Below are 247,006 nucleotides of genomic sequence, written 5' to 3'. Positions count from 1 at the left end.
ACCTACTTTAAATTTTTATAGCAGTGTCTGAATGATTATTCTTCATTTGCAAACTTATCTTTCAGTGGATCAGGGACAAATGATTCATGATAAATAGTTCACAGACCGTGACTACAGACCCTCTGAGTACTGCTGCCCTACATCCCTATGTAGGTGCACATTTATTAGGTCATCTGTGTACCTCCAGTAGGTTGTGCAGGCACCAATGATATTTAGAGATGACTGGCTTAGGAATGCTGAGATAATGAGAACAAGGCAAAATTGCAAAGCAATAGTATTTGTAAAAATAATCCATGAGTTTTTAACTTGAAGGGGGCAAAGCAATACCAGGCTTGGAGGTATCAGAGTCATCAAAATCAGGGAGTATAATATTTAATAAAGAATGAAACCTATTCGACAGTATACAGTGTCATTTTTGGAAGACCTCAACAGTCTCCCAGCACATTTTTCTTCACCTCAGCTTTAAATCCTGGAGATTTGGAGAAAAGCCAACCTTTTTATCTACTTCCCTTCTCATATCTAGTTCTCACTAAATTTTCATCAACGCCTTCCAGAAGTCCCAAGTCCATCCACATCTCTCCACCTCTACCAGCCACAAACTGTCACCTCCCAATAGGATTGCTGCAATGATAGCTCCTAAGTGAGTCCCCCTGCTTCTTCTTGAGACCCTATCTCAATCTCATCAAGCAAGTTGGTCTCTTAAAATATAAACACGTCAAATGTTTAACGAACAACTCAGTGGCTTCCCACAGCTCTGAGATTAGGTTTCAGCTCCTTACCATTGTTATACAGTCTCTGGACCCTCCCACCTCACAGGTTTTTCCCAGCATCCTTTGCCTTCCTATACTCCACTCCAGCCACTCAGGTCTTCCTCATGTCCCTGTGGCCACAAAACTTGTTCCCACATTGGAGTCTTTAACTATTGTCTCAACCAAGAACATTCTTTCACCAGGATATTGTAGGTCAGTCTTCATCCTAACAATTCCACTCCGTTTTCTTGTAACCTCCTCAATGAGGCTTTCATTTACTACCCAAAAGATTGCTTTCATTTCACTCAGATTGCTGTTAATCACAATTAACAGCAATCTGATAGGTACAGGGTCTCCACTACCGCAACTCTTACTGGTCAGTGATTGGCGTGTCTTCAGCAGTCCATATATTTATTGTCTGTAAGAAAATTTTTCAGTCCAGGAATTTGTGCTTAGTTGCTCTTAGCTGTATGAAAAGTAACTAATTCATTTTTAAACAAAAAATAAAAGTACAATAATAAACACTGAGGATTTGTTTGCTGACTTTGGATTTAATTACATGGTGAATTTTGATGAAAAGAAAGGAAAATATTGTAAAGCATTATGGTGCTAATGTGTGGGAGTTTTTATTGTTTACCCCTGTCTCCTTCCTAGGGTTTTATTAATGAGCCAACTATCTTGTATGTGATAATGTATTACAATGAGTTCCATTTGGTTGCAGGTCAAGATAAAGCAGCACAGTGTAATTTAAACAAAATGATGTTTGCTTGGTGAATGGCAGACTCATTTAATGCTTACTTTTCTTCCTAGGCACTTTAACTGCCCATGTTCAAGAGACCCAGCCACCATTTAGTCCACGGGAGGAGGTAGATGAGCCAGAGGCTCAGCAATCTAATTTGCCCTGAGGTGCAGATGGGAACTCAAGGTGGCCCCTAAACTGCCCATACACAGACTTTTAAACAGTAGTAGGATTTTGACAGCTACTTCTGATTTTCTGAAAAGCCAAACAGGTATTCGCCACCTGGTTCTTTCTCAGAAGCAGCTCCGTGAATCAGCGCAGGGAACTAATCCCAGAGAGATGGCAGGCAGCCTTCAAAAGGTGGGCAGCCCCTTACGCCCACCTGTGTTAACTGTCAGCTGCCCACAAGAGAGAGAAGCGGTGGGAATGCCCTTGCTATCTACAGCTTTCATCGCTGCGGCAGAGAAGCAGCTCTCGCGGGCTGACAGGAGTGGGTTTCAAGGGTTTCTTTGTCTTTGATGCCAACACTTTGCCACCACCAGACGAACATGTGCAGTGTGCAGTGTAGCTAACTAAGTGTCTAACAGGAGAGTCGGTGAAATACATACATACACAGGCATTCGCCACTGAGGCTATAAATCGAAATGAGCCTTCTCTCTCCAAAAGCTCAGGTTCTAAAATGTAGAAAAGAAGTCCACCCTATTCTTAACTATAAAAAGCAAATATGTGAGACAACAGATCAAGCTGACATGTTCCTGGTTTACCACTAAGCACAGATGGCACTGACCTCCCGCTCTATGTCAAAATTTACCTCTCTGTGGTCCTAGGATGTAATATTTATTTTTCCTTTTTTCACGTTTCACCCAAGAAGATTCTGAATATGTTGAAGACACTCAGTTAATACTCACCGCTTTATCAGTTCTTCTTAGCCCTACTATTGCTTTTAAATGTCAGGACTGTATTACCTATTCAGAGAAAATAAACATATGGGCACAATTTTTGCAAAATGATTCTCATCTGTCCTTGTAAACTCTTGTGATGGCACTGAATAGGTCATTTATTGGAAATCTGGCATATTAGAGTTTAATTACAGAACAATGAAAAGTGATTCCTTTGAGTACCATCTGTGTAAAGTTATTTGTGATTCTTGTAAATTGAGGACAACAAAATAAGATAGAGTAGGCTCATGCAGAGTTATAAACACAGAAGTTGTTATATCAGAGAAATTACTTCTTTGAAAATAAATGCTATGAACAGCACTTTCTACTGTCTCAGACATCTAAAGGACTCACATGTCCTCCTTTGTGTTTGAGTGCAGAAGCATCTTAAACCCAACACCCAAGCCCTCATCTGGTTCTTGCATGTAGTCTTACTTTTGTTTGTCTTTGATTAAGCCCCCTTTCCAGAGTTCTGTGCACCTGCACATGAACAACCAGGTGTTCAGCTGTTTAAACACAAAACAACACCCAACATGCACTGCTCTGTGTTACACTCGGTGAACTGGGGGAAGCAGAAGCAGATGCTGCAGACAAAGCTCAGGGGCCAGAAAAATAAAAAGGAATAAAGAGATGAGTAAAGACAAACACTGCATTTTTTTTCTTGAGAAAGGTCAGCAAATCCAATTTCTGAAAAAGCAAAAAGGCTAATCTGTACAACTTACTCATATTTGAAAATAAGTTGGCATCACTTCTCGGTCTTTTGGCTAAGATCAAGTGAAAAGAAGTTGGACTCACAGCAAAGAATAAAACTATAATAAATATACTACATTTCAGTATACCGTGAATATGTATGTACAAAAACAATGAACCATCAGAACCATCAGCCAACACATCAGTAACAGATGACACTACCATAAAAATATTTAAAGAAAGGCTTAACATGTTCTTTAAGAACTAAAGCCTCTTCAGAAACCAGGTAACCTTGATTAACCACAGCTAAGTCCTCTACAAGTCTTAAATTCAAGGGACTTAGGAAAACATTTTTGCACAGACATCAATACTATAATTTTTTTCCAAAAGTTCTAATCCATATATGATTCAAATTCTTCCCAAGGCTTCTGGGTCTTGGCATGGGAGTAGGACAAGAATCATCAGTAGTTTTTTTCTGCTTGAATGTTAAACACCCTAATTACTTTAAACGCATTGCCACCACCTGCACTTAAGCCAATCTTTGAAAAACGGATGCTAGTTTTTGTCAAAGAATATGCTAGTTTCTGTCAAAGAATACAGCCAATATGAACACAATTTGGAGGGTTATTGGATTTACCTTATAAATCTTAACAGGGATGTCAATATTCTAAGTGCACACAACGGAGATAATAGCCTACTACCATCTGAAGTGGAACCAACCCAAAAACCTCTTTAGAAAGACTGTACAGTTTGTAGATATAAAAAAATTGTAATTATATATCATGTACCATAACTTTTGATACCAACTTGCAATCATTTTCATGATAAAATGTCTTCTTATACTCCTTCATGCAAAATTTACTTACATTAGATTTACATTGATAGGTCTTTCCACCCCTTCTCCTTTTTTTCCTAGAGAGAACAACTTTTTCTGATTTTTATCTCAATAAATCAACACATTGGTGGAGCTTGTGAGCACATTTTTCATTAGTTTCTTTGTCATAAATCCAATAGATTAATAAATCATGACATTATTTTTATAACAAAATATAACAAACTAGACACTCCATAAATATTAGTTGAATGAATAAACCTTCATGTGATCCACTTTTGTGGCCCATCACCTGGGTTTTATAAATCAATGAAGTCAAAGAAAGTAACCATCATGTGTAAGAAGCAATGCTCACTAAAAAAGGAAGAGTAAAGATTTGGTCCTGGTCTAAAGGGTAGGAAAAAATGTGGACACAAATAACAACAATAAAAGACAGAACGGGATGAGTACAGAGTGTTACAAAATCTTTTCAAGTTTCTGAGGAAGATGAAACCTGTCTGAGGGAATCAGAAAGACTTCATGAAGGAGTTGACCTTCTGGATGCATCCTGAAGGAGGGATACAAATTCACTAAGCAGCAATGAGGAGGCATCATCCAGATAGGAAAAATAATAAGATCAAGAGCAAAGAGAGGGAAGGAAATACTTGGGGCCCAACTGCAATTGGTTTTGTCTGTGTAGTGAGATACAGAACAGTAAGTCCTTGAACCCTCCCGAGACAGTTTTAGGAATTCAGAGACACTGAGCAACTGGTGGTAATTTTGAAATAAGATAGCAACATAAAAGTTAACATAAAAAAACAAAGTATATAAGGTTATCATTAAGATCTGAGACTAAGAAGCTTCCAAGAAACAAGTGCAGAGAAAGTTCTGAATAACGACAGGCAATATGCAGATAGGCTAGAATCAGATATTAATACAGATGCAAAACAAACAGACTCTGGCAACCAATGTGGTGCGTAAACAGAAGAATGTCAGAAAGATAAAAGGGAGCAGCCTCTGAGGGTGGCTCCTAACTCCATGGCAGCGTCCCATGAGGAAGCTCACCGCCCTGCTGTGCCTTCCCTCTCGGGGTCAGGCATCCTACGATGTACCTGGCTACAGCTGTTTCAAATCTGAGGCTTTCTCCACCATCATAGGGATACCCAGCACTGTTTCTCATCCCTCTGCCTTCCCTAATGTTCTTCATTTAGCATAGTAAACAGTGCCTTACTATCAGGAGGCATGGGGCTCAAAATTATAAATAGGACCAGAACCTTATAACCTCAATGCCCATAAATATGATCTAAGATTAATAAGAATGAAATGGAGAAATAGGAATTAGAAAAGATGGGAGAGGAAGATGGAGAGGAATTTTTGAAAAGGGGGCAGCAATTTGTGTTCTGCGCATGTACGCACTCTCCAAGATGACTGTAAAATGCATGCCCTGAAACCATGTACCAAAAAGAAAAAAGGACGAGATATTGTGTTCACCTTCTAATGGTCTGGTCCCAGTGCAACTTAGGCAGAGGAGCATGTGTTTTCCTAGTATCGGCCTTTTTCTTGAAAGATTACTGTGAATTTTAAAATACTATGAATCTAAAAACTAAAATAATACACACATTACACTGAAAATGTGGAAGATAAATTTGAGATAATCTCTCAGAAAACAGAATAAAAACAGGGAAGAGCGCACACAAACTCAGCAGCTTAGGAAGTTCAGTATCACAAAAAAGGAAGTTATGCAAAGAAAGGAGGGGATAACACCAAAGAAAAAAAAGAAGGGGAAAGGGAGAGAAAGAGGAGGAGGAAGAAGAGGTGGAGGAGAAAGAGGAGGAGGGGGAAGCAGGGAAGGAAAAGTAAAGGAAGAAAACCATCACACACAAAAAATTTTAAGAGAATTCCCACACCTGAATTGTTTACTGACTAAAAGGCTACAGATAGCACAAGGGATGAAAACAGAAACAAATTCTTATAAATTTTCAGAGTCCTGGAGATTATGAGACTATATAAACTTCCCAAGAAAAAAACAACAAAAAAAGGTCCTTCAAAATCCAACTCTGAGGGTCTGGGGATTTAGTTCAGCAGCATAAACGCCTGCCTTGCAAGCAGGCAGTCGTGAGTTCGATCCCCGGTACCGATAAAAAGGAAAAAGACAAAATCCAACTCTGTAGCTGGGCATGGTGGCTCACGCCTATAATCCCAGCACTCGGGAGGCTGAAGCAGGAAGATCCTTTGGAGTTTGAGACCAGCCTGGGCTACAAAGTGAGCTCAAGGCCAGCCTGAACTGCATAGTGAGACCCTGTGTCAAAAAGACAAAAAAAAAAAAAAAATCCAAATCTGTAAACCCCTCTATTTCACTGCTACCCAAAGCAGATCCTTCTCCATCCATCTCAACTGTAAACCAGATTTTTAAAAATCTTTCTTCTGTTTAAAAACCTCTGACTTAAAAAAAAAAAAACAAAAAAAAACAAAAAAACAACCTCTGACTTACATTGCACGACAAATAAAGTATAAAGAAAGTAATGGAATTCGCTTTTCGTTCAAGTCTGATAACTTTTACCATTTGGATGATCACACAAAGGATCCTACTTTACAGGGAACCACCAAAATGAATTGTCTTGTTCTATCTACTTCATTTTTTAGGCCTTCTTTTCTCTTTCTAGGTTTTTTTTTTTTTTTTTTGCATCAATTCAAACTTTTTAATGCAGAATGCTGGCAGTACCAGTATTGTATCACATCAATTGCCAGAATGTAACTTTCAATGCAAGAAATTATAACAAGGTTTCAAAAGAGAAACTGAGAGGTAAGTAAAGTTCCCACAAGAACACTCCTTCCATTCTCCATGAAGTCATGGCAAGGGAAGGAAGTAAGGTGCTAAATACACAGGGCAGATCTATCCATTCAGTAGAGGCGTCCCAAATTTGCACAGATCATCAGAATACCATCAGTTAGAAAGTAAGCACTGATATGGATATCTAGCCAAATTGAATTGGTGAACTAACTCCAAGTTATTCAAGAAAGTAAGCTTATACTTTCAGATTATATTCAGTCAGTAAATATTTATTGAGTGTCTGTTTTACTCTGGGTCCTTTTTGAGATTTGGAAAGCAGCAATAAAAAAAGATAGACTGAGTCCAGGCCCTCCCTAGTTAGTTTCTAAAGTGAATCAAGTAATGAAGGAGACAACTCAGGGTAAGAGGATGTAAAGGGACAGGGAGAGAGGTTTATGGGGATGGGATTATTTTAAATGGGATTGTCAGAGATTGGGAAGACACATTTATCAGAGCCTTAGACAATGAAAAGGCTCTGGCCACGGGATATCCAGGGAAGACCAAGCACAGGAAGGCACAGGAACAAAGATCCCAAGGTAGAAACAGGTGGGCAACTTGGAATTGATGGGTGACCAGACACACGGACAACCAGACAATGGACAGGAAGGGGAAATTAAAGCAGGAGAGAGAACAAAACAAAAGTGACAAAGATGATACAGTCAAACAGCATGAGACAGAGGAGATACATAGACACCGTAATAGTAAACCCATGCCACGTGAGAAACACAGACTTCTTACCTACACATGCAGAAATATTTTTCTACAAAAGTAAGATTATCTCCCTGAAATCCTTTCCTGTTCTATATTCACTTGGCCTCAAATTCCAAGACATAGGCAAATGAATGTTTTCCTTAACTGCCTTTTTAGTATTTTAATTCAATCAAATGCCAGCTAATACACAGGAGAAAGTTCTCTTTGTAAATGAGGACACAGTTGTGTCTCTTCTGTGGGAAAAAGAAAGACATATCCTAGCAATAAAATTCAAGATTTCACTGTCATGCTGAATAATAACTTTCCTCTTTCTGTGTTCTGCCACACCTGAAGTACTAAGGCCATCCAGGCGCCACCACACGGGACAAGCTAGGATGGTGCTGGAGAATTAAAGGGAAATGTTCTCCATTTTCAGTTAGTTTGTGATGCAAGGGCCATATTATTTCAAGATATTTTAATTCTTTTAGTATTCTCCTTCCCACTTTGGCGTGTTCCATTCTTATTAATCTCAATTCTATGCCTCCACTTCACTCAGGTTAAGCATGATCCATTCGTAGACAGACAGGCTTACTTGGTTAGGGTCTGCCAGCCCACGTACATCAAACCATTTCTATCAATTCAAGGGACCTCTAAAGCTGAAAGGCAATCACAGACAAGTATTTTCTAGTTAAGGCAAGAGTAATGGTACGATGGAGACAGAACAATGCTATTCAAAGGCTTTAAGGGACTCGTTTCCCAGTGTCGCTTTTGCTGTAATGCACGATTGCCCCAAATAATACAGAGATCCAAAGTGCCAAGAGGGAGGAATGAAACTGAAGCGTAATATACAAACCGTACAGACAGTAACATGCACCTGCCACTTTCCCTGTGCAGTGAAATACTCCACTGAAATAGTTGTTTTAAACACTTACAAAGACAGTTTTATTTTTCCTGTTATAAAGACTAAGTCTATAAAATGAGGATGCCTTAAATGGTGCAATTTTCTGGGATTTCTTTTAAATAGCAAAACACTACCCAGGCAGAGTTAAAGAGTCTGATCCCATAGACAGTTAAAGCACAGCTCAATTGAGCACATATCTAGATTGCACACAAACATCTGCCTTAACCATACACGCGTTCTCACCTTCCCATACTGCACCGGTTAACAATCCCTCCTAGTTCTGCTCCCGCACTTCTGATCAAGTCCATGTCCTCTGCTCCCATCCACACTGTTTTAATGAAGACTTTCATCTTCTCCCGCACAAACTATATCAAAGCTTCTCCCTGGTTTAGCGTGCTCTCCGCTCATCTTACCATTCACAATGTAACTATCTTCCTCAAACACAGTTGGATCTTACTATTTCTTTGCTTAAAAACCTTAAGTAACTCCCTATTGGCTAGAAATCAAGAGTCTACAATACATGAAACCTTCAGAATATGGCCCTAACATGCGTTTCCAGCTTCTTCTCCTGTAGTTATCCCGTTTACCCTGCACGCTGGCCATAGAAAATGTTTTCTTCAACCGAGCCACTGTTTGTTATATATTATTATGCCTTCTGCGTGCTCCTCCCTTGGACTTTAGGGTCCAAGTCCTTCACTGCCTCAAAATCTCCTGTTAATTCTTCATGACCATACTCAAAATCATCTCCTTTGTGAAGATTCCCTGCTCCCCAATACACAATTAAGTAAGAGCAACTTGCTTACCTCTGATAGTTCCTGCAACACTGCACTCTTATGACAAATAGTAATATGTTGCCAAATAGAAACATGTACATCGTGTCTGTAATTTTAAATTTTCAAGTAGTCTCATTAAAAGGTAAAAAAAAAATTAGTGGATTTTAATAATAGATTTCATTTAACCAGTAAATCCAACATAGTATCATTTCCACATACCATCAATATGAAAATTAATGATACAATTTTTCACATGGATTTCTTGAATGTATATTTGATGCTCCCAGAATATTATAAATTTAGATACTAAGCTGTCATAAAAAAATAATGTATTTTTAGATTTCATGAAATGTACACTTGAAAAAAATGGCTTCGCGTACCTAGGTTGTTCTAAATGTAATTGAGAGTTTTCCAATAACAGAATCAAGCATCAATTTTTTATTTCAGGTTGAAATAAAAACTAAATAGCATGAGTAGCTCAATTCCTCAGGCGTGCTGGCTGTATTTCAAGTGATCTGTTGGATTAGAATATAGCTGATAGTTATTGAATTGGACAGGGCAGCTCGACTGTAATTATCCGTGTATTCACCTCTCTTCCCCACTAAATTAGACTAATTTACTTGTATCTTTTCCATTGCCTCATATGAATGAGGCCTAAGACATAAATGGTGTTTTATGAAAGTCCAATGCAAATCACTTGTCTCCACCTTAACATGAAATTGAGCGTGTTCTTTTGTAAAGAATATATAAATGGTATTTTTAGGAATACATGGACATACTTATACACAATTCACACACACACACAAGCAAGCTATAATGCCTGCAACACTGGTCACAAAACAATGACCAAGATACGGGAACAGCCTTCATACTCAATGACTAATAAGAAAGATGGACTATACATAAAATAGAATATTATTCAGCCTTAAAAAGGAAATTCTGCCATCTTCAATAACAGGAGTAAACTGGAAGGTGTTATACAAAATGAAATAAACTAATAACAGAAAAAATTACATGTACACATATATGGGGGTCCATGATAGCCACACTCATAAAAGCCAAGAGCAATATGGTTGTTTCTGGGGGCTGGGAAAGAGGAGAAAATGCAGAGTTACTATTCAGTGGATGTAAAGTTTAAGTTATACCTCAATAAATTCTAGCGATCTGCTGTACACCATCAAGCATACAGTTCCTAATACTATTACATACTTAAAAATTTAAGAGGTGGATCTCACGTGAAGTGGTCTCACCATGGAGAGGAAAAGGGAAGAGAAAAATGAACACAGTTCCTGGGTGCTTGGCTGACGGGTGACAGGAACAAATTTCACTTGCGTCTTCAGTTCTGCAGTGCACCTAAAAGTGATCTAACATTTAAAGTCTGTTGGAAAGAGCAAAGAAAATTAACCAAGAAGGATCAAATGATTTGAATTGCTACTGACTCATTCAATAATAAAAACTGCATCAAAGCCACTGTTCTGGGCCTTCACCCATCTTTCCTGTCCCCCTTTATACGTCTGTGGATAGTCTACATAAACAGTACATCCTAATGTGCTTTACTTTCTAGCTGTCTTGTTTTTACCATCTGTATTTTAAACTCCCAGAGACACAGCATTCCTTGTACTTTATCCCTATCATCACAATAGTTTAAGGGTAATAACAAACTTCAAGAATTATATGTATGACATATAAACTCTCGGATGTCTTTTTTTTCATCAAAGCTGTTTCCAACCAATCCCAGCACCTCATCTCTCAACACTCTCATTGATTCTGCTACCCCTACAGCGCCAGGGACAGTGACCGACTCGCACAAGCTTTTTTTACTCTATGTGTACATTGTATATTTTATATGCATAATCACCCTTCATGCCCAAGAAGATGGGATCGTGTTTCAACTCTTATTAACCAATCACAGGATAACAGAAGAAAACTCAGGAAGGAAAGAAAAGGGAGGCCATTGCTTCAGCCATGTTAATTGCTCCATTTTCTTAATGATAAGTAACTGATCAATGAATGTACTTGTATTAATTTCCATGAAAAAATACGGTTGGTTCATCTTTTATTTGAATGTCGTTTAAATACAAACAAAATAAAAATAAACACACAGATGCTTGAGCAAGTCAGTTGTGGGGTTCATCTGCATCGGTGTTGGTGTTGTTTCTCTCCTGTTTCAGCAGCAGCTTCATGGTCTCTATCTCTGCAGAAGTGAACTTGGGGGTTAGGGTCACATTGTCATAATCAAAGTCTTCATCAAGCGAAAAGGGCTGAACCTCATCTCCTAGTACCTACGAAAGGTAACAGTGGAGGAAAAAAATTACAAAATCATTGTAAATGAAGCTAAGGTTGAAAATATAAACTCCTTATTAATACTTAATCAAACCATTTTTTAGATTTCAACACTTAGTTGGTGAAGCTGTTTTTTAATTAAAGAAAAAATTCAATTATGCAATTAGACCTAATTTAAACCTCTTAATATGCCCACCCCATTTGTACCATGCTGTATCTGTGTGAATATCATTAACTAATTCTGCCTAAGGCAAGAATCAGAAAATCTCTTGTGTACACATTCACTACATTTTTCAATTGTAGTGTCAGGACTAAAGGCACATGGAAAAATTACGAGTGACACTGAAATGTGAGAAAATATATCTTAAGATTTTTATCAACCTTAAATACATTATCCCATTTACTAATAAAGACCTGTGCTAATAAAGCATAATTTTCAAAAATAAAAATAACCCCCACTTACTATACTTCTTCAGCTAATACCCATCACTCCATGGCCAATAATGGTAAGAATTAAAATGTCCAGGAATGCTTTCTATCAAGAATCTTTTAATATACTGCAACTTAAATACAAGTCAGAATAGCTGTAAAGAGATATGACAGTTTTTCTCTATTTATTCAAAATTTGTGAGTTTTCAAGACTTCCTAAAGGATAGACAAAAAGCAAATTTTCCAATAAACAAAAGAGAATGCATTAAATCTCACTGTAACACTTCCTAAAAAGCCCCTCCAAAAGCAAATGGGATATGACCTAATGAAACCATCCACGGTACCTCTACCCAGATCTATAATACATAGAGCGATACTGAAATGATTGAAAACTACGGCTTATGCAAGAATGAAAAATAGTGCCCTAAAACAATAATCAGTTTTAAATATTCTTGCATAGAGGATGAGCTCCCTGACAGGCTTTTGAAATATTTGTAAAAATGAAGCATATCACTTGGAAACTATATGCTGTTACGAAAGGTGAAAAATAAATTATAAAAAAGTAGAACTCTCCTAGTTGTTGAACAAGTCGAGTCTTGCAGTTAGGTGTGCCGTGCTAATAGCAAACACCCAAGCTTTTATCAACCTTCTTAGTAAAACCAGCAAGAGACAAATTGCAGAGAGAAAGCAGCTTCCTCTTTGTTAGGAAAAGCCTGTGCACATGAGGGTGGGGAGTAAGGAGAAGAGCTGCAGGTGACAGGGTCCCCACTCTTTGCCATTCCCACTACCAGGAACCTGGAGGGCATTAGCAGTAATCTTCAAACAGTGACTAAACCCTCTTAACACCTTTCTCCTCCTATAAGACTCTGAGAAGCTAAGAACTTAGCCATGACTGCACAATTAGTAAGGAAAAGAAGAAGCAGCATGTGAATCCAGGGCAATCTAACTTCAGATAAAGCTACCCCTATTCAAAAAACACCAGCAAAATTCAATCTAGTCACAGTTCTGTGGGAGAAAAGACCATTTACTTATTAAAATGAGCAGTTCTACAGCCTCGCATAGAAAATGTCCTCAAGGCCACATGTAATGCCATGACCATTGACCTTCAGAGTTGAGTGACCAATCTGTCCATTTTCATCACTTTTTGAGATTCAATTTTGCAAAATGACAAAGGGGAACTATTGCTAAGATAAACTTCAGTGACAAAACATACACACAAGGACACTAGATATTCATTTCTTGAACATGAGCACCTGGACCACCTCCAGCTCTGCTCAGCAGTAAGTACCAAGAGAATTTTGTTTACGTGGCCATCTCCCACCCTGAGCCAATTCTAACTGATCCTGACAAGATATGCAGAAGATCTCATCTCAACCAGAGTGTTCAGTCTGATGAGATTTTGCTGCACATCTATTCATGATCTAAATTAAGACTGGTCAGCACACACCTCTTGGGCTTTAGGGTATTCCACCAGTCAGGTCTGACCCAGGTAAGACCCTGTCAGCAAAAGAATCCTTATCAACAAACAATAGGGAATCCACAAATGGGCCATGGTGTCCTAGGTACACAGAGCAGAAGTTCATAAAGATGTGACCAGGTCAGGCTGTGCAATCTCTCCCACCACCAAAGAGTCCGACAGTACCTATGCACCTGCACCTGCTGTTGTGAATGTTCTGTAAACCTCGACCACAGGCATCACATCCCCCAGTTTCCTTCAGAAAACAGCTGCCTCCCTAAGCCCTATAAAATTCTGCCTCCCCTCTGGCCAGGGGCTGACATCTTCCATGATCTCAGCCCATAGGGAAGAAATAAAACTAGACTCGTTGCTTTAGACTAAAGCATGTCCGGTGATCTCTCATGCGCTGTTTATCACACATCCCATGTGTATTCATGACATTAGGACTCAGACCCCACCCTGCAGCCTCTAAAATCAGCCATTCTCACTACATGTGGCCACTCTGCCTTCAACAATCCTCCCAGTGAGGCAAGAAAGTGAGCCAAATCCTCTTGCTAAGCTCCCAGCAATGCCATATTGTGCCCTCCCCCCAATCAACACAAACAATGCTATTGTTTTCTTTCTTGTCTACTCTTAAAACATGTATGAATGACTAGACACTGGCAAAATGAATACAGCAAAGCCTGTGTCCATGGCTTTCGTAACTTCAATATGAAGATACAAGCAATGAACTATTTCAATATCATTTCCTATACTCTCCAGTAAAGGAACTGGAAAAAGAGAAATGGAAACATAGAAAAGTACAGAGGCTTATTTTACCCTCCACTGGGTATTGCCCCTCTTTAAAAAAAAGTCCTACCAGTCCCTATACATCACCCCACTTACTATCTAGCTTGTCTCAGCAGCCCAGAGCAGGTAAGGATGGCATTTTGGGCTCCTACATATTCTGATAAGGACACATGGCCAGGTTATTCTCCCAGATGCTGCCCACCCAACCCATGGGTGGGAACTGTGAGGTTCCCATATGCTGCGTGGTCCTAATGTCCTACACTGTGGTATTACAGATACAGAAATTTGTTCTTAAATGGAAAAATCGTATGTTTCAGTTTTTTCAATACACTTAAATTCTCTATTATGGTACACAATTGTCTTCAATCACCATGTAGTGATCAAAACCACAGCAAAGAAAAAGGTTTTCAGAATGTTAATAAATATACTTAAACAAGGATTATTCATTTATAATAAACTTAAAGGTATAAAAATAAGTATGTAAATTTCTTCACTTAGAAACTAAGAGTTATTAAATACAGCAGCTGCAGCTAGGTTATTTTCCAAGGCAATCAGTTAAATGCTAACGTAGAAAAGCAAGAAACTGAAAATCTTAATGATCTCATTTGTCAAAGGAATAGTTCCCTGCAATCATTCAAATATTTTCTTTCTTTTTTTCACAAGAAAGATCTGTGCCTTCTATTAAATTCTAGGAATAGAATAAAGAACTAGAAAGCCAAGGATGAATAGCTGCAAGCAATCACAGACAAATGACATAAACAAGCAAATCATTATGGTACAATGTGGTAAGTACAAATGGTTTAGTGAAGGGGTTATCGGAACAAGGAAGGGCTTTGCAACCCAGGCCAGACACAGGGTTCCAGCAAAGAACCCGAGAAGGCTGAAGGGGAGACAGCTAAACAGGATCTTAAGAGGTGTACTAGTTAACAAAAGTGAGAGAACAGCTTAGCAGATAGTGAGAGTTTCACATGAGTCGGTCATGGAAATAAGATGCAGAATTTCAAATGGGTGAGTCTGAAAGGAGCTCAGGATTGACACAGTATAAACAGGAGCCACAGATGAAGATGATGTCAAACCATCCTAGAGAGGATAAAAGCATCTGAGAGTTTTTTGCAAGCAAAGCAAACACTTGGTCATCTGTATGCATTTCGGGTACATTCCTTCATTTATTCAAATTTGTACTGAGCACCTACCATAAACCATGTTGGAGTACAGAAGAGAAAGATACACTTGACCTGTTGGAGATTACTTATAAACTGTATAGCTCAGGTTAAAGATTAATCTGGTGGTAGATTTGAGGGGGATAAGGCAACAATCAGAAAACTAGTCAGGATGCTGCTGAAGCTGTCCAGGCAAGAGACAATGAGAACAGGGCAAAAATTTGAAAAATATTTAGAAAGTAAAATCAGCAGCACGGACTGGGTCTAAAAACAGCAGAGGAGCAGTCAGGTGGGAAAAAAGGCAGGCAAAGATGAGCTTAGTTTTTAATGGGTTGAGTTTGAAAGTACTTGAAAGAATCCAAAAGACAACTGAATATACAAACCTGAAACTCAGAAAACAATCCGAAATTAGATACAGAGGCACACGCACAGAAAGCAGTAATTTTAAAGACAAAAATGCACCCAAGTATTGGGGCAGGAAGAAGCACGGGGCGGATGGTCATGGAACACTGGGGAAAACCAACTCATCAGGGATGAATAGGGTCGGAAACCCCAAGGATGCAGAGAAGAGCTGTCAGAAAAGGACAAAAAGAATCGGAGAAGACTAACACAAGTGTGAAGCGAGAGTGTACCCGGACATCGGTGGTTTCAGGGCAGAGATCCACTAACATGCAAACTGAAAAGTATCCATACTGGGACACTCTAAAGTAACTAGGGCCTTTGTTCTAAACATACCCGGGCAGGACACTGTGCCAAAAGACATTTTGCAATATACTGAAAGACGAATAGAGGGAAAGATAGAATCAACTAATAGAATCAAATGGCTTCCAAAGTTGGGGTGAATAAAAGAAAAAAAAAAGAAGGTGGGGGCAAAAGAAAAATAACAGGAGATAACAAAGCACAAGTCCAAGGTGAAGGGAAGGTGGTTTTCCTTGTTTTGTTCCCTTGTGTTAAGGATGAGAGGCCTGAACACGTTTACATGTTAAGGGGAATGAACCAAGAGAGAAGAAAGAATGACAAACCATGTTATTATATCAGAAAATCATTCCCAGTAAGTGGTGAGAGCTTCTGTGTATTTTTTCATCCAATAAATATTTATTGCATATCTACTGGATATAGGTGCCAAAGCCAGCACTTGTTCTGATGTTTTACATTTGAATTAAGTAAGCTTATGAAGACTTGCATGAGCGACTTTAGACTCTTCCAAGACAAGAGACGCATACGAAATTCAAAGTGAGACTGGGTGCGCACTGCAGTTCAGAAAGCATCACCGTGACCTTCCAAATGACAGCTTTAAAACACAGCAAGGCGCATTTCAGCTGCCGGCTGTGGTGGCAAACTTCGTGAATCTTCTCTTTCAAGTTAGGTTCATTTCTGGGTTCAAAGCTGTTAACACTCCAAGGTTTCAGACTACAAACCGAAATTCTGATTTATGTCAGAGAAGAATTTGTGCAACAGAACAGCAAATCCCCTGCTACTAACCAGCAAAACAACTGTGAATTAAGTTATTAACTTGTTTTTTGCCTAAGGAGCTGAGAGAAATATGTGGATTTCAGGTATCTAATTTCAAGTCTAATTGAAATCTTTTTGTGGGCTCTCAGGGAACAGAATTTGTACGCTATTAGAAAACATCAAGTTTCCTTAAAATGGTTCATGTGACTTATTCTAACAAAGACACTGTTAAAGGAAGAATCATTTTCATTCATAGTACCACATAGGCAAATTAAAGAAAACAGAACTAATGCTCAAGTCAATAATGGCAGTATTTAGCTGCCAGCTAGCATACAAAGTGGCATAGTAAATAAACTGTCTTTACAGGTGGAAATTTTTAGAGGTCCATTATGAACTGGAAAAACAGAAGATCTATTAAAATACATCTCAAAATTCAAATAAGACCTCTTCTATGTTTTGGTAGGAGCAGGGGACAATTTTTCAACTTCCTGACATGAACTCTTTTATAGAACATACTAATGTGTGCTCTGTAAAAGTGTTTAAAATTTCTCCCCAAAAATAGAGCAAACAAGGCAAGATTTTATTTGCAAGTAGTAAATAGAGGGTTCTTAGAAAATGTTTAACAGTAAGGGGAAAATGTACACACATAAAACCAGTAATAAAATTAGGGGAAAACCAAATAGGTCCAATCCATATTAGAAAAGTGATGGGTTCTTAATAGGCAATTAAGAGGAAGTCAAGGAAACTTTGTCCATTAACTGACATCACTTTATAACAATGTCTACAATTATCAGAGAATACATATATATTTTTTTTCTATAATTGTATTGGTGCTATATACCTTGTATGGTCAAAAATGATGTTAAGAACATAACTCTTAAAATGAAAATAATTTCTAGAAATGATCTTTCAAGTTTATCATTCTAGAAATGATCTTGCAAGTTTAGCTTCTAATTGTCTTGACCCATTGTCTTCTCCAATTCATGAGTTTAATAAAAGCCTGCAGGCACCCCAAATATACTTTTTGTGATGCCAGTGAACAAAAGACCCATAAGGAAATTAGCGATTTAATATTGAAATGTGTAGATTATTTCTGATATTCTATAACAGAATATCTTCAAGATAGCATCTGAATGATTAATCAAGAAAGACTCTAGAGATTTTATTAGAAAGCAATATTAGAGTCCTTTACAACATCTACTGTCTGATTGCATTGACGTTTTAGAATTAAGAGAGTGGAAAGGTCACTTCCCAGCACCACGAGCAGCCAATATGTTTGTTAAATACACAAAGAGGGGCTGCAAAATGACAGCAAAAGATGACTTTTGTGTATCTGGTAAAGTTGTGCTGAAGATTCCATTCTCTCTTGCTTTTGAAGCCCATAGTTAGGTGACATTTTCAAGCCCACCTTGTGCCTAAATGGTTACCAGTAAATCGTGAACAGCAATAAAATATCCTCAACCTTGTGGTCACATGCTTCCCCATGCTTCCATGCCATGACCTTTAAGGTACAAGGGTGACCTGACTTGGAACACACATATGAAGACAGCGTCCCAAGGGTTAGTGGACATTCAGAGACAGGGCACCTCTGGTCCCTAATACTTCCAGGGAACAAGATCTTCGCCCATTTTAAAAGCCCTCTATAGACTATTCAATGAAACTTCTCCTCCCTTTCAGCACTTGAATCTTTACTGGGGTTCTCTGCTATAAAAGTCTGACCAGATGTTAACCAATATAAAAGGTATATAGGACCTAAGAAATGGTAAGAAAGGTGACTGGTCCAGACTAAAATCAGAAAACTGCCTCTTCTCTCTATGGTATAGTCTCAAAGTGGCTATAGCACAGCATACACCATAAAAACATTTTCTACATATAAACATAATTGCTCCACATGTTTAAAAGAAATATGCTCTTCTGGGATACATGGAAGTGCGAGGGATCAGTTCTTTTTAATTTTCCCAAAACCAAGAAAAACACAAAAGCAAAGAGGTACAGTCGCACTTCTTTGCAGGGACAAATTACACAATTTGGGCGGTGTGCTGAGACTGAATTCCCTGTGAGTACCTCTTCATTGGGCTCTTTTCCTTTTATGGTGGGCTTCGGCTTCACTTCAGCAGTAAGAGGCTGGTGCACAGAAGGAAGGTAAGAAGGAACGGTGCTGCTTATATCCTCATCCGCTTCTCCTGGCAGCAGCAGCAAATCTGTTGGATGCAAAATATTTCAAATGATCCTTTTGCCAAGTTTACAATGTACCTAAGTCACCTAAAAGCCTACCACAATCAAAAGTAAGAGGCAAATATGTTCCTTGAAAGTAGGAGCCTGTCCTCATTTGGGAAACTGACTCTAAGGATTCTCCTTTCTATAAAATACAGCCACTAATGCTCTCATTTTATCTTACTGTTGCAGTTAAGGTCCTTTTAGAAAGTCTAGGGGAAATCATGGTTTGGAAGTAAATTGATTGTGTCTTAGGCTCCTAACACAACTTCTACTTCTAAAGGAAAACAACACAGGAAGATACTACTTTTGCTTCATTTCCCCAATTTTCCTGCAGGGAGGAAGAGAAAGAAAATGGAGTGCTGATTTCATCTTGCAATGATAAGGCAATACTTCAAAAACACACATATAACAAAACAACCATGCCAGAAGAAAAGTACTTTAACTCTTCGCAGTAAAATGAAATACTCTCTCATATTCAGAATGCATGGTCTCATTTTTCAACACTTGGGAACAACATGTTGGCTGCTTATTTGTCACAATCACAATTCAATAAGCCCCTTTGGTTTTCTGATCCCTTCATTAGAAGTGGAGGTGCTCCCTTATTGTCACATGGTGTGACAGTTCATGAGTGCATCCATAGACTAGTCGGTGGGTGATCTTTCACACCATTTTTAAGGAGGTCGAGCAACAACAGGCCTCCCCTTAGCCAGTTCCACAGGACCAGAAGAGCTAGCTAGAGCTGGCCAGTAGCTTACAGCTGGCTAGGTTGCTGCTGCCTGCTACTCAAGGATGATCCTAATTAAGCCACTAATTAAGTTCTCAGTGGAAGTGATTAATTAGCAGCAGGCATTCCTTTGCAGTTGCCAATGGCAGCGTCCATAGGAAGATAATTGAGCAGGTATTGATATTCAAAGACTGAAACTCATGTGAAATGCATCTCTCACCAGAATTAAAAAACATAATTACAGAATTGTTAATACTGGCAATATAGACAACCTAGAAATGGAAAGTTATGTTGGGGAGATAGTGAAGAAGGCAGTTCTATTAGGATCATTTATGGAAATCTTAGAATGAGATCTCACTAATTAGCAGAAATAAAAACAGTAATAATAGCCAACATTCACATACCCAACATTTTATATATCTGTCCTAGCACAATGAAATCTCCCAACAGCTCTATCATTTCCAGTGTCTCAGGCACTGAGCTCTAACTCTCTCCATCCCACAGCTAGGAAGGGCACAGCCAGGCAGTCTGTACCTCAACACATCATGAACTTCTTTTAAATAAACACTTTCATTACACGTTTTACATTAATGTGATCAGATTATGCATTCAAACTCCAGAAGAAATGCCACTATTGCAGCAAATTAGTAGTTAGGCAGCATCAAGTGCAATTTCCTAGGGTTTTTTATCCAGGGAAGTACAGTGTTTGAACCCAAGAAGGTGAGTAGAGAGACTGGCTTTCTAATGCGCCTATTTATGCATTCAAAGTCCAACTCCAGCACTGAGCTCCTTTGCGTAACAGCCTAAGGCTAATTCAAGCCTGGCTAGAGCCTGCTAAAATCAGGCAAGAAAGAAGAGGTAGGGCTTCTCAATGTGAAAAGCATTATCTTCCAGACCCACTGGCTTCCAGTGTAAACACTGATTCGGATGTGAAATTAAAATCAATTCTGCTTTTGCGGCTATTTAAGATCACCATTCTGACTGTGTTCAGCAAGAAAAAAAAGTCTGCATTTCCATTGCTGAAACTGTTCCCTTCCTAACTTGTTTACAAAAACCAGTAAGATTTTCAACAAAAGATAGTGGCGGTTTCCCCCTAACAATTTCACAGTCATAGGAACAATTCTTTGACTCCATATCTTCCATCTTATATTATATCTTATATATTATATATTATATATTATATATTATATATTATATCTTATATCTTATATCTTCATTAATTCTTCAGTATAAAAGCAGAATGCACTGATACATACTTACTGGTGCCTAACACAACACCTTATATACAGTGAATTCTCAAGCAATACATGGAAACAAGAAATGAATTTTCTGCATCTCAGTCCTTAACCTTGCACAGCAAGTTATCAAGAGTCTACCTGCCAATTGGATATTATGGATGATATAAAATACAATGCTTACCCTTAAAAACCAGTGGTTGTTATACAGGTAAGTCTTTCACTGATAAAATCCATCAGAGAAAGATCAATAAGAAAATTAAACAGCCCTAACTATAAAGAAGACAAAGGCATAAAAGGTAAAACAAAATATGAATGAAAAAAGGATGGGAGGGCATATGTCATAAAGAAAATTACTGCCACCTTTCAGCTATCTTACAATCATGGGTGCATTATTTATGCACATACCTATACACTCTCAGGAGAAGAAATTATTGTATTCACTAATGGTGGGAAAAGGAATTCCTGAAACGCCCTGCAAAACTTTCTAAAATGAAAATCTTGTAAGAGACTTAATCTGATCTTAATTATTTTGTCTAAAACAACTGAAAGCCTTGTTTTCAACTTAACCAAATGTCACTATATTGGGCAGCATGCAATGTAGTTGAGGCAACTTCCAAAACTGAATTCTGAGGTTGCATCAGAACACTGGCTGAAACACTTTAATCTCTTCTTTCTCTATTACATGTTAAGGATTTCTGATATTAAACACTATTTATGCCCTTTGCCTTTCTGTGCGTAGTCAATGGTTAGCAAGTCAAAAGCTATACTGATTTAATCTAATAAAGAGTGAGTAATGTATTTGACTATGATAGTTTGAACTCTAAAATGATACTTAGCTTGTTGGATATATTTGTATAATTAACCAACCTGTTTGCTTCTTACCAAATAAAGCAGTCATGATTTTCTGAAAATTTGAACTTCTACAGCCAAAAAGACCACAGGATAACAAATGCTTTAGCCAGTAAGGCCTCTTATATACATAATTGCAAGCTATGATGGCCTTAATCAGTAGTTTTTTTTTTTAATTACTGAGATCCCAAAACTCTTATTTACATGGATTATTGCTATCAACAATTACAAGATTGGCAAAGATTCCAATATTACTTATTGAATCATATTTTTAAAAAATCTGTTACATATCAATATAAGTATTTTTATGAAAATAGTATTTTCTAAAGAACAAAGAAAACAGTAAGAAAAGAAGCACTGTTTTGCATTCCTGTATCATTCTGGGTTTTGTTGTTGCTGTTGTTTTCATTTTGCTTTTGTTGTATTCTGGAGTGTTTGTTTGCTTCTTGATTTTCCTGTTTGTTTGTTTTTTTTTTTTTTTCTCTCTTTAAAATGAATAAAATCATAACTTAGCATCTATTAAAAAATACATTTTTTCAAATTGGTTTTACTGTCTGCCTTTACAGAAGAAAGCTGGATCCTATATTTATTTCTGCATTCAATATTTGAAATATGCTGTCTCAGCCAAAGTAAATGAAGAAAATCTAGCCTCACACAGATAAATAGTTGGAAAGAGGAAAATGAAGATCTTTTTATGTGATTGTGGATATTCTTCTTAATAATATGCCAGAGCTTTAAAAATGATAAGAGTTTTTAGTGGTTGGTTCTAATGAATAATCTGAAAACATATCACTGCATTTTTCAGCTACATTAAAATCTATTGGTCTATCTTGCAATTTGAGTGAATATTCCCTCTATGCATAATTTTGTAACATCATGAATTGTTTATTTGGAAAATATTGATTCACTGTGTTATGCAAATCTTCCAAATGTTGACATATTTCATTATGCAGACTAAAAAAAAATCCCATCAGTTAATATCACCAAATTTACCAGAAAAGCCTTTAAATATTAAGAAGCCATCAAGCTCACAGTGCTGAATACAAGTTTTCTAAAAATCAAATTTTCACTTGATCTATTGCCAATTTTATCGTGGGCAATGAATACTATCAGTCATTTGCCTTGAACAGAGAGGCTAGCATCATTCATTTTGAGAACCAGTTTTTCAGTCATTCTTTCAAGTGAAAACAGTCATCTATGAAAGAGAAAAACTAGTTTAGCACATCACTCAGGCACTCAAGAGTTCTTCCACAAGACACCCACTGTATTTCCATACACAGTCAAAATGCTTTGCGAGTACTTGCTACTTTTTTACACAAATCATTAAAAAGAAGTACGTTAATGGACAAGAATTAGTAAAAGTAATCATTTTGCTACTTCCTTAAAGACATTTTCAATGTAAAATGGCATCTGTTGCGACCATAAATTTGACAGTGAAGATAATGACTGCTCGTTAGTTTGGTACCATTATGATTCACACTAAGGTACCAGTATCTTCCCCTTCACTGCTTCTGCAACATCACTGTAAACATCAGTACACATGACATGCAGACCTCAGAGTTTCCCAAGAGTTCCCAGACCACGTCCTCCTGGGGCCACTAGTCTAGTTACTATCAGTCCAAGCCTTCCACCAAGAACGATCAGAAAAGCTGAATAAATTACAAAACGATATCCAGCTATTGAAAAGCCTTGGAGAGCTGCTAAGGGAGCTAGAAAGAGCCCATGAGAAAAAAAAAAAAAAAAAAGGCTCTTTGCAAGCTAAATGGAAGTGTAGAAAAAGGAAGAGTATTGCCCAGCCATGGGGAAGGTAAGGAAAATCAATGAGGAATTACCTCACTGATAATACACTTGATATCAAATCCCTCACTCTTGGAGAGGAATAGACACAAGGATTGTGCAAAGACAGAATTATGCTCCCAATTCTATTTTATTCTCAAGAATGGGATTAAAGTTTCTCCATGCAACCAAAAGGACTGGGTAACAGATTTTTTGCTATGGTCAATATGGCTTTCTAGTTGGACCTTCATAGCTAGCTAAATTGAAATATAAAAGAAGTAGGAGTATACCCAAGATCAGAACAGCTGGGTCAGATAGCATTTCTATGTTTAGCCTTTTCAGAAATCTCCACACTGATTTCCACAGTGGCTGTACTAGTTTAGCCACCAACATTGTAGGAGGGTGCCTTTTACATCTACATCCTCACCAGTAATGCTTTTAGTATTCTCAATGGCAGCCATTCTAAACGGGGTAAGACGAATCTCAGTACAGTGCATACTACAGTAATACATGCTCATTCACGTTTATAATAGCACAATGCACAATAGCTAAGCTCCAGAAATCCCACTGACAGATTAATGGATAAAGAAAATGTGATATATATTACAGACAATAGAATACTACTCAGCCATAAGGAACAATGAAATCATAACATTTGCAGAAAAATGGATGAAATCACAAAGTACCATGTTAACTGATAATAGCCAGAGTCCAAGAGTTACAAATCTCATGGTTTTTCTTATAGGAATAACCTAAAACACATAAGTGAACAACACATAAAGAATTAAAGGAAAAAAGACAGGAAACCAGGAAGTTGACTTGTTGCAATTAGATTGAAACTGACTAAAGTATGTTAATGATATGTGCCAACTTCCCAAAATAAACTCTATCATGCACTAGCACGCACTAGCACGTCATTTAAAAAATGACGAAAAAATTAAAGAACAGCCTATTCTTATGAAACAGACTTTTCCCCCCCTGCAACATTTTAATGATCATTGAAATTTTTAGTGCAAAATTTAGCACAAAATTTTTAGCAGTCTTTTTTTCAGTTTTTTCCATTTTTTATTTGTACATATTTTCCATACATAATGAACACATTCATTATAGGAAATCTGTACGTATTCATAATACGTCTTTTTTTCCCATCCTCCCTAAAACCCTTCTTCCCCTCCTTATTTATAAAAGCTTTGTTTCCATTTTTCCTTCTGTTCTCTTTTTTCCCTTTTCCCTCTCCCTCTCTTGTTCCCATTCCCATCTGAACACATTTCTCTTACTCCTCATCAACATTCCATTTTGCTCCTTATTTACTTTTTGGGTTTCTCACACTAGAGAAATAATGTGATATTTAAATTTGTGTGTCTGATTTATTTCATTTAAAGTTATGGTCTCATTTTTTTCTTCTTTATGGCAGAGTCCTACTCCATTGTATCTAAAAACCACACTTTCATCATCCATTCACCCATTGATGGACATACAGGCTGTTTCCAAGATTTAGTTATTAAAATTACACTTCTATAAACATGAATGTGCATATATTACTGAGGTATGATAAGTATGATTCTTTGGGGAAGATATCCAGAAGGGAAACACTTGAGGCAAATGGAACCTCTGGTTTTAGTTTCCTGAAGAATCTCCACACTGACTTAACCAGTGGTTATACGACCTTACATTCTCACCAACAGTGGAGAAGGGCTCCATTGTCTCCACGACTTCCGGTTGTTCTTGCTTGACTTCTTGTTATCAGCCATTATTCCTGGAGTGAGATGGGATCTCAATGTTGTTTTAATTTTAATCTCTCAAATGACCAGTGATGTTGAACATTTTTATATGATTACTTGCTATTGGTGCCTCTTTATCTGAGCAATGTCTATTCATCTCACACGTGCACTTTTTAAATGCATCTTTAACTTTGGGTGTCTGATTTTTTTTTTTTTGAGTTCTTTATATATTCTAGAGACCTAGTCATCTATTTTATTACCCATGCTACTACCATTTCAGTAAGTTCATCTGGGTAGCTTTTGCTTTCTTAGTGCCTTGGTCGAGATGGAGGTGTTGGGTTGCACCTTGCTTGCATTTTTCTCATTTTTTTTTTTTTTTGTTCTCTCTGTTGAGGCTTGTAAGTTGCCTATGGTAGATAGCTTTCTTACTAGTATCAAGGCTTCTTAAGGAAATGATTATTTTTCAGAGATGTAGGTGTAGTCACTTTTTGGCCTTTAAAACAGTCCCAGGACACTGCTTCTTCTGTTTATTAAAGACAAAAGGTAACTATCTATCTGGACTAGCACCCAGTTTTTTGGTACTGTCCTGCAGTATTGTTTGTGATTCCCAGACAACATAGGACATACAAAGGAGATCAACAGATCTCAACAACTGTGTCACCTTGGATAAAATAGTGCAATCAATAATAACAATAGCATCAAACAAACACTATAAAATAACAAACTGTGACAATAATTTGCCACCTTTAACCTAGGTACGAGAATTATAGTTACATAACAAAATCTAAGACAAATAGAAAATTATATACAGCAAACTTCCACACAGAGTGACTTTACATTCAGGGGAGAAAGTTTAAAAGGGCAAAAAGGGGAAAATAGAGCATTGAAAGAAGAAAAAGAGAGAATAAGCAAGGCTGAAGGACAAAGATTATCTAAGCCTCAGGACTTAGGATTACTGCTGAAGAAGACAGAAAAAAGAGACAGAAGAAAGAGAAAACTAAAGCAAGAACAAAACCAAACAAAAAAGCTGAAAGCAATATTCACATCCTCAAAAATAACAAAATAAAAGCAAGTAAAAAGACTTTTTTGAAAAGATCAAAAGCAAAACAAAAAGAAAGAAATTTCTCCGTGATTTCAAGCCTATGGTTATCTTTTGGGGCCCACTCTTTTGTGGCAGTGTCCAGTTCAAGGGGCAGCTCTGCTCTCTCTGGTAGATAGTCAGAGCCCAGATTCAGGCTGGATAACCCCAGCAAGGCAGCAGTCATATTGGGGTGGTATGCAGGTCCTGAGATTTTTAAATCCAAAGAAATGCAAGTTGAACTTGGTTTCTGGTCAAGGAAATGGGACCTGAGTCGCCTGAGTACGGCTCCCTGACCAGACACTGGGGAGTTTAACAGTGGAAGCCCTACAATGAAGCCACCCCACAGCTGCTCTAAATCCCAGGTTCAGCTGTCCCCTCCCTAAAATGGCACATGGCCAAGCACTCTCTCCTGGGGACGTGGCAGACGCTTGGACTGGATCATTCACCAGCTGTTGCAATGCCCGGCATCTACTGATCTGTTCCTGTGCTGCGTTTTCCCTGAAGGTCTCTGACATCCCCCAGTTTCTGTCTCTGTAGATTCAATCTTCCTTTCCCTCTCCATGAGCCAGGAGTCAGCGAGGAAGCACAGGTTGCCCCTTCCTTTTTCTGCACTGAGCTCTGTCTCTTCAGTTTCTCTGAAGGCTGTAATTTTCCCAACAGACCCTTTCCGGGTTCCAGGTACCCACCTCCCTCTTCCTTTTCTTCCCCAGGGTGTTAATTTCCAGTGTTTAAATTGCAAGTCTTGGAGAGGCTGATTTATTGCTGCTTACTGCTCTATCATCTTCCTGGAAGTCCTGTATACACTATATTCTAAGTACTACTCCTTTGCCTGAGGAATAGCTGCTAAAAATTTTTTTCCTATTCTGTGGATTGTTTCTTTAGTCTTTTGATGGTTTCCTTCACTGTGCAAAAGCTTTTTAATTTTATGTGATCCCAGTTGTCTGTAAAATTGCAGGTGGGATCAGGGTTTTATGCAAAAAATCTTTGTAAACACCTATGTCTTCACGAGTTTTACCTACCCTGCCTTCCAGAAAATTAAGCACTTCTGTTTTTATATTTAGATCTTTAATCTATTTCAATTTTAGTTTAGTGCATAGTAAGAAATAAAAAGTCTATGTTTAATTTTTCGCATGTGGAAAGCCAATTTTTCATTTGTTAAAAAGGTGACATTTCTTCCAAAGAAGGTATTTGGCCCCTTTGTCAATAAGGTAGCTGAGTGTTCGGAGTTGTGTCTGCATTTTCAATTCTGTTCACTGATCCTGGGGTCTCGTTTCGTTTGTCCCAGTACCATTCTGTTTTTATCATGGTAGCTTTGCATTATAGCTTCAAATCAGAGATTGCAATGTTCCATGCCTTGAATGATCTAAGTATAAAGTAAACAAAATGTCTAAAAGTCGATTGAAATGTGAAATTTTCTCCTACCTCGGATCCTCAAAACATGCTGTTCCTCATGCTGTACCTGCACTCTCCTATCTGCCCCTCATCTTTGCTACACCCCTTATCTAGTTAGGCTCTCAGGCAGCTTTCTATGATCCCACAAATGTAAATTCCCACACCCTGTGCTCTCATGTGATTTAGAACAATATGTAATCATATATATGCGATTACATGGTTCATTCTTGACTCTTCTAATTAATTAGGAATTGTATGAGGATAAGAAATTGGATTTTTATTCTTTGTTATATTCTAGGCACAAGCCACAGCTGTTAACTGTTTTTTGAATAAGAATCTGTGGTTAAGGCTGGGGATGTAGCTCAGTAGTACAGTGCTCACTAGCATGGGTAAGGCCCTGGGTTCAAGTCTTTGTGCCAAAAATAGAAGACAATGCAGGAGGAGAAGAAGGAGGAAGAAGAGGAGGAGGAGGAGGACAGGATCATCACCATCGTCATCCCTGGTCACATGGCCCTGAAAGCTTCTAAACACTGAAGATAACCACAGAACTAAAGGGATGTGGCTCATTTGTATGTACTCATGTGTATGCACTCACCTACTAACTGACTAGCAAGTCCTGGAGAACTTGAAAATAAGAACTCAAACAGGACTGCCCATGGCTGAGCACAAGTCAGTGGTCATTCTTGTCCAACATGACTGACACAGAGGAGACAACAGAATGCTGAGAACTTGACCTCAAAAATATCTCCTCAGACAGAGAAAAGGTTGCCCAACTGGAGGCAAGTGTGTGTGTGTGTGTGTGTGTGTGTGTGTGTATGTGTGTGAACTGAATGGCGAATCCTTCCTATTTTTATGGTCTCAGCATAACATCTTCACTGGATAACACGAAGCCATCTTGTGCATGGAATGACAGTCACTAATGACTACTTTATCTCAAATTTAAAGGAGGAAAACAGAGTTGGCTCCTCAAAACTGTCTCCCCTCTGTCCACCTGGGTTGCTAAAATGATAAAGCAAATATTGAGGAAAAAAAAAATCATGTTCCTGAATCCTGAAGAATATTTATGAGAGTGAATAAGGTGAATAAATAAAATCAGTAGTAGAAAAACAATATGCAACTCACTTCCTTGTTGCCCCCGGCAAATCTGTTGCTTAAACAATAACAACAGAATCTAATCAGTAAAGCTCCCAGCTGCCAAAATTATACAAGCAACTTGCCTATTTAAAATGTCACATTTCCCATCTGATATAAATATTTGCCTTCTGCTCACATTCCTGAAGTGTAACACAAATTAGGCTCAAACCAAAATCCAACTTAGCAAGAGCTATTTAATTTGTTTTTTTCCTTTCAAGTGACCCAGCTTGTGCATTATGAAATTGTGAGACCCTACTGGTCCTTTCGGTAATTAGAAGACACCACTGAAGCCTGGATCAATTTTCAGCCCAGGCTTTGCACATTATTATATACGTGAGAAGATCTTGACTATTTCATTCAAGTCCATTGAGTATAGGTTCAAACTCAGTAACCTTTTATACATAAAAGGTTATGTAGAAAGCCTGTTATCTGACCACCTGTTATCTGACCTCTGGAAGAAATCATACTAGCAAGACGTTTTCAGTCAATTTTTTAAGTAAAGGAGTAAGTCTGATAATTACAAGGTGCAGCTTGGAAAAATGTTTAAAGAAAACAACATTAGAATAATGAGAAAGGTTAATGGGCTAATTGAAAAGATTGATATAATAAACACCAGATTTTTCAGCTATGTTGGTTTATGTTAGTATGTATACCTTCTTGTTGCTGACAGTAAGTGAGAAGTTTAAACCATTATAAAAATGCCTAATGCAGGCACTTTTCTGCCCACCTATAAAATTGATTTTATACCTTAAAATTATTATACGCATACTAGAAACATTTGATTTGAAGAGTCATTCTCCAACTAACTTCACTAAATGGCCTGAGATATTGGTCAAAAATGTACATCACTAGACGCCACCAAAATCCTTGTAAATTAGACTCTTTGAAGAGGGAATATAGGAATCTAAATATTTTACAAAAATTCCTTCCCAAATCACCCAAACCCAAAACAGTGTGCTTAATCTCCAACTGTAATGTCCTGACAGGCCTTAGTTCTCCCTTGTATTTCAAAGTTCCTACATTACTCCTACAGAAATTCAGAGCCACCTAGAGTATAAGGCTATAGAACCCATCCCTCAAGATATAATTCCTTTAGATCTCTAATGTCGCTCATATAAGCAACTACAGAGTTAACTGGCTGGTAGAGTGACGGAGAAACAACCCCTTCAGTGAAATAGTGAAATGTCTGGGACCAGAATAAATGTGTTATATGCCTCCAATTTCCAAAACCTCACCAATTCACGAAGACAAAGAAGCCTGAACAAAGGCTTAGAGACCAATTTACAAAGTCTTCCCCAAATGTTTACTCCCAACCACTCTTACCCTTCTGATTATGAGTAAACTGTCCTCTTCCAACAAAAATGGCCATAATCCATGTTTATGACCAACTAAAAAAACCATAAACAACAGTTACATGTCAACTGATTGCCACTGATGTTGCAATATTCTTGCATACTGAATGAAGAATGAAGGTTTTTTTGAAACAACATTAATTTTGAACATATTTCACAGGTCCTTTGATCAATAGAGGGTACCTAGGCTTACACAGAAATGTTAATCAGGAAAGAAAAAATTTCTCATGAATATAAATATCAGCAGACTATGCATTAAGCCTCTTTCCAGTGCAGACCATATTGAAATATGCCCAGAATAAGTAACACCATATATCTTTAGTCTTAAGTATTTGATTTACACATTTAATAAATATTTTCTAAAAGGAAAAATTTGAATTTTGTTTATTTTTATAATCAATTCTGATTTGTTCTGATCAATTAATATTTTATGTGTCCCTCGTGTAAAATAACCTCAATTTACCACACTGCATGTCTAGGAAGTAAGAGGTTGACTTTGTAATAGCTATCCTTGAGACAATTATTCAAGAATCACTTATGTGGTAAATTGTAGGCATGTGGTAGGGGCAGCTTTATCTCACTTAATTCCAAAGATTTTACAATCTTCAAAAGGGTTTGACCAATTTAATAAGACCTCAGTTTTGAAACAGAAATTTCACAACTTTCCTATTTCAGGGGCAAAAGATTGCCCCACCGTAATAAACGAAGAACATGAAAGCTGTCTAAAGCCTTAACTGTAGTTTCTAAAGAGATCAAATAGTAGAAAAAAGAAATAGAAGGCATACCCCTGCTCATTTGGGGCGTATCCTCATCCGCATCCAAATCTTCTAAATCTAGGAAGTTGTCCACCTAGAAAAAGAGTAACATTTGTATGCAGCTTAGGCTTAAAGAAAAATTGCAGTGAAGAGTCATGAATCCACTTCCACAGTACTCAACTGAGCAGTGGAATCTACTTTCTCATTAATTCTAAAGTCCCAGCTCAAAGCCTTTGTGTTCACATATTTGCCCAATTGAAAGAAGCAGTAAATTTGGAAGCTGCCTGGATTTTACAGGCAACACTCTCTACAGTGAACAGAAAAAGAAGAAGCAAAAAAAAAAAAAAAAAAAAAAAAAAAACAGGCTGGACGTTTTTGAAAAGGAACTTTGCTCCAGATTCTATCCCAGAATATACCACCACCATGATGGTCCTAAACAGGATTTCTATTTTTGTTTCTCATCTATGCATCTCAAGTAAATGGTGATAGTGGATCTGGCTATCATTGTAATACAGGCTGTAAGAATATAGCACTCTGAAAAGTGCTAAAGCTAAAGAAAGTGCAAGAAGCTAAAGCAAGCAGGAGAGAAAGGTTCATTCAAAACAAAATCATCCTGCCCCAGGTAAATCACAAGAGAGGTGAGCAGGGCAAAACATCAAGTGTTCTCTTTCGAACAAATAAAACTGAAAATTACTTCAAAGGTAAAAAACAGAGCAAATGACCTTTACAGAGACAATAGCAGCATTTCAATGAAAAACTATTCCACACGGAATACTGCTTTCCTCTGCAAGCTGACAATCAGACACTTTAGATTAACAAAATGGCAACATGTCAGACATGAACTATTTCATCGCAGAGGAATACCAAAGAACATAAATAAGGAAATGATTTCACCACCAGCATAAATGACAAGTGTTAAAGGCATAAGGTTATGATGCTTTTTATGCTCATGATCTAAACATGTGCATAACAAAATACCTTAAAATTACAAATTTATATTTCATAATTGCAATTCAAAAGACAGACTGTCTTTTTTCTCCTAGCTCAACTTGTAACTGCCAGACCACAGCTATTCAATACGAATTTAAAATAGTAGTTTGGGGGTTGGGGATATATAGCTTATTGGCATAAGGGCCTGCCTGGCGAGCATAGGAACATGAGTTCAAATCCTGGTACCAAATAAAATAAAATGATAGTTTCCATTGCTTAGAAATACAAAACTGCAATTATTACCTGGCATCCCAGTGATAGCAAAGATATATCTTCTACATGATGGTTTCCATAGTAGAATTTGAGATTCTATTGTACTGTCATTGGCTGAATATATGCTAAGGAGGCCTACAGACATAGTTTTCTATTAAAACACCCCTCCTACATGTTAAACTTTAAGGAAAAAAGATCCAAAAACCAAGTAAAGATAGCTTTAGGATATTCAAACACCAGTTTTTAATATAAAATGCAAAGACCAAACCTGCTGAATTCTCCATCTTCATACAAAGGAAAGGGAATGAGTTTGTGATTTTGTTTGCATTTTTTGGCCATAGAAGAAAGTGAATCAAGCCTTACCTTCACCCTTCCAGCCCGGTTCAGATCACCTTGAAAGAAATTGCCAACCTTTTGGCCCTCGTCCAACACTATCTGAAAATATAGTGAGGGTATGTTATTGGGAAAACTGAAGCAATTTGAAAACAAAATAGCCAATCATGTAGCCTTTCCAGGTGTTGTTAATTAGCTCTGTATGAAAGGCTAGATTTTCTGAGGCATAGAAGAAGTCAAAGAGTAAGTTTCACTAAGTCTCATTTCTATTTCTGCCCTGAAAATGCATCTACACTGCAATCCACAGTAGATTGGCTAATCTCAGTGTTCTTGTGTGTAAACAACAACATTCTTCACCTTCTCTCAATCCCAACAAACTTCTTCTGATAGATAGACCAGAGAATGTTAATATAACATTTTCTTATTAGAAAACAATGTCACTCAATTCTTTGCTTCTTATAAGCTGATAGAAGACATTACATTACAATATGTTCTATAATCCAAATGACCAGTAATTGCTAGTACAGTGTAAATCCTCTAAGGATAAAAGTTCATCTCTCACAATCATCAATTAAAGCAACATCTAGAAGTAAAGGTCTATACATTTATAGGTCTCTACTGCATATAAACACATTTCCAGCACAGAGATTTTTGTTTCCTTGCATAAAACCACAGTCTTTTCCACAGTTCTGTTCCAATATCAAAGAGAGACAAGATAAGACAGAAGTAGAAATTCAAATGGTTTTAAAGATAAAATAGCATCCACTATCATTGTCTGGTAATTAAAAACCACAGCCCAGGAAAATGTGAATGGTCCATAAAGTCTTGAAGGTTAGGAAGAAAGCATCGGACATTTATAGACCAAATCTTGGAAAACCAAGATAAATTTCTACCTTGAAGTTTAAATCAGGTTATCTTAGTTACTTTTCTTGTTCAAAAAAAAATACCCAACACCAAAATTAAAGGAGGAAAGGTTTATTGGGCTCATAGTTTGTAGAGGTGTCAATCCATAATGGGCTGGCCCCATGGCAGGATGGTCTGGCAGACAGTCATCGCAAAAGAGAAGCAGTTTATGGTAGACAGAAGGAAACAAAGTCAAGGGACAACCACAGTTATCTCTATCCCTTATATCTTGTCCGGACTACTTAGGGTAGTAGCACTCACTACCTTAATCCTAGTTCCTTGATCGTAGCATTGCATCATCAATCAATTCCAGCATCACACACTCTAGATCCCGCTACCTCTGAAAAAGCCTCACCTATGACAGCATGAGGCATTGGGGACATCTAAACCCCAACCATATCAGAGATGAATCTAGGACAAGTAAAATGTAGTCCATTTTACAAAAAGACATATAAAAAGGAATCCTTTCATCTCAAAGAAAACATACAAATAGCTGTAAGAAGAATTTACAGATGACAGAACTTTAAGAAGTTTATAATGAAAATTAAAGATAACCAAGTTACTATCACAAATGACAGCTGTTGAAATACTGAAATATAATGATGATTTTCAACCAAGCACCCCATCACACTCCTAGAATTAAAGAGTTAGAAATCCAGTCACAGTCCAATGTTTCTAAGGGTCTCTCTTTTTTTAAATTCATGAAAAATGTTTCTTGCCTTGGACTATCTGTATAAATATGCTACGAAATTACCTGTTCTTCTTCTAAACACTGTGATGAAGTACGGAGAGAAGTGGATGTATGTCCAAGACAGTGGTCATGTGGTTCATTTTTATGAGTAAATTCTACTGACATAAATGTGTTTGAAGCAGCCAGCCCAAGTGCTCCCCTTTTGGTCATGATATCCTCTGAAATGAAAGTTATATAATGTTAGAAAATATCAATCATACCCAGTTTGGTTTATTCTGTATTTATTGAGAAAGTTCCAAGAAATACAACACTTTCGTGAGCCCTACGAGTTAAATCCTTGAAGCATTAAGCACTCTTAAGTATAAAATTATTTCCAAAATGCACAACACCTTTTTATTCAACAAATACTGAGAACTTACTATCAATTCAGCATTGTACTTGGTCGTAATTAAACGATCAATAAAGCACAGTACTTGCTAGATTTTTAGACATTACTTATCCTATTGTTTTCTAAATTTGTCTTTTTCTTTATATAAAAGTAAAGTATGACAGAAAATAAAAATATAGAAACCACTAAAGTCCTATAAGCCAGAATAAGCACAACAAAATGTTTTCAGTGGCTATCTTTCTAATCTTTTACATATCCATGTGCTTCTAAAAATCAAAATGGAATCATACCACACTTAGCATAATTCAATTTGCCAGTAATCTTTCTTTTCATGTTATTGAACACATTTCTGTGTAAATTTAACAGTTCTAAAGAACTGCTTTACATAAATGTAAAATCATTTAAGCACTGTCTTATTCTAAATTCAGCAATTATAAGAAATAATACCTGTGAATTAAATCTATGCATGTTCATGACTATGTCTTGAGGTAAGAAAAGAGCCTGAAATTAATTTGAAATTAAGACACTGATAAAATTATAATATTATAGTGCCATTAACACAAATATGGAGAGAAAAATGGCATAAGTTAGCTGAAAGATAGTGAATCTAATTTTGCCCATGCTGTAAATTGAGTTACTGGTGGAAACTGGGAGAAATGACCCAAACACAGCTGCAAATGTAGGGAGGAATATAGCCACAGGAAATCTTGGGCCCATCAATTACACTAAAGGAATGGTAAGTCTTAATAGTAATGATATTAAAACTAATGTAAATAGCTAACATTATACAAGACACTCTCTTTTAAGCCTCTCACAAGCATCTCATTTAAGCCATGCAATGCCCCTACAGGGAAGGACCATTTTACAGGTAAGAAAACCAAGAGAGATTAAGTAACTCGTTCAGATCTATGAAGCTGATAAGTAGTAGAATGGCAATCTGAACCCAGTCTTTGAACAGAATCTATCCTCCCAACCACTCTGTTTTGCTACTTAGAATAGTATAGCAAGTGACCAAAAAGAGGTCCTTACAGAACACAAGAAGGAAGAAATAAAAAAGGGAGGAAACAAAGGAAAGTATGCAATAATCAAAAAACAACCGAGGCTGTAGGATACATCCCAAAAGTGAAGCTTGGCTGTTATGAAAATGGCAAATATAAAAATTTATGTCTATGATTAGGGAGTGATAAAGGAATAGAGTTGACATCAAGCCATTGCTGGGTGAGGCAATTCTACTCTATTCCCTTGCTAGACTCTACCATGCAAACATCCCAGAAATGAAAGGCTATTTCATGTGTGAGGCCCATAGACAAGCTTGTAACTAAAGGAGTTAGGAGAGACCTAAGCCAGAAAAGTGGCTGTGGTGGTTTTTCCTGAGTCACTAGACACATGGCATGAAAACCAGTAAGGCTGTTGTGACAACCACAGCCTGATGCAAGTCCAGCTGTTTCTGAATCGTTTGTTTCTGAACACCTTATCACTGACAGAATTATGACTCATGGGGTATCTTCAGAATATTAAAATATAAATACTGTTAGGGAACAGGGATAAGGTAACCCAGTCTAGAGTACACCATCCATAGGCCAGAGGGGGGAAAAAAACACAACTATTGAATGCATCACTTTCTCTTTCAAAGTCATATCCATAAAAGACACATGTTCAGACCAGCTCTATACTACTGCCTCGGGTACCAGTATCCATAACTTCTAACAATTACTGACAGAGGCAAGCCCTGCCTTGTACCTCAAAGAATCCCTAGAAACTCAGGTGTGAAACTCCAGGCTTGGATGCTGGAAAGAGCGCCTGAAGGCTGAGTCAGCTGTTAGAAGGCTGTTAGAACAGTACTCATGTAACCAGTGCAATGAAGGATCACAGACGTGAGAAGGAAATGGTCTTAGAATTTACCCTCCCAGACATCCTCCTTTTTTTATAGACACAAAGATGTCCTGAATTAATTACGGGGTAACAATAACCAGCGGTACAGGATAAAGCAAGATACACATGCACATGCTTGGAAACAGGAGGAATTAAGAGAAGAATAAAAGACACTCTCAAACTTCAGCAAAGCTAGAAAGGAAGATGACTTCTTGTGGCTATCACACTTCTACCAGCTTATCCTTTAAGGCAGGCACAACCTAAATCTAGGATTAACAAAGAAAGATTGTGGACCCACAGAACACTGCTATGACAGTGACTTAAACAAGGCCAGATACGTCTGGAAATAACAGATACTCTGGAAGGACAGCTTCTATTTGTCCTCACTCAATGTGCTCCTCTACCATTTCTAAGAAAACATTCAGATTATCTACCCAGTAACCATATAAAAGGGCTTTGAAACAAAGAGCAAGATGTGGTAAAGCCCCATCTATACTGAACTACTGACAAAGTCTCAGCTCTCATACAAATTATTCCCACTCTTTGAAAACCCTTTTTTTAATGTAAAATTTTTATTTTTAAAATACTTCAAGATATATAAAAGAACTTTATTCACTCTCTGATTAAAATTGTAGTTTAAGGGTCTTTCCTAAACCTTGAAATCACTTCCACAAGAATACACATGGCTCCAAAGACCTAAAAGCACCCTTTTATCATTTTAAACCTACTGAATAAAAACTCTCTTGGCAGAATGAGATGGGAAAAAGGTTCTTTTTCAATATGATAATGTCAAAATGGCAGATGCTGGCACAGCCCAGACTCCGAAGTGGCTGACAGTCTGATTAGAGACCAGATGTTGCTTCCCAGAGAGATCCTGGTAGCGATCCACACGTGCCACCCAACTGTTCATCTCATCTTCTTCTTCTGTTTCTGTTTTTTATCACAGTCCTTGTCTACCCTTTTATCTCATCCCTAATGTTTCCTGCTTTGAAATCTGTGTCAGGCATAATACAGTTTAGAAATCTAACAGCAATATTTCAGAGAACAAGTAGGTTACTGAGACCTGAAAGAGTATTTCTTTGGGCATTTCTGAGTCAAAACTTCAATGCGGATGAGACAAAAGTGGTTTTTTTTTTTTGTTTTTTTTTAAAGGTTTTCAGAGGTTTCATTATTCTGAAGCAATGGAATTTCAATTTCCTTTTGATACCAAACAGACAAGCTTCCAACAGACCTGCCTTACAAGGCTACCACTACACCTCTGGTGTTTAATTTCAGACCAAAGAGAAAGGTTACACTCTTTGAAAAGGTAAAAACTTTTGATGCCTTCATAAATTAAAAACTAACTGCATATTGATTATATATTTTCCAGATGAAAATGATTACATTTGGAGAACTCAGTTTTGAAAGAAATTGTTTTTAAAACTTCAAGTTCATCCATATAGAGCCGGACTGGCTTCCATGTCCTGAGAAGCGTTACCACGTTTGCAGTAGGTTTCACAGATCAGCACAACCAACATCAGAATACATGATCAACCCTGCCAGCAGCCTCAAAAGTTTCTGTTCGTCTGCACCATACTCACTCAATAGCAATATAAATCAAGAGCACGTTCTCAGTCACAATGAGATACTGAATATATTACTAAAAGGAAAGAAAAAAAAATCATAGGGGGAATATTCTGTATAACACTGGGCAGCTGCTAAGAAAGCCTTCTGCAAAGAATAGAGGATAAGCAATCATGCTTATAACAAGGTTGGGCACTTTGGAAGTCTAGGTGATTTTCACATTATGCTTCTAGCCTACAGCAATGCTTCTCCAGACAATAACACTTGTTCTTGATACATCTGGCCAAACTACTTCACTCCGCTGCTTCTGGATCACATGCTCCTTGGTATCTGGCCTCCCCTGGAGCAATAGTTATTAGGATTAAATAAGCAATTTTAAAACCAATCAATCATAAATCAGAATAAGCCCAAAGAAGCTAAATTCAGCACACAAGTGTTTCATCTAAATTCCCTTTGCAGTGTTCTGAATTCCAACTGTTTTATGTTCTCTATTTGAAAGGGTGCAGGGAGGAGAGGATTACCTCAGCCTGGCCAGTCAGGAATAATTGTACTTTCCCTGAGGCTGGATGACAATTGACTCATTATTCACAGTCATAGCCATCAATCTGCCAAGGCACGAATGCTCAACCCTGGCCTGGAAAAAATGTATGTTGAAAGCCCTAGATGAGGGATACAATGGCAGTAAGATGAATTTTTTGAACTGTCCAGCACTGGGTAATTACAGAGAAAAAGGTAAAGAGCATAAAGCTACTGAAAGTTTATTTTCAGAAAGAAGATCTGCATAACAGTTGAGGTTGTACAGCTCATTAAATTCAAAAGTTATATTCTGACGTCAACTATTTGCAAAGTAAGAGCCATAAGATCCAGTTCCCACCCTTTCAGAGTTTGCAAACTAGGAAGCATGTATGTACACCACTAAAAGAAAAGACACCTATGGCAGACAATATATGGGGTAAAGCCAGAAAACAGTAAAGTCATAACCAGTTTGAGAAATTCACAAAGTCTTCACATAGGAATGGGGAATCTGAGTTAAGCTTTGAAAGACAGCTACAATTTCAACATGTAAGCACAGTAAAGTTTATTTCATGAGGGGAAATTTTTGTTAACAAAGCCCCTACCATGGAAAGCATAGGGCCTGCAACAAAAATATCAAGTGTTCCAGGAAGATGGGGCACACATTTAGTGCTAGGTAGATGGGGGATACCCTCACAAAACGGTATGCTTGACCTTGAGAGTCACAATAGAGCTGGGCTCTAGATGACAATGAACCCCAATGGCTCAGCACTAGAAACAGAAAAAAATGGAGCCAGTGTAGTAACCAAGGTGAAAAGTAAAGGAAACCACAGTGACCGTCCGTGGTGGTGGTAAAAAAGGAAGAAATTTAAGAAAGAAAAATAGCATTCACAAAGTGACTTCTTTCTGTGTTTCTAAAGCAGAAATGAAGACACTATCTCCAGTTGGTTATGTTCCTTCTCCTAGATATCACAGAACGTTCACCTTATCTCACACTGAAATCTCTGCCCTTCTTTTCCATTTAAATTGGTATGCTCTAAGTAACTTTTTCAAAGCAGTCTCTGTGATAGCACAAGAAGATAAAACAGCATGCTTGTTGCCTGTCAGGTGAATTGCACTTGGTGCACGGAGGCCACACATGACCCTCTAGCAAGATAAACTTCCCTCCCTCGCTGGTTTACTAAAAGGCCACGGACAGCAGTGGCCAAAGGCAGGAGTGCACACAGCATACTTGAACAGTGATTCCAGTAGCTCCAGAATCTCAACCAGGGTGACAGCTGCCAGTGCCAACGTCTACACAAGGCAGAATCTACTGCATCTAAGAAATCCATCGACTTTTGTGCATTGTCCTTTTCGACTTCAAACTTACAAGTAAGCACTATCAATTATTGTTTTCTTGATACGAAACTTTTACACATGAGCAGGACCAACCTGATTCATGAATGAAAAAGCCACATATGCATTTAGTGATGACCCCCAGGTAAGAAGCCTTGAAAATGACTCCATTCTCTATAGTTTTATTGAATATAACTTATATACCGTAAAATTCACTCATTTTAAGTCTAGTATTCACTAAGTTCAGTAAATATATAGAATGATCTGACAATCATCACAATTTAACTTTCAGATGACTTACATCTCGCTAAAAAGATGGACTGTAGCCCATCCCCATTCTTATCTACTAATCTACTTGTTGCCACTGTAGATTCATCTTTGCTAGACAGTCCATATAAATGGAATAATATCTATGTGCTGGTTTGCACCTGTCTTCTTTCACTTAGATCACACTGTTGAGATTTATCCATGTTGTCATACGTATTAGTACTCCCGAGTTTCATTTTCAAACCATATTCTATTTAATGAACAGGACCACATTTCATTTTTCCACGGACACGGGGACTGTTACCACACTTTGTATCCCCTGATTGTGATGCTGCATGTGATTCAAGGGCCATCATCATCATTAACCTACTTCCAAGCAATGTGATGAAATCAAACCAACAGAAAAACTACGGACTTTCAGCTCTGCTCCACAGGCAGCCCTAGAGGGATGCACTGTGTCCCTGGAGGCTACTACTCTCGGTCACTTCTCCTCCTCAGTCCAGCACAGCTGTAGAATCCGTCACTATTATCTGGCCCCATTTTCTTCAAATTCATATGTAATCATCTGGAATTACTTTTCAAAATTGGTCAATATCTATCTCTTCCCACTACGATGTAAACCTAAGGAGAGTAGGGAGTTCACCCTTGGGAACTTCTCCAGAGTTTCTGGAAGAGGAAAGAGTCATTACCCAGTTCTGAGGTTGTGGAACACTTGAGAGTGGGACACAGACAGACCAGCGCTCAACTCTACAGCCAGAACCCCTGCGCTGAGCATTCATAGTATGCTTAAAACCCAGCTAGGCTGGACGTCTATAGAGAAAGCTATGCAAGTTATGTGAATGCCCTTTGCCTGTAAGAACATATACCTTATTCCATTAAAACTTTATTTATTTATTTATTTATTTATTTATTTATTTGCTTGTTTATTTATTTATTGATGTTTTGGAGACAGGTTCTCATAATGCAGTTTAGACTGGCCTTGAATTCACTTTGTAGCCCTGGCTGGTCTCAAACAATCCTCCTGCCTCAGCGTCTCAAGTGAGGTTACAGATGTGTACCACCACACCAGGTTTAATACTATCCCTGCACCTGTCATTCTTTTTCATTGTCAAAAATGTCTTTTAAATAAAAGAACAGTATTAAATAAAAAGTCATATGTTAGAGTAAAACAATTATCTTTTATAGGGGTCACAACTTCATAAAATCTACAGAATTTATTCTTCAAAAAATGTCTCCTAAAGTGAGCACAGAATTTAAAGAAAGCACGTATCTCTTTTACCCATCTCAATCTCATTTAGGACACATTTTTCAAAATGGTTCTGAGTGTCAGTGTTCCTGGGCTATGCATTAGAACTTCTCCCTTCAATTTTGGAACCAGATCTCTAGGATTATTCATCTTAATAAACATCTCCAACATGATTTTATATAGACACAATATAAGACTCCTGGGTAAACATTTCATGAAATAGAATCTAGAAGTTGTTAGTTTAAAAGAAGGATTTGCCACCTTATCTTTGTCAAAGCATATAAGTAACTGTGCCTGGTAGTTATGTGTAGACACAGTATTTAGTCTATCCACCAGAGGCCAGTGTAGGATTATTCCCCGAGTTTTATATTCTAATACTACACCATATACATATACACATGCAGTATGAACGATCCATAGCTGGTCCTAAGTACTTCAAGAATAGAGTATGAACAACCAACATCGTGGCCAACATTTACTTTTAATACTGCACATTCAAGATTTCCTAAACCTCTAACCTTGATGTTTCTCTTTTATATCATAAATAGTTCCCTTCATCACAAAACTTTACACTTGAGTAAGTCCTTTCAACTTACCAAGTACTTTCATTATGTTTCATCAGATTCTCACCACAATCATGAGACATACTGAACAGGCAGAATTATTCCTGTTTTACAGAACCAGAATGTAAATGGCAGGCCTAACATCCAAGGAATTATAAGCCAGGACTATGCCCAGATTTCCTGATTCAAAGATAAAATAGTACCCTTTCTAGATACTGGCCCTGCCTACCATAAAATAAGAAATATAAGGCAATCTTCATAAAGTTAAACATCTTTCTTTTACCCTTATACCCATCCCTTCTGCCTACCTACATAAAGACACATCTACTTAAAACAAACTCTTTAACTCCCCTAAATTAAAGGAGTTAAAGTTGGAGGGATTAATTTTTCCCTCTTCTTTACAAATAAATCCTTCCTTCAAGTTATCACACTATCAGAGAGTGACAGCTTCTGCATGAAATTGTAATGATCTAGGATTCAAACTTGGGTATACGGCATTTGGGAAGTTCAAGAACAGAGTTACATCACACAACCATCACACATTCTGTCATTTTTATGGATTGCCCTAAAACATATCTTATTAATAATAAAAATAAATGGGGCTGGAGATTTAGCTCAGCGGCATAAGCGCCTGCCTTACAAGCAGGCAGTCATGAGTTTGATCCCTGGTACCGATAAAAAGGAGAAAATAATAATAATAATAATAATAATAAGTAATAAATAGCTTGAAATAAAAAGGATCTGAATATCCATTATAACAGTCTTATTGCTTTTTTCATAATTCATAAATAGAGTATTTATTCAATCTAAAATCAAGACCCCAGAACCAAAGGCTAAATACTATCTTATCACACTCTGGCAAGAGTAATCAGCACTGCCTTATAATAAGCTCTAACTACACAATCTATGAATGTATACATTGCTATTCCACATTCATGTATCTAGAGCATTTGGGAATTGGGCCATCTTTTATAACAGATAGCAATAAATAAGGACAATATGCCAGCTGGTGAACTCTTCTAGATTAAGGACAGTTTTACTCATTGCTACCTTCTCAGATTCTAGATCTATGCCTAAAACATTAATACTAATGAAATAACTTCAATATTAGTGAGAACAGGATTTATACCATAAGTAGAGATTAAATCCAGAATTAGGTGCGTGGTTACAAACTTTCTTCTAATCAGTGTCTCATATACTACAAAACCTAATCCAAAAGGAAGAGTAAACCCTAAAGCAAGCCAGGATTGCAGTGCCTGGCAAGTGCAAGGCCCTGAGATCAATTTTGAGTACCCAAAAATAAATAAATAAATAAGTAAATACCTAAAGGGAAACGGTATGATTCTTCCCTATGCTAAGGAAGCAGGGACTGCAGGGAAAGCCAGCTGGCTGGCATCACTAAATCTGGATCATCTGGAACAAATCCAAATAGAAAAAAAGACAAAAAACACAAACTAGACAGATTGCGGTTTGATTTTCATAAAAGGGAGAGATGAATTTGGTTAAAATAAAGTTTCCTGTTTGCATCCCTTCGGGTTTAGCCAACCGTTTCAAAGAAAATATTATTGTTCCATGGCTGAAAGAACATTTTGCTAAACTCATTCAGATTTGAATACCTGCCTGTTCAACTGAATCAAGCAACACAGACCCGTGACCACCTCGGTTTCACATGGAGCAATTGACCCTTTCCCTTCAAGTAAATATACATTTAACAACGACTAAGAATAATGTGGCCAGTTAATAAATACAAACCTAACCTGCATGCAGCTACTCAGTATCATTTAAATCATGACTCTCTTAAAAGTTCTCTTAAAAGTTCGTTTAACTACTGGTAGCTCTCTGCTTGGGTTTTGCAAAAGTTTAAAATTCCATTTGCCTACAAAAGTCCATTTCTCTAATTTATATGTGCACATGAAACATACCATAAATATAACATCTCTAAATTGAAAAGACAGAATTAAAGAAAATTATTTTATTTGAAAATAAATCAATTTTTAATTCCCCAATCTGACAAAGCACACTAGAAAAAATATTTATTGTAACAAAATAGTGTGCACTAACATCACTGCCAAAAATAAATTTAACGATTATAATTCAGTATGTTGTATATATATTCAAATATATTCTCTTTCCTTATCCAATTACACCTAAACTACTGCAGATGTGAAAAACAAACGATTATCTATGGACTAGATATTCATGTTTGGAATGAGCATAAATTGTAACAACTGCAGCTGAAGATTTATGCTAATAGATCTAAAACAAAATGGCTCGATCAGCTCAAAATCTGTCATAATTTGAGGAGGGAAATTTCCTTCTGCAACTGAACCAGCAGTTTTCTGTGTCTCATAATTTGTCAATTTGTTCCCTCAGTGTAGTGATTTACTGACAACAAAAGAAATAGAGAAACAAATGAAAATTGCTTAATTACAGTTTGCAGATGTTCCCCCCAAAGAGAAACAACAGGTTAATGCTACTAATGCTGTATGACTCTTCCACAAGAGTCTGCCATAAGTTAGTTCAGGCTGCTCAATACATTTTTTCGCCTTCAGTGTTCTATATGATGTTTGATTTTATGACAAAGAGGTCACATGCAGATGGCTACTGATCTTTATAAAACTACAAGCTTTTTTCCTTGTCCTTTTCTACTTCTTTTCAACAATATATATATATATATATATATATACACATACACTATATAATATATATATAGAAGACTTTAAGCTCAGATAACTTCTTTTCTCTCTTTCTTAAGATGCCAGATTAATATTTTAATGGCTTAGTACTTTGATGGAGTAAGTTCTCATATGATGCCTTTCCAATTTCCCCCTAAGGTTAAACTTATCCCAGTGGCCTACATGTTAAGTCAGTTTATTGCTAGCTGCTGTGTTATTTTTGATTGTGCTCTTTGTTGTTAAATTCACATTTGCAAAGTGCTTCCCGAGTGGCCTTTCTCTCTCTCTCTCTCTCTCTCTCTCTCTCTCTCTCTCTCTCTCTCTCTCAATGTGGCCAACGGAAAAAAGGAAACAGAAAGACACTGCAAATGGGCTGTGAACTAAAAACATCCCTCGATATTCAGTAGGGAATTAAATGACTGATAACAACAGCACAGACTACTCGACAGAAGTGCCACCTGGAAGCATAAAGCTGGTCAGTTGTTTCCAACTTCTGCTGGCAGGCAACCTGCCAGTTGTGAGGGTATCAAAACAATGTTAAGCCCTCTGGTCTCTATCTAATACTCGACAGAAAGTAACTGCAAAAGGCTACACAGCTAGGATTATTTCTCTTCCTGTGCTTTCCTTTATGAGAGAAAGCTGTTTGTATGCTCTGCTGAAATTCCTTTCCTCCTCTCAAATTGGTAAGAAAGCCAGCTGCTTTCTGTATTTTTCCTCTGTGGTATTTTTCTACAGCAGAGTTTAAATTCGTTCTTCATGCTGGGGAAAGCCTCTCCTTGTAACCCCGTTGGAAGTTTAAAGATGCATTTCTAACATTCAAATTCAAACAGCTTTGGGGACCAAAATATGTCAACTTCGGGAACACGTTGTTTTATGTGCTGACACCGATTTCATTTTTAATTACATTTCTTTAGAAGGTGTCAAGTATGAGTTGTGATATTCCTTCCACTGAACTGACAAGTCAAAATTGATCAGTCCAGAAGTATAAACCAAATCCCAACCCAAGATTCTAAGTTCTCTACAGAACATAAACGCAGTAAGAAAAAAAGAAAAGACTTCTCAGATGAAAACCGCGTAGCTTTGAAAAAGTCATCTGGCCTCTGTGGGCCTCAGTAGCTCCTGGGCCAACTCTCTGTGCTTCCTCTGATTCTTTCCTCTCCGGGATCCTCTGCCAGTCAGAGTTTCTAAATGCTGTCTGCGGCTCCTTCACTAACAGGGTCCCATGAGCACTTCACTCTCGCTTGCTCCTGTGTACCCTAGTCTACACTCGCCTGTGCATTTCTGCTCAGCCTCCCACTCCTCTCCCTGACTCTAGACATTTCTCTCCTCCTTTGCCTCAGCCTTTCAGCCTTGCCTGCAATGTGTGGTGTTGCTTTTTGCTTGTTTGTACTTTCCACGATGGCTCCCGGTTACCTAGAGTATCAAATCCAAACAGAGCATAGCACGAGCCCTTTTGTGCACTCTCCTGCTGATGCCTGTCCACTAAGTGCAGATATTCTTCAGGGTTGAGTCTGAGCCTCGTACTGGTCTTCCATTCCCCTCTGGTTTTCTTTTCATTTCATTTATTCAGCAAATGCTCATTAACTGTCTACTCATTGTACATTATGCTAGCATAGCAGTGAACGAAACGCAGAAGCTAGCCTTTTGGAGCTGAAGCTCTAAAAGAGGACAGAACAGATGTTTGAAGTGCGGTACTTATTCTGATGGCTTCTATTACCCACATGTCAGGATCCTCCCAGTCTTGGGAGCGCTGCTCAGTACTGAAACTGAGGCGGGAATGAGGTAGTTCATGGTGTAGACTGTGAGTCGCACTGACTAGGTCTACAGCCACCAACTAGTTAGACAGCCTTGCGCACGGCTGCCTGCTTTGCCATAATGAATCACCACTGGCTGGCTGGTTTAAACAAAAACGTATTTTCTTGAAGGGCTGGAGGCTTGAAGTCCAAGAACAAGGTGTCACCAGGTGTAATTTCCCCAGTAACCTCCCTCCCTAACTCACAGAAAGCTTCCTTCTCAGAGCATCTTTCCATGGCTTTTATTTTTTCAATTGACTTTATCTCTGTTGACTTGGCCTGGCTTGGTGTCTCTCTCTTTTTTTATTTTTTTTTATTTTAAAATAAAAAAATAAAAACAATGATACAGAATTTCAAAACAAAATAATAGGAGATTAACACTGTTAATATATTGTGTATTGGGGCTAGGGATTTTAGCTCAGTAGCATAAACACTTGCCTAGTAGGCGCAAGGTCAGGGGTTTGTTTCCCAGTACCAAAGGAAAAAAAGAAAAAAATACATTGCATATTGTTATCTTCAAAGTAACTGTTCAGATTACAAGATACAGGCATGAAAAGATGATCAACAATCAAACAATCAAAGCACAAACTGTTCTCTCTGATGAACAGAGGTTCGTAGTAGAGTGTATAGTCTTTACCCGTTTTTCTTTTCTCCTTTCCTTTATCCCAGTTGTTCTTTCCTTTTGAGCAGTTTCTTTCCTTTTCACTTTCACAATATCTATTGTACATTTTGGATCTTATTTACTCTTTCAGGTTTTCACACTAGGCAGACAATACAATATTTACATGAGACTCTGATTTATTTCACTTATGAATATGCTCTCAAGTGGCATCTATTTTTACCTATAAAAGCCTCCCGTTTATCCTTTGTAGCTGAGTAATACTCCACTGTGTAAAAATGCCACATCTTTTTTATCCATTCCACGGTTGATGGGCATTTGGCTCATTTCCAAGATTTAGCTATTGTAGAGACCTTCCCTCCAAATTCATTTAAAGCTAACTACCTCTTTAAGGGCCTTATCTCTAAATACAGTCCATACTAGAATTAGGGCTTTAACATATATACTTGAGGATTACACAGTTCAGTCTACACAAGTTATTGGGAAAATACAAGTAATAAAAAGTAAAATGTAACACACACTGCACTAGGCTATTGTAAGGATTAACTGAGATGATCCACATGAAGTGCTAAGCATACCGAGTACTTAGTAAATGTCAGCTGCTATCAGTAACAATATGACCCACAGTCTCCCACTGCCAGATATCTGTGAGAGAGACAATGGTACAATGGTACAGATGGTCAGCTGGCTGGTGTTTGAATCCCCCACCTGGTATCAGGGAGTTTCTAATATATAATGGCATTCAGCAGGGTAAGCTTTAAAAAATCATGGACACAATTGTAATCCCAGTGCTCTGGGAGGGTGAGACAGGAGGACTGCAAATTTGAGCCCACTGTGTGCAACTGAGACACTTAGCAAGACCCTATCTCAAAGTAAAAAATTAAATACAAAATTAAAAGCAAAAACGGAACTGGGGTTGTAGCTCAATGTGAAGGCCCTGGGATCAATTCTCAATACAAAAAAAAAAAAAAAAAGGCAAGTAAATACATCCATAAATGGTTCTAAAATATACAGCATGGGACTGTCCCACCAACTCTACAATTTAAACAGAAACTGATTATCTGGTGTCTTCAAGGAGTATTTTGCCCTTCATTTTGAGGGGATGCATTATAAGAATTTGTAGTCTGAACCAGTGGTGTTCAAAACTAATGGTACATCTGAAACATCTAGTCTTATGAATACAAAAATACCTAGCTGCTTTACTATTGAGACTTATTTCATGAGCCTGAAAAAGACCTGAAATTCTGTATTTTTATAAAAGCTTACCATTATAAAAGCTTCCTAATAGGCAGCCAAATTTAAAACTATGGCAGAAATGCCTAATAGAAATACAATGAAAACAATACGTGGTTTCAAATTTTCAAATAGCCATCTTAAATGAAATTTGTAAAAGAAATAAGAGAATTTTAATAACATTTTATTTAAATCAGTTTGCCAAAATATTCTCATTTCAATAGTCAATATAAAAGTCATTGAGACATTTTACATTCTATTTTGATATTAAGTGTTCAAAATCTAGTATACACTTTACAATTACAACCTATCAAAATTCAATGCCAAATTTTCATCTAAAATAACTGACTTATACTTAGATTTCATAATATTTACAATTTAAAAATTGACATGCAAACTTAAATTGTCCCAAACACTTTAAAATTTTTCCACTAAGTGAACTGAATATTTTTGTTACGTTTACCTTTAAATTAACTAAAAGTAAATAAAATTTAAAGCATAGTTGGTAAGACAAGCAACTTTCATGGAAATTAATCATTTAGCCTGAAGTATAAGAATAATAATGATGTGAGTATGAGTATGGGTAGGGTGCGGCTGTGTGGACATGGATATGAGAGAGAAACAGACACAGAGACAGAGACAGAGAAAACAAGAGATGGGAATTACTATAACATTCTGTATTAGTCTGTTTTCCTGTTGCTATAACAAAATGCCTGAGTCTAGATATTTTATAAAAATTTTGAAAATTCAAGAGTATGGTACCAGTATCTGCTGAGGGTAATGCTGGTGAACTGATTGGTAGATAGTATCATAGAGGTAACAAGTACAAGGAAAAATTACATTAAAAGACAGTAGACCAAAAATCAAGGAGGTCCTAGTGTTGACCTTTTGTCAACAACTCACACGATTGGAACAAAATCACTGTATTGACCAACATTAATGCCTTCTGAATGCAGCACCCCCATGTTACAACTGCTTCACCTCTCAAAGATCCTACCACCTCGGTACTACCACACTGGGGACCAATCTTTCAGCACACTCACCCTTGGAGAACAAGTCACAGTCAACACTCAACACCACAGCTCTATAGCACTGCCCCAGCATTGCCGTATGTAACAAAATGGAGTTGAAAAGATGCAATGTCAATTTATAAGTTATTGGCTTCTTAACAACATGAGAGCAGTGGCCATCACTCTAAAAGATCAGACCAAGCACTTCTAATATCAGACTATGCAGTCCTCCTGATGTGGCAGGAAATTAAAAAGAAATTTACTTTTACGTTCAGCAGTTCTGAAGTAATTCTAAACCTTACTGAAGCAAGGCTACATCTTCATCTGGATGACCTTTAAATCTTAACTGTATAAAAGAAAAATATGTACTAAAACCAATGAATACCATGACAGGAGGCATCCTAATTGATGTTCTTCTGCTCTTAATCTGTCAAAACTTTCCACATGCTCCTCAGTGTCTTAGGACACCAGGCAAGCTATGCTCCCATGGTTATCCCAGACTCTTTTTAAGCCTGTTTTCTGTTGCTGTATCAAAACACCTGAGCCTAGCTACTTTATAAAAAGAAGTTTCTTTACCTCATACTTTTGAAAATTCAAAAGCCTGGTGCCGGTACAGTGTCTGCTGAGGGTGATGCTGCTGAGGGTGATCAGGAGAGGGGAGCCGGCTGATGGGGACCCTTTATTGCCTCTCCCTAGCTACTGGGTGGGGAGCACCCTATAAACTCTCCTAGAATGGAGTGTATCTCCACAGCTGGGTACCTACACATTGGTGTGATTTCCTCCTTGCTTGTTAATCTCACTGGACTATAAAGATCTTAGAATAAAAACTATACCTAACTTAATTTTGAATCTTCAGCCCCTAGAGTAATACCTAGACCATAACAAGAGACTCAAAGAACTAATAAAGAAATACATGAATGCTTACATTAACAAAAAAATCAAATATAAGTATTCACACCTGTTTTTTGAATCTAAGAAAAAGGCAGAAATGTGACGTAAGTGAAAGAAGCCTTTTCCCCCACATATTTTAGAAAGCTCTACAAGTACATATGCCCAAAAAGAAACTAAGAAGATTGAAATCTAGTGTTTATCCACACTGTAAACAATATGTCTTTACCAATAATGAAAAAAATCAGTATTCTGATTTTCTAACACATATTTTATAATTCAATTTATCCTCTTGAACTGAAGATACTACTGACAATTCAATCATAACTGTCTAAAACTAATCATTGATATGTGTCTTTAAACATTTTGATAGAACACTGTATTTATTAGCAAATATGTTCCCTGGTTTAAAAACCTAGACTTTTTTAAGAGAGGAAAAAAAATTCCAAAACATGATCACACATATGCACTATAGTAAGAATTACAATGAAATATTAAGTTTCTAACCGTTTCCTAAGAGTCTGCAGGAATAATGTGAATTTCTTTCAATAAGACTGTAATTTAATTTTTCCATGGAAATATCTTTAATAGGATTACTGACCCTTTTAACACTCTTGGGAAGAAAATGAATCCCATAAGCATTCTGGCATATAACTATTATAGAAATAAATAGAACAGTCAGTCAGTAAAAATGGTAATGGCCTGGAGAAACTGAACTTACTAAGGAAACGTTTCTAAGTATGTATAGTGATAAACACTTCAACAGAGAAAAGATTCGCAGCAAAATCAGGAAAACAACTAGACACATTGAGACAAATGAAAGGCCTAGAAAGCCAGGGGTGGGGAATGTGATGGGAATTTGAAGGAGGAACCTTAATGTTTTCTCTCAAGCAGACCTGACTATATTAACTTAGACCACATCTTTAGGCTATGGGTCTGCCCCAAGTCCTGTTTGGTTTTTCAGATGGTACTGAAATGCTTCACAGGAAAAGAGGGCACTCCTGATTTAAGGCATATTTTGGCACTCACAACTCTTTATGCTTTAAGAGAAATTTTTTCAGGTCATTAGTTTAATATGTGAACTGGTGCCTAGGGATGTTTTTGAAAGGAAAAAACAATTTATGTGCTTTTGGAGATACACTTTATGTGACTCGTGTCATCATTATTTCAGCTCAATTCTGGGCCCTAAGCTGAACTCAAAATGAAATCACCACGTCTGCAACAGTTATCACTCTGCATGCAATGATCACACCAGAATCTGAAACCAGAGTCCCCAAAGCAAACACAGCACGACCCCTTAAAATATCAAACTCCTGGCAAAAAGCTATAAACTATTACAAGGTACAAAAATAAAATCAGCCATACAAGTAATTTCCAAAATAATTTGGATTATCATAATACCACTGACACCAAATTCATTAATTCTGTCAGTGTCCTTGTTTGGGTCCAGAAAATAGGAACTTGATCATTAGCTTCAGAAAAAGCAAGCATCTTCCATAAATTGAAAGATGATTTATCTATTCTGAAGTCTAATTTGATCTACATATCATATCATGGACAGCTCCAAACTTAGTTTGATAATCCTCAATTTTCAATGCCAACAAGTGTAATTAAAACCTGCAGTCCACGTTTTTAAGTACAAACAAAGGATCAATATCCTTATTTAAAATTCTTGCAACTCAAACTGTTTTGAATTTCAGATGTTTTCGTATTGTGGAATACTTGCATAGACACAATGAGGTATCTTGGTAATGGTCCCAAATCTAAACATTTATAAAATTCATTTGTGTTTCATATATACCTTAGCCAGAAAGTAATTTTATACAGTATGTTTTTAGTGCACTAGTGTTTTGACTATGACTTGTCATATTGTCATACGAAATTGGGTGGAATTCTCTACCCACAGCATCATGTTGATGTTCAAAACAACTTAGATTTTAAACCAGTTCAGACTTCAGATTTTCAGAGTAAGATAGTCAACCTGTACTATGCATGTTCATTTTAACTACTTTGCTATTTGTTTAGAATATGTGAATCACCACTTACAAGCATGAGACCAGACTTCCTTAGTGTCATGACCTTGGAGATTACAAACCTCCCTGCACCCTTGGGTACACATTAGAATTGCCAGAAGAACCTTCAAAAACACCGATTGTTTAGCCCTAGACAAGCTTCAGAGTGGGCTGTGCTATCACTAAGGTCCCAAAGCTCTCCAGGTGAGTCTAATGCACAGCTGCAGAACCAGTGACCTCAAGGAGATCCTCGGGTGGATCAGTGGTGAAGCATGGCTGACTGCAAGGCAACCACAATCTGAGGCAGGACCTAGAACAAAGATGACAACTCTAGTGCCCTGGTGAGCCACGGAAGTGAACGAAACACACGATGTATGCTATCTCTTTCAGACTGAGTGACAGTGTGACAAGCACGGAAGCTCCAAATGACACTGCCAGAAGGGAAGTCATGTGTAACAGACTTCATTTCATCTGATTCAGTGACACAAATCAGGACTTCCATGTAAAATTAACTCAAATTTTAAGTGTTGATTTCATTAAAAATATAACATTATATAAAGCATATAAAGAAAGACAGCATGGGTTTGACCTTTAGGCTTCAGATCGTCGCCAGGGGTCTAAGGGGTTATTTCCTATCTACAAAAACCACCACACCATCACTTCATCACCACCATCATCATCATCCTCACAACAATAATACTTAGCCCCTCTAAGTGCTTGCTCTGTGTTCATCACTAAGCTACATTTTACATGGATTCCTTCAAAAAGCCTTTATCAACACTGGGGGGAAGCAGCATTATTTTCTCCCTTTAATCAACAGCTCTCTGTGCCCAGATCATAGAGCTAATAAATGGCTGGGGTTCACATGTGTGCCGAGTTGACATTTTAAATATTGTTTCAACAACCAGGACTCTCTCCATTTGCATTTCCTAAAAAATAAAATGAAGCGATTATATTAAATAATCTCTCAGGACATTTTTAGTTAACAAGTTCAACGGTCTTAACCTCACAACATAGCTACACGCGTCAGTCACGAACGCCCTAATAAGAACTACCTGATCAAAGAATTGTATGAATGCTAATGAAATAATCTTACTTAAAGGGCAGCACCAACATACATAAATGTATAATCTTTATCTCCACTGCTATAGGAAGTTTATTTTTCCACGTTACCTTTGGAAAGATGAGTGAAAGTGCTCAGAAATTCTTCATATGTTTGCTCATGAGAATTAATAAACTTATCCAAGACTTCTTCCATTAGTGGATCTTTATCCATTATCTCCAATCCCAGTATTTTGGAAGGCATTCCTATTCATGAGGCCACTTTATCTACAAGATAAAGAAGAAGACAAGCTAGAGAGAATCACGTAGCATCAGCCCCTCAAAAAATATTCTGGGTGGGCACTGGAGAACTCAGAAGATCCAGAGGGATAGGGTAAGACAATTACTAAAGCAGTGTACTCTTGTTCAACTACAGAGTGAGTTTCACTCAAATTTTTGCTGCTGAGTGGTTGGTACCAGTTTTGGTTTTTGCTTTTGTTTCCTCATTACCAACTTTCTTAATTCACAAGAACACTGTCATACAATTACACAATTAGAATTTCAATGTCCAAATAAGAGGAATTTTAAAGAACACATCAACTAACCATCACCGGTGACAACAATAATATCCAGTATTTATTAGTGACTTACTTATTCAAACCAGATGCTGTTCTGAGCCCATTAATGTTAATTATCATAACCCTCTTTAATGCTACAGAACCAGAAGACAGAAAAGTTAGTTCTAGGAATCTGACCCAAGAACTCATGCCCCTAAACCCTTCATTATGCTGTCCTGTGTGACCCACTCTCCTGCATTATGACTGATAAAAAGGTGACTTGCCCGTGTTTTAACACATCTGGGACCTGGAAAGCCTTTGGACAGCTCTATCAAAAATTTTTAAAACAGGCTAAATCTATCTCCCTTACCCTACCCCAATGGATCTAAAGCCTATGAGATTGTACTGAGTAATTTCATTTCTTCTTATACCTGATAGTCTTTCAAAGAGACAGTATGACCAAAAAATATGGTGAATGTTACTCAAACCATGTGTACAATACTTTAAATTATTACAGTAAAAGACATTAGCCCCCCTCAAAATACTTTCCCTGACTTCGAACACACTTTTCCCATAGTTTGTGCCACTTTCTGAAGCAATTCTGGAAGTCCTCTTTTGTGAGCGTCTTTATTTGTGCTGTTCTTCCTTGCCTTATGTCCTGAACTGATTCAAAATGTTTACCTTTCATAGTCGTTTTGACTTTGGAAAAACAGTCAAAAGTCACACGGTGTCATATCTGGATAATAAGGTGAATTACAGCACAACATAATTTTTATGAACCTGCCTTTCTGTAGGATGATACTCAGCAGTAGCATTCACTGTTTTTTATCACACTTCACAAAGACACCCACTGAAAATTTCATTTTCAAAACCCAGCCCAGCAATCAGGTTCCCTCTGAAGGCCTTACCCCTGCCCCGTCTCTCATCACCCCAGGAAGAGTCAGCTGTGATTTCTCTGTGCTGCCTCTGGATTAACTGTGTACTGTTATCCTTCAAGCTGTTTGCAAAGTGTTGTGCCCATGGCTTTGTCCTTTACATGTTCAGAGCACAGGAAGGACAAAGTCCACATCTTTTCATCTTTGTACCCTAAACTTTTACTCAACACTCAGGAAGCATGACTAGAAGTCCATCAACACTGGGCTAAAATTACTCAATTGAGAAGGTAAGAGAGTGAGAGTCACTCATTGCTAGAAGCTTACACAACACCTAGCTAAGCTTGTCCTATGATGTCACATGTGCCGCTGTGTTTCAGTCACTTTTCTCATTGCTGAGGCAAAATATCAAACACTCAAAGTTAAAGGAGGACAGAATTTATTTAGCTCACAGTTTGTAGAGGTTTTAGTCCATAAGGGGCTGGCTCCAAGGCAGAGTGAATGGCAGACAGGCATCACAGAGGAGAAACAGCTCATGGCCAGCAGAAGGGACAGCTCTTTCTGTCCCTTATATCTCGTCCAGGCTACTTATGGCAGATAGGCCTCACAACCTTAATCCGAGTGCCCTTGATCCTAGGATTACATTATGAACCAGTCTCACACCCTACATCCTGCCATCTCTGACGAAGCCCCACCTACGAGACTTTGGAACGACACCCAAACACAAGGCATAATGCACGCCCACATGATTTTGAACCCCTCAACCTCCCAGCCAGTGTGCCTGGAAAAGACGTCACACTGCTTGGCTTGCATCCCTTTAAAATACGGCATCCAGAACTGGAGACGTGACTCTAGCCATGGTCTGGATGCAGTGAAATCTGACTGCTTGTCACATTCTAAACACTGTACCCTGTGATAGAGCTGAAGATCACATCCGCACTGCTGGTGGTCACTTCACACTGTCAGTACACTCAGCACACTGCTAACTAACTGCTTGTCAGCAAAGACATGAAACCTCAACCCTCACACAGCCTGAACTTTATATTCCATGGGTGATATTTCATCTTGCTAAGCTGCATTCATTCTGTGTGAAATGCTATTCTTACGTACCTTTGAGAAAATTGGCTATCTACAGAAAACAGAAGAATAATTACAGTGCCCAAGTGGCCAGTGTAATACATGAATGACAATGAAAAGAAAAGCTTCTGTGTACTGGATGGCAGGAACAGGGGGCAGCTTTTTATTTTTCTGAAGCAATATTAAAAATGTGTGCCTGTCATTAGCTTTTTCCTCCCACTTTTCCTTTGCACATGTATCCATCATTTAAAAATACAAATAACACAGATGCATATATGGTAAAGAAGATATTCCTTAATTATGATGACCATATATATCCTACCCATCAGAAGTAGAGTCTGCCAAGATTGTAGTGAATATATTTCTAAATCATTCTGTGTAATTTTTATATACAACAAAGAAATTTTTCCCCAAAATGATACATCATTGTATGTGTTATTCTTTATAAGTGAATTATTTCTGGTGTTAGAGACTGAGTAGCTTTTTAATTTCATGAGTTCTCATAAACATACCACCACTTTAACATGTATAGATCTAGCTATTCTTTCCAAAAGCTATATAGTCACAGCCCCGTTCTGTCCCTGACTGTGTAACAATGGACAAATTTTTAATTTTTATTTTTATTTCTCTGGATCTCAGTTCCCTCACCTCTATAAACAAGGATTATAATAGCACAGTCTTCTATTTCCTTAAGCTCAATTTAAAAAAAAAACAAAAAGCTGAGAAAAGAACAAAACTATTTTCTTAAGATGAGACTCAAACTCAATTGGTGGCCAGCCCCGATCTAAATTAACATAAGAGTATTTATGGTTTTTATTTATTCTGCTCAGTGTAACTATTCACGTCTCTCTGCAGAAAGATAAATGGCCTCACAGATGAGGTGCTTCCCAGCATCCAGCTGGAGAGCAGTACATTATATGGCATATGCACTAATTACCTTTCTAGATTCCTAAAACATTGTGTATTTTGGAGCACAGCTGAACTCGGGGATTTGAAGAAGTAATTGTGGAGCTACATATACCTCACAAGAATGATATAAGGGTTAAGTGTGTGCCTTAAGAAATATCAGCGATGATGATGATGATGATGATGATGATGATGAAGAATCATTCCTAGTATTCCGTCCTTTGCCCAAAGATCTCTGATGATTGCCATTCTCACTTTAAATGCATACTTATTCAAGATTAATCAGTGTAATCCCGCAGGCATTACAGCACAAGTTAAAACATGGTGTCATAATAGATTGAGTGAAAATGAAAAGTATATCAAGTACTGTCTTCAAGAGAGAGAAACTGTTTCAAGCGATTTGTACCTAAAAAATCAGATATATGAAAAATCATCAGTTACAGTGTATGCAAATTTATTTGTAACAATGCCAGCCTTCAGAAATGCAAAGCTTACTAAATTATGCTTGCAGTTTCTAGATTATAAATACCGATAAATAACCTCAAAGGTGGCTATTATTTTAATATCAGTGAGATGTAATTATTTGTAAAAATTTCAACATCAATCTACTCTTCCAGCATTAGAGCCAAGCAAAATTCCAACAGTATACTATATCATTCTCTTCTTCAAACAATCTCTGGCATCTAATTCAGGGAATAAACACCCAACAGAAGCAGTCAGGCTATGGTTTGCACTGCTATAACTGTCTTATTCTGAACTTTTAAGAGTGATAATAGAAATTCCTTTAAATTTTCTTCTCAGTCCTCAAAATGGCATTTTTTTTTAATATTTACTCTGTAAATATCTCAGTGGTACCAAAGGCAAACAATGAACAGGCTGTTTGCTATTGCATTTAAAGGTTTTTAATTTTATGTGTAGTGTTATAATATATAGTTTTATTAATTACTTTAAAGACTTCTAGAGTATCCCATCCCACACCTGTTATTACTTGAAGAATTTAACAAACACCTATGTTCAAATTTTGAACCTTCCTATCTATAATAACATAAATAACTTAATGTTAAAGGTCCCCAGAGGCTGACAAAGCAGAGAATCACTTACCAGACAGTCAAGTGGTTTATGCAAATCCTAGTGGTTTTGCAGAAGGAAGCAATGCTTTTTCAGTTACCACTCTCGCACTTCTGTGTTTTTGTCATGAAATATTTTTCTCAAAGGAAAGAGAGAAAGAGATACTTGCCTAGACAACAGGACACATTATTTAGGTTTGGTTTTCATGTTTTAAGGCTTTGAGCACCACATGAAAGACCCAGAGCATATTGTGATGACAAATAAATGTATTTAAATATCCACCAGGACATCACAAGCAACTTTGAATTACAGCTCCCCCCTACCCCGCCCCCAAAGGAAACACAGGCAGCATGCAGGCCTCTGTGTGGATAACTGAACTCCCCCAGGAGACCAAGGAGCCTAGTTAGGAACAGATTCTCTTATCAAGTCACTGAAAGATTAAGGAGAAAAGTCACAGAACCATGCAGAACTCCAGTTTTCTATAATGAAAGAATGAAAGCAACAATCATCTAAGCTAATTAGTGTTGTGCATTCCAAACACATGCCATTCTGAAATACAGTATGCAAAATTCTCATGACTGACTTAGCACATTTTTGATGTTGACCTTCAAGACTCTGCTTCACCAACATACACAAGCAAAATACAACTTGCAGAGACAACAATGTTAAGCAAATGAAAAAGACAAAAAAAAAAAAAAAAGAAAAGAAAAGAAAAGAAAAGAAAAGCAAGTCGCTAAATGAGTCTTCTCTCAAAGTGTGATCAAAATCTGCTGCTATGCTGGAAAAAAGATAAGATGTTACCAAAATTCTTCACCTTGCCTAAGGAAAGGACACAGTCCACTTCAGTACTTCACTGGCTGGCTGGCCTTTCATATTTGTATACACAGTCACATCTCCCAAAGACCAAATTACAGTGTAACTGCAGATTCATGTATATGATAGAAAAGACAAGGTATGACTTGATTTCTTCTTACTTAACTACAAAACTCTACATCCTCTGACTTCTATGTCCCTTACATCATATTAAGAGAAAAAATCCACTGACTGAAATTCAGATTCTCTGAGTTGAGAGAAACATTACACTTACTGGCCTAGTCCTACTAAATAAATGAATGGATCCAGGAAAGAAATTTCAGGTGGGGTTTTTAGCGATGAATAGCAAGCAGTAACGTAGTTTTCTCATCATAAACAGTAATGATATTCCATAATTATGAACTTTATGATACACATGAAAATAAACACAAAGCAGTGAAGTCACAGTGGATGGGTTGTACCTAGACCTCCAACTGCTTTCCAAACCCTAGTAACAGAAAAAACATCTGAGACTGAGCAGACAGATATGTTCAGCTTTATATGCTCACATATATATATATATGCTTTTATTCTAGAGATCTACAAATCATCCAGGAAACAAAGGAAGAGATAAAAGGAACAACGAAAAGGCCAGAATGTGAAACAAAACACATCTTATAAAATTAAAAAAACAAAACTTTTTCATCATTTTTTTATCAAGATGAAATAAAAATGTACAATTCTACCTTCAAGGAACACACAGAACTTCAAGTTATAAACTCCTACTGACAAGCATTTTCTAACATGCAAAGGTATGGAATGCTTTAATATCTCCAATAAGTTGCTATAAACATCTATATTTCTATGTAAATTCCCCTAGGTACAGCTCAACCCTCGGCAGTGACTATTTAAAAAGCATATTTAAGGAGAGGTAAGATAGGTTTTGAGATTAGTGCTGATTACTAAGTTTTAAAAGAGAGACATATTGTTTTCTAGGCAGAGGTCTTAGAAGTGGGATTTTTTAAGAGCCACACTTTTTCCTTGACAGAATCTTATCTTAAGGAAAAGAAACAGAACATATTTGTACTAAAAACTGCAAGTAGTTTTAAAATGTGGCTCAGTATATGCTTACCACGAATACACATACCACAATTGTTGCCTAAACAGATCTAGTTCCTTTCCTAAAAGAGTTATCATTTACATATTGACTACACAACATTTTTAACCAGAAATGACTCCAATAAACTATTCCATGATTAGCTGAAAATTAGAGCAATGTGGAATTGAGCGAAAGTATTTTAAAATGAAGAAAGTAATAGGAATAAGAAAAATAAAAATATAGCAAGGTAGCTGTCACAACTCCACACTGTAATCCCAGATTCTCTGGAGGTGGACACAGAAGCATCATAAGAGCTCAAACCCAGCTTGGACAACACAGTGAAACATCATCTCAATAAGGAAGAAAGAAGGGAAGGAAGACAGGGAGGGAAGGAGGCAAGGAGAGGGAGGGAGGAGATAAAAAAAAAGAGGAGAAGAAAGGAAAAAAGAACAGAAAAGGCATATTTGTAAATGGGAAGGGAACTAAGAGACAGTAAGGGAAGAGGGAAGGAGGAGAAGAGAACAAAAAATAATTAAAGTGTGCACATGTACCAACTTCCGTGATAAAGACAGTCATTGTGCACTGTAAACACATACTCATAAAAATGAAAAACCTGAGGAAAAATAAAGTTATTTAAAAAACAGAAAAGGTAGCAGGGCAAAATAGGTTTTAAGATAAAGGAAGCCGGAAGAAAACCATAGACATCCTTGACTTAGGATGAGGCAAACAGTTTTTGTCTTAACCCTAAAATCAGGACCCGTTACAGAAAAATTGATGAACTGAAGTTCCTCAAAGTGAAAAGTAATGTTAAGCAAATACCCTCTTAAAAACTGAAAAGAGAAAAGTACAGGCTTGGGGAAAATGTTAATGAAATCACATATCTAACGAAAGACCAGACCAAGGAAGAAAAAGAAAAATTGCAAAATTCCAAATAATCTCAAAACTAAGTCCAATTAAAAGGGACAAAAGGCATGTGTAGATAGTTCGCTGAAAAACTGAAGAGGATATATACTTGTAAAGGGCAAATAACATGGAAGGAGATGACTGTACTCCTGGCCATTCGAGATATTCAAATCATCCATTAGATACCATTCCATGCCTCCCAGAATGCTAATGGAAAACAGTGATATCACCAAATGCTGCAAGGATGCAGAAAAATTAGATAATTTATACATTGTGGCAGCAATGTGAAATGATTCAGCCACTCCAGAAAATAGTTTGGCAGGTTTCTGAAAACTAAAAATGGACTCACCACACGACTAGCAACTGTACTCTTGGGCACTTATCCCAGAAAAATAAGAAGTGATTGTCATGCAAGGACTTGTACATAAATGCTCACAGAAGCTTTATTCATAAAAACCACAACCTGAAAATTATCTAAATGTCCTTTAATTGATGAGTGGTTAGACATACTATGGTGTATCCACACCAAAAAAATACTATTAAAAAATATAAAAGAAAAAACTATCCATTCACATAACAACTTGGATGAATCCAAAAAAAGGAATTATGCTGAGTGAAAAATACACACTTTAAAAGGCTACACAGCTTATGTGCCTGCCTGGCAAGCACAAGGGCCTGACTTCAATTCCCCATACCAAAAAAAAAAAAAAAAAGGCTACGCATATGGCATATGTTCCATTTATGCCATATTTGGAAAATAATTAATTACAGAGCTGAAGAACAGATCTCATGGTTGCTGGGGTTGGAGAGAGGAGGGATGGATATCAAGAAGTCTTATATACAGCGGGGCATCTTTATTGTTGTGATTGTTATGCAAGACTACACATGACATAACTGACCTATACATACACAAATGAGCATACGAATAACTAGAGGAATCTAAAAGAATATCACATCAATTTCCTAACTTTCATGTTGTGCTACAGTTTTGCAAAATCTTAACCATCGAAAGGCCAGACCAAGGGTTCCTAGGAGTTCACTGTGCATTCCTTTGCAACCTCTTGTGAATCTACCATATGATTCTATACTTATTTCAAAATTAAAAGGTTAAAAGGAGGACAGTAGAGCAAAGAAGGGAGATAAACCAATTAAAAGAAAAGAATATTATCCCTAGAAGTTCACTGAGAAGCAAAGTGTGGAGGCACACTTCTGCAATCCCATCACTTGGGAGGCTGAGGCAGGCGGTTCACCATGACTTCAAGGTCAGCCTGGCCTACAGAGTGAGTTCAAAGCCACCCTGAACTATTATGGCAAAACCTTGATTCAAAAAACAAAAAAGTGGAGGGAGGGTTATGGACATAGTTCAGCATGACCTGGGTTCAATCCCCAGTATCAAAAACATAAAAGTTTACTGAGAACACTGGATCTCAGGTGTGTTGTTATAACCCTGTCAGAAAGCTCTGGGGAAGGGGAATAACACTCATCTACAAAATTACATGCTCAGGCAGAAACTTTCCTCTTGAAAGATTTGCTTCCTGTTCCCTGCTCATCCATCCAAATTACTATAATGAGGTTTCTTGAGGCTCTCACTCATTAGGCAGTTCTGTCCACCAGCAGCTTGTATCAAATTAATTTTATCTCCCCAACATATACACTTTCTCCCAGCCATTTAAGTCAGCCCAGAAATGTCTGCATTGACTCACTGAAGCAAGTCAACTATTCGACTGTTTTCAATAACATAGTTATTATTCCATTAAACAAAGAAAAATGCATATAGTTCAGCATTTGAACTCTCCCTGGTCATTTCCTGTCATTAAAAAAAACCCACAAATTAACTTTGCACAGGGAAACTGCAGGGAATACTCACAAGACAAACCCAGAAAATCGACTTTTTTAAATCAGGAAGCTTTCACTGCCATTTCTATTTCGTCACTTTTTTGAAAATTTTACACTTCGGAGTATCACAGATGAACACTTTACCTTTGCCCCCTACACGTGCATTAACTCATCTCTTACCTAGTACATTTATCAAGAAAATTTTCCCGGGCTAGGGATTTAGCTCAGTGGCATAAGCACCTGCCTTGCAAGCGCTCAGTCCTGAGTTCAATCCCCAGTACCAAAAAAAAAAAAACCAGAAAAGAAAATTTTCCCTACAGCTACTTCAACCACGTTGAAAACTCCATCTCCTAATCTCGGAAATATTATCGGCTCCAATAGGAACCTACAGACAAAAATGAATGCTTCCGGGAACATTTCTCAAAAAGCCCTGGATAAGGCTGTTGATCCATAAAGCAGGGATTCTGAGTCAAATTCATAACTATAGAATCACGCAATAGCGTTTCAATCATACAAGATTTATTACCCACCTTCATTTTGATATGCAACATCCTATTAACCGATTTGTGCCAAAGACTGTAATTTTTTTTTGCGTGAAATTCATACATGAATTCAAGGACCAAGAATTTAAAGAAGAAAACTTTTACTATGTCCCACTGCTTGTGGCATTCCGAAAAGGGAACACGCAGCATAAATGTGTTGAGATTTATTTTATCTGTATTGCATAACAACCATGACTCAAAGGCATCCTCACTTCATTAAAGTGACTTTTTCTCTCCAACTTCCTGAGCCTCATGGCCACCTGCACCATGCAAGGCACGTTTACAACATCGAAAAGCTCAATTTCAAGCAAAATCCACACAACTGGCGAGGAGCATGTGCAGAGCAACTGAACTAAATCAACTCTGCCTATAGGACTACATTTCTAAGTGTTTCCAAATGCCAGATCTTGCAAATAAAACTGACCTTTCCATTTGGCATTCTCTTAACAGAAATAAGATTTTTGAGAGGTGCTTCTCAGCTATTTTAAATTCTATACTTCCTGTGGCTGTGGAATAATAAATGGGCATTCAGAAATAATGCAATGCTTCCCCAGCTTCCAGTTTTTCTCAATGCTGCCTCTGCAGCTCTGCCTCAACACATACAACATAACCTCCACGTATAGCCACGAACACATTTCTTCTTTGCCAATATGTGTTTTATTTGCAAAGAACCACTAACTAACTCCTTCCCGCAAAAATAAATTTAAGTGATTTTTTTCTTTCCCAACACAGTAATACAAACTCATCTGAAACGTCTCCATTTTATTTTAAAGCAAACAACCCACCTTTTTAAGGTGGGCTTGGAACTTTTATAGCAATGTATCAGTCATCCTGGTCAGATGGCCATATTTAATTGCTTTAAATAAAAAATGACAAGTCATTTGTCATGTTCTTCTCTTGACAATCCATCACCCTAACTGTAGATTGTTTCCTTCTTAGTGTTTCCTTTTCCTTCCTCTTTTTTCTTCCTTGCCAGTTTCGGTTGTGGCTCCTACTGTGGAATTCACTCAACAAACCAAACATCTTCCTTTCCAATAGTCTGTGTGCTAGCACCTTAAAAAATGAGCCACTTAGTTAAAAAGTAATAATTGTCTATGCTACGAAAAGCTCTAATGCTACTCTAATGCTACTCTAATTAGCTACTCTAATGCTACGAAAAGCTACCACTAGTCTTATTTCAACGCAGGTAAATTCACAAATTGATACTGTGACTTAAGCGGCTCCTGCATGTGCACGGTGTGGGTAGAAACGTTTGAGGGGAGATCACGTTTCTTAAAATAGTCATGAATCCACAAAGCAGTGTTGCTCCTCTGCCTTCCCAAGCCACCATAAATGCAGACCCCTGCAGCCATTCTGACCGTGGCAAGTTATTTAACTTTCTATCTGTAAGCTGTTTAAATGTAAAAGTAAAGCTACCGGGCTTGAACTCACTTCTATGTTGGTTTCTCTTGCTCTCTCCAATGATCCTTCCTTTTCTGTCAATTACTACTAGATCGTTTTTCTCTCCCATGAAATAAACTTATTTAATTCTGTAATAGATTGACATATCCATTTTCCACGGTGTTCTGATCAAGGAAGGACAAATATATGTTCTAGTAGAAAGCTCAATTTGATTCTGTCTCAAGATAAGGCTGAGTAGTCTGTGACTGTAACGCCCTGACAAATTTCTCAAAAACTTTTAGAAAGGGTGAATGTGGGAAGAATGTAATCTGTGCTCATCAGTAATCAAAAGTTGCTGCATTCCTACTGTCATGTATGTTCTTTAAGGGAAAGGTCTGTGGCTAAGATCTTTTCTAGTTTATCACATGATTTTGCATATGGTTCAATAAATGTGACCTAAGAGTGTCCCCCTTCGCCAAAGCTAAGTAATCTCTCTTTATCCCTCTCATTCCAAAACCTCCACTGGATGCCTGGAACCGCAGATAACATAATAACCTGTATGTATGCAAGTTTTCTATAATACATACCTATAATAAAACTTGATTCATAAATTAGGCACAGGAAGAATGCTAACAATAAGTAACAACGTAAGACAACCACTGTAATAAAAGTTACAGGAACATAATCTCTCTCTGGTTCTGTCTCTCCATCTCAAAATAGACTGTACTCAGCTGATGATGTTAGGTGATATTTACAGAGAGTATGTTAAGGCTTCTCTTTGCCAATATCAGGACTCTCGCACTTCGGCATTTTTATTAAAAAAACTACTGCTATGTGAACTCAAGAACTGTGATACTATGACAGTCTATCTAATAGCAGAGACAGCTACTAAGTAACTATTTGGAGAGTAGTATATACAGTGTGGATACACTAGTCAAAAAAGATGGTTCATGTTCCCAGTAGGATGGTGCAGGATGGTGCAAGATTTCATCATGCTACTCAGCACAGCATACAATTTAAAATTTAGGAATTGTTTATTTCTGGACCTTTCCATTTAACATTTTCAGAACATATCTGAAAAGGTAACTGAAACCAAGGAAAGTGAACCCAGGGGTAAAGGTGAAAGGGTACTACAGGAATCTCCAATCCCTTGGGAGATAATTTATCAATTCAGGAACTAACTACTCTGCTACAAATTGTCTCATTTTTGATGTCCATAAAACCTAAAGGATAAGATGCTTTCCTAAATTAACATAGTTTGTTTCTATTTTGTATTTACTATAGATATACCCAATGATCCAACCTTATGAGAACTGTCATTATTGCTGTAATTTCAAGTATCATCATTATATAATACTACAAATAGGTTGGGGAAATTACAAATATCCTTTTGCAGACAGACAAAATCATCATGGGAGTAACGAGAAGAGTTGATAGTTCTTTTTTAAAAGATAGACCAGTATTCCAAATGAGACTCAACAAGCTACAGATCTATTTTTTTAAAAGTCAGTCCAGAATATGTTTCTTTAAAAAGTGAAGTAACCATTTAAACACATCTACAACATTATCATCCTTAGGCAAGATTGTGTATGTTCTTCTTACCAGACATTTTATATCCACAAATCCTTACAATAATATGGGTATATTCCCTCCTTTAAAGATAAGAAAAAGAAGGCTCAAAAAGGCCACTTATCCAGTGAGGTATAGAATTAAAACTCAAACCTAGATTCTCCTGCCTATATTGTGACATTCTATCACCTAAGCCACATGAGTCCTGATTTAAATAACCAACAATAGAGGATGGTTAGGAAAATTATTACATTCAGTAAATAAAATTCTATGCAACTATTAAAAATTATAAAGGTAATTTCACTGACAAGGTAACTGTGGAGTCTTAGTGTCTTTCTTGGCTGAGGTCTTTACATTTATTATCTCATCTCACATTCTCCTAACAGTCATTCAAGATAAATATTTCTATATCTCCATTTAGGATGGGGAGAAACAAGGTTGAGGGCTAGGGACTCCAACAGAAACAGGATAGAGCTGTAAAGGAAACCAGGTCGGCCAGACCCAAACCCCCTTTTCTTAATCATTACACTGTACAATATCACACACAGTAACTGCCTGGCATGTAGTTGATAGAGATCCCAAAAACTATAATTCCCACCTTCTGAATCTACATTAAAGAAATAAGACCACGGAAGAGCATTTCAACTTACAGGGGAAGTAAAAAGATTAAGATGCACTGGGTATATACTAATTCCCCAAGTGGAATTTAATTAGTGTATGTCACAAACATTAATTTAAAAAAAAAAACTAGCTTAAAAAGAAAACAAATGACTAACACTGGTACAAATGTTCTTTGCTTTAGGGCAAGCAATTTTTCATTTGATTCACAATAGCATTTATTTAAACCTGAATGATGACATTCATTGGCTTTAAATATTTTTAATTTTAGTAAATCAGGTTTCAACCAGACATTTTTGGAGGGGTTTTGTTTTGTTTTGTGTTTGTTTGTTTATTTTTGCTTTACAAATAAATCCTGAATTATGTTTCCACTACTGTCAGTAATGAAACAGTTAAATTCTGAGTTATACCCTGGTGGATATCTCCCTCAACCATCAAAGAGGAAAAATAAAAAAGGTCACAGTCAGTTGCTCGTTAGATCAGCGTTCACTGGAACATCTGGAGGGTCTATAAACATACTAAAGTCATCAGCCTTCAGCTTGCTGCAGACATAGTAGGCAGTGCGGGAATCTTTCCCAAGTGCTGATTTTAAAACCTGGCACAGCAGCAGAGATTCAGAGAGGGGTGAGCAGGCCCTCTGCCTTCAGGTAGGTCCAATGCCTTCATTTCAACCAAAACTTGTTGTAACCTTGAAGGGGAATGATGACACGCACGTCAGCAACATGTGAGTGGGAGACGGTCAGCGGGTCAAATGGGGAAAGGCTGAAGCAGAATTCGGAACATTTGGGGCTTCTCGTTCTCTGGCTGTTTGCAAGGATTTAATTCCTACACCTTCACAGCACTCTTATTAATCTTAGGACGTCAATGTTGCTCTCGTGTTAGTGTAGAAAGAAAACTTAATTCTGGTTTTACTGCCAGCAGAAAAATCAAATAATGTATGCTTCAAACCTGATTAAGCATGCAAAATAGCATTAAGTCACACACTAAATGCCTGCTGTTAAGAGGCACTACATGTCATGTATAAGAGGTTACTTGCTATTTTGGAGCAATCAGGAAACATGGGCAGCACTGGTCAGTAAGATTTAAAGCTTCAGAGTACACTATCTTCCTTTGGAAAGAAAAATAAGTGAGTTCAGAGCCGGGAAACTACAAACATAGAACTATAGAACTTATACCATTAGTTCTCTTTTGATACTCAACTATGCCCTGGCTTCAGAGTGAATAAGTGAAAATATCCTGCTGAGGACTGTTAGCATGGGTTTGGGAAAATGGTATAAGTGTATCAGTCCTATATTTCTGCCTTTTTTAAAAAAGAATCTTTAATGCATTGACTTTGAAACTTCCTTCAGTTGAAGACCAGTGTCTTACTTTTAAAAATCTGCCTGTTTCTTTTTTCTGCCTGTTTTTGTAGAGTCTATTTAAAGAAAAAGTCTTCAGTAGTTTATTATAGATCTAGTATAATCTTTTTAAAAACTTTTTTAGAAACCTAGATAAGACTGATATAGTTACATGAAAACCCTGGAAGAGATATAATGGTACTCCAGAGAAAACATAATCACGTAGGTAAAGCAAAATATCCCAATATCAGAGTTTATAGGTGTTTAAAATAAGCAAGTTTTGGCAACAAGCCTCCCTCCACCCAAAATGGAGAAACTCAGAAAATAGTCAATCAACACACTGAGTGTAATCACCTATAGTTTTCATTTTCTGAACTATGGATCAATGATATTTTCTTTTTGTTCCTATGGATAAAATTTTCTTACTTGATGGATGCCTTCTCTTATGTGTATACAAGGAAAGTCCGTGAATAAATAAAACATTTGCCCGGGTCTTTTCACAAGCTAGGTAAACTGCTGAATTCACAAACCACTATGCTCTGAAAAAGAGAAAGGCTTGTTTGCATAGATTTGGCAATAATAAATCTTAGGCACCACTTCTTCATTTGGTTTAACAGCCCACAAGGTAATTATTAAAAGATCATACCTTGAGGTATGATAGAGTATAAACCAAATAATAACTACAAGAAAATGTCTAGCAACCAATGAAATCTGATCTACAAAAGTGCTTCCAAAACTGAAAATAAAAGAATCAACATCTCATTAAAGCAACGACAGATTCACAATGGTCCAACTAATAAAAATAAATTATAGTATCAACTAATATTAATCATTCGCTATGTGATTTACAGGTGTTGTTGCAGTTACATCTCAAAGCAATGCAATAAATAGGTACTAATATTGCCTTCATTTTGCAGATGGAAAAAGAGAAAATAACTTGCCCAAGGCAACAAAACAACCATCAGAGCTCCAGACTTGGCTCAGAAAATCTAACTTTAGATCCTGCATATTTAATGAACAATTAGCAATATAATGACAAGGATAATAAAATATTCCTTGTTATTTACATTAACTCACCATCAGCACCCTCAGCATATATATTTATCCAATTTATTAGCTCAAAAGTTTATACCCACGGGGCTGGGGATTTAGCTCGGCGGCATAAGCACCTGCCTTGCAAGCAGGCGGTTGTGAGTTCGATCCCTGATACCGATAAAAAAAAAAAAAAAAAGTTTATACCCACTGACCAGATTCCAAAGTGCAAAAGCTCCTTCTAACCATTGCATTGCCAACCTTGTATCAGTTGCCATCAGTGGCAGACAATTGTACTCTAACAATCTTACTTTTGATAAAATCAACAATAATCATAATAATATTTAGCATACAGGGTGGAAAGTTGTTCCAGGTGCTTATATGTATTAAATTACTGGTCATAATTAACATCAACCTATGAAGTAGGCATAATTATCTCATTTTACAGATGAAGAAACTGAGGCTTAGAGTAACTTGCCAAAATTTTAATTAGTGACAGCACTAGCATTGTATCTAGCTATCTGCTTTTAAGTATGTTAACTTTTTACTCTAAACGTTAGGAAATCTGTGTTATTTTTTACCTTGACTTTTGGTGCCTAAAACTTCCCTGGCAAACAGGAAATGTATTTTACATCTTTACAAGTGAGGTAGCAATAATAAAATTAAAAATTATCAAATTTACTTCTAGATGTATCATTTTAAATAGCATAATACAAACATGAAATCCTGAATAATTCTGGCACCTTTTTGCTTAGTGCCTGCTTACTAAACAATTACTAAAAAATTATCTCAAAGTTAGTGGACTTGGGAAGAGATCTGAAATAAAAACTACTAAGACTATCTCCCTAGAAAGCGGCAAGGGGAAGATGTGTTTAGGAACCTTCTCTGCCTCCCGAAAAGAACCCTAAAAACGGCAGAAAAGTCAGATAAAGAAACAAAAGGCCTTTACAGTGGTACTTGCAGAACTCTAATTAGAACATTTCCATTACTAAAAGCAGAACAGTAAAATCATTATCAGGCAATTTCTCCCCTGCAGGCCAGGTATCTGAGATCACGGCAGTTTGTGTAAATTCACAGCCCCTTTGGCCCCCTATGCCAGCAACCCAAGGACCCTCGAGGGTGCAATTCTGAGCCAAACTCCAAACCGTCCAGGCAAGAGTCCATAACGACTGCTCTGCCATGGCTCCCTTTACTGTGTGGTTTCCAGGCAACCATAATCGGGCCAGAAGCAGCTGTGCCTCCTACTGGGTCACCTGTTTCTAAGAGTCCCCAGGAGGGGATCAGACAATTACAGCACCTGGGTTTACCAAACACCCATCCGGGTGGTGTAGCCTTCTCGAAACCCAAGGTTGAGTGCGTGCCAACCTCTCTCACGTCCCGCGACCCAGTGTTCTGCGCTTCGGCTCACATCTAGTCACTTCGCACTTTCGGCGTCCTTATTCAGAGAGTCATCCTACAAGTATTCCCCCTTGGAGCAACCAAAACAATTATTATATCTACCGCACTATAAGAGAGGATTTCTGGGAATTGTAGTTCTTTTATTGAACATGTAAAGGACTCTTAGAAGAAAAAACTACACTTCCCAGAAATCTAAGCGTGAACATTCACTCTCCAAAATATGTCCCAAGTGCTTGGACTGTATTGGGTAAAAGGTTCCGTCTCCTTTTGTATACCTAACTGCCAGAATTTTTTTCATCTGGTCCTTCTAGGAGCTTACGGGAGAACTTTTCTTTTTTTATTTAAAGAGAAAAAAAACCAAACTGGAAAAAAGGGTGGAAATAGTTCAGAATTTGAAAAAAATAAACAGTAAGAAATCACTAGTTGATAAATTACATATTATCCTCTTAGAAATAGTTGTTCAAGTTACAAAATTAAAGCATTCAAAGTGAATATTCAAACAGTGAGACTACAAACAGTTCTGTTCAACGACCCAACAAAAACTTAGTAATATGGTATATCCCTTTAGAGCATTTTCTTTTCCTCTCTTTTTTACAATAACAAATACACATTTGGGATTTTATTACTCCTAGGACTTTTTTTTAAACATGCTTTTTTGCATGTGAAGGAATCTAAACATGGTTATTTACATGAAGATAGTCTAAATCATTTTGTTTTATAATACTTTCAGGTAAAAGATCTACTGACAATTGGAAAATATGTCACTGCAGATGGTAACAGTTGGTAACAACATAGCCTTAATTCAACCAGGTTTCTCACTGATGAATTTTGATGGGCAAATTTTCTTCTTTGGCCAAAAGGGCTGGCCAAAGAGATCCTGCCCTACTGGGGTTTTCCATTTTGACGTGAAGCATAACCATCTCAAAATGAAGCCTGCAGTTTTCTCTAAGGATTCCTGCTATCTTCCTCCTCTTCGCTACCCAGCCATTTGCACATTCAAAGGAAACTTGGAGTCTGAAAAGAATCAATATATCATACATGGAGGGAAAACACCAAACAATGAGCTTTCTGATAAAATTTACGTCATGTCTATTGTTTGCAAAAACAACAAAAAAGTTACCTTTCGCTGCACAGAGAAGGACTTGGTAGGAGATGTTCCTGAAGCCAGATATGGTCATTCCATTGACGTGGTGTACAGTCGAGGGAAAAGTATGGGAGTGATCTTTGGAGGACGATCATACATGCCCTCTACCCAAAGAACCACAGAGAAGTGGAATAGCGTAGCTGATTGCTTACCCCATGTTTTCTTGGTGGATTTTGAATTTGGGTGTGCTACATCATATGTTCTTCCAGAACTTCAGGATGGACTATCTTTTCATGTCTCGATTGCCAAAAATGATACCGTTTATATTTTAGGAGGACATTCGCTTGCCAATAACATCCGCCCTGCCAATCTGTACAGAATAAAGGTTGACCTCCCTTTGGGCAGTCCAGCTGTGAATTTTACAGTCTTGCCAGGAGGAATCTCTGTCTCCAGTGCAATCCTGACTCAAACTAACAGTGATGAATTTGTTATTGTTGGTGGCTATCAACTTGAAAATCAAAAGAGAATGGTCTGCAACATTGTCACTTTAGAAGACAACAAGATAAAAATCTCTGAGATGGAAACCCCAGATTGGACCCCAGATATTAAACACAGCAAGATATGGTTTGGAAATAACATGGGGAATGGGAGCATTTTCCTTGGTATTCCAGGAGACCATAAACAGGCTGTTTCTGAAGCATTCTATTTTTATATGTTGAAATGCTGTGACAATGATGTGAATGAAGATCAGAAAACCTTGACAAACAGTCAGACATCAACAGAAGATCCAGGAGACTCTACTCCCTTTGAAGATTCTGAAGAATTTTGTTTCAGTGCAGAAGCCTATAGTTTCGATGGTGATGATGAATTTGACACCTATAATGAAGATGATGAAGAAGATGAGTCTGTGACAGGCTACTGGATAACATGCTGCCCTACTTGTGATGTGGATATCAACACTTGGGTACCATTCTATTCAACTGAGCTCAACAAACCTGCCATGATTTATTGTTCTCATGGAGATGGGCACTGGGTCCATGCCCAGTGCATGGACCTGGCAGAACCAACGCTCATCCATCTGTCAGAAGGGAGCAACAAGTATTACTGCAATGAGCATGTGCAGATAGCAAGGGCACTACAAACTCCAAAAAGAGCCATACCCTTAAAAAAGCCTCCAATGAAATCAGTACGCAAAAAAGGTTCTGGAAAAGTCTTAACGCCTTCCAAAAAATCATTTTTTAGAAGACTGTTTGATTAGTTTTTGCAAAAAAAAAAAAAATTCAGATTCTAATGCATTGATTTTTTTTTTTTTTTTGAACTAGGGATCAAACTCATGATCTCGCAGTTCACAGGCAAGCACTTATGCCACTGAGCTAAATCCTCTGCTCAATGCATTGATTTTTTAAACATTTTTTAAGTCACAAAAATGATAAGCATAGGTCTTCAATTTTGTTTATCGACACGCATATGTTTTCTTTTTGTTATGTGACTTAAGTGCTAAATGTTGTAATGTATTTGCTAAATACAGTTATTCTAGGACCTATACATTTTTAAAATCTTTTCCTTAAAGATATCTTACAGGATAATTTTTCACTTTATGTTTTATTAGTACATATTTGCCATAAGTATTGATCACATTCATCATAGAGAATTTGTACCTGCACATGATATATATTAATTTTTTCTTTTTTCCAGTTTCCCTCCCCAACCTTCAACCCTGCACCTCCTCTCCATTTATAAAATCTTTGTTTCAATTTTTCTACTATTCTACTATTTCTATTAAATGAGAATTTTATTGATTTTTTATTCAGGAAATCATTAAAAAAGCAATAATAATAATAAAGCATGTTTTGTATCACTTGTATCATTTTTAGTAGCAATGTACAAAGTAGTTAAGACAAACTTAACCCAAAGGAAGCTAACATAAAGAAATTAATTTCTGTGTGTAATATAACAATTTGATAATTAGCCAGAAATTCAAACCAAGATCTCATGCTAGTGTTCTTTATAGATCTTTAAGTGACATCTTGGGTATACCCATGAACAAAACAACTTATGTTTATATATAATCTCCACTTACATGAAAGAAAAAAAATTTACAACAATACAATTTGAGCACATGTTTTTGAATTATGGCAATTCACTGTATTGTCTTCAGAGATTGCCCTTCCTATAATATGATACATTGATGATGTGCCAAAGCCAGTACTTGGAAATTTTATTTGCGTGGACTTTCGTGAAGAAAAAGGACTCCAATGATATTGAGCATTCTGAGAGGAAAAAATAAATGACAGTATACTGATAAATGATTTCCAAGTATGTCTCATAGGCAAGAACAATATCTATTATTTCCTCAAAACAATAAAAATTCTAAAATTTTCATGAACAAAATAGGCAGAAGATTTCAAATGGGGATTTAAAAATGTGTGTAATGTGTATGTGTCGAGCTAACATGTGAAGTTTGCTATCAGTAAATTTTACAAGATCACTGGTTTTGCCAAGGTTCAATTAGAGACTCGGTGAGCAGTTAAACATGCTGTTCAATTTGAGGCTTTAAGGCTTTAGTTGATAATTAGATGAACTTAAAAATAAATATCTCTGTCTGTTTTTTCTGGACAAATATTTCACATTATCCTAAGCTATTCAATCATAGTTTCTTATTCAGCATTATTCACCAAAATTCCAAAATGTTTAACGTAGTATTAACAAAGTTAGGAGGAACAGGAAATGAAACCCCAAGGCCCAAGTTCTTTTTTTTAATACCTGCGTATCCCACATACTGGAGTTCAACTGAACAAACCAAGTCATGTTCTGTTTCTTTCGGTAATATTTCCTGATGACTATTCCGTTCAAATAATGTGTTGTGATGTTGATTTGAATTTTTGTTCCAAACACCTATGCAAGGATAATAAAATGTGGAAGTCTTCTGCTTTTACTGATTTGCTCAAGTTAATAACATTTGCAATTACTCAAATAAAGCTAAAATTAAACTAACTTTCTAAGGATCACTCTACTTTGATTTCTTTCCTATTTGCTAGTAAAAAGCACATAAGCTGTAGTTAAAATATCTATTACAGATCACAAAGGCAGTATTTCCTCAAGAGGTAGATATAGCCTCTTATCCTAACTGTCTACAATGGCTAAATAATCATTATCCTGTATTTGTTTTGTACTAGATGAAATCAAGATGTGATCATCTAAATGTTTTGAACTCACTGAGTTATGTAGTCAAACTCATAGCTCACCGTCATAGTCTATTTTAGGGTGTGTGTGTGTGTGTGTGTGTGTGTGTGTGTGTGTATAAAGTTTTGGTTTTACTGAAATACCTTTGTGTAAAAATAGATATTTTAAGTCATCAACAATAAGCCCATCCGATGTGACCTGAGGATAATGCAGCTTCTTCCTGAGAAATATATGCAAACATTCAAATGAGCTACTTTACAAGAGTACACATTCCGCCAGCAATATTGCCTTAGTCTAAAATCATTCTGAAGGTTCGCTTTCCATCACCTTCACAGTTTATTCTTTACTCCTCTGAAGATGCTCAATAATTTTGCACCCTTTCTTAGAGGATGGTTTTAATTTCTAGAAATAATTAAATGTCATTCAAAGCTTAATAGTATAAAAGTCAGTGGTATATTGCCACTTGAAGTAAAAAATGAAGCAAGAGCATAAGCTAACACAGTATGGTTTATAAATAAATTCTACAGGGAAGCCCAAAAATTGTTTGCAAAAGAATGATGGTGTGCATGCCTGTAATCCCAGCACTCTGAAGGCTGAGGCAGGAGGATCACCTCAAGTTCAAAGCCAGCCTGGGCTATATAGCAAGTTCAAGAATATCCTGAACTATATAGCGAGACCTTGTCTCAAACAAAACAAAACAAGTACAACAATAATATCAAGAAATAAGTATATTCCATAGGTGATCATTCTAAAAGATTGTAAATATTCAGAAACACAGGTGATTTCATTGTGTTAGGAGAAAGGAAAGAATAATAAAACTAGAATAATTAGTACAAAGACCCTGGGATAAGAGCAAGTTTGTAACATTTGAGGAATAGAAAGATGGTCAATTTGATTACATGTGACAAACAAAGTGTGGACTGGCATAATCCTGGAGAGGTAGGAAGGGCCCAAGATCTCCATTATGTATGTATCAGTAAAGTCACATTCTGTTCTTCCAGTATCAGAGAGTAGTTATAAGGGTCAAAATGAGAATTGTTGTCTGAATATTTACTGTTTTTATGTTAGTGTCCAGAAAATAGTTTCACTACTCTCTACCACTGTAAAATAACTCCAGGTGCTCTGCATACAATTCATCTAAGACAATGTTTAGTGTTATCTGCAAGAGATGTTGCAATAATTAAAATAAGTAACCACAGCAATTTTCAAGCAACTAATACAGAATCTAGGCTGGATGTAATCAAGGACTATATAAAAATATTCTAGGTGGCTTGAAAGAAGAAAGTCTAATGGCCATGAATTATTATTAGGAAGATGCTCAATAAACCATACCATTTAAAAGATCTTATTAATGATATATGATCTCATCCTGTGTTGATAGTCAAATTGTGAGATCAGATTTGCTGGAAAGGATAAGTAATTGGAAATTGTTCTGTTCTTGGTAGAAACTTATACTGACAAAACAAAGTATATGAAGTTTATTGATGAGGTAAACTCATTTAACATAATACATATGGATCTATTTTGACCCGGATTCCCTCTAAAATGTCTTGCCTGCCATTCTCACTACTCTGTTCACACTTTGTGCTCAGTCTCCAAAAATGTGGAATGTTAACACCTCTAATGAGTACCTTTGGCTGCTTCAGACCCCAGGGCCTTTGATCAACCTGCTCCTTTAGCAAAGAATACCTTGCCAATTGGCCTTTGAAATTCCTGATAATACTCCTAGTCCATCTGATCCATTCTGATTCATTTTTAATACCCCAGGTTAGCAATCTCCTCTAGAAAGTCTTCTCTTAATCTCACTACCTCCTAAGAATCTGTAATGTTTCCAAACTTCAGGTAACATACTCAGGAATGCAAGAAGTAAAGCTGACTGTATTTTTTATATAATTTGGCTAATTTTACATCATTCATTCCTTTTAATGCATGTTGTAAAGTATAATTTCAATAAATTTGGTATTCTTGATCTTGTCTCCAAACCTTTAATGCAAGTTTCAAGGAGAAACATGATGCTGAGCTGTCAGAATTGACAGTGAGGTAGAGCAAAGTATCTGGTCCCCTGGTTCATCACACATCCTCGTGACCTGCTACAGATTCTGCATTCCTAGCTGGGCTGCTCTTACCAGGCCTGGAAGACGACTCTGGAGTCTTATTTCACTCTTAACCACCAAGCTTCTCTCTCTCTCTCTCTCTCTCTCTCTCTCTCTCTCTCTCTCTCTCTCTCGCTCTCTCTCTCTGGGTCTCTCTCATGCACACACTCTCTCGTTCTCTTGCTCTCAACTGTTTAGGGCCCCTGGTGATTTTTCATTCTGCTCTTTCCTGTCTCATCTTGCTCACACTTCTTTCTATGGAACCATTTAGAACTTGTCTGTTTCCATAGTTTTCCTGAGCACGTCATGCTGCTCCTGCAGCTTGGTGGACATCAGAATCTCCTCCTGAATGTCACTAGCTCCACACACCTCACCATTCCCCCTCTGGTACTACTGACTATGGGAGCCTTCTCAGGAAGATAAGGAGCATGTCTTCTCTGTTCCTGACTCCAGTAAACTTATTGCTACTGTTCTGCCCAGTTTCATAGCTCAGTCCAAGTTTCAGTGTACAAAGACCCCCTTTTCTCTTGGACTCACAATGTTTGTTCATTCCATCTTCTTCTCTGACTTCTGCTATAGAAATCTAACATGAGAATAGTTTGTGGTATGCTCAGGCACAAGTAGATATTAAATGAATGAATGAGGGCAAAGTCAACTAGCTTCTACTTATCAAATAGCCTTCGAAATGTGAATATTAGTGGTAACAAAGGCCTATATTCCCAGCACTCGAGGAGGCTGAGGCTGGACGATTGCAAGTTCCAGCCTAGCCTGGACAATTGACCACCTTAAAAAGACTCTGTTTTAACATTTAAAAAAAGTCTTTAAAAAAGGGATAGGAGTGTAAGTCAGTGCAAAGCCCTGAGTTCTTTTCCCACTATCATAAAAAGACAAAATAAATAAACAAAAGTAATGCTAACAGTTTTAGGGTGTTTTTTTATGTTTCTCCATGAAACATAAACTTTTGATAACTAGAGTCAAGATAAAAGGAAAAAGTAGAAAAAAAACAAGTCAAGTAATATTCTCAAAACATTACACTATACTAAGTCCGTCACACCCTCCCTATTCTGCTGTAGCATACTGTAGTGATTTCTACTAATACATCTAAACCAACAAAAATACTAGTCACTACAGGGTGCTGAATTTCCGACTCTTCCAAACACAGCCTTTGTAATTCCTCTATACTGTGTGCACAACTTAATGTGTGGCATACTGTAGACATTCAAAGTGTTGTTGAACTGAACTGAATTAAATTCTCCAGTTCTATCTGTCTCCCATTGTGGGCAAGCCATTTCAGCAAAAACACAATTACTCTTTGCTACAATTATTATACTAGTGCTTATCTTTTCCTCCTCTAGATTCCTAATTCCATCATGGCAGAGATCTCATTATTTACCACTGAACCCTAAGTGTCTAACATATTTCAGTGAGAGAGAACTAAAAAATAAAGGTACTAAAGAAGCAAAGGATATACGTGACAATGAAGCCAACAAAACTCTGACATTCGGTTTTATTCTTTACTGTTTTGTTCAATTGTATTTTAACTAATGATACAGGCAATTCTATTAGAGATAGCGGGAGGCATTATGGTAACCATTGTTGATCACCTTGTATTATGTTTTTACATTATCTATTATGTCCACCCTTTTGACTTGACCAATTCTGTTCTGTTATGTCACATTTGGTTTTACTCTCTTCCAAAAAAGTAATAAGAACCGTGGGAGCAATGAAACCCAAAATGTGTAATAGTCATGGTACAAAAGAGAGGAAAAGAAAGTGCTCCAAACTATATAACTGCAGGTATATTTAAGTGTATAAGATAGAAAATGATATCACAGAGTTTTATTGGATCAATGAACAGAACTGTTTGCAGTATCATTGATGGAATGTCCACTTTACAAGCTTTAATTTTGTGACTTGAACAATTATTTCTAAGATGACAATATGTAATCCATTAACTAGTGATTTCCTACTGTTCATTTTTTTCTGTAAATCTGTATAACTTCTACCCTTTCCCTGCTTTTTTTTTCTTTTCTCCTTAAATAAAATTAAAAAAAAAAAAACTCTGACATTATTATATAAAACAGGAGGAAAGTAAGTATTAGAATAATTAACTCTGGATACTACCAAAAAAATCCAAAGCGATTCAGTGATTAAACAAAGTTTATTTCTTGCTCATGTGAAGTCTAATAGAAGCATTCTTTTCAACCTACTCACTTGAGTGCTTGTCCTCCAAGCTGTGCCTCAAGGACCCAGGGTACTTGTATTTGACAAATCTGTCACTTTTATCTCTATCATGCATTCTTACCACTTTAGAAACAGATAAAAGAAAGGAGTGCATGGAGAAGGTAAATACTTTGTCCTGTATGTGAGAACAATCATCTCCTGACATACCTCTGGGAACAACTAGTCTCATGACCCCACCTAGACAATACAGGACTAGGAAATGAAGTGTAGCTGTGTGTCCAAAAAACATGAAATAGCTGTAGTGCTCACCAGCCAGTCTCTGACTATATACATATATATTCTCATGTATCTTAAAGGAGTAATGAAGGGTACTAATATATCTGTACTAAACTAGAATCAAAACTACATGTATATACATTGCTATTACCCTCAGTACCTTCCACCTTGAATATTTAAACAATGTCCTAATTAGTTTTCCTGTCTTCAGTCCTCTTACTATTGTCCTCCTCCTGTGGCATCAGGTGGAGGTTTGGGAAAGTAGGGTTCTCCTGTGAAGAGACCCTCTGCCTCCCTAGTTCATTTTTCCACTTAGGCTTGAAAGCAAGGGGTGATACAAGGCTGACCCAGAACCGAAAGTCTCCCCTGAGTACAATGAGACACTCAGCTAACAAAAGGAAAGGAAAGCAGAAGTTTTACTAATAATATTGCAAAGGCGAGGGAAGGAGCTGCCTCACAGCAAGCGAGCTGCATGGCAGGAAGAGGCTCAAAGTGATATCTCTGCCTTGTTGGTATTTGCAGGGGCAAGCTGATTTTCTACAAAGTATTATTTCTCTGATTGGTACAACCAGGGTCTCAGCCTTCATTTCCGGGGTGAGCCAAGGTTCATAGGCGCTATGGGCACATAGCAAACATCATGCAGAGGTCCCACAAAGGGAAGCCTCCTCTAGTACATCCCATTAAGAGTAAGCATTCGGTTATCTCAATTATGCTAGCCTCTCTAACCTTCCCTATACTCTGATCCTGGCTCATTGAAAACAATCATTCCAAAAATCAAAACCTAGTATTTTATTGATGAAAACTCATGAATGACTCCTCATTTCTCTTGGGGAAAATCCAAATGTCGTGTGCCATGATACGCTTCTGTACAGACTTCCTCCCCTCTCACATATTGATAGAGACTTGAGTCTCTATCAACGCCAAACCTCTTCCAGTTGGAAGATGAAATAGCCTCATTTATCTTGAAGTAGTAATGAAGGGTATTAATATAGCTGTTAAACTAGAATCAGAACTACACATACATGCATTGCCAGTACCCTTAGTGCCTTCTGCTTTGAATATTTAAACAATGTCTTAATTAGTCTCCCGTCTCCCCCAGTGCCTAGTTACCATACTTCGAAGTTTTAATTCACTCTTGATGTTCTCTATGAAGTTTACAGCGTAAGCAGGGTAGAATGCTCACCTTTCTCCCTAAGCCACCTCTCCATGGCACCTATCCACATAGAACAATTATTTTTATACTGCCTTTTCTCTTCGACATCAGGGTATATAAAAGAAAGAACAGTTTCTTCTTTGACTTTGTGCCCTTAACAGAAAGCACAGTTTCTGGCAGAGTTTAGCTGCTCTATAAATATTCACTGAATCCAATGGAATTAAGTTCTTGATATGTAGACTTAAATGAGTTCACTTCTTCAGCTGCTGTCTCAATGTTTTTCTGATCTTTTAATAAGTGAATGATGAATTGTGAAACAAACTCTTTGTGTGCTAAACAGCATCTTGTTCAAATAGAGTTTGGAAACCAAAAGTACAGCACGATTCACAGAAGGAAATCTTACGTTAAAGATTTCCTTTTTCTAGTGAAAAGAGTTCTTACAGGATTAAAATAGATTTCACGGTAAATTTAGATGTAACAGACAGCCATTGTAATCCACAGTGACAAGAATTCCAAATTACTTACACGCCACCAAATCTCCACACTAGTATGGAACACTGCTGTTTGACTTGAAATTTACAGTAAATGACATCACACTGTCCCAAACCTTATTCTGTCAGGGAACATCTAATACTTCACACTTATTTCCATGAGAACTAATGCTTCATCCCATCTCTGGATATCAATTCAAAAAATAGAAATTCAATTCAACTATATTCATGAGAATAAAAAATTATCAACTTTCTTTTAAAAAGGCTAATTATTACATGTAGTTTAAAAGTCACCAGAAATCTATGGCTCAATTTCTCTATAACAAGTCATCTTTCGGGTTTCAACAAGAAAGCATCTATTAAAATTCCAAAAGCCACATTAAATATTTTGAAACCTGAAAAACAGACAAAAACCAGGAAGTTCATCTTTAAGAAAATTTAAGTCTCATTGTAGAACAGTGTCAGGAGTGAAGAGATAGGACAGGAAAGTAATAAAAAATAAAATAATATGCTTGAAGAAATGGAATTGCCTGATTGGATTAGGTTACCCACACAAGAACAACTCCTTAGGGAAAAAACCTAGGACTTACTGATAACAGTAAGTCAGAGCTGGACACTATGGCACATGCCCACCCCAGTAATCTTAGTATTGTGGGAATCGGAGGCAAGATGATTGGTAGTTCAAGACCCTCCTTCGATAATTTAAAGACCCTGTCTCAAAAAGAGCCAAAATATCAGTTTGTTTTACTATATTGACCTCTACTGAAGAGATGTTATAAGAAAGATAATGGAAAATATAAAATAGACGATTTGACATAACAGATGAAATGCATAGTAATAATTCAAAAAAAGGAAAAGGACCAAATCAGTTTTGAACCCTTCTTTCAACTGTGAACTCCTTAAACACTAACACGAAAAGATGGCTGTGTGAGACTGGTATAGACTGTGATCAGACTTTCATGTAGAAATACACAGGCCTTGACCTCCAAGCGAGTCATGATGCATATAGTTTGAAGGAAGAAATATGCTGTCATCACCAGAAATTTTAAAAAATTATTACATAAAGGTCAGGAGGCGATAAAAGGAAATTTCCATAAGAAAGCAAGCGAAAGCCAGGGGAAGTAGTGCTAACTTCATGAAAAGATGAGGATGTCTTTTCTGCGGAACCTCCCTTCATCTCTTCCTCTCTAGGCCTAGACACATCTGAGAGAGTGAGTTATATGAGTTCATAGGCAGTGTACCACTGAAGTAAAGAAAAAATGTTTAAAATTGCTATCATGCCATTTAAATATTATGCATGAGCCTTCTTAGACCAGGGCAAATCCCCCATGCATAATATCTTCCAAAATCACCCACAATGCTTCACTCTGGTATCACTGCACCATTTGTATACCTCAAACTCTTGGATGGTTTCCTTTTGCACTTAGGATAAGTATCGGGTTCTGTCCTAGATCCTCGATCTCCCAAATGAGAGGCGGAGGTTAAATAAAGAGAAAAATTGTATGATTTTTAGGAGGGTCAAAACCCTTTAATTTAGCTCGAGGTTTCAAGGGTAATGACAAAGGATTCTCTGGATCAGTCCACTTCTATTAGGACCAAAGACAAAGGGCAGAGAGACTGAGGAAAGTGCAGGCAATGAGCAGGACCTTGGGAGTCACTTCAAGGAAGACTCCCTTGAATGAATCAAGTCAATTCATTATCACTGTCTTATCATAAAGACATGGTAGAAGTGAGACTAGAGGAGAGTAATCTTTTTTTTTTTTTTTTTTTTTTTGTCTTTTTTTCGTTTTTTTATCGGTACCAGGGATTGAACTCACGACTGCCTGCTTGCAAGGCAGGCGCTTATGCCGCTGAGCTAAATCCCCAGCCCCGAGGAGAGTAATCTTTGCAGCTGCAGTCTCTACCTAATTAATTGGGGTTGGAGCCAGAGTGTCCGCACCTGTGGCTTTATCTTGCCCTTTGAGCTATCTCTGGCCTCACAGGCCACTACAGGCCTCAGCCAGGATCAGATGCATAGAGGTTCACTTACTATGAACCAGCTCCCGTTGCCAGGCAAGGGACCTAGGCCTAGGACAGACTCACAGACAAACATAGAAAGCCAATTAGTAAAATTTAAATCCTGCTCAGAGCTGTTTGAAGTGGTCTCCAACAGGTAAGTCCACCAAGTCCTGCCTGCAAAGCTTCTCCCTGATTCCTCAAGTCATGCAGGCCCCACCCGCTTTGTTTGCTCCTACTCACTGTGTTCCTGAAAGTCCTAAGTACTTCTAATTGCTGTCCGACCTCAGGGTCTCCTTACCAGCTAAGTCCGCTCCTGGTCCATCACCCCATGTAACTGATTCCCTGATGTCATTTATTCCTTCTTCCTTCTCCACAAATGATTTGTCTGACATCCCAGTTTAAATTCTACTACCCTATTGTACATCACACACAATTTTACTGACTGCTCCTGGTGCTTTCCCTTCATGACATCTACTAATAATCAAGTGATTATTAGTCTTATTGCTGATTTAAAGTCTACCTTGCTTACCTCTTTGCAAACAGAAATTGTCTCTTCTGTTCACCACTGTCTCCAATGCCAGGCACACACTGTCTGTTCAGGGAAGACATCCTACCACTATTTGGCTGACTTATTTGGAAAGTATATCAGGAAAAATGCAAACCTTAGCTGAGCCTTCAAAGATTAAAAAAAAAATGGTACATTCTTAAAGGTAAGAGTAACAGTCCAACTAAAAAAAAAAGTCAGATGCAGAAGGCCTCAGCTCTTCTAGGAATTAACCTGCCACTTGCAGGATTGTGGAGTGATCCAGGGCTCTTGGAGGGAGGCCATGAGGCTAAGAAGAGATGCTTGAGCCTTGCAGTACCTATCTATAAGTGAAGATCTATTTCAATATTTTGAAAACTGGTATAGCACGAGAAAGGTAGTGGGTCTGAATTTCAGTCCTGAGTGAAAGGCAGTAAGGACGCCTCCAGTAAAGCAGAGAAAGGACCACATTGTACAAGGTGAGTGGACCAGAGCTGGAGGGAAGAGTGTGCCAGTGGCAGCACGGTTCTGCCGTTTTCTGGCTGACTTAGATGACCTCATATGTAGTGTGGCGCTCACAGCAGTACTCCAGTCAAAGGGATCAAAGAAAATGTATGCAAAGTGTCTGCCACCAAAAAAAGTTCAGTACATAGAAGCTATGTATTATTATTATCAAAAGCAATGAACAAAAGAATCTGAGCTCTAGATAATTTTGCTATAAATGAAGTGGTCCTGGATAAACAACAAAAATTCTGACCAAAATTTAAAGCATACAAGCAAAGGGATATTCCGGAGGAAGTCTGTATTTATCAGATTCTCAAACAATTTTTAAAAAATCAAAAGATTTACGATTCAAAGCCTACTTCCCATCCAAGGTCTGACCCTGCTTAGCTTCCCAGATCAGATGAGATTGGGCACTTTCAGAGTGGTAAGTCAGCACCTTTTATGGACTACAAGGGAGGAGAACAAGAAGTCAACAAGAAGGTAAGACTGGGGCTGAGGATTTAGCTCAGCAGCATAAGCGCCTGCCTTGCAAGCAGGCAGTTGTGAGTTTGATCCCTGGTACCGATAAAAAGGAAAAAGACAAAAAAAAAAAAAAAAGAAGGTAAGACCTCCTGTGAGTCTGACTGGGGGAGATCCAGATGCCAACCCCTTCTGTTACATGGGCAGGGAGACAAGAGCCAGTCCCCCTGCCTCCGCATAAGCAACCAGCTGATTCGAGAAATACATGATGACAGCTAATGAAGTAAAATGCAACTTAATTTTTTCAGTATTTAGCATTTCACTGACTTTGCAGGCTTAAGTCAACAGTCTGATCACCTATTCAGAGGATAATGCTATGCAGTGTAGCATCTATGAGGGATCTCCTTCTGAAGGTGGTAGCCATTGTTAATTCCCTATTATCTTGTTTTGAAATTCCGTATCATTCTCATTGTCTTGTTTGGTTGGGTTTTATTATGTTTTATCTTGTTTGATTTTATTATATCTGATGGCATGGGCAGCTATTTCAAACATAACAAGACATATTATGGTAGCCATTTTGGATTTACTGTTATCTTGTTTCTCAGTCCTGTAATCCATTCATTGTTTTGTTTTTAGTGACTCAAATAAGAGGTATTATGGTAACCATTGTTGATTTCCTATTATCTTGTTTTGAAATCCTGTGTCATTTATGCTATCTTGTTTTGATTGGCTTTATTATATTCTGTTTTATTTTGCTTGGTTTTATTCTCTTTAAAATAAAATTTTTTAAAAAGTCTACTTCCCTATAGTCTTCATGGACATGCGAAGAGGGTTTGGGGAAGGGGAGAGAGAGGGGTTGGTAGGGAGAGGGGAAGAAAAGATGATTAAAATGTGATGATATTGAAACATACATTTCAATTCCCCAAGATTAATGTAATTAATATGTGTTGCAAACATGTAGAAATAAATAATAAAAAATAGTCTTAATTATCTGGAGCCAAATGGTCTCACCCTGCATTAAGATAAATTATACTCTTTATCAGTAAACAATCCCCCTCTCTTTCAAAGTTCACCAAATTTATTCTGCATTTCCTTTGAGGATCAATGTGCTCATTTTTAAGTGCTGTACTCAATGTTATTAATATGTAATAATATAATAATGTAAATCACAACACCCACTCTTTTCAGAACTTAAGCTTTTATTTCAAATACTTAAACACAAAATTGTTAACAATAACCATAATGTGATTGCAAATATCAAAATATAAAAATAAGTAATGAAATTCATATTTCCTTTCATTCAAAAGCAGTTAACATGGAAACAGAGGTGCTCACCTCCACAAATAAATCCATTGCATCCTGGTACCTGAACTTCCTCTGAAAGAAAAATAAGAAAGTTCTGGAAGCTATTAAATAAATTGCATTATTATTTGTGAGAAAATAAAGTGAAAGTGCAAGACCACCAAGAGAAATAGCTCATCAATAATCAATTCTGAGGTATATTTATATAGATTTCTATAGTCAAAGAGGGAAAAGTGAAGTGGGTATAAAGTAACTACTCTTCCTTAACATCTCTTAATATGGAAAGAACAGATCACCTGTCATACAGTAACAATAGCTGAAGCCCAGGGATGTACTCTGGTACCTAGGCGCATGTTTTCCTAACCCTTTAATAAGTGGATGATGCATTGTGAAACAACTTGTTCCTCCCAACCACCTATAAATCCTACCTTCTAGCTGTGTATAATCTGAATTCTGTTGGATGCAACTCAAGACCTACAGTGGAACCAAAAAGAAAAATCTTTATCTTCATCTATATTTTGTGAAAATAAATTGAGGCAATACTAAATTCCAGCTCTCCTGGAAGAAAAAGACATCTTTCGCTTCTGCTGTGGTATCTAGGCATGTGCTTATTAATCCCAAGGTATTTCTTAACCTCCTGTCAGCCATTCATCAATTGTCATCAGCCATTATCACTGGTCCCTGCAGTGTACCCCAGGGGGTTGGCAGGACAACTTGTAGGAGTGGGTTTCATGGGAGGAAAATGTATTGCACTGCTGAAGTCCTAGTCTACGCTTGTTAAAAAAAAATGTTCCATTCAGTGTGGTGAATTTCCCTAGGGTATATGACTGCATTTGCAATGGGCATTGTTAAAAATAAAACTCAAATATAACACCAGGATCTACAATATTGCACTCTTAACAATGAGAGCAAAAAAATAACCATAGGCATAAATTCTGCATATTGAAATCCTGCAACTAGATGCTTCTAGGGTCTATCAACATATAATCTTATTAGGAGATTATCGGGAAGGTTGTGCTATAAATCATGCTCTTAGTCACATAAAATAGTTCCTACGATGCAAAAGGGGGGAAATTAATATTGGGAAGTATTTACAGTGCTACCAATCGAGTAACAGAGTGAAAATGGAGGGAAAAATCTAAAAATCAGCACCAGCATGCTTCAGGGAGCATGCTATGTACCTGAATTTAGCTGTGTATTAGGGCAGAGACATGTCTAAGCAGGATGAAACAAAGGGACGACTTAGAAGCCCTTTCATTTTCAACATGCAAAACAGTTTTCAAGAACTGCAGCATTAAAATATGTATATGTTTTGACAACTAAATTACAAATGTCTTTGATATTCTGCATATAAAAGACAATGAGAATTGCTATATGGAAAAAACTGAGTTCAGTCCCTGCAAATCATCAAATGCATACCATTTAGGCTAATGTCACTGATGCACATTTGACAACTAAATTACAAAGCTCTTTGATATACTGTGTATGAAGATTGGCAATTATGGCCAATAAAATCAAAGGAAGAAAAAAACTAATTAACACTAACATATCATTATGACTCACTGGCATATAAAATCTCATGCCTGCTCTAAATTGCCAGCAACTGGCAAATCCCAAATTCCTAAGGATGCAGACAATAGTTTTCAAATAACTGGAGCCACCAACCAGAGATTTATGGACTCTGGAGGGTTAGCACTTTCTTCTATCAAACAGCCCAAAATATGCAAATGATTAAAAAACTCATCCAACTCTGCCCCCAAACCTGGACTCAAAAAAAATCAGATATTTATTGTCCCTATAATTCAGGGTATATCATTTAACCCTGGGGATAATAAGCCTACCCCAGAAAGTGATAAGGCAAAATGAATGAAAAAAAAAAAAAAAAAAACTTCCAAACATGCCAACTGAGGTGGTAGACACCAGTAGCCTCAGTTATTCAGGAGGCTGAGGTCAGAGGCAAGCAAGTTCAGTGCCAGCCTGGACAACTTAATGAGACTCTCCCAAAATTAAAAAATAGAAAAGGATAAGGGATGTATCTTGATGGTACAGAATTTGCCTAGCAAACATTTGCAAGTCCATGAATTCAAATCCCAGTACCATGGGAAAAAAAAAAAGAAAGAAAAAGCAAATTCTTAAAGTCACAAAAAATAAACAATGTACAAATGTTAACTCTTCCGTTGTATTATGAAATAATAATTTCATAATAAATTTAACAGGCAGGAAAATTGCAAAGTTACCAACGACTAAAATTTGAATATACTGAAAATAAACTAATCATAATTGAAATAATAACACAGAAAGGAAGAATCTGAGAAACCTGGATTTAATAAAATTGAGCCAGATTTTATGTAGTGAAAATCAGACATTTTCAGCAAAACAGTAAATCTATTCTTAGACAGTGAGCCCATGGGAATTTGTAAAAGTCTTTGGCCTTGAGATTGTATGGGAAAACATTTAGATATTCTAAACTATTTGAAATTTAAAGACATAAACTTGGCTACTGATAGCTAAGTTAAGAGAACATATATTATTGGATGATTTAAAAGCTAGCTCTATCTAGGAGTGTATTCTCCAACCCCATTACTGAAAAATTCATGACAGCAAATGACCTGCTAAACTCTGAATGTAACAGTAGAGATATCATTTAAACAAATGATAGAAAAGGGTTGATTTTCTAAAACTTTTCTTGATATGGGGTATTTCTGAACAAACGTACCAAATCAGAAAAGGCATTGAGAGTCCCTGTAAAGAGCATCGTGCCTTATCAATGTAAGGCATTGTTAGAGAAACCTAAAAGGCTTTTTTGAATCTTACAGACTAAGATATGCAAAATTCATAAAATAAAGAATCCTATAAAAATGAAATAGAAAAGACTTACTGTATCTTAATACAAAATCTAATAAATTGAGGAGAATAAAAGAAAACTGCAAAACAAACTCCTTTCCTGGCCTCATTGGTTGTTCTTTGACAACCTTGGCTTTGATTTTCACGGCCCTCAGTGGTACACACACACATATCTTTTTTCATCTCTGATCCCCCCGCTGGAACTCCTGTTCTAAGTTATTGTGCTTTCAAATAACTGATTTCTCCTGTTGCTTTTTGGAACTCACTAAGCAGCTCAAGCCATCAGCTCATCAGTTATCCGTTCCTGATGTGGTTACAGCACCTGTGGTCTCTCCCCCAGCTTGCCACCTCTTAGGTGGTGAGGCCCCACACCCCGCAGTGAAAGGTGCCTAAGAGAAGACCGCAATGCAACCCAAAGGAGAACTCATCTGCAAAAACCAACTCATAAGTGGTTTCCCTACTTAAAACTCCATTGAATCCTGGCTTTCCAGAGAGTCTTCTATGCCTAATGGGTCTGCTAAGGTTGCACTGGAGCTCATGCTAAACTCACAATTCTTTAATGCATTGTGAGCATTCATAAACTTCTGGAGGTATTTGGAAGTGTATAACCAGTGATGTTTCAGGACATCTTCCATCTCATAGCACTTGGACTGCCTGGCATTCATTTTCCGGAAGCGCCTGAACAATTTGTTGCCAGACTCATTTCCCTCACTAGCCCATGCCCCTATGGAGCCATCCCTCTCGATAATTTCGGGAACATGTGCCAAAGTTTTGTGAAAATAATTGGTGATTTTGCCTTCATATCTGTATTTGAACTTGGTAGAGAGAAGCTCAGCGAAACGCTGGGAATTGAAACTGTACTGACAGAGGGAATCTGGGCACTCTTTAGCAGGGCATGTGGAGCGCCACACTGGTTTCATCTTCAGGTAAAGGTCCATCAGCTCCCTGAGAGCTTCGTGTCTCTCTGTGGAAGGAATTAATTCACAAACTGCCTCCACAGTCTCTTTAGTCATGAGCTTCCTGGCAAAGTTGCCATTCATTCTCATGATTGGCTTCAGGTTCATTTTCTTTCGGAGATGCTTGTCCAAGGTGGCCTGCCATCTCTTCCTCTCCTCTCTGGAAGCGTTGGGATTTTTATACACCTCCCCTATCTCTAGCTGGAAAATCTTGTAGAATTCGGCTGCATTGCCAATGTCACAGTGGAGCGCGTCTATGGAAGGGACTGTCTCAATGAAAGGTTTGGCTGAGACTCCTTTCACTCGATCTCGTAGCTCTTCTACTGACTCATGGTATGGGTTGGAACGCCAGACCTCGTAGCGCTCCAGGTTCTCAGTGTGGCTTCTGGTTATGGAGTGGAAGACAAGATTCTGAGAGGCTTCCAGACGAGTGGCATCACAAAGAGTGCAAATGTAGACAGAGCCAGAAGCCTCGAGGCCTTCCACTTCCCGGACAAGTTTTTCATCATAGCCAGTACCCCTGAAGAGGAACTTGAAGGTCCTGAGGATGCCTCCCATCTCCAGCCGTAATTCACTGCTCTTCATGGCCTCCCTCTCTGCAATGAGAGGGCTCAGGATGGCAGTCAGGGTCTCGTGATCAGACTCATCGGCCAGCATAAGGCACAATGGCTTGCAACACAGTTCAGAGTTAGGTTTGGCTTCCTCAAACACCTTCACGTTCTGGGAGCCATGGGCTATAGTAATTCTCATGACTGTGAATGAGAAACGGACTGCCTTTTCAGGAACTGCTGGTCCACTCCCGTGCTTCTCACTCACATCCCCCATCCCATCACAAGACTCTTTGACCACCACTGTGAAGGGACCATTTAGGTAATCATCAAGGTCTTGGGCCCGCATACCTTCCAAGATGTCTTCTTCCATGTCCATCAGAGCTGATACCAAAGCCGCATCGTAGCGGAACCTCTTAGCAATGGTGTCCACTGGGTAATCGTCCACAGAGGATGAAAGCCCAGACAGTCCATCAATAATGCCAACATCAGTGTTGGAGGAAACATTCTGCAGAGGTGGCTGCCACTCAAAGGGGTGGTAGCCTGGCAGAAGGACCTTCTCAGCATTCCGAAGGGCATGCAAAGGCTGAAAAATCTGCCTGCCTGTGATGGCTTTCACAGTCCTGTACATCTTGTGGTATTGACTGCAGCTGAGAAAAGTGTTGACACGAATGGCCAAGCAAACAGCAGGCTGCAGGCCAGAGCCCCGACCCTGCATGATGGCCTCCAGCTCATCAGCTTGTCTGTGTTCATTCCTTGCCCTCAGCACCAGCAAAAACAAGGTCAGGCACACAGACTTCACATCTCCACCTTCTTCTTTGTCAGCAAAAGCTTTCACTTGCATCTTAAGCTCCCTCAGCCGGTGCTTCTGAGCTCTCCGAGTCAGTGACAGAAGATGTTGACGGGGTCGGCCTCCTTTGTTAATATGTACAAGAGTCTCTTTTGATTCCTTGTGGCTTAAGACATGCTGATTGTATTTTTCCAAGCTGACTTCCTCATTGCACTCTTTGGCTGGACATTTCACCATCAGAGAATTTAAGATGCTCAGAAAGGACTTCACAGGACTCTCCAGGTCAGTAGGGAAACATGGATAGCAACAAGAGGGACAGTAGCTGCCCATGACTTTGAGGCATCTGAGGATGCAGATTCTGCAGAATACATGTTTACAGGTGGTCTCCACAGGATCGGCAAGGATGTGCTCACAAATCTGGCAGGAAATGGACTTCACGAAGTGTGCGGGGAAGTCCACTGCCAGGAGCTTGGTGCTGAGATGTATCTTACCACAGCTGGTGAGCTTCTTCATGACTTCCCTTCTGTTTCTGATCCTTGCCTGAGCTCTCCTCTTGCGCTGACGGGCTTGTTTGGCTCGGTCAAGCATAGCTTTGAATTTTTTGCTGACCTGCACATTTAGATGATGTCTCTTCCTCTTGAGTCCCTGACGGGCCATCTGGCAGATGTCACAGGATGGGTTGTGTGGGTACCACTCCATAATTGCGTTCCTTGGGAAGTAAACCTCACGTGGGGCCCCACTGAACTTCCTGTGTATGATGCTCCAGCAGTTATGGCAGAACTCGGTGGGGTGGATCGAGTCAACATCTGCTTTCACATCAATCCGGAAAACCCTGGCAATGAGGTCTGGCCAGGAAGTGGCCCTTTTCTCCTTCTTTCTTAAAAGGACTTGGGTTTTAGCATCCACAGGCCCGTGGACTGGGTATCTCCTGTTGTACTCATCAGTTTTGAAAGAATTCCCACAGATGCGGCAGAAGTGTCGAAGGTTGGCTAGGTGAATTGCTTTTTCTCTTGCTTTCCCATCATCAAGCGATTTCTTAGAAAACTTGGGATGGGGCTTCAGTGCAGGCTGAGTCAGCACTGGCTTCTGGCCACCAAGTTTGTCCAGGACCACAGGAGACTGCTCTAGGGAGGTTTTCCCTTCACAAGAATCCTTTTCCTTTTGAGCTTCTCCAGGTGCCTTTTCCAAGGATCTCACCCTGAATAGTTTAAATTTCCACTCTGAAAATTTAATATGTGGATGTTGAATTTCATCAGGGGCAGAACTGAGTCCCAAACTGGGTGGCAAAGAGACATCCATGCTGGCTGAGGTACCTAGGGACAGTGAAAACAAGTCCAGTTACAGAAAGTGTCAATATCCTATTAATACACCTTGCAAGTAATAAAAACTGTGATGTATCTATTCAATTATTATTTTCAAAAGTTATTATTTCATTTATTTTTTACTGGAGATCAAACTCATGACCTGGTGCTTGCTGGGCAGGCACTTACACCACTGAGCTAAATCCCCAGCCCTTCAAAAGTTATTTAATAAATCTCCTATTCTATCATATAATATTATATGCTGACCACACAGCAAAGAATAGTCATTCTATGGTCTCACAGTGTTTGAACTGTGTATATATAATTTTATATTTGCGTATATATAATTTTAAATACCACATACATGTGTGTAAAATTTACTTCTTTTTCCACAAAAACAAAGTCTTTGGAGACAGAGTGATTCATCTTTTTCTTTGCAATGTTCCTAAGCACAGTAAGTGCTTAGTAGGTATTTGTGAGTAAATGCAAAGATTAAACTGGCTACTAAAACCAAAGAAAAGCAATATTTTCCACACTGTATTAGCCTCATTGCACTAGCTGGACAATATATTTCTAGCTTTTTAAAGCAGTCTTCTGGGAGGTTGGTTGTTTATTTCTTCCAAACCAATCATAAAGGAATGATAAAGCTACAAACCCAAAGAAACTAATTACTCACTAGGTGAAAGGATGAAGTTAATTTTGAGCTTTATGGATGCAAACTAATAATAAGTATCATGGATAGTAATTATGCTTACAATTTTAATTAGCGAATGCTGCTGTAAATTATAAGGCCATGTTTGCATTAGAAACAAAAACCAGAGAGCTCTTTAAACCTGCAACAAACCATAGCATGCATATACTAACATGCTAAATTAGGACTTTTAATATGAAAATTTAAGTGGTTTCAGATAAAACTCAACATGGGTCAATCTGACAGTCTTTACCAGTCAATGGTCATTAGCACTACACTTTATAATAAGAAGGGGTGGAAGAAATGTTTTGCTTCTGTGTAAAAAAATCACATATTGGAAGACATCCTACCCAGCTTTGCTGTAGAGCTGGCCTCAGTAGGAATGCAAACAAAAACTAGATAACGCCACCTCAGTATTATTTGGACCTAATTAGCTCAATTGTCCCAAAATATTTAACATTCAATTGAAAAGACCAACAGTATTTTTAATATACCATCCCACCTATCTCTCTCAAATCTGCTTGAGTTTATTGTTTTTACCACCAGTTGTATTGCGCAACATATTTTTGCATGGTTTTAATTAAATAAATTGATGATATTTTTGTTGTCACATAACCATGGAAACAAGTCTCAGATAAACACACTTGGACCAGGAGCAGGACTTGGAGCGCTGAGAAGGAGTAAATAGGGTAAGGACTAATCTTGACTGAGACTCCCAATGAGCTTTTAAGTTTTCTCTTTAAACTCCCAAGGTTTTTTCCATTTTGTATGCATTATGCCTCAGAGATCGGTGCTTTTCATAAAAATTAAAAACAATTTCTAAAAGTCTAGTTAAAAAGGGAAATTCTGTCACATTCATGACACAGGACTAAGAGATAAAACCATTCCAAACCATATCAAAGGTCACGGTAACCTCAAAAGTATCTCAGATGTAACTCCGCAAACACCTCAAAGTTGCTTTTCATTAAGTTGTGTTTCTCAGTTCTCTCCTGTGACAGGTTAGGCCATCCCAGCGCCCCTGCCTTTGTGACTTGAACTCAACCCCAAATTCCTTTTCATATCTTTAGCGTTTCACTACCCAGTTTTTTCTAAAGTACTTATTCCTGGGGTTCCAAGATAATGTTTTAAAAATAAACAGTAATTCTTTTGAAAATCAACAGGTTAAATACTGGTTCTTTATATGGAGTAAATCAGCAGGCACCGTAGAATAATCTCGCTCCTACTGGTTCCTCCCTTGACTCCCACTGCCCTGAAATATTATGCCAAAATCAACCAAAACGCATCAATGTAAATATTCCTGTAGAAAAAATGCCATCACCAAGTAATTATTAGTCACCAATATGCAAATTAAAAGTACATATCAGATTGTTTTCTAATTCAACTGGTAAATGTTTCTCCAAACTAAAAGTAAAAAGGAGACAGGAAGAATGTGCCTAAGGTTTTAGGAGCACATACTAACATGCAGATTATGTTACATACACATGTTTTATATTTTTTTCATTCTTACTTGTAATTTTCACCCATTAAAATAAAACACTACTTTTGAAAAAAGATGGGAATTTTAAAACTCAAATTGAGTGAGATATGCTTAGTTATCCAATGAAATGAACTAACATTCAAACTATCGATATTCCTAAGCATCAGTGAAAGCATGAAAAAATTAAAATATCTTCCTATATTGTTGGGAGGAGTGTAATTTCATATAAAATGTCTGGTAGTCATTTTAACATCATCTTCTAAAAGTTACATTATATTATCTGTGTTATAACAAATCTGTTGGGACGTTAGTCTATAGAAATATTTCTACAAGTACAGTCATATTTATATGAAGACAGAGATTTGTTTGAAAGTTTTTTTGTTACTTTGAAAAACAAGAAATAAGTCAGGTAACTACCAGAAGTCATTATTAAATAAATTGTGGTTAAAATGTACAACGGAAAAGACAGAAAATTGAATTTTCTATATTTATTAGTGTATATATGCTATTTCTGTATGAATCAATGATACAGAAAGATGTCCACATCAAAAAGCAGAAGACACATGAAAGAGTAAAAAGTAAAGTTGAGTCTCATTTCTGCATATTTATATATATATAAACTTACAGAAACCCCAGAAGGAAGTATACTAAAGTCCAAATTGTGTTTAAGCTCTGAAAAATAAAAATATCACTGGTAAAAAGATACTTTTAGTTTATTTTTGTTTCATGAACTTTTTACAAAACAAATATTTTAAATTTCCTGACCATTTTGCACAACGTCTTAAAGACCAAATGTGTATGTCACATTTCCCTCATTTCTTTTTAGATTTCTCCCAAAAGAGTTTGACCTAGCTAAATCTTAAATATGACCACTCTCTTTACACTGTCTTTCTTTTCTATTAAGCAAATAGAAAGAGGACTAAAATAACCTGTGAAGAGCATCAAGTTAGGATTATGAAAGAATTATCTTGCATTCATCTTTTGACACTCAGAAAGATTGCAAAGGTTTAATCTCCTCCCTTGTTAAAAAAAAGGTCTCCACAATAGACCAACCTCAGAATCTAAAAGGCTGAGGTCTGGTATTGATTCGCTCCAGTCCCAACAAGCTGCAAGGGGCCCTCCCTCCACAGGGCATGGATTCATGTCAACGAAGAGGCCCGGGGCAACTTGGACAAGGTAGCAGCTGTAGTTGGAAGTAGGTGTTATTATTAGTTACTTCAGCAAGCTGGTCCACAGCAGGAGTACAACACCCATTCCATCTCAGCTCCCTATCCTATAACATACATATTCTACTCCTCCACCCACTGTCTCTCTGCTTAGCACCTACAACTTCATCTACATAACTTCAGAATGACCAGTTGTGCCCAAGTGTGATCTTTCATGGTCACAGTGGTCCCACCGATTCATTTATTTCTGCCTCAAATTATTGCTTGCTACTTGCCACACACCACCAATCATCAAAACACAGATAGCATCAAAATCTTTTTTATGAGTCGCAGCCATCTACACAAATAACCCAATGATTCTTACCCTTCCTCTAGGTAACTTTTTCCTGGAGCCACTTCAGAAAGTCACAATACCTGATCAGAAATCCAAACTCAAGAACATAACCTCAAAGCAGGGTCTCTACCGTGACTGTTCTCAAAAATGATATGAATCAATATCACTAGGAAAATTACTTCCTCCCACACACACACATCAAAACATGGAAATCCTCAGCTCCCACAGAGTCTGCTTTTCTGGGATGCAGTTCTAGAAACTGCATGTCTTAAATAATCATTCCAGTGATCCTGATGTCTGAGTGGCACATAAATCACATTTTAAGAAACAGTCACTTTACCCTTAATCCAACCAAGTTCAGAAATGCCAGAAAACACTGGCAACACCTGAAAGAAAAAAATAAACCACTTTTCCTTCCAACGCAAAGTTCCTTTGCTCCTGGTTATTTTCTCATATGAAGTTACAGTATTTCTTCCCACAAGCCTCACATCTTTCCCTCTGCTGATTCATTTACACACTCAGTAAACAAGCTTTCCTTAACCTTTCTTCTACCAACAGTACTCATTTACAGTAATTTAGCTATACTGCATTTTTGCATGAGCCTTATTGTCATTGAACTCAACTCGGCCTCTTGTACCTTTTCTATTTTCATACATTAGAAAGAAAAACAAAAAATTGATGTCAGCTTCCCTCATTCCCTCCCCTCATCACCTGCAAAGAAAGAAGCTCAATTACTTCTGATTAGAAGCATAAAAATGTGACAAATAGTTTGGCTGAGAGCATGAAAAATACAAGTGTTACCTCACTCAGCAAGTTGCCTGGCCAAAGTCTGCGAAGTGGTTGCTATTACTCAATACCCAAGAGACAGCAAAGTGTGCTTTCTGTTGCCTCCTGTTTTCTTGCCCTTCTGGGCATACTACTGTGTTATTTATCAACCTCCACTGTCCTTCCAGCCTCTCCACCACAGACAGCTAACCACAAGTGATGGCAGCCAATCAGAGGGCAGAAGCCCCCAGCCCAGTTTGCTTGCACCTGGCTCTTCAGGAAGTTTAGCTGGGGCACCTGAGTGTGTAGCCATGCCTGAGTAAGCCCTGGAGCACCAGCTGCCTGCTCACTCCCCAAGAATGTTTGGGTTGGAAATGATCTTGTTAATATAAGCTCTGGCTCCTCTTTGGGTTCTATAGTCCTGTGTCTCTGTTTCTACATCTATAAAATGGAAATATTTTGGAGTACATACCTCAAAAAGTCCATGAGGTTATAGAGGTATTATAGGGAAATACTAGAAAGGGTACCTATTTGTAGATGCTTATCAAACATTAATAATGCTTGTGGATTTTTATTTATTATTTTCAACTGGCATACAAACAATCTCAGAACCTCTCCATCTGGTCAATTGTTTGTCAGGGAACATTAATGCTCCTTGAAATTAAAATAAGTTTAAATATTACTAAAGGTCTTAAGGCAACAGACAGGCATTTAAATCTTGACTCAAGTCTTTAATGTATTACTTATACTTTATAAACATCTATCTTTTCATCTACAACTCAGGATTGACAATAAAGGTTCTTGTTACTGAGAGCAATAGGCCAGGCTTCTAGGCGCTTTACACAGCATGTAATTCTCATAACAAAAATCATCCGCATCATCAGATGTGTATCAGATCTGTATCTCTAAAAACAAGAAACAGAAATTTCAAACAATGCACTTGATTTCCCATGGCCACTAACTAGTGAAGGTGGGGTGGCATTACAAAGCCCATGTTCTTGATCACTCCACTACACTCTTTAAAAGGAGATTCATAAAAGCTCCTTCACATAATAGTCTAAAGATGACTCAAAAGTAGGTATGTGCATAGCACTGCCTACATCTCAAATCCTCTTCATAATTTCTATTTCCAAAGTAGCTTGGTGCATGTCCAATGTGTGAGAGACTGTCTTGCTCATTTAACTCTCAGCAAAACCCGTCAAGCCAGGCAGAGGTAAGGATTCCCTTGTTCTGTGCTGCCCTCATTAGACACTGCTCTTACATCCCCATTCCTTTGCACTTAGATCTAGCCAGCCACATATCAATTGTAGGGACACCACTTCTGTTCCCTAGACTGAGATGTGGCAGAAACAACTGCAGTACAGACATATTGGGAACGAAGAGAAACTGGCCCACAGCCTCTAGAAACTTTAATGTGTTTATGCCCAGGGGATGGAGCCTATGGCTCAAGTTTATATCTGAGAATTCATTCATCTAAGAATTTCCAAAGAACATTATCAAGTTCAACAGGACCCCCGGAAGCAGCTTTCAAGGATTTATGTCCTCCTCATACAATAGGTTCAAACACAGAGGGATCACGGTGTGACTTTCATGGAAGCAGGGCCCCTTTTCATCTACTCCCCTCCCCTTCAAGACCCTGCATCTCACAAAAAGGAAAACAAAGGGCCAGATGCTCATGCTTCGCCTTGAAATAAATAAGAAAGCAATAGTAACTCCTAGAATCAGAACAAAACAAGTCCAAACTTCCAACAGTTGGGCTTCTTCAGTTTTATATCTTATTTTAGAAATTAAACCCAACTCTGGTGACTAAACAGTCTTTGTTTGCCCTGGACTCTCCTGGGTTTAGTAGTGAAGGTCTCAGGCGAAAAAGAGTTCATTGGTCACTCAGCTCCAACCAGATTGGAAAATTTACCTGAGCTTCCCAGGATCAGAAATGAAATCCTTTGCAGGTTTTGGGGGCAGGGCAGCTGGCTAAATAGACCAACCAAAGAACATACAACAGGCCACTGGGAGTCAAGGATGCAAGGGTCCAACCAGAAAATTGGAAGAGCATTTTCTTTTTTCACATGTACCACAGGGCATTGTTTTGTTTGATTTTTTTGTTATCAATAATATGTTCTTTTTATTAGTAAGGAAAGCCTACCAGATTTACCAATAAAATTATCCTTAATGAACTTCAAATGAGACAAAATAAAATATTGGGTGCATAAAGCTACAGTCTTCAATTTTCTCTTAAGAAGGTTTAGATTGGTACATATCAGCTTCCCTCAAAACATGATGACCTGTATTTCCATGTTCTTTCCCATTTCATCGGCATGCCTCTTTTTCTCTGGTCCACTTAAAAGTGTATCTTTTTATTTGCCCTCTAATGAGCGCTGAAATGATCTTTGGGGATCCCTAGAAAAAGCAAACTGAGCAATGGACTTCTGTCCCTTTGCCTAGATACTAAAATTCTACCACTATCCTTTCTCCATGCAACAAGCCCACCTACAACAACCCTTGACTTTCACTATAAGATAGCAAAACCAGACCTGCGTAAGATTCTGCATTGTTGATCCAAGCAAATGAAAAATAAAACAGTACTGATAAGTATTGGTCAAATTTTGCAGGACGCAAAGAATGTAAAGAGCAAATTACATCCTTCTTTGAAAAGTTGCTTTCCCTTATTACTTGTACCTCCCCCAAAGCCCTTTCTAAAAATTTTTCAAATTCAATTTCTTCCCAGACAACAGTAAGCCCCAGCTGCTGATATCAGTCAAAATCTACTCCTCCAGCTCCGTGGTCTGTGTGTGTGAATACTGCATTTTGTGCTCTTATCATAATCCAGCAGATGCTGTTTGCTGACATTGTGATTACACACATAAACACGCATCTAGACATCCCCAACGAGCAAACGTCTTGTCTCCTAGAATCATCATATCGAGAGCTAGAGCTAGAAGGGATTTAGAGGTTATCTGGCCCACTGGATGCATTCTGAAGGTGAAAAACAGTCCCTGAAGGGTAAAGTGTCCCATTCAATGTCACCAGAGAGAATTAGGAGCAGAAAGAGCATTTCAAGCAAAGTTTCTGGAGCCTTAGGATATGATTCTTTCCAATAAATAATAACAGAATGTCCCTCCCTTCTCACACCCAATGCCATCTTGCCTCTCATAATCTGGAAGGGAGTTTAAATGGGTAACAGAGCAGAACCTTAGCAGGTCATGGCTAAATTAGAGTCTTGCCTAATGGGGTAAATACACCCATCGCACTGCAGGGAAGAGACAGTACCTCCTCTCACTCGTTTCCTCCCCCACTTATCCAGCCTGTAAAATTGCTTTGTAATTAACTCAATGTGGATTGTCCTCATTAGTAAATTTTTTAATGCGTTATTAATTACTCTCCACGTCAGCTGCTGGTCCCCAGCACATTCAGGAGTGCCACTGTGTACTTTGAGGTTTGCGAAGCTGTTTTCTGGACAACCAGTGCCACCGTGTGGGCAAAACAGTCCACATTCTCGAGGGTCCTGAGAAAGCCACCACAAAAAGTCTCAAAATGTTCATTTAGTTCATTAACTGAGTGAGAACCTACATTGCTTCTCTTCTGCCTTTAACTCAAGCTTCGTAACGTTTACCTATCTCCTGCACTACTATTTACCTCTTTATGATGACCTCGTGATTTATATGATGATGAAACAGCACCAAAAGCTTAAGAAGTCAAAGTACTTTGCTCAGGAGGGGACACCTAGTTAACACCACTCTTCCAGTAAAGTCTAGGGTCATCTTTGTTGTCTCGTTACTGCTGACTGTTCCTTCCTTTAAAAAAAAAAAAAGCCTTCCTTTCATTCCTCTAGCAAGTGAAGATGTGAGGACCACGTCTTAATGAGGGAATGTGGGAACCGAGGCAGTGGTGGTGAGAGTATGAGGTTACTACACACACCTCCTAATTTGTACAGCTGCTCCGTTTCCAAACTGAACACTAGAAAAACTTCCTTTGTCTTCTTTAGCTGCAGAAGTTCGAAGTAGGTATTCAAACACTGATGGAGATTAGTTTAAAAGTTTCAGGGCTACAGTTTGGGGGATAAGCAAGCATTTGCAAGTCTAGAGGATACATAATGCCATAAATGCCCAATTGCATTTATTAAGACAGCAATGGATATTTTTACAAAAAAGCAAACTAGGTAACTGCTCCAAGCTCCAAATTAGAAGACCCCGAAATTTCACCATAAATTTTAGAGAGTGAGAAAGCAAAGGAACTTTAACTCTAGTTCAACAGTGTTTCTATCTATGGATATTATAGGATTTTATTTTCTATAGGATAAGAGTAATTGTTAATGCGTCATTAAATTTTAGCTAAAAGTTATATGCTTTTTGAAATTATGAATAGTGGTTCTGGAGGAAGATGGGAAAAGTAGGGTCAACTTGATTACTTTTGTGAAAAACTGTGCCATTGAATATTCTGTGAAATGCTTTATAAAAATATTATATAATCTATCATGTGATTTAAATGTTTGTAATGTTATAAAAGTATCCCAGGATATTCTTCCTACCCAAAAAGTACAATTTCAAAATACAGAGAAATCTCGCTCTTCTGTTATCAATATAGAAAAGACAGGTCTCTATTTCTCCACCAGGGATAGTTATACATAGTAGAGGTTACACATCCTTAATGAAAAAATCAAAATCAAAAATATCTAAGTGTGAGATGACATCACAAGTGGAAAAATTGATTTCACAAACAAAATTATTCCAAATATTATAGAAGGTTATCTTCAGAAGACATACAGTATAAAGATATAGACAGATGTACATGTATATGCATAACAATACATATACATGAAATATACATTTATCTATTAAATACACATTCATCCATATAGTTATAGTAGTATATAATGTATATATGTTATACGTGAAATATCTCCCAAAATTTCCCATTATATTTTCCAAATATTTCCAAAATCTGAAAAAAATCCCAAGCATCTCAGTAAGGGGTACTCAGCTTACAATGTTTTATTTCATTTTATCGTTGTTTTAAACATCTGGTTTTATTGATCTTATTTTTCAGTTTCAAAATGTAACTGCTTTGTCATGAATAATGAGGTTGAGTTAATCTATAGCTGGCATTTACAGTTCTTTATCCTGCAATCCCAAAGTGTTTATAATTATTCTCCTCCATCCCCAGGCTTCCTCAATCTTGGCAATCTCTCCAGCGTTCTCCCCTTCTCCAAAATCAATGGCCTATCATAGCAAAACTCATGACTGACTTGTGGGAACATGTTGCTGGGATTTTGATAATTTGAGTGCTCTCAAATGGTTCGTGTGTTGACATTCAACCCTCATCCTAAGGCATAAAGAGAGTGAAAACTTAATACAACTATGATTATCTAGATATAAGGCCTTTGGAAGTGAGTAAGGTTAAATGAGATCTTTAGGGTAAAAGCTCAATGATTGAATCTTGGTAGTTTATAAGAATAGGGAGAGACCAGAGAGACACACAAAGTCCCTGTCTCCTGTAGTATGATGTTCTGCACCATTTGGGGGCTCTGGGAGCAACAAGTTCACACCACATGAATCCAAATGAAATTATTTTCTTTACAAAGTAGTCTGCCTCAAGTATTTCACTATATCAATAAGACTGACTACTATAGGCATAGTACCAGACTACAAATATTCAGAGCAATATAACAAGACAACATGGAATCTGCAGGCCTCCTATACCTCTCTGTTTTTCATTGGCCATAACTATTACATAGAGACTGTGTAAGATAAAAGAAATAAACTCCCGGCTCAATGCCTTTTGACCACTTGGATTTACAACCTTCTTTGTTCAACAAAGATATTTCTCCTTGGAGATGATAAATAACAATATAACACAGTGTGGCATAGTTTACGGTTTATGCCTATTAAACGCTGAATTATATTCCCTCAAAATGCATATATTGAAGCAACAACACCCAATGCCACAGATTGTGGCAGTGTCTGTGACAGAGTAACAGAAACAGAGCTCTGAGAGAGGGACAGAGGGGGAAAAGAAGTGGGGGGGGGGGAGTGGGAGAGAGAGAGATTGGTTGCCATAATTACAGAGGCTTGGAAGTCCCCTGTATGTCATTGGTAAACTGGAGGAGAATAACCAGTAGTATAATTGAGTCCAAAGTCCCAAGAACCAAGAATTCCAGTATTCAAGGGTAGGAGAAAATGATGTCGCAACTCAGAGGGCAAATTAGCTCATCCTCTTCCTTTTTGTTCAATTTGGGCCTTAAATACCTAGCACCAACCACACTGGTGAGGATGCTTCTCTTTACCATCTCCTGATTCAAGTGCTAATTTTCCAAAGAACTGTTCTCACAGACACACCCAGAAATAATACCTTATCACTTAGTTATCTGGATATCCCTTAGCCCAGTCACTCTGACACAAGCCTTTACAAGGGTGATTAATGTGGAACTAGACAAAGACATCAAGTTTCAACATATTCATTGGGCCTCAGTCTTAATGAGTAAGTAGGGTTACCATGGTGATTATATGTCTAATGCTACACTGTAGTACAGGGTATAGTACAGGTTAAGAACCTGTTTTACAGGGACGAACACCCTGGTTTATATGCTAGTTCCACCCCTTGCAGCCTGTGGGGCTCAGTTATATTTTTTAACCTAATTGCATTTCTGCCTTTGAAGCCGGGAATAATAACAGGTACCTGGCAACACTCTTGGATAAATAAAATGAGTTTAAACAAGCAAGATGCCTAGAACTCTGTTAAGCACATACTGCCCCAAGAGCTCCCACCAACCTTTCCCCAAAGTGCATGCCTTTCACATCTTTTTTAGTTTGCTTAGTGGCAACTCCACAAGCCAAGGCAAACTCTTCAAGTCATCTTTCATTTTTTGTTCTCTAAGTCCTTCTCTCATCCATCAACAAATTCTAATCTTGTTCGGATTAGTAGATAATTTTCTTCTCTGATCAGAACTTCCTATGGTTCTCCATCTTGGTTAGCATAAAAGCCAAATGTTTCATGAGATCCACCATGAAGTATTGCCTCTCCTTCCTCTCCCAACCTTTCTGTCCCTTAATTGCAGCCACATTGGCCTCAATGACGGCCCTCCAAAGTCCAGCCATGATTTCACTTGCTGTTCTCTCACCTGAAATACTACCTTAGACACAGCTGTATCAGAAGGCTCCAGAATATTTTGTTGTATAGTTCCACTTCCAATCCAAAGAACTGATAACTAAATTCCATAGAACGAAATCAAATGGAATGAAATAGAATAGAACAGAACAGAATAAAACAGAACAGAACTATCAACAGTATAAGAAATTGGCTTACATAATCTGTGGCTGGCTATGTCCCATGATCCCTCATTTGTCAGCTAAAGACCACACACAATTGATAGTGAGTTTCACTTCCAATCCAAAGACCTGAGAACTAAACGCACCAGTAGTATTATTAAGTATTAGTCCAAGAGCCAGAGAAACTCTACTAGTCAAGTTAAAAAGAGAAAGCAAATCCTTTCTTCTACCTTATCAGATTGTATGATGCCCCCCTCACTGCAGAGGGCAATGTTCTTTACTCTGTCTTCCAAGTCAAATTTTTTTTTTGTTTTTTGTTTTATTTTGTTTTTCCAAGTCAAATGTTAATCTCAACCCAAAACACCTTTCACACACAGCACCAATAATCTTAGCCAAATATCTGAGCACTCTCTGATACAATCTTGCAAAATAAAATTAATAAACCTGGAGTAATTTTAAAGAAGATAATATGATTGTGAATCTAAAATCAAAAAATGAGGGAAGTGATTTCTGCTTTGTCTCTGTGCAGCCCTGTCACCTCAAGCCAGGCAAGTGTAACCACTTGGGGCAGGGATTTGCTCAGGTTAGACTTCTGTAAAAAATGAGAAACACCTACTTTCCAGGGCTGTGTGAGGACTGCATAATTAAATGAGGATGCCTAGCCCACAATGTCACAATTGATAGGCATTTAATAAATACATAATGATATAATAATAGAGATAAACCTTCCCCCTTAGAAAAATTAGAACTAAGTTTGTCTCCTAAAAGTTATGCTAATAAAATCAATCCACAACAGATCAGAACAGAGACATGAAAAGTCACACTGAAAAATAAAATATAACAATCTCCAAACTAAGCAAACTTGAGGAAATTAAAATGTCAAATGAGCATATTAACCAAAGTAAGATGATTGATCATCATTATCAGTTGAATTGTGTCTCTCTCTCCAAATTTTATACATTGTATTTCTAACTCCAGGTACATTAGAATGTGACTATATTTGGAGAGGGAGTCTTTTAAAAGGTGATAAAGTTAAAATGAGTTCATTGGGCCTACTCTAGCAAGACCAACAGGAGCTTAGGATACAAACACACCATATGAAAACAAGAAAAACAGCCATCTAACAAGCCAGGAAACAATTCAGTAGAAACCAGCCTCACTGATGCTGGCAGTCAGACTTCAGCTTTCATAATTGTGAGAAAATATATTTCTGTTGTTAAAGCCACCTCGTCTATGCCAGTACTAGCAAATTAACACAATTATCGATGCAAACTTAGAAAACTAAAATCAGAAAGGCCCTATAGATAGCCACATACACTCACCAAATAATAAGAATCATCAACTCCAGAACAGCTATTTTCCCATACTGCGGCACATACAGCTTAAAGAGTACATCAAGCTGCTCTTGTCTGAATTCATTACTCTTTTGAATCATCCAACAAAATCATTTTGCTTTGGTTGCGTTCTCACCAACCAGCAGTCTGACTATAATTGGATTTTCTAAAGAGAGTTGATATTGGTTACTTTTCCATCTGTTCAATACTTCTGCCAACTGAGAAGAGGCGCTCCTGCTTTCATAGTGAATCTGACATCACAAGTTGTCAGTCCCTGCATTCCTCACTGAGCCGAGGTCAACTAAGCAGCTTTCCAAGCTCTTAGACACAGTGGTTGGGTCCAGGTTGAGCCACAGTCAGAAGTGTACTTTAAAGAGTTGTATGAATGTTGTCATGGCTTGTGTCTAGATGTCCCCCTAAAACTTCATTTGGTCTTAGGTGGGACTTTTCAGAGGTGATGATTCTAAAGTGCATAATGCTAGAATCAAAGGTATGTGATCACTAAATAGGTCCACTAATTGGTTTGGCATAGTTCTGGGTAGGATTAAGGGTGTCACACCCTGGGTGTTCCTCACCCTAGATAAAACATAAAGGACAAAAGAGAAATAGTTTAGTCACTTGTAGACTATAGCTGCCACTGCCTCCTGCAAACACTGCCATGCCCCTCTGCCATGCTACCATGTCTTAGAGCCAGCTGACTTCGGACTGAAACCTCTACAAACAGTAAGTCAAAACAAACCTTTTGTCCTTTGACTTTAGTTTTCAGATATTTTATCTCAGCAATAAGAGAAGTAATTAAGACAAATGTATTGTTCAGCTTTCCTGTTACTGCAGTGAAACATAACTTTAAGCAGCTTAATAGAAGAGAGGTTGATTTGGCTCATAGCTTTAAAGGTCTCAGCCCATAGTTAGCTGGCTCCAAGGTACAAACATAATGGTGGACAGGCAAGGTACAAAAAGCTGCTCTCTTCATGGAAGCTGGAAACAGGAAGACAAGGAAGACTGATGACAGCATGTTGACCGGCGCAGCTCCAACGAAACAGAAGACAGGAAACGCTTTTGTGGACGACAGTTAACTGCTAGTTTATTTATGCGGGCTCTGGTTTATATATTTGGCTGTGACCAATCACAGGCTGCCACAAGGAAGCAGGGCGGGAATGGGATGTAGGCTCCGGCTACTATATCCAGCTGTGGCCAATCAGGAGTTGCCACAGAGTATGGAGTGAGCGCGGGGTGCGCATGGGTTGGCTAATTTAAAGAGGGACGTAGCGCATTGCGGAAGCTGGCGTGGTCCTTAGTCCCAGGTGGGGTATGGTATGTTGAGCGCCTGCGCCCAACATCTCCCCCTTTCTTTATAACTGACGCAGGGTCTCCAGAGGTCGGTGCCCCTCGTGAGGTGTCACGCTGCAGTCATGACAGTGCCTCACTACTCGTTGGTGCTCTTTTGGAGGGGGTGGGAGTATTGTTTTATGAGCCCAACCCACATGCTCACCGACATGGGGACCGGGGGGTGTCCTGGCCAAGGACGACACCCCCTGCGATGCTTTGCTCCACACCTGCGTCACAGCATGGCGAGCCATGCTGCCGGGCTTTGACCAGATTCCATGATCAGCAATGCTTGTTTGATATTTTGTCCCTATTCCTTTGTCTGCGAATCTGACAGAGCAGAAGTAGACTGCCGAATGCGGCAAGTGTGGTCATGGTAGCCAGAGCCCCTGTTCCTGCACATTCCTTTATGAAAGCCAATTGGAGAGTTGGCCTGAGCTGGATCACAGGAAACTCGTCTGAGTCCGCCATAACTGGAATCGGTACGAACTGGAGTACCTGCATAACAACAGCTGAAAGTGCACTGTTATCCCAACATTATAACATATAACAGGTTGCGGTGGAGCAATTTAGAAAAGTCATTGGCTGCAAGGACCGTACGAGATGCAAGAAGGAAGGGAAAAGGAGGCTACTAACCAGGGGAGTTGGCCAAGGTGCCATAGTTAATGGGAGTTGTGGGTGTACTTGCTTGGTCTGGCTTGTGAAGCTCCTGTTGGTTCCCCTGTTCTGTGGTTGACGTTTCCTCTGGGTCGGGGTCTGGTGGTTTGCAGGGACGCATCAGGCGTTCCGGGACCCAGACAGGTTCGCTGCCTTCTTCCTGCGGGAAGATACAGACCGCCCCTCTCGCCCAACTAAGTACTGGGCTGGGGCCTCTCCACACTCCATGCAGGAGGTCTTTCCAGCGTACCCAACCATGTTTGGGTGCGACAGGGTTGGCATGTAGCTGTGCTGGCGTGGATCCTTGTGGGTTGATGTTTACAAAATTGTAAGTAAAGAGGGCAAGATTTAGTCTGGCCCTAGGTGTCATGCCCGGGGCAATACCCTCCTTTTGTTTAAACAGAATAGACTTGAGGGTTGGATATGGCCTAACTTTAATTGCTCTTGAATAAGTTTGGATGCGGCTTCTGCTTTGTCTCATGGTAGGGGCCGTCAACAATGGCAAGCCCCGACTCCTGCCAAGTTAACGAACTACATCTGGTGCTGACCCAGAGCAGCTGTGAGCTGCTTAATGAGCGGCATGGCTGTCTCTGCGTCTCCAAAAACTCTCCCTGCCGCCTCTATCATGCGGGCCACAAAATCTGAAAAAGGCTCGCTCGGGCCCTGCAAAATTTTTGTCAAGTGGCCTGAGACTTCTCCCCTAGCTGAGACCCGTTTCCATGCTTGTATGGCTATTTTATTTATCTGTGTATACACCTCTTGTGGAAATATCAGCTGGTTATTGAGATACTGCCCTTGTCCTAATAACATATCCGCGTTCCAGGCGGCCTGATTGTTCTGGGCATTAGCTTGGGCCTGTTCTGTGGCAAGTTCAACATTCCAAGCTTTCCAATCAAGATATTGGCCTGGGCTGAGCACTGCCTTGCACAAACTGGCCCAATCAGCAGGTGTCATGGCATTTCCTGCCAGGGCTTCTACTAGGGACAGGGTATACGCCCCATTAACACCGTACATGGTGCTGGCTTCCTTAAGATGCTTTATCGCCTTCATATCTATAGGCAGGTGGGCTCTGTTTCCCTGAGCATCTACAGCAACCGGAAAAGCCTGGAGAAAACGGCCCAGGCCTCCTGGGTCCTCTCTTTTGACCTGATGCCAAAGGTCTTCCTGGAATGTCCCAGGGGACGTCTGGACCCGTTGCGGACAGCTACATAGCTGATGGCAGGGTCTCTGGTGGGCATGATAATCTGGCGGGTCGGGAGGTACAGCCGTAGGTCTTATACGGGGCGGCCCTGGGATCCCGTACTCACTTTCATTGACCCATTTACTCTGAGAAATCCTGCGTTGCAGCTCATTTATGGCCTCAGAGTAAGGCCCTCTCGACTGCGTGTGTGTGACTTCCCCTCTTTTGGTGGTGTCTGCATCCGCCATTTTGTATACTTCTCCTTCCTCCCCCTCATTATCTGACGAGTCTGGGTTGGGTGGGGTCACCTCGCCTGCGGCACTGGACTCGCGAGATTGCTCGCGGGAGGATTCTGCCTGATGGTAATCAAGCGCCATGGCGCCAGCCCTTATATGGTCACGACAAGAGGTGTCTGCAAGGCAGCTTCTCACCACTGCCCAAAGGGGTCTGACTCCTGGCTCCAAGAGGCCATTTTCTGCTGCAAAGTCAAGATCTCTCCCTAATTTATCCCAGCTGGGGATGGTAACGGACCCCGTGGGACCAAACCAAGGTGCTACCTTATCAACCTGATCGAGAAAGTTTTGAATTTGTTCTCGTTTCATTTGTAATCCCTTTTCTCTCAGTAAGTCGCTTAAGGCGACTGACAGTGGCTGAGTAGCTGTGTTACCCATGTTAACCGGAATTTCAAGAGTTTCTTTTTCTTTTTATTTATTTTTTCTTTTTCCTTTTTTTTTTTTTTTTGTAACAGGGACAGCTTAGTCCCCGCGCCCCTTTACGGCGCCCCCAAAACCGGCCTCTTTACGGCCCCCGGAACTCTCTTTACGAGTTCCTGACCCTTGCGACGCGTCCGCCCAAGGTTGCCCAATAGCCCCCGCTATCCGGCCCTGTTGCGTAGCCCCCGCTACCAACGTTGAGCAGTTTAACCTGTCAGCCCTCGCCCGCCAAGTAGCCCCCGCTATTGGCGCTTGACGATTTTACCTGTTGACGTCTCTGTTCCGTCAGAGAGAGAGGTTCGTTCCCGTACTGTTGGAGAGAGGGTCTCAGCGTTCTGGGCTCCCCGTACGGGCCACCAGTTGACCGGCGCAGCTCCAACGAAACAGAAGACAGGAAACGCTTTTGTGGACGACAGTTAACTGCTAGTATATTTACGCGGGCTCTGGTTTATATATTTGGCTGTGACCAATCACAGGCTGCCACAAGGAAGCAGGGCGGGAATGGGATGTAGGCTCCGGCTACTATATCCAGCTGTGGCCAATCAGGAGTTGCCACAGAGTATGGAGTGAGCGCGGGGTGCGCATGGGTTGGCTAATTTAAAGAGGGACGTAGCGCATTGCGGAAGCTGGCGTGGTCCTTAGTCCCGGGTGGGGTATGGTATGTTGAGCACCTGCGCCCAACACATTTAAACAGCTGGACCCAACTGTGCTAAAATAAATACCAACCTCACAGTTGCCTCGGTTGGTAACGCCAAGAAATTCCATTTACTGAGAAAGCTATGTTGAATTCCAATTTCTACCCTTCAAAATCATAGTAAGTTCTGAGTAACATATGAAAAGATGTTTTCTCCTGCCTTTGTGAGTCTTCCTTAGAAACCATAGCTTTCTGTGAATGTGGAATACTATGGTAAGGAAAATTAACTTCAAACCACACTATGTATAGAAGCTTAGAGTGTCCCTTTGTGCTCCATGTAAAACCCAGTTCTTTTTGTTCTTAAAGTAGGTCAAATTTGGGACTCTGATTAACGCAAGTATCTGGCCACCTTTTGATCAGATCTATAACTATTAATGGAAAAGCAAAAAAGAACCTATTTTTAAAATTCATTGTAGCACTATTTTTAATATTCATTGTTTGTTGTCAACAGATGAAAATAACCTAAATGTCATCAACAGAAGAATAGAGGCTGGAAAAAAAGACAAGGTGATCTCATGTATATGTGTAGCAATTTGTCAATAACTGTCTAATTCTGTATGTACTGTATTAGTCTTCTGGAACTGCTGTAACAAAATACACAGACTAGTTGGCTTCAATAACAGGAAGGTATTTTCTCACAGTTTTAGAGACTGCAAGTTCAAGATTAAGGGGTCAGGCCATCTGGCTTTTAGTGAGGCATTTCTCTCGCTTGCACAAAGCTGTCTTCTTGCTATGTCTTCACATTTTTTTTTAAATTCACACTCTCTCTAAGGGCCTGTTCCTCTTCTAATAAAGATTCCGTTACAGTGGCTACCTGACCCCAACCTCTGCCACAGGGGTCACATTGTTTTCCTCTGTCTGTATTAATAATCCCTCTCAACACTTGTGGTTCTACTTAGCATTTGTCTGATTGGTCCAGGATAATCCCCCCATCATAAAATCCTTAAATTTATCATCTCTGCCAGGTATATAATATTTACAGACCCCAGGTATTAGGACTCCAAAATTCTAGGGTCATTATTTAGCTTACTATACTTATCCTAAGAAAAGTTAGAGGGAATTTTCTGGTTTTTTAATTGTGATAATTGTCACATGCAAATGTAAGATGTTAATAAAGGGAAATAAGTACAGAATATACTGTATGAGAACTCTCTTACAATCACAATTTCCCTGTAAATTTGTAACTGTTCCTTCAAAAAGTCTATTAAATTAGAGAACATTAAACATGCAATTACCATATGACCCAGGAATTGCACTCCTGGGCATTTATTTCAAAGAATGAAAACTATGTCCCCACAAAAACCTGTGCACAAATGTTTATAACAGCTTATAATTAGGCTTTTGAAAACTCATTACCCAGGAAATAAAGCCAAAAGAAAATGTTTTGATTTGCTTTCTCGCGGGCCATCTGAATTTTCTGTATCCCATAAATAATAAATTTGAATGAAATTAAGGCCATCTCTTTCCCAGTTGTAAGATATACTCCTGGGGGATGGGGAAAAGATCTTGGAAGGAAAGACAGAAGATAAAAAGAGAGAGACCAAGTAAAAGAAGGATGCTGGTGAGAGCCTCCGGTCTTCAAGGGCCTCTATATCTCAGCCCACACTGCTGGGTTTGAATAGGTCTCTTAAAGTTCACTTGTTGGAAATTAAATGTCCAGTGTAAGTTTTGAGAGTTGGTGCCATTAAGAAGCAATTAGGTCATGAGGGTTCTGCCCTTCTGCAAAGCTTGCTGTCCTTATCCTGGGAGAACATTCATTACTGTGTCTGGTTTGTTACAAAAGCAAGTTCAGCACTATCTAGATGTCATTCCATGTGATACCTCCCACCACATTATGTCACAGCCAGATGTCAGCACACTGATCTTGAACTCTGCAGCCTCCAGAAATGTGAGAAATAAATTTTAGGGATATATATATATATATATATATATATATATATATATATATATCACAAAAGGAACTAAGAAATTCACCTTAGACTAAATCAGAACAGGGTGGGAGGCTATAATAATAATTTGGGGGACCCAAGACAGAGAGAGTCTAATTTCCTGCACAGAACTTGGAAAGTGAACAAAACCGCAAGTTGCATGGGAGCTGTGCATCCTGAGGTCTGGTGGCAGCAGAATCACTAACACTTTGTGGAGTACTGAGATAAACCCATTGCCAGGGCTTTCATGCTGGAATGGTTAAAAAAAAATAAAGTCTAACATATAGATGAGGCAGATGATCAGAAGAGTCAAGATGAGAAAGAGACACAGATGGAGGCATGATCAAGACCTCATGCATGACCTGCAGAAGATATCAGCCAGACAGGTCCCCAACTGTAACTCCTAAGCCAGAAGCCTAGGAGCCAGCAGGGCAGGGATAGGAGGAGGACCCAGTTTAATCTGAAATGAAAGACACAACTAGATATGACTGAATTTATTTTTCTTATCTTTGAGCTCAATGCAGGAAGTCAATGCCTAAGACACAGAAACATGCTTACTTGCCCAACTGAGATTTGTAACTTATGAATTTTATTCAGTATGTTTCCAATTCTGTGAGTTCTGCATCTGAGGATTCAACCATCCTCAGAACAAAAATATTCAGGGATAGCATTATGTCCGTACTGAACATTTCTTGTTATTATTCTCTTGTTTCTTGTCATTATTCCCTAAACAGTTCACAGTAGCAGCTATTTTCATAACGTTTGCATTGTATTAGGTATTATAAAGAAGCTAGAGGTGATTCAGGAGGTGATTCAATATTCAGGAGGATGCATATAAGTTATATTCAAATAATATACCATTTTATATAAGAGCTTTGAGTCTCTGTGGATTTAAATATCAGTCTCTGTAGACACTATGGAACCACAGTACAGAGTGGATTTTTTCCTCTCATTTTTCTACATTGGAGGTGTATATAACAAGAACTATTTAATTGATTACTAGAAAGTGAGTCAAAATGTGATGTAAGGCCCCAAGTCTGACACTGATGGAGTGATGATTGATCACCTTCACACCACCTTACAAGTCCATGTCCCCCACCATGTGGTTTTAAATCCCTAGTGCCCTATACCTCTCAAAGCCAGGGAGGCCACAATTTCAATTCTCACTCCACTCTTCTCATTGTCTTCTGGGGACCAGCAGCAGAGTTCCTTAGCAAAGACCTTCTCTGTACATCAGGCATCACCAAGTCCCGCCAAAATGCTAAAGCAGTCTCTCCTTCCTTTTGGCCATTTTGGTCATTATAGATACTACAGGCCAACTATCATAACTCTGTTATCCGAGTCTCTCTGAGAACATTCCACAAAGGGTCTTAGTTTCAATGCAGAAGCAACATGGAGGAGTTGAAGGCACATTCTGAACTGTCAGTATATTCATAATATCACTTTCTGTACTACCTTCCCAATTTTTTACCTTATCCAAATAGTACCTGACGTTTCATATTTGTCCTTAAGAGGACTCATCTTGTTTAGTTAGTTACATTCAAAGAAGGACTTTTCTATGATATCAAATGGTAATATCATAAATACAGTGTATGGGGGGAAATGCTCTCTGTTAGAAAGGAAAGATGAACTGAAGTGTCAACACCAGAAATATTGCTCTATCCCCAAATTAGAAGAACTGAAAGAACACTGGAAATGCAATCCAGCATTAACATTTGCCCAATGTGAATATGTGCTCACCTAAAATCATCTTGTGTGCAACCTTCAGTCATTGCATTGCTGCAAAGACTTTGTGGAATACCAAAGAATATTGTCTAAGAATCCTCCCCATGCGACTTGTGTACACCCTGTATCATCTTGCATCGCTAACCGGCTGACAATTCACCAAAATGACCAGCGGGGAGCAGGATGCAAACAAATGGTGCAGATGTAAGGGTTTTCTTAATATAGCTTCCCTGTTTACAGCGTTCCAGTCTGCTCAGCAAGGCCCTTCCTCCTCACCTGCTGTTTGTCTACATCTGCCCTATGTCCCTAAGGAAAACAACAGACCAGCAAATCACGTCAAGTGGGCACTGGAACTAGCGGCTCCTAAACACTCAATTGTTGGACGAAAGCCCCTCTTCCCTCTTCCCTTATTCTGTATGGAATCTGAATTTACATCTACGCTTAGAAAACAGAAAAGATCAAGGGTCTCTGTGCCTCTGGATTCAATCTGAAGATATAAACTAATCAACTCATCATCTAGCATTTTTAAGCATCAGTACTGTTCTGGAAAGAGATTATAGATGCCGGGCATGGTGGCTCACGCCTGTAATCCCAGTTCTCAAGAGGATGAGGTGGGAGGATCGTTGCAAGTTCGAGACCAGCCTGGGCTACAAAGTGAGCTCAAGGCCAGCTTGAACTGCATAGTGAGACCCTATCTCAGAAAGACAAAGAAAGAAAGAAAGAAAGAAAGAAAGAAAGAAAGAAAGAAAGAAAGAAAGAAAGAAAGAAAGAAAGAAAGAAAGATTATAGAACAGAAAAACTGTTGTTTGCAAGCTACAAGTTAATTGGGCAGGTGACACTGAACCTGTTTCTATCAAAGAATAAAACATGAAATTACTACAAGATATGATGATAACTGGATCCTGGAACAACAGAGCTTCCCTCCAGTACTGATCTCCATGTTCTTCTTCCAAACCCAAATTGAACTTATTGCTTTTCACGCGCACCAACATCTCCTCAATCAGCTGTCAATACATTATTCTGCCCACCCCCTTTAAACCCCACCCCTGTCAAACCTAATAAAAGCATGAAGGCTTGTCTGTCTCAAAGGGATCTTGCACTCCTCCATTCCTGCAATACAGACCTTTTTTCTTTTCTACCTTTGTTTCTCTATCACACACACACACACACACACACACACACACACAAAAAAAAAAACCTAATGAAAACCATAAGATATGTAAAGCTTCAGAGCAGATTAATGGAAGGCCAAGTGGATCTTTTTTTCTCAATGTCCTGTTACAATGTCTATGAAAATACTCAGCAGAAAAGAAAATTTCAACAGCATTCAATGTTGGTGATAAAAATCAGACATGTGCCGTGATCCGCAGATTATCAGTATAGATACAATCTGTATCAGCCATCTAAGTCTGCCATGAAAAATACCACAGGTTAGGTGACTTAAACAACAGATATTTATTTTTGACACTGTGGGAAGCTCGATGTCCAAGATCAAGGCCTCCGCAGGCTTGGTTTCTTCTGAGACTCTTCTCCTTGGCTTGTAGGTAGCTTTCCTGTTGCTGTGTCCCCACCCGGTCTATCTGAGCACTAACAGTCCCGGTGTCTCTCTCTCATCTTACAAAGACGTTATACTCAATTAGCATTTCACCTTTATAACCTTTTTCAGCTTTGTTTCCTAAAGGGATCTCCAAATACAGTCACCTCAGGGGGCCATGCGATTTAGTCCACAACAAGATTTCAACTCACCTTTCAATTTCTTCAGAGAAAATAGACTAGAAAAAAGGCAATAGGGATCTTAGTTTGCTGTGGATAATGAATAGGAGACATACCAAAATCTGGATAAATCATAAACTGATACAATCTTTCTGGGAATTACCACCACTACTGCCTCAAATAATTGTTCTCTCAATCTTCTAATGTGAACACGTTGAATATTCAGAGAACTTATTAATTTAACATAACTTGTATCCCCTACAGAATCTTCCTTAAGAAAGCACACTAATATTACCTGCGTCTCAGAGCATTGCACTGTTATAAGGAAGGGGTCACTCTCCTGTTCTTCATTAAAGCTGTGTTGTACTGCAAAGACTCAGAAAGAAATCTGTTCTCGAAGGAACTGGGATGAAAGTGATACTTTGGTAGGAAAAATGTTGAACATTCAATTTGGGGCTGCAGATTGCTCTCGGAAGTCACAAGTATGTAACAATGGCCTTACATGAAAAAGGCAAATGTGAGCAAAGACTATGGGCATCTGGAATGTGTGTCCTGCCACATGTGATAGGAAATTAACAAGTGATAAAGCATTAACAAAACACACACAGAGACATTTACACAAACCTTCCATTTCCTTTTAGAGTAAAACAGTATATAATCCACCTAATTTTGTCATTATAATAAACTTCACCGTAGGCTCTTCCTGATCTATAGAAACACTATACATTCCCTCCTCATCAAAGCATTTTTATTTAGTTACTTAGAACAAAATACATACTTTCTATAAAAACAGTGTTATGAATTGGAACTATTTTCCAAGACTGTTCCACAAAAAAAAAAAAAAAAAAAAAAAAAAACTATTTGCATCATATTGTATCTGAAATGTTTGCAGTGAGAAAATACAATTACTGAAAACAACACTGTTGAATAAAAGGCATATTATTTCAATGACACTGTGGGTAATTCATGGAAAGTAATCATTATTTAATTGCCTGTGGGGAAAAATTATATTATAAATTCTAACCAGGAACATTGGGAGCACATCTCTTATTTTTCCTACCAAATTTGAACGATGGTTCAAGGCACTTTCCACTGCCCTGCTTCGGACACTCTATGCTTTAACTACCACTTGGACTGTTTTTACATCGAGCAGCTACCAGGAACAGACACAAGTCAGACTGTAATTCAAGTACTTCCAAGGGACAAACAACTGTTTCAAAACAAAGATAAACCAAAGTTTACACATTCATTCCTGATTTGATGTCATAGTGCACGATTAAGATTTATTATGAAAATCCCACTGCTCTGAAAGAATCAATCTTATTAAATTCAGTAGGCTGTAGACATCAGACATGGAAAGGTTTATCAAGCATTGTTTATTAGATATGCAAATATCAGGAAGAAGTGGAGTCAAACAGGAGTACTCTCATGTTAAATCCTCAGAGCGTGCAGCTAACCCATGTTTATTCCTTAGAATATTTCTATTGGTGAATACTAATTATTTCTTTATGAGTTACATTACATTAAAAATGGATACTTAACAGAAATCACAAAAATAAAGTATAATTTTTTAATATTTATTGAGGGCTTTTTAAAGCATCAAAATTTCCAACATCAACCAGTTTGGGGGGATACAAAGTCTAAAAAAGAACATCAAAAGTAAATTCCCATATGAACTACAATGAAAATACTAATAACAGTGTACAAAAAAAGTCTACTTCAATTATTACATCTAAGGCAGTCTGTATGCATGACAATGGCACATTCTTTGCAAACGCACTGCTTACATTGACAGCTCATGTCTTTTGCTTTCTTGGTCTTTACACTCCAACATCTCAGTGGTCTTGCGGTTTTGTCAGGAGGTCCTTCTTATATTACACAAAGTATAGTTAACAGGAACATAATATATCAATAGAACAAATTATCAACCTCTTAATTTGTATTTTGCATTTAGAACAGGCATCAACATTTTCACATCCAGCTGTGTACTTCCTTACAAAACCTAAAAAATAACATCAGAAATAAGTTTTTGCATGAACTACAATGAAAATACCAATAGAACTCTACCACAGAAATAATCTTCACTCATGACAACCGCATGTTGTCACAGGTCTCACAATGACAGCAAGTGTGTGCTTACTTGCCTTTCCTATGTGACAGTCTTGTCACCTGTCTTCACTTCCTGTTTTGCCAGGAGCTCCTTGATATATTGCAATACATGCATTTAAAAGGGAAATAAGATGTCAGGAAAATACAGTGTCAAATATGTAGCCCAGGCTGTCCTTGAACTTGCAGTAATTCTCCTGCCTCAGCCTCCTGGGACTGTTGGGATTACAAGTGTGTGCCTAGACTTTCTTGTAGGGTGCAGCTGACATCTTTTTAGTTTTTCAGTTGTCTTAGTAGGTCTTTGGGAATCCTGCCTGTTCACCTGTCAGCTCACCAGTGTGCTCCACAATTTTTTTTTTTTTTTGCATAGCTCCCTGGGCAGAAACACTTTGTTTTTCCTGTACTTTAAACTGTCTTATGAGCTCTGGTTCCAATCCACTATGAAAATTTCTCCATGATATTTTGTTATTTTCTTTGTAAAGTATCAGACTATTTATGCTACATGTGTTTAGGAGTAAGTAAAACAGAACCATTGGCCAAGGTTTTTTGTTTCAAGTAACATTGTATTTGCTGCATAATTCATCATCAATATCTACTCCACCTTCAGTTTTGTTATTGAAAGTTTCCATGTCAAGCTGTTGTGGTTTCCCTATCAATATTTCCATCATGGTGAAATGTTGACATCAGCAGTAACAGTTTGCTTTTCTTTGCCATATACAAAGCCAATGTTTTGTCTTTCTGAACAAAGAGTGTTCTATATAATTCTGTTTTGAAAATACATTTCATTTGGGACTTCTGCTTTGTTCCTGTGTACAGTTCTTACACTGGTCAACTTGTGCTCTATTAGCAAATGTAACATCAGTTGGAAACCATGGGAGGAACTTTCCATTCACAACATCATTCAGTTTATTGCCATATGTGTAAGGACTTGATGGCTGAATTCTAGGATAAATGTCTCAACTGAAAGCATAATAAGCCTTCACATCTACAAAGACATAAGTTTTTGTGCCATATTTTAAGTTACCACTTTTCCATAAGTCTTTTACATTCCTTTGATCACCATGAGAAATCAGTGCTTAAGCACAGCAGACCTTTGAATGCTTTCCGTTCAGTTAGTGAGGTGTCCTAATAAATACATTTTTGAGTATGGCTATATCAGTGCATATAGAATATTTTACTTGCATTTCAGTCTTTATGTATTTCACAGCATCTTGTAGCATTTTATCTATTGCAACTCCCAACATTTAATGGCAGCGCTAGCATTCTGTCCAATACATTCCACCCCTGCCAAAACCCTCACTATATTTTCAGACCTAGTTTTAATATTGGGTCATTCCACTTGATTGCATGGCCATTTTGCAATATTTCAACTAGTCAAATATGTATTTACATTGCTGTTTTCTTCATCATCTGAATCAAGGAAGTCTGCAGTCCCTGCATCTTTATCTGTTAATTCTTATTCCATTTTGCCATCACGGGAACTTTGGCTCACATAACCAGTGTCTGAGTTATCATCATCACCATACACTCACATCACTTTTCTGCTATGAAAGCATGAATTTTACCAAAAGGAATCATCTTCATCATCCATGCATGAATAATCTAATGGTTCACTTTGGACCTCCTCTAAAACCTGCAAATCTGTTTTTTCATGTTCCATTGCACTGAATTCAGCTACTTCTACCAGAAAAAATAAAAACTTTTATACAAATCCTGGAGTGGTATGGGTCAGCTAGACCCTCTGCGATGCTCTGGTACATGATGTGAAACCAATTGCCAGAACATAGGGGTAGGTCAAATCCTGTTTTGCCACTTTTGCACAATTCTTGTTGTTCATCGAACTAAGTGGGTAAACATATAGATTGCTTCCTATATCCCTCAGAGAAACGTATTGAGATGTATAGTGACCCACTGTAATGCTATAGTATAAATTTATGTAGAAAAGTAAGAAATGGATCTGCTGGACCTAGCCTTATGCCCTGAGGGAGTACAGTATAATTTTCAGAAAGTTAACCACCAGAATGATATAAATACAGAATAAACATATGTCTAAGGTTTTATTTGGCTCATCAATGTGTGAAAGAATCAATAACTGCCCCAAAGGAGAATTTAAGAGGTGGAGATTTTATACAAGTGATCAAATGAATGATGAAATAAATTTACTTATTTAATAGCGACAAAACTGGTTAATACTTTTCTTTTTTTTCCCAGTGTATAATTGGTTTTTTAAATTTTATTTAAAGAAAGACAATACAAAACAGAAAACAGGTAGAATTAGTGCATACTTTCAAAGAAGAAAAACAGTAATAAATCAATAGTTGATGTTTACACATTGTCCTCTTACAAATAATTGTTCAAGATACAAAAGTGGAACATATAGATAGGAATTCAAACAGGGAGACTGCAAATAGTTCTGTTCAACTATCTAATAAAATCTTAGTAATATGGTTACCAGTCCTATACACTTAAACATGCACACATTTATCCACATATTCATTAATGTGGAGATTAAACAAACCAAAGCAGACTAAAATCACTCTGAACAAATAATAGTATTGCTAGATTTCACATCATGACACTCCGGAATCAGCTTTGGGTCCTGTAGTGCCTTTTTTTCCTTCAAAGTATTTGTTCATTTCATCATGTGTCATAAGACGAGTTCTCATAAACTGTTTATAGATTTTATGCAAGTATGAGTCTTAACATGTATTTCTATCCTTTCTATATTAGATGGATGAACAGAACAAAGCAGGACAGAACAAAACATATTTCTATAGACACACAAAACTAAAAAGACATATAAGACTGCTGTACAAGGAATTCTACCATGGTTACTGAGTTGTCTCTTGTCATCATCAATAGAATTGGCTATATCATCAGATAAAGTATAATTGCATATATCAGTACATAACAGTATTAATAGAAATACAACTTTGTAGGTAATGTAGAACTACAAAAACAGGTAGTAATCAAACCAGAATGGGTATCGTAGTGAATCACTGTCATTTTCAGTATAGTTGTCTATATTCTCTGCTTAATACTATCAACCTTAACAATTTTGAATAAAATCTGTCAATAACAAACAGCAATCAATCAAATCAGATTTAACTAAGATCAGTCAGGATATAACAGTATAAGTTATACAGGGATTCAGATTAATAGGAAATTAAAGACCATTGCTGTGCTATATCCTGATATTTTTGGGATAGCTGTCTGTGCCCTCAGAGTTAGCACTTGTATACAAACTGGGACGGGATAAGTTCTATCTAAGCAGAGTGGTACAAGTAATATGGTTTTAATTCCTGATACACTATTAGCAATATCTTCTGCTGCCTTTTTCAAAGACTATTCTTCCCCCTCTCACTCCCCCAGGTTGTACTGTGCATTTTTGGGTCTCTGCAACACCCTCGTTTTTGTACTGGGAGGGCAACCTGCTATTTACTTAAGTGTTTCTGAAATTTCTCACTCCTGGACTTGATCCCTAGTTGTACCTCTTGATTCTCTCTTTTCCTTAATTTAGTGCATCTAGGCCATCTATATTAGAAATTAAATCAAACCTTCTCTGCCTCATTTCTGTTGTGCTCTTTTTCTATCATTAGTTGTGTTTGTCTTCTTCATTTCACTTTTTGCACCATTCATTGGGGCCTCTCAGCCTGGTGCTTTTCTCTCTCTTTAGAATGTCCTGCAGTATTCTCTGTAGAGCTGGATTGGTGGCTGCGAATTCCCCCAGTTCCTTTTTATCTCGGAAGCATCTTGTTTCTCCATTAATTTCTAGGGACAATTTTCAGGGTACATCAATCTGGGCTGGAGGTTATTTTCTTTCAGGGCTTGGAATACTTCACTCCATGCTCTTCTTGATTTGATGGTTTGTGTGAAGTCTGCCGTAATTCTGATGGGCTTTCTCTTGTAAGTAATCTGTTTCTTGTCTCTGACAGCTTTTAGTATTCTGTTCTTATATTGGATTTCTGGGATCTTGATTATTATATGCCTAGATGTAGTTCTGTTTTGGTTGTAGGTGGCTAGAGTTCTGTATGCCTCATACATCTGAATATCTTTTTCTTTTCCTATGTTTGGGAAGTTTTCCTTGATTATTTCTTGATTATCTCCTTGATTATTTCTGTGAATATTTCTTTGTAGTTCCTTTGTTTGTACCCCTGCTTCTTCATTCACTTTCTTTATTCTTAAGTTATAGATTCTCTTGTTGTCTTCTAGTCTTTGTATTATTACTACTTGTTTCTTTGTTATTTTTAAGAAATTTTTCCTTTAATGCTCCCACACTGCAAGCCTGTCCTCTAGTTTGGATAATATAGCCTTAGTTTCTTTCAAGCAGTTTTACCAGCTTTCAATGGAGTTTTTAATTCCCTGGTAATCTCTTTGAACCTGCTTCATGTATTCTATGTTTTCTGTATTTTCTTCATCAAACAATTCTCCCTTTTTTTGCATTTCTCCATTCTTTCATCTGTTTTTTTTTCTTGAGACATGCTTAGTATTTCTTTTATTATTCTATTTATAATTTGCTTTACTTGGTTAAATACTTCACTTTTGAACTTGTCTATGAGGTCTTGAGAGGTGCTTAGCACTTCTTTTATTATTCTATTTATATCTTGCTTTACTTGGTTAAATACTTCAACTTGTCTATGAGATCCCGAAGATATCAGTTTATGTCCACTCGTGCCATGTCTGACATCACATGTTTGCCATCTTCAATCTCCTTTGCATTTACCTTTCCTGGATCAGTGTTCTCCGGGTTGGGGGCTAGGGACCCTTTCTTGTTGCTTCCTCTTCTCATATTTTTTTGTTCCTTCCATACGGGTGTATATTGGAGGCCCCAGTTTCTTTCTTTGTTGGTTACAGTTCGTCTGAAGCATGCTGACTAGGTGCTCCTGCCCACTGCAGTGTACTATGGAGGTACTCGATGGGGCAGCCTACACTGGGCCCTCCCCTCCAGGTCAGTCAACCTGCTGAGGGCTTCACTGCATTAGGGTGAGCTGCCAGGCATAGGGACTTGGTTTGGACTAGCCTACTGGGTCTCAGTCCAGTGTGTGACCCAGGTCAAGTGCTCCCCACCAGTCCTGTTTGAGAAGGGAGCAGCTGACTGAAGTCACAGCACCTCCTTGTTCTCACCAGTCTGCCCGGTCCCAGAATGTTGTCTATTGGAGCCCCTTTTTTCCTATGGGAAGGTTTTATTCCCATCACTCACCACAAGTCAATGCAGGTTCCCTGCCAGCTCAGTTCTCCATTTGGTTCACCAGCTCCCATCCTCAGTGCAAGTGTGTTTCCAGTGAGTTGAAGCGGTGGGATTTCAGACAGCTCAGTAAGTCACTGCTGCGCAAGTTCGGGTGCTGCAGCAGGAGCCCCGAGCCTTTAGCTGTTCCAATCTTAGCACCAGGACTGTATGTTTGATTGGTTCTTCTCACCTTGGGTCGAGAGGATTTATCTCCCTCTGTTCGGGACACCCCATGCTGTATTATGTTGAATTCTAAGTTGACTATCTCAGAGACCCTCTGTAGCCTGCTGATATCTATCTGCCATCTTTACCGGGACCCTGGTTAATACTTTTAATACATGAACCTTGGAGTTATATTTTCTTCCAGGATGGAAATCTATAAGTTACTGTGTAGCTTCAAAAATCTGGTCTGCAAAAAAAATGTAAGTAGCAAAGTCACACAAAGGTGGCATAAGCACCTGCATGGCAAGCACACGGTCATGAGTTCGATCCCCAGTACCAAAAATAAAAACAAAACAAAAACAAACAAACAAAGTTAAACAAAGGTAAATACTCCAACACAGACAAGTAAATAGTATGTTGAACAGGACATTGAAAGGAACAGTTAGACATTCTTGTAATTTATTTTAAGTTTTGTATGATTTTTTCTTAATAGTAGTTTTTAAAAATGTATCCAGAATAAAAAGCATAAGTACAAATTGTAATGTATTATTTGCCTTGCTCAATTACCTGACCCTTAGCTCCGTCATATCAAAAACTGATTTTATTCTCAGTTCTCAGGATGTCTAAGACAAGAAGATTGCTGGTTCAAGCCCAGCCTGAGCAGTTTAACAACTTAGCAAAACACTGTCTCAAAATAAAAATCAAAAAAGAGCTGGGCATGGGGATGTCATTCAGTGTGGACGTTCTGGATTCAGTCACCAGTACTGCAAAAAAATTATTATTTTATACACACTGTGTGCTAATACATCTCACAAGAAATATAAATACAAATCAGACAAAAAACAGTTCCTTTACATTAAAACTGCAACAAATACATTGAATATTCACATTTTCTTACTGATGCATTCTTTCCTTCAAGGTAAGAAGTTAACTGGGTCAATTTATCATCTCAACATTGTTTGACGAGCAGTAATGAAACTAGGAAAAAAGTGGTTCCAATGTTCCTAGCTTTCCCTCTCCCCTAAATGGGAAAGTGGGGCGGGGAGATAATAAGACAAAGAGAGAAAAAGAGAGAAGGACAAGCATTTATTTTCTTCTTTGTCTAAAAACAGGTTAAATGAATACAGCCTATGTTCTTGATTTGGATTTGAGGAAGAGAATGAAGAGAGAAGAAAATTACAGTTACTCCTTACTAGTAGATAAACTTTACCAAAGACCTCTCTTTGCTATGAACAAGATGGAAAACTTCTCTAGGTTCTAAAGGGTCATGCCTATTTGGATATGTTTGAGTTTTATGCTGGTTTTGAGCTTTATTGTGAAGTATCAAAGGAACTGAAACCTAATTCTACCGTGGCATTTAGAGAGGAGCCTTAGGGAAGCAGAATTCAACAGGTGCATTTGGGCGGCACTCCTGTGATTGAACGCTGAGAGCTTTAAGAGAAGAACTAGAGAGACCAGAACACCCAGACAAACGCATACTCCCTGTCTTTTGCTACATGATACTATAATATGTGCCAACAGGAACTCTGTCAGCAAGAAGACTATGATCAGATGTGAGCCCTGGAACCTCCAGAATTGTGAGTTAAACAAGCCTCCTTCCTTCACAGTCACCCAGCCTCAGGTATTCTGTTACAGTAACAAAAAAAGGTCATACTCAAAGGTGATTCCAAAGCTAAATGTTTGCCTTCTAGTATGAGTCTGCTCTTAGGCTGGACAGCTGACTTAGCCAAAGGCACTGCTCCAAACCTGCTGTTACTATCTGGAGCCTACCTCTACCTTTCATCCCCTGCTCCTTCACTGCCTCCTCTTTCCTCTGCTTTGAGCATTTGGCCTCATTTTGCTAGAGGAGGTGAAAAACACGGAGAAGAGAGAGGAAGGGCAGGGCCAGTTCTCTAAGTTTTTAAACTTGAAGTATATTCCAAAGCCAAACTCCTTTATTGGGTAATACACTTTCATGTACTCTTGTGCCTTCATTTAACAACCGTTAGAAACCATGAAATCATGCAATAGGTAATTGCTTTTACAACTCAAAAACTAATGACATCAGGCCATCCTCAAAATGTCTGCTTTTAAAAACACACAGCTAGGAGGCAATTTTGACCCAGAGGAGATCCCCTAGACAGAATTACTTGGGAAATACCACAATGCATTACACTAACCTTTTTGCTAGGTTCTATCATATCAGAGTCCTCTCCCAATTAACTTGCTTTTTTTGTCATTAATTTAAAAAAACTGTCCCATCTACTTTTGGTTCTTCTGGATTGGGAAAGATTCTAAATATAAAGTGTTTTTATCGGATTGCATGTACCAGATTGTTTTTTTTTTTTTCTGTGAATACACAGCTTCTCTGCACGAGATCACTTTCTGAAAACTAGCTGGATGCAGCTGCTTTGTGGGGAGCCTAAAAGTCCACTCAGCTCCTACCCACAAGCCACAATGAATATACAGATGCTGAGTTATAAATCATCTCACTCATTTCAGCTTTCAAGCCTTCACAATAGCTGTTGCCTCTGCCTAGACTGCTCTGTTTAAAGATCTTTATGTGAAGAAACTATCTTTCATGTTTATAGTTCAAATCTCTCCTTCCCAGACAGCTGTCTCTAACTTTCTCATAGGGTCTCTCATTTGACAATTGCTATCTATATGGCAACTCAATAGTCCACCATTCCTTTTTATCGTCACTCCATGGTCTTTGTGGTTGAATATAGGGAAGCATCTTATGATGAAAATAAAATGCTTTGCCGTAAAAAATGATGAACCTCTTCCCTCCACAGATGATGAGTCAGAATTTGTCACATGCCCTGTCTGAGTGTAATGGAGAACTGTAAGTTTCCTGTGTGCCTGGGGCATGGGTGAGCCCAGAGAGTCTACAAGGTAGTTAAAAAAGAAATAGGATTTAGAGGTAGAAAAGGGTCCTCCCTCAAGGATGCTAACAGGGTAAAGAAATACACCCAAGACATTTGATTCTGTTTTTGAAAATCTAGTGCTGAGTTCTCCCACATAGACTTCTTTTTTAACAGCTGATCCTGACAAAAGTCCTGCTAGACAGACATCATTATCTTTTTTTATACTTTTGGAAACTGAAGCTGGGAGAAGACTTAATTTACACCAAAGCTTATCCTAATAAATAGTAAGAAACCTTTCTCCCGCGGTCTTCCTTTTCTGTATCTCTCAGTTTCATATGATGATTGCTTTCCCATTCCTTAAGAGATTTATTTGTAAAAGGGTGATATTGGGGAGGGTTACACAAGGACTGGACATTCTACTGGCAATGCTTTATTTTTTAAAGTGGGACAAACACAAATGTTTGGATATAATTTTTTATATTTTTATATCTCAAATAGTTTGAGACACATTTTTAAAGGGAATCAACTGAGTCTGACAACTAACAACAAACTCTTGCCTTAAATAGATAAGCATTTTTAGTAAACATTTGCCAATAAAACCAGGATCTATACTATGGTAAATATTTATTGAGAACATATTTATCTTTTCCTAGACAATTTTAAATCACATATTTATACATGTATTAAATTATCCCATTCAACAACTTTATTACTATTACCACATTAATATGAGATAAGAACATTGAGATGTAGATTAGGTAACTTAATCTAAATTCATGCAGCTCATGAAAGGAAAAAAAAAAACACTGGATCAGCATACCTATGTACATATGACCACTCCCCTGTATCACGTACTCTGTGAGGTGGAAGACAACCAAATTTGCTGAAGTGGGTGCAAATCTTTTCGTGCATGGCTTGCAATGAGTCCCTACATTTCGTAGACATTTCTGTCCAGTTAAACTAGGAATTCAAAATAGTTTTCTCATGACAATGACAAGGGACGGGCTAGTATTCATGCATGGGCTGACTCCCTTGGCCTGGGTGAAGGGGAAGGACCGTGTGATTAATAGATGGCTCTACCTAAGTGGAAACTTCCCTGGCAAAGAGGGTGGAGTTAGAGATTAAAGAATTCTCCAAAACGAAGAGATCTTAGGAGATGGGTTTTTCTCCTGCTTGAATAGGAAGGCTATGAAAATGCAATTTGGGATTACTGGTGTCTCTGATGCGCACCAAATCAGTTATTCCAGGACTGATTCATCACACGCAGATTACCCCCAAACCCTGACGTGCAACACACACAGAGAGGAGAGAAAAATACAGAAAGACACACAGAGACAGAGACACAGAGAGAGGGCAGAGACAGAGAGAAGAGAGGAGAGAGCTGAGAGAGGAGAGGTGGGGGGACAGTGGGAGAAGAAAAGAGAGAGACACCGGAGAGAGGGAAGGGAGAGAAGGGAGAAAGAGGAGAGGGATAGAGCGGAGAAAGGGAGAGAGAGAGATGAAGGCAGGGGAGAATGAGACTATGAATCAGGATTGTGGAGCAAGACCTTCCACAGGAGGACACCTGAGTAGGAGGGAAGCCCACCAAACGACCTGGCTCACAGAAGCGAGCCCCGCGCCTGCGCAGTAGCTCTCGCCGTGGAGGACCCGCGCCAGGGGGCGCTCGTGGGCCCGGGCCGCTCTGGCTCCTCCCCCGCGCTCCCCGCCTCTGGCTGCCCAGGGAGAGCGGAGAAGGCGGAAGCAGTGGAGTCCGTACCCGGGGCCAGGTTCCCGGTGCTCCGCGTAGCCAACAGCTGCGGCGGCCTGCGGGCCGGAGCTTGGTATCCGGCCGCCTCCCCTCGGAACCCCGCGTGCATCTTCCCTCGGCGCCTCGGCCGACGCAGCCCCGCCTGCCGTGTTCGCACCCCGCGCGCTCCAGCGGTGAGTCCGCCGGGGGCCAGAGCGTCCTCGCCTCCCGCGGCTCGGGGGCCCAAGGGAGCCCGCTGTCCGCGGACGGGCTCGGGGTGCTGCCCGCCACCCCCCCTCCCTCCGCGCGGGCGGGGAGCACTGCTCCGCACCCCGCTTCCCGGCTGTCGGCGGACTCCGCGTCCCCGAGCCCCGCACTCCCTGCGCGCGCCCCGGCCACTTCCGCGCCCTGCGCCCCTCACCTGCCTTCCTGTCCCCTTCCCAGAAAAGGGGCCGCCTCCAGCAGGTCTCCGCCCCGCGGATCTCGCAGGAGTTGAAATTTTCAAAAACAAAACAAAAACTTTACCTTCCCAGCGACTCCCTCTGTCACTGTCATGGAAAAGCTATTTTTAGGTTCCTTGTTGGACTCCATAGAAGTTCGGGGACTGAATGTAAAAAAAAAATTGACACTAATGTTTCTTCCCCGCCTCTGCCCTCGGTATATCTAGTGATTGTTCCAAGCGCTTGGGTTGATAAAGCTGTTCCTTGTATTTGGCTTCAGGGGAACTCCAACTGAGAGTTAGGACTGCCCTGAATTTGAACAGAAAGTACCTAAAGAATGCTAGGAGCTTGAACTTAGCTACTGACATTTGATCCCTTCTTTGATACTAGGGAAGGTAGAGGGGCTTTGCGGTTTTTGGAGGTTGGGGATCCATTAAGGACAGTGGCCTATTTTGTGACCGAAAGAACCAATGTTTCTGGCCTTAGTTTCTCATGTGAATTACAGAAGAGTCACCCAGATTTCAACCTTAAGACACGAGGTACATTATAATTTTCAGAACTATCAGGCGAGGACTGCTGTGTGATCATTTTTGATACCTGGTGCTAGCAAATGTTTGGCCATTTGGGTTGTGAAAGAAATTGTTCAAATCTTTGCCTCCTCAAGGGAAGAAAACAGTGCCTAAGAAGGGAAATGCACCTTGAATTTGGATTCAACGTTAAGTTACAGTAACTGCATATTTTGTACCATCTCTTGTCCATTGTAACACATTTGTAGGTCTTTGCATTTTAGCTACAGATTTTAAGGATTTGGTTAGTTGTTTCTATTTCTAAAGCTGGTGACAAATTAAAGGAATCTGTATTTTCTTTTACATGGTTTTACTTTACGAGTTAAATATTTACTCATGTTTGAATTTCAGTTGACTTGAAATTGACTCATTTAAGGCATAACATACTATATTCTTTAACTTCATACATTTCTCTTATTAGCACTGTTGCTGTTAGTGAATCAAGTTTTAGTGAATTACTGGACTTCTTCCCATGTCCTACAACATGTAGCAGTAGTGTCTTGAGATTATAATGTATGTGCAGGTACTAATTTTGAGATTTAAGCCATGGTTTATGACAAGGCTAATTTAAAATACTCATTTTGCAGCCAAAATAACTTGACCAGTGGTTACACCTCAATATTTAAATAAAATAGTACTTCCCACACTAGATTCCCAAATGCAATAAAGAAAATTGGAAACATCAAGCTCTTAACATACCTAAGGGACCATTTAAACTTTGTTCCATCCTCTCCATTAACTCACGTAGAAAGTCATGTAAATAAGTAAACAAATGTATTTTACAAAAGCATACTAATTCTTATTTTAGCTCTTCTTTGCCCTTCCTTTGATGTGGTTCTGTAGGGTATAGAACAAGGTTAAAAAGAATCCTGATCCGGAGCTTAGTGTTGTATGGTATGCATCCACATTGTCTTCTGTTCCTACTTTAAGCCAGCTCAAAGCACTTTTGTGCTCAGTGTTAATTAAAATAGCTATTCATTGTAGTTAGAAAAGTGTATCTTCACTTTAGCTATTGCAGTAGGTAAAAGTAAAGAAAAAAGTATTTTAACTTACCCAAAGGGGAATAAACATAAAAATAGAAAACAGCACTCAAAAATACCACTTTCAGCTTCATTTTCCCTTTGCAGGCTAGTTACATGGGACTGTATACTATAGACTTAGAGAATGAGTGTCCAAAGGTTTGTCTGAAAGATACGCAGTAGGATCAGAAAATAAGGTGAATGTTTAATACAGTAAAAAGCATGTTGTCATTAATCCCCCTCAAAATACTCCCTATTGTTTCTTGTACACTTATCTCATCATTTTGTTGTTTTCTGAAGCAGTTCTGAAGTCTCTTGTGAATGACTTTAGATGCGGTGTCACAGTTGCCTTGATATCCTAAAATGACTCAAAGCTATCAACTTTCAGGGTCATTTTGACTTTGGGGACCAGTCAGAAGTCTCATGATATCAGAGCAGATGAAACTGCTTGTTGTGGACTCAAAATAATGTTTTTACAAGCCTGCCTTTCCACTGGATAAATTTGATGTCAGCATTCACTGTATTTGTGATCACATGTGTAAAGACAAAATTAGGACTTCCAGAACTATTTCCATTAACTTTACATTGTTTCATTTTGTGCTGAAGTACTATGCTGGGTACAGTCTTCTTTTTTTGTGTTTTGTTTTTTTTATTTTTTTTATTTTGAGACAAAGTCTCACTGAGTCACTGAGTTATCCAGATAGGACTTGGACTTGGGACCCTCCTGCCTTAGCCTCCCAGGGTCTGAGGATTGTGGGCATGTGATAACCTGTTAGAGGGTCCACTTTAATGTCTTACACTGTGTTCCCACAGGGGAGTTTCTTTGAAGGAATCTTGACTAATGGAACAGATTTTCGTAGGAATGCATTAGCATTCAAGTTTATCGACCTTAAAGTCTTTTGAACAAGGCAAGAAGAAGATAGTATATACACAGTTTGTAACTGAATTTTAAACTGGATAGGGGGCCAGAAAAGGTTGGCTAAGTTCACTCCTGTTTGCCTTTGTCTTCTGGGGCTATACTGTGGTAGGTGGTATACAACAAATAAATATTTTTTCATGAGTGATTTTACTGAGATAAATATATCTAATGTCAGGGGTACAGAATAATGGGCCATCTCATACACAGTTGGTGGGGATGAGAATCAGAAAACCTTTGTTTTAAGTTGGATAACCAGCATTACCTGTCATAAAGCTTAAAAATTTATATACAGTTTGACTCAACAATTCTATTCCTAGGAAATTTACTTCAGGAAGTAACTGATACAGTACTGTATATCAGAAGGAAAATAGCAAAGGTGTAAACCATGATGTGGCATGGCAGTGTCATTTATCCTCAAGTACGAAGGGGACAAAGAGGGCCTTGGGCCTCATCTTAGGGCCGCTGTGTACATGACTGCTGTTGGGCACTATCTTACATTTCTTCCTTTCTCCCAATCTGCATGACCTTCTCTAGGAGTCCATATTAGAAATAGCAAGGTATTTCCAGCTTTTCAGAAGTATGCTATGAAAACTAAACGTGGAAAACAAAATACCAACTATCTTTGCTGATTCTTTGGAATTTGATCAATTCAGTTTAATTATGCTGGACAACTCTTGTAAATGAGAAGGGGACTAAGAGATAGAGGGACTTAAGAGAGAGAGGAGGGGAACTTAAAAGAATTAAAATTAATTAATGGATACCAACTACCCACAATGAATTTCATCATTATGGGCTACAAACTTGTACCAATAAAATAAAAATTTAAATTAAAAAGTACGTAATAGTAGTTATAGTCATCGCATTAGTATACTATAATAAAAACAAGGAGAAGTAAGTCTTCAATGCTGCTTCATAGGTATATTTGTTAAAACACTGATAAACATGGCGTACTACCAAGTACATACTTTATTAATTAGGTAATCTTGGGGAAGTTACTTAACCTTTTTAAGCTATGAATTCCCACTTTGGCAAGTGAGGTCAATAAAACTATTAGAGTACTATATAAAGCTGTGGGATATAATAATTCAGTCTTACCACCAGGCTGTCCTGAGTGTTTTGCATATACATGAATGTATTGAATCCTTTCAGTAGCTCTCAGGTGAATCCAGTTGTTAAACTCCCATTTTATGGATGAGGAAATTGAGTCACAGGAAAGTGTTATAACTTACCCATGTCATACACCAGGTCATGGAAGTAAAGAGTAAAGTCCAGATCATCCAGTCTGGCAGCTGATCTCCTCACCATTTCACTCAGGCCTTGCCAGGCAGGACAGTTCACTGGCCTTTGTAGGTGAATAAATGGTACTCTTAGTCTGTAAGATAAATAAGGAGATATTCATAGGGGTAAAAGGATTGAGGGCTGCTGTCTTAATCCTAGATTTGGTAAGGTGGGAGCCAAAATTTTTATATATTATGAGATAGGCAGGGGATAATTGCCTGCTGTATTAACTAGACATTTATAGTCTGCTTCTAGAACTGTATCTGGTACATATTAAGAGCTTTCCTCAAGAGTAGTTATCTAAAGTAGAGATACAGTTAGAGGGCTGTGAATTGGTTTAAGATATAAGTGTCTGTTCATTTCAGTTGCCTATTTTTTTCATTGGATATTTTACTTTGGAGACTTTGATCTTTTTTGAGTTCTTTATATATTCTAGATATTAGTCCTGTCTCTGAGGAATAGCTGGTAAAAATTCTTTTTCGCATTCTATAGTTTGTCTTTTCATCCTGTTAGTTTGCTACACATCCTTTGCTGTGCAGTTTTGTTTTGTTTTGTTTGTACTAGGCATCAAACTGGCGACCTCCTGCTTGCCAGGCAGGCGCTTATGCCACTGAGCTAAACCCTTAGCCCAGGGCAGTTTTTGTTTTAAATTTGATTTGGACCCATTTATTGGTTCTTGTGCATTTGTATTCTGTTAAGAAGGTCCTTGCTTACACCTGTGTCAAGAGTTTTAGCTGTTTTATCTTCCAATAGATTGTTTCTGTTTTAGCATTTCAATCTTTGATCCATTTTGATTTTGGTTTAGTGCATGGTAAAAGATATGGGTCTAGATTTTATCCTCTTCAAGTAGATAGCCAGAAGTACAAATAGCCAATAAATGCATGAAAAAATGTTCAATATCTGTGGCTATTTTAGAGAAGTACGAATTCAAACACTGAGATTCTACCGCACCCCAGAAAGAATGGCCATCATTGGGAAATCAGTAATAACAAATGCTGGTGAAGTGGCAGGGAAAAAAGAAGAAACCTTTGTAAATAAGTACAAACTACAAAAATCAGTATGATGAATCCTCAAAACAGTAAAATTAGAAATTCCATTCAATGCAGCTGTTTCTCATTGTTATCTTTTCGAGAACGAAGGGGACAGCATATTATAGTGATACATGCATACCTGTGTTTACAGCTATACAACTCATAATTCCTAAATCTTAGAAGTGGCTTATACGCCCATCAGTGGATGAATAGATAAAGAAAATATGGCATTTACACACAATGGAGTACTTCTCTACTATAGAGAAGGATGTTTAAAGTCATTTGTAAGAAAATAATCGCACCTTGAGAACATAATGTTAAGTAAAGTAAGTCAGACACACAAGTTTAAATACTACATGATTTCTCTTATATGAAAAATCCAAAGTATATAGATAAAGAGCAAAATAAAAAGTAGATAATAGAAAGTAGGAAAATGTTTTACAAAAGGGAAAGAAATGAAGAGATGGAGGAAGGAGAGGAGGGAAAAGATTGAAAAGAGTTGATACGTTATGCACGTGTACCAACTCCCCACAATAATTGTTACCGTTGTGTACTACAAACGTGTATTGATACAAAAATACAAAAATAAAACACATTTTTATAAAAGATACATACATTTACCGCTTACCGTGAGGCATAAAATCATTATGTACTGTAAACATGTACCAATAAAAATTTGTAAAGACAGCTCGTCACGTAAGTACCATAAAGGTTTAGAATTTTAAAATATCCCATATGCTCATGAAATCACTAGTTTTTCATAAGCTAAGAAGCCACACTTGTGTTTTCAGTCATGAATAATAAAACAGTCACTTGACCTGACTGAAGGCAGAAGGACAAAAGATTCGTGTTTTTATTTCCATCCTTGCTGTGCAGTCAGAATCCCCTCACTGACCTTTGGGAAGTCCTGCTAGAATTTTGGATCTGGAAGGAGAAACAAGATTCAAATAGCCAAGTCACTTGCTCAGAAGCGCACTTTACTTGTTGCCTTTGCACTGCTCTGCTAGCACCGCCCTGCCAGCTCTGTCGTGCTGCTCGGCTCAGCGTGCTTGAAGGAACTTAAGCAGCACGACTCGGTTCTTCAGCAGATACTTAATGAACACCTATTATCTGACACTCTTGCAGTTAATACTGAGGGTATGGAAATGAAAAGTTCCTGACCCACGTCACAGGAAACAGACGTGTAAATAGAGATAACATGATATGGATGAGTGTTACAGCTGAAGTGCGTTTTCTTTTTTAACCTTACATTGTCATCCTCCCAGATCATGAGCTCCTTTAAGGGCCCAGCCTTTGTGTGCACTAAGTGCTTTGCATAGATCATCGTGTATAATTCTCTGAAGGAGGGAATCAGATAATTTGTAAAATAGTAGTCATAAAGCAAAGCTCCAGACGGTTTAAAAATTGTTTTGTAAATGTTACAGTTTGTATGTAGATGTGGTAATAGGTGGGGCTCTTCTGAGGTGGCAGAGTCTAGGGTGTGTGATGCTGGGATCAAGGATGCGCTGCTGGATGGGATGCGTGGTGCAATGCTAGGATTAAAGTGCCTGGCTCTGGGTGTGAGAGCTGCTCAGCTAAGGGCGGGTAAGCTAATAAGATAAACGGGAGGGAAAGAGGCTTGCTGCTGGTCACTTTTAGATTCTGCCTTCTGCCTGCCATGAGCTGTTTTTCCTCTGCCATGCCCCTCTGCCATGCCACCCTGCCTTGGAGTCAACCAAGTGTGAACTGGTCCACAAACTGAGCTAGATAAGCTTTTCCTCTAACTTTGGGCAGCAAGTATTTCATCTCAGCAACAAAAACAGTAACTAGGACAGTAAATAAGATTGGCACACCTTATACTATAATTGAGTTCATAGGTGACTTGCATTAATAAGGTATAAGGATATGTGTGTGTGTTTGCATGCTAAAGCATTTTTTCCTTGCTGTTCCGCAGAGCACTTGATAATCCGTTACTATGAGTCTGTTAAACTGTGAAAACAGCTGTGGATCCAGCCAGTCTGAGAGTGACTGCTGCACTGCCATGGCCAGCTCCTGCAGCACTGCAGCAAAGGATGACAGTGTGAGCGGGATGACCAGCACCAGCACAGGGACCCTGTCCGGCTCCTTCATGGAAGAGATCCAGGGGTACGATGTGGAGTTCGACCCGCCCCTGGAGAGCAAGTACGAGTGCCCTATCTGCTTGATGGCTCTGCGGGAAGCCGTGCAGACGCCCTGTGGCCATAGGTTCTGCAAAGCCTGCATCATCAAATCAATAAGGTATGTGGGCTTGATGCCGAGGGGTTCCTGCGACAGAAACAGATGCAAAGAACTTTACACAGGACACACCTCCCCTACTTAGAAAATAAAATCGTAGTCAGAAAATTCAGTTTGATTCAGAAAGGTGAATTGTCTTTCCCCGCTTCCCCTGACATTCAGAGCAATAAGAAAGCAAATAACTACTTCTGCCTCAAGCAGTTTGAATGCACACCAGGAGAGCGCTGTGCTTTAAGAAAATATTTTTAAATATACCTTAACTGACACTAGTAGAATATGATAATCTCAACCACACAGAACACTTGATTTTCCTGGTGATTGGTTACTCTGATTGTACCCATGGTAAAGTCTGGTATTTAATGTCTGTGAACACCTGTAAAATAACTAGTACTTCTAAGGCAGGCATTAAGGGAAGGCTGCACCTTCACACTCAGTATGTCCATAATCAGCCTCTCTTCCCTGCCTGCAGTATCTGTTCTGAATCACCGCTGACTCTAACAACCTTCTACTTCTACTGTCGCCTTCTTCCTGTCTCATCACAGCATCCAGAGTGAACCTGGTAAAATAAGTAAGACGATGTCGTCCCCACTGAGGAGGTGGCAGCAGGTATCTGGGAGTGCAATCCAGAGCCCTAGAGAGATTTGTGTGACAGGTGCATGCTTAATTTTCTGACCTCGCCTCTCCTGGGTTCCCTGCCTTTCCGTTCATTCCTTCTTTGCTATTCATAATGTCAAGCATACCCCTGCCTCAGTGAGTTGCTTTAGCTGTTCTCGCTGCTCCAAGCATTCTTGCCATGTGTACCCCCTGAATTCTCTCCAGAGTGGCTGAAATACCACCCTGACAGGTTCTGTGGCTACTCTGTTTATACCAAAGCAGGCCTCTGTCCTACTTTCCCCAACATGCCTGGTCTTCACCAGGTTCTACTTTTTCTTTGCAGAACTTCTGCCTGGTAAAACAGGAGGTAATTTTGTTTGCCTGCTTGCCCCACTGGAAGGCAAGCTTCTTGAGAGCAGAAATTCAAATCTGTTTTGTTGTTTGATATTATCCAAGTGCCAGGAGCAATGGGTTATCAATAGTAACTAGTCAGTAAATGAGTTGTTTTACCTGAAATACGTGGGATTTCCACAGATCATTCAACTTCATCTCTTGGGAAATAGACACCTTTTATTATAATTCAGAAGTAAATGGGAATATTTTTATATATGACAAAGGAGCTCAGTATAGGACAAAAACTTAAAAGGGAGAATTATGTCATTCAGTAAACAGCCATCTATCCATTATATCAGTGAAATCATTCCTAGTAGGTTAAACTGTGTGACTAGTCATTGGCCTTGCAAGTTTTTATCTCAACTTTTACACTAACTTTTCTGTAGAACTTGAAGTGAAGGCAGCTGTATCCCTGCTGTGGACGTGGCTTTACTGCAGTTGTAAGGGAGTGTGTCCACTGCAGTTTTGAGAGATTATGTTTCCTCGTGTAGACTAACAGGAGCTCTATAGAATGGTTCTCTCCGCTTCACCACTGCTGAGATTTGGGGTGGATTGGACTTTCCTTGTTGTGGAGAGTATCCTGTGTGTTGTGGGATTGTTAGCCTGCCTGTGCCTCCTGGATGCTATTAATATCCACCCTGCCCCCAGCAGTGAGACCTATAGTGACTCCTGGGAGCACAATAGCCCCTGGTTGAGGTACTGGTTCAGGGTATTTGTATTGAACCTATCGCATTTGTGTGCCATTAGCCAGCTGTTGTTACTGAAAGCTTTTAAGAGGTTCACCATCAATGGCTTCAGGTATACAAGAGAGCAATGTTAAAGGGCCAATCTTTTTTTCTGTCTTACAAGTTTTGTTTATATTGTATTTAGGTTTCCAAAAAAATTAAAAAGTAACCTGCTATGAATTGATGATTTTCCTGTAGATAAAAATGTATTTTATCAAGTGCCACCTCTGCCCAGGAAGGTACTTATTGTTTAGCAGCTTTTTAATAGCAAAACATGTTTGAAAGCAGCAGGACAGTGATGTGAAAAGGAAGTAAAACTCACAACGGAAATCCGAGGTTTTTTCCTACTACCTCCCGCTAAGCTATAAATGGTCACCTACTTTGTGTCTAATGTTCATGAAGGAACTGCTCTAAAATTTTTCATGGAGTGTAGTCATTCAAAGAATCAAACTACATCTCAGTTTAATTCCATTTTCTTTTGGAAAGGTTGGTAATACTCTGATCAGTGATTTTCCATTTACTTTATAAGTTTCTTATTTTCTTTTAGATATATGTCACTTTTGGCTTGGGGTATATATTTCATTAAATATTACTTCATGTGTTATCAGATTATATTTCACAGTGTGGTAATTACGCTGTCTGAGAAAGGTACCATAAAGATTACATATGTCTCTGGCCTTTATGAGTTGTAAAGCATTTGACAGCACTATTTTTCAGTCACTTTTCTATGTGCCTCAGCAGCCATCACTCGAGTACAGAAGAGGGGCTCAGGAAGTGTTTGAGTGGTTGATTAAGGTTCCCATAGCCCATCTGACCTGTCTAAAACCAAAAGGGGAAAGATAGGGCCCCCACATACCCCATTATAAGGTAAGAAGGAGGGAGAGAGAAGAAAGAAAACCAGCCAGCCACTGGGAAGTCTGACATAAAGGTGCTTTAATTTCCTATTACCTTGGGCTTTAGCTCAGTGGCTCAAGCACTTGCCTAGTGAACGTGAGGTCATGAGTTTGATCCTTGGTACCAAAAAAATTAAAAAAAACCCAAAACTTTCTATTATCTAAATACACAAATTAAGAGAACTTCCGTTGCACATAGCTTGGAGTGTCTTAGGGAGTGTTGCATAGTACACGTTCGTGTGAGCCTCACAGGCACTGCTAGTGGCTCACTTGTGACTGAGCAGTGTCCTGCAGATGAGTTTTCAGTGTCAGGAGCAGTGTAGTCCATCTCACTAGGGGACTGCACAGGTGCTATCAGGATGGAGGCCAGCCAGACTGTCAGTATTCCCATTCTTCACTTTCACTTCATTTTTTGCCAATCAAAACACCATTTTATTCAGTAAGTGTCATTTTTGAGCTGGAATCTGTTCCACAATCTAAAATCTAAATTCATAAGTTACCCATAAAAGAGTTTATTTTGGTGGTATTATGCAATAAAATGTACTAACCTTACTTTGTATGATAAAAGTCAGTTTTTATAATGTGAATGTTTCAATCAACTAATTGAATACATCTTGTTGCTTTTAGGGATGCAGGTCACAAATGTCCCGTTGACAATGAAATTCTACTGGAAAATCAACTATTTCCTGACAATTTTGCAAAACGAGAGATTCTTTCTCTCATGGTGAAATGTCCAAATGAAGGCTGCTTGCACAAGATGGAACTGAGGCATCTTGAGGTATTAAAGTCATTTCCTAGCTGTGTGTTTATGTGCCAGAAAGCTTCTAGAGAATAGAAATTGTGCTGTGTTAATTTGTGCATTTCTGTTACCAAGAGTATAATAGTTCTTAAATTCTTTCTGAGTGAATATTAACTCTTTGATTTTTAAATATAAATGTAAGAAGAAACTAGGAATTTTTTATCTAGTTTATTCTAGCTCTTCCCCAGCAATTATTAAAAAAATCAGTATTCTACAACTGTGGGGAGCAAAACTGATGGACAGCATTGTAAATTCAGGTGTCACACTTCAGTGCATTAGCGTCATTTCTTTCATTTGAAATACGCAGTAAGTCCCATGTAACTATTGTGTTAGTACCCTCATAGGACTTTTTTCTGTTTTTCTAAATTGTACATTTTATTGTGAACTAAATGAAGCACTTTTCAGTTAATTTGACATGAACTGAAAGCATTACAGAATGCAAGAATGTGTTCTTAAAATAATTCTTAGTTTGGTGACTTTTACCAGAAATAGTTTTAATTGTATTTGAAATTAAACATTTAAGGTAGACTTGCAGTCTGCCCCTTTTACTTAGTCCTTTTTGAGGAAGTGGCTCTTAAAAATTGTACTGAATTGCTATTCTGGGAGTCTAACCTTCTTCTAATTCACTTCCCTAACTGAATGTATGAACTTGAGAATTCACATTCTTCATATAAATTTATAGTCTGCACCACTATTTGAAAAGAATCCATTGTCTTTTATATTGTAAGTCATGCTGTGTATAGTAGATAATGTAGTTTTGGTAGCCAATTCTAAAAAAGAGAGCCAGAAACTCTTAGAAGAGATTTTTCTTCAGAAGACTCAGGACGAGCAAAGACTAATTGATTATTTTTTCTTTATAGGATCATCAAGCACATTGTGAGTTTGCTCTTATTAATTGTCTCCAATGCCAACGCCCAATTCAAAAATGCCAGCTTAATATTCATATCCTCAAGGACTGTCCAAGAAGACAAGTTTCTTGTATAAACTGTGCTGTATCCATGGCATTTGAAGAAAAAGAGGTATGTACCGACTTGGATTTGTTAATTCTACTGCTTTTTTAAAACCAGGCCTTAATGTATATTTGAGACGGTTAGCAGTAGATAAGGATATGACTAGAATTGTGATTCTGCATTATTTTTTGGAAAATTGACTTGTCGGAAATGAAAGTATAATCAGTATTTTATAAGTGTGTAGTTTATATTTACATTTTCTTTTTTTTTTTTTTTAAATAATCTTTTTTTTTTTTTTTTTTTTTCAATTTTATTTTTCTTTTTCTCTTTTTATCGGTACCGGGGATCAAACTCAAGACCACCTGCTTGCAAGGCTGGTGCTTATCCCCAGCCCCTATATTTACATATTTTTCTTATAAATATTGTTTATCCTAGTAACTACTATTATAGATTTACAGGCAACAAAGCTGCTAGGAAATGCATTTGGTAGTCAGGTCTCCTATATGTGTGGATTTCTGATTGCAGACATAAAAATGATTGCTATCTAAGATTTATACAGGATTATCTTAAAAAAGAGAATGAGTTGATACAAAGGATAATTAAATCCCCTGAAGTTTATACCATTGGTGATGATTTATTGTCCTATATATTATATTTACATTTTAGTATATATTTTATACTTTCATTAAAAAGTGTGCCTTTTAAAAAGAAACTTCATGGTACCTGACAGCACCAAAAAGACAGAACAATTTTTATTCAGAGATCAAAATATGGAGAAGTTGGATAGTTTTATATTAATGTTAGTGTCAAAACTTATCACCAAATTCTAGCCCTTTATCTGTATCTTTTGTGCTATCTACCAAAATAAACTCTATAATTTTTATTTTTAGCTAATACTTAGATACTTCCTTAAACTTTAGTTGTTATTAATTCATGTTACGATTTTTACTGTGATCAAGCATTCTTGTTATTTGATAAAATACTTTTTAAAAGCTCACTTGCTAAAAGGATAGAGAAATTTTAGTCATAATTAAGAAAAATTAACGTCTCTTTGTGAGACTTGAATATATTAGATGGACTTAACCTGTAAGGTTAATTATTTCTCAGTGTATCAACTGAACTAAAGTCATTGTATTGTAGTAGACAGCATATGAGAACTTAGGGACCAAAGCCTCACACCTTAATAGTACATTTGTTCAGTAACTCTGACAAGAGTTTTAATTAAATTGTCATGCTGCTGCTGAAAACTTTTGGAAGGCGATTGCCTTTGAAGAATTATAGTATGAGCAAATTATATCCAAACTAGTCACAAATAGACTGCTTCGGGTTAAAAGGAAGTGATTTAGAAATTCTTTTGTAGACTGCCATATTCTTTAAGGGAGCTGGAAGGCTAGAAAATAGCTGTATAAAGGCTGTTCTCACATTTTTGCCTAACATAAATCAGTATATTTCATTTGTTCATGATGAAAACAATACTTTTTATAAAAATTGGTTGTTTATATTTTTTAAAATTTTTTCATGCTTTTCTTATATTTCTCTCATAAAATTTAGATCCATGACCAGAACTGCCCTTTGGCAAATGTCATCTGTGAATACTGCCACACCGTGCTCATCAGAGAACAGGTAAAATGATTCTTTTCCATGAATTAAAAGCTTCAACATAGCTTAAAGAAGTGTTAGCTTTTTAACTGAAAATTTAAATCAGTATGACAAATCAACACAAGTTGAAGAAGTATTAGAATTTATAAAACTTCACAAATATTTTTTCATAGAAATTAATATAATTAATACTTTCGAGGTGCTTTAGGTGCTTTTCATTATTTAAAATTTAAAATTTCTAAATCACTAACATAATACTTATGTTTATGTATAGCACATACATTAATGTAATTAATAAAAACTTGTGAAAGAACAAAAATCCAGTAATTCTTTAAGCACTTAAAATCTCTAAGTCACATCACACCTAAGTTTATGAATCTGTATAAGATCATATTTAAAGATAAGCACAATTAAAGGTCCCATTTAGGGAAAGAAATAACTTCTCATGTGTGTATTTGGTTTTGAGATGGAATCCAGGGCTTTGCACATGCTGGGCAAGTGCTTACCACTGAAGTACAGCCCCTGCCCAAGAAAAGAACGGCCTTAAGAATTCCGTGTTTACACACTGTGAAATGAGGTGCCCAGAGAATAGCCAGAAGAGAAGCAAAGCTGTTGAGCAGCAAAACATGATTTGTAGCTGCGTTCCTGAGGCTCTGGAAGGTCTGAGATTTCCAGGACGTACGTGCCCTATTCTAGTTGTCATTTAGGCCACAGATGGGCCATCATCAGAGACCATAAGTATAAAAACAGTTTTGATGATTAGTAGAGAAAGGAAAATTCCATCTGATTGTTATCTTCTGACATTTGGGGAGTTTACCCACAAAATACAAATATTAGTCACCAAATAGATATACACCCATAAAATCTGCAAACCTGGAGGTCATTATTGATTACCTTACTACGTAGAAACAAGTGAAATCTGTCACTTGACTAAACTTTTCCATTTGTCTGTTAACAGAGTCCCTTAGTTTCTTTCCAGCAAAATCTTAATTTGAAGGTGTTAAACTTCTTTTTGCTTACACCCCACCTCCTTGGTTTTCCTTTTTGCTGTCTTTTAATATGTAAAGGAAATCATGCAGCATACTTAAAACCCAGCAGAAAGAAACTAGGAAAAAACCCATCAGAAAACCTCAGCTTTGATCCTAGCTATGCTGTTAACCTGCCCTCCGATCTGTACAGCCAACATTCAATACCACTTTCAAAGAATATGATCTTGTAAATGGAACTTGCTCTAAAGAATGTGTTTTTGAAGCAGGTTATGGTGGCCTAATAATCCATCAAGTATATGGCAGCAAGAGGCTGAGGCAGGAAGAACACAAGTTTGATCCCAGTCTGGGCAACTTAGCAACTTGGCAAGACCCTGTCTCAAACATGGAGACTAAAAAAGGGCTAGCTATCCAGGTCAGTGTGAAGGCCTTGAGTTCAGTGCCCAGCACCACAAAGAATGAGACAGTGTATCTTTGATTCCCTTATCAAGGGCCTGAGGCTTTCTAGAATGTGCTTAAAATATCTTCTAACATTTTAGCCCCCAAATATCTGAATCCCATCAGTTTAACCAAAATATTCCCAGGTTAACAAAAGGTAAGGTGATTTGTGGACAGTTTTCATAAGGGAAGTAGAGTCTTTTCAGAGGCTTTAATGCATGCAGTTGAATGGTACAGTTTTCAGTTGTACTAGTCAGAAGTTGTTCTTTCTTGAAAATACCACTAGAGGGTGCCAGTTGCTGTAAGAGAAACAAATTCCTCTTAGGAAGTGAACATTGTTGAATTTGGAGGGGGCAAATACTAAGGGATTTTTAGAAATGAATATTATTTCAGTCTTTATGGGTGACAGGTTTCTGCCACTTAGCTTTGCCATAGTTGCCCCAGAACAGCCATCAATAATACACAGTTTTGTTTAGACAAAACATAAACTGCCTTTTACATGTCATCTCATCAGGCTGGACCCTCAGATGCAGGGAAAAACATTTTTTGACCTTTGTTTTAATTTTCAGATGCCTACTCACTATGACCTAGACTGTCCTACGGCCCCAGTCCCATGCACCTTCAGTACTTTTGGTTGCCATGAGAAGGTAACTTCCTTTCGTTGGTGGTGTTTTTTTGTTTGGTTTAGTTTGATTTTTTTTCCACATTTGAATTCTTAAATATAAATCGAAAATACTCAATTATGTAGTCTAGTGGAGAATACAAACAAGAATATGTTTGTAAATAGCGTGATTGGTTCTGTGATAAAGTCATTGATGATGTGAACAGACACAGAAGCACACAGCAGTGCGTTAAGAGCAACAGTGGCAAACCTTTTAGAGCTTGGGATGATACAAACAGCCTGCAGATCCAGGAGCCAGTATGCACCTAAGCAGAGGTTAAACAGAGGATAGAGGGAAGGTGTATCGCCTGTGGAGCTGCGGAGATAGGAGGAACAAAGAAGAGGAGGCTCCTAGAGTGATTTCTGGCCTGGGCCCCTGGATAGGTGGGGAAGGGCCATTCAGAAGCAGAATGAATACAGGGAGAGGTTTAAAAAAAACAGTTGACTTTTAAATGTATTCAGTTATAAATTTGAGTTCACCCAGCTGTGAAACATTCAGGTGGAGATGACAAATGACATGAGGTGCATTTGTGGTCTTCAGTGCCAAAGAGAAATTGGACTCAAAATTTGGATTTTGGAGAGTGATTTTTTGTGATAAAGGAAGGTGTGATAGTGATCATAGAGAATAAATATGTACAGGAAAGAGAAGTCAAGGGCCAGGGGTACAACTGAGCAGCATAAGCGCCCTGCCTGGCAAACACAAGGTCTGGAGTTCAATGCCTGGTACCAAAAAACCCCAAGAAAGAGAAATCAGCAGGGGAAAAGAACCATGAAAGAACAATGTTATGGAAACAGATGAATCAGGCAAAATGAAAATATCATATGGCTCCAGGTGGTCTTCAAGACTAGAGCTCAGTGGTGTCAAGTGTTGTTCTTTCTAGAGAGTACAATTACTCTTTTGTTTTCCTATTATGCTTTTTTAACTTATAATAAGTATTTAATAATTTAAAAGGTAGAACAGTATGTGCTGTGATTACATTTTGTGAAAAAATTGGGTATTGTTTGTGTGTGCAGAGAAAAAGACCTGAAAAATAATATCAAAGTACTAGTGAAGCTGGGTGAAATAATAAGTAACTTTTTAAAAATCATCTTTTAATTTTCCTGTAACATGCAGGAATTTTCTTCATGATAAACATTGTTACATTATGACTATTTTAGTTAGCAAATAAGATGTTCTTGATTACCTTCAGATAGTATGGAGAAGGCAAATATTCCAGTTTGGAGTAGACTTACATTCCAAATGAAGAAATGGGTACATTACTTCGACCTTAAAGGCAAAGGCAGAAAATGGTATTAATCAGAGGGAAATATAAAATCAGTAGAGGTTTGCCCTTTTCTAATGGGGGATATCTTAATAGCTGTATTTTGTGGGAAAATGTAAAGGAAGAGAGTTTGAAGGTAGAGGAAGGGATCACCAAGTGCAAGTACAGATAGAGCGTTACTCTTAACATCTTGAATGTGAGTGTAGACACTAGTATCTTTGTAGATCAAAAGAGATTCATTTGAGGAAAGCTGAGAATAGTTTTCAGAGAGCCTCAGATTTTAGTGAAGAGGTAATATCATCTCATTGGATCAACAATTTAGTGAAGGCACAGGAAAGTTATACAAGATTGAGAGAATCTGTAGAACTTAAAGACATGTTACTTGGCCTGGCCAGGTCCTTCTTAGTCCTCAGTTATCTGGTCCCCACCTAAGGCTTGTACTTGGTTTTTAGATGCAGAGGAATCACTTGGCACGACACCTACAAGAGAATACCCAATCGCACATGAGAATGCTGGCCCAGGCTGTTCATAGTTTAAACCTTGCTTTAACTCCCGCGCCTCCGCGTGATATGCTGCCATATGATTCTGCCTCTCTGTCCCGGGTTTCCTCTGGGTGCCACTCAGAGGTCCAGAATTTCCAGGAAACCATTCAACAATTAGAGGGTCGCCTTGTAAGACAAGACCATCAAATCCGGGAGCTAACAGCTAAGATGGAAACTCAGTGTACGTATGTAAGTGAGCTTAAACGAACTATTCGAACCCTCGAGGACAAAGTTGCGGAAATCGAAGCACAACAGTGCAATGGGATTTACATTTGGAAGATTGGCAACTTCGGGATGCACTTAAAGTCTCAGGAAGAGGAGAAGCCTGTTGTCATCCATAGCCCTGGATTCTACACAGGCAAACCTGGGTACAAACTGTGCATGCGCCTGCACCTTCAGTTACCAACTGCTCAGCGCTGTGCAAACTATATATCCCTGTTCGTCCACACAATGCAAGGAGAGTATGACAGCCACCTCCCTTGGCCCTTCCAGGGGACAATACGGCTTACAATTCTCGATCAGTCTGAAGCACCAGTAAGGCAAAACCATGAAGAGATAATGGATGCCAAACCAGAGCTGCTAGCCTTCCAGCGGCCCACAATCCCACGGAACCCAAAAGGTTTTGGCTATGTAACTTTCATGCACCTGGAAGCCCTGAGACAAAGAACCTTCATTAAGGACGATACGTTACTAGTGCGCTGTGAAGTTTCTACCCGCTTTGACATGGGTGGCCTTCGAAAGGAGGGTTTTCAGGCACGAAGTACTGATGTAGGGGTGTAGCATCCCTTCATTCGTCTAAAAAGAAGAACTGTATTGAAAAATAATGGCTTTCCTTGCCTTGTATTTGAGAAAAATATGCAAACAAAGAGAAAGAAACAGTGGGGAAAAGGTAATACCAGTGAATGTTCTTGAAGAGACACTTGCTGCATCTTCCTGTTACATACGTAAGGCACTTTTCCCTAGGAATCTACATACTTCATGCCTTTTCAGAAATGTTACATTTGAAGTGCTCTGGGCAGCAGCGACCACTTTGTGAGTTAGTGTACCTCTTTGTTGTACTTTTACGGTCGCCCCAGTGTATTTGCTGTCAAACAATGACAACAAAAACCCAGCATGTACTGCTAACGCTCAAACCTCTCATAATAATGGGTTTTGCTTAAAAACCTGGCTTATTTTTGTGGTATCCTATGAAATATATTAAATGTGAGATCACTACTGCCTATGCTATTGCCAGTGAAAGAGTGACTGCTCCGGAAAGATAAGTTCTCATTTTATTTGATGTCCTGCATTTCAGAGGATTTTAAGCATAATCCTTAGAAACTTTAAGTTCTCATTCACCCCGTTCCTTTCCTCCTTATGTTTACCAATACTCAGGGACTAGTTTAAATCCTGAGTGTGGACTTACTTGTTGTGAACATGTCTGTTAAGTAACTTGTGTAAGTGTCTGATTCCGCCTTGGTTATGTCCTTCCCTGAGGTCATCTGTGGTATCTCCAGGGTTTCCAATGCCGAGTCCCGCGTATCCCCCAGCGGCTGGCTCAGTGTTGCTCTGCAGAACCCTTTTGGTCTGTTCAGTAGAAAGTAAATTCCGCAGCCCTGCCCATGTCTTCTGTTTGTTTTGTGCTCACAAAATCACAAACATAAGAATCAAAAGAAACCATTATGGCATCTCACTGGTGATGGAAGCTATATGAGCCAGAAACGTTTCAGCCCTTCTGATGACCCTTTAGTTTTATTTCAGGGATTCAAAATTGATTTCCTAAAAACAAATTTTTTAAATTTAAGCAATGTTTGGCGGCACAGAGGAAGTTAAACCAAGGTTGGAAGTCAGAGAGGTAGTATCCCAGCACAGCCTCCCTGAGTAGGGTGCTTTAGTCCAGTAGGTTCTGAGGAGGGTTCTGTAGAGTGTGTTGCAGTGGGCACATGTTCCCGGTAGGGAGAAGACATATACATGCCATAATGTGTTTGTTAACAGCCTATATGCAATAAAATACTGTGGTATCTAGTTTTCAGGTGGTCAGATAAGTAGCATGAGTATTTATAAAGAATCAAAAGGACCCACCCACTACTGTTTTACACAAGATTATTCAAAGTTTCTGGTAATGAGAAATAGTATTACATGTCCCAAGAGCCCAAATCAGAACCCCAGCCAGCATTCAAGATCTGTCTTCCTTTCAGGAGGAAGCTCAGAGTCCTTGTATGTGGAGAGGAGTCTGATTTTTCATCCCAAATAACTATAGCAAGTATCATTGTGACCTTTCCTTGTGTTTTTCTCTCCACTCCCTTAGTGTCCCATTCAGTGTGAAGGTTCTTGCTCTTGTCACACAGTGACGGTGTTAGGAAAAGACCTTGTTCCCCGCACCACGTGACTACCACTGGCTCACCCATCACTAGTTACCAGCCTGTTTCCTGCCAGGTTGTGTCCTTTAGCTGTTTTTTCCAAACAGCTCCTGAGAATGATTGCAGCTCCGCCACCTAAGTAGGAACACCTGTGCTGCTGCTACCCGATAATTGTTTGTCAGTCAATAAATAATCAAACTCCATATAAAAAGTAAACAAGAGTTAGTTCTGTGTTTGCATAGAAATAGCCTGAAGAAAATATCCTAAATTATTTCGGATGGCTTATTTTTTGTGCATTCTTGTGCTTTTCACATTTTCTACAGTACTTTTATCAGAAAAGAAAATTAATTGTTGCCACAAGCGCTGAGTTCCTATTTGAAAAAGGAAGTGATATTTAAAAGCTTCCTGGTTAAATTTCTATTAAAAGCATGTCTCTGTGATAGGTACTAAGAGGAGTCATTTCCTCCCTTGGTTGTGTTCTTTTTTAATTTATTTATTTATTTTTGCTCATTTAGAAACTTTAAAGACAGCTACTTGCATAGCCTTAACTTTTCATAGCTTCCAACTTCCCATCTCTAAAGGAAGTTGGGCTGAATGTTTCTAAGGTCCCCTAGCCATTAAAGTTCTATCTTACAAAACTGAGTTTTAACCCAAAGAACGTTGATAATACCAATCAAAGAGTTTTACCAGTGAAAACTTGCTTCACCTTTCTCTTTGCTGACACTGACGTTTTACTTCAACTCAGTGTCCATCATCTGGCTCACCTCTTCTTTTATTAAAGTGAATGATTTTTGTAATTCCCAACATTGAGTATTTTGTAATAAACAGGTTGTTTTATACTAGTCATTTGCTGTTGTAGATACAAACTAGATCCAATTTTCAGCAGTCTTTCAAATAGAAAGTTTTTCATAAGATTCAACTTGGAATCAGGTCTGAACCTGGAAACTGGCATCTTTGTGTTTGAATCTCCTACCCCATTCCTAAGCAACCTAGTTTCACCTGTTATGTCTACACACATTTGAACTGTGGATTTATATTTTATTAACCATCTTTTAACATAGTCATCTTCACCACCATTAATGTTTTTAAAAGTGTTTACCCTTTTTCTATGCTGCAGTTCAAACATTTTGCTCTCAGAAAACACGTCTGGATGCTGACTTGTAATTTGGTAGTTTATTACTGTTCTTTATCTGTTGAAATAGCAGCAGTTTCCATCTATACTAAAATATAATTCAACTTTTACTTGGGGGACAAAGAATACAAAAAGTGAATTAGAAGGAAAAGTGGATTTTCTTACCCTAATGAAGGCCAATAGTGATGCTAAGTGATCTCTAGCAGTTAATTTTTGTGACTGTTATAAATTGCGTTCTTGGTTACTGGTTCTATGCCAGTGAGTCTCGGGCAAACTAAGAACCTTCTTATGAATTATGCATGCAATTAGCATACATTCTCCTTACTGAGGAGCAATTGCTTGTCATCCCTTTATCTAGGGACTCCTGAATTCTCTAGTGACTAAAAAACATTTTTAATGATTAGATTTTTCTAACTTACGACTTTGAAGTACTTTTACACGGATTCAGTTACTAACACTGGTCTGCTCCTGGCTCAGTTAAATTCTGTTCATCATTTTATATAAAATGTCATTAGGTTTGTGTGTGTGTGTGTGTGTGTGTGTGTGATGCCTACTTCTCTGGAGGCCTTGAGGAAAAAGGAATGGTAGTTTATGTGTCTTTTGAAATAATGCTTTTTAAATTCCCAGATTCACACAGTAGCCTGTAGCTAGCTTCTTGGATGCTGTCACTGTGCCTTTAAAATGAATTAGCACCTCCAGACTCTCAGTATCTAGGAAGATGGCCTCATGAAACCAATCTGAATGGATCTCAGCAGATTATAACCCAGTGCACTGCTTTTACATTGAGTCAAAGACTGACACTTGACAGAAGTTGCCTAGTTGTTTCACTAAACATCTCCAGTGTGTTACAGTTCCCCATCTCACCTCTGCCTACAGAGGTGGAAGTCACAATACAGTCAAACTAAAAATAATTCAGGATCAGGAAAAGGTTTTTGTGGAGTAGGAAATGAGGTGCTCCTTCTCCTGTCACTGCTTTGTCTGCGGGACGCTAGCCTCGCGTGGTAGAGGAGGGAAGGAAGGGAATGCCGCTCTGCTCTGCAGATTTGCGGCTCTGCATGGAGCTCAGTCCTGCTGCTAGAAAGCCACCAAAGCCACGTTAACCAGTTATTTCCATGCCGGCCCCCCCGGGAAGGTAGAATGTAGGGCAGGGACAGTGTTCTGGTCACTCATCCGCCTCCTGTCCTTAGCACACAGATAGACACGCAAACATGTAGTAACATTAAATGAAGACAGGTTGAAACTGACCGGTTTCTAATAGGTGTTGTAACTTCTAGGTTCACTAAGGCATAGATGTCACTCTCAACGTCTTCACTCAGCACTTTATCATGAAATTTTTCAAACATACAGGGAGGTTTAAAATTGAGTGGACATCTGTAACCTAGAATGTACAATAACATTTTGCTGTATTTGCGCTCCGGTAGATACTCCTTTTCACTAGCTTTTAGGCTTTGGTTTCTCTTCTTTGGAGTAACTTGTTATATTTGTAACTAGCAGTGTAGTCCTCACTTTAATTTTAAACTTTTATGTAAATGTTAGGCTGAAATTTTATTTATTTTGCCTGAAGGGATATTTTTGGAATGCATTTATTTGAAAGCCCTTGATCGGTCGTGCAGAATATTCTAATGTTATTTTCACACTTGATAAATTATCCAATTAATTTCTTTGGTGAGAATGTAATTTTGGGCTCATTTTGTTTATGTAAGGTTCCAGCCGCTGAAGCAGCTATGTAATTTAGCATATAAACCACTAAATTAGGAACTAAGAGATAAATTTTACTGCTGACTGACCATGGAAAAACCAGTTTTCTTTGTGCTGTTTTATCTACCTATAATGTGGGGACAAGAATCCGAAATTTAAATATTATTATGTAATAGATAATGTTTATTAATGCTTAGATCTGTGTTAGAAGCCACTTTATGAACCCAGAGAAGCCTCTTAGAATTTTGTAACTGTTTGGGACTGGAATGAAATGTAACTTTTGAAAAATTGAAACTTCTAGTGGTCAAAGCATCTTATCAGAAAACCTTCTGTTGCTCAGAAACTGTGTTGCCAGCGAATTTGTAAGTAGTCTTCATTATTCATTTGGATTCTGAAATACATGCTTTATAAGAGAAAGCGAATGTCAGATGAGTGTTGGGTCATGGTACTCAACACTGAAAATGAATGTCCGGTTTAAAGGAAAGTTGTACTGAAGGTTTTAAAAGTATCCCCTCCCTAAGCCAGGCTCTCGCAGCTGCTTTGCCTCAGACCATCTCCACCAGGAGAAAACAGCCAGACTGCAAGGCTGGCAGAGAGGCAGAGGCGGCTCCCGCACCCCGTCTCATAGATAAGTGTGACCCGTGCCTTATCATCATGCTATGAATGTAAATTCACATTTATCTCACCAAAGCAGCTGGAGTTTTTACTTTAACCGTGTCTTAGTCATTGCAAGGATATGACCAAAGCAATGTTCCTTGAATGACACCTTTTTGAATGTAAATTTAGCAAACATCCCAGACTGATGTATCTTCCCCTCTCCTGTCTATTGTTTCAAGAGCCTTTATATTTCAAGAATATCTTTACAAAAAGAGTACTCTTGATTGAAATGAAATATCTGTTAAAATATAAGCAATATCCCAAATGGTGTTTAATAAAATAACCAGAGTGCTTTGATTGTGTTCTAGTGTTCTGTTTGGGGGATTGTAACACTATATTAGGAAGAACAGTGCCAGGCGCTAGTTTTTAATTGAAATTTTAAAACTTAATACCTTTCTCTGTTGGAAAGTGGTAAGTGAAGATTCATTCTATTTCTTGGTTTAGGCCATCATTTCTTTTTCTGGACCCTTTAAGATTACAGTTTTTGAAACACAGTTGGTGCTAACAAGACAGAAGCTTCCTATAACCGCTTTAAACCCAGTGAGAAAAAGAGACAGTGTGAAACCAGGTAAGCTCATGGCTTTATCTCCAACAGGCAAAACTTCCCAACTCCAGGGCTGTCTGTGGCTGCCCCTGTTTTGTCCCTGACTTCACAAGTGGGTTTTTACATTAAGCCTGCCTCACAACTATGAGGCCATTAAAAGGATTTTAGAAAACTCTATGAGGTAATCCACGTCTCTTCCAAAACAGACTCAAGTCCACGAGTAGGGTACAAAGCTTACGGTATGACAGGTAAGTGCTTTATAAAATGCCACCTTACTTTTAAACTTCCAAAAGAGCAGTGCTATTAATCTCATAATAAATACTATTTACAGTTTGAGTTCATTTTGGGGTTAGCTTCTGAACACTTTACATCTAGTTCATTCTATGAATGGCTGTTATACAGTTAACACATTTTTAAAATTGAGATTCATCATAGGGCCAGCAGGGACAAGATTATCTCATAAAGTGCCATAGCCTTACAGGAAATGATGCGTAATTATAGTAATTTTGTTTGTGCAGGTGTGGTAGTCGGCTTTCCATGACTGACAAAGTACTAAGCTAATCAGCATAAAAGGAGCAAAGGTTTACTCTGGCTCATGGGTTCAGACAGCTCAGTCCATGGCCTCGTGACCCTGCAGGTTTGTACCTGTGGCTGCACAGTGCTTCATGCTAGGACCACATGGTCATCCAGCCGTATGGCACCCAGGAAACAGAGACAGGAAGGGGTAGGGTCCTAACACCACCTATGGGCTCACCCCCAGTGAACCTCTACCACTGGGTCCCACCTCAAAAAATGCTGTCTTTTTGTACAGCAAGGCTTATAGAACTGCATTTGACTATGTTTATGTCTTTAGGGTTAGAGTTGTAATTTTTTCTCTACAGTAAAATTACATAGCTACATCACAAAAATAATATGTACTCTGCTGCAACTGAAATAAAATGTTTAGGAGACACTTGATTTCACTACATTTGATATATCCTGATGTTTTCTGTTCTGTTTCACTTTGAAAATATAGCCTAGAAACATAAATGAGTCCATCAGATTATAATTTGCCTCTTAAGACCTGGGGTACTTAAAGTAGCTCCAGAAGTTAGAAGCCAAATTCATTCTTATACACACAAACACTGTAAAGGGCCTTCAGGCCACAAAGGAGTCCAACACTGACCTTCGGGTTCCTATCTTTAGCGCCCTCCTGGTCCTACCTATGCTCATTCCTGGCACTCGGCTCCCCTTGGTCAGCCCCTGTGGATTGGCCTCTCAGTGCCTGGTCCTGTTGGTCCCACCATTCCACTCTCCCCTCCACTGGAGATCAACTTGTTGCTTTGTGAAAGGAAGTCACTGCCTTCTTGAAGATTTACATCCTCTCCAGGTCTCCAAATTATTTTAAAGACTAAAGCTTTAGGAAACAAACAAAACATATAAAGAGGTCCTGTGAGTATATGCCTATAGTCCCACCACTCTGGGAAACTGAGCCAGGAGAATGGAAGTTCGAGTCCAGCCTGGGCAACTTAGCAAGGACTTAATCTGAAAATAAAAATTTTAAATAGCCATCACTCAGTGAGAAGGCCCTGGGTTCAACTCCCAGAACCACCAAAAAGTAAAAATAAAGCCCTATTGATGTGCTCCTTGTTTACTGTTCATGTAACTTTCCTAGAACCATAAGGTGGAATATTACCTGTTTTAATGGAGCAGCAGGAAAAAGAATGGGAAATTAATATCCCAAAAGATTATTTGCAGGGGGTGAGCATCTCCTTAGACTGAGTTTTCAAGGAAAAAACCAGTTCTCTGAATGGGAACGAGAAAGCCAATATGAAACTGGCCTTTATTAAAGGATAATTTTCTGACTCACAGATATCAAATTGAGCCTGTGTTAAAGATTTTATTAAATTCTTAATGAGGGGACCAAGCAGGTGTTATAATCAGTCTAAAGGAGAAAACAAAGAAGAGACCTTATAGGCCAGAAAATTGAAATAAATGAACAAATGGAAGCAAAAGTAGCCTCTTCCCCAGCGGAGAAAGGAAATCAAGAGGACAGCCAGGGTCAGTGGGGCACAACTATAACACCAGCTACTCAGGTGGCTGAGGCAGAAACGTCACAAGTTCAGAGTCAACCTGGGCAACTATCAAAACAAAAAAAGACTGGACACAGGGATATTGCTCGGTGATAGGGAGCCCCTGAGTTCAGTCACCAGTACCTGAATAATTGCATCTCTATGAACAATTATTTTTGCGTTATTGTCATTTACAGAACAGTTGTAAACTAAGTTGCCTTAGAATCAAAACCAATAAACCCGAAGAGTATGGAGGAATCTAGACAATGAATAGTGTTCCACTGAAGCACAGTTTTCTCCCCTAAATTGCACTAAATGACAATTCAGTGCAATGTGCAGGTTAAACCCAAAGAGGTTTGGAGTGCCCATTTCAGCCCAGAGTTGTGCTACTCTGTCATTTACTGTAAAATGACAGCTCTGCAAAACACCAGACTAGGACACTGGCAGCAAACACAGCTTAAGCATGTGACAGTAGGTGGCAGCAAACCTCTGTTCCTGAAGACTATCTTCAGAAAGAAAGTTGTGAAATAGGACTAATGTTGAGTCCCTGGCCCTAGAAGGGGACCAGAATTTTCCTTGAGATCATATGCAAAAAGTTGTATGTGATGTGTTACTTCTGGAAAGCAAGTCCTGAAACTTTTGTTTTAAATCTGATGAAGGATACAAAGCACTTTCCTCAAATGATATAAATTCTGTGTCGTCCCAATTGTGATATTCAAAATTTGGTGCCAAATCACCTTCAAGTTGGAAACACATAAAGAGTTATTAGGTCAAGACATACAAAACCACTAGTTAGGTAGCATCAGTAAAGAGTTGACCGCTGGCAAGCTCCTGGGCTGTGACCTTGTATACAGATTTCTGGTCATGTATGAGATCCCTCGTCCAGGCCAAAGTTCAGGAAAATGAATTGCCGGGTTTCAGTCTATCCCGGGTCTCAACTTTTAAGCCCAGCCCTTTGCATCCCCTCAGAAACCTGAAACCCAGTGGCATAAGGCTCTTTACCAGAACCACATGGGGGCTTTGTCAAATGTGGGTCTCCAGGCCCAAAGCCAGCATCTCTAAGTTAGACTCAGAGGGACAGGTGGGAAATTCACACTGTAGACTCCGCTGTGCCTGCAGAGTAATCACAGTAGCTGAGAAGAGACAGCGTGAGTCAAGATATAAACATAAGCTATCAAAGTCCAATTGGTAAAATGGCAAATGCATGACCCATGCAGAAAAAGAAAGGGCATGTCAAAGGTTTTATTTGGTTGCTCATTAATTTATGACTTAACCCTCAGATGGTAAAACTGATATAAGCTGGGTGTGTGTGTGTCTTATGCCTGAAATCCCAGCACTTAGGAGGCCGAGGCAGGAGAATTACCTTGAGTTCAAGATGTGTTGACTACAATGTACTACGTAGAAGACCGTTTCTGAAAAAAGCAAACAACGTAAAAACAAATTGTAAAACCACTTACAATCCAACAGGAAAAGCATTTTCAAGACCAAAAAAGGAATGTTAGGGTAAGATTACTAGGTTACAAAGCTGATTGAATTAATGTCCTTCGGGATAATAAAGTCATAATCTTTGGGGAATTTTCCCAATCCAGTAGAAAAATACAAATTAACATAACTTCACAGTAGAGTATGTGGGATCTAAACTAGCAAAATGAAACACAGGCACATTCTTATAGAAAGTCAACTAGTTCTTGTGTGGACTTGTTAAACAATTATTCGCTGTGACTTTGAAAGGATATGCTACTCAAATATTTATTTCCAAATTGAAAATAATTACTTTTATGGTGAATCAAGACAAAAAAAAAAACAACTTGAGCAACTATCTCTAAGACGATAATGTGTTATCTATTAACTGGTGATTTCTTACTGTTTTTTTTTTGTTTGTTTTTTTGGTTTTTTTTGTAGCTTTGTATTACTTGTACCCTTACACCGCTTTGTTTTGTTTTGTTTTTTCTCTTTTTCCTTTTAAATAAAATTAAAAAAAAAAAAAGACAAAAAAACATGGAAAGACTCCACTCCTCTTAAGAGAAAATTCAGGCTGGTACAGATAAATCCAAAACCAAGAATCAGTTCATTCAGAGCTGACATACTCAGAATTCATGTATAGCCTCCCTAGATTTGCAATGCTAGTTAAAAGTCACTTTGTCTTGCTTTTTTATAGTAAGTGATTCGACATCTGTAGTTATCTGACTTAAAAACTAGTCACTCTCTAGCTTCTGTTAGATGTTCATCGTGAACAGGTTTTAAAGTTTGTTCCTTTGTTTTCCATCTGAAAATTCAAGGACTTTATTTGTTTAAAAATCAAAAACATCCTGTAATTTCTGTAAAAACAGTGGTCCTCCTGGGGAATTAAACTGTGGCCATTGAAACCATGAATTTACATACATAGAAAAACTATGTATCTCAACTCAACTTCAGTAGCTTTTGACAATTTATTTTTTAACCTTTGAACCATGGTTTAAGAATAAATATTTCTGTTATGAATAAATACCTGAGGGTTACCAACTTCTTCATTTCAGTTCCTTCTACTAATTTCAAGCCAAATTAAAATTTAGTAAGTAAGTAAAATTTAGTCAGTTTTTGCAAAGTAGAGTGGTCATCTCTAAGTGGAATTACCATTATTACTTTGTTCTTTGGACTTTTTTGGGTATTTTTCCTCTTTTAAAACCCCAAAACATGTCTTTTTAATTAAGTTAACCTGAATTTTGGGGGAAGCATTGGGGACTATATCTTGGCCTTCAATACATGCTAAGTATAAGCACTAACACTGAACTATACTCTCAGCGCCCTAACTTACTTAATTTTGTACAGTCCTTCATAGAACAAATACACCATTCATTGTTTAGAATAATAGTATCTATCATACTCTACATTTTGAAAATTGGTATTTAATATAACTATTGAGCCGGGCATGATGGTGCATTCCTGTAATGCCAGCACTTGGGAGTCTGAGGCAGGTGGATTGTTGCAAGTTCGAGACCAGTCTGGGCTACAAAGTGAGCCCAAGGCCAGCCTGAATCACATAGTGAGACCCTGTTTCAAAAGGACAAAAATAAAATAACTATTGATACATATAAAACCTACCTATTTTAAGATATTTATTGGGGCTGGGGATTTAGCTCAGTGGCATAAGCGCCTGCCTTGCAAGCAGGCAGTCGTGAGTTTGATCCCTGGTACCGATAAAAATGAAAAAGCCAGAAAAAAATTTTTAAAAAAAGATATTTATACAATATTCATAACAGCATTATTTACAATAGCAAAAAAATATAAACAGCCCCAAATGACTATCATTGGATAAATAAAATGTGGTAGCTATCTAGAGAGTGCATACTCTCTACCCTTTAAAAATGGAAATTTCAACAAATCTACAATATGGATCAACATGAAGAAGGACAAATACTGTATGATTTATTTTACATGCAGTACCTGGAATAGTCCAATTCATAGAACATACATACCATGATGTTTTCTAGGGGCTGAGAGTAGGGTAAAGGAGGAATTAGTGTTTTAATGGGTACAGAGTTGCAGGGAAGGAAGAGGAAAATGTTCTGGAAAGGGATGGTGATGATGGTTGCAAGAATAGTGTGCACATCTTCATGTGACAAAATTGTACACATAAAAATAGTTCAAATAGAAAGGTGCGACATACCTTTTACCACAATATCAAAAAGAAAAAAATTCTGCAGTTTCAAACATGCAATTCAATAATTTCCAGTTATCTTACCAAGAGATGCAACCTTCATCATAAATCCATTTTAATTGTTTCAGGACATTTTCATTACTACGAAAAGACCCATGATACCTTAAAAGGAGTAATCCCCATTCCCATCCCCAGCCGTCTTAATAAATAAACTTGCTGTTCTTTATAACATATATTATATGGAGTCATACAATCTATGGCCTTTTATATCTAGCTTCTTTTATTCATCAAACTGTTTTTGAAGTCTTCCCACGACGCCTCAAGTGTCAGTAGTTTATTCCTTTTTTATTGCCAAACTGAATTTCACTCTTTATGGATGTACTAACTATCCATCAGTTGGATGTATAGTTGTTTCTGTTTGGGGCTGTTATGTATAATACTGCTCGAACATTCATATTCAAGTTTTTGTGTAGATATATTTTCATTTCTCATAGATAGCTTTGTAGGAATGAATTGCCAAGTCATACGGTAGTTTTAGGTTTAAATTTTGAGAAGCTGCCGAACTTGCAAAGTGGGTGCACCACTTGTCATTTCAGCCCGCAGTGTATGAGGGTTATCATTTCTCACTGACCTTGCCGACTCTTGCTGTCTGTCTTATTCACTGTAGCCATTCTAGTAGATTTGTGGCATGAATTTTGTGGGTTGGCATTTGCCTTTCACTGATAGCTAATGATGTTGAGCATCTTTTGATGTTCTTATTAGCCAGTCATATATTTTATTTTGTGAAATATCTCTTCATATCCTTTGCCTATATTTCAATTGGGTTGTCTTTTTCTTATTTATTTATTATTTATTTATTTATTTTGGTACTGGGTATCAAACTTAAGACCTTGTGCTTGCCAGGTAGGTGTTTCCGCCACTGAGCTAAACCCCAGCCCCTTCTTAATTATTCATAAGTATTCCTTTCAAACCTTGGATGCAAGTGCTTGATTGTTATGCAGGTATTTTCTCCTAATCTATTGTTTGTCTTGTTGAGTGCTTAATGGTGTTTGTTGAACTAAAATAATTAATTAATTAACGAACATTACTCTAATAGCCAGAGATGTTGAACAGTTTTTTCTTGTGTTTATTATCCATTGGCATTTCTTCTCCTAGGAAGCCCATTAGTTTCAGTTGCTTGTTTTTTGATTGAGTTTTTTTATTTTGGGTATCTGAGTTTTTTGAGTCCTCCATATTACCTAGATACTAGTTCTGTCTCAGCGCAGTGGCTGACATTTCCCCCCCCATTCTGTATGTTGTCTCCTTTGCTATGCAGAATCTTTTAAATCTAATACAATTTAAATTTGTTGATTCTTGATGCTATTTCTTATGCAATTGACGGTCTATTTAGAACATCCTTACATAAGTCTATGTATACAAGTTTTACCTATTTTATCTTCCAGCAAATTTTCTGTTTTAATACTTAGAGCTTTGATCCATTTTGACTTTAGTTTAGATGGTGAGAGATACGGATCAAGATTCAATCTTCTGCATGTGCATAACCATCATCTATTTTCTCTTCTAAAAATGTTAGTGTTTTAGCTTTTATATTGTCACTGGGCTTTATATTGTCTATAGTTCACTTGAGTTAATTTTTGTGTATGGTACAGGCTGAGGATCCAACTTTGTTATTTTTTTTTTTTTGCATGTATCTAATTGTCCTATTACAAATTGAGCAGCTTGAAAAATTTTTCAATCTACTACTTTACACATTTGTCAAAGAACAATTGACTGTAAATACCAGGATTTATTTCTGAATTCTCAGTTATCTTCCAGTGATCCAAATTTTGATAATAGCCTATTGTCTTTGATTAGTGTTATTATAATAATATAATATAATAATATATTATAATAATATAATTCTGAAATAAGGAAATGAAAGTTCATCAAACTTGTTCTTCCTTTTTAAAAATTGTTTTAGCTATGCCAGTTATTTTGCATTTTCATGTAAAATTTAGGATGTGCATGACGATTTTTGCAAAAAAGCCCATTGACATTGTGGTTAGAGTTGCATGGAGTCTGAAGATCAGTGTGGAGACAGTTACCTTCTTTGCAATACTGAGCCTTCCAGTCCATGAATATGAAATGCCTGTTTGATTATTTAGATGCTCTTTCATTTCCCTCAGCAGAATTTTGTAATTTCACTGCATAAAGCTTGTACTTCTTTTGTTAAATTTATTCTGTTTTATTCTTTTCTTATGCTACTGTAAGTGGAATTCATTCTTTATTTTGAGATTGTTTATTGTTTTTTTTAAATATTAATTTTTAAATCATATGGCCTTGTTGAACACATTTATTAATTTTAAAAGTTCTTTGGTGGATTCTTTAAGATTTTCTATAAGATCATATCATCTACAAATAAAATTTTACTTTTCCTTTCCTATCTGTGTGCCTTCTGTTTCTTTAGTTTTTGCCTTTTTGGCTTGACTTTTGGAAAGCTCCAGGACAATGTCACATAGGAGAGGCCGGAGCAAGCATCTTGCTTTGTTCTTGACCTTTAGAGAAAAGCATTCAGTCTTTCACTATCATGTTGGGTGTTCACTGTACTTTTTGCTTATGTCTTTTATCTGGTTGAGGAAGATCACTTTGGTACAAGTTTGTTAAGCTGTTTTTCTTTTTTTTCATTTTTAAAAGTCATGAATGAATCGTATTTGTGATATTTATTTTCAACTTATGTTGATAGTAAAGACATTGAAAGTTCATTGCCAAAATTAGAGACATACAGGCCATTCAAAAGAGAACTATAACAGCCATGGTGTTGTCCCAATCAGCTGAGGATTCTTTACTCAATTTGTTGGATGTCTTGAATTATCAAAGTGTTGCTCTTTTGATGTTAGCAGTTTTTGTCTTTGAATGCCAGTAGCTCATCGTCCTTGGTGTCACATTCTTCTGTGTTCAGCTCTTAGTGTCCTTGCCCTTAGTGACTTTTAGTCATCCCTATCAGTTCCTCAGCAGCCCCTTGGTGGCTTTCTGGAGCTCTTCCAGTAGTTTCCACTATCTACCTCAGGCTACCTGAAGTCACTAAAGATCTCCACATACCAAATACTGCTGATTGTCACTGGTCCCTTCCAGTCCTTGCTATAGGAGCCTCTTGTGTTGCCCACTCACTCCTTTTAGTACAATCTGCTTAGTCCACTCTACTCGAAAGTTACAAGCAGGCAACAGAACCACCCAAGCAAGTAAGGTTTTATGGAGAACTGTTCTATAGCATGGGTGGGAGATAGCAGGGAACCCTCCTGTACTGACCCAAGAGGATATTATTTATATAGAAAAGTGGGTCCTGCGTTTCACAGGCCTATTGGAGGATTTTTAGTAGTAGCAGAAGGCAGTGGGATCTGCTGAGAGATTACATGGTGGACTCGTCCACAGTGGCTACAGGAATGGACCCACTTTGAGCCTGCTGGGTCCAGGGCAAATATCTATAAGAGCAATCTTGGCATCAAGGGAAGCCACAACTGTCATGGTGACAGATGGCTCGTCAAACTTCCAGAGAAATGACTGCTTGATGGATATCTGCCATGGTTTTGGGAAAATGGCAGGACCAAAATTACAATCTCTGTGACTTTTGAAGAATCTCTAGGAAGACTGGCTGTGTTGGTGACAGCCCATTGAGATTTGGGGACTTGGGAAATATCAGCAATGGAATCCACTCTGTCCTTGGTCTTTGCTCTATTATATGTCTTTTTTTTTTTTTTTTTTTTTTTTTGGCTTCTCAGAGAGATGGCAGCAGTGGCCTGGAGCAGGGAAAGGGTTTCCTAGCTGGTGGCCAAGCCAAATCTCCTATCAGCACAGGCCTGACTCCACATATACACGTTGTCACTTGGCTCTGTGATCTTTACCACTTATTCCCTTTGTGCCTGTTTCTTCTTTCTTCATGTGTAAATGTGACTAACAGTGTCTTCTTTCTGGATTATCAGGTTTAAATGTAGTAATAGACAGCAAGTCTTACACCAGCAGTTGGCCATTGTAAAACACAAATGCCTATTAAATGTTATAATCACTAGCCACAGGACTGTCCTTGGGGATCTCAGGAGCTTAGATGATACAGTAGGGTACTTGGCCTCTCCATGCATCATCCTGGCTATCACATACAACACAGTATGCGCATAACTTCAGCCCATTTTCTCTGGGGATATCTGCAGTTGTGTCTACCCTAATAGTAAGAGGAACAGCAGGTGATAGCAATGTTCCCTGTGAGGAAAATCTACCTCAAGGGCAGAAAGAAGCCTCCAGCCCAGAGCATCCATTGAGGAAGTGCCTCCATTTGGTTCCCCTTCAGCACATTTGTCCCGTTCTTGCTCTTGGGAGTCCCTTCAGTGTGAAACTGCTCCTTCTCCCCACTCGTACATGAGCCTTCTTCTCCTTCTCACCCCTTCCAGACATGTTTGCATTCTGAAGAAAGCCCAGAGTCTGAGGCTACCTGGGAAAGATGATCTCAGCTCTTCTGCTCTCCTCCACTCTCGCATGGCTGCACAGATTCACATTGGAATAGAAGGGTCTCCTTTTCCCCGAGAGCTACTGAACTGCCTGCCACTTCAACCCCAAAGAAGGGTTTAATGGTAGCCTTTTGGGAAACATGTATTCAGAAACAGAGCATTTGCAGAGGGTGTGTGTGTGTGTGTGTGTGTGTGTGTGTGTGTCTAAGAGAAAGAGATACTACCTTACTTTATAATGGTTTCCAGTCCAGAGTTCTAGGAGTTTCTGCAGAATGCCCAGCCCTTAGGTTAAATAATAGTCCTGTGCCCACAGATCCTCTCCAACTAGTTCAAGCAAGCACACTGCAGGCAATGTAATGTGATGCTTGGAAAGCAGAGCAGTGATTAAAAGCTCTTTGGCAAAAGATCAGACAAAACTAAGTTTGAATCCTGTCTCCACGATTTCCTAGTCACACTGATCATAGGTGATCCTCTCTGAGCTTCAGTTTCCTCATCTAGTAAATTTGGGATAAAACTTACTTTATAAAATTGTTTAAAGGACTTACACAAAACTAATATAAGATACTTAGAGTTGGTGCTATAGTTCATGACTAATAGATGATTATCTGTGCATTATAATTCATATCTTCCTTTCGAATTGACCTTTTATCACTATGAAATTTGCAAAATTCTGGTTAACAACATCAGGCTTATTTTGCTAGTGTGTTTTACATGGTATATCTTTGTCTATCCTTGTTTCCAATCTGTGTGTCCTAACATCATTTGAATTGTATCTCTTATAAGTAGCACATTAGTACATTTGTCTCATCTATTTTGATTTTTCACTGGGTTGCTTCATCCATTTATATCATATATATATATATATATATATATATATATATATATATGATACATTTATATCATGTATATATATACATATACACACATTATATCTGAGTTTAAGTCTACCATCTTCTTTGGGCGTGACTGTTTACTTAGGGCATTCCCCTTCTGGGGTCTCAGCCAAAAGCTGAGGATATTTACCAAAGCCCTCCACCTTGGTGGGGCTTAAATCTCCATCTCCTTGGCATTATATGGGGGCTGAAATCAATTCATTTCTGTGGTATCCCACCTGCTATTTTTCCCTTCTGATACTTTCTTCTAGTTCTCACTGTATGTGCTGTATCAGTCAAGCTTTCTATTGCCATTAGAAGATATTAATCAAATTAAAAGGAGATACAAACAAAAAGGAAAAAAAAGAGAGGGAAGATCTGTTTTGATTCACAACTTAAGAAGTTTGAGTCCCTGGTTAATTGAGTTTATCTTTTTTTTTTTTTTTTTTTTTTTTTTTTTTTTTTTGGCTTGTAAGGAGGCAGGACATCATGGTGGGAACATATGATGGAGCAAGCACTCACCTCATGGGAAACCTGGAGAAACAGATGGGAAGGCCACATCTTCATGGGCTTAACTTCCTCTCACAGGCCCACTTCCTAAAGGTTTCATCATTGTCCAGTAGGCTAGTGGCCAAACCTTCAACATACGGCCTCCGGGGATTTTTTAAGATCCAAACCATGATATATGTTTGGCTTAGAAAGGCAAGGGGAATTTGTCCACAGATTTCTCAGATAGCCATCTATCTCATTTTTCAGTTCCAGCTACTTTAGCAATCTTAATCTCTCATCTCAGTCCAGTAAGACTGCTGCTTTCTGCATTACCCCATTTCTTCCACCCTCTTCCCCCCACACTGAGGAAAATGACTTCAGGGAAAAAACAAGGATAATTGTGAAGCTGACCTCATGTTTGCTTTCTCTGAGACCAGACCTTCTCCAAGTCCTGCCTGCACTGTTGCTAATGGCTGCCTTCTATATTCTGTCTATTTTTTATCATTACTTTGGTGAGAAGAATAATCTGTTATAATCCATTCCCCTATGACCAGAGGTTTTATGCCATTTCTATTTATTGAACTCAAGTATACAGCAAAAATTTGACTTCACTCTGCTTCAGTCTACAGACACAGGAATGACCTCATAAATTGGACCACAAGCAAAGCTATCTGAGATATTTACCTGATATCAGACTGAGATTAAGACATTTATTTGTTATGTGGAGAATATGAAAGAATTCAGGTTCTATTATGTTGTAGATATTTTCATTCTTTAGGATTCCTCATAAAGGTCATTGCAGTTAGGCCAGAAAAGCCAAGGAAATTAGGAACGATTCTAATGAATGACTGAGTGAGACAGGTATTCTTCTAAAGAGTCAGACAGTTACCCAAGCCAGGAACAAAGCCTCCAAGAGTATTTCTTCAAAGTTATGAAGTCATTGACTAAGCAACGATAAGTTGGACCCATTGTTTTTTGGGGACTTTGACAAGAATGAACTGTGTTTCTCCCGTGAACCCAAGAATGCTGCAGAGAAGTCACCATAATTACTTAGATAATGTTAGAGCCTCCGCAGATGGAGATGAGAAAAATCTCTGGTTGTCCTCAGCTCTGTTAACACATACAAACGAATAACTTGCTTACCTGGAATGATGACTATCTTCTTTAAAGATTGTATTTTTTAAACCAGATTCATCAGTCAGGGTTTAGTCAGAGGATATAAGCCTCATCAGTTATTTTAACAGAGAGAACTTAATAAAAAAAATTATTAACCAAGAACTGAACAAATAAAATGGCAAAGAAGAAACACAGAGGAATCATGCAGGTGATATGGAAAACAAAAAGAGAAATGTTGGCACTGCAGAGGTTGGAGAGGGGCCCTCAACGCTGGGTTTCCAACTTCTGCGGAGGGGACCAAGCCAGCTGGCATCGGTTTGTCAGAGGGGAGGTGTCGAGGCTGGTTCTGAGAATGTGGGAGCACTGCCAACAGGAACTCACCGCTGCTGCTGGACCCAACTTTCACTCTTCACATTGACCAAGACAGAATGCGCCCACTGCTTCTCGTTCCACCAGCCTTCCTGTTGGCAGAGCCTTAGGACCCAGCTGACAAAGCAGAAATGTGGTTTGTAGAGCCCAAACCACAGCATCCCAAAAGACAGCTTGCATCTGAGACGATAGCATGACTCCCCACAAAGGTGTAAGTGTAGAAAATTTCAAAAGAAACATAGCTTAAAACACTAACATTTTTACATTAGAAGGAATTTATGCATAGTTGGTGATTTAAACCTGTGCAACATTTAAGTGATTAAAGCCTATTAGAGTGACATTTTTATAACTCCACTTTAAAATGGAACAGTTGAATTAGTTTAGACTTGTGAATTTTTATGATAACATCTAAATTTAAGTAGAATATAAAATCGTTTAACTGGATTTCAGGTTTCCTTTATTTATAACCTTAATTTATTAGCTTCTATAATTACTTAGGTTTGGGGATGATTTTGCTTGCTATCAGAAAAGCTGAAGTATTTTAAAAAGAAATAAATATATTAAATTTGTAATTTTACTTAAGTGATTTAAGTATTGAACATATATATATATATATATATATATATATATAAGCAAGTTGTATTCTAAATCTCCTCTGAAGTTACTGCTAAAATAACAAAATTGATGAGCTGAACTTAAAAATCTAAAAATCAAATTTGAATTTTAATATTGATTATGAAGAAAAACTATTGTATTTTTATTAAATTATTAGTAATTGTTAAACTTAAAATATTATTTTAAAGCCAAATTTAAAGTTAATATCAAAGGGAAAAAACCCCACTGAAATCATTCTTACCTAAGAAATTTGCCTAAGACACCAGAATATCCTTACCCACAAACACTCTCGAGTGGCTGGAGAGGAGAGGGCAGGAGATGCAGCTTTGGTTGTTGATGTTTCCAGAATGGCGCAAGTCTTCTCTCTCCTTGTAGCAGGCTGAGGAGGTTTTGCTCTGGCTTAGCTATCCTCATTCCTCAGTTCCTATCAAGCCAGGACACCTCAGAGAATAGGACAGCTGGACTTGAGCTGAAAGATCCTAGGGCCACATCCCACCCAGCTGCATCACTAGGGACCCCAGCTTCAGTTTGCTCATTTGCAGAATGCCCATTAAGAATGCCATCGCGAGGATCAGCAGACTCCTCGTGTAGCAGGGCAGTAGAATTTTAGTCTTCCTGAGAGAGGGGAATGATTGCAAGAGCATTCTGGCCTCAGCATACTGGCTTGGGACACTCTTCCCCATGTCTTGGCAAAGAGATGACCCTATGCCAAATAAAAGAGGGCCGGTCAAGAAGGGCCACTGGCTCCAAAGCAAAAGAGAAGCCCCATGGGCAGGGTTCATTCTTTGGATGAAAGTAGCAGCCTCTGACTGGAACAGGAGTGGTTCGGATCCTGGTCCCCCACCTGGGTTCACAGGAGTGTTGGTCTCATGGGCTTGCTTGCGACACGCATGATGGGGAAGACTTCTGCTTAGGGAGAAAGGAGGAGGAGTCAACCAGGAGAGAAGGGGTGGAGATCAGAAATATTCCATCCCACAGAATCTTCTCTGGCTTGCGAGACCCAAGGCCTACAAATATAAATCCCACATCTTTGCCTTCCTGGGAGAACACCTGAGAATGTACAGAGGAACCAGGAGAAGCAGAAGGGTCCTCAGGAGAAGGCACGGTGGGCAGAACTGAGGAGACATTTTCCCAGAACAATGAACAAGATAGTAGCCAACAAGGTCAGGAAGGCCACTGCGGACACTTTGTGGAGGACCTTGAAGTTATGGCTAGCTTGGGTGTATGGATTTTATGGAAAGCCAAGGAAGAGTTTTATAGCAGGAGTTGCATTTTAGAAACATCAGCTGGGAACATCTACCAGGGAAAAATGAAATCTGGAAACGAATATAGAAATACGGAGTTGTAAAATCCTAGTAAGGGAAGTTGAGTCCTGAAGGCATACGGGGTGGGAAATAAAAGACTTGATCCAGAGTCTACAATCTCGGTCACTGTGGACTCCAGGCCACGGGGGCAGGGGGCAGGCTTTAAGGCCGTTAGGTCAGTCTACCCAATGTGCCCTTGACACTGAAAACAGGACCCACATGCACTGCAGTTGTGCCTTCCTGGGCCAGCAGACCACACAGATGGCTTTTCTTCTGCCTGAGCAGCAGAAGGGCAGTTCTGCTGGGGAGATAAGGGAGACCTGAGAGAGAATGTCAGAGGATACCAGAAGTCTCTGGCCAGAGGGACAGGGGCACAGGGCATCCAGGAACTTTCAGAAGAGCTCAGCCAACCTCCTACAGCTTGTTGGGTAGCACGAATGTAGGGAAACCCTTAGGGAAGGCTCTTTTTGATCCATCTTGTTTTCCTATTGTAGTTTTCTCCAAAAAAATGTTTCACTGAAATGAGATCTTACAAATGAGGATGTGGACAAGGAACTTCCTGAGTAGGCCAAGGTGGTTTGTCAGGAGAATTCTGCCCACAAGAGTTATCAGTCAATAAAGAAAGCAGAACCTGAGGCTCTGGCGGTAGGAAGAATAATCTACTCCCAAGACATTGACATCCTAATCCCCAGAGCCTTTGAATATTACAAGGCAAGGGGGACTTTGTAAATGTGATTAAGTCTTGAGATGGGAGATTACGCAGGGTACCCAGGTGGCCCAATGTAATTACAAGGGTCTTTAGAACTGGAACAGGGGAACAGAACCCAGGTCAGAGTGACACAGTGGGACAGCCCACCACTCACTGCTGGCTTTGAAAATAGTGAGCGCAGCCATGAGCCAAGGAATGTGGACGGCCTTGAGCAGCTGGCAAAGGGAAGGACACCTTATCCCTGGGCACTTCCAGAGTAATGCAGCCCTGACAATGCCTTCCTTTTGAGAAGTCCAGTAAGACCCACGTCAGACTGTGAGATACCACCGACAGAGCTGTGAGATAACAGGGACTTTCGTCTTAAGTTTCAAAATTAATAAAATGTGTGCTATCTTAAGTGACAAAGGCTTATTACGGCAGTGACAGGCACTGAAAGCAGAGTGGGAGCCTAGGTCCCGCTCATCAGTCAGGTCTCAGCTCAAGTCAACTCCAAGAGGGACACCTTCCAGGCACCTTACCTGTGGTCACCCTCTGGTCACCTCTAGTCATTGGCTCTTTACTATCCTTTATGTTCATTATTTAAAACGCTGATAATGAGCGGAGTTCCAGCCTTCCCCACTAGACAGTGAGCGCTAAGGGAGCTGGCATCTTGGTTATTTGCCAATCACCATATCCACTATATGCCAATCACCATATCCTTAGTACCAAGAAAAGTGATGAATCACATTGAGAGCTCCACAGTACCGGATGGGAGTGACTGGAACGGCTGTGGTGCTGTGCTAATGTCACAGAGGCACCAGTGATGTGAAACCTCCTGAGGGCAACTACGCAGTGACTGCTTATCTTAATGCTAACAGATGGAGGCTCAGCAAAATGTAGACCATTAATCAATACAGATCACACCTTGTCTAGTGCTCTTAGTCTTCAGAGGGCTCAAGCTACTGCTGCAACAGCCAGCCCAGGAGTATTTATGCAGCGTAAACTGTAAATTCTCTCCACCCATCAGAATGGGCAAAATATGGACAGTCCCAGAGTAAACACACTTAGTGTCCCATCTAGCTCACACACTCTGGGGACAGAAACCATGCTTGTTTTCAAAGAGGCCTTGCATGTGTTTGCTAAATGCCACAGGCAGGTTGCTTCTCTAGGGAATGGTTTGCCTATCTAGTCCAGGATGCTAAGTAAAACCCAGAGATTTGCTGAGGTAAAGCCACTACCTAACTGGAGAATGGGCTGTGGGAGAAAGGGGTGAAGGAGCAGGACAAGCAGGAGCAGGGAGGGTGGGACCAGGATACACGAAGGGGTACACGAAGGATACACGAAGACCTCATTGGACTGCTGTGCTTGAAAATTTGATCCACACACACGGAGGCGCCCAGCATGGTAACAGAGTAGCACAGACAACAACGTGTTTATTTGGTCTGTTTTGGAAACAGTTGACATGAATGAAAGGTTTGGGTTTGTGAGTTCATTCAGAGTTGAGTTGTGATTGCTTCCTGTCACTCAACCTTAGCCACGGGAAGATCATGGCACACCTAATAAAAAAATGAATCTTCATTGCACAGAGGAAGGAAAAGCGGTTAAAAATGCTTCCAAGTGTCACTGTTGCAATGGGTCTAATAGCTAAAATGCCACAAAACATCCACAAAATTTTTGTGGACAGCCTGAAATATTTACTGTACTGTATCAGGCGTGGACAGTTAAAGCTGTAAACTGGCTAACAGCAGCAATTAAGTACACTGCCTGTCCTGACACTGATTCGCAACCTGAGAGCTTAGGCCTTTAACTGATGGCCACTCTCCCATCAAAGTTGTGACACCGAAAAGGCCTTTTTAAAATGGGTGTCAATCTTATAAACTAAATAAGCAACCCCAAGCATGGTTAATTACTTTGCCTAATCAATAAATAGCAGTCCCAAGTGTATGCTAAATGTCCAACAAGAACAAAAGTCAGGAGTTTTAAGTAAATCAAGACGTTGCTACCTATTGGTGTTCTATTTGCTAATGCGTGCCAGTCTTTTGTGGACTTTATACAATACACACACACAAGTTGTGTGTGTGTGTGTGTGTGTGTGTGTGTGTGTGTATAAATGTCTGAGCTCTCCTTTGGACTCCTCTTCCACCATTCTCATGGATGAAAGTAAAACAACTTTCTAAAAATAATTTCCAAGTGATAAGCCATCAAAATCACAATTCTAGTCATATTTCAGGTCTCCACTCAGAAAGGAAACGCTATCACGTCTTCGATGAGCTTGGAAGGTCTCATCTCCAGCTGGTGGCTCACACAGACCCTCATCCTCTCCCAGCACCCTCTTGCCACACTGGAAGCCGCTGTGGTGAATATTTTGAGATTTCATACATAAAACTTCCACAAACAGGACCCTGAAAAGCCAACATATGCCACCAGAAGCATCAAGGGGAACCTTCTCTTTTTCCTGAACTGCTATCAGTAGGGTAGACAGAAGACAAAGAGAGCAGCAACTCAAGGTGAATCAAAAGCCCCGTCATCTGCAGAAAGTGGTAGTAAGGACACAGCACAGTTCAGAATTGCTGGAAATTCTAGGCACTTCTGGGTACACTGTTGTTGCAGAAAATAAGTTTCCGCAAAGAGATCTTGCCCACATCTCCACTGCCTCCCTGTATGCACTGACACATCACATCTGCTCACAGGGCAGTCTCCCCATCCTTTCCCAGAGGCCATGCCCACCACAAACATGCACCGCTTGGGATTTGACTCCCACTGCTTCCAGAGTGCCATAGCACGTGAGTCCTGCCAGCTATGGATCACTTTATTTTGAACCACTCCTAGTCTCCTTTCTTGGGCGTCTGCAAGTTTTCTACTGTGGAGTTTTAGTTGCAAGACACAGCCCACTGGAAATGAACAGTGTAATTTCCTATGTGCAAATACTCACAAACAATTTTTTGAAACAATACATTGTTTTAAAAATTCAAGTCAAATCCAGGTACAGATTACTTGGTTGCTATCACCCAGCCCCTTGCACCCACGATGAGAAAGTGGTCCGTTTCTGAAACGAGGGGGATGAAGGCACCAGTGACTGAAGGAGGTCGGTTCCTTGCACTTGGGAGTCAGCCTGAGAGAAACACTGAGGCTGAGTGCCCGTGGGGCTGCTCCAGTCTCTGGCTGTCCAGGGCCAAAAGCCAAAGGCCTTCACATAGGTAGCACGTTGTCTGTGGGTATAGCTGAGGATGGACCCACACTCACTATGGGGCAGGGCCATCCCAGTAATCTGAAAACTCAGGTAAGGATGGTGTGTTCCCAGGGCCATGCATGGCAGAGGATGCAACTGACTTTCACTCTACACAAAACTTCTCTACCACTCTGTACCCATAAGCCTTTGTGTTAAAGGAACCTGATGGGGGAGCTGCAGGGGCCAACATGTTCTTGGTGGCTTTATGTGTGGTCCAGACCACCCCTGCCACCTGCATACTAGGAGCAGTGGGGTAGATTCCTGGGAGCATTGGTGTCAGTCCAGTATCACAGGAAGAAAAGTGAAGCAGTGAAGATCTAGGTCAGGTGGACAAGGCTAGAGGTCAGAAGGGAACTGCAGGCAGTCGGGTCTGTGTGGCTAAGAAATGCTGGTCAAAATAAAGGGTTTCCCTGCAGGGCACTGAGACCAGGCTTGGGCCCTAAAGGAAATGAGGCAGCATTGCCCACAGAGGAGTGGTCTGTGGGGCTGACTGTCCTCATCCTGGTTGTGGAGCTGGAGCGGGAAAGTCCCAGGCGGTGACTCAACTGAGGGAAGCACAGTTCAGCTCTGCATCCTCCTGGCTGTCCCCTGCCACCTCCTCCAGTTCATCGGGGCTGTCAGTGATGTTGGGCTCACTGGAGCACTGCCGGTGGGGTGGTGGGAAGCTGGGCGGCAGGAGCAGGCACTTGTCCTCACTGCCATCCTCCTCCCCTAAGCCTGAGTGAATCATGGTGGCCATGGCCAGCAACTGGATGTCTGAGTGGGCGTTGGCCACTGTGTGCCGCCGGACACTGCCACACTTCTCCAGGTAGGCCTCCCCCTCCTGCTCCGTCAGTGGGGTCAGAGCCATCTCATTCAGTGGCCGGCTGGCTGTGGCCAGTGGAGAGGCATAGTTCAGGAGTGTCATCTTGGGCCGGACCCTGGAGTGCCGTCTGGCTGCAAGAGAAAAAGCAAGACAGGCTATAATTGGGGATGGGGTAGTGGTGACCAAAAAGTCCTCATTAGTTTGGAGGAAAGTGAGGTGGTGGCTCAACCTCTAGGGACAACTTTGGGTGCAGCCCTGCTGATATCTAAGGAAGGAACATGGTCATGTTTCTGTTGCAACATTCCCTTGGCAGCTGCCCCTGATAGACCAGGCAGCCACCAAGACTTTCCTTGAAGATTAGGGCAAGGCAGTCTCTCCTCTTTCCTTGCTGCTGCCTGAGCCTCACTGGATTTACCCTAAATCCCCTGTCAGCCAATCTCCTTTGAAGACCTGGGCGCTGGCTGGGTGAGTGCCAAAGAAGCCTTCTGGCTCCATTCAGGATGTAGCCTCTGTTGTGCCCACAAACAACATGAAAGGGGCACCACAAGCTGAATGCAGAAGAAAAGATAACAGGGGAGAGTTCAGCTACCAAAGCTGAGGCTATGGACAGTCTTTCAGCTCATCACACTTCACCTCCCACCAGGTTGGTAAGCTGAGACCAGTGTTCAAGTCTGCTCCCCTGGACTTAAAGAGCTTCAGCACCATCTGTGAGCAGGCACCCATGGGTGGCCCGAAGAGGAAGGCTGGACACAAGTTATTATAACTGCAGGAATTTGTTTTTTATTTTTGTGGAACTGGGAATTGAACTCAGAGCCTTCACACTGAGCTACATCCATAGCCCTTTGTTTTGAGGCGGGGGTCTCACTAAGATACTAAGCTGCTTAGCTTGGGCTTGAACTTGCAACCTTTCCACCTTGACCTCCCAGAGTGCTAGGATTATAAGTATGCACTACTGTGAAAACTTGCTTTTCTGGTGCTCACTGTGTTCCAGAAACTGTGCCAAATCCTGACGTGCATATCTTAAATCCTTGGAGAAACTGAACCCAAGTTATAGTATATTATCAGCTCCCACTTCACAGGTGAAAAAGTTGAGTATCAGAGCGGTCATGACATACCAAGGTCACATAACTAGAACATCCTCAATACGGGACGCAGGCTGTCTCTCACTGGCTGTGCAAAGTGAGTGCACCAATAACTGTGACAGGCAAAGTGCGAGTCAGTGTACGGGGTTCAAAGATGGGAAATAGTATCTGGGGACAATCATGAAAGTGGAAGTGGGCCTTCAGGGTATCCCTAAAGGGGACAGCATTCTCAACAGTGGGAACAGCCTGAGCTAGCTGCTAAGATAGGTGTACCCTCAGGCTATAACATGGCTACAGCGCAGAGTCTGTGGATGGCAGGAGATGGGCCCAAGCAGGCAGGATGTGTGTATGTCCTAGGTGGGCCCTGGGATGCCAGATGGAAGCATCTGTGACACATCAGACAGGCTGTGGAGGAGAAGGTAACCCTAGAGGTGCAGAGTGCCATGGGCGACGTGTCAGGAAGAGTTCCCCTGCAGGAGTGTGCAGGACAGCGTGGAGCCAGAGAGATCAGAAGTGAAGAAAGCCAGGGAAAAGGTTTGTCATCATTTTCTAAAATAAATACAGATTACATGTGGAAGGAAGTTAATGCCCACATCAGAGTCAAGATACAAGACCATCCGGACAGGAACTAGAATTGTGGTGATTAAAGTGAGTGAGGAGGACACATGACCAAAGGCTGGGGACTGCACAAGGACTGACACCGTCAGGGCTGGGGATTTAGCTCAGTGGCTCAAGCGCTTACCTGCTATGCACGAGATCGAGAACCTGAATTCAATCCCCAGTACCAAAACAAACTGTAACCATACAGGACTGACACCTTAGAATCCAACAAATGGAAGACCAGGGGCTGGGATGAGGACAGAGAGGAATCAAGACAAGGACAGTACAGGACAGCATGAGGCAGGGCACAAGGAGACTTGGGGAAGCAGCAAGAGATGCAGAGGAGGCAGGGCAAGCAGCTCGTGGGGCCCGGAGCTTGGCTGCAGCCGCGCACAGACTGAGACACTGCAGTGTCCCCTGCAGCACCTCCATTCCCAGTTACTCCTCTCTGCACCTGCACAGGATCAGTGTGAGGACAGAGTCCTACACTGAGCCTGAGTCTATGGCATGCCGGTGTCCCTCAGACCCAGAGAAGTCCTCCCCATCTTGCTCCCCCATGGCGTCAGCATCATGAGCGGCAGCACAGGCCTGAGAGAGGCAGAGGAGGTACCAAGCATCCTGCTGGCTCCATGGCTGTGGCCTGGGAGAGCAATTTCAAGGGGGTGGAGAAGCCGGAAATGCAGCTGTGCAGAACTGAGGAAAAGGCAGGTTCTCTGCACGGACCCTTCAGCTTCACTTTGACTGGAACACACCTCTCCCTGCCTTCACGTGACACTGTCACTTCTTTTCCATAGTGCCCTTCCCTGACACTTGAAGACCCCAAACAAACACCTTTCTCCCAGCAGAGAGGGCAATGCAGTGGGGAGCAGTGGAGAGAGAAGCCAGGCAATATCAATGTCCCCACTACACACTGACAGGATGTGGGGCGCTCTCTGAAGGGGAGTCACATAGACTGGCCTTAGGGACCCTTGGCCTGTGCTGCTTTGCACTCTGCTCTTCCTGTGGGTCTGGGGGCCCTGGACATGTGTGCCTACTCTCCCAGAACTCATGCTTCTGGATGGATGGCCATCCCTGTCAGACTTGCAAACATCCCAGTATCTACCTGCAAAGGGTACAGGCAGTACCAGCTAGCATCATTATGTGTGAGTGTGTGTGTGAGAGAGAGCGAGCAAGAGAGAGAGAGAGAGAGAGAGAGAGAGAGAGAGAGAGAGAGAGAGAGTATGTGTGTGTGTAAATGACTGGAGTCAACGGACTCAGAATCCCAGGGGAGCTGTTTGGTGGTAATAATTTTTCAAATGGTGATTCACAGAATTCAACAGTATATTTCCCCCCATCTAGTCTCACTCTTCAGTTCTAATCTCACTCTATAACAGGTAGATGTGGTCTCATTCTCACTTCTCAGGAGATGATCTGGGCTAGCCTCTGTTTTCATAGATCCTTAATGGCAGTGCCCACTTCCCCCACTACACAATGCTGTGTCGCAGGGTACTACTGCTGCATTCCCCAGAGACATGCTCCTTGAGCCAGCCCACCTGGTGAAATCAAGTCATAGCAAACACAGCCCCCAGCAGGTATTGAACAAAAGACTGATACTGTTCCAAAGGGCCTGGATCATTAGTCTCCCTCTTTGGAGAGAGGAGACAAAATGCAAAGAAGCAACCAAGAAGAAAGAATCATTGCAGGAGTGCTTGTACCTTCTAAGCCACATGTTTCTACAACTGCTTCCACATTCTTAAAATAAGCATGCATTATTTTTATGATCACAAAGATCGATAGCTATAAAACACAAGCACAAGAAGAGTTCAAAGCAGCAAGGACCTCATTAAAGAACCATCCTTTTTAAAAATGCCCTTGAGAATAGCTCATTCCTCTCACACTGCTGTTAGAAGTATGCACTTTGGATTGGCCACAGGGAAAACTATGCTGGTTTCCAACCAACCTAGCAGTCTAGCAGACCAGACAGGGCCCGTTCAGAAAGCACAGACTACAGGCAGATCCTGTGTTCATGAGACCGAGTACCTACCTGCTAGGAGGGGTTTGTGCAAGGAGCCAAGGAGGCAGACAGGAGTACAGCATTTCTACTGCTGAGGAAGACTTGGACAATTTGTTATAGGAAGAGGGGGTATGTTCTCTTTGGGGAAAAGGCATCTGAAAAGCCTCAGTGTTAATGTTGGATTATATAACACGGCTAAAACTTGGAACAGGCACACATGCCAGGATAGGCAGTTCAGTTAGAGGAAAGAATGAGAGCAAATGCTGGGACCATGAAGAACATGGGCTAGGTGGATGGATTCTATTTGCATGTTGACACTTGCAAGTATTGCTGGAGGAAAAGAGAATAGGATTAATGATTTCTGTGGGTGCCTGTCTGATGGCATGAGCCAAAGAAGGATGTCTCCAGAGGATTTCTGGACACCATCTGTAGTGGTTGATACACTGTGTCAACTTGAGAAGATTATAAGCTTAACTAAGTGACTCAGCAGTTCTACGTCCTAGGGTATAGAGGACATGCCCTAGGGCAGCTGCTTATGCCACGGGATGTAGTAATGGTTGATTTAATGTGTGAACTTGAGAAGCTTAGAAGTTTAAGTGAATCAGCAAAGGTCCAGGATCCTCACTTCGTAAACATCTTCAGCCTGGGCAAGATGAGGGCACTGAGACGGTGTGAGTGCTGCATCTGCCATATGGCATGTAGCTTGCATACAAGGCAGGATTTATAGGTAAATGTATAGACGATCAAGTGGACAGCTCTCCTTGAATGCAGAACTTTTACCTCTGCATTATTCAAACCAGGCCCTGGTTCTGTGTACTGAAATGCACAGACCTGGCTATACTATTTCCCTTTCCCTTCAACTGGCTCTAAGCAATGCAGATAAGGTACTGATATGTAATTTTTAAGGCCAACTGACAATTTCCCATTTCTTCACTTCATGTTCCCTGTAAAATGGTTAAACACAACAGGATGGCAGAGCCAGATAGCTCCAGAAATGTCAACTGGATATGAGCCTCAAAATGAGAGGCTATGACTTCCCGGGGTACAAAAGTTTATATATGAGAAACTGAAGCAGTATCCTCCTAAATTCATTCATATGCTATACCTATTGAGTTATGCAAACTGGCCTGTCGGCATATCACATAGGTGCTTGCTCTCTGCCCAGCTAGCTCAGCTCACCCTGCTCATGTAATTCCCACCATCCTCACTGTCACTCATCCCTTCTTCACGAGATAATAAATACCAGGAAAGGCCTTAGATCATGCTCTTTGTTCATTTATCCTCACATTGGTCAGGCTTAAGACCCCTTGGCTGCCTATAACTTTGAATACGTCTTGGTTTCTTTATTCTTGTCATGGGTTACATTGTGGTAGGCTGGAATTAACTAATTGGAATTCCAAAAATGTTTTGATGGGATTACAAATATAAACTTTCTGGACCGCAAGGAAGATGAGATAAGGGATTACAATATTATAAAGAATTACTATTGGGATTATAATATTGTGTTTACAGTATAAGTGGATGTAATTGAGACCATACTCATAAGTGAAATAAATCAGACCCATATGTATAAACATTGTATTGTCTCACTAGTGTGAGAAACTGAGTGAGAAATAAGGTCAAAGTATACAATAGATAATGTGAACTGGGAAGAAACTGTTCAAAAGAAAAGACAACTATGATGGGGGAAAGGGAAAAAGAAAGAACAAGAAAAGAAAAAAAAATTATACATAAGATAGTTAAGATAGTTATACAGCTAGTTGCTCTTTGTTGAAAAGAAAGGTTTGTGCTCATATTGCTTGGACAAGATATTGTGTGTTTATCTTGTACTCTGAGTAACTACTACAAAGACAACAATATAAAATGTATTAATTATTGTAACTCCTACTAACATGCTTTGAAACGGCTTAATTGTTGTCTTGATTCTTTTTGTTTAAAATAAAAAATACACAGACCAGGAAAATAGACTTGTTTCTCCCTTGTTGTTCTTGTTGCTTTTTCCGTCTTCTGCTGCCTTGAACTGTTGCCCCTCTGCCACCTGCCTTAGAGCCAGCTGATTATGGACTGAAACCTCCACAAACTGTGAGCAAAATAAACCTTTCCTTCTTTAACTTTAGATGTCAGGTATTTTTTTCTCAGCAACAAGAGAAAAGCAATTAAGACACCATCCATCTCTTACCTAAGTAGTTCAAAGTCCCTGCAGGGTTCATCTGGCAATGAATTGATAAGAGAGGCCACTTTGACTGCTGCTGAGCAGGAATCAAAGCTGAAGCCAGAGTAGGGGAGGCCAGCCCTGGAGGAGCAGCCCAGTGGTGCTTGCCCTGTTCTTCAACAAGTATGTCTTTCTTCTTCCTTTTTTCCCCCATGTTGGGGATTGAACCCAAGGCCTTTGCCCTGAGCTGTATCTTCATTTCTTTTTTCTCTTTTATTTTGAGACAGGGTCTAGCTAAGTCACTAAACTGCCCAGGCTGAGCCTTAATTTGTGATCCTCCTGCCTCAGTCTCCCAGAGTGCTAAGATTACTGGAGTGTCCCATCACATCAGCAACAAACACTGCTGAAAACTGCAGCACACAAAATGGTGCACTCACTACTGAGGAAGAGGTGCATCAATTTGATGTGGCGAGAGGCTGAGACCAGCACCAGCCACATGTGAGGGTTGGAGGTCTATGGTCCTAGATGCCAGCATTTGCTGTCCACTATATGCTAGTTTCATTCAAAAAAGTGGATTTTTTTTTTTTTTTTTTGTCTTTTTCATTTTTATCGGTACCGGGGATCGAACTCACGACCGCCTGCTTGCAAGGCAGGTGCTTATGCCGCTGAGCTAAACCCCCAGCCCCCAAAAAAGTGGATGTTTTACCAACATGATCTCCTTCTGAGCATTTTGCAGAAGAGGAAGCTGAAGTTGAGACTTTAAATGACCCTAAGGGATGATAAGTAGTAACACCAGGGAATCAAGCCCCGGGTCAGCAGCGGAGCTCTTGTTCATAAGCTTCACACTAGTAGCTCTGAGAACAGGGCTCTGAGGAGACATCAGGACAGAACAGAATGCCTTGGAAGTACAGAGAAGGAAGGGGAGACTGTAGACAGACTGCTTCAGACTAATGGACAAAACCCAACCCAGCCACTCGTCTGCGTACATGAGCAGACAGCAGTGTGTTCCCTGCCCTCGAAAGGCTCATAGTCTAGGGGGAAGAGAATCAGGCCATGGATCAACAGGGACCAAGACGTGGCCCTGGGGCTTTGGGGAACGAGAGTAAAAGGCAAGCACTACCCCACACCCCGCCTGGGTGATTCCTGTAAAGCAAAGCTGCTGCTGGCTGGTGCCCCAACACAGCACGTGGCATCACTGCCCAGCCTCGGCTGCCTGAGTCAGCACAGTTTCCTCCTCCTTCTGGCTCCTGACAGGACCACAGGGCTCTGTGTTCAGCCTTCTGCTGCTCAGAGATGTTAAGGACTTTCTCCAGGCCACACAGGCCCCGCCTTCTCTGGTTTCTAAGTCCTTGCTCTTCCCACATTGCCTTGTCCTTTGGCCCTGCACTGACTCACGGAGAGGCCTGTGGCTTTTCCTTCTGCTTTTTGAGGGGAATGTTTTGATTTCCAAGACTGGGTGTGAGCAGAGCCAAGACCACAGTGGCAGTGTGGCTGTGTCAAGTTTGCTGGCAGACGGTGCTTCCTGCAGGACCTCAGAGCCAACCCTGGGACAAGTGTGTCAGCAGCACCCGGTAGGGTCAACTCTTGTTGGGTCCCATGGCTCACAGGACTCACTACCCACACTTGCCTCCTCCTCTGTCTGCCTCTCTTTCTCCTCTGCACCCAGAGAGGCAGGTCCCTGTCCCCCTCTAAGGAAATAAATCTCCCACCAGGAGACTGAGCCCCATGCAGACTTTGCTAAGTCACTAGGTGCCCCAGCTGCTCTTCCAGCAGGGAGAGGGGGCTCAGTCCTCTCCCCTGGCTGATGCCTTCATTCAGGCCACTTCCTGAGCTTCCTGATTTTCAAAGGGGCTGGCCCGGGCTGTGCCCCAGCCCCTGGGAGCCTTTATTCCAGGCATCCTGATGAGCTCTGGCCTTTATCCCCCTGCTAGGAGCCAACAATGGCAGCTCCTTTCAAACTCCCAAAGGAAGCAAAGCTAGCATCCCTCCTTCCTCAGGCCCTTTGTTGGGGTGCAGACACCCAGGCCTTTGATCTCCCAGAGCCATTGTGACCCCTGCACACAAAGCCCATTGAGGTTCCCTCTCTGGCCTGCACCTGAAAGCCACAGCCTGCCTCCTTGTCACCCAGGAAAGTCACAGTGTCCTGCTGCAAAGCACTGGAGAGCAGGCCCCCAGCTACAATGGAAGGAGGGATGTGGGATTCCAGGGCTGTTGTGTGGGAGACCTTCAGTAGGGCTGGGATAGCCACTCTCACACGTGGGAAACTTGAAAGGCAGGATTTTAAACAGCTGAGTTAGGTACAAATACTCTCTAGGCAGTCAGACATGGCTGGGTCCTCAACGGAGTCAAGACAGAAGGTGAAAAGCCACTATAGCTGTGGCCAGAGACATATCAGTTAGAGGCCAGGCCTCAAGATAAGAAAAGGGCCAGGTCTACTACATAAGCCACAAGGGGCGAGATAAGTGATAGCAACTGGTCTAGATAGGCACCAACCACTCCAGTAGTCAACTAAGATCCCAGATCCCTCAACTACCTGAGTTCTTTGATCGTCCCATGCCCAGTCAGCACATGACCTGCTTCCCTTTTGGATCATCGTTATCTAAGCAGCATACTTCTAATCTTATTGGTTGATCATAGCTGTAACCCATACGGTGATCATGTGAATTTTGCTCCGTAAAATTTTCCAGGGCTGGGGATTTAGCTCAGCGGCATAAGCACCTGCCTTGCAAGCAGGCAGTCATGAGTTCGATCCCTGGTACTGATAAAAAGGAAAAAGACAAAAAAAAATTTTTTTTTCCTATAGAGTTGGGTCCCCCAGCTTGTCCTTTGGAAGCTTTCTGTCTCTCAATATTTCCCATTCTTAATGTCTATTGTTCCTAGAATGTATTCTTTGATTTTTAGAGAACACAAATGGCATGTCAGACATCTAACAAGTTGAAAGATATAATATTTCTCTTATATTATATTTGGAGGTTTCTATATCATCCCTGTAACAGGAGGACATGGGCCTGGCCTCTGACGGATCTGATTTTTGTTTTTTTTTTAAATCTCACTGTTCTCCTCCTCGACTCTACACTCCAGCTGCTATAGAAAAGTACATCTTTGGAGGAAAGGACATGCCCACACCCCATTCTCCATCCTGGGCTTAGGCCCACACCTCTGTTCCCTCTGAAGCAAGCTGTACCTGTCCAGGGTGGGAGGCCTTGCAGAGAGAGACCCTCCCGGGGTCACACCCCTCTGCCCACCATACTGGACCCCTGAGGCGGAGGCATCAGCAGGCTTTGTGAAGGAGAAATGAGTATGCACAGTGAGCTTGGCCAGCTCATGCAGGGTGCTGGGCAGTATAGGAGTGGCCTCCGAAAAGGTGACCCAGCTGCCCTTGACATAGCCAGCCCCTACTTCAGTCCCAAGGATGCTGCAGCGAAGCCTTCCTTCAGGTAAAGGAAATTCTTGTGCCCAATATGATTCCCTAGTTTTTATGGCAGCCAGAGTCCTAGGAATCCTCTGCCTGAGGTGGGATAAATGTTAGTATCCCCATTGTGTGGAGGGGCAGACTGAGCTGAGAGAGGCCTTGCTACCCGCTCTGGGAAGGGGTGTGCAGTCAGGAAGGCCACTTCCCTTCTTCTGGTTCCAGAGGTTTGGAACCAGACCTGGTCAAGGATTCCTTTGGAACTAAGGGATGAGATGGGAAGGACTTTTCCTCATCCAATCCTTTAATGAAGTCACATTCTAAGTGCCAATGGAGTAGGGTGATCGTGGAGTGCGTGGGGCAGCTGATGGAGCCTAAACAGTCGGAAAACCTGACTCCAGCAGCCAAGCAACCTTTACCCCCGCCCCGGCCTCTCTTATAATGCAGTGCCTTGGTTGTGAGACTGTCCGGCCCACTCAGCATGGTACCCAGGATTCTCTTGCCCCAACCACTCTGCAAGTCTAAAGCTCTATTGGCTCCACAAACGCTTCACCATCTTGTTTACCCACTATGTGCTAAATCCTCCGGAAGTCCCTTCTCCTCTTTCCTCAGCTAATGCCTCTTCATCATCAGGGACCCATCACAGACAATACCTCATCCAGTGGACTTGTTCTGTTTCCTGGTCCAGGCAAAGTCCCAGTGTGGTCTCCCTGGCCCCTGTTACTTCCCCCAGAATGTTTGTACATCGATGAGTCACTGTTTTATTTGCAGTTCCTTACTGACCCTGTGCCCTGGAGCGCAGGGATGCCTTTAGTTGGTATCGCTGCAGCATCTACCCAGGCCCCAGGGTAGGGTCTCAACATGCATTTGCCAAAATAATAATAAAATGAACACTACACAAGAGAAGGTAGTGTCCTTCTCTCTCTGTCCCTCCTGAGACAACCTCCCAAAGGCCTTCGTGTAAGAATAAAAGCTCAGGCCTTTGCCTCTTAATTTCACAAAATGTATAATCATCCTTATTTTACTTGGAAAGCCAGAAGTGTCCCCTCTTAGAGTGAGTCCTCAAGGAATAAATTTCCAAATCTACTCCTGCCCCTTGTGTGCGATGCTGAAACAGGACATCAGGAAATAGGAAGGACTGTTCAGCTGACAGCAATTAAGAAGAAGCAGGAAAGAAGTGCTCCCACTGCAACATCTGCTTTAACGCAGGACGGAGATCGCTCCGGAAGTAGAGTAGAACAAAGGTTAACCACTGTGAATAACTTCACCCCTTCTCAACTGGAGATGGTTCCGGGGCCTACACCAACAGACTTTACTGTATTTCTCTGTCCGTTATTTGCCTTCTCACAAATTGCTGCCACTAACTAGAGCTCAAAGTCATTTTCTTTTGTTTTCTCACCTCTCTAAAAGTATACAGGTCTTTGTTGAAGGTGCTTTATAAGCTGGAATTCAAAACCACCTATTGAACTCAATTCCTTGTTCTCTGCGTATCTCCCAAGCCTATGTGAAGTGAATATATGTATCCAGACGCTCCTATTTGTCTTTCTCTTGTTAATGTGCTTCAGGGCCTATTGCAACTAAGAATTTATGAAGAGTTGAAGAAAAATTATTTTTCCTTTCCTACACTGTCAGAGGCCCAGGTGGAGTCCCTGCCAGGGCCCAGCTGACCTATCCTGACATCTTCCTGGGTTCCCAGTGTCCCCCAAACTCAGTGAGCTGAGGCAGCAGTCAGAAGGAGGGCTCCAGAGAGACTGCGGCAACATGGCACCCACTGCAGGGCCAGGGAGGGCAGGACACTGTTTCCTTCAGGATTGTCTCTAACCCTGGCTCCTTCTAGCACCTGGGTGGAGTGCGTGAGTGGACTGAGTGAGGGTGGGAACTTGGCAGGCAGCGGGCTGGGACCGGCACCCTCCAATCTGTGGCAGCTGTGGTTAAGCTGGTGTCTCCAGAGAAACATGACCAGGGCCAGGAACACTGCCAGTAAGAGGCCCTGCCTTTGTCTGTAGTCAAGAGGCCCAGGAAGGGCAGGAGCCTCTCTCCCTGGCTTTGAAGCTCAGCCACAAGTCCATTCTAGTGAGAGGAGGGGTACTGTGTGTGTTAAGGAATCTGTTTCCTGTTCTGTAGGCCTCTGAGTGCTGGCTGCCGCAGCCTTGGGGTACAGCTAGCTGCCTGCCATCCACCTAATATTTTCCAAGTGGCTTCCAATGGTGCTATGCCAGGCCCTATTTCAGTTGCTAAAGGCAGGGCACTGGAAAAGAAGCCCCTGCATTTTTACAGACTTACATTTAGATGGTCACTGAAGAATACCTTTATTATAAGCCATATCACACAGTGTTTCTAAGGCTGTGATTTCACAGAAAGCAATTTTGTATTGTATTATACTATATTGCCTAGCTATTTCTAGTTGGACCGTCTATTCTGTGGTCTTACTGAGAGAAGAAACAACTCTGATTCATCTCTAGATTCGCCAAAGGACTAGGGCCGAGCTTGATGCTGATGTAGCTTCACATTGCCAAAAATGCCCCAACAGGATCTGTCCCCAAATGCAGGAACTTTTTCCTCTAATGGAGGTGCTGGAAGTAGAGGGTGTGGGGGACAGCATTTCGAGAACACCTGGCTAATCATGAGACCAACTGGCCTCACAGCTAGAGCTGCTTTCTAAAGGAAATCTATCAAGGGTGATTTTCCAGAGTTAAAGGCTGGGGGAGGTTTGGAATACAGCATAGTTTCTGGTATCAGATACAGAAAAATTAATGTATCGGGCACAGGAAAGATCAAAACCACTGGTTAAAGATATGGATCAGACAGGCGTCACCACAGAGGGTGGTGGGAGTCCCTGGGGAGGAACCACAGAGCATGAGTGGGGGAAGTTGCTGCGATACAGCAGGGAATGGAGCAGGAGTGATTAACACGCACGGATTCGCTCAAACCCACATCGGAAGCCAAGCACTCAGTGCACCATGGGTGCTCAGCATGCTGGCTCTGGTAGCTTTATCCTGAGGCTCCTGATAACTCGAGGGCAGTGCCCCTTACCCAGTGTGTATGTGGATCCTGAGAAGCCATGGTCCCTGCCGATGCCCAGGAAAGGAGAAACCACCTGCTTCACCAGCTCCTCCAGCTGCAGATAGCCCTCACTTGGGCCCGTGGGCTCGTGTACACTCTGGAAGTAAACATCCAGACAGACAGAGGTCAGCAAAAACTACTGTGGCCAGCAGGTGCCTGTCAGTGCATCCCGACACCTTCCTCTGGACAGGACAGGCAGCTTCCCCGAGGTTAGAACAAGGCAAATGGAGCCCCAACTTGTCATGCACCACAGGAACACTGCACGGGGCCTACACAGTGGCCTTTCCCATTGGGCTCTACCAAGGCCACTTGCAGGGGACAGTCTCAGCTACTGCTCTGGGGCGGATGTGACCCAAAGCTAATCCCACCCCACTTCCCATGAATTCACGCTCAGAGGCCGCCCAATGACCAGGCAGAGGGGAGCTTTCGTTCTCCCCCTTCTGGGAAATAAAGACACAGAAAGCTAAAATAACTTGTCCAGCGAAACACAGCCAGTAAAGGACAAAAGCTCTGGGCTGAAAACTAAGCTACCTGGCTCCCAGCCCATCTTCCTACGACTTCTTAACAGACTAGAAAAGAGGGAAAGAATACGGAAGAGTTCAAAACAGTTGAAGAGAGGGAAAGGGTTCCAGAAATAGACCCACTGGTAGCAAGACAAGGAGTCAGTTTAGAAGCCCAGCCTGACAGGAGTCCTCAAAATGCAGCCCCATAGCACAGGCCTTCAGCCTCAGAAATCAAAAAGAAGCCGGTGATCAGTGCATCCCAGGGACCAGGACCTGAGCTGGGGAGCAACGATGCTGGATGGGGCTGTGCTCAGCTCAACCTGTCAAATCCTCAAAACAGACTTTGCAATGCTTTCACTTAAGTAAAAAGGCTCCGCCACACTGAAGTGTCTCAGGGCTAGAGGAGAAAGCAGATGACATGGTCAAGCAATGACTCAGAAGAGGTGACTGCTGCAGGTCAGGAGCTCTGGGAGATGGAGCATCCAGAGACCCAGGCCCCTCTCCCTTCTTGGCTGCATCTCTTGGAAATGGATAGGGACAGGGCAGGAGGGCTCCCGTGGCTTAACCAAACAGGGAGGCTAAGGGAGAGACAGTGAGGTGGGCAGAGGAGTTGGAGGCTGGAACTGGGAAGGGCCAGGAGGAAAAGAGATGCAGAGAAAATGGGTGGGACAGGGAGTCAGTGAAAAGCCTGTCACATCGCACTGCTCAGCACCTGGCGGCAGCTATGGCACAAGGCAGGCAGTTCTCCAAGCCATCCTGGCTCTTCTTCATTCACTCAGAGCTCAAGCATCAGACGTTAGCAGAGTAAGAACAAGGGGAAAGCAGATGAGCTGCTCCTGCTCAGGACACACACACAGGAAGTGAGTCCTCTGGGCAGAAGGAAAAGGGGACCCACACCTGGCCTCAGAAACAGGACAGTTTCAACCACAAGCTACCTTGATTGGCTCTCAAAGCCCAGGAAACTGCTTTGGTTTTTTTCTGTCCTTGATAATTTTGCTGTGGGTTCTCCGCTAAGATTTCCCCCACCATAATTCATAAGTGCAGGGAGAGGTGACAGAATAATGAGAAACACCCAAAGGTGAAAGGAAAATGTATGATGAGCACGATTTGCACGGATGCTTCTCCTCCAGGCAGGGCTGCTGCACTGTGCAGGGCCCTCGGCCTGGACACCAGACTCGCTAGGAAATTTTCCTGGCTCAGTGTAAACCATGATGCAGGGCCCCTGAGTTCAATATCAGAAAGAACATTGATTTGGTGATGGGAAACCATAAAAGCAGGCACAGTCACATGCTCTGCCTGGTTGGCCAGAGATCTCATGACTCTTGATTCCCCAAACAGCTTGAAGACCGACACACTCGGGAGAAGCCCCTTGGGTATTTTGGGAGGAAGGAGTTGGTTCAGAAAGATTTTGGAAGTGTGATGGAAAAGGAGAGCTGAAGGCCGAGGATGACTCTTTTCTCTTCACCAGGTCTAGGTCACTTAGAGAAGAGCAGCCTCACATATCCTGACACAGTGACAAAGAAGGGCCTGGGGAGGAGATGGACAGTCCTACATACAGGGGCCCAGACTTCCTGCAGCAGGAATGGCCCCAGGCCAGTGCCACCTGGAGGATCATCTTGACCCAGAGGCTGCCCTCCTTGTCTTCAAGAACGTGGACCTGCATCTGTAGCTGTCATGTGCCTAGAGCTCCACAGCTCCCAAGTGTGGAAGAACACAGTCCAGGGACTATTCCTGGGAAGCCTGGGGAGAAATGACACCAGTTCCCCACTTGAGCACATCTGTAATTCCAGTACTGAGAGGCTGAGGCAGGAGGATCACACTTTTGACCCCAGCATGATCAATTTAGGAACTTAATGAGATTCTTTCTCAAAATGAAAAAAGGACTGGGAATGTAGCTCAGTGAGAAAGCCCTAGGTTCAATTTTCAGTACTAGGGGGAAAAAAGGCCTTCTCAAGGATGGCTGACCAATTCAACTCTGGACAAACGCACTATGATCCTGAACTAGTGAGTAAATTTCTCGGAACCTCCATCTCTGCTTGATATGGGAAAAGCAATAGTTCAGTCAAATCTGCTATGACCATGGAGCTTCTCTGACTTCCCCTCTGTCTTCCAAAACAGGAAGCTCCGTGTGCTCATCAACCAACATGGGACTGGAAGCCCAGGACCTGGGGTCAGCCGGTGCCATCGCTCACTGAACAGTGTTTCATGAGGACCTACTGTGTGCCAAAGATGGAGCTGGGTGCCTAGGTACAGTGTGACAAGGAACCACGAGGATCTGCCTTGAGGGGAGCTAATGCACTGTTCTGAGCAGAGGGCACAGCACACACTAAGGTCTGCTGTGACAGGGCAAGCAAGGCTGGCACCAAGAAAGCTAGTTCCAGATAAGGCTAGAGACACGGTGAAGACCAAAGCTGGGGGACAGTTGTGGGCTGTGTCCCTAACTAAAGTCAGCCAAGAACTACTGGAGAGTTTGAAGTTGTCCTAGGAGAGCAAATGCAGTAGGGGCCAGGACAGAGGGAAAAAGATTTCCCTAGCAAGCAGTAGAACCTGTCATTCAGGGCTTTCGGCAGACAGTGACAATTTCCTCACATGGTTGTCAGGCTGTTCAGTGTGGGACCCAGAACCCAAGAATGTGCTAGGTGTTTTCCTTGTGGGAACAGATCCTCCCACCCCAGCATTCACAGATGACAGCCCTCACCTGCAGGGATGCTCCTCTCATACCTGAATACCATAAGTAGAATGGGAGGGTGGGAGTCCACTTCCCCAGTCTTAGGATCCTCAGGGCTCATTTTCTCCTCTCTTTATTTGACAGTTAAGCTCTGATTTAGACTTCTCTGATGCAGCCTGCACAAACTTTCTTACTTCCTATCTTTTGCTTTCAGTGGCGTAAAGATGGTTGAACTACCATCCCATTCTGGCTAGTAACACCCACCCTCTTCTCGTTAAGCAGCTGTTTTCCTCTGGAATTACAGAAAGAGGACAAGTGACCTGAATGGTAGCCTAGAGAATCAAAAGAAGACATCAGTTAGGTGATGAGGGACACTTGGGCCCCATGCCTGACACTCTATTCCTGCCCTGAAGGTCACCATTAGCCAGATCAGAAATGGAGCCTGAAAAAGAAGCCTTGGTCTTGGAAACCCATAAGAATGGGCCAGGTGAGGCCATGTTTGTGCTACTTGTTTCCACTTAAAGTCACAGCTGATTGGGCAAAGGGAAAGCACCTAGTCCAAGATGAACCAATCAGATTCTTTCCCTTAAGGAGGATGCAAGGTATACACATCTCTGAATCTTGCCACTTTTTTTTTAAACACTTCTTAATCAATAAGAGATTTTAGACAGGTGCGTAAATGTCCTAGGATTTACTTCATCTATAATATGGTAATAAAAACAATGCCAATCTCATAAACTAGTTTTTTGGTTATGTAAGAAAACACCACACTTTAAATCCTTGGTATGTGCCTGAAAAACAGCCAGAGCCCAGCAAGTGTCAGCTCATCTTCCTATTATTGATTTAGAATTGGAAGTAAGAGACACACCGTTAACAGGGTGGTCTTTCTGGAAACACACAAGCTGTAGCATTATGATTTGCTTGACCAGCTGCAAACCAAAGCACGGGATACAAATGTCCAGATCAAAAAAAGACCAAGTCGAAGAGAGACTGAGCCACAGAAGAGGCTGCATCAGAGAGAAACAATGTAGAACAGGTACAAGTACAGGCAGTGCAGAAGCATCAATGGCTCTGAGACTCTGCACGGTCTTGTTCCATCCTAAAGCCCTTCTGCACTGGATGCCTTCTGATAAGCTCCGGGATCTTTGCTGTTACTTGCAACGCATGACTCTTTCTGATATAAGTGGAGAGGGGAGAAGAGCTGCCACTTCTTGGATGGAGAACCAGCTTCCGTCTCTCCTCACTGCAGTCCTAACCCCAGGGACCTAAAAGCTACTCAGTGAATGGACAGGAAATAAGCAAAGCAACCAAAAAATGTGGACCAACAAACTAACAAACACTCAACCAAAATAAGGTGCTCTGGCGGTTGGTCCCTTCCCCCTCATCCCACCACGGCTGTCCCCTCCTTCTGCATCCCTCCCTGGGCCCTGGATCTCACCTGCAGGATAAGCAGCATCTGGATGATGGACGAAGGCAGCTTGGACTGTGACACCAGCAGCAAGTCACCCAGCTTCACCTTTAGCAGGACCAAGTCACGAAAACCCAGCAGGGAGATCTGGCGGATGGTCAGCTCCTGTCCCTGGGGAGCAGAGAAGGTGAGAGGTGAGAGCTTGCAAGATCTGTCACCAACCAGCTGGCATTCAGGACAACACGTTTGCAGAGCACCCAGGAAAAGCCAGGTGCAGGCATCGGCAAGGCTCTGTGGGGCTGTCAGAGTGGAAGACCCAGCTCCAACCTTACAGGATTAAAGCTTTGTTTCCTATAAGATGTGACTCAGCCTATTTAAATAACCCCAAGACCCAGACAATTGGAAATGTGCTATCAAGTGCTATGAATGGTTAGGAAGGAGGAAGAGGGAAGAAGGTGAGGGAGAAACGAAAGGAAGGATTGATGCCACTTCCCCATACCAAGGCTGCTTCCTCCACATCAGATGCTAAATATTTAAGGACCCATCATACAGCAGGCAAAAGGAAACATGAGACCTCAGATTGTTTACACAAGATTAGATCCTTGGATAAATACAAGGGAACTTAGGAAGAAAATAATTGGGAAAGTAGAAGGAAAGGGGCTTCTCAGCTGTGAGGATGGAGGACAGAGGCTGAAACTCACACAGCCACAAGAGCTGGGATTCCTTTAACTCCATGTGCTAGGTAGGATTCTAAATGTTTAGATATAAATATTTAATCTTCATGACCACTGCTATGGTCTGAATATTTGGGTCAAATTCCTTTATTGAAATCCCAGCCCCCAGTAGGTGAAGGTGAAGCCTAAGTGAGGCCCTCGGGAACAGGATTAGAATCTTTACAAAAGAGGCCTCAGGGCTGGAGATTTGGCCTGCCTTGCAAGTTCGAAGTCATGAGTTTGATCCATCACCCCTTCCCTGCATGAGGACATAGCAAGAAATAAGAAGCAAGAAAGAGGCCCTCACCAGATACAAAACCTGCCCGCACTTTTTAACCTCGCACTTAACAGCCTTCAGAGCCAAGAGAAGTAAGTTTCTGTTGTTTGTAAGCCATTTCATTTGTAGGATTCGTTACAGCACCCTGAGAGAGCAACACAAGCATCCTCTGAGACAGGCACTATTGCAAAACCCATTCCGCAGATGAAAACTTGTAAGGCCACAGAAGGATAGTAATTTACCCAAGATGGAACTAGGTTTCAAACCCAAACTGTAGGATTTGAGAGCTCCTGAAGGGCTCTACAAGAGCAAGAAAAAGACAGATCATTGCCCAAGCTCTCCTTCAGGAGAAAGCACACACTTGTGCACACACCTACACACAGAGAACGCACCAAACACTGGTCACTCCTGGTAGTGCCAGAGTTGTCACTGCGGTGCTCACTATCTCAAACAGAACATAGCTTCCCCCCAAATCTCTAAAGTTTAAGGCAGTTTTACACATGTCATAACTCCTTAAGATTTTATAAGGACACATCATATCTGCTGTTTCCAGCCCCCGCAAAAAAACCCGACATTGTACACACTCAATAGGCTCAGTTTTACCATGCCTTATCCCCCACTGCCTTTGTGATCACCCCCAGTGCCAACTTCCCCGCTTCCCAAGACCTTCCAGTTTCTGTTTCCCAAACCACAAGCCAGTATACTCATAGCTGTTTGGCTGCACCATGTCATCTTTGTACAAATGTCAGAGTGCATTTGCAGAGACAAAGGTGGCTAGGATATCACCGGTGATATCATCATATGGGACCACGCGGTACCTGCAATCCGTCACTAGCTAAAAACTGCTATGTGCTGAGAAGCTGCAAGGCAAACTTCTGGCTCTCTTTCTCTGGGAAACCCTGACAAATAGCCTGGACCAGCAGCACCACTATCACCAACACCATTACCTAGGCAACTGTTAGAATCCTCGGGCTCCCTGCCAAATATTCCATGCCAGAAACTCTGGGGAGGGGGCTCAGGAATCGAGTTTTGACAAGCCTGATGTACTGCCTGGTTTTGAGCAAGTCGTGTCCTGAAGGTCTCAAGATGAAATCATTCTGGGTTTTGGACAGAAATGCTTTGGTCCTAAAAACACTGCCCTGGGATCTAGGAAGGACAAGAATCCACTTGTCCAGCCACTTCCAGGGAGACCAGATGTGATCGCAAAACCATGCGGCATGATCCTGCTGTGTGGAGACTGGCTGGTGTCACCCAGGCAGCGCTGCTGCTGATGAGCCTGTTCCCCAAGAGAGCAAAGAGTGTGGCATGCAGTAGGTGTGCTACAAGTACCATTTCCACTCAACGGTGTTGGTTCTCTTCCAGGGCACTTTTTCCTATAGCTTTGTTGTTTCTTGCCTGTCACAGAAGTTAAGATATTCCCACATACGTGACATTGTCCACTGTAATTAACTTCACCCATAATCAGACTTTATAGTTTCATGTCTCTTTCCTATCTTCCTAGCTTCCTCTTATAGACCCTTAAATAATTAGAATTGTGTTGGGTACTTTTGATAAGTTATCTTAATGAGGAGGCACTTTCACTTTGAGGGTATCACTACGTAGCCCGGGCTGGCCTCAGCCTGATAGTTCTGCCTCAGGCTCCTGTATGCTGGCTTTGCTCCCACACTCCAGCACACCTGACTTTCCTGGGCTTTACTCTTGCAGCATGTGAAAAGTCAGGCAGGTGGGATTATGTCTGCTAGACTGTGGATAGGGATGTAAAGGAGCCAATGCTCCACCCCATTATTCTATTCAAGTCCAGGGCTCTTTGGTCCTGTGTGATGCTGGGCACAGATAGGATGGGTCCAAATTTTGTTCACAACACTTTTGTGAAGTGCACGCTCCTGGAACTGTTTGATCTAAACCATGAAGCAAGGAGAAGGGAGACTGGGACACGCAGACTTCTAGCATGGCAATCTGGTGCAAATAGGAGTCAGCAAGGAGAAATAAGGAATTCCAGGAACTGCAGGACAGCAAGTGCTAGTCACTTCACAGGACCGCTTTTCCTGGAAGCCCCTGTAGGCTTCTGGACGCCTCCTGGAACTCCCAACACCTTTCTCTTTCTTTCTTTCTTTCTTTTTTTTTTTTTTTTTTTTTTGGTATCAGGGATCAAACTCACAACTTCGCACTTGCAAGGCAGGCACTTATTGCTGCTGAGCTAAATCCCCAGCCTAGTATTTCACTTTTAAAATCAGAAAGTAATAGATATTTACAGGCAAAGATTTAAACAGCTAACAAAAACAGTTAAAATAAACAATAGAAATGCTCTTCTAATCTCTCCTTCCATATAGACAACCACTCTTAAAAGGCTATTTGTCAACCTCTGGATTTTTCTAGAAACTTTTGACACCTACAAAATTACACATATGACCTTTAAATACAAATAGAGATTTTTTATCTTCCCTATTGTCATGCAACTTGCTTTTGTTTAACAGCATATTTTGGACCTCTTTCCATCAGCGCATGTTGCTGCTTCTCCTTACCCTATTTAAAGGCTGCAGAGTGTTTCACTGAATCCATATACTCTTTAGTGGCCAGCTCTTCACTCAAGATGTCCTTGTGGAGTGGGCACAAACAAGGCTATAATGAATTCATGTATCCATATTTCTATTTTACCATGCCTTCAAAGTAAAATTCCATGATCCTTTAAAATATCTTATAGACACTGCCATGTTACCAATTGATAAGACTGCATTGATTTCTATTCCCAGTAACAGGGTACCAGGGAGGCTCTGGAAGGTCTCTGATGGAGAGGATAATTTTTAATTAGGGTGATTATGGTGGACACTCCAGAGAAACCACTCCAAACCCATCAACTTCCCATGAAAAAGAAACCCAGTAATTAATCACCATCAGCCTAAGGTTCAAACCTTTTGACTGTGCAAAGAATAATTATGATAATATTGATATTGATAATACTGATCATTTTAAGCCCATACTAAACTAAGTGCTTTTCACATTTTTCCTCTGCTAGGAAAAACAAAACAAAACAGGGTCTTTGCACCAGGACAAACTCATTAAGTAGGTATTATTATTTTATGGAAGGAAACAGAGGCTCATAGAGGTGAGGCTATTCCTGAGATCATCAATATGGTAAGTGGCAGACTGGAGATTTGAACCAAGGTCATCGGCAGGTCACACCTTGCATTGCTCTGTCCTTCTCTGGTCCTGTCTCTTATCCCCATTTCTCGCAGATCACCTCTTACACTGTTACCTGGGGACAGGCCACGCATGAGTGGTTATAATGCCTTCCTGGAAAAGAAGAAAGGTTTTTTTCATGGGGCCTTCCAAGTCCAAGGTTAAATTTTACACAGGTAGGAGAAAGGCCTGGATGTGAGACCAGAAGGGCACACTACATCCATCCCTGTTCCTCCTGTGTTGAAAAGCAAGGGAGTGGGGTCCAGTTCAACAGTGCTGGGTCCCCATTTACAATAGAACTGGCTCCAATTCTCTGTGTCACTAATCTCACCAAAAATAGGCTTCATTTGGAAAGCTTGTTGTCCCCAGAGCCACAAAAGTCCTCTCTGTTTGCAAACTCTGGCCTCTAATGCCAGCAGCAAATGCATTCATGGGAGAGTGTGGGGTGCTAGCTAGACCAACCTGCCACACAAACAAATTAAGCATTGCTTTATTAGAGGACCATTTGGGGGCCATTAACCAAGGTACCAACTTGGCATGAAGGCCCTGTCATCTTTTCAGTTCACAGTGAACCAGAAGGGGAATTAATAATCCAGAACCAGGTTTTTCATTCTTATTTTATGTTGGGAGAAAAAAATAACCAAGACATACCTAGCCTTTTGTAACCTCAGTCAAAGAAACAGAGAGAGAGACAGAGAGATAGAGAGAGACAGAGACAGAGAAAAAGAGAGAGAGTGCTCATACAATCCAAGATGCCATCCAGTGACTCTGGCTAAAACCCTAGGAAAGAGTTAAAGTTGAGAGAATTTTGTCTCCTAAGTCTCTAAGTATGTGAATCTGGGTCAGCTAAGGACCAAAAGGTGAGAGAGAGCACAATTTGCCACTTCTGCGCATCTGTTTGCCAGAGATTGCTCCCACCTCTTCTAACTTTGGGCTACACACAAACTGAATTTACATCACTCTTGCCTAGTTTCAGTGGACTGAAAATGTAGGATTGCACATGCAAAGGCCCTCGGGATGACAAATAGCAGTTATGGCAAATGAGAGTGCAGTAGAAATCCACATCAGTAGTTGGGGGTTGACAAAGGTAAATAGGGTAATATCAACTATTGTCAGATTTTATAAAGTTTCAAGTGAATGAGGAAATATCATTTATTGTCAGATTTTTTAAAATTTCAGGAGAATCAAGACAATGCCATCTCAAGATCCTTCAGAAGACACCTCCTTGCCCTTCCCTGACTGTACTGGGGCCATTTCCACCCAGATTTCCATTCTGGAAACATCCTGAGCACCTTGGAATTCCCTGCCCAAATGGCCCTAAACGGCTCAGATCTACCCACCCCCTCCTAGAGTGTTGCCAGATAAAACAGGATGCCCCGTTACATTTGAATCTTGTTTTTCAGTATAAAAATCTCCCATGCATTGCAATATTTATGACTTATGTGAATTCAGATAGCACTTGCCATCTACGCTTTTATTTGCTAAATCAGGCAACTCTGACACGCCCCTATATCGGTCTTCTTAAGAAAAGACCCATAGGCGCCTATTGCATAAAGGGGAGCAGAAGCTGCCCTGGCCACATAAATGCAGGCTGGGACTAAGAATGTGGTGAAAGAAAGGAGCAGGCTGCAGGCCAGGGGCTTCCGTCTGTTTTGCCTTACTGGAAATGGCAGAGCCAGACTTAAACCAGGAAATGAAATCTGTAAGCACAGCCTCCCAGGTTTTAAATATTGGATATATATTTTAAGCAATTTCAAATTCCTTTAAAACACCATTTAAATCGAAAAGTCCCCTGGGCCCTTCCCTGTGGGAGGAGGAAATTCCAACCATTGCTAACAGCTCTGTTCCGATTCTGCACGTTGTACCCACACTTCAGCAAAGTCCGATTAAATCCGAAGCCTTGACCCCAGGAGGAACATGAGAGAGATGTGTATTTCAAAGAGGGACCTCCGGCAACCGGGCTGACCTGGCAGCAATCATCTGTGGTATTAGCCTCTGTAGCAGGGGGAAGGAAATTAATATAAGCAATAGAGTGACTCAAGGTCATAGAATAAGAACTAAAGCCAGGTCACTCCTCTGTTACTCCAATTCCTCATTTTGCAGGAGATGAGCAGAGCTGTACAAATGGAAGTTAAATGTCTTGTCTAAACCCACACTCTTGAATCAAGTCTATGGATTCCTCGTACAGTGCTTTACATTGTGAGGCTCTTGTTCTTTAGGATTCCTTATGTCACAAGGAGTGGGGAGTCATCCCTTTCCCACAATTTGAGGACAACAGCAAACTTGCTTAAAAGTTGTGCTATTAAAAAAAAATGAGAGAGAAGAAAAGAGGTGGGGTGAACAAGAAAAAGAAGAAAAGGAAAAGTCTCCTTCCGCATCTTTGCTACTTCAGAAAAGTAAGAAGAAGAAAAAAAAAAAAACCACACCAAGATCTAACAGCATACTCAAAACCAAGCAGGTAACAAGAACCTACAAATTGCTAGTTAAGCAGGCTGTCTTCTTTGCTTGAAGTTAAACACTAAATGTAGACCCACAGAGGCCTCAGAAGACCTCCGTGGTCCTTTGCCGACTCAAATACCCACTCCAGGCTCTCCCCCATCCACCAGGAGGCCCCAGCTCGCAGAGGTCAAGACAGGAGGCAGATGGCTGAGGCCAACAGCAAGTCGTTCCCCAGCAAGACTGACCTGAACTGGATAAAATATGGCCTGCAGGGTGGGGAGAGTCTCAGTGAAGAAGTGGTCCCAGACTTCAGCCAGAACCTCAATGCGATTTTCACCTACACGAGGGCGAGAAGATGGGAGGGGAGGAAGAAAGAAAAGAACTCGTCATTACTCATAGGAGAGGCCAGAAGACAGCTCCACCTCAAATGTGGAGTCTCAAAGGGTCTCAAACTTGTGGCCAGGAGCTTTGTCCCTGGTATCACAGGGTCTTTGTCCCTAGCGAAGGTCACCAGAACTTGTCAGGACAGAAATATATCCACTCTCACTAGAAGTGATACAGCAGATGGCACCACAGTGGTGGAAGTGTGTGAGAAAGACCGGAAGTGGCATCTGGCAAGGCCAGAAGTGCAGAGGGATTCAGGAGTCAGGCTTGAATCATAACCCCGTCTCTAAGAACTAACTCTGCAGCACCAGCATTCATCCCTTCCAAGAGCAGTGGCCCTCTAGAACTGACCATTTTAAACTAGGCCCTGGCTCTTAAGGTTCCATCACCTTTCACCACACCCCGGGAAGGTTACATGCAGTTGCAGGGGTTTTTTGTAGTCACTGGTACACTGACCTTATTTTAGGTTTGAGCATCAGTTGACAGAAAGAAGATAGTAACGATCACCTCTACTCACTGCTGTACAGTAACTGAGAGGGCAGCATTCTCTGAAGAGCTCACCTGCAGACCCTGGACCCACCTCCTGATTCCGTGCCTACTTGGCCCTAGGACCAGGAGGCCCTGGCTATGACTAAGTTCCAACCTCGGGTGAGAGTACACAGGTCACCCACCACCACTAAAAGGGCCGTGAGAGGAACTTGGCTCTCAGCGGCAACTGCTTAATGACCTAGATATCAGAGCTGACTGGGCATTGTCTTTGCTCATCCCAGGCAGAGAAAGTGGGTCAGCCAAGACGAGACACAGAGACAGAGGCACTTGGCGAAACACTGAGAGTTTCACTGAATGAACCTTGAAAGATTCATTTAACATCCTTCGTCTATTAATTTAATGGACAGTAATGGCAGTGGCTAGGGAGAGAACAGAACGAGAGCATGACTACTGGCTCACAGGTCAGGGGTGATACACTGGAGAAATGCAAACCCACAGCCTCCCTACTTTCCCTGGCAGAGCATCAACCACACTCGGAATTGTGTGTCCACTCCCCTGTCCCTTCCAGGAACGTGGCCATGACACTCAGGCCTGTGTGTTCTGCTCACTCCTGTATTTCTGGTGCTGGGCACATTGCAAGACAAATCAATAGATCAACTGCAAAGCCTTCAAATGAATGACTGGCAAATGCCAAGTACAAGTGTGTGGATTTTGCAGATGTGATGACCTGTGATGGGAAGAAAGTGCTATTTAATTTGAACACAAGGAAGTATAAAGCAGGTCCTAATAGTCAGCAGGACCTTTTGCTTTTTCCTTTGGATAAAGAAACTTCCATACCATGGCCTACACAGCCAAGAGAATCTGTCTCCTTGTGTCTTCCTTCTTTGCTCTATTTGGCTTTTGGGCTCTAGGTAGATTTCATCTCAGCCCCTCCCTCCACAATTCCCCATATCACAAGGCCTTTGCACAAGCTAGTTTCTCTCCCAGACTACTCACCCATCCCTCTTTCTGTGACCTACATCTATTTATTATTTTCATTACAGCTCAGACTTCCCCCTCTACATGAAAACCTTCTCCCATTGGTCAGGTCCTCTACTATGGATTGTGTTCCTAATTGGTTATAGTTACATATGGTGGCAATATGATTAAAATCTGTCTCCACTACTAGTTTAGGAGCTCCAGCAGGGCCTATATCTTATGATAATGTTGCTCCCACAGTGTCTCCAGCACCCAGCAGAGCAACAGGTATCTCCTAAGTAACTGATAAATCATTGATTGAATCAAAGGCAATCTGATTTCAAATGTAGGCAAAGCACATTCAGTGCAGAGAGGAAGCAGGCAAGTCAAAGGGGTCATGTTAAACCACTCCAGGTCCTGAATCAAGGTAAACCCCAACACATAGATAATGTATCCCAAATGAGAAGAGTTTGCATTAGCAGTTTTGTGAGTGGTCCTCATCTTAAACCTTAAGCCTTCCACAATAAAGACAAGCAGAGAGTCCTAGGGAAGGGCAGCAGAGAGAAGGTGACAGTCGGGGAGGTGCCTACTGCAAAACCAGGACAGAGGTCCCTGGGAACACAAGGGAATTCTCAGACCCAGAAACAGGAAGTACTGCCCCGGAAGCTGGATCAGTCCCTACGCTACAAACTTCAGACAGTCATGGAGGTTTGGAAAGTATTTCAAAAAGAACACTGAGTCAACGCAGACCAACAAAGTGGGTCGACATGGGGCAGAAAGAATTAAAGGACATAGGTGACTTTGCTTCCTAAAACAGCCCATGAGTCAAAGACGTAGCTCCCTGAAAATATGAAAGCGGTCTGTATAGAAAGTCTAGATGCCTGTCTTATCAAACCTGTCCTTCAAGGCTCCATGGGAGTTTAAATTCTAGAAGTACATACACAGGTAGCAGAAACTCTCTGAACTCAAGGTCACCAAGGCGCTACAAAAGATCTCTGAATGTAGCGTGATGTTTTCTGACCACTAGATGTGACAAACAGACATGAACTTCATTGCCCGCCCTTTCCGCAGCTGTGAAGCAAGGACACATGTGTGTAACGAGTATGCTCAGATATGCAACAGAGTGAAGTCTGTTTGGTAACTAGATAGATCACGTTGGTTGTTTTCAAGCTTTATTTCCCAGCATGCAAATCCTTTTATCCAAACAAAACCCTTCTTAGCATTCTAACATGAAATCAAAAAGCAGAGACAATCCTAATGAAGAAGGAAAGTCCCTTAAAGCAGCTCCCCCCACACTCATTTACTGTGCAGAAAGCCCCCCAACATCCAGAGTCCTTGGGCCAGAAGAGACGGTAGGAAAGTACTCTGGCTCTGGGGACAAGCACGGAATCTTGGATGGTTACTGCTCATCACACCTAGTTTCATTTCTTGAGTTTTTATTCTAAGAGCATCCATGTTGAACGAGACATTCAACCTTCCCCTATAAATGGAAAGCTTAGTCAGTACTCTTACTTCAGTTGACTCTGTGCCTTTTTTCTAGAGCTGTTTTCCACATCTCCAGTGGCTTGAATGACATACAAGTCATGTGGCCAGGGACAATGCTTTTTTTCTGCTCTGCCCCTTTGACTGGATAGCTGTCATCCACAGCTGTGTATCAGCCTGATTCCAAGATGCAAAAGAACCACTAGGTTCCTGGCAAAACCAGACACTTTAAAATAAGGTCTTTCCATTAACAGATGGATAAAGAAAAATTTTGCACACTGTATCCTAGAATACTATTCAGCCTTAAAAAATTAGAAGGGAATCTCGTCATGTGTTACAACATGAATAAACTTTGAGGACATAATGATGAAGACAATCAGCCAGTCACAAAAGATACTACATGATCCACATTTATGAGATATATTTATGAGATTTCTGGAAAAATTGTGGAAACAAAAGAATTGTGGAAACAAAATATTGACAGTGGTTTTCAGGGGCTGTGGAGCTGGGCATTTGATGGAATTTTAGTCTCACAAAATAAACAAGTTCTGGGGATCTGTTATACATCACTGCAAATATAGTCAATCCTCATATTGCGTCTGTTACCTCGATTTTAAAAAGATTTCAAAAGCCTTTGTTTAGTGGGTTTTATATGGTTGGGGGAAAAAATCATAGGATACCTGCATTTAAGGAGAAAAAGATACAGGTTCAGGCAATTTTAGATCAGCAGAGATTAATTCCAGCCTCTCTCCTTCCGAAGATTTTGGAGACTGGGGTGCTGGAACTCTCCAGCATAATTTTTCATTTTCCGACTTTGTCCTTCCAGGAGTCACTTTTTTTTTGGACACTAGTTTCTTTCCCAGAAATGGGAAGGAAAAAAAGAAACAATAGTATAATTATTAAGTATGGTTGCAGAAGTAAGTCTGATCTCCAGGTAGAGGTGATCAGATTAAGCAAAGGAAAGGGAGGCCACAACATGCTACCCTCTTGCATGCCAAGGACAATGTCATGCCAACCTTCACCCTACTTTAGTACCTTAAAAATGACAGACTGAGACCCACAGAAACTGACAATTTCCAAAAGTCACCCAAGAAGAAAGTACTGAGCTAATACTTGGCCCCACATTGGTGAGAACTGAGCATAACCCTTAGTAGTCTTAGGGTTGACTACCTGTCAACAACAGTTGGCTAACTGACTTTTCATACCTGCTCCCAAACCATCAATTTCTTTCTATTCTGTCAATTTGCTTCCAAAATCTTAGCATAGACCAGGACAAGGTCATTTATCTAGCAGATCATTCACACTGAGTGGGTGCTAACACCTCCCAAGTGGAAAAGACTCCTGCCTACTACAATCCCAACACACGACATGACAAAGGTCAACAAGAAAGTGTCTGAGGCAGATCAGTGGGAACTGCATGACAGAATCCAGAGCATGGCAGATCCCTTCAAAGTAACCAGCAAGATGTGAAAATCTTTTAACCAGGTGCCCAGAGCAGCGGACTCCAGCCGAAGTGCTGCTGCCTAGCTGAGGAAGAAACAGACAGGGTGACTCATTCGCCTGGAGTCCGCCACTTTTGGACAGAAGCATCTCAGCTGTCCAAACATCAAAGGCTGACTCACAGAGACCCATGTCGTACTTGCCTTCACACAGCTTGATCTTCTCCTCCACAAAGAACAGTCCTTTTGCAAGAAGCTGGTTCTGTCAAGAGAAAACAAAGAACACAGAGTGTGACAACCCTGCTCCACTCACCATGAACAAGGGCAGAATTCGAGGTACTTGGCGGGTAGTGGTGCTTCAAGTCCAAAAAGCTTTTTTTGCCCTTGGAAGGTCAAGGCCTTAAGAGAAGACCTTGCCACCTTGCCACAGCCCAAGAGCAAAGGAACCATGAGCAAATGCAGTGCCATCTAGGGACCTTGCATGGACATTGCATGGTTGAAGTCACCATTGATGACACCCCAAGTCCTTATACCCTGGATGTTTTCCACTCCAAAAGGGAGCCTTGAAGCAGCAGGAAATTATGCATAAATTGACTTTTTAAAGATAAATTTAGGGTTTCTCACACTAGCATGAAAGACTGTGTACAAAGTCCTAAGCAGCAGTGTGCACATCCTTCAGTGAGCATGCGTGTGTGTGTGTGTGTGTGTGTGTGTGTGTGTGCGCGTGTGAAAGCTGTGGCGAGAGCAATGTTGAGTCCTCTGAGAACTGCAGCTGACAGCAAGTGACTGTCCTGCCCATCAATGACTTTGTGTCCTTTGTCCCATCTCGTGTAGTCCCATCAGGTGGGTATGACTGCACTAGTGAAGAGATGTGCCCACAGGAAGCAGAGTTGGTCTTCCTGGTTTCAGAAACTTCCACCCTGCTCTGCTCCCTCTCAGGAAGTCTCCATCTCCAGACTCTTTCTTCTCCTCAAAGAGCTGCCCCTGCATCCAAGCCATGAAGCAGCCCCTCTGTGAGTGACAGATTCTCAAAGTTCAGTGGTGGGTTGATACCTCACCACCATGGCTCATTACCCCAGGCTTGTGCTTGTAGGGGGGCAGAGGGCAATGGTCGTATTACAAGACACCCTAGCAGCAGCCTTTCCAAAACCTTAAAGCCCTATTCAGGTGATGATAAAAGCATGCAGAGCAGACCAGAAAGAACTTGAGTACCAGACATACTCAAGTACCTGCTTGGCTACTTTGTTTTTCTTTATCTCCCCCCCCCCCGGTCCCATTTAGTATATATTTTCATCTTATTGCCTTTTTCATTGATTTTGAAACAAACTTTTTTTTTTGTCTTTTTGAGACAGGGTCTCGCTATGCAGTTCAGTCTGGCCTTGAGCTCACTTTGTAGCCCAGGCTGGTCTCGCAACGACCTTCCTGCCTCAGCCTCCCGAGTGCTGGGATTACAGGCATGAGCCATCACGCCCGATGAAATAAACATTTTTAATTGCCAGGTAATCATCATCTATATGTACAGAGCACTGTGTGACACTTCAATGTGTACATACAATGTGTTATGATCAGGTCATGATACTGACAGATACTGGTGTATCTGTCATCTCAGATGCTTATTATTTCTTGGTGCTAGAAACATTCAGAATTCTCTGTAGCTATTGTGTAATATAAAATTAACTGTTGTGATCTTTAATCAATGGTGCTACAGAACATCAGAGCCTATTCCTCCTGTTCCATGGCACCCCTATGCTTGGCTGCTTTCTCTCCATATGATTTCTATCCATATGAGTTTCTCATCCCTAAAATGACATGTTATAAAATTCTTCAGCAATGTCATAAAGCTTTTGCAAAAACTAATCATTATCAATACACGCACCATATCCTGTGTCCTCAGTAATTAATGGTGGTAGTAGTCATGGTAATCATTGCTATCTCAGCCCAGCCTCTTCACAAAAGGAGTGTGGGAGGTAAAGAAAGCCAGCAATGAATAGGCCTTTATCAAATGTACTGGTAAGATATCTCAGCCAAGCTGGGTCTGGTGGCACATGCTTGTAATCAGAGCACATGGGGGAGACTGGATCTATGCAGTGCAGTCCAGAGCTCACTATCGTGTGGGGATCCCGTCCCCTATGGGGAATAACATAAGCCTGTGAAAGGAGAGACAGACTTCTTCACCCCAGCCAACACATTTTCAGTTAGTGATGAGCTTCATAAACTCTGAGGCCCACTATGACTGCTGGTTATTAGACCTAAGAAGATGCTAACTTAAACATCTACAGGGCCTCTTGAGAGATGAAAAGAGAGGGAAGAAAGAGAGTAGAGTAGCTTCAACTCAGGCAGCTGTCTTTCTAAGCATCTGTTCTTTTGGGCCGTCACCTCCCAGCATCCCCATCCGCTGACAAGTGCCTGACTCCCGAAGGTTCTAAGCCTGGTCAATGTGTGCTGACGAGCAGAGACAGGAGAGTCAAGTGGTAACAGCTGGCTCGGACTCCACTTTTCTCCTGTCCTGCCCCTCGCCTTGGAGCTACGAACTCCTCCTCTCCCCAGCACCAAGGCTTCAAGCCAAGAAACAGTTCATGAAATAGTAGCCACCTAGGAAACAGCTTGGAACCTGGAGCAGGGCCCACTGTTACTTACTGTGTCCACCCCCACCAGCGAGTAAACTTAGATATGGCCTAAATAGTGCTGTAATGATGTACCCCAGGGGTCTGGAAGTGAAAGAGACAGCTGACACTTTCTAAGTGACAGAAAAATGGGGAACAAATGGAAAAACGAGGCTCAGTTAGGAAAAATGCAAGTGAGGATGTTTGGGAAAAGGCTTCCAAAACTACTCAGCTTTTAGAAAAGCTGACGAAAGACCCAGCTTGTCCTGGGTAACACAGGGGGTGGGTTGGAGGGGACAGAGGACAGGGGCTGGGGTGGGCATTTGTGGTTTAAGGTAAAACTGTGTATGCAACCTTCCCAGCTTGGTCAAAGGACCCAGAAAAACAGAAAGTGAAGGAGAGAGGAGAATCACACCAGCCCCACCTCTGTAGGAAGAACTTTTCATGCAGGGCTGGAACTCTGTAAATGCTTAGGCAGCTTCTAAATCTCTAGCCCTGATGAGGAGGCTAGCTAATGATGAATTTTCTGCTTCTTTGTTTTTTGTTTTTGGTACCAGGAATCAAACTCAGGACCTCGGGCTTGCCAGGCAGGTGCTGTACCACTAAGCTATATCCCCAGCCTGAGGCTCATGAGGGGATGTCACCTTGGTTTTTACTCCGTGGGGCACTTCTCCTAGATGATCTCATTTCACCTTTGCCACAAATCGATCCCCTTTACACAAATGAAGCAATTGAAGCTCAGAGAAGCAAATAGTAAAAGTGAGATCAGATCTGGGCCCTGGTGAGTCTGAACCCATCTTGCCCCCATCTTATCCCCAGCGTATCCCTCCGGCTTACTTCACAAAAAAACATCCTAAGATACAACTAGCTATCACTAACCACATCAACCTTATGAAGTAGGCACCACGATCACAACTAGATTACTGCTATGAAACTGAGGTGCAGAGAGGTTAAATAAGGACCCCGAGGTCAGCTAAGAAATGTTCCAGCAAGGACTGGCATCCAGCCCTACCTGGCAGAAGAGCCAGTGCTTTCAGAACCACACCTGTCCCCCTGGAGAGGTGTCCTAGCCCATAGGACAAATAGGTGGGACCCACTTTCGGTTCAGATTGAGTTCAGCAATCTCAAGTCATGTAACAAGGTTTCCATTGTCTGGGTTATTTCTGCTGCCCAGTCCTGCTCTCAGCTTCTCAATTTCTGCCTCTCCAATAGCACTTTTCTGGGTCCTTCCTCTCCACTTCCCACATTCAGTGTCAGTGGAACATGTGGTTCCCAGGGGCACCCATTCCCAGATGAGACACTCTTTCCTACCCTGGAGGGTTCTAAAACAGTGCTGCTCTGCCTACGGAGGACCCAGGTTGCCAATTCCCCCCTGACAGTGTATTTCCAGTGATGTCATTGTCTTCAAAAGTGCCTGTTATGGGTATGAACTCAGTGATGGGCATCTCCATTTTCTCCCTCTATGATTTTGAAAGGCAACCACCATCTCTGATGGTGACTATGCTTCCTGTGGATCTGGGTGGCTTCCTAGACAAACACTAAAAAGCTTCACAAACACAACTCACTCCCAGTCCCAGAGAGTTTCTAGTAAACCAGTGCCAGTGTGGGCAGCTGGGATGAGATCACAGAGAAATCCCCAGAAGACTTCAAATACCAGCAACTTAGCATTTATGCTAATTCTTCACTTAGCACCATTTCAGTAATAGTGATAAATGTGAGTTTGGTGAATATAAAACAAAACAAAACAAGTTATCTTACAAGGAAGCTGAAAAACAGCCCACATCTGATTGTTAGATTTCCCCCCTCCACCGCCTCACCCCACAAAAAAAAAAACCTCTGAAAAACCTTGTGGGTCCTTTTTTCAAGAGATGCCCTCAGGGCATTTTAACATTTATAGCAGAATCTAAGACTTCTCTCCAGTGGCCAGGTGACTCAGGTTAATCTTTGATTGACCTTTCAACACTATCTTAGACGAAGAACTCCCTCCTCTGACCCCTAGTTTTAGCATCTGTCAGATAAAATAAAGGAAGCATTCTTATGGTGGTCAAGAAGAACACATGAGTTAGCACAGGAAAAACATGTAGCATGCTCCCAGACTTGATCATCATTACATCCCACATTTCTGGTCCCAATCCCCAGCATTTCTGACTCAGTTAGTCCAATGAGGGGGCCTGAGATTGTGCCTAACACATCCCCACACGATGCTGAAGCTGCTGGCCCAGGAACCACACTTTGAGAACCACTGGCTCAGACCAATGGCTGGCACATTAAGCACTGGAAAATGTTAGTGGTTATGACTCCTCCTGTTATTGTCCTCTTTATGGTTATTAAGGAGCCTCAGAGGAAGCTTCTCTGTTGCTTTCCATGTTAAACACAAATGCCCAGCTCAGTCTTTACTTCTCATGGCCATTGAACGGCTGAATGCCTCCACTTAACTCCAAAGCACACTTTTGTGATTTACCCAAGCCTTCTCTGACCCCCGCTTCGTGCCCTGAACTTGCTTCTTGCTGTTTCTTGCCTGATACAAAAAAGTCACCCAGTTTCATACATAATCCGTCATTGAAAATATGCACTCACCCAGGACAAAACACTTAGAGGATACAGGAGGAATTCTGTTCCCTAATTGCACCTCATCTTCAGAGCTCATCTTCGGGTGATATATTTTTGTACCTATTTGTTCCGTTCTTTCACAACTGAATGTGCAATAACCTAAGTCCCAATGAGGCTCCCAATTTGCTGTTTCAGCATGCCTATTGATTTTCATCTTTATCTCAAATATATTAAAGTTTGTGGGTATCAATTTCAAGGCTCATTTTTCTATTTAGCATCATAAAGTGTGAGAACACTACAATAAAAATATTCAAACAATAGCACAAAATTTCAGCAATGGTGGAAGAGACTGAGCATACGAAGCTGCTAAAATTAATAGTGGCTGGCAGGCAGCCTCTCAGGGAACAGTGTGCGCTGCCTAGGGACACGCCCTGCAGCCTGGGTGAACCAACCTCACTCCTCCCCCAAGCGGTCAGTGGAACTTCTAGAACCGTGTCCCTTGTTATTACAATCTCTGCGATACCTTTTTTGAGTACTGGCCAAGTCCACCATGCCAATCTAATGATCATCTCACCTAACACATAATCCTCACCCTGTCCCTGCCCCTATCCCTGTCCCTTGTCTTGGCACCAAAGACCAGCTCCATGTGTTCAAAGTCCCTCTGGATGCTGGTTACAATTTTATCTTCAAAGCACAGTGCATGAGGGCACGGTCCCTACTCCCTGCTGACTACCGAATTTTCTCTCCCTCTCCTGCTCATTATAGAAGCTTCCTGCACTGATCAAAGAACAGCCAAAACTCTTCTCCTCTATTCAGTCTGGATTCAGAACTCATGAAAGTTATTTCTGTCATTACTCTTTCTTCTCTCTCCATCTTGCCCTGTGTTCTTAACAAGTCCTATCTTTGTCCCAACAATGTATATTTATTTATTCTGGTCTTGTTTGTAAGTCTGCCATCCACGCCCCAGCTAATGCCACACTTGTGTCACTTGTGTAGGTGCATCTAGACCTCTGCACTGTCTTCAGTGTTAACTCCCTGGTGACCAGGACACTTCACAGGGGTCCCCTCCTTCAGCTGCCTGCCATGTGTCATTAGCCCTAACTCTCTCTGGGGATAACCCAGGAAAATATGGCCTCCTAATACCCCCGCAGATATAAACAGGAAATAGAGAAAAACACACAGAGACACGCATGCACACACATGTGTACTCAAACCCACATACACAGGTATATGTCAAACACTATCAGGCAGGCATGACTCTTTCTAGTACTAACTCACTCAGAGCCATTGATTCCAGCCCAGTTTCTGTGTAAAGCAAAACTCTACCAACAAAAGGAATGAAATGTTCTGGGTCTAGGGGAAGAAGGCTTTTCACTAACCTTACAGCCTATAAATATAGAATGTCAGAAAGTGCTATGTGCAGACCCCATCCTCTCCAACGCCCTGCACGACCACGATGTCCTACTAGGCAATAAAAAGTACAGAACATTTCATATCATTGGTTTCAAAAAGTTATAAGGAACCAATTATCCCGCGGAGCTGTCACTAGGATATAGAGTTCCTCTTGGAAATTCCAATTTTCCTTTTGGGCACAATTCAAAACAGACAGAGGGCAAAGAAAAAAATCAATACTGGAAATGTCAGAGATTTTTCCGGCCAGTGCCTCGTGGAAATCTATCCAGGCTTCTGCAGATCAAAAAGCCTGGCTTCTCTGTGTGCAGACCCAAGATAAACACTGTGTTTCTACCTGCTTTCCCTTGCCCTTGCCTCGGGTCATTTTCATTATTCTCCATGGGGAATATTCTTCTTGCAAATCTTACTTTAAAGCTGTAAAATGTTCACTTGCAAAAGCAGAACCACAGAGCTGGCTCTGCCTCAGTGAGCTGAGTTGGGGGCTGGAGTCCCAGAGCTGGCAGACCACGGTGTTGAATGCAGGTACCCAGAGGTGGCTATCAGAGTCTCACACTCAGGAGCCCTGCACCCCAAGGAACACACTCTTCACCCTCCCCAGAAACTGCATCCTTGCGTTTGGTGACTACCCCACAAACTCATCTGTCCCAAACAGAGGAGCAAGTTTTCTGGAATCTCTTCTGATTTTCCTTCCTGAAACTAGAATTGGTAGTTGGATGGGAAGGTAAGCATGCCTCTGTGGCCTGAATTTCCCCCATGATGTGAAGGTTCTTTCTGCAGAGGCAGTGGCTTTGGTACTAGCTTCTTCTCAAGCAATGTCTGGAACCAGGCTTTCTAAACCGGAAATGACCTTCTCAGCTGGGGCCACAGCCAGGCCCACCTACTCTGTCATTGTTTGCTCACTCACTATCTTTCTTAAATCAAACCACTTTGTAAAACACGTAAGTTAAACATAGGAGGTGCAGTATCACCTGGTTTCTCCAGTACGAGAGATCCAGGTATAAATAATTAAACAATAAAATAAAAGAGACATGTTAAGAGACAGGGAGATAGACTGTAAAAAAGACAGGTGGATCAAGGAAAGAAGGGGGAGTAAAAAAGCTCAAGATGCAATATATATTATCATTTCCCCAAGGCAAATGTCTGTATCACAAACATATACCAATACATTCTTTTTAAAAATAAAATTGCAATAAAAATTAAAATACCACTGCTTTTAAAAGGATATGTCACCATGAGTTGCCATGAGTAGACTGTCACTCGATAAGCAATGCAGTACCAGCAAAATAATGTTATGAAACCCTAACTAGAGTGCCCCCAGCTGAAGCCATCAAATTCAAGGTCCTCTCCCTCTTCTTGAAACAAGGGATACTGTCAACTCCTGGAGACAATGGCAGCTAGCACATGCCTATGATCTCAGCACTTGGGAGGCTGAGGCAGGAGGATCATTGCAAGTTCAAGATCAGCCTGGGCTACAACTGAGTTCAAGGCCAGCTTGAACTGCATAGCAAGACCCGGCTCAAAAAGACAAAAAAAAAAAAAAAAGACAATGGCACAGCCCAACACTCTCTCTGGCACGAACATACGGGCTAAAGGAAAATGGGGCCACAGTTTCTAATCACAAGCTTTCATGATCTTTAATGCCACTGTAAATGTCACCTACAATCACTTCAAGTATCTTTGATGACCAATTCCTGCCACTCTCCTAAGAATCCACTATACACTTACAAACAGCAGGGAACCAAAAATTTAAATGACTACAAAAGGTTCCGCATCCTCATGAATCTTAAGAACCGCTACATTTTGGAAAATACTGTCTGGGAGAGCTTTCTTTCCAGTCTAGCACCTCACATAAGGAAAACCTCAGACTCAAAATTACGAAAACCAGTCCCCGCCTCCAGCCCCAGAGAGACCCGACAGTTCACCCAGCAGCTCCCCTGATGTTGCTGCTGATAAGAAACAAGTGGTTATTAGTTTCTAAGTATCTGGCATGCCTCGCAAGCAGTATTAACCACCTCTGCAAACCTCAAGGCTCCAGATCAACAAGTCCCCACCCAAAGGCCCCTCCAAATCCCCCCAAAAAACACAACTGACATTTAAAACCTGACTGAAACCACAGGACACTGTCTCTTTCAAAGGTCAAGGAGGAAGGCAGGACGGCCCAGCAGGTAACTTTAGGACTGATTGAAAAACCACTTCCCTGGGGCTGGCTTTGAAATCCATCCATCCAGACTGTGAGGGAAGAGCGTGAGGCCCGAGACTGGCCTTTGAGGCAAGAGCAACTGAAATGATTCACATTTGTGACTAATTATCTCTTCCTTCATCTTCATGTGTCTCTCTCCCTGAACAGAAGCTGTTTCCAAGCAGCGGAGACAGATGACCTGAGTGAAGTCCAGGCTTCTGTTGAGTTTTGGTAGATTTCAAGGGGCCGTTTTCTGGTGTATTTGTGTGTGAGTACATGCGTGCAAAGGCATACACACACATGAGCATTTTTCCCCATTGATTTTCATCATTCTTTGTAAAATGCACATACAATGTTACACTTCTTGAATCTTGGGAAGAAAAATATTAAGAGGATGCCTATATTGTTTTCCAACCTATAATCCCTTTAAAGTGTCTTAAATATATGCTTCACTTGGACACAAAATCATAAAAACCAACCTGAAACCAAGATTTTACATATTTTTGCATTACTTTACCATTAAAAGGGATGGATTACACCGTGGACTAACATGTGGGCACCCACACAAATTTAATAACACCATTACTCTCCCTTACTCTGCTTGTCACTAAGCACTTTATTAACAGGTTTGTCCTCACAATAGCCCTCTAAGGATAGCTCGTATTTTTACCCACATTTTCCACAAAGAACTAAAGCAACTCACAACTCGGAAGGGTGAGGCTGGGCCCTGAACCCAACTAGTCCACCTCGGAGGTCCGTGGTCTTGACCACTAACTATGCTGTCCTTACACAGTAGGTGTGTTATTTCATGTTGCCATACAGTGTACCTGTAAGGTAGGCCATGTTTTTATTCCCATGTTATAGGTGAGGAAACCGAAGCACAGGGAGTAGAGGCAGCATGCCCAAGACCACTCAGCAAATGAGGGAGAGGTGGGGACTCTAGCTTCTCGGAGATGTTACCCTGTTAGTGACTCACGGTCATCCTGCATTCCCTTGCAGGCCTCTCATCAGACTCAGGAAAGCAGTTTTTGCCTGTGGATTACAGTGTCCTCTAAGGGGACCTGAAACCTTGAACTCATCAGCCCCAATAACAATAGCGCGTGGGCAGGAAGGATGTTAGACAGTAGGCTCCAAGTCTGTCTTTAACAAAGGGATCAGGAGGCGCCATGACAATAGGTAACCTAGCTAACAGGGGCATAACTCACCCCAATTAAATACCATCCCAGTGGTGGGCGGGAATTTCCTTAGACATCAGTTCTCTCAGTGTGGTTCCCTCCAGGGCATCCTCTGAGCCCTCTTGAGGGCTCACATAGTCAAAACTATTTTCTCGGTAATGCTGAGCTGCTTTTGCTTTTCTCTCCCTTCTCCTGGCCCACACAGTGGAGTTTTTCAGAGAAAAGTGATGTGTGAAGTCAGAACAGACTGGATGTGAAGCAGACAGGTGAACCCAGCTGTCTTCTATGCACAGAGGTTTGCAAACACACAAAATGATGCCACTCTTTTTACTATGGTTTTTGTCCTTAAAATCTTACTTTTCATAAGTGGTACTTATGCTATTGTGAAAACAGGCTTAAATAATTATTTAAATGAATGATTACATACTTAAAGCTTTTTGTACTTGGTTTCTAACACTATCACAAAGGCAGATGACATAACCCAAATAAGCAGTAATTTTAAGAGTGAAAAAGGGTCCCGGGACTTCAAACCCAAAAACCACCACAAAGGTGTGTCATCTCCACGTAATGCAAAGACACAGTCTCCCAGTCCCCTCTGTAGTCGCTGCCCTACACTGCTTAGCACTAGGTGGAGACTCAAGATGTGTCACTGTGAGGGCTAAAGGACCGTCCTGTGTTCAGTCTCACCATTCCTTCTCATATAAAGACCCACATGCATGAAATGACAGATGCTCAGACCCACCTGCTTACCTGGAAATAGTCTGTGATGAATGATCCCAGTTCACTCTTCAGCAGCCGCCTGGGGAGAGACAAACACCGTCAAACAGCCCTTGGTGGCTCAGCTCATGGTGACCAGTGCCCAGGGCAGGACAGGACAATGGCAAAGTGCTTAGCAGCACAAGGCATAGGGGCTGAGGCCAGCCTGAAGAAAGGAGCTTGCTTTCCTAGGCTCTAGTGATAACCTCCACCCAAATGTCATCACAGCAGAGGAAAGCCTAGAAGGAAATGTGCTACTAAAGTCACACTGAGGATGTGACCACCGGACCAGGACAGCCACAGGAAATGCTAACCTCACACAGTTGACTGGGGCAGGTCAATGTACCTGGTTTTGTATAAAGCACAAACAAAACAAGCAAAAAAAAAAAAAAAAAAGAAAGAAAGAAAGAAATGAATGAATGAATGAAAGAAAAAAGAGAAAGAATACCGTTGTGCAATCTTCCACATTTACAAGGCACTTTATGCCTTGACAATACATTTCTCATACATTCTCCAGCCAAGGATTTCAAGTCTTTATGCGAGAAGGTACAGTTATCACTCCTATACAGATAAAGAAACTAGAGATCCAAGTAATGGCAGAGTCAAGAATTGAACCCAGTCCCTCCACAACTTCAACATCTTTTCCTTTACCCCGCTGCATCTCTGCTTCAAACCCATCAGAGACACCCAGACTTGAAATTCAGCTTGGTGTTATGGTGTAGGCAATCTTATCCCCTGTCCTACCAGACTGAGCCAGGGTCACATGGGACTACAGCAGTGAGAACAGAATCTGTTATCCAGGCAACAGACATCTGCTGAGTAGTCACACACGATCCCAGCATTAAGAACACAAAGGTGAACAGGACAGACAAGGTCATTGCTGTCATGGAGTTTGTATAGCAAAGTACTAAAAATACTCACAAGGTAATCTCAAAAAGTCTTCATGTATAAACATCATATTGTTTCATTAGTATGATAAGGAAAAAACATGTCATAATGTCCCCAAGAGAATGACTTCAACCAAAGCAACGACCCAGGCCACACCTGCCTTCACTTTAACTAACCCATTGTGAGCCATTTTGAGTTGACCTTTGAAGGTCTTAAGAGATTTTTGATGTGCTATAAGGTTTGGGTGTTTTGCATGTGGATATCCAGTTGTTCCAGTATATTTATTGAGGGTATAATCCTTTCTCCACTTAATTGCTTTTGCATCTTTGCCAGAAATCAATTGTCTGTTATGTGGGTATCTATTTGGGGACTTTATATTGGTACTTTGGTGGTTTGTCTATCTTGAAACCAATGCTGTTTAATCATGATTGGTGTGAGTTTGTGATAAGTTGTGGGACTAGGGAGGGTTTGAGCTCTAATTTTGTTCCTTTATCAAAGTTTCTTAGACTATTCTGCTTCTTTTCTATTTTTACAGAAATGTAAGAATCAAAATATCAATCTTTATGAAAAATGATGTTGGCAGTTTGATAAGGGATGTGTTTTGTTTTTTGATCTTTATTATTTTCTTCTATTTGCTTTTGGTTTTATTCTTTTATTTTTAACCTCTCAAGGAAAGATATGAGCATATTTCATAATTTTCCTCTTTTCTAATAGATGTATGTGGTGTTAAAAAATTACAAAAAAAAATCTTCAGTGTTAAAGACAGGGAGTGATAGCGACCCTCAAGTCTCCCATCCCTACAACAGCAACTGCTCCATTTTAAATTTGATCCTGGGAAGGCAAGAGCACTAAAACAAGAATAACAGGCTCCAGAGAGCCAATGAACTCCCTGAAGGGCAAACTCTTCATAACTTCAGGTGACACTGTTTGCTCATCACACTGGCTATGGTTTTCAAGGAGCAAATGCTGAAGCTTTGGACAACCCTTGCTGGGCATGAACTCCCCCAAAGACATGCCCATTTGCAAAGGATAAAATGGGGGTTTCAGCAAGACACTGCTAAGGTGCAGAAAACGGGCACAGGGACGTGGAGAGAGAAGGAGAGAGAAACACTCAAGATCTGAATTTCCAGAAACAGTCCTGGAAAGCTTCAATCACAGATTGACCAAGGAAAATAGCTTCCCTTTCTCACAGCAGAAAATATGTCAGGTGATGAACGCTTCCTTCTGAGATTCAACTTCCACCAATGCATCCCAGGAGTTTCCCAGTGTGGGCATCTCTCATCAGCAATGGGGAAGCCTCCATCAAAAATCACTGGGCTGAGAGCAGCTGGCCAAGGCCAGAAGCATGTCTGGGATAGAGAAGAGTAACCTGGTGAGCAGCCCTCTGTGGATGGAGCCTCCCAACAATGGGAAGTCTCCAAAGTGCAGGTGAAGAAGCCCAGCTCATGAGGAAGCAGAAAAGCAAGTCCTAAAAATGGTTCTGAGGGCTGAGCTTCCAAAAGTTGTCTTGGGTACTCAAGATACTGATGGACTAATGTGGTTTTAGGATCAAATTCTACACTATGGAACTGGTGTCTGGAAAACAGTGTGCTGTCCCGGAAGACGCTACATGGGAGAGGGAGAGAAAAGGAAATTATGGGGAAGAGACTTAAGAGATCAAAAAAGAGGGTCTTTTCCTGAAGCAACAAGGAGAGCTCAATGCTGGTGTGATAATGAAGACATGGGGCTGGGCTGCTTAAATAAATGACCACCGTCCTGGGACATTCACAGTGGTATTCAAGGATCACCATGAGGACTCCAATAGGTCTCTTTCCCCTCTACTAGGCAGGGCCAGGAAGGCTGCTCTGTCCGTGAGTTCGAAAGCCAGAGCTGCAGCAAGCCACAGAGCACGACAGGAAGGCACAGGGTTATTAGGTGAAATCAGATGCTAAAGGGGCAGAAGCTGAGAGCTAACAACAGATCTGCTGCAACTGTGTAGTCAAAGACTTAGCAAAAGGAGTCTGGAGCTAGAAGCTGCCATATCCAGGGCGATGATGGGTAAGATGATGGGTAAGGTGGATGATGGGTAAGAATAAAGAATGTGAAGAGGAGATGATTAGTTAGGAGGAACTAGACAACGCTGGGAACCTGCTCTATGTATTTAAATGTAATGCACTCTAACCAGGTTCAAGAGGAGAATCACACACTTGTCCTTTATCAAATGCCGAGTTCTAAAGGTATTGTAGCTTCCAGCAAGTATCGGTATAGACAATTATCTGAGCAGAAAAGATTCAGCTGATAATTTAAGTCAAGATTCTATTGTCCAGCGAATTGTACTGTCCCTTATAAAACCCTGCCTTATTTCGGTCTGGGCATGTTGTTAAGGCAAGGCCACAGCAGCAAAATAAAGGAATTAACAAATGTACTGTGATGACTTAAAAACTATCATCATCCATACCATGGAACTCTATGCAATCATTTTAAAAAGGGCTGAAGAAGTACTCTGAGTAATCATATAAAAAGACCTAGTTATATCAAGTATAAAATAAAAATAAAAAAGCAAGATGCAGAATCATGTACACAACAGGACACCTTATAAAAACAATAGGAACACTTGTTTTAATTTACCTAAAGCCCACAAATTCAGTGGTCAGCTCTGCTCTTGTAACTTACTGTTCACGTGTGGATGAGTTGTATGATTAGCTTCCCAGCAGGCCCTTTGAACTGAACTATATGCCAGATGTTTAACCACACAAAACATATACCCCTATTTTTTTAATCACACATAAAAATACTGAGTTGTGATCCTTCTCATCATTCCCCCAATTAAGGAACTGGAGAAGGCTCAAGATACTTCTGAAGGTAGAATAACACAACTCTTTAGCAAACTGTAATCTCTAAAATTAGAGGAAAACACGATACCACATTATCAGATGCCTGTTCTTAATCCACAAGGAAGCTGACCCAGCATACTGGTATCTTGTTGAGTACACAGAGCCTGAAGGCAGCTCCCTGACTCTGAATCCCAGTAGCTGCTTCCTAGCTGTCATTAGCACCAACCTGAGCACATCCATGTATCCTTTCTGCTTCCATTTTCTCAACTAGAACATAAGGATCATGCCACAGGATGGCTGCAGGGGTGAAATGACTTAATCCTCACACGGTTCCTGCAACACTGCAAGACTTGGCCAATTCAGCTCCACCCAATCTGTGGGACTCCAAAGCCCTCCAACTTCTCTCCGGAGCAGTTTCCTACAAGTACACCCAAACTAGTAACACTGTCTAAAGCTGGGAGTAAGGAGCCCAGATTAACTCAGGATGCAGGTAGGATGCTAAGGCCAGGTCACCCTAATTAAAGAGTTAAAGAAAGCAAAGTAGAGACAGGGCTGTGGAGAACAGGGTTGTTGGGGCTGGAAATTGACCTGAAAGCAACTTAGTCCAAGTAGTGTCCATTAAGTTTGTTTCCCATATTGGACATTCACAGCCATTTTCCTTTAAAAACAGAACTGTACTCTGAACAGTTGCCCCCACTACAAGCCACTGAGCTAGATGGAGTAGGAAGCTAGGGAGCTGAGAGCCCTGGGAAGGGGACGTTTATGTGAGACCCAACCAAAAAGGGAAATGACATGAAGTTCAGGCAGAAGCCAAAAGAAGCCACATTAGGGGGAAAAGGGGAAAGAGTCGCTGGGTCTTTATTATCTCAGCCCTACTGCCTCCCAGGCTAACCAGCTGAGACACCACCACTGTGGGCAGGATTTCCTGAGTACGCAGACCCGTGACCTCACGCCTCATTGTCTTTTCACATCCACGCCTGTGAGACTGGAGGTAAAGATGACCCCTCCAAAGCTGGATGCCAGCCAGAGGACAGCAGGCATGGGGGATGGCAGGCACAGCTGGCAAGGACAGAAGCGACCCAGAAAAACCATCTCAGACTCGAGATGGGTCCTTTGCTGCTCTGGGTCCTCTGCTCTGGGTGCCTCTGGAAGGACCCAGGGCAGCAAAACCACTCTGCTGTTCCCACTTCTCTTCCCTGGTGAGATTAAAGAGAAAGAGGCCACCTGAGACCAGTGCTGTGAGTGGTTCCGCAACGTGTGATTTAAAACTACAGTGAATGTTCAAAGTTTTAAAACTTTATTGCATCCTTTTCCCATCATTCTTGCCACCTTCCAAAGCAGCTCCGGAAGTCCTCTTGTGTATCTTTAGTTGTGCTCATGTGACCGTTTCCACCTTTCATGGTCATTTTGACTTTGGAAAAGAGCCAGAAGTCACAGAGGGCCGTGTCTGGTGAATAAGGTGGAAGAGGACACACTGTCGTGTTTTCACGAGGCTGTTTTTCTGTCCAATGGCACTAGGCAACAGCATCAGAGTTTCGACCATACTTCATAAAGATACTCTCTACGGAGGACTCCCAGAACTGCTCCAGAAAGTGACAAGAACAAAGGGACAAGCGTGCTCCAAGTGGGGGTGCAGGGTTTGAAGGGGTTGTACAGATCTTTTAAAGGCAATGGATATGTGAATATGTTTTCATTTAAAAATGCACTGTATTTTGACCACCCGCTTGTATATTTGACAAGCAAGGTCTGCCCTTCATGCCCAAGTATCTAGGTCTCCTTGAAGGATCCACTCAGAAGCCTCAAGACCCAGGAACAGCAGGGTACCTCCAGGACCCCGTGCCCAAACCTACAGCTGGTCAGTGCCCAACCAGCACATTTGCTCCTTTCTCTGACGATCCCTCCCTGGCTTCTGCGACAGGACCTGGCTCTAGGTGGCAGCATCTTGTATAGAGCAAAATGTAGCAGAATTGTCCCTTTTTTCCTGTGGCCCATCCTTCATCAGAGATGAAGTCCCTGACTCTGGGGCAATGTTAACAATCTCACCTCACTGGCTGCCTGCACCTCTGTGAGTGGCAGTTAGGAGAAGGAGAAGCAAGGAGACCACCAAGGGTCAGGTCACCTGGCCCGCACTCACCGGGCAGTTTGCATACTGCACAGAGAGGTCCCCAGTGGCCTCCCAGGAAGGATTTAACATGCACTTTGCAGACGAGGAGAATGAATGATGGTCAGAGCAATTCAAAGGCTCCGTGAACATTGGGCAGTGGTGCCCCCATAGCGGCAAGGACAGGGAGAAAGACAAGAAAGAAGGAGGTAGGAAGGGTAAGGGCTGAGGAAAATTCCTCTAAAGTCCAGACCAGGACCCAGTTTCCCCAGCCAGTTCCATGCCAGACTGTGGGTCTGCCATGGCCAGATCTGAACTTTCCAGAGAGGCTAGAAACCTCTGTCTTAGGGGAGATGTCCAGATTTCGAAAGAACATTTAGGCCAAGCCCAGCAGAGGTCAGCTCCATAGTTTCCAGTCACCACTCCCTCTAATTACCTCCCTGCCTCCAAAGGCAAGTCTGTTTCTCAACCACAACAGGCACGAACGCAATGCCAGCACAAGACCAGACAGAGCCATCTGGGCCCACAAGACAGACCTCACTTAATTCCTCTCAAATTAGGGTCCCCAAAAGGCAAAGTCCCCACTTGCCCGAGGATCTCTTTGGTGAGCCCATACCCAGTGTACCAGACACATCTCTGGACAAGCCCAGGTCTGTGTATCTCCTACAACACCGGGGGCCTGGGTTCAGATCCCAGTGTGGGCAATCACTAGCTCGATGACTCCCTCCCTGTGAGCTATCCCACTTCTACAGGCCTCTCATCCCTCACTTGTGAAACAGTGCCTGCCCTGTAGAGGTGCAGAGAGGAGTTGTGCACGAGGTGGCATACAAAGCACCCCTGGCACGCGCTGCATGCTCTGCAGCGACCTCATGGAATCTGGCTCGCACAGTCTCCTCGGCCAGGCTGTGGGCCGGGACCATGCTCCTCTTCCTCCTTTCTGCCCTCAGTTCTTGTGCCAGCTACGCTACCCACTGCAGTCAACAGACTCTGTGAGAGACGAAACAAATTCTATTTTTTTAGGTTAGAATTCTGGATTTCCCTTGAGTCTCGAGCAGCTAACTTACTCAGAGGGAAAATGTTTCCCCTCAGACCTGTCAGAGACCAAGCATGATTCTTAGAACTTCCTCTTTCCTTGAAAAATCTCTGGGGTTTCCTTCACACCACCTCCCTCCCTCCCCTAAAACAGAAGCAGGGTGGTTAGAGACAGAAGGAAAAATGTGTGTTTCCTGCCTCAGGCCAGCTGCAGATAATTCATCTCTGGCTCCCGGAAACCTCGTCTCTGAACATTTACTTCTGTAGAGAAAACAAATCTTCTCAGGGAGTCGTGGGCACGGAATGAATGAAGGCAGACAGCTCTGTCCTTAGCTGCTATTTCCACCAGATTCCCACCTTAGGTATCACATTTCCTGAGATCTAAGGAGGTGCCCATCCTCTGCACATCCCGATTCTATCAGCACCCCACTTAAAAGGTCACCCCACTTAACACCACCTACTCAGTTCCCTCTCTCACTCCCAAGAGCGAGAACCATCTACCTCCATGGTGGCCCCAGAGCACAGAGCAGGAATGAATTCTGACAGCAGAGTGCAACACACACACTCACTCTACAAATGAGTAACAGAAACAGCGACTTCTCCTTCTGCACACCCCAATCCAAAAGTGAAAGCCCACTTAAGAATCGACTCACATAAGTTTTTACAGTGGACATAAATCATTGGCCATCCTGGCCTGCTTGTATTGGCTCCTATTTACACACAGCCCCACTTCCCAGGTTCAACCTTACTCCACAGCCAGAAATAGGGCCGGGGCTTACTGGCTGGATAACCCCGGGAAGATGATTCAGGCTTTGACACCGGACTTAGATGATCCATCAAAAAGTTTATTAGCAGTTGGCTTGGGTAAAATGGAGAACTGAAAGAGTCATTTCCTCTTGTTCTTATCTCCACAGAAAGAGAAACAATTGGCTTCCCTGGCAAGAGCTCAGCCCTGCCCAGACTTCAATGCCATGAGTCCCTTTGACTTCCCAGTTCAGAGTGAACTTGGGAAATCTCTAAGCAGCGCTGTTCACAGGCCACGTTATCGCGTTGCTCTGTGTGGTCACTGAATCCTGGGTTGCTTTATTATCCCTAAATATTCTCAATAATGGCTAACATTGATTAAACATTCCACACTGAATCTTCTACTTATAGACACATTAGCATTATCCAATCCTCCCAACTATTATGTTGGTAGTATTATTATCAGTCTTTATAAAATAAGAAATAGATTTTAAAAATTCAAGCAATTTCCCCCTGGTCATGTGTTTAAACCAATCTTGATGTCCAGGCTCCGAATCCAGAAGCTGCTTCCTTAACATTCTACAGAACCTAACATAGATCTTTGATAAATAGTAGGACACTCACAATTAACTGAGAAGTGAACTTGCAACAAGGTAGCCTTCTCTCCTTCCACATCTTTTTCCACCCTCTACCCTCCTGCCTCAGTCCTGTCAAGCATATGGACCATTCGGCAAGCAAACCTTCCACGAGGGAAAAGAGAAGGGAGCGTGTGTTAGATGTGGCAGAGCCCAGCACTGCAGATCCTGACAGAGGGACAGCTGTGTTTATATCCACAGAGGCATCTGCAGATGTGGGAGCACATTTGGCCCAGCTTGTTTTATTTTTTTTTAATTTTTATTTTTCTTCTTTTCTCATTCACCACATCAGTCACAACGCCAGCTTGTTTTAAGCAACCTGAGACATCCGGGTCGCCTATATGCCAGAGACTTGCTTCATGTCCCCAGCTGTGCTCTGGGTCTCTGCACTGAAGTGAAAGCCTGCCTCCACTCCAGCCTTCTGTCAGAGAAGGCCAGAGTATGTAACCACACAAATAATGGTGGCATGAGCTCTGGGCTTTTGAATGCTTCAGTATGCATCTGAGCAGAGGGCTTCAAACCCTGAGCATCAGAGGTTCCCACCACTCAAAGCAGAGGGCACATCCTTTGGTGTCCCAACCCTGGAAAGGAGGGTGAAGCAGGACTGTGCCTCGGGCCGGGGGCATGAAGAGTGAAGGCACCATGAGAGATGGGTTCATAGAGGCCTCGGGAAAGGGACAATAGCAGAAAGGTCAGGAGTGGTCAGCTCACCCATTTTCCCGTGTCAACTTTCTCCTGCCAACACTACAATGCAGGCAAAGAGCTAGGGCACTGCCATGAACTGAACTGTGCCCCCTCCATTCCTACATGGCAGCCTAACTCCCAAGGTGATGGTATTTGGAGGTGGGAGCTTTGAGAACTAACTAGGGTTAGGTAAGGTCACAAGGCTGGGTCCTCAAAACAGATGAGTATGCTCCTAAGAGACACCGCAGAGCTCACTCTCTCCCCCTGGTGTGCACAAAGAGGAAGTCAGTGAGCGCACAAGGAGAAGGTGGTCACCACAAGGCAAAAAATGAGCCCTTAAAAGGAACCAAATTGGCCTGCACTGTGATGTTGGAACTTTTAGCCTCCAGAACACTGAAAAACAACATTCTGCTGTTTAAGTCACCCAGTCTACGGCATTTGTTATGGAGCAGAATAACACAGGAGATTAAATCAGACAGGAGTTCAAATCCTGACTCCACCTTCATAGCCACATGGCCTTGGACAGGTGAAAAGAGGTGCTGTTTCTCCTTACTTGTCACTTGCTTACGACAAAGGGTTTTGAAGGGACTGGATGTGCTGGTGTTCCAGAGGTGCCTGAGCTGTGTGGCGTGTTCCAGAGGTACACTGCCTCCAGCAATGCTTCCCCATTCACGCTACAGCCAATCTTGGTAACCACCAGTTTGCAGGCCACATTCAGGCCATGATGTGTTTTCTTTGGCCTGCATCGGTGTTTGGGGAAATTGGAATTATTTACCAACTTTGCAAAGTCAGGAAATTTCACATTAAAAAATTTTAATATCCAGTCCTTGAGGAATAAGATGGGACATTACTGAACCTGCACGATCGTAGCATCGTCTGCTCTAGAAGGCCAGGAGCCTGTCTCCCTGCAGCCAGGCCGGCTTCACCTGCTTGGCACCAGAAAGCTCAGAAGCCAGCAGCCCCTGGGTGAGTGTGGCTGCTGAAAGCTGGCTTGGTCTTGTATTCTTCCTAGCTACCCACAAACAGGGCTTTTAAGTACAATTTCAAGATCCGTCTCCTAAAGTGAGGAACAATTAGCACATTCTTGAGTCACTCTTTTATTTATTTATACTTCTATTGGGAGCTCCAGAAGCTCATAGAAAAGTCACGATCTCAGTTCTTTGGGAAAACTGAGCTCTCACCCTTTGGGAGTTGGTGACCCAGCTTTGCCCCTGTCACTCACCTTCTTGAGAACTCAGTTTCCTCCCTTGTAAAAATCAGTCCCTGTGCTAGATGATCTATTTCTTTTGTCTGCTTCCATATTTATGTGATTATGACATGAAACTCAAGCACATGGGTAGAAATTTAACACAATCTTGTTTACTTAAGAGCTCCAAAGGCTTTAATAAGAGCAGAGCTCTTAAAACACCCCCACTGACCTTAACACAGGCCTTACCTCAGTGTAAACAGGACCTGAATAATAGCGTTGTTTATTGTTCTGCCTGCTTTGGGGTTGGGTCTTGAGCCTTGATGTTCTCTACTTATCATTTCTGGAGACCAGTGAATACCAGGGCACTCAAAGACCAACCAGTTCAATTTCCTATCTCTAGTAGACCCTGGTACTCTTCCTGCCTGACTCAGCCCTTATTTCAGCAAGAGCAAACTCAACCCCACCAACGACCCCTAGTGCTCTATCATAGAGACCTTCTTTCAGTTCCCTATCTACTGTGACCATAGAACCTTTGCAGCAGCAGGATCCATCATCTGCAGCTCTCCTGACCTGGTCAATTCCCACTACACGCATCTCTTCCATTGTTCCTGGCCTCCTTGTCCAGACCAAATCCCACTAACACGCTTTCATCACATCAGTTGTGCTATAGCAGCTGTCACAGTTGTGTGCCTACAATTTAGGTGTGTGAGTAGATGATCAATGGTTATTCCCCTAACTGAATGCAAATTCCAGGAGAGCAGGGCTCACGGCTGTCTTTGCTCCCGTTATTGCACCAGCACTTGGCCACTGGGGAGGTAATCAAATATTTTAGATAGCCTCCTAATTAAAAGGAAGAACAGCAATGCATCCCAAGCTTCAGGTTCTAACCACTGAACCATACTGCCTAATAAGGTGCCTAGCGGTTAATCATAGCACAATACACATCTACAGAATAAGTGATGGGTATGATCGCTCAGTGTCAACCCCCACATCACACTCTATACAGGGACAAATCTATGGACTCTCTGGATTAGAAGTCTAAACAGATAAAGGTCTCAGAACATAACAGCCATAAGATCAATATCATAGTTGACAGAAGTGATGAGAACCAAGGAGGAAAAAAAGACTCAAAAACTGGAGATAAAGATCCAAGCGAACTGGTCCCTCTGCATCAGCTTGGGTCCTGGAGGGCAGTGGCGCGGGTCTGGCCCGCACGTACCTGATGTTTTCATTCAGTGCATAGAGCTCATTGCTTTGCAAGCCGCCCCCTTTGAAAACGTTGATCACAGCAGTCTGGACACTGCAGGGAAACAGAAATAACTCCTGGTTAGACAGTCTGCCTGCCGGGGGCCATTTCCACAATCTTCTCAAGGCTGAAGGCACAAAGAAGGGCCGGGAAGCCCGTGGCACGATCTTGGCTGTGTACCCTTTCCCTGGAATCCATCATTTCCTCCCGGGGTCCCTGGAGAGGAAGGGAGGCTCAAGATGAAAGTACTCAAAAGGAGCCCCCACATTCTCACAGCCCAGCTAGAACTTCTTTCCTTGTTTCGCTGGCAGCCGTGAGGCCAGCAGCAGCATAAGTGGCCAGCAGCGAGGTCAGCTCCTGGAAGCTACAGGGCCAGCACACTGGCCTCAGGGGGCATCCAGAGATGCGTTTACCATGAGCCCAGGTGCGTTCAGCTAAGAGACCACCGTTCCTTCAGGGCAGCCTGGGTGGCCTGGGGCCCACAGGAAAGGATAATTCCTTGCCTTTCTTTTTAAATATTTTTGTACTTGAAACTTCAAGCTTTTATTTTCAAAACTCTTACCTAGAATATTTGCATGGTTACTTTTTTTTTTCTTTTCCTTTTTTAAATTAATAGGTTTCATGGTGGCAGATTCGACCGTGCACATAGCACCCCCCTCACCCACCTTGTCCCACCTCTCTCCACCCCCAACCTTCACATTTTGGAGGAGTTTGGGGTCCCTGGAGTATTTCTGGTTCATATCTTCCTGGTGATTTTTTTTAAAAGATTAATTTTATTGGTATACAAAATGATCGCCCTTGTGATTCTAATTGTACTTTCCTTGGGGAAACAGCCTCCCTGTCCCCTTCCTTCCCAGCCCCTCTGGGGGTATACAGGCAGCCTAGAGTTAGCCCCTCCTCAAGGGGCCTCAGTTGGGGTTCACTCCCCATTCTCAGGGAGCCCACCAAACATGATAGCACAAAGCTGATGCGCAAGATGTTTAGACACCTCCGAAAAGCTCTGTGTTTCCTCTCCTAAGTGCCTGTGGCTCCCAGGCACTGTTAACCTTTGGCTCATGCCACTCACGTAGTTCACAGGTGGGCAGAGGTGATCTGAGGTTACTTGCATGAGGCCACTCTCAGGTACTCAGACAGTCTGAGGCATGACTCAGGAGCATGAACAGTAACTGCAAATCCCAGCCCGGCTGGCCTGGGCTGGTTAACTGCCTGGGCAGCCAGAGCTCACAGCATTCTATGTCCCCCCACCATACTGATATGGAAAGCTGATGGATCGGCAGGATATCAGAAAACTTAAGATGGACGTGATGGGTAGCCCGTAATCCCTGTGTTTAGGAGCCTGGGGCAGAAGGATTGCAAATCAAGGTCAGCCTGGGCTAGACTTTATCTGAAGGAAGAAAGAAAGAAGAAGAGGGAGGGAGGCAGAGGAAAGAGAAAAAGCATCCTTGTCTCAGGATTTCCCAGAGCAGAGATCCCATGAGCAGCAGCAGTAGATCTGTCAGCCCCAAGATGTCCCCTGGCCCTGCCCAGCCCCGGCAGCTCTCTAGCCCACCCCCAGCTCCTCACCTGTTCCAGGCCGAGTTGGAGCTCAACTGTAGAGCCTGCCGGGCAGCTTGGAACCGGGGCAGGTCGCTGAGCACGGGGGAGCTCATGAAGCGCGGTCTCGGCCTCCGGAAGGAGCCCATGGTGTGGAACTCAGTGAGCAGGGTAGGAGCGAGGCCACGGGTCATAAGTCCAGACAAGGGTTCGGCTTTGTCTTTATAGGACCGGAAGTTTCCAGCTGCCCACACACAGGAAAGGCTTTCCTCAGGGCTGTCTCCTGGCCCTTGGGAGTTGTGAAAACCACACTCTTAGGCAACACCTGAAGAGAGAGGGCAGACTTTACTGAGAACTCCTAGGCTGGGCAGACCGTGACTCCAGGGAAGCTAGCTGGGGCTCTGAATCCAAACCATCATGAAACAAGAGCCCAGAACACTGCGGTTACCACAGAGTGAGGAGCAGGTGACATCCAGTCCCCCAGAACAGCAGCCCCTGAGCTGTGCTTGCCTCTCTGCTCCCCAAGCACCTTTGGTCACTGCCAGAAGTTTCTGTAGACTGCACAGTGTTGTGGATTAAGAGACGGCTTTGCAGACAATGCTAAGGAGAACGCAGGAGCCGCTGTCCTGGCACGGATGCGTCCCACCAGTCCACAGTCCATATGTATTGCTCAGTATTTCCCAAAGTACCAAGGCAGGAGATTAGGGCTTAGCCAGCTAGCTGGGGAAGTAGGAGTGACCTAATTACAAAGTCCTAGGACACAGGCAGAACAGTTCCCAAAGCCCGTATGTGTACTGCTCAAGAGAATTCCAGTGGTTTTGGAGGGTACAGCCTAGACCTGAGGCCTAGACCTGATAGCCTGCGTGGGATATACAGAAAGACAGGCACCACTGGGCTCTCCGCTACCCTTTCTCTCTCCCACAGGATTCCCTTTCACCCCAAAATGGACTTCTTTTCCTTTTACTTGGCCCAGACTCACTGTGCAGACCACAGTTCTCTTCCTACCTTTAATAAATGTATAATCGCATTACTTCCTGTGTTTATCTCTACCAATTCTTTGTTTACGACAGAAAAAAACTTAGAAACCACCTCTAGAAGGAGACTCCAGCATCCCAAAACCTGATAATAGTCTAGTACTTTCTCAGGTGCATCTCACCACTCTGCATCTGCTGTCATTGACTAGGAACTGAACCTGACAGCCTTCACCCTGAGATCCATTCCCAGTTCATTCATTCATTCAGTGTTGAGATATTTCTCACAACTCACTAAATTGCCCATCCTGGCCTCAAATTTGAGATCCTCCTGCCTCAGTCTCCCACTGTGCAGCAGGAACAGGTATGTGCTACCACACTCACCTGTAGTTGAACATTCATTCACCTCTATAAAATGCAGGCCAGCTGAAGATTTTTAATACCTAATCCCTGCCCTCCAGAGAGTCGCAGTTTGCAGGAAAAGTAATGATTTGTGTGTTCATTCATGCAACAAATACTTCCTGAGCACTTACACATAGCAGACACTGGGAGATGTAATGGAGACCCTGGGACCCCGTGCCTGGTCCATGGACCTTACGAGCTGCAGACACTGCTCATGGTTACTCAGGTCCATCGGTGCTTTCCCACACTTTTGCTCTGATTCCCTTGTCCACAATTCTCTTCCTTTGCCTCTCTGCTTATCTAAACCTATATCAGCCTCCAGAGTCAGGGTCACACATACATCACTGTTCCCATGTAGCAGGTCATAAGATTTTATGGCTTCGCAGATAAAGGTGTTGGCTTTGCAATGAATCTGGGCTCAAGTCTAAACCTGGCCACTCCAACTTGAGTTACTTTGAACACACTGAGTCTAAAGTCCCTAGGTGCTAACCAAGTCACAAACCAGGGAGAGACACCTGAGATCATGTGACACATCCAACAGAGTGGCACACCCACGTGCCTCAGGGCAGGGCTGTGTCTCTCCAGAACATCTCCTCCTTGCCCGGCACCCTTGGCTCTATAATTTCAGTCTCTTATTGTTCAGTGAATCCAAAGTTTAAAAGTGAATGACTTCAAATGAGTCCGGACCTCACCAATGTGAAGGACAGCAGGAAACACCCCCATTTGACCTGTAGCCACTGTTTTCTTTAGGGATTCATAGATTTTTGCCCAGACATATTCTCACTGCCAGCTCTTTCACCAGCTGTCTCCACTATATCCCCGAAATCACTGACAAAAAAGAGCTTCCGGCCACAAGTGTTAACCTTCAGGATGGCAGGGAAGAAAGGATAATACTCCAGCTGTTTGAAGGACAGCAGAGATGCCACCTCAGATTAGACACACCACCATGGTCAGAAGAGAAGTGAGATGGGTGAGGACACACCAAGACACCCACCAGGGGGCATCCACAAAGGAGGCGCTCAGAGCCATCCCTAGGGGCAATGGGCACCGTGACAATGGCTTATCACACTGACAGCCACAAAAGGAGTGGCTTGTCCCATCACTTAAGTTTTTCATAAAGGAAAGTGGATCTAGATACCATTTTCTCATATAGCCGTTGCCCCATGATCAGGCTGAATGAGTGGTTATTAAATTTACCAGTCAAGGCTGGGGAAATTATCCTAGGCCTGGTAAGCTTCAGAGAGAGTCTGTCTCGGTCACTGTCACTTCCTAGGTGCCGTGGAATTTAGATAGAGCTACACAAGCCAGTGAATGAGGTGAAGAAGAAATAAGAGCCAGATTTCCCTGCAGCTCCCTCACTCTGGCTGGAATGGGGTGTCACTTGCCAGGGACGGTCCTTGTGTTAAGGCTGGGTCCATTTCACTGCCCTTCTATAAATGGGCCTAGGAAGCACAGCTCTGCTGTGTCATTCCAGGATATTAACTGCTTTTATGAGGATCTTAAACTTAGGGTAGTGGCACTGCCTCCCACCCCACAGCGTTTAGGCAGGGAAGGAAAGGAAACAGAAGAGAGGACTGTTCATCCTCACCGTCCTGCCCAAACAGGCTGTAGGACTCAGGGCTCCTGTCCACTCCATGGCTCAGCCAGCACTCTCGGGCCTCAGGATCCGGGCCATCTCAGTGTCCAGCAAAGCACACGGCCTCCCCGTCCACATCGCAGCTGCTCTCAAGCAAGGCTCATGTGCCGCCAGAAGATGCAGACCGCAGCTGCCAGGCCCAGTGTCCAGTCACACTCCCAGCAAGGAGCTTCCTCTGACTCATTTTTCCATCCCCGAAACTCTGCCCCTCTCAGATCCTGCCAGGTTGTCCCCACGGTTCCTGCTTGGGAACACAGCCAAGAGGCTGCCCCAGAGCACCATGGGAGGAAGCCACAGGAGGCTGGCAAGAGGGGCCCACAGGGAAAGGCTGGCCCTCCCTGCATCTCCCTGCTACACAGCTGGCCCTTTGGGCAGCGGCTTGGCCTGACCGAAATGGGACAAATCAGAGATGCCAAGGCAGATGATGTCTTGTGCAAGATGTCCAGAGAGGGAGAAGGTCACCACTGGCTGGGACTCAGGTTCCCTGATGCCTGATCGAGAAAACCCTCCAGCTGCACGAGGCCCTTCTGTTTATCTCTGGGCTCAGTTCTAGGCTCTCTGCTTGAGACAAAGGTGAAGGAAAAGATGAGAATTACTAAGGCATCACTGGGAGAGCACAGAAGCCAGGAGACATGCTCCAGGTCACACAGCTAGTAACTGGTAAGTCATAAACAGGCTGGTGCCAAGATCAGCCTAATTCCCCAAACCTTTCCTCACTGCGCTATGCTATCAAACTCAACCGTAAAGGAAATCACCACTTACAAGTCAGTCAGGAGGATCCATCTTGAGACTTCATATTGAATCTAAACCTCATGTCCCTGAGGTAAACAATCCTCTCAAAAAATCCTCGTGTCCTATTTCATGGGGACAGGAGGACAGCGAGAAAGCACTCAAAATGACTGCCTTGGTGAGACAACCACCCCTTACTAGCCATGTGCTCTTGGGCGGGTGATTTGACCTCTGAGGCTTGATTTTCTTCCCCATGAGAGTAGCTTTGATGACCTCAGGGTTGCAAGACAACCTGGGACAGTACCTGGCAAACAGCAAGTGCTGCTTAAGCACCAGCTAAATAAATAAAACAACACTGTTGTTTCTAAACCACCAAGCATGGTCACACTGGGGAAATAGCAACCCTTCCCTCTGCTTCTGGGGACCTCACAGCATCTGAAAAGCCTAGATCAGGAGCAGGCAAGGCTTCCAGGGCCTGCAGTGGCACATCCTCAGGTCTTGTCTTCTCCAGACTCTGATAACTCTTGACTTATTTACTGACCTCTTTTGTCTGTGCAGTGTGTTCCCCAGTTCCACACACCATGTGCTTCTAAATCAAACCCCAACTTTATCAGGTAGGCAAAGCTGGACCCAGTCATGAATGAGGAAACTCAGGCCCCAAGAGCAGAGTCGAGGTGATTTCACTGAAGCTGAGAGCTGAAATCAGGCGCCCAGACCTAGAGGGCCAGGCTGCAGCTATAAGCCCAGCTATGGGAGCCTTTTGTATTTTTTTTTCCTTGTTGTATATTTCAAGATATTTTCATTATGAAGAATACTTGAAGAGTACATAGATTCATATTTTAAATAATAGTAATAAACTACTACCACCTTAAAGAACAGAATGCCACCTCAGAAACCCTGTGGGTTCCTACCTTTTGGATAATAGCATACACTCTTATTTACTACTTTTACAAACTGCAAGCTTAATATATGGTGATGCACACTTACAATCCCAGAATTCTAGAAGGCTGAGGCAGCAGGACTGCAACTTTTAGACCAACTTGGGCAATTTAGTGATTTATCACTAAATCTTATCTCAGAATTAAAAAAAAAAAAAAGTTTAAAGATTAACAACTGTGAAAGTCCTGGGATAAATCCCCAATACCATAAAAAAGAAAAAACAATTTACCTAAATCTGTAACACAAAACAAAAGCGTCCCTTCTGGTCACTTAGCAGTGCAGGGACACCGGATCAAGACCTTTCTGAGATGACAAGAATGTTCTGTATCTCTGCCACCCAGGGCCATAGCCACTATCTCCATATGGCTGCCAAACACATGGCATGTGGCTAGTGCAACTGTAGAACTGAATTTAATTTTATTTTTTAATAACCACGCACAAGACCATATAATATTTCAGAAAGAATGAGTCACTTTTTCTTTCCTGTTAATAACACATCCTACCTCTCTTCCCCTGTCACTTTGCATGGGTCTACTTTATTATTCGGGATGGCAGCTTAGGTGATATCACACTTATTTATCCAGTCTCCTGTGGGTTGATATTCATTCAGTAAGCTTCTGGCTGTTTGTTACTGCAAAGTGACTCTCAGGGACCATGTGACAGATTTTGCAGGGTGTGTCTCAAAGGTGGAACTGCTGTGTCAAAGGGCCCAGCAGCTCTGAGCTGTTCACCCTGGGACTCCAGCTCCAGCCTGAGCTGCAGCCAGAAACAGCACAGCAAGAAGGGCACTGAGAGGCACAGTGGACAAGGCTGTCACTCAAGGCTTTGGAGACAGAGCAGATCAGACATCAAGGCTCACTCTGCCATTCACTTACTGTGGTCAGCAGGAAAAAAAAATACTTGCACTTCTTAATCTCAGAACTGTGAATACCATGTGAAGTGGGACAAGATACAGTGAAGTGCACATCTTAAGGAAAGATGCTTATCCTGGATTGTCCAGTGGGCCCACAGAGGCAATTGCTGCCCCTTCTCAAACGGGATGCAGAGGAGCTTAGAGACAGAGAGAACGAGACATTTAGGAGAAGGTGATGTGAAGACAGAAATGAGAGTGCTGCAACCACAAGCCAAGGAATGCCAGCAGCCATCAGAAGAGGAAAGAAAGAGTTCCCCAGCATTTCCAAAAGGACCACAGCCCTGAAACTCCTTGGTGGTAGCCTTTGGGTCTCTGGAACTATGAAAGAATCAATTTCTGTTATTGTAAACCACAAAGGTCATGGTAACTTGGGAAAGCAACCACCACAAACGAATATACTCAGTGCCTGGCTGTGGACCACTCTGAACTGCAGTTTCTGTATCTGAAAAGTTCACAGGGAGTGCTGTTGGAACAACCAGAAAGATTGGCTTTAAGGTGCTGGCAAGGTCCCTGGAACTCTCCAGGTTGCCACACCAGGGACAATAAAGGTCAGGACAAAAACACCAGAGCCGGTCTGGTGTCACTACTGGACAGGTGACTAAGGATGGACCCAAGGGTTGAATGAGGTGATTCAGATGCCTCCTATTGTTCATATGCATCACTGCCAACACTGCCACCATGGAATTCCTCTGTGGGGGCCAGTGTAACAAAATGCCACAAACTGGGTGGCTCACACCACAGAAATGGATTTTCTTGCAGTTCTCAAGGCTGAAAAGCCAAGGTCAAGGTATCAATAGGGTTGCTGTTTTCTGTTGCCTCTCTCCTTGGTTTACAGATGGCCATCTTCTCCCTGTGTCACCCTCTAGGCACTCACAGCCTTGGTGTCCCTGCACAGGGCCTCTTATTATGAAGACACCAGTCGGATTGGAGTGCCGTCCACCCTAATGACCTCGTTTTCCCTTAGTCACCTCTTTAAAGGCTTCATCTTCAAACACTATCACCTTCTAAGGTACAAGGGTGAAGCCTTCAAGACATTAATGTTTTTGGGGGGGACATAATTCAGCCCATAAGCACCACCACCACCACCGCCATCATCATGATCATCAGAAAAAGTCCTAGGCCTTTTATCTCTGAGTTAAAGAAATGACAGTGTTGGCCAATATTGCTCTTTTGAAAGACCAGGGCCACTCACACCATCCTTCAAGAGTGATTTCAATGACTAAGTTTTTGGAGCAGAAAGGTTTGCTTTGCTTCCTTAGACAGCCATGGTCCTGAGTCCACAAAGCATGCTGGGAAGTCACAGGGTCCCTGAGTCACCTCTCTGCCTGGCTGTTGAGATTCACCTCACATGGGTTTCTTTGAAACCTCCACACCCAGATCCAGGATGTGCTTCTCAGAGAAAAAAACAACATGTTGTCTCGCTTTCTCCTCACAAGCTACCTGAGACAGGGCCCGAGGACCAGGGCACAGCTCCGTCTGGTAGGTCCAGGGCAGAAGACAGAGCATGTAGTGGAAAATGCAAATGAATTCCACTAAGGTGCAGGCCTTTGACTCCGAAAAGGGAAGTAGAACGATGGCACAACAGGTTAAAATAAAGATGTGGTTGACTTCTAATGACTGAGGCTTCCAGGAAAAACCATTCTGAGAGTAAATAATCAAGTCAAAGAACACGGAGCCACATGGCCTGGTGTGACCTCCTGGAACAGAAGGAGAAGCCAGGTGCCCGAGGAGTGAGGGGATGGTCCACTTTTACATACCCTGCTGGTGCACCTGCAGGCAGAGTCCAGCACGGAGCACCTTCCCACGCCTGGGCACGGGAGTGAAGAGCAGGGTCCTTCCACACCATCAGGATGCAGACATCAACTGGTCACTTAACTCAACTGGCCCATCGTCCATCTCACTGCAACCAAAGTGAGTTTCCAGTGCCCACGGCAACGACGAGAAAGACACTGCTTACTGAGCTCCAGGGGGGCAGCAGACACTTGCCATGTATCACCTCAGTGTTTTCAAAAGGACTCAGACGCGGTGACCTGTAATGAAACAGAATGGAAAATAGCAGCGTGCACCGCATTTGGGGGAGACGCGTTTATGAGCTGTGCGTTCAAGTTTACTAGGTGAAAAATTGTATTTCATACAGCTTCATGATACTGCCTGTGTCTGAGCCTCACCACCACCAGGAGCTGGGCACTGTTACTGTTCCTCAAGTGATTAATTTGTCTAAAGTCTCACAACTTTGTGAGATAGGATGCTAGAATAAGAACCCAGCAATCCAAGGCTCACAACATTCATGTCACTCTGTCACTTCGACGGTTTCAAGGATGCCCTGCCACACTTAGACTAAACCTCCAAGCTCCATCCTCACTCCCTCACCTCTCTCCTTCATCGGCCATTATTTCTTCCACCATTACCTACTTTTCCTTGCCTCAGGACCTTTACACATGCTATGCTCTCTGCATAAAGTATTTTTCATCTCATTCTCCAGGCCCAAACCCACGTCTCCTTTATCATCCATCTTTCACTCGCCCATGGGAGTCCTCCTTTTCTCTTCATCTCTTGATGGTTCCTATCACCTAGTGAATACCTCCCTACCTCCCAATAGTCATCACAGACTACTTCAACAAACAACTGCCAAATGATTTGTTGTAAATCTTGCAAGGCCCATAAGGGCAGGCATCCCATCTCTGCTGTTTCAGGGACAGTCCTGGGCCTCACTGTAGTACTCAGGGTAGCAAGTGTGCCACAGGTATCTGCTGAAGGAGGGAATGAGCCAGCCTTTGCTGGGATACTCAGGAATCCACACAAGTGGCAGCTCAGAATAGCAATGCCAGAAGACCCACACAGCGTCTGCACCTGTGAACATCATGGTGTTAAAATGTGACCAACTCTGGATCAAATCGTACCTCTACAATTCACTAACTGGGCACCTGGGCAATTTACTCACAGGCTCTAAATTTTCCTTTCCTTTCCTTGCCTGCCAAATGAGTGTAATGGTTATCTCAGTGCTAAAATGGTTATCTCAGGGATAAAAACAGGATAACTTAGAACAAGGCAAGACTCAGAAAAGAAACCTAAAAAGTTGCACTATGTTCTTCATAAAGCCCTCTCTGGCTCCAAAAACTGGCATGCGACCAGGTGAAAGGGACATGGGCACTTGTACACACTGCTGGAGAGAGAGCGGAGTAGGGTGAATGTCACAGAGAGAACTGGACCAAAATGGAGTTACCCAGAGGACAAAGGTCATCCCTTCTGACCAAGGGATTCTACTTCTAGGAATTTTACTCCAGCATGTCAAGTGATTTGTGGAAGTAAGATTTTTATTCCAGCCTTCTTTACACAAGCTGTGGGTTGGAAATAACCCAAACCTTCCCCAGCAGAGGGCTAGTGCCTCATGAGAGCCTACAAGTGGGAACACTATGCAGCTCTAAAGCACAAGAATGCTCTTATGCACCACCCAGGGTGCTTTCCAGGGGATGCACTGAGCAAAGAGTTGTGCAAATTGTATGTTTCCATCTGCAGAAAATGGATAAATTTCAACCTTTGCATATTTCACTGCATGCACATAAAGCATCTTTAGAAAGACAAACCACATATCGGTACCATGGGTTTTCCCTAAGCCAGAAGAGGGTAGAAGGGATAGGATTGCCATGACTTCTCTGCAAGCCTTTTTGTACTTTCTGAATAATGAAATGTAAAGCATGCACTGCTTAAATTTATATAAAAACCACAGTGGCTCTTCTCTCACCTTCTCCTTCTTAAAAAAAAGAAAGAAACAGATGATATGATTTGTTCAGAGTCACTCAGAACTCAGGAGGTGGTCAGGATTTGAACTTGGTTTCTGATCTCAAGTCAGTATTATCAATTACACTTCATTTATTCGTTTAGTGCAAATTTATGTATTCAACACTGACTCCACAACGGAGGCTGTCTTGTGTTGTGATACGCAGGCCAGAAAATAAACACTGGCAGGAAAGTAAAAGAAAGAATCAATGTCTTTCCCTTTTTTTAAATTTATATTTTATTTTATGCTTCTATTTTATTTTAATTTATGCTTTTATTTTATTTTATTATTATAACATACATCACAAGCAGGCCAAATAGGCTGGGTTTGACCAGCATAGCAGGTAAGCAGCTGAAGCTTGCCTTACTAGGCAATACACACTCAGGCTCAAGGAAACAGCTGCTACTGGACTCAATCTGGCTTTTTTGACATCTCAGGAAAAGTGCTATAGATCTGATTTTTCCCAGTGAAAAACCTAAGCCCAGATTTTTCAAAATCCCTCCAATCACCTAATGTGTATGTGTTACAATTAATGCACTGACCCGACTGGCAGGCTTGTGACCACTGGTTTATTTGTTGAAGCTAAGGCTCCCCAGCCTCTCAGACCTTTTACCCAGAGCCTATGCTAGGTGTCACATCAGCTCGTCCTTACCAGCCGCTGCGGTCCTGGGTGAGTCACTTCACTGCCCAGGTCTGTTGACTTATCAGTTTGGCCAGGATCATCTGCAGCGACACCAGCTAAACTTGAAAACCCTACCCTGGGAGCTGCACACACTGGGCTCCTCTGATATAGGGTGGGGCTCAGACACTAAAGGGGTGCAAACCCAGGGCCAGCCCTCCGCCCTTGCTGTAACTCCCACCTACGCCATCTACCTGACTTACCCCTAACAAAAAGCTCCCTGACCTCTATCACCCTCGCCCTATCATTGATCTCTCTGTGGGATGACCAGCCCCTTGTATTATATGTGTCCCCAGATTCACTCTTCAAAGAGTCAGAGGAAACCAGCAGCACCCAAGGGAGCGCCAACAGAAATATACGCCACGCTAGTACACCAGTGGTGCAGATCTGGATTCCACCCCTGCCACCAGCCCACTGTGTAGAAACCAAGTCAGATATAGGATTCCCAGAGGGATAGGACTACTTCTATAAATCCATTGCTTAGCATGGCTAATGAGAAACATACTAACTGTCACCAGAGGCTGGTCATAACGGACAGGCCTCTGTGCCAGGCCTTGGTCGACATTTACTGCCTTAATTAATTTCCATGGCAAACCAATGAAGTGGGTTTCATTATTCCCATTTCGCAGATGAAGAAATCTAAGCATAAGGATTTGTTTGCCCCAAAGCATGAAGCTAGAAAGAAGAAGAGCAAAGGCTCCAATGCTGCCTGACTCCAAGCCTCAGCTCCAGGCCCCCAGCTTCAGACAGCGCTTGTGTCTGCCAAGCTGGGAACCAGGAGCCTGCACACTGCCCTTCATGAGCATCAACAGCTTCTTACCTCACAAGGGCAACCCATCGCCCTCCACAGAAAGCAAATTTTTCTTTTTTTTTTTTTTTTTTTTTTTTCCAGTAATGTGGATTGAGCCTAGCTCTTCATGCTGACCCATACCTCAGCCTATTTTATTTTTGTTTTAGGGCACACTCAAGACTTTACTTGTGCAAGCTGAAGTCATCGAGCTTGTTTACTTGGTCAGTCTCTGACAGGCTGGGAGAATAGCAGTGCCTTAGAGGCAAAAGCCCTGCTGTACTTTCTCACCACGGTATCCTAGGCTGGGCATATAGAAAGCACAAAAAGAATAAATAGATGATATGTATATATTAAACATGGGGATTGAACTGGAATCTAGATCTTCATGTTCTCCACCACGAAGCTGCATCCTCAGATCAATATTTACAAATAATGGTATGAAAAGTGGTATCCAAGTTTGTAAGAACAAGTTTCTCACTTCTGAGAGATCAGAAACTTTCTATTCACTACTGTCAGAATGAGGGTCTACCTAAACATTACCCTGAGTATGAACCTGGGTGCCAGGCAAAGGATCCTGGCTCTGTCGACTGGTGGTGGAATCTTGAAGCACAGCGGAACAGTGGTGCAACCTGCATAGCAGAACAGTTTATTTGGATTAAGGGCCAACCTTCACAGCTCTTAAAAAACAAAAGGCAGCCAGGGGACACACACTGACTGGTACAAAGGAAAAAATGTTAGGGGTCAAGTTTGGACCACGGAAAAGGCTCAGCAGGAAGCAGGAGACAACTTCCTCAGAGCTGCCCTGGAAACCGAACACAGATAGAAGGGTCTGGGCATCCAAATTTGGGCAACAGTAAATATCAGCGCAAACAGGATGCAAGTTCAAGGGTTTATCTCTGCTCAACAGTGTTCACTATATGTCCGCAAGACACCGACAATTTAGTTCCACCTAGGAGCAATTATATCATCACATCACAACTTGCGCCTGCAAACCACTGTGTAATCATCAGAAAAATCCCCTTCTTTGGCACAAGTGAAGCCAAATTGTGGGAAATACCGCACACCTTATTTACTCATTGCTAATCCACTTTAAATATCAAGTTCCTTGGAGCACAGATTGTTCAGGTGTGGCCCGTAAATGCCATCCAAAGTGATTCTGCAGTGCCAACCCAATGATAAGCCAGAAAGTCTAGACACACGCAGTAGCTGAGACTGACCATTACAGGAGCAATTATACCTCTGACGCGTAACATATTTAAACCCTGCAGGATGAGACAGCGGTTGAAAGCCAATAAGAGCTTCAAAGGTGGGAATATATGCTCTCGGTTAAAATGTGCTATTTGCTAAAAAATTAGCTCCCCTCTCGCATTGAAGGATAAGATGAAATGCTTTTTCACAGGCAAAGGAGGAAAGGAAGTGTAGGTAGTGTAACCACAGATAAAATAAGTTGAATAGAGCATTCCAACCTGGTCATTTCATGAAGGGCATGAGTCCAATTCAAGTTCATTTAACTCAACCAAACACTTGGAAGTCTGATGGGTGCCAAGATCTGTGTGGAGGAAGCCACAAGGACAAAGAAAAATAAAGTATCTGCTCCCAGACTGCTTAGGCTGTAGCTGGAAAGAGCTAAAAGAATATTATAAATGCAGCTCCACACTGAACGCTGTAACTAAAGACTGAGGCACATTCTAAAACTACAAGGCAGCACTGATGAAAGGTCAACCTGAAAATGTGGGTTCCCCGTCTCCTTGCTCACCACTCTAAAGAACATGGGCATGGAGGATTAGAAAAGAGAGGAAAGAACAAGCTTTTATAAGAGCTTTAAAAAATTAAGGAGTATGCAAGATCTTCTAAGAGACAAGGCTAGGACATAGACATTTTAATGAATATCTAGTAAATATATACTACACTGGCTATAAAAATGAACTGCTCAGAACAATAACATGAGGGGAAAGGGAACTAGTAATTAATTGGTCATGATTAAAGAAAAAGAAAAGAAAGCCTCCAAAAGAGATGACAAACTATGTTCATAAGGGCCAAGATTGAGAACACGACTGAACTCAGAGGACCAGGTAGGGGACTGCAGTCCACTGCAGAGTGTCTTGTCTTCCTTTTGTTCTTGAAAGAAAAGCTGAAAACCTGAGTTTCTATGTCGACACTCTCAACTTTCAACAACTGAAGAAAATAATCCTTTTCTGCCCCTTGAAAACATGATATATGCCAAACAATATATGTCTACTGCCAAAATCTGGCCCATGGGCTACTAGTTTGAGACCCTTGTGTTAAGATTGAGTGGAGAAAGATGTATGCAGCTTGGACTGCAGGGCAAAAGGAATGATGAAGAGAGGGGTTGTGAAGGTTGCTGAGTTAAGCCTATGGGAAAATGAATACAGCCCAGGGAAGAATAAAGTAATTGAGCCAATAAAAAAAAGTCCTTCCGATGCCTGTGATATTATATTCACCGATGCCATCCACACAGCATTTTATAGTTACCAGAGTTCTTTCTCAGCTCATCCCTGTGGATGACACTATTATCATCCTTGTTTTAGAAGGGATATTTTCCTGGTTCAAAGCATTTAAACAGTTTGCCTGAGGCCCTACAACTAGCACCAGAACTGAAGTCTAGGACTGGTACCTTTCCAGAATGTCAAAGAGAATAATCCAGCTACGTCCATCAGCTTTTTATGGAAGAGTAAAAGTGTCCTCTATTATTCACAGGGGATTTGTTCCAAGATCCCCAGTGAAGGCCTGATGCTGCATAGGGCTAAAGCCCTTACGTACTATGATTATTCCCTTACATAGGCACCAAAGATAAAACTTGGTTTATAAATTGAACACAAGAAGATTAGTAACAATGACAGAAAAAGTATAACAGTACAAGGTGTGATAAAAGTATAGTGAATGTTTAAATAAAAATGTATTACAGTTAAAGATATACTACCATTAAACCCTCTGAAAATACTCCCACACTCCCTTTGAGCACACTTATCCCATCACTTCTGCTGCTTTCTGAAGCAGTTCGGGAAGTCCCCTTTCATGAGTGTTTTCTTGGGGCTGATTCAATTTCAACTGTTTACAGTTTCTGTTAAATAAAAACATGACATCGTGTCCTCATCCACCTTACTCAACAGATCTGGCAGTTGATGTGATAACCACTCATCACTGAGTGACTAACGGGCAGGTAGTGTATACAGCATGGATATGCTGGACAAAGGCAAGATCACATGCCATGTAGGATGGAGTAGAATGGCACAAGGTTCATCACACTACTCAGAAGGCTGTGCAATGTAAAAAGTACAGATTGCTTATTTATGGAATTTCCCATTTAATTTTTTGGAACCATGGGTCATTGTGGGCAACACAAACCAAGAAAAGGGAAACCACAGCTAAGAGGAGACGGCTAGATGGATTCCTGGATCTCCCTCTGGTGATGCTGATTACGTTAGCCCTGAAGTTAGGAATGGAAATTTGTACCAAATTTCCTCCAGAAATTCTGATGCACAACTAAGCTTCATAACACTTGTCTAGACCAATGTATGCAACTAGGGTGACTTTGTCCTCTGCTCCCCAGGAAACATTCAGCTTGTATGAAGCCAGTTTTGGTTGTTCCCACTGTATAGGAAAAGGGCAGAGGGTGCTATGGGGATCTAGTGTGCAGAGGCCTAGGCTGTTGTTAAATGCCCCACCGCGCAGAGGACAGCTTCACAACACAGAACTCTTCAGCCCAAAACCTCAGTGCAGTTGAGGCTGAGCAGCCCTGGTCAAGATTCTGGTGAGTGACGCTCACACTGTGGCCTAAAAATCATCACAGTCAACACTAACTTGCGGCCAGAGATTCAGGCCCTGGTCCAGACCCACGGACTCTGATTCTGGACCTGGCTCCCAGGCCCATCAGGAAAAAGCCCCTCCATAGCAGGCCAATCTCAGTGCTTTGCAGACAGAAAACCCAAGGAAGGCCAAGGGCGGCTGAGAAATAGGGTCAAGGTTGCAGAGCGCTCTACTTATGTTAGAGTGGATACCAGATTTCAGATCTCGCTTTCTCTGGCCTATATTTGCTCTCTGACGCCAGTCAGGACCAAAGCTTTGGTTCATTCAACAACTCTGCCTTTTTGAAAAAAAATGGCATTGACCTTTGGGAGGTAAGATGGGGCCTGAAAAGAATCTATTGTTCAGCTTATGAAAAATGTTTTTAAAAAATTATCCCAAACAGTACAGAGGATTACCGTGTTTACCCATTAATTTTGTCTCCAGATACTTTACAAAGAAAACAGCCACAGGGCTCTCATACTCGGTACAGCCAGACTGAGGAAGCTGAGTGCTCTGCATGACCAAAGATGGCAAAAGTCCACGTGGTCTCCCCTGCAGACATTTGGGGAATGACGCTGAGACAAGTTCCAAAAGCATCTTTAGAAGCAAATGGCAGGCGTAAAAGGGTCTGCCCTGAGGATTTACGTGGCTGAGGTCACAAGCAGGTTGTGATGGGGTCTGGAGCAGCTTAGTTCAGACTCATACAGGCACACGTAAGAACCAAGGGTGCATTTCTTGCTTTCGGGCCTTGGGAAAAAGAGAGATACAATGTCTTTCAGCTATTCTCCCAGATTCCACTTCAGCTGATACACACTCCAGTTCCATAAACGACTAAAGGAACTCAAAAGAAGCCCTTTCATTTTCTCAGTTGTAAGGAACTCAAATGCCTTGACAGAGATGCTCTCAACAAAACACAGAACTCAGTGTGAGGAAGAAAGCAAAACTAGAGGAAGTTCTCCAAAAGTAAAGGAAGGGAAGGTGAGAAAAATTGGGGGTGCTGCTATTGTTTGGCAGTCAACAAAAATGAACTTGAAGACTGATGTGTGTGCGAGCGAGAGATTCTTACACTGACACCTCGAAATTGAGAAAAGGGATGAAAAATGAAAGTCCAGGGAGACAGAACATAAATAAATACATAATTGTATGCAACAGAATTATATGCAGAGTAAGTTGGACAAATAACTACAACAGGTTAGACAGTGGGAGGGGCAGATGTTTACCAGGTCTTCCCCTGGGCCATAGTCAAAAAAAGAAGAGATCTGATTCCCTACAACCTTCATGAATTAACTCAGCTGACCAGGTTCTCCAGGGAGTGCCAGCCAGCTGAACTTGGACACTATCTTCTGCTTCTTAATGAAGCCAATAAATAATGATATCATGTCTTATCCTGCTATAGAAATGTAATATCTTAAAGGGGAGAAGGACAGGCATAGAATGTCCTCTACACATTTGAAGAGCACAATGAAAGCCTCTAAAATTCCAGAATATGTTAGGTTACAGCAGGAAGTATCACGGTTAAAAAAAAAAGTCAGCTTAAATTTAATAGTCCGTTTAAATTCCTAGTTGATGGTAATTAGAGAGCAGGCAGTATTTCTTTAAACTCTGCTAGACAGAACTTAATCCAATTTAGGTAATCACTAACCTTTGGGCTTTTTTTTCCTCCTCTCTCTCTCCCCTAAATGAATCCAAGGATTGATCTACAAAGGCCATAAACTGGCAAAGCATAAGAAAAGAATATTTAAAGAGGGAGATTGGATGACTGTTACCTCAAAGAGCCAAGTCCAATTAAAACAGAAACAGGTCTCTCAGGCTCCCTAATTTATACGGCTATAAGCTGGCACTGAATAACAGAGGCATTCCAAGAAGTGAGGGTACTCACACCCCCACTTTTCCCCTCTGGGAACCTCATCCGGCCTGTCAATCACCAAGTTTGTTCTGTAGTGTGACAGCCACTCTTTCCCAGGCCAACCCCTGTCATTCTCTGTATCTCCACATCTCCAGGGTTTGATGATCTCTCCTTCCATGGAATACATACCACGCCTACTGTCACAATTATCCAGATTGTCCCATCACCATCCATTCTTCCAGTACCTCCTACCCTCTCACTGTAGACATCCCATATTGCTCTGGAAATTGACTTCTGATCCAGAAACTTCCACAGGATCTTCTTCAGGACTTGATATCCTGGGTTCTGGATGAAAGGTCTTCAAGTTGTACAGGAAGGACTGACAAGCTTAAATCCAAGGCTGTGCGACGTTGGGGAATTAACAAACTTCTCTGAGCTTCTGTTTTCTCTTCTTAAAATAAAGAAAATAGTAACTGCATGCCTATATTTTGGGGAGCCTCAAATATCATCATCACAGCTGGACCTGACTCACAGAAGTTATCCAATAAATCAGTCTGGTCCAACCATAAGAGTTTCAAATAAATTTTGTATCCTGCCAAATCTTTGGCCCTGCCAAAATGTAAATTAATTCAGGTCCATTTCTGATGTCCCATCATTACTGTCTGTCCTCTGTGTCTGCACCCTCCTTGGCTCCCCGTGTGGACTCTAACTTTACAAAACAAGGACTTCTGCTTACCAAAGTACCACTCCTCCTATTCCCAAATTCCAAACCCGTTATCCTGTACAAAACATTCTGCTCTCAAGTTTCAGCAGCAGAGATATTAATTCACACTGACTGGTTAACAAATGATCGTATCTGTAAGCCATGCCCTTGGTTAAGTATTTACATTTTGCATACAGACAAAAATAATTCAAAGGAAAAATATTTAATGGCAGACACTGTGGGACAATTTTAGAGAGTCTTAGATACTGTTTCTCACATCGACTCTGTATTGGTCTAGCCCTGCAAAAAGAATTAAGGGGGGAAAGCCTGCAATTTAAGTAAAATGCCTGCATATTTTATCTGGTATATGGACAGGACGAAAGATATGATCACGGAGAAACATACACATACACAACCCCAATTCCTTAGGACAGAGAAATCCTGGCGGGGGGGAGTAAAGTTTATAGAATCTTTAATGAACTCAATCTTCTACAGATAAATGGCTTATATGTCGAACATACATTAAATGAACAAACTCAAGGCTATATCTCTTAAGTCTGGACCCTTGGCATAAGGTTTTCAGATAGTATAACAGGTTTCTTAAGGCAAAATTGTGCTATTTTGTGACATGACTAAAAGAAACATTAAAAGTCACCATGGAAATCAACAATAAGATCATATAATCAACTACTGGGGAGCCAAAGGGAAAGTCATCCCCATCCCACAAGACTGGAGTAATGATCTGAAACCTGTTCTGAGCTCCTTGCCTGTGAGTGTGGCCTTAAGACACCTTCTCTAAGCCTCAGTGCATTCTCCTCTATCATGGGTATGGAATAGTTCCTCCATCAGTGTATGCTAAGGATCAGACACTATTCCAGTTCAAAGCTTGACATCCTAAGACTCCACAGGTGTTCGCACCCTCCTCCTTTTCTGTATAAGGGGAACACTTTCAGAATGCTCAAACAGAACATTACCGAAATCCCACCCATGGAAATAAATATACACCTGTGGCTCTCTAGACTTAACAGAAGGGAGGTATTATCCTTGAAAAACAAGTTAGGCTACGTTAATTTGTACTGAGTCTAACTGCGTTTTCTTAAGTGCTTTTCTTCCTATCACACATTAATGATTCCAGCTGTTAGAAGCATCAATGAAACACAAAGGAGAATGGCAAGGAATGGAAAATCTGAAGACTATGCTTCTCTTATGTGCAGGGCTACTTTCTACAGAAATCAACTCACTGAGCCCATCTGCAACCTGAGAGACTGACCTGCTGGGTTCCACACAACTGGAACCTTCCTCAGTTGCACTGGGAACCTCATGGGCTCTAAATTAAAAACCGTGGCTAAATCAGTTTCTGCAAGCTTCACTTACCCTCCTAACCAGTTTGCTGCAATTTATTAGAGTTCAGCATTATGACACTTTGCAGCTGGCAGGACAACGCATTGTCACGACTGCAAACCTAAGGTGGTCAAGATCACCAAAGGGAGGTCAAGTAGGGCAGCCTGCAAGGTTCATTCGTATCTTGCAAGTGATAGAGGGATGGAAGCTATGGGGACTGTGGTTGTCACTGAACTGCTCTGGTGATGGCATGGTCTGATTTTGCAAGTAGCCCCAGGGATGCCTGGAGCTTCTGGCCCAAACCTTTGCCACCATGGGTCTCAGGAGCAGACATGCAGCTGAGCTTCCGCGAATGAGTTTTTCGTCTTGTGCTGTAATTGAAACCTTGTACACCGCAAGATTGCAGTGACGGCTATAAATACTCACTGCTTTACTGCTGACAAACAACGCCGGCTCTGGCCTCTGTGGGGGAAGAGGCGGCGGCATGTGATCGAGGGCAGAGGACGGGTTGAATTGGGGGAAGCCCCTACTGCCAACTAAGGAGGCACCCCAGAGCCTAGTCTGGAAGTACAGTTCGCAACTACCCAACCCATTTTGTCCCCCAGTGGAAATCCCTTTTGAAAATACTGGGCAGGAGAGCTGGGAAGGGAAGGTCCGAGCCACCGAACGCGGCTGCAGAGCGCCCCCTGCGCGCAGTAGCTCGCCGAGCGTGCACAGTAGGCGCGCAGAGAAGAGCGAGGTCAACACCGGAGCAAAAGCGCTAAAGAAAAAGGGACTGGGCGGGCTGAGAGCGCCCAGCTACGGCTGACCGGGCCGCTCCAGGCCTTCACGCCGCCTGCCTCGCTCGTGCAGCCTGCATAGAGCGCGTCCAGGGCGCGGGACCAAGTGGCTGCCTCCCGTCTTCCGCTCCCACGCCTCCCTCCCGAGCAGGATCGGCCCGGGGAAGGCTGTTTTGGAGCTCGAGCGTGGGTAGCTCTGCAGAATTGCCCCTCGGGCCAAGGGAAAACGAGACAAACCAGCAAACAAACGTTTTCTTTTCTCTCTTTTAAATCTCCGGGTTCCGCCTGGGTGCCACAATGGGTACCATGCAGCCCACCCCCCAATCCCACTCATCTCGCAACCTCGCCCACGCCAACCCTGGGACGCCCTGCGCCGCCTCGCCGATCCCCGCCCACACCGTAGGGGTCGCGAGTCTGGACCCCTCGGCGCTCTTAAAGCACTGATCGCGGGATCCCTAACCACGAGGGGTCTCCAACCTGTTGGCCTCAAGATTGTTTCCTCAGTCCCTCTATCTCTCGGTCCCCGCCGGACAGTGCCTGGCGATTTTCTTCCCAATCCTGCGGATTCTAGAAAAATGCCGTCCCTCCCAGTGCTTCCTACTCACCCCTCGCTCGGGGTCCGCAGCGTGAGTTACCGCGAGCAGCACACGCCCGCAGCTCGCCTCTGTCCGGACTCCTCGCGCCTAGGAGCAAGTTTCTGGCGTTCTGCAGAAAGTTTTCTTTCTGGGAAGAGACGAGCCCGGCTCTACCTCCTCCCCTTCCCTCTTCGCCCGGCGTTGCCCTCTCCCGGACGCTCCCAGCCTCGGATCCTCTCCGGCGCGAATCCGCGATCTTTGAGCGCGCGGAGCTCTCCGCGCCTGCTGGCGACAAGTTTCCCTCCTCTCTCAGTTTACGGCCGCCTCCTCCCCCTCCTCCTCCTCCTCCCCCACCTCCGCCTCCTCTACCTCCTCCACCTTCTCCTCCCACTTTTCCTGTCCCGTGTACATCGCTTTAGTCTCTTTCCAACCGCCCCCCCCAACTTGCTTCACCCCATCCCCTCCTCCTGCTGCATCTCACTGGACTGAGGACAGGAGGCCCCAGAGCTTGCACCCAGTAACAATCTCGGGAAACCCAAACTCCTGGGATTTTAAGGAGCCAGTAGGGAGGGTGAAGCAGCTCAAGGGAGCTAAGCGCTGCCCTTCCTCCCCACCGCGGAGAAGCCTAAAGACAAGTGTGGGGCTCCTTCAAGGAGCGAGACCCTGCGGTACAGCGGACGAAAGCTTAGAACTTTGTCTTCAGAAAAAGTTCTCAGGTTGATTGCAGAAGCTGTTTTAAGTGCATTTGTGAAACTTTAATTCCAGTGAGGTCTCTGCATCGGCGTTGCAAAAATACTTTCAATTCTCTTTCCAGCTGAAGGCTTAATGCATAGGAGGCTCCCTCAGAATTTGAAACCACAGCCAATCAACCAATCCGAAAATTTAAAACAATGTAAAATTATTTTCAAAACTTTTTTTTCTAGCAGGTGTTAAGAATTTGATGCAGCTGTTAGGACGCACCGACTTGCACAGTTTCACCCTATGGCGCTGCAGGAAATACTTTTAAAATGCTGCCCCAGCTCATATCACATTTAGGCTTTGAAACCACAGTGACATTTGCTGAAAAAAAATGTATGTTTCTTTTTTGGTCAGAGCTCAACAAAATTGGATTCCCTTTTGGTCACTGTGACCTTCAGAACCTATGTGTTAGGGTTGCTGTAAGGTGGTGGGAGCAGGGGATAGTAGATAATGCTGAAAAATTCTCAAAAAAAAAAAAAAAAAAAAGTCCAGCATAATGAGGAGTCCCTAAATCTCATCCCAGGATCATACAGGGCAGGAGAGCTTGCACCTTCCAGGGGCCTGGGGAAGCAGACTTTGGGAGGGACAGCAAACAGGGTAGACGCTTATGCGAGTCAACATTGAAACCTTTGGTTGTTAGTCAAGTGACTTAATTTTGCTATGACTCAGTTTACTCGTACAAATATCCTGGAGTAACAGTAGCAGCTGTCTCTTAGGAGTATTATGAGGGTTTAATGAATTCGTACAACGAAAGCACGTTAGAATTCCTGTTGGAATTCAAAAGATAGTGAGGTATTATTATTTCTGTTATTATCCCTGGGATCTGAAAACTGAGGGCTCCATAGTTCTGTTGGTCTGCAGAAAGATTGTTTTGAGAATATCCTTCCACATTTCTGATTGTCTTTTAGGTTCTGTCTAGGAATGTGATGCATTCCTGTCTCCCAACCCACCATACTCTGCTCTACTTTTTCTTTGTTCTACAGCATTGATCACTTTGTAACATCTTATATGAATTATTTTTTCTAAAGTTTTTCTCCCTCACCACTTACTTTTTTTCAGACTACCACCATCAGCTCTGCAAAGTAGATTCTCATCATCCATTTCCCAAGCTCTGAGACCAGTGCAGGGCACATAGTATGCACCAGTAAATACCACGTGAATGAATCTTTGAATACATTAATCTAGCAGATTTATCCTGTTCTAATTACCTGTGGTGGGCATGCCATTGTATACTAAGGAGAAAATTCATCGGCTGGCCTGTCCAACAATGAAAGAGGCTCCCTCGGGAAGAAGTGCCTTTCTGATAACAGGAAATATTCACAGCATCTAAGGGATGTCAGCATGGTGAGATATCATGAAAAAGTATTCAAAGACTGGAAGGAAGCCTTAAAGCAGTTAAGAGTCTTTTCTAACGCTAAGAGTTGCTATTTTTATAAGCAGAGTTTTCTTAAAATGAGAAGTAGCCACAATTTTGGTATAAATCAGAGCTTCTCCAATGCCAATACATTATAGTTGTCACCACTCATTTTTTAACCACAATTCTAACTCAATCTTATTGGAGCATTGCCTTTTCTTATTAAGGAGCAGTCTTGCTAGTGGAAGCCAATATAAATCATTCTGTTTTAACATTCATTTATGGAGGGGGAAATTCTAGGACTCTATTCAATATATTAAGTACACAGCCTGCCACGTGCGGCCTCTGAATTGAAGTTGGCCCACTCAAAGTTCCTGCTGAAAGAGAATCCTTAAATAGTGTCAGACCACAGATTTGTCCTTATGATACACCCTGGCCCTTTACTGGGTAAATCAGATTCTATTTCAGGAATGTGACCAGATGTGCACACACACACACACACACACACACACACACACAGAGTAGGGTGCATATGTAGACCAAAAATGGGAAGGTCATGATATTACCCCTGAACTCTAGATCCCAAAATTTGCAAACTGGCTGCCTATGGGCCAGTTAAGTAACTGTTAGATGAGTATCATGTTGTCAATGTTCTTTTGAGTGACTTGCCAACGTTCAAAAAAAGCAGAAAAATTCATACAAAAAATATGGGGTTTTTGGTCTGCCTTGAAAACTCCAGAAGTCCTGGCAGGGATCTCGCTGCAGGCCAATGGGACCACAACTGGCTAACTCTTAGACGGGACACGTAGTTTCCAGTTTGCCACAATCCCGGCCACTCCCTGTCTCTCTTCCCACCCTGCTGCTCCATTTTCCTGCCACTCCTGATGCAGCTGGAGATGAGTCCTGGCCCTGTGAGGAGGGGCCAGAGCTATGAGCAAGCAGCAATTATGCAACAGGATGGCATGGGCTCAAGCCATCTTTCCCCTAGCAAGAGAACCCTTTTTTTTTTTTCAACAAAATTTTGCTCGGAACTGCATAATTTGAGCACTCATGAGGGGAAGTATGCTGCTGAACAGACAAGGAGGCAAGTGGGCATCAAGGTGGGAGAAGCAGAGTCTGCCTCTCTGGAGCCAGTGGAGTCAAAACCACCTTCCACTCCTGCTTTTCCAGAAGCCTATTCTCTCTCCTTTGTTCCCATGACAATGGCTCCCCACTCATCCCATTGCTCACTTCCATCCCCAAAGAGCCTAATCAGACCAAGTTGGGGAGGGCTTTGGTGACTCATCCAAAATTATATCCAAGGAGAAGGATGAGGTGTGATACCAGTTTCTTTCCCCCGGCTTGATACACTGCTTTGCTTCTGATTGATAACAACAATCACTTCAATTTGCAGAACCATAGCTCTGGATGCCTAAAGAGTCTGGTGTCCAGTGGTATGAAAAAAAAAAAAAAATCAACCAACCTGAAGTGCAGAAACTTAAATGTCCAGTTCAGACCACCTCTCATGCCACTTCTATGTCCTGATGTCTGCTGCCTTGTATGTAAGGTGAGGAATGACAACACATCCTTCTTTCAGTTTTCTTCTTTTTTGAGATAGAAAAAAAGAGGCTCTGAAACTGTAAGATCACTTGTTAGTATACAGTTTTCAAGGGGCACAAGGAAGTCTCCTAGACCTGTAGGCATTAAAACGTAGCTTGAGGTCCTCGGAACTGCAATCATAAAAAAAGTTAACATGGTTACTCGTGATAAATACCAACTGAAATATAGTACTTGCATAACCACTCACTATATATCCACAGAACTGTACCACCCATAAAACAGAACCATTTGAGAAATATGCTTCACCATATGTGATGTAACACCAGCGTGTAAAATCAGTGACCTTTGATACAACAGGAAGAGATCGCATACAAATGAAAAATGCCTGCCCTCCCTCACCTTCCTCTTAACAGCCAGTAGAAAAAGAATGAGTACCTCCAAGTTTGTTTTCGAGAGAGTTTCAATGATATAAATAAAAAATAGTAATAATTTGAATGCCCATCATTCTCTTCTTGAAAGAGAAGGGGATTTCTGGTTTGTCAGTTTTTACTATTATTCTTATCTTTAGGTATTGAAGAGTATGTGCCATTCTAAAGAGACTGGTTGTTAATTAAAACTGAATCTATTTTGAGAGTAGCTTTAATAAGCAACTCTTAAAATAAACGGAAATTTGGAGATCCTACCTGAGTTTCCCTGCGATGACCCTGATTTCAATTTTCTTTTGTACAAATTTCAAGCCATTTGGGCAGCCAGTATTGGGTGGTCACTTATTAGTGTCAAGTAGCAAAGATACAGCAGTGAGCAGGAAAAGTGAGGTTCCTACCACCAAGGAGCAGAAGACCAACAATAAACACAGAAACAATATTGTAAGAGATCATTGCAAGTACTGATGAGTGCTAGGAGGAGAATAAAATAGGTCACTATGGTGACCTGAAGGAAAAAGAGAAGTGCTTTGTGTTGTGTCATCAGGGATGGTAACTTTGAGTGAAAGTCAGATGATCACAAGGGGCACAGAGGAGGACCTGAGTCAGGAGGAAGCGTGGCAAGTTTCCGAGGTGTGGGAGGAGGCCCTATGGTCAAATCATTGCAAATAGATATAGAGGAAACAAGATAAGACCCGAGAAACAGCTCAAGATCAGATCCAAGGGAGGTCATAGAAGCTCAGCCACTATAGGAAGCCATTTGAAGGTTTTAGATAATGCCATCATTTGGATCTTAAGAGTCCTCCAGAGGTTCATAAAGAATGGTCACCAGTACGGTGTTATTGGGAGGTGAGACCTTAAGAGGTGAGACCTGTTGGAAGGTCTGTGGGTCATTAGGGATATGTCCTCAAAGGAGACTGTGGGACCCCAATTCCTTCTTTCTCTTGGTCCTGAATGGTCTAGCTCCACCATGGGCTCTCACCAAGATGTGCTTCTCTGTCACAGGCCCAAAGGCAACAGGGCCAGCGAACAGAGCCACGACCTAAAATAAGCCTTTTCTCTTTCTAAATTGATTGCCTCTGATATTTGTTATAGCAACACGATGCTAACTAACACAGGAAGCAACAATAGTCCTCT

General features: G+C 41.0%; 5 protein-coding genes across 11 annotated transcripts; 2 read left to right on the top strand and 3 right to left on the bottom strand.

Moving 5' to 3' along the window:
* Positions 1-11,160: 11,160 nt before the first annotated feature.
* Positions 11,161-70,177, bottom strand: Iftap (intraflagellar transport associated protein). 4 transcript variants are annotated; one of them, XM_005000966.4, is made up of 7 exons: positions 70,031-70,177; positions 53,210-53,365; positions 34,123-34,277; positions 32,496-32,567; positions 30,960-31,023; positions 18,755-18,891; positions 11,161-11,403 (listed from the first exon to the last, which is right to left on the bottom strand). In XM_005000966.4, the coding sequence occupies exons 2-7, from the start codon at positions 53,340-53,342 to the stop codon at positions 11,239-11,241; spliced, it is 726 nt and encodes a 241-aa protein (XP_005001023.1). In that variant the 5' UTR covers positions 53,343-53,365; positions 70,031-70,177; the 3' UTR covers positions 11,161-11,238. The 4 variants fall into 4 exon arrangements, with proteins under 4 accessions (XP_005001023.1, XP_003463901.1, XP_063083856.1 ...); XM_003463853.5 differs by having other exon boundaries at positions 69,963-70,161; XM_063227786.1 differs by having other exon boundaries at positions 70,074-70,094.
* On the top strand, positions 66,752-74,141 carry Rag2 (recombination activating 2). Its single transcript, XM_023562442.2, has 2 exons — positions 66,752-66,943; positions 70,794-74,141. Exon 2 carries the CDS (start codon positions 70,822-70,824, stop codon positions 72,403-72,405), a length of 1,584 nt encoding a protein of 527 aa, XP_023418210.2. The 5' UTR covers positions 66,752-66,943; positions 70,794-70,821; the 3' UTR covers positions 72,406-74,141.
* Positions 74,142-85,235: 11,094 nt separating this feature from the next.
* On the bottom strand, positions 85,236-96,325 carry Rag1 (recombination activating 1). Its single transcript, XM_003463833.2, has 2 exons — positions 96,222-96,325; positions 85,236-91,764 (listed from the first exon to the last, which is right to left on the bottom strand). Exon 2 carries the CDS (start codon positions 91,748-91,750, stop codon positions 88,619-88,621), a length of 3,132 nt encoding a protein of 1,043 aa, XP_003463881.1. The 5' UTR covers positions 91,751-91,764; positions 96,222-96,325; the 3' UTR covers positions 85,236-88,618.
* A 30,439-nt stretch (positions 96,326-126,764) lies between these two features.
* Positions 126,765-150,255, top strand: Traf6 (TNF receptor associated factor 6). Its single transcript, XM_003463834.5, has 7 exons — positions 126,765-126,978; positions 133,971-134,293; positions 137,523-137,673; positions 138,555-138,713; positions 140,196-140,267; positions 142,237-142,314; positions 144,043-150,255. The coding sequence occupies exons 2-7, from the start codon at positions 133,992-133,994 to the stop codon at positions 144,910-144,912; spliced, it is 1,632 nt and encodes a 543-aa protein (XP_003463882.1). The 5' UTR covers positions 126,765-126,978; positions 133,971-133,991; the 3' UTR covers positions 144,913-150,255.
* A 17,276-nt stretch (positions 150,256-167,531) lies between these two features.
* Prr5l (proline rich 5 like) lies at positions 167,532-245,393 on the bottom strand. 4 transcript variants are annotated; one of them, XM_063227782.1, is made up of 10 exons: positions 245,371-245,393; positions 229,276-229,548; positions 221,959-222,253; positions 220,369-220,449; positions 209,058-209,106; positions 198,592-198,649; positions 193,882-193,973; positions 187,061-187,201; positions 182,422-182,548; positions 167,532-170,283 (listed from the first exon to the last, which is right to left on the bottom strand). In XM_063227782.1, the coding sequence occupies exons 3-10, from the start codon at positions 222,120-222,122 to the stop codon at positions 169,889-169,891; spliced, it is 1,107 nt and encodes a 368-aa protein (XP_063083852.1). In that variant the 5' UTR covers positions 222,123-222,253; positions 229,276-229,548; positions 245,371-245,393; the 3' UTR covers positions 167,532-169,888. The 4 variants fall into 4 exon arrangements, with proteins under 4 accessions (XP_063083852.1, XP_063083851.1, XP_063083853.1 ...); XM_063227781.1 differs by lacking the exon at positions 245,371-245,393 and adding an exon at positions 241,847-242,136; XM_063227783.1 differs by lacking the exons at positions 229,276-229,548; positions 245,371-245,393 and adding an exon at positions 224,890-225,139.
* Positions 245,394-247,006: the final 1,613 nt, after the last annotated feature.

This window comes from Cavia porcellus, unplaced genomic scaffold (assembly GCF_034190915.1).
Source record: "Cavia porcellus strain 051 isolate PalLab524CR breed Dunkin Hartley unplaced genomic scaffold, mCavPor4.1 scaffold_17, whole genome shotgun sequence".
NCBI lineage: Eukaryota > Metazoa > Chordata > Mammalia > Rodentia > Caviidae > Cavia > Cavia porcellus.
This window is presented reverse-complemented; position numbering and strand designations above follow the sequence as displayed.

Excerpts from the sequence above, each read along its gene's own strand:
- Iftap (XM_005000966.4), bottom strand. The coding sequence starts at position 53,342 with ATGCCTTCCAAAATACTGGGATTGGAGATAATGGATAAAGATCCACTA. Across the intron at positions 18,892-30,959 it reads TACGCCCCAAATGAGCAGGG|ATTTGCTGCTGCTGCCAGGA; the intron begins GTATGCCTTCTA and ends TGCATCCAACAG. Across the intron at positions 11,404-18,754 it reads GAAAAGAGCCCAATGAAGAG|GTACTAGGAGATGAGGTTCA; the intron begins GTACTCACAGGG and ends TACCTTTCGTAG.
- Rag1 (XM_003463833.2), bottom strand. The coding sequence starts at position 91,750 with ATGGATGTCTCTTTGCCACCCAGTTTGGGACTCAGTTCTGCCCCTGAT.
- Prr5l (XM_063227782.1), bottom strand. The coding sequence starts at position 222,122 with ATGACCCGTGGCCTCGCTCCTACCCTGCTCACTGAGTTCCACACCATG. Across the intron at positions 187,202-193,881 it reads CCATATTTTATCCAGTTCAG|GGACAGGAGCTGACCATCCG; the intron begins GTCAGTCTTGCT and ends TCTGCTCCCCAG. Across the intron at positions 170,284-182,421 it reads AGGATCCACATACACACTGG|CCAGACGGCACTCCAGGGTC; the intron begins GTAAGGGGCACT and ends TTTCTCTTGCAG.
- Traf6 (XM_003463834.5), top strand. The coding sequence starts at position 133,992 with ATGAGTCTGTTAAACTGTGAAAACAGCTGTGGATCCAGCCAGTCTGAG. Across the intron at positions 137,674-138,554 it reads TGGAACTGAGGCATCTTGAG|GATCATCAAGCACATTGTGA; the intron begins GTATTAAAGTCA and ends TTTTCTTTATAG. Across the intron at positions 140,268-142,236 it reads CCGTGCTCATCAGAGAACAG|ATGCCTACTCACTATGACCT; the intron begins GTAAAATGATTC and ends TTTAATTTTCAG.
- Rag2 (XM_023562442.2), top strand. The coding sequence starts at position 70,822 with ATGTCACTGCAGATGGTAACAGTTGGTAACAACATAGCCTTAATTCAA.